At 36.2% G+C, this 288358-nt stretch overlaps 7 protein-coding genes and 1 pseudogene across 17 annotated transcripts in view; 5 read left to right on the plus strand and 3 right to left on the minus strand.

Annotated features, from left to right (window-relative positions):
- Positions 1-46168: 46168 nt before the first annotated feature.
- Positions 46169-86150, plus strand: LOC112052161 (protein patched). Its single transcript, XM_024091128.2, has 16 exons — positions 46169-46610; positions 58152-58344; positions 70925-71070; positions 72630-72844; positions 73352-73559; positions 77116-77385; positions 77836-77976; positions 78260-78389; positions 78624-78871; positions 79321-79506; positions 80038-80178; positions 80403-81272; positions 81358-81540; positions 81948-82190; positions 82576-82914; positions 83310-86150. Exons 1-16 carry the CDS (start codon positions 46461-46463, stop codon positions 83604-83606), a joined length of 3960 nt encoding a protein of 1319 aa, XP_023946896.1. The 5' UTR covers positions 46169-46460; the 3' UTR covers positions 83607-86150.
- Positions 86151-87525: 1375 nt separating this feature from the next.
- On the plus strand, positions 87526-200160 carry LOC112052162 (voltage-dependent calcium channel subunit alpha-2/delta-4). 2 transcript variants are annotated; one of them, XM_024091130.2, is made up of 25 exons: positions 87526-87761; positions 110875-110956; positions 129614-129724; positions 165098-165326; positions 170773-170904; positions 171340-171617; positions 184791-184904; positions 185661-185856; positions 186220-186356; positions 186723-186803; positions 186878-186958; positions 187148-187222; positions 187305-187319; positions 187432-187542; positions 187622-187835; positions 188216-188261; positions 188974-189146; positions 189633-189723; positions 190107-190139; positions 191745-191858; positions 192068-192338; positions 192612-192978; positions 193419-193704; positions 194054-194240; positions 194569-200160. In XM_024091130.2, exons 1-25 carry the CDS (start codon positions 87667-87669, stop codon positions 194668-194670), a joined length of 3621 nt encoding a protein of 1206 aa, XP_023946898.1. In that variant the 5' UTR covers positions 87526-87666; the 3' UTR covers positions 194671-200160. The 2 variants fall into 2 exon arrangements, with proteins under 2 accessions (XP_023946898.1, XP_023946899.1); XM_024091131.2 differs by lacking the exon at positions 190107-190139.
- Positions 90996-91136, plus strand: LOC128198505 (U2 spliceosomal RNA; annotated as a pseudogene).
- LOC112052164 (exosome RNA helicase MTR4) lies at positions 171617-214337 on the minus strand. Of its 3 annotated transcripts, none has more exons than XM_052883835.1 (19): positions 214156-214337; positions 213405-213527; positions 212417-212659; positions 211921-212095; positions 211484-211595; positions 210759-210961; positions 209259-209499; positions 207989-208179; positions 207722-207823; positions 206931-207104; positions 206376-206478; positions 205590-205762; positions 204519-204707; positions 203773-204014; positions 203173-203409; positions 202480-202642; positions 201508-201670; positions 200528-200681; positions 171617-171650 (listed from the first exon to the last, which is right to left on the minus strand). In XM_052883835.1, the coding sequence occupies exons 1-19, from the start codon at positions 214242-214244 to the stop codon at positions 171632-171634; spliced, it is 3096 nt and encodes a 1031-aa protein (XP_052739795.1). In that variant the 5' UTR covers positions 214245-214337; the 3' UTR covers positions 171617-171631. The 3 variants fall into 3 exon arrangements, with proteins under 3 accessions (XP_052739795.1, XP_052739802.1, XP_052739797.1); XM_052883842.1 differs by lacking the exon at positions 171617-171650 and adding an exon at positions 173072-173090; XM_052883837.1 differs by lacking the exon at positions 171617-171650 and having other exon boundaries at positions 200493-200681.
- Positions 214338-214487: 150 nt separating this feature from the next.
- On the plus strand, positions 214488-218029 carry LOC112052165 (uncharacterized). Of its 2 annotated transcripts, XM_024091135.2 has the most exons (6): positions 214489-214647; positions 215483-215668; positions 215754-215868; positions 216151-216290; positions 216948-217052; positions 217778-218029. In XM_024091135.2, exons 1-6 carry the CDS (start codon positions 214615-214617, stop codon positions 217928-217930), a joined length of 732 nt encoding a protein of 243 aa, XP_023946903.1. In that variant the 5' UTR covers positions 214489-214614; the 3' UTR covers positions 217931-218029. The 2 variants fall into 2 exon arrangements, with proteins under 2 accessions (XP_052739819.1, XP_023946903.1); XM_052883859.1 differs by lacking the exon at positions 216948-217052 and having other exon boundaries at positions 214488-214647.
- A 625-nt stretch (positions 218030-218654) lies between these two features.
- Positions 218655-222571, plus strand: LOC112052159 (leucine-rich repeat transmembrane neuronal protein 2). Its single transcript, XM_024091126.2, has 3 exons — positions 218655-219172; positions 220117-220356; positions 221083-222571. The coding sequence occupies exons 1-3, from the start codon at positions 218954-218956 to the stop codon at positions 221854-221856; spliced, it is 1233 nt and encodes a 410-aa protein (XP_023946894.1). The 5' UTR covers positions 218655-218953; the 3' UTR covers positions 221857-222571.
- On the minus strand, positions 222557-239880 carry LOC112052158 (tyrosine-protein kinase HTK16). Its single transcript, XM_024091125.2, has 14 exons — positions 239611-239880; positions 238979-239075; positions 238816-238892; positions 237734-237942; positions 233808-234006; positions 232199-232339; positions 231835-231940; positions 231461-231678; positions 230670-230810; positions 229717-230023; positions 228682-228911; positions 227448-227647; positions 226587-226812; positions 222557-225912 (listed from the first exon to the last, which is right to left on the minus strand). Exons 1-14 carry the CDS (start codon positions 239644-239646, stop codon positions 225709-225711), a joined length of 2391 nt encoding a protein of 796 aa, XP_023946893.1. The 5' UTR covers positions 239647-239880; the 3' UTR covers positions 222557-225708.
- An 8316-nt stretch (positions 239881-248196) lies between these two features.
- LOC112052160 (uncharacterized) overlaps positions 248197-288358 on the minus strand; it is a 113313-nt gene continuing 73151 nt past the window's right edge. The window contains exons 1-10 of one of the 7 annotated variants that reach the window (XM_052883757.1): positions 273391-273568; positions 265383-266033; positions 262214-262364; positions 257965-258096; positions 256861-257604; positions 256239-256475; positions 255458-255689; positions 254856-255091; positions 253786-254264; positions 248197-253431 (exon numbers count right to left, since the gene is read on the minus strand). In XM_052883757.1, the coding sequence (XP_052739717.1) occupies positions 253210-253431; positions 253786-254264; positions 254856-255091; positions 255458-255689; positions 256239-256475; positions 256861-257604; positions 257965-258096; positions 262214-262364; positions 265383-265940 (2991 nt within the window). In that variant the 5' untranslated portion in view covers positions 265941-266033; positions 273391-273568 and the 3' untranslated portion in view covers positions 248197-253209. Of the gene's footprint in view, positions 253432-253785; positions 254265-254855; positions 255092-255457; positions 255690-256238; positions 256476-256860; positions 257605-257964; positions 258097-262213; positions 262365-265382; positions 266104-273341; positions 273569-288358 lie in introns of those variants that run through there. The other 6 variants (XM_052883769.1, XM_052883754.1, XM_024091127.2 and 3 more) reach the window with 6 other exon arrangements.

The raw sequence follows: 288358 nt of genomic DNA on the forward strand, positions 1-288358 counted from the left end.
ACGTGACTAGGTCTTATAATTCGATGGAGCCGGCTGCACACTCGAAAAAAGATGACGTCATGCGTCGTTCCCTCGCTCTTGGGTTCCAACTTTTTTTACAAGAAATAAAGTATATTCTGGTGTATGAAGATTAATAAACAGTATTTTAGAAAAACGAACTTTTTTTTTAAAAATGCAACCATTCTATCGGTATTTTCTTATGACGCTGTCACGTTCAACTAGTCAGTAAACCGACTTTATAGACAAGCGTTTTTTTTAATTTTTTATAATGGCTAAAATCTGATGATGCAATTCAAGATGGAAACGGAACTTTTAAGATGGAACTTGTTTGGAGGAGGATGAAAATCTACACATATTTCGTTTTCTACACTACATCGTACCACAACGGAACTCTAAATCGTTTGGTGGTACATCTTTGCCAGCCAGACCTTGACTGGAGAACTTCAATCTGGCCAGCCGGGGATCGAACGCAGGACCTCCGTCTTGTAAATCCGACAATAGAGGATTTTTAAATTAAACTCAATAATTATTGAGATTCAATTAATTAAAGTAATTAGTTTAAGCTATTACTTCTGTCTGCTGATTAAAAAATTGTCATTTTCTAGTGTTTCGATTTATATCTATAGTAAGAGAATTATAGAAGTACGACCCCTTAGCTGGACAGTTACATTTAGAGCAACAAAGCAAGCAAGCAAGGAAACAAAAAAAACTTCAGAAATAATTAACCAGCACGGCTGACTAAGGTAAATAATTAGCTATACCGAGTATAGATAAGAATAAAGTCATCGCCTAAACCTAAAACCCTAAATAATGGATAAACAAGTATATTGTGCAGGTATCTACGTCAAAATCAAAATAAAAGTATATTGTCGAATGTCATTCGTCTCGTTCGGCGGTATCGGTCTGTATCGTGGTTTGGCAGTATAACATAATGACGGAGAGCAATTCCCTTTGACCAGCGATGTGAAATATGAGGGTCGAGATCGGTTCAAGAAATAAAAAGCCTTAAAACGTTATTATAAAACTGTATGGGACACAAGTAACATGTATATTAATCTTGAGTAATGAAAACATTACAATAGTGGTAATAAGTTTATTAAGTAAGTTGTAGTTTTAGTTTCCTAATTGACTTGAAAAATAACGGTTTTATTTTGCGATTTTGTAACTCTTTAAGGGCAATGATAATTTTATGCTATAGATCGGTTACGTCCTTACAAAATCACCCCAAAAAGTGATCCGAATAATAGGTTACAAAACTGAGAATACACATGCACAATCTTGTCTTTAAATCCATTATTTATTTATGTACATATAGTTTTTACACTTCCTAGACACACAACTTGACATTGTAGACGATATTTAGGTATTATTTGTTTAAATAACGTTCTTCGTTGACCACAACTAACATTGAGTTGTGGAAATTTCCTCTTTTGATCGCCTCATTTTTCATGACCTAGTAACACATCTAACAGTATTTAACATCATTGTAAAAGGGTAATAAAGTTGCCAAACAATGCCCACTCCCTAATTTTGAAATTTAATTTAATATATATCAAAACAAATTATTATTTAATTAACCATTAACATTAGATTGGTAATAATGGTCCTTGATTTAGCATTCAATATGTTATGAAGTTGCATAAATTACGTGTTCGAATTTCTCCTTACATTTTTAAGTCCTAAAATTATTATAGAATCGATAAATTATGATTTTACGACACACTCGATATCTCTTTTAAGAAAAAGTATGGCAATTGTTTCTTCGAACGTAGCCGTAAATACCTTATTTCATTTTATGATTACTAAGGTATCTTTTTTAAATTTTAATAAATTAATTTAATGATGACTAATGACTAATTATTTATATTTTCCTATTGTCTGCGGAAAACCGTATAAGGTGACTCTACTTCCGGTTCCACTTATTAATTTATCTATACTCTGTATTAATATATAAAGCTGAAGAGTTTGTTTGTTTGATTGAACGCGCTAATCTTAGGAACTACTGGTCCGATTTGAAAAATTCTTTCAGTGTTAGATAGTCTATTTATCGAGAAAGGCTATAGGCTATACATATATTATCCCCGTATTCCTACGGGAACGAGAACCACGCTGGTGAAACCGCGCAGCGTCAGCTAGTTATAACTTACAAAAAAGATTACATTTACTTTCCGTAGATACCTAGGTACTATGAAGGTGAAAACTGTTTTCGTGCCCCAAAATATCAGTTCAGACGCTAACTATGAGTATTATAAGTAGATTCATATTTTGGAGTGTTTCGCATCGCTACGCCATAAAGACTACGAAATCATACCCAAGCATTGTATTATGCTTCAAGTGGGTACATCCAAACAAGTACATTGAATGGGCTATTCAGACTAATGTTGGAAGATATTATCTCCCCTTTCATATAAACAGCGTTGTCTTGCAATCGTCGTGGGTGGGATTGCTGTTCCTTAAAAACGTAAAAAAAAAATTAATCCCTAAAGGAAATTAGTCCCTCTATAACACGACGCGGACATGTGTTACTTTTTTCGCTTTAAACATGTCTCGGTCGAAAGATTTATGATTTCGTTCTTTTAACATAAAATTGTGGTTAAGGTAAAAGGGTTAAATTCACTCGAGGCCTAGGTAACATTTTCTGTGGCATTCTTGAATTGTAAGTATGTGTATACATCTTCGGATATTTGTAGGACAATCAGATTAATATTTAAGTTTTTTATTTTTTTTTTATCGAGAAAGAATACAATAACTGACTTAAGCTAACTTATCCTAATAACTATACAAATCATGCCCACGTGGAATGGTGGCAAGAATACTGGCTGCATTTCCGCGCTGGACAGCCAAGCTGATCCTTTATTTAAGTGGGTTCTCTTCTTTAGTAATAGACGAAAATTTACTGTTCCTTCCCCTCATCTCCAAAAACTCATGAATCTAAAACTTTTAAAAACACACAAATTACAGTTCTTCTTATATATTAGAGGAATCCCTAACGAAGTCTATAGTCTTTAAATAACATGATAAATCACTCAACATTGTGCCTACCAACTTACATTATTGTTATAAACTTATTCAACAATAGTAAAGTTCAGTTTTGTTGAACATGTTTGTAGGTAAATGTTCAACGAAATAATGAGCCCAAATATTTTATATTTCAACTTAATATGTCTAATATCACCATCGGCATAGTAAAGAATAACTAAAAAAAAATTGAAAAAGAGCCCCGAACTTTTCTCTTCCTTTCGTCTTTTTGCTTCATATTACAATGTCTATTAGAATAAAATCATCTCATCCAAAACTCACATAATAGGAATTTCATGGGAAATCGAATACGGTAGCTCTTGCTTACAAGTAAATTATTCGCATCGGTGCGCCTGAGATCTACTGCTGCTTTTTTATTAGGCCTGTGTACATATAAACTGTGTTACCTGAGGATTTAGTATTTTTATGGGATGATAAGGATTGTTTGCGTTGTTTAGGGTGGTGCGGCAGTGGCGCGAGGTAGCGGGCACCGGGTAGCAGGTACCCGCCGCGTAGCACAGGTAGCGCAAACAGCTTCCGTGAGCGTCCTAAGTACACAGCGCAAATAGGGTTGTCTGTTGCCTCTTGATATGAGCATAATCTGCTGGCTAATATGCCAGTACATTACGCTGATTAGAATTTTTTTGGTCTTTATTATCAACCTATTAAAATAAATATCAAATCAATGGAGAAATGTCATCCACCTACTGTATGATATCTACCAGTAGACACCGGATGACATTTGTTACATAGAATATTAATTTCGTATAGGTATGTCAACTAGCATACGTAAGATAATGAATTACAATAACAAGAATAACACACATACCTACCTATTTAGTACTTATAGTAACTCTGTGTTAGAAAAAAGGTTTTACATAAAAACGTAATCCAGCCTGCAGCAACGATGCAATTTGACTTGATAATAATTATTGTTTGTTTTGAGTCTTCTTTAATCTTTATATGTTATCATAAATATGAGAATTTTCAAATAAATGTGGTTAAAATCGCAGAATATATAATAGAAAAGTAATGAATTCCTTGGTTAAAATCGTTATCTATTTTTAACTTTACAACAGTCTAAGTTTTATCGCTAAAGATCTTTTCTAGACAACTTCTCTATGAAAAAATAATAGATTGAAAGAAAGAAACCGTAGCTGATTTATATTATAAATATACGTGATAGTTATATATACTTAATATCCATTTTCATCTGTGGACGACTTTTATTATATGTACTTCGTGGAAAAACGCGTCTCGGATGTAGATGTGTAATCTATTCTATTCGTAAACCTAAAAGATATCTACTCGTAAAACGAGAGGATTTGAAATTTATCTATATCTTAATATCATCTGCCGAATAAAGTCCTAGCAACTCTCGTAGCAACCCTGTCGTACGCACACTGTTACATGAACCATATTTTGTGAGATGAAAAATTATAATGTTTCTTTTTATGATAATATTTATATGTATAAATACATATTCATATTATAAACCTCAATTATCAATCTATTCTGAGAAAATCGACATATTCTCTTGTACTCTGAGTCAACTCATAAAGATTGCTAGTAGTAATAATATTTAAATGTACCTATGTATATATTTAGATAATTTTTTAGAATTATAATATAGGGCTAAGCTAGCTAACAAACAAGAATTACATTCGCTTTTTGGTTTTTTTTCGTGGTAGGCTTCGGCGATGGTTAGTTACCACTATACGGGCAAAGACATCGCTAAGCGATTTAGCGTTCCGCTACGATACCTCTTCCTCTTCGAAGTAAGCCCGCTTTCATCTTAGACTTTTTTTCTTGATTGTGTAAGTGTTTTAGGCTATTTAATAGGGCTCCTCAGCGGCATCAGCAGTAGTTCGGGCGAGCGCAGAAGCATCGTCCCATGTGAAGGCGGAAACTGAATAGATGGGCTGAACGACTCTGTAAGGGCATCTCCTTTGAGACTCGGACATCGGCTTAGGGCCCTTCTGGAACGGTATTTTGGCCTGAGTGTATCAGTTCAGGCGCCCCCGAGATCCTGAGATAATAAACCCACGTCCGGATGACGTCAGTTATCGGAAACCAGGGCCTGTAATCAAGTGGCACGTAGATTCTCTTTCTACGATAGCAAACGCTTTGAAAATTTAAAAATGCATAGGAATGACATTTGCTATCGACACGTGATCAAGTTGCCGTTCGTATTTGTAATTCTTAAACATTTTTCTAGGTTTCGAAGCGTTAGTAGAAACGTTCCACTTGGTTACAGGCCCTTGTCTTGCCAGCGAAGACATCATATCATCGCAATCAAATGTAGGTATATAATCTACATCGCGCATAAAACTGAGACGTATCTACTTAAAGGTGCGTCCTAAATGCTACGCAAATAGTGGTCACTTCAAAAACCAACAATGCGAAACCTCGAGAGCCGAAGCTGCCACTGTCAAAGAATTAAGGCTGTTGTTTATCCGCACTCGAGGTAACAAGCGCCCGATAACTGGCTGCGCAAACACCTCGCGCGACTGCTGGCGACGATGTTTTTTATACTTCTTGAAACTGATGACAGGCTTAGGAAAAAAAAATGCTAACTTGTGAACAACTTCTGACTATAACTGGTAGCTGTGTGATCAACTACCGAGTGGCTGTGTATTTGCTTGCCTGCTGATTCACTTGGAAATATGTACTTAGTTTTAAAATATGATTTTATATACTTATCGATAAGTTAATTTTAAATCCATAACCATATGTAATCTAGTACGGGAGGCAGAGAAAATTATGCCTAGTACAAACTTTTTTGAGGTTATAAAAACTTCGTATTTTCATTGGTTTTATGCCTCGATATCTACCAACTTGACTTGATGGTCAAACCAAGAGGTTTTGGTTAGTTGAAAAGAGAGGGGGAAAAGTTTTAACTTTATTTTCTTGTGTAAAGAAAAAAAAAATTAAAAATATGTCATAAAATTAACAAATTCAGAAATTGGTGTTTTGTTTTGTTAATTTAATTGAAAATTGTTAAATAACTAACATAGCTGTTGATACCTACTATAAAGTTAAATTCTCAGAACATAGTTAGCGAGATTATTGTCAAGTGGATGTTTTCTATGAAAGCGTCAAAGTTGCTTTTGCATAAGCTTGCGCCATCCTAAGCTTAGCCAACAGTTTCCGGAGAAGGAAGCTTTAATTCTTTAGAATGTTTTTCTTACCTTTGCTAGTAATTTTTTGCGAACATGATTATTGTCTGAAGATAAGTATAAATAGTTTTAATCCCGCTAATGTGAAGTTTGTATTTTTGTTACTCAAATCACACAAAAACAGGAAAACGTACCTACTTGAGTAGGTACATTTGATGTAAACTTTTTTTTAAGCATTTATCTATATAAATGAAAAGCAAAAGATCACATCACGAAATATCGAATACTTAATCGAAAAATTACTGCTTGACGTACTAAGTTGAAATTTGGTAGGGAGGTAGTTCATAGTTAGTAGACATCCGCTAATAATAAAGACGGACAAAGTTGCAAGCATCCGGTAGTATTGTATAAATTGATGTTTTTTCGATTGATTCATATATTTTATATTGTCACCAGCCTGTGCTCACATACTCGCAGGACAAAGATGTTTACATTCAAAACTCAATTTATAACCTACTTCTAAAAATAGGAGGTTCTTTATTAAGTTATATGAATGTTTTTTTTTACTCTCACTTTTATTGATAAGTAAGTTACTACACAAAACCCTTCAGTATGCGTCTGGTCTGGATTGGTTTATTCACCTACGAAAACAAACTTCGACTAGATTTAGGAACCCACGGTTGCCTGGAAGAAATCGCTACGTAGCGATAAGGCCGCCTTTTGTATCTTACTTCTGTATTATTCTTTTCCTGTCTTATTATTTGTTTTTTCGTCTTATGTTGTGATGTACAAGAATAAAGTCTAAATAAATAAATATAAAATTGGGACAAGGGGTCCCGGGACGGATTAAAGTAAATAATCGCACGGAGATTATCCACGGAGCTCGACAGTATTGATTCAGGAAGCACGGTCAGCTCCGTGACCGATATCTGTCGGTCGCTGTTCGTTTCCATTCACGGACGGCATGTGGCATGATTTTGTTTGCTTATAACTGCGTTCAGATTGATTTTTTGAAGTGATAACTTCTTATGGAACCTTCCAAACGTAACGCGTTACGGCGCCACTCTCTGACGCATACGCCAGGAGGTTTAAATTATCACTCATGTCGAGCGTACCGAGACGTAAACATTCCCTATTTATATAGTTGCCTATAAATGCAGGAGGAATAAATAGGGAAAGGGAATGGAAAGTTGCTATGGTTGTAGATGCGCCAAGATTTCACCCACGCAGTTCTCATTCTCGTTCCCGTAGGAATATAGGAGTAAAATATGCCATGCATTACTTGGTGAAAATATAGCTTTCTAGTGGTAAAAGGAGTTTTAAAATCGGTCAAGTAGTTTTCGAATTAAGGTTTTGGGAAAGCGCAGAAGTATCGCCTGAGGGAGCCCGATGGCAGTAGCTGAACGATTCTCTAAGAGCGTCTCCTCTGAGACTCGGAACTTGGCTTAGAGGGCCGTTCGGGAAGGATATTTTAGCCTCAGTGTATCAATCTTGACGTCCCCGTGACCATAGATGTAGCCCACGTCCGGATAACGTCGGATTCTTCGCCGGCGAATATGCTGTGTAACTTGGGTTTGTGTTGCCAGGTCCCCGTCATCGTGTTTAGATTCAACTGGCATTTCTTGTGGGGAGACACGATTTAAGCATAATTAGTTCCACGGTTAGGGGCTGGACTATTGTTTAACTCTAACTCCTAACTAAAAAAGGAGTCGACTTCCTTTATTCGGATAACATCAGCGGTATAATAAAGTGCAAGGCGCTAATATAGTTTTTATTACATACAAGATTTCATAGTTAGTATAAATGATTCACGTTAATTTTTCAAGCGTTCCGAGATGGAGAGTAGAAGACAACAGAGTCTTTTCTGGAAGATTGACAATCAGAATTTAAAAGAAAAGTAATATATTTTTTTGTGATGAAAATGGAAACAAACCCGAAGTCAGTGTAGATTGAAGAGTGAATTATTGATGTCGCGCTCGAGGCTAAGTTTGTTCAGCCAAATGCCACCTTGACGAAGCGAGGGAAAATAATCCTAAAAAATATCTGGGAACCGAGAACATCCTGTCGTTTAAACATCTTTTACTTTTTAGTAGTTGGCGATTCCGCGGTAATGATTGATTACATTGTTTACTTAAAGTTTTGTCGTTTCATCTTTGTCGGCAGAAACTCAAACGAAGAATAATGTTTCGTGTCACATAGTTTAAAATGCTAAAGTTATTGATGGCGCATAGCCAAGTTAGGAATGCGCAAAGTTGCAGAACATACCTACAAGTATTTTGCATGATATATAGCGTATACTATAAATTAGGAATTTATGTTACTTTAATTCTGTTATACTTAGGCTATTTTCATGATGATTTTGAGGTTATTGAATAAAAAGCTTTTAAAACTTATGTTTGATCCGTATTTTCACTACAGATTATTAGCACATGTCAGAGCAGACCGAATCGCTTTAGTTAGCTTATCGTTTAAACGAGAGCCTTAGGAATCCTACAATTCGTTTATATACGCCCTTTACCTGAGACGTAGATGTTTAGGTGCCTGTAATTTCTTCAACAACCCTTCAAACTAAAGTGGCCGGTTTGCTGGTTGGAGGTTCGACGATTGAAATTGGCAAGCAATGTGGCAGTACTATCCCAGGGCAGATTTTTCACAAACATATAACTTTATTGTTACGATGTCACAAAAAACCTTTGTTTATACATATAAATCCATTTAATCTAGTCAATTATTTCATGTAACGAAGAAAGGTTCTATTCAAAAATAGAAAACAAATTGTAAATCTAAAATAAATCTTTCAGCATGGCCATCTTAAAGACTTCTAGTGGCGTCTAGAGCTATTTACGGCCCATTGTGTGTCCCATTATCTCCTGGATCCTACTAATTGAGTCATCCCACACCAGCGTCTGCATTGTTTGCAAAATTTATCCATAACTAAGCCACAACAGCCGCCCGATGTGGGTGGTCTTATTCGCATACCATTATGATAAAATTTTGTGTTTTCTGCTTGTTGTTGTTGTTGTGTTATTTCTTTTATTGTTGATTTTGTTTGTATAACTTTATTGTTAGCATTTCATTATTTTTTGTTTATTTTCTACTGTTTATGACTTTTAAAGGCTTTAATTTGTGTATAGTTGTAAACTTAAATAACGGTAAAACGTCACCTACAATATCGAGGGAGTGCAAAAGCTCTGTATAGAGTGAGCTGGGTTTCCCAACATTGGTAAGGTTGTAGGCATGGATTTAAGAAGTAAATAACTTTATTGCGCTTTATCTATATGTTCTATGGTCGCAGGTATGTTTCTTTGATTCACACATGGCATTTTATTAGATTAGGGAATTTCGAATGATCATTTCTTTATGTATAACCTATAGCTTAGCAAATTCGTTCGTAACACACCCGATGGTTCACGCGGGCCGGGAGGGGGCAGTGATGCCCCGCGCGAACGACTTTCATACCCGCGCAGTCCTTTCCCCCCGTCGCCCGCATATCATGGGAGTGTCATCAACGAACTTGCCAAGCAATATGCAATTCTGTTAAGTTTGGTTTTCACCACCTTGAGGTACTTCCAAGTTATTTGTTGGATTCTAGATTGGCGAATCATCATAATATAACATGGATTAACTTTATTGGTGTATTTAAAAAGAATTTTACAATAATATTAAAACTACGTGCCTATATATAACTACATATTATAAAAAAATAAAAAGGAAATATACTAAATTTAAATTATATCTAAAGAATCAGGCGTCTTAGAATTCGTCCGAATCGACGATCATTGGTAAAGTGCCCAGAAGGTTGGCATGCCACATTGTATGGCAATACTAATTCTTTGGCCTAAATATAGGCCAGCCTTCTGGTCATTGATTGATTTATCTAGTATTAATATAATTTGGTGTAAAGAAATGCGGCCGGCTACATCTAAGAAGTGACATTAGCGCGACAAAGAAGTATTTATTAGAGGCAGGATGCGTGTCGAAAGACCTATCTATCCGGCACATTGCGAGGGGTGCGCTGGCGCAGTGTTAGGCGTACAAATTGATTATAATGCAACGAATGACAAAGGCCACCCACGTCGCTTCTATAGTTTTTAAGACGTCATGCTTCGTGTTTTGCTACGCCTCGAAAATTATAATATTCACATACTACATACAGAGCATTGTTATGATTTTTTTTACGTTATACAGGCTAGCGCTTGGCAGCAATCGTGCTTGACAGTAAGCGATGATGCAGCCTATGGTGGAACGCGCTTGCCTAGAAGATGTCTATTCACTCTTGACTTGAATATGCCCATATTGTAGGATGAAATATACTTACCTACATATTTTTTTCAAATGGGGATGATGTATTCGGGTAAAAAGGGCAATATTAACTAATTAATATGTAAAAAACAAAGATTATAAAGTTTTAAAATCTACTAAAGTTCTTTTATCGTAGTTCGATGAAAATATTCATACATTTTTAGCTTCCTTGCATTTAACGTGACATTTTTCAATATATGAACTATAAACATAAACCTAACAAAATAAATAATAATAAATAACAAATATATTTGTAATTTTGTTTGAACACCCATACAAATGTATAACGGTCAGCGGATCAACGACGTCATTAATTTGTGCCATTTTGTATAGGGCGATTTTAGGTTCCTTTTTAGTGAACCGTGGCAGTGACGCAAATCTGACCCTTTAAATTCCTGTATCTCTGAAAGTAATGATCGCAGATATCCTGTTACTTTTAGAAAATTGCTTTATCCTGCAACCCTATTGTTATAAATAAATTCAAAATGTCGGGGATTTTTTAGTCAATGATGAAGTGGCATTATTTAATTGAATTTCTGTCCGTTGCATAATTTTCGTACAATTTACTTTTTTTAGAGGTAAACACATATATTACCTAATTCTAAAGTACGAGTAAGTATGTCTAAAAAAGGGGACCTTGTTTTATTGAAAATTCAATAACACCGAATTTTTAAATTTTTAACCGACTTCCAATAGTAAAAATTTTAATAAAAAAAATACAACCGACTTCAAAACCTAAAAACGTACCCACTAAACTAAAAAGCGAAAAATAACATCATAATATGTTCTACCTGCTGATCAGTATGAAGGCGGTGCCAAGCCGGTGATGTATTAATTCAAGCCATGTGTGAGGTGAGCCATGTGATGTGGTCCTAACTTGGCACCGCCTTCAAACTGATCAGAAGGTAGCACATAGGTAAGATGTTATTTTTTGCTTTTTAGTTTAGGTTAATTTTCGAGTTGGAAGTCGGTTGAATTTTTTTATTAAAATTTTTATATGTCTTGGTTTGTATTATGCCTTGCTTATTTGGCTTTTATGACATGTATGTTGTTTTTTTAATACCAGTTTTATGCTACTCGATTTAGGTTCTTACTGGCATTCGTTTCGTGACATTGGGATAGTTTGTGCTTTCCCTTTCATCTAATAGCAGGCATAAGTATTAAAAATTAACATAACACCCCTAATCTAAAATATAGTTAAATTTTCTGAAAAGAATATTCAAAATAACATTTAAAAAAATGCAAGTACCTACATACATACTATACCAAGTGCATACAATGTAAAACCATCGCCAAACAAGCTAGTATCACATATGCCAAGAGTCCCAGACCCTTGTCGGCATCGTAAAAGTGACATAATGTATACCGATTCGTTCGCATGATTAGGTATTATTACACAATAAAATTTTTATTGTATGTTTTGTACGACTAATTTGAAATTTTAACATTCTCATGAACTTTGAAAAATTTATGGCCGCTGTGGAAGATGAAATGTAATTTTGGGTTTTCTTTTTACATGGTCATTTATTTTAATCGGTGATTTGTAGCTGTTTAGAGCCGCTAATTAAGTATTAGAATTAAACTCAGTGGCGTAGCGTAGGGTTTCGCAGTCGGGGCCAAAAGATTATTTTTTTATTTTATTCACCGACCTCAACTTTACCCCTTTAGCTTTAAAGTAATAATTTAAGTATTGTAAAGCTAAGGGGGTTACAGTTAAAATATATTTTTTTATATTCTAATGAAACCCAAAATCATTAAAAATTAAAGACTGCTCTGTTAATTTCATAATCTTTGGCTTAATTTCATAGAGCAAACATTATGGCTATACCCCCCTGGCGGCAGCCGCTCACGTACGTTGCTATCCTTTCCTGCCATTACCATCCTTAATTGCTCTAAGATTGGTCGTGTTACTCTCTTTTATGGTAAAGCGGTCAAAACTAATTGTTTTTATGAGCGCCTGTTTTTTGAGATTTGAATTATAAGTTTTGTAACTTTGGTGCAGGTGGTCTATCATTACGCAGTGAAGTTGATCTGTCTACTTGGCATTTTAATTGGTTATAATGGCCAATTAAATATTCGTAAACGTTTCTAATGGACTATGGGAATGCGATGAAATTAATCCGATTGAGATTCTTCGAATGAAGTGTTGTAGCCGTCATTTGTATGCGTTGTTTATGGGACGGTTGGCGGTTGTGAGCACGCACAAATTAAATGACTATTATTATAATGCTATCATGCTAGGGATGGCACAATGTTTGATTCATATTTACGAGTAACACCCATTCGCAAGGTTTTGCCGTCAGCGTCATTTCACTTTGAAGTCTATAAGCCATCTACCTAATCCATACTTAGTTAGAGCTAACTAAGTATGGATTAGGTAAAAGCTTTTTAGTTAAGTGTATTTAATGCCTCTTTGGTCTACTGGACAGTTTGTTTAGTCAGATATCATGAGGTCCGGCTTACAAGTCCAGAGCTATGTCCGTTGACCTGACATCGATCTGAGGTCCATAGTTTATTCAATGAACGGGGCCCCAGAATAAACGTTACTGGTTTTTTTTATGTTTAGATGACTTCTGAGCTTACGACCTCGCGGTCTGAGGCTCCTTTGAGCTGTGGGCCCAAGACATTTTGCTAGCCCTGCCATTCTATAGTTACGCTACTGGTCATCCCAATTAAAAGTGTTCAAGAATTTTTTTGAAGTTCTTAGTATTAAACTTGAAAGGTGTACTGAAAAAGAGCTCATCAGAAAATAATTATAATAAAGGTAATTTGATAATTAGAGGGCTTTTTTATCGTGCATCGGATGATAAACGATGCTTTGAAATCACATTAAAAAGATGGAGGATAAATTGTTATTAATTACAGTCTTAGTTTTTGATTCGTTTTGTAAAAGTACTCGTAGGTACATAGTACATGTATAGCTTTGATTTGATACCTAATGAAATTGAAGTAATTACTAATTATCGTTTCCTCTACCACATACCGCAATGTGGTTATTTTTAATAAAAAATAATAGCGTCTTTTAGGCAAGTGCGTTCCAACGGTAGCATAACTGCATACCATCGTGATGGAGACAATAACGAGTGTACTTCTATGAAAAAAACCAAAACGAATATGTTCTGATATACCTACAAACATTTAAAGCTATACGTAATAAGTTTTCATTAAGCTGGCTCTTAAAATATTTATTTACGCAAACTATTCTTCATTGTTAAGGGAACCCAATTTTTTTTACTGTTTGCAATACTTTGGTCCTGCTTGGTCAGTCAGTGTAAACAAAGTTTAAGTAAAACGCTACTGAATTCAATTGTTAATACTTTTGATGACGCTTGACGAAATACCCAAGTTTGGCGAAGGCACGTAACGAAGGTGCGATGTGACGTAAATAGGGTATCCAATAGACCGCTGTTTGTAGGATTTCTTTGTTCAAATTAAAAAAAAATCAAGTCATTAGACAATGGACGTTCATAGCTGGTTGATATTCTGTAATGTAAATTTATTTCAAATAGGCTTAGTTTACCAGCACTTTTGAAACGTCATGTAATGTTGCAATGGTGATAAGTAAAGTCGAAAACTTAAAATTACGAGGGGTCCATCGTCATCATCATGTTCAGCCGATGGACGTCCACTGCCTTTTGTAAGGATTTTTAAGCATTACGGTCTTGAGTCGCAAGCATCCAACGACTAATAATAATACAACTAATTGAGTCACTGAAAATATCTATACGATTTCGGACACCGTTTGGAAGAGATTGCATGCGGTACATGGGAATTTGCTGACCAAGGTTAGTCGTAGTGAACGGCAAGCAAAATGTTCTACGGCTATCAAAGTGGCTTACTCAGCGAGGTACTGTGAACTTTAAGCGCTCAAGCAACTCTGGTCATCAATGAGACAATTCAAATTTTTCTTTAAATTTTTCGGCGCTCCATGAGTGATCTCATTTTGTAATGCTTATCCAGTAAGCCCGGAATTGGAAATCGTTAGGGCCTAATATTCATCTTACACCCGCATTGAAGGAGGATGGTGGGTATAAACTCCATATCCCCTTACGTATACGGAGGGAAGCCTGGCCCTGTAGTGGGTTGTTGAAATATGCTGATAATGAAGTGGAAGAAACTGCTTGGCATAATCAGTGAGCCAGTGAGTGACAATATGATTGATCAATGAATCAAGAAACATAATCTTAAATATGGATATGTATTAATTAGCGAGAAATTTAACCTATACTAATCCTTATTATAACTCCGTTCATTCCATTGTTGCCAGCGTCACTGGATTCGCAGAAGGAACGGAGTTAGAATAATGATACATAGAACAATGCCTGATAAGTTGCTAGTAATTTACTTACTGGATATCTATATTGATCCTATTTGTGTTAATGATAAACACTGTGTGTTTTAAATATCCTTTCTTCAAATAGAGTGTGGTATCATTGAGTTTTCTGTATTTTTCTTTGAGATAACTACATTAAACTTTGTTAGAGCTGACGAAGTGAATTCGGCTATAAAATCCATAATTAATGTTATAAATGTGAAAGTATGTGTCTTTGTCTGTTTGTTTGTCCGTCGTTCACGACAAAACGGAGTGACAAATTGAAATGATTTTTTAAGTGGAGATATATGAAAGGATGGAGAGTGACATAGGTTATTTTTTGTCTCTTTATAACCCCCCACTTCCCTAAAATGGGGGGTGGAAGTTTGTATGGAGCATTTGTAAGGTAGGGTAGGGGTAGGGTAGGATAGGTAGAGAAAAAGCGCACATAAGTCAAAGCAAAGCTTGACCGGGTTCGCTAGTAACAATACGCACATCACTACTTAGCCCCAATGAAAGTCCAATGTAATGGGTACTATAAATTAATACGTGTTATAAATTTATATATACTACATATATATAAATACTTATATAATGTATAAATACACCCAGGCACAGGAAAACACCCATGTTCGTCGCACAAACTATGTCTTGTGGGAATCGAACCCACGGCCGTGGATGCAGAAACTACCCACTGCGCCACGCGGCAGTGAAGCTCATTTTGTGTTGATATATTGGTTGTTCGGGATGCTATAATCGGAAAGACTAAAGCCAGTCATTAGAGGCCTTTGAGAGATAAAACAAGCGATCGTGTTTCATCTTTCTTCGATTCAGCCATTTTGTGGTTAACTGAGATTATCTGTTATTATTCTAAACGAGATTTTAACCAGTTTTGGAACGACTACTATTCCGGATCCAAGATTAAACCAGTAGTGGGTACCATTTGTTGACTTTCGCTTTTTAATTACTTACCATTTTTTGACTGCACAGCGCTAAACTGCGATCTCAATTGATGGTTAGTGAAAGTGCTGGATAATTTGTTATGTTTTTGACTAAATACCAGCTTCATATATGAAAAGAATGACTACCAGACCAGAACCAGAAATTACATATATACTACAAAAATTAAATCATCAACTTTTAAGTTTATGTGATGCGTGAATTTTACGCGACGTTGTAAAATTCTGTTTTACTCTAATCCCGGAACCATGGATTTTCCGCGGTATAAAGTATAAATTTCCAGCAAAATCGGTTTAGTAGTTGCGGCTTTTTCAAATAACCTCTATCTGTACACCCAATGCCAACAAAAGTAGCCTCCTCAAAAAAGCTCTTTGTAAAAGCTTATCCGAAGTACAATCGTCATTCTTATTTCTGCCAAGGAGCATTGATTGTATGGTGCCCATTGAAATTACAGCCACATGAGGCTTACCTGCTATGCCACAAAAAAAATTAGTGCAATATTTTATTAATAAACAATTTTATTTGAGCAATATTTTATTTTTATTTATGATGGCATATCACTTTAGATGCGTTTGTAATAAATAAAAACAGTGCTTTAGAAAAAAAGGTCATTTAGATAGTTATTTGTTTTTATGAACCCCGAACACGTGTGTGAAATGTTAGTAGTGTGAAAGTGTAACAAACTCACTTTCACATTCATATTGAAATGATTCAACTACATAACGATCAATCTGACGTTTACAACGAAATATAAACCGAGCGAGTGGTTTGCGAAAGATCCTTCTGCGGAGACTTTATTGCCCTGTAAACGTGATCGTGCCGAGCAAGAAAATTAGCAGCAATCGAGCTACGCTACGAGTAAGGTGAGCGAGGTACGCGCACGAGACGCGAGTACGGAAAGGTGATCGCGCGCGTGTCACAGCGCGATTCCTGCAATAGCATCCGAGAGATTACTCTATCCGGTGACGGAGTGAAGTATCGTTAGTTGATTATTGTGTTTATTTGCGTGGCGTGTGTTGGTGTGGCGTGCGAGTGTGCGTGGGCCACCCAGCGCGCGGCCACACGCGGCGACCACCCACGCGGCGGCGCCGCTCGCGCCCGCGGCCCGCTGAAGCTCCGCTCCCCAAACCGCTACCGCTGGACATCGATACGCCCTGATTGACGTGCGAGCCCCCAATTGAAATCTGATTTGTCTGATAGCGCGTATCGATCGCTCAAAGCCATAAGCGAACGCTATTGCTATCGTAAATGTACATACTTTTTCTAATTTGTTAAACGTTTTGTTTTGTATACAGATTTTATCGCTGTCGTTTTTGATTAATCGTGTTGCTGCTTCTTGTGGGTACATTCAAAGTTCCTCTGGTATTCAAGAAATAGAGAACTTCTCTGTAGCAGGAAAACTGTAAGTTGGTTTATGTGGAGTGGTCGATTTGATGTGTAGAAAACACTACTAACTGACACTTGCCTATGAAATATAAAATGTGCGTTAATAACTCAGCTTTGATTTTATTTGGACCGAAATAACCTGTGTACCTACCCTCTAATCTCTATCTCCGTGGATTTCGTTTAGTACTAAAACAATCTAAAATACAGCAAAAACAGTTTTAGTATCGTATTTAAGCGTCTTCGATGGTTTCCGTTTTATAAGTGCAAAAATCAACCAGAATTTATAAAAATGTTACATATTATGTAGTACCTGTATTAAGCTTAATTTTGAATGTAAAGAGAAAAAATCTTCAAAGCTTAAATATAAACTTGACCATAATATTTGCTTCTCAAAGGAAATCGCACCTTTAATATCCGACTGGTTCAATTCTGCAAATTGCCATTCTTAAATATGTACACTTATGTCGATAGGTAGGTACTCGTTCAGCATACAATACTTACTTTAAATAAATCGCAAGTAATCATTTCAAAAGTCGTAATATAGCTAGATGGCTAGATTGAGGAAAGGTAGCACCTAATTAGTAGGTACTCTCATCTGCTATTGCTTTCTGAAAAATTGATTTTATTTAGGATTTAAATAAAGAATTACATCCCAATTGGTGCACCCGTAAAAGCGCTACAGTGGCATATACAGACAAACATAGAGGACAAACTTTAACACCCCTCTTTTCGCCTCGAGGGTTAAAAACAAAACGGCTTTAAAAAATTTAAAAGCGTGTAAAATTATCGTTAGTTTATTTGAATTGTTTGTGCAAGCTACTACCTACTCAAGGTTATTCATGCGATTTTCGAACCTAGATAACAATAAACTAACTAGGAGCAAGTGATCATCATATTAGCCGATGGACATTCATTTGCTGGACTGATTTGATTTAAAAATCAATCTACTTGGAGTTTTTGTCACTTTCGCATGCCGCAAATCCGTCACCAAGTTAGCTCATTTCTGCTGTGTTCATTATCAACCCAAAGCTTAGCAATAGGCGCGTCGGGTCTACGCTCCATATCCGTTCTCTTATAAGAAAAGAGGTGTGGCACTGTACTAGGCCACTATAATAGGTTGATAATGATGTCTCTTCCGGTGCGGGGATGCAATTCCAGCACCTTGGGACCCCAATGTCCATCGGCACTTCGAACTATGTGTCCTGCCCATTGCCACTTCACGCGACTCGCTGAGCTATGTCAGTGACTTTGGTTCGTCTGCGAATCTCCCCATTCCTGATTCGATCACGCAGAGAAACTCCTAGCATAGCTCGTTCCATCGCTCGCTGTGTGACTCTGAGCCTTCTTATGAAACCCATAGTTAGCGACCAAGTCTCGGAACCATAGGTTCGCTCATTTCTGCTGTGTTCATTATCAACCTAAGCTCAGCAACAGGTCTACACTCCATATCCATTCTGCTATAAGGAATAAGGTGTGGTGCTGTAGTAGGCCACTACAATAACGAGATAATGATGTCTATTAAGTCTAAATCACCATAAAAACGTTAGTAAAACCAGCAGATACGCACTAGTTGCATTTGTTATCAACAAACACAACCCTTAGCTGTGGCAAGCACTCCGCTGCAGATAAGCATGGCGTTAAAAGTTATTTATGTCCGTGCAAAAGGTCAAGATGACAGTGTTGTTAGTTGACATATTTCCAAGAGCCCACATTATTCATGTTTAAGCTGCAATGATTATAAATAAATGCTCACTTAAATACTGCAACAAAGTTATCTGACGCTCATCAGACGTTAAATAGTCACATAAATCATTGTTTACAAGCAACTCTGGTATTCTACTAAATATAGAATGTAGGTAATAGTCATTCTTCATAATCATAACCTAAATGCTTAGTATATACAACGTATTAGGTAAATGATCTTATTAACACAAATGTGTGTATAAAATAATTAATTTACTAAAAAAAATAGTATACATATAATAATTTTATAGTCTATCTATTTTCTCGCAACTTTACCATTGCGATGATATAGAAAATTCTATACAAAGCGTTCACAGATTCTATTATTTTGTATCATAGATTGGACAATGCAAAGAGTTTATCTAATATCTTTTTGATGGCCCACTACTAGATAAAAACATTTAATTTAACAAACCTAGACACAGCCAAACCTAGAACTTCCTCTCTTAAGTCGGTTAAAATATATAATGGCGACTGACAAACATGCGAGCAGCTGGCGCGTGCTCTGAGAGCTTTCCAATTTTCACCAACACTGACTGCCTCAGGCGCCAGTGAAATACAGACATTAAAAAATTTTTGAAACTTCATCAACACAGTTTATTTAAAGAGTAAGGTGGAATATACTAAATAAAAATACGAAACTTATTTTTTTTTTACTTAATTACATAATACACTCTTCCCAAAGTTGTCGAAGTCGTCACATTAGGTGTGGTGGCAAGCTTTATAATATACCGTTGCCAATCCTCCCGTGCTGTAGATAGTTATTCTAAATTCTGTACTTTGGTACCAAGTTAATTAAATTTGAGCCAAGATAGCCCAGTGGATATGACATCTGCCTCCGATTCCGGAGGGTGTGGGTTCGAATCCAGTCAGGAGCATGCACCTCCAACTTTTCAGTTGTGTACATTTTAAGAAATTAAGATATCGCGTGCCTCAAATGGTGAAGAAAAAAACATCGTGAAAAAACCTGCATACCAAAGAATTTTCTTAATTCTCTGCGTGTGTGAAGTCTGCCATTCCGCATTGGGTCAGCGTGACGGACTATTGCCCTACCCCCTTTCACTCTGAGAGGAGACTCGAGTTCTGCAGTGAGCCGAATATGGGTTACCGATTAATTGATTTTTTAAAATTTTATTTTAAACTGGTATGAAATTTTGGATGCATTATCACGAAATGTGCCTATAAAATTTCAGTAACAGATTTGATATGTGTATTTTTTCGAAGGTAAATAAAGATTAAGGAAAAAACGTTATTTTGTCTCATGTTTGGAAAAAGCTGATTGTTTAAATATAGCACTTATATTACTGAAGTATAGCTGTGGTGTGTGATGATCAAACATAGTTTCAAAACATATAAGCCCGCGTATTATCAGAAAGAAGAATACCAATATAACAATTTCTCTTGGTATTTTTGTGATGAATTTTAATGTGGATATAACCTAGCTTCAAATATTTGTCTATTCTATTAACATTTATTATTTATTTCGAGAATGATTATGAAAGTAAATAAAGTTCCCAAAAAAATTAAACTCTACACAAGAATATTCTTGTTTATGTAAAGTTGGAAACAAATTTACTCAGTTTATTTTTTCGGTTCGGTTATATTTAGACATAAAAACAGCTTCGAAATCAGGGATAGGTTACTGATTAATTTACTTAGAACAAAAATTGTTCAAAAGCAGACGTATAATTAATTACAATACAGTCTACAAATAATACCGGTGAGAACATCCTGTTGGCTGATTGAGGCCGACATTTATACCATTTTTTCCTGAATACCTTCTCGTTTCCTGACAAATGAGTGACCACCTCTTACACGGGAACGCCGGTCTTTTAGAAAACATTTCAAAAATAAAACTGGACAAAGGAAATTAAGTCATATTCGTAGAGTCATAAATGTCAAAAATGTTAACCAGTATTTTCGGTTCATATTGATGAAGTTGTACTGTTTTTAGGATTCCGTACCTCGAGAGAAAAAAACGAAAGTTTCTAAGTTTATGCAAAAAAGATACGACCGTTTATTCAACAAAAACGCATATTTCGACACTCTCAAGGGAATCAAAACACATAGGGTACTCAGTGACCTACCACATTTACATTTACCTTATGGACCACAATTACAAGAAAAAAATCTCAAACTTTACATTTGTAATGAAATCTTAAACACAGTGTAGCAAAATAACGAAGTAAGCTAAATTTCGGGAAATGCTCGGCTAGAACTTCGTAAAAAATTAGATTCCTGAATTACTTAAAAAGTACGGAACCCTATAGGGGAGGCCTTCTCACACTTGTCCAGTCTTTTTCTATATCGGGTTATTAAGATATGCGATATTGGGACAACCGCATGCCGGCGCCATTGATCAAAAAGGGGCCATTGGCATCGCTGGCGCTTCTGACCACCGAAACGAGCAAGAGTCTATCATATTTCCGAGAACCGTGTGTTGTTCCTGGAGGTTATTGTTTTTTTATTGCTCTAAAATGATTTCTTAATAATTTTTGTTTTCGACGAACTCTACGGAGCAGTGCGGGAGTCACTTTCTGTGGTACGAACGAACGAAGAGAATCACTTAGTTCATGTTTAGATAAAACTGAATCCATACTGTCGTTTAAATGTTGGTTTTCGCAATATTTTTTTATGATCGCCAACTGCCAATTGAAGAGACATAATTAAAACCACCTCAAAGTACAGTCATTTGCGAAATAGCCTGAGGTTTTCCTCGTCGGTAGTTAAGTTTCGGTTATGATTTCTACATTCGAAATAGTTTTCAGCTATTCAATTACAATAACTGAAGCTATAGAGTAATGTTTATATGCTACTAGCGGACGCCCGCGACTTCGTCCGCGTAAAAATTGATGTATACTTCTCTACCCCTACCTTACCCCTACCCTAACCCTACCCTACCCTACCCCTATCCTACTCCTCCCCTACCCTATACGTTCCATAGCCTTCCCCTACCTCTACCTTGCCTCTACCCTACACTAGGTACCCCTACCTTATCCGTACCCTACCCTACCCTATCCTACCCTTTCCCTAAATTACCCCTACCCTACCTCTATCCTACCCCTTCCCTACCCCTATCCTATCCCTACCCTCAGCAAAATTGGTCCAGCCTTTTGTGCGTGGTGCAATGACCAAAAGACTATAATTTCCCAAGCGACTTCTTTGCTAATACTATAAAGAGGTAAAGTTTGTGTGGTTTTCGGGGGTAATCTCTGGAGCTACTGGACCGATTTGGAAAATTGTTTTACCAATAGAAAGCTACGTTATTTGCGAGTGTCATAGGCTATGTTTGATCCCCATATTCACACGGGAACGTGAACTACGTAAATGAAAGCGCGGGGCGTCATATAGCGGAATTTCTGCGTCTTTTAGAAATTTTGTATTATCTCCGAAACTATTTAAGTAATTAACATACTGTAAAGGGCAAATCTTATCTCCATAATATTCTTGTGATTATTAAATAATTTATTTTGATAAGGATTTAAGTTTAGTTGTGTAAATAATGACGTAAACCTTAATTTAAAATTTAAATAATTTATTAAAGTACTAAAGGTACTATATCTGCTAAAATATAAAAGATAGATATATGGTGTCGCGGACTTTTTTGTAGAACTTTTAAAGGTTCAAAAAGCCTCCATACATTTATTTCAGCTATACGCAATGGTTGAGGCAGCGCATGCGAATAAGTTAGTTTTTCGGTCCGACCTGTAAGAGAAAACCCGCGATAACTCAGTAGTTATATATGATAGAAATATAAAATATAGCCTATAGCACTCCCCGATAACGTAGCATCCTACTGGTGAAAGAATTTTTAAAATCGGACCAGTAGTTTCGAAGATTACCCCATTTCAAAAAATTGTTACAAACTTACAAACTTACAAACTTTACCTCTTTATAATATTAGTATAGAAGTATACAGCCAGAACCTTAAATCATCATCACCATCATCATCATATCAGCCGATGTGAAAAGTTGAAGAAAAGCCGATTAAAGTTTAGCGAATGGGCTACTGTAGGCATTTACAAAAGTAGAGACAAACTGTACGAGTTGTACGAGGAAAAACAATATACTCAAACGCGAACTTATTTAGATTATGTAAAAAGTTACTCAAAAATTTTCAAACGTGTTTGTATTCTTGCGAAATCGTTACACATCTAACAGAAAATAATTGAGTCTGAGAACAAGATACAAACCACCTGGAATATAATTAATAGAGAATCAGGAAAAATCAAACCGCGGGATATCAGTTTTGAATTAATTGTCAATGACTAAAAGGTAAACACTGATATCGAGGTTGTTAATGCCTTTGAAGATTTTTTCCAGAATGTTCCTATCTTGTTAACTGATTCACTAGATTCGTCTGCTACGGAAGCCCAGAGACTATTAAGAGGCAATGTTAAAGAGTGCAACGTTCTTTTTGAATTTCACCACATAACTGTATCAGACATAGAAAAATCTTTCAATTTGTTAAAATTAAAAAGAACCGGAGATCTGTGGGGCATGTCAGTGAAAGTAATATCTAACATAATTGATGTCATTGCTCCCCACTTAGCCATTATTTTTAATGAATGTGTGGACTTAGGTATTTTTCCGAACCTAATGAAGCATGGCAAATTGATACCACTTTTTAAATCAGGAGACAAGTCAGATCTTAATAATTATAGACCGATTACAATATTGCCAACACTTAGCAAGGTCTTTGAAAAAATCATATTAAATCAACTTTTATGTCATTTTAATTTAAATAACCTGTTTCATCCTGAACAGTATGGTTTTACAAAAGGTTGCAATACAACTGATGCAGGGGCTAAACTTTTAAAACATATTTATGAAGCATGGGAAGGTTCTAAGAATGCTATTGGTGTGATCTGTCCAAGGCGTTCGATTGTGTTGACCATAACACCCTTCTACTCAAGTTAAGCCACTATGGCATCAAAAGTGTTGCACTCGATCTCATTGCCTCTTATCTCAGTGATAGAACACAAAAGGTATGCATAAATGATATAAAGTCGCACGGTTCCACTACCATAATGGGCGTCCCACAGGGTTCAATTCTGGGTCCTTTTCTATTTTTAGTGTACATAAACGATTTACCATACCATGTCAGCGGCATATGTGAGATTGTACTGTTTGCTGATGACACATCCTTAATTTTTAAGTCCGACAGAAATAAAGATAACTCTGACGACGTAAACCGTGCCATATCGCATGTGTCGCATTGGTTCACTGCAAATAATCTACTTTTGAATGCCAAGAAAACTAAATGTATTGAGTTTTCATTGCCAAATGTTAAAAAATTAGATAAGTCTATAATGATCGATGGTGAAACACTGGAAATGGAGAGTTCCACAGTTTTCCTGGGAGTGACCTTGGATTGTAAACTTCAGTGGGGTGCTCATATAGAAAAACTGTCTGGTAAACTTAGCTCAGCGGCATTTGCCGTGAGAAAAATAAGACAGTTTACTGATGTTGATACAGCTAGGCTTGTTTATTTTGCGTACTTTCACAGCGTAATGTCTTACGGTATTTTATTGTGGGGCAAGGCTGCCGATATACAATCTATATTTGTACTTCAAAAAAGAGCAATTCGAGCAATATATCAATTAAAATCACGCGAGTCCCTTCGTTAAAAGTTTAAAGAAATAGGTATACTAACAGTAGCCTGTCAATATATATATAACAGTATAGTCTATGTAAGACAAAATATTAATTTGTACAAACGAAAAGGAGATTTAAACCCACGTCTTACTAGACACGGGCATAAGTTAGTTATTTCTGCATATCGTCTCCAAAGAGTAAAAAAATCTTTTGTAGGTTTGGGTGTACTCTTCTATAATAAGATCCCGAAGACTGTGATGGACCTGCCAATGCATAGCTTTAAGCAATCTGTTAAAAAACATTTACTTAGTCGAGGGTACTACAACATTGATGAGTTCCTTAATGATAAAGATGCTTGGAGGCCGTTGGATCAGCTTCCACCTTCACACAGAAAGTAAAACTATAAGAAATGTAAACAGTAATTGTTATTAATTGTAAATTATAATACTGTATGACTTTTTCAAAAGAGCAACTGTTGAGTTTCTTGCCGGTATCTTCTCAGCAGAACCTGCCTTCCGAACCGGTGGTAGAATCTTTACAAATAGTCAACTGACGTGTCAAAAGTGCTTGTAAACTGAGCCTACTTGAAATAAATGATTTTTGATTTGATTTGATTTGATGGACGTCCACTGCAGGACATAGGTCTTTTGAATGGACTTCCAAAACTCACGATATAAGCCATCTGCATCCAGTGAACCCCTGCGACTCGCTTGATGTCGTCAGTCCACCTGGTGGGAACCTTAAATAATATAGTGTAAAAATGAAAAACTGTGAGACTCATGATTAGATAAAACTGAATCCTTCTTGCGAGTATCATTCACTGTTAGCTTACCAACGATTTTATACATATGGCCGAAACCTGCAAACTGAAGAGCAATAGCAAAACCTAGTCAAAGTAAAGTCAAAAATCTAGCAATCTTTGCAAATGTGTCTGAATTTTTCTAATAAATTCCAGTTATGGTTTCCACTAAAGCAATTTCAGTTATGTAAGTAATGAAAACAATAATTAAAGGTATACAATTGCTTTCGATAGATATGCGCAAAAAAAAGTGCGAGTAAAATTTTTCTACTTACAATGAAAATCATTTGTAAGTCGTTACAAAGTAAGGATCCCTAATTATGGCAATTTCGTTTTTTTCCATATTACAAGGATGTTCCCATACGAAAGTACTTATTAAGTCTTAGCCGCTATAACTTTAAAGAAAAGTAGACTGTCAATAGAGTGATTATATTTCGATTAGGCGTTTTTTACGGAGTTAAAAAAGACACTCACAAATCTGGGTTGTGTGTCTTTAATAGGCCCTGTCGCCAGGTAATCGCCATGTGTTTTGAAATAAATGATCTTCCTGACACATGGCGTCGGCACTATATTTTATAAAGGACATTTTTTTGACCTTTCCCGTACCTTTCGCTTAGTTGTCATCATTAACAACCTATTTTAACGGCTCACTACAGGGTCATGCCTCCCTCCTTATTTAAGAGGAGATACGGAGCTTCGAACCACCATGCAGTTCTATTACGGATTGGCGGGATTAGGATCATCGTCATCAACATTATCAACCCATATTCGGCTCACTGCTGAGCTCGAGTCTCTTCTCAGAATAGGCCAGGGTTAGGCCAATAGCCACCACGCTGGCCCAATGCGGATTGGCAGACCTTACACACGCAGAGAATTAAGAAAATTCTCTGGTATGCAGGTTTCCTCACGATGTTTTTCCTTCACCGTTTGAGACACGTCATATTTAATTTCTTAAAATGCACACAATGGGCTGCATGTCCCAGACCGGATTCGAACCCACACTCTCCGAAATCGGATATAGAGGTCATATCCAGTGGGCTATCTCGGATCTTATTTTTTCTCGGGATTCACGGGCATAGGACTAATGAGGCTTCCTGGACTTTGACGGCCTCCGTGGCGCAGTGATATGCCCATGGACTTAAGACAGAGGTCCTGGGTTCGAGCCCCGGCTGGGCCGATTGAGGTTTTCTTAATTGGTCCAGGTCTGGCTTGTGCGAGGCTTGGCCATGGCTAGTTACTAGCAAAGGTGTACCGCCAAGCGATATAGCGTTACGATGACGTGTAGAAACCGAAAGGAGTGTGGATTTTCATCTTTCTCCGAACAAGTAAGCTCGCTTCCATCTTATATTGCATCATCACTTACGATCAGGTGAGATTGTAGTCAAGGGCTAACTTGTAAAGAAAAAAATAGTTGTAGGTAGGCATAATTACATGTTTTTGTTTGAACCTCTGTTATAATATCATCATATCTGGGAAGATAAATTAGAAGCACTTTCTGTCGTTCGGCTGGACTTAAACATTGTATACTTTTTTCGATCTAATTATAACGAATGGTAGCGGTTAAGAACAATTTTAGGTCTAGAAAGACAACCCCTTCCCGAAGTAATATTCTTATCGGTACCGGGAAGGACGGTCGGTTAAATGTAGGAGGTTTTAAACGTAGGGCGCCTAGTATCTCATACTCAACGGTGAAGTCGGATTTCGTCATCCAGGGTATCCTGGATATCATACATGAGGATTTCCTCCTACAATAAAAAAAAATCCAAAAAAGAGGTGTTAATTGCTTTGACAACTGAAACTTGAATTATGCTGTATTGCCAGACATCCAAAGTGGTACTTCCAACTACTTACATTAAAGATAAAGTCCGTCAGACGTGCCCAATCTCTTTCATATCATTTTACTCGCACAAACCCCTACTGATGTTATGCTGAGTCTTCAATGTTTATAGAATATGATATAGCTGAAACATAATGAACTTCCGGAACACAGGGTCGGCAAAAGTTTATACTAACTTTTATAAAGGTCCATACACATACGCACGTGAATAAGTGCCTTTAAGTATTGATTCATTTATTACTCTTAATTTCTCCATGTGGATGTTTTACTGTGACCATATCACGTTGTGAGCTATTTTTCCGCTCATTTAGCGTTTTCGATCTTTTTTGAGCGTAATATTTATATATAAAAATCAATGCCACTTTTTGTTGTAATTTTATGACTCAAGAACGGGCTTACCTATCCAAACCAAATGTTTAGGCTTTGTTCGGACTATTTAGTAAATGGTTTATGTGAAGTTTGCACAAAATTGGTCGAGCAGTTCTTCATTTATCACATTTTTTGTAACATATGAATTTAAGGGTAGTGTAGGGTGGGGGTAGAGTAGGGTAGGGTTTAGAGTAGGGTGGAGGTAGGGTAGCGGTAGGAGTAAGGTAGGAATATGGAAGAAGTGCACTTAAATCACACTTTTGAAGTGTGACTTAAGTGCACTTCTTCCATATCCCGAAGCGAAGCTTAACCGGTGTATAAATATAGAATAGATTTATAAATTACTAGCGGACGCCCGCGACTTCGTCTGCGTAAAATTCGATGTCAATTTTACTACTACCCCCTAACCTAACCTAACCTACCCTACCCCTACCCTATCACTACCCCAACCCTACCACTGCCCCGACCCTACCCCTACCTTACCTATACCCTACCCGTACCCTCCCCGTACCCTATCCCTTTCCTACCCCTATCCCACCCGTACCCCTATCTCACGCCTATCATACCCGTACCTCTACCCTACCACTACCCTAAACAGAAACCCGGCCCTAAACCTACCCTACCCCTACACTACCCCTACGCTTCCCTACCCGTACCCTAACCTACCCTGTAACTTCTCTATCTTACTCCTACCCTTAGCAAAATCGGTCCAGTCCTTCGAGAGTGGTCAGACAAACAGTACCTAGCTAACTTTAACTACCTACCTACGTGGTACGTGCCTAGAAGTAGAACATAATCATTAACAATTAACATCGACTTGCCAAAATCTAAGTAAATTTTTCACCACCAACGCCTATGTATGAAGTATGAACAATCAATTTCGATCATCATGTAGTCGGCATAAATCTCCCTAGCGCCGTACAAAAATATGGTGTTTTTGCTCAACGCCATCTATTGGTAAATGGATAAAACGCCTACATAGAGTTTAGTAACCAAAAATGCTGATCCCTATAAAATACGTAGAAACCTATAGAGGAAGGTTCAACTTAATTTGGCGGTTGGCGCTTAAACATAAGCGGCATTCCGCCTTTTAGAAATTTTGTATTATCTCCCAAACTATTTAACTAATTAACATACTATAAAGGGCAAATCTTATCTCCATAACATCCTTGTGATTATTAAATAATTTATTTTGATAAGGATTTAAGTTAAGTAGCATAAATAATGACGCAAACCTAAGTATATAAAATTAATAATTTTTAAAACACAAAAGGTACTATATCTGCTAATGTATAGAAGATAGGTATATGGTGTCGCGGACTTTTTTGTAGAACTTTTAAAGATACATAAAGCCTCCATACATTAATTTCAATTTTACACAATGGTTAAGGCAGCGCATGCGAATAAGTCTGCCTAAGAGGATTTTTGGTCCGACCTGTATGACAAAAACTGTGATAACTCGGCTAATATATATGATACCAATATAAAATATAGCCTATAGCACTCCCCGATAATGTAGCATTCTACTGGTGAAAGAATTTTTAAAATCGAACCAGTAGTTCCGAAGATTACCCCATTTAAAAAATGTGACAAACTTACAAACTTACAAACTTTACCTCTTTATAATATTAGTATAGACAAAGCCAGATTATTGATAGTCTGCTATCAATAGTCTGGCATCTCTCATCCAAATAATCTTTTAAGTTTTATTGAAAAAAGTAACTCTAGCTAAAAGACATCAACCAATTTGAATGAACTAAAAGTTAAGATTATTCAGCCTTGTTTCTAAGACACAAAACAATCTCTAGATGTAATTTTGTATGTGTAATGAATAAACTAAATTGCTTATTAGAATTATTGTACAGTTTTCAACATCAATTCTATTCATAGAGTTTTTCAGAATAAAAAGTAGTTTAAATTAGTCGATGTATAAGCTCTCTAATTGTCTATGAAGATGTCCAACAGACGAACGTGTGTGGTCCTTTGCATCATTATGTTAATTTGCATAGATATGAGATTTAATAACATTGAATTAAAAATTAGTATAAAATCATGAAGGAATCGGATTTGGTGACGTAAAATTTTATAAAAAATATTAAGAATAGAGAGAGAGAGAGGAAATTAAAGAGTCCTCCACGCTGATAAAATGCGGGTCGGCGGGCTTTAATATTTGACTGTAAAATAGTAACTATCACAAGAAGAAGTAGAAGAAAAAATGCTTTATTGCACTGAAAAATAAATAATAAATATTAAAAATGATTAATTTATACTAAGAACGATGATAAACTAGCTGATGTTAATAAAAATGGCCGGAATCATCTACCCTCAGGGTTTCTCAAACTTTTGGCCTCACGAACCCCTGTTAAAATTTCCATGTGACAGCGAACTTACTAATTACTGCCCCCCCCCCCCCAAGAAAAAATTAATTTGAGTGTTGAAGAAAATAAGGTTTTTATTTCATTAAAAGGTAACACGAAGAAATGTCATTGTAATATTAATGTGATGGGTGTGTTTGCTTCTTGTCGCAAAAATGGGCTGCTACTTGTACTAAGAATTTCTTGGAAGAAGGGAAAAACTCACTGTTTCAATGTTCTTCGCAGGACTCGAACCTTGGCCTTAATGATCCATTGATTTATAATCTAACCACTGAACCAACGAAGCTCTTAAATTGTATTAACCTATTTATACATAATTACAAAACATTATGAGCGGAAAATGAAGCTATATCCAAAGCGTCACGTCTCTATGGTAACGGGTTACCGATCTTGCCCCGCTTTTTGTCTGCGGACCACCCAGCACGTCTGCTATATTATTTTATTGTACAATAAACAAATTTATTGCTTCATATGGCTATTTATATTTTTATTTATAAGGGCTTTTTGTTACCGAAATGGAATGGTAACCTTTTGCGGCCGTTCGCGTTTAAGATTCGGTTTTAGTTAGACTTAACATGTGAAATGGTTTCCTTTTGGTATTTTTATTGCATAGGAGATACGATGCGCTATAATAATTCATAGTTTAATAAAACTCTTCAAAGTTGTAAATATTTTGATTACTAGTAAATGTATGCTTATGTGAATTGATTAGTGTGGTCCGTCGATGTCTTCAAATCGCGTCTCTAAAATCTAAAATCTCTACTATATTTAAAGACCTCTCTAACGCAGTTGGTATTGTGAGTATTGTTTGGATTTTTACAGAGAGGTTTAATCTATTCTCTGCTCGGTTCAGTTTAGAATTTTATATTTTCTTTTGCTCGGGTCTGCCCCCCTAGCCAAGTGGCATGTCGATTCTCTTTCTAGGATCGATAACGCTTCGAAAACTAGAAAAATGTATGAAAATGACAGATCTTGATCACGTCACCTGTCGATAGCAAATGTCATTCCTATACATTTTTTTAGTTTTCCAAGCGTTAGCGATCGTAGAAAGAGAATCGAAATGCCACTTGGCTAGGAGGGCTGGGCCTGTAGCAATATGGCACGTTGATTTTCTTTCTACGGGTACGGGAATGACAGATCCGATCGATAACTGAACCACGTGACCTGTCGATAGCAAATGTCATTCACATATTTTTTTAATTTTCAAAGCGTTTGCGATTGTAGAAAGAGAATCGACGTGCCACATGGCTACAGCCTCTGTTCATTAAAGTAGGTCCTATATCAAAAACATCCATTATTTTAAATGATGCAAGTATTTTAATCAAACTTAGTAATATATTCAGCGAAGATAGCTTTAATGTAGAGCTTTAGGAGGTCGATTAGAGTTTTTAGTGTACAATTATCATTACTTATTCCTATACATACGTCCGCTGCCTATTTATGATTGGCACTGACATTATGATTATAAGTAAATTAATTTACTGGAACATTTCTAGTCTAAGAGACAGTTGTTAGATACTTGAATCATAAATGTAACGATTGTTAAAAATGCATTGCTTAGGAAACACCTTGCATAAGGAAATTATGATACTTTTTTAGTTATGTGAATACCTTCAACAAATACTTTCCAAGGGGTTTCACACAACTTAAATTACTAAAAAATGAATACTGACAATGACAATTGCAATTTATTATCATAATTTCTATAATGGTCTTACACAAAATATTTTTTTTGTAGCAAATATAAATAAAAAGTCGCCACTTGGACTGAAAGTAGCTTTGATTGCAAAAATAAAAATTAGGTGATTTCCTAATGGATTTTATATTCTTCTACGTTAACGCTTCGAATATTCTCGTTATCAACCCATATTCGGCTCACTGCTGAGTTCGAGTCTCCTCTCAGAATGAGAGGGGTTAGTCAATAGTCCAACCGTTTAAAGCTCTTTTTCCTAGCTTCAACTTTAAGCTTCATTAAAGAGATTAAGATTATCACATGACTTTACATGGATTTTTCCTTATTTTTAATTTTTTTATAGTGATAGTATATGGATCTGACCTATTTACTAGTAGGTACATGAGAAGTATTCATTGCAAAGGAGGAAAACCGGTGGACTCTGAAACTATAAATGGCTAAGCGAGCTTTCAACGCACGTTTTAGTGCTAATTAAGTTTGCAGCAAAAAAAAGTACATTTGCCATCGATGGGTAATATCGGTTATTATAAATGCAGTTTAACTAGGGTGACCGTATGACACGAGATGTAGGGATAGGATGCGAGTGGATTAACTTTTGACGTAAGACGCTCAGATTTTTTTTTTCATTTCCTGGTAACTCAATTAGCTACCAGAATCGTCTCATCGAAAGCTACTCACGAAAAATTAATCAGTAATCAGTTTTACAAAATGTTCTTCGGATCCCTGACTATATTCAATATTTATCGTACACACATATACTAAATATTGAATAGCAATTAAGTATATAACACGCATAGTAGTGTTGCGTAGTGATACGTCAATCGGACCACCTTTAACCGCATTACACGTCATACATGGTTATGAAGTGTCCAATGAATCGAGTAATTGAAAGCCTACCATATATTCAGACGGTACTTTTGTATCCAATCGTCTAGGTTCACTATGATCATAGAGTTACTGTGCTGTTGCAACTTGTTTATAGACTAAGTCAAATAAATAATATTTTAGTGTTATACCAAACTGCACTACCATTTAAATCAAGGATTGGTGATTTTGCCAAGTTTATCGAGATATTATGAGAGTGGTTACGAATTAAGATACTGCCTTTCATGTTAGCGCGCTTTCATGTTAGGTCATGTACCATCAAGAGGACAAAAACCGCAGGGACTGTAACCTCGTCATCGTCAACTATGATGAGCTTAGGTTGATGATTGCTCTAAAGAGCATCATCCCTAGTCTTAACTCTTGGACTAACATAGAATGCTTAAAAAGTCAAAATGGTGGATTATTATGCATTTTAATGTTTTGTTTTTTTCAAGAACGTCTTAAAGTATTAGGTGAAAACCAACATTGTATGCCCAGTATTCGCTTGATACATGCAGCACAATGCTGAGCTGGAACCTTTTTCAGGGTTGTGTCAAACATGACAGAGGTGTTCTGATGCTTAGACTATTTTTAGTCTTGACTTGATTAAGTGGTCAAGGTGTTAGGCACTACAATAGTGTTAAGGTGTTATGTGTAGCTTAATTTTAAAATAAACGTTTTTTTCTTTTTTTTCTTTATTATGCTTCGAAATTCGAATCAATAAATATTTCATGTAACATGAATGTTTATTGCGAACAGGCCCGCAAAATATGACTCGAATAAATCATCTCTTAATTGACAAGCCTATATTTTTAATTAAGGCATAAGTACATGACATAGGGAATTATAGACCTATTACACTAATTCCTATATTCTCCAAAATTTTTGAAAAATGTATGCTAAAGCGCCTATTAAATTATTGTAATAAATTTAATATTATACGAAAAGAGCAATATGGGTTTCAGAAAGATAAATCCACGACGCTGGCCATATTTTCCCTGTTCGACGAAGTTCTAAAAAGCGTAGACTCGAAAAATAATACTACTGGCTTATTTTTTGACCTATCGAAGGCATTTGATTTTGTGAGCCATGAAATTTTGTTAGCAAAATTAGAAAAAGTAGGGATAAGAGGACATGTTCTACAATGGATAAAATCTTACCTGATCAATCGCAGTCAGTCAGTTATAATAAAGAAAATCATAGACATGGAACTTAAAGAATTTAAATCCGAGTACAGGAATAATAGATATGGCGTTCCGCAAGGGAGCATATTAGGACCCTTTTTGTTCCTTATCTATATAAATGACATTATTGACGCAACTAACTATAAAACTGTTTTATACGCAGATGACATCGCAATTATTGTATCGACAAACAAAAGTACTACTATTAAAGGACACGAAAATGAAATTAATCTTACAATTCAATCTATTATTAACTGGCTTGACATTAACAATCTCCAAATAAATTTAGCGAAGTCAAAATGCATTCATTTTAATATTAATAACCTAAAAGATCCTTTAAATATACAATATAACGGCATAACAGTAGAATCCATAAATAGCATAAAGTTTCTTGGTGTATATATAGATAATCAACTTAATTGGAAAGAACACACTACTAAGGTTTCAGGAAAGATAAATAGCTTCTGTTTCGTTCTTAGAAGACTCAGAAACATCCTAGATCAAAAAACCTGTTTAGAGGTCTATCATGCATATGTTGCTTCCACCCTACGATATGGGTTGCCATTTTGGGGAAATGGTACCGATATCAACAGGGCATTTGTTGCCCAAAAGAAATGTGTACGAGCAATGTGTGGTGCGGCGCCTCTAGACACTTGCAAACCATTGTTTAGAAAACTGAATGTGTTAACATTGCCAAGTATGTATATTTTCACTATCTGCGTTTTTATAAAAAAGTATGAGTACCTCTTTTGTAAAAAATCTGATTTGCACTATAGTGATACAAGAAACCCTCATAACTTGATGCTGAATTATTCTCCTAGAACTAAATTATACTTAAAGAATTGTCCTGGGATGTGTATCAAAATATTTAACCGCATTCCGAAAGATATTAAAGCGTTACCTATGGCACAATTTAAAAAAAAATTATACGACTGGTTGATAAGTAAAACCTACTATAATGTCAAAGAACTATTAAAATAATAATTGTAAAAATAATGAATTTTGTATATTGTATTGCAAGTGTAACTTTATTTTATTTTCATTTTTAATTTAATTTGGTAATTATGACTATTGATGTTATTTTTTCTTTTTTATTTGTAATTTCATTTAATTTAATTTAGTAACTGTGACTGTATTTATCTTTTTCTTAATCTCATTTCATTTAATTTGGTAATTGTGACTATTTGTATTTTTTATATTTGCACACTATTAATTTAGTGGAATGTTGTATTCTTGCAAATAAACAATTATTATTATTATTATTATTAAGTAGTTATAGTAAGTATATTGTTTATTATTTAACCGTTTTCTTAAATTCTATCGTGATATCCCACTTATATCAAACCCATGGTCACAGTTCATAGCGAAGTATTAAATGTAGTGAATTATAAGGACATTTAGATGCGCGTTCGGTCAGGGCAGCGTATAGAGACGTCAATCGGACCACCCAGGGCGGTACAGACGATCATAGTCGAGTCGTAATCGATGGCTGGTTCAGTAGCGAATGAAAGATGACTTGCTAACTTATCATATTTTTTTTATATTATGATTCATAGTCGGCGATATAGAAAATACTTGGAGTATGAGATCGATACTCAATTTTTAGTGTTTAGTTCAGGTTAAGGAATTTACAAGGTATATAATTTTTTTGGGAAATGTTTATAGAGGACTTTAATATACGAGTATGTAAAATTGTGAAGATGTTCTAAAATCAGAGTAAATCGTTCATTGCATCTGTGTGACTTTGCTGTAGAAATTTTCCAGGTTTTTGTAAAATGGCAATTCAAAGATTTTTAGGTTTCAAGTGTTTGTAGTTACAGCAGCAACCATGATTGCAACAAAGTAATAACTTGGTGACAGAAATAAGAATGGCATTAGTATTTCCTCGGACAAGTTTCGATAAAAAAGACTACTATTTTAACACAATACAATACCTACCTAATCGACAATTTTGCATAATAATAAAAATTAAACCATAAGATAATTAAAGGAAATGGGAGTTTGTATGAAATGTTTGTTTTTCGTTTATGAAGAAAACCTGCGCAAATTCCTATAGTACATAAAGCACTTCCGCTAAGCTAAGCTTGTCTATAATCAATAAATCACCTCGCAATTCACGCTGGACTGCTAGCCGGTTACACAATGAAAGTAAAGCAACGATTTGTTTAATACCGCTTATCGTATCTCTAACTGAGCAATTTACCCAATTAGGTGTCCCGCTCGGACCACCCACCATGCCGGCTATTAAAGCTAAATTATAATTTATTTAGTTGCCTTTATTTCGGGCCACGGCAAACGGTCGGAGCAGCCGACGGGCGCATGTATTTAAAGTTGATTGTAGTTTTGTTTCTACGGCCAAATTGAAACTAACGTTGCTTACTTACGATTACAAAACGAATCAAATCTGAATTAATGACGATCCTACTAATTATATAAATGCAAAAGTTTGTATTTATTGTGTTTACTAAAATACTGAATGTCGTTTGGAATGGATGTAGTTTGGATTAACAAACAGGCTACTTTATTTATGAAAAATCCATGGTTTCAAAAAAAATCCAATATTTTATAGCTCAACTCAGAACAATAACCCAGTCATCATCGTCATCATCATTATCAGCCGATGGACATCCACTGCTGGACAGAGGCCTCTTGCATGGACCTCCAAGCATAACGATCTCGAGCCGCCAGCATCCAGCGGTTTCCTGCAATCCGCTGGATGTCCTCGGTCCACCTAGTGGGGGGTCTACCAAAACTGCGCTTTCCGGTGCAGGGTCGCCATTCCAGCACCTTGGGACCCCCCAGTAACTATCATAAATATTCGTCGTCACACATGCTAACCGATGGACTATTATATAGTAATGGTAGTGGTGTTAACAGCGGATGGTGTTCCACTTACTATCAGGCTGTTCCGTCAATGATTATAATATGAAATGAAAGATTCCGACGAATTGAGAATCTCCTTTTTTTGAAGTCAGTTAAAAATCCAAAAAGGACGATGCTGGATTAAAAAGAAAAACAACTTAGTTAATAAACATAGTTCCCTAAAAAGCTTTATTGTCGACTAACAATTGAACGCAACAGAATAAATCATTCACATAATTGCTTATTCAGCAATCATCGTAAAACTGTTAACGCGCAGTTTTTCCGTATCAAACGTTTTGTTGCTGCAAATTCATTAATATTAAACTTCATCAGTAACTGCGTACGAGGTGTGAAATCGAGTGTCTGTTCATAATGCACCATGCAGATTGCCGTTACACCTACCATTTAAATTCACGTTTCTGTTAATTGAAATTTAGAATTTACGTTAGCTGATTTGCATGATCTGGGCGTCATGGTTTTATACATAGTTCCTCGTTACCTTTGTTTATAACATAGGGGCTTAAATGACTATAGCTTGGCAAGCTATACAATCATGTTTGATTGAAAGCAGAGATGAGACGTTGGAGCGCGCTTGCCTAGGAAATGTGCCTTGAATGTATTCAAAATATAGGTGACGGACAGAGACGTCGAAAGAGCTATACGCATAATTGAAAAATGCTAACGTAGATAACAACAAAACAACAACAACAAAACAACGTAACAAAACGTTTTGTGCGAATTTTCTTATTTTTTGGCGTCTTGCTGTTGGTATTGTAAATGATGAAACAATAATCAAGATGGAGTTCTTGCGAAGACTTTCCAAAGCATAATTTAGTAAATTCGGTCAGACAAGCCCCATTGCGACAGTACTGAAACGTATAGAATTTCATCTGCATCATCGATTCATTGCTAACGATCCTTCTAATGATGAGTTTTCCAGCTTTCGTAATTTATGGTAAAGTGGATACAAGTTTCTACTTCTTCCGTCTTAGTATGCGCTTGACTTTCAAAGATACGTGGAACTGATTTACGTCTGTCCCAATATTTTAGACACCGATCAACGCACAGACGAGACAAGACACGAATTTAAATTATTGCACGTATTTTAACTGTTTTAATTGTCAGATAATATCAAAAGGATACTTACTGTTAAAAAATTTAACGATCATTGCATTTTCGTGTACAGAAAGTATGTACCTATACCTACACCACATGTATAAAGTAGCATTTTTTATAGTTCTTGAATCTTCGTTTCGTTGTTTTAGTAAAGCCTAGAGTAACTCTACCTTACCTTACCTGCCTACTAACCCGCACTAGAGCAGTGAGGTGGATTTAAGCTCCAAGTTTCCTTAAAGGGTAAGGTTGAGACTGAGAGTCATTGAATAAGGCTGACGATAATGATTGCATCGTCAAAATATTTTTTTTTTGTGATATTGCGATATGGGTATCAAATTCCAGGGCTTAGCTAGTACAAAATACGCGAGGCGGATAAGCGAGAGAAGGTTTGTGAAGTGAAGTTATAAACCATCTAAAATAAACTGAAAGGTACTCCGTACCGACTGTTAAATCTTTGCAATTAAATATATTGATTATAATAATAAAAAATCATAAAATAATAAATCATAAAACATACGGACTACACTAAAAAGCGAAAAATAATATCATTCTAAGTTCTATAAATCGTATATATAAACATTCAGTTCGAAGGCGGTGCTAGCCCGATGATGCATTTATTCAAACCATGTAAGAATATCATAAAGATTTAGGTTTTTCAGCCTTCAGTTTTCTTTCATGTACCTAGTTCTTTTAGAACCGTCTTAAATTAACATTTAAAAAGTAAAAAGTAGAGGAGTTCCATTACCTGTCCTTCGTCTTCATCATCAGACCTCATAAAACATGTAAGTGGAAATATCTCATCAATAGGAATCGATCAAGTCCAATCACAAGGTAGCTACTGTAAGTCGTTCAGGAGTTCTAGTACCTGTCATTTGTATTCATCTTCAGACCCCTGATGACAGTCATAGCCCATCTAGGTGTAAAGTTCTCATAAATACAAATTAATCGAACCAAATCACAAAACATTTTTATTTTTCAGTTTTTATATTTTATGCAGTCGGGTTTGTTTATGTCTTTAAATATTTTTATACATAGATCTATCAGCTTTCAGCCTTAAAGCTCTGGTGGTCTCGGCGCAGAGTATATTGCATCGTAACCTACATATTACACTCAAACACTTTATTGTTTCTACTGTTCAATGTTTTGCACAGTTTTACGAGCGTTTATTGAAATCTGATATTGATTTTACGAGACATCTCGCCAGTTCATTTCAAGTTGTCACTATCTCCCGCATAATCATAAAATATAAATTATAGAACTGTGTCCTTGTGAATATGGGTGGGATTAAGACTGTAGGAAGAGCTAAACTATTTTATAACTACTAAACTTAATTCATTGGATCACTCTAGACTTCTGGTTCGAAGAGGCGTAGGTATAATTGGATTATTACGTCCGTTTTTTTTGAAACCTTAAATATATATTTTTTTAAACACAAAATCTAAATTTAAAAAAATAAATAATTATTACAAATACACACCTGCATGTAATTGTTCACCCATAGGCAAGGTACCCAATACGCTGGCGTTGTTACCCCTCTAGATGGCAAAACTTATCCTTTGAGCCAAAAATAATAACTACTATACTTATATTTTACTCGAAATTTGGTGCTGGAGGATAATGCTCCGGATCCCATGGACTGCGTTTCGGACCAACGTATCTATACTTACCCTTAGTCAACTCTCTCCTATCTGCCTCAAGCGAATCCTTGAGTACATCGGATACATTGCCAGGAAAGACGGAGAATCTTAAATAATCTCGAGAAACTGATGGTCACTGGCAAAGTGGAATCAGTGGGGTCAGTAATAGTCCAGCACGCTGGCCCAAAGCGGATTGACAGACGTCACACACGATGTTTTTCCTTCACCGTTTGAGATACTGAATTAACGCGATATTGAAAGGCAATTTTAATAGATCGGTTATGGCTATAGAGTTTATGATATGAAAAGTGTACTGGAGACATTGAAATAGGATATTTCAAGCGTTACTTAATAATAACGGCTTTCCGTGGTCCCCGGGACTTGGAGGGAAAGTAATGACCCAATTTACTGCCGGCATCAAATTACGTGTCTTGTTACGTATTCTCGGATCAACATTATTTGTTTAACCATTAAAGTCGTTTGTTTCCAACATTCTTTATTTTTTTGTTCCACGACCAGTTAGCACGTGACTTTCCACCTGATGCAAGTTAAAAAATAGGCTCAGATTACAAGCACTTTTGAAACGTTTAAGAGTATTTGTACCACCGGTTCGGAATAAAGGTTCTGCTGTGATTTGAAAAATCATGTCACTTAGCTTCGCGGCAGTCCTACGTAAAACATCGTTAAAAATTGAATTTAAACTCTATCCAAGAGTTGTTACGGAGCTCATTACTTACCCTTCATTATATTCATTACCTAATGATATCTGGGACTCTTGAAATCTTTTACCTATCAAACGACCACGGTTCAAAATGTATAATTGGATACTGTACCTACCTATAACAGGAGTTCGTTCAATTTCAAAAATTATTATTTAAATGTAAAACTCTCTGTTACCAAATGGCTGGATTGATTTTTATGAAATTTTGTGTGCATATCGGTTAAGTAGTAGATCTTTTCCGATTTTCAGACATCTACTTATCATACCCCTAAATGATATTTGTGACCCACCCCTAAATACATAATAGGCAAAACAACGCTTGCTGGGTCAGCTAGCATAGATAACTTTTAGTATAACTTATTAGTAACATATCTAGAAAATGCTAGATTTAAGTTACTGAAAATTATATACCGAAAAATCAATTTTTGATGTAATATATCTGATAAATGCAAATATATAAAAACAAACACATACACATACAAATCCATACTATTGATTTTACTGAGCGTAGGTGCCTAGTGATTCCTACCTACCTACTGGCTAAAATTCTGTGCACCTCAGTCCTTGACGAAGCGCCATAAATTCGTCAAAGTCAACGTCTCGCCAGTCTTGGACTCCACCAATTTACTAAGCAGCCTCTGGTCACTGACCGGAATCATAAAATACTGAATTCGGGCTGAATACATAAAGCATTTGAACACGCGATTGTTTCGTGAGCTCCAACCTTTATTGACTTGCAGATGAATAAAATCCTGAAGTTTTATTGCCAGATACCGTCGACACGTTCGTCGTTATAGATAGCTGAACGATAGATATGTAGAGAAATACAAGTAGGTATATATCTATATACCTACTTGTATTTCTTTTTATTGTAATGTCTTTTTAGCTTTTGAGGACATGTTATAGGTAAATCTTTTGGTTCAGGCGGCGTTCACCAGTAAAGTTACAAGTCAGGATTTTTCCGACATCTTTTGAATAAACTTTACTCAATTCACACAAAACTTTAATCTAAATTTCTTTATAAATCATACTCAAATTGGTGAATACAATTTGAACCTTCGTTCAGGATTTTTCATTTCATTGCTTGCATTCAATTTTTTATTATCGCTTTCAGACTTTTCTGACAGTTGCGAACTTTGTTCTAGGATAATAAAATATAATGATAGTAATAGTTTTAAACATAGGCAAAATATATAAACAATTTTAGCTTAGAAAAGTAGAAGGGAAAGGGGGAAGTAGAATCACATGCATATATCTCCAAAAAAAACTTTCAAGTCAGACGTAAATAAATAAATGCTTAGGCCCGAAAGGAATTGAGATTTTAATCACTTGATTGAATAAAAATTAGTAATTAGCAGAATAAGTCGAGTTTTGACAAAGTTTACTCCATTCACCAAAACGAGATTGCTATGAAGAAACGATTTCGTGGAAATATCAATTACAAAATATAGGTCTTCTACTTATATGGTCGACGTAGGTGCATTGTTAGTCGCATACACCGTGTTTATAATTGAACTGTTCAACATTGTGGTCTCAATCGTACCTATCCCACGCGACGTTCCTAGAAGATGTATAGAGAGACGTCCCGCTGCGTTTTCGCCCGAAGTGTCAAAATGTCCAAGGTAAACCACCCCGAAGATACCATAAACTATCCACAGTAAAGAAAAGCTGTTACTGTAAAATAGACCCTATTATATGGGTTTAAGAATGATGCAGTTGCAACAACAAAGTTGCTACGATAGTATATTTGCGGTGCCTAATATCACGGGATGGATCTCGCTGCATTCTTGGCCGAGAGTAAATTTGATTCAATAGATACATTTACGCTTCCCAAAATTCCAGGAAGGGTATTGTGAAATCGTGTTGTCGTCAGGTGTTGGTGAGATATTAATCCGCTTGTTTGAGTTACTCGTATTTGAGACAACGTGCAGTACAATAATACTATTGTTGAGAATCAGATTCATTTGAATTGAACTAATTATGTTGATTAATAAGGTGGTTTGCTTAGCCTTTTGACGAAGGCTTCAATAATATCTAAAATAATGAATGCTTTGAAGGCTTTTGTAGCGGAGTGGTATGCGCGGTGGTTATACAAGACGGAGGTCCTGGGATCGATCCCCAGCTGAGCCGATTGAGGTTTTTCAATTGGTCTAGGTCTGGTTGGTGGACGGCTTCAGCCGTGCCTAGTTACCAACCTACCGGCAAAGACGTACCGCCAAGGGATTTAGCGTTCCAGTACGATGTCGTGTAGAAACCGAAAGGGGTGTGGATATTCATCCTACCTCTAACATGTGAGTCCGCTTCCATTTTAGATTGCATCATCACCTACAATCAGATGAGATTATAGTCAAGAGCTAACTTGCAAAGAATAAAATAGAGAAATGCTTGAAACTTTGAATCAAAATAATAATTATTTTGTAGAGGTTAAAGTGCATTTGTAAACGACGTCTTTATAGTTAAGTAAATAGGTAATATTACTTAATTACATAATAATATGATCAAGTTTTTAATCGACTCCTGAAAATGAAGCGAGATTCAGCCCTGTTCATTGTTAAGTTAGGCAAATCAATGTTTGATTTGCCAAAATTCTTCAACCCTGAAAAGTTATCGGGAAATAAGTTCTACGTAGAATTTTGTAGTGGCGTTGGAACTTGGTTCACTTTTTATGTTAAGTTTCATTTCCAAAACAGACACATCCGATTTCTTTAACTCGGCGTTTAAATTAATCTTATAAAAGCGAGAGCCAGTGTCGGCCAGTCCTTCGTCAGTTTACCTGCAAAGTTTCTTTCAAAAAATCTGAAAATTTATTAACCTATATAACTCTGAGCTCCTGACATAAGTAAGGTAATGTAGTTTGGACTATGATTGCTTCGGGAGCAGGCAGCAGCTACCAGATAACAAAGGTTCTCAATCGTCCATCCTTTCGTAAGAGACCCTAAGTTTAGTCTTTGGAGGTGTTTTTCGAAGTGGCTACGAAGCTAAGTGGACATGATTTTTAACCGACAAAAAGGTGGAGGTTCTATATTCGGATGTGTGTCTGTTTTTTTATGTATGTGCAGCGATATTTCCGTCGTTTGTGGACCAATTTTATAAGTTCTTTTTTTGTGTGAAAGGGTATATTACAAAGTGGTCCCATTGTCATCAGGATCTAATGATGGAGTCCCGGAGATTCGAGGGGAACTTTCGAAAATCACAGAGACGACTAGTGCGTTTGTTAATTTTTTCCGTCGCCACCGCCTTCAAACCGATCAGAAGGTTATATACATGACGGAAGAAAAGACTAACCGATCAAATAACTCACTCGCCGACATACACAATACACCTAATATGTTACGAGTATTTTTCCGTTTTTAGTTTAGTGGGTAAGTAAATATTTTTGTGTCGAAAGTCGGTTGAATTCTTTTATTATTTTTTTTTTCATTTAACACGATAAAAATATAAAAAAATACTCTTTACGTTAGGACGATTGAGGGTCATGAATGATGATCTCTCATTTATCTAGAAGAAAATAATGATGGTTACCTACCACACTTACCTATCGTAGGAGCATGGACTGTTGAACTTTTATCAAGTGACAGAGGTCTGATCATCACAGGCACTTAGACAAAAAGGATTTATCGTCGCTGGTGCGGGGTCCTAAATTGCGCAATCATTATTATCGTAGATTCAGAGGGCGTCTGGTGCGGCGCTTTGCTGCGCGATGGCGCATTTGTCAATTTGACATCTTAATGGGCACTCGATAGGTGGAAAGAATAATTTTAAATACCATTGATATTAACTTAACGACACGACTCGCGGTCATTGGGTATTAATGAGGCATGTATTTATTTGTACCTGTAATTGCTTTTTTATGACCCGCACACGAAATGAAGTCATTATTATTCATGCGTTTATAATAATATTGAGTTATTTTCAAGTGATAATATATGAATAACAACATGTTATCCTTGAATTATATTTTTAATATCATTTTCAAGACTGAATATCACCACGGTAAAGTGATCGAACTTAACATCGAGATGTTATGGGTTCGGTGTAACTCCGGTTGGCACTATCGTTTCCCACTCCTAAGGGAAAACGGGAATATTGATCATATAAAATATATGCGAAATATTTTCATTACCTACAAAAAATCTCTACTTTTAATAGTTATTTTTTTTTTTTTTATTCTTTACAAGTTAGCCCTTGACTGCAATCTCACCTGATGGTAAGTGATGATGTAATCTAAGATGGAAGCGGGCTAACCTGTTAGGAGGAGGATGAAAATCCACGCTCCTATCGGTTTCTAGGGTGGTTTTAGGGTGGTAACTAGCCACGGCCGAAGCCTCTCACCAGCTAGACATGGACCAATTAAGAAAACCTCAATCGGCCCAGCCGGGGATCGAACCCAGGACCTCCGTCATTAAATCCACCGCACATACCACTGCGCTACGGAGGCCGTCAATTTTTTATATTTGATATCTGATAGGACCTATCAAGTGCAACCAATAACCTATCAGATAGGTTATTGGTTGCACTTTGCACAACTTACAACCAAAAAGCGTTATATATGAGCGTCTTCTGTTCTGTATAAGCAACTTTCACTGTTAACATTACCTACTTAACACATGCTTTTAACTTCATCGTCGTTATCAACCCATATTCGGCTCACTGCTGAGCTCGAGTCTCATCTCAGAATAGTCCACCACGCTTGCCCAATGCGGGTTGGTAGACTTCACAGGCAGGTTTGAGACTCGTGATATTTAATTTCTTAAAATGCATAACTGAGAAGTTGGAGGTGCATGCCTCGGACCGGATTCGAACTCACACCCTCCGGATACGGAGGCAGATATCCACTGGGCAATCACGGTTTGTAACACGAGTAGGTAATTAGTAGAAGAACTAGTAAATTTTGGTTGTTTAAAAACATGGCCTTTACAAAACAAAAAAAAACATCTGACTGGATAAGATTAGTAAAAATAAAATTGCAAATGCTGTATCAACCAATACAATGCGAAAATAAGTCGTTGATAAGTAGACATTTTTCAGGAAAGCTCCCATAAGTGCCTATTACATTAAATTTTAGGGAATAGTTGTAAATGAATACCATAGCAACAGACTGGTGGCATAGCAATAAAATTGGACTGTTCGAAATTTTATGTCCGACTTTCAAATAGAAAGGATTGCTTATATCACTTTACATAACATTTATGGCGGTATTAACACTAAAAATTGTAAGCGCACACTCACTGGAAGGTTATTAGGGGTTTTGTGTTTATTTATGGAGGATTTGGAAGTAAAGTATACAAATAGTTTCTTTGAGTTTCAGATCCCAGTCCGTAACATTAGTTAAAAGGCTGTACGCTTGAATTGAATTAATCATTATTTATTATGTATATTTTCCGTTTAAGCGACTCGAATCTTAGGTGTTGTCATGGATTTGTTGAATCCGTAATGTGTATTCATCTCGGTGGAAAATAAAACACGAATAATTTTGTAAGCTGTCATTAATTTTGATGGATCGTCCCGGGTCCCGTACATGTCACAAGATTAACTCTTCGTGGCACGAAGGACCATTTTTGATGAACAATCCGATAATGGTAACATGTAGCCGGGCGATAGATTTGTAGTTTAGTGCGGTCGAGCCGGGTGGACTCGGCGGCACTCTGGCACGCCCGCTAAATAAATTCATTAGTTAAATCACCGCCGGCGGCGTTTTATGTCGGTAACTTCAAAGGGTCTGCCGTCGCCCGGCCGGGGGCGCGTTCGCCTCACTTTTTACTAAGAAAACTCTGTAAACAAAATGATACGGTGCCTATGTCCGAATGTTTGATCCGCCTTCATTATCTGTGCACCGAGGAAATGTTTGTCCGACAAACGTTTCCTCTGTGTGGCAATTGTGCGTTGTAATTGTGTGTAATAACTTCAATTACTGAAAATAAGCTTTGATAATTAAGCTTTCATTTAAAGCTCATGTTATTTTCAGCTTCCGTAGACTGTTAAGATGCAGCATATCTATAACCTCTTAATCTTTTTGAATAAAATGTCTTTGAAAAGTAGATAGATGGCATATTGAAGACTAAAATCGTCAAAACACAGCTTTAAGCTTCCAATACGTTACTATTCGTACTCTGCGACTTCGTAACTTCGTAAGTTTCATTCAATGTTTTTATTTTTGCGTCACATCCCCCCCTCTCAGAATAAGAGCGAGACGGGCGCATAACGTGTGTGGTCCTCAGGCCGGAGCTTCGACAATATCCGGCGTCGCTCGGGCGACTTCGCGTCCCAGAGCGGCAACATAATCGGTTGAATCATGATGGCGGCTCTACAAACATTCAGTACATGTATCTAGCTGGCGTTCGATTCAGTGTTGTTCGGGTCGCGCCAGTGTCGACACGCTACCTCGTCTGCAGATAACAAAACCCGGTACCGTTCCGTGTTTCGTACGGGCAGTGATAAACAGAGTGCAGGATTCCGGTGTACAAGTGTGTGGTTATGTGGCGGCGAGTGATATGACAGCGTGCGCCGCGAGACGGATTCCAGCCGTCTTCATGAGGATACTGGTGACAAGACTGGCCCCGAGATCATGGTGGCTCCCGATTCCGAGGCTCCTTCGAATCCTCGGATAGCGACCGCGCACGAGACTCCGTCCGCCGCCGAGGCGCGCCACAGCGCCGATCTGTACGTCCGCACCAGCTGGGTGGACGCCGCGCTAGCGCTCTCCGAACTCGAGAAGGTGCAGTGTTCAGAATCTATCAGTGTCAAGTTGCGATTGTCATATTGCACGTGTGATTGTTTTTCTGCGAACGTCAATCGCTGTGGAACGCGGCAGCGCGGGGCCGTGGCGCCGACTAGTGGTAACCGTGTGTACTATCAAGGCCGCCCTCACGTTGGAGGCTTTTACGCGAGAAACGTCATTGATAAGTGCATGTTTGATATTGAAAAACGTAATTATACACACAGGTGGATACTTTAAAAAAACATGAAATGTAAATTAAAAATTTGTTAAAACTTTAAATAACCTAACAATCTCTACATTTTGTTTAAAGTTCTTTTTTATTGGTATAACTTCAAGTTCGGTTTAAAAATCATCATTTACTTAATAATCGCTTGATGTGCTTTATGCTTTATTGATGTGCTACAATTCGTAGAAGGTAGTTTTCCTAGAAGCTAGTACTGGTAGTTCTTTCTTGCATCGTAAAAATCGTACTAATCCCTTCTAATCACGTAATTGTACATCTATTGTGTAAATTCAATGGCTCACATAATTCCCTACCTGAGATCATAAAATTCAGGAATTAAAAAAAAAAGCGAAAAGCTTCGTGAAAGTTCTAAAACTTACCAGTAATAAAAAACAGCTGTGGGTATGATAATGTACTGCATAATAATATGGGTAGGTATAATGTAAGTCGGTCGTATGCGAGATGAAGCAATTAAGGCCCAGCAGGGTCGGGCGGGGACCGAACGCCGAGCGCCCAGCGGCGCCGAAGTGTAGAGCGCCGAACGTGGATAGAGACGACGGATTTTATTCCTTTTCAATGTTATCTGTTGCCGCAAGAACAATCGTTCAATATGTGGTTAGCTTACAAAGTCTAAATCGATTAGTTGACAGTCTCCCAAATATGCTATAAATATTGTATATTTAAAAACATAACGTTTTATGTACTCCTGTATCAATCAAAAGCATTGAGAAATACCGTTTGTCGCTAATAGGTCTCACTATTCATACTTTATTGATGATTTACTGAAATTGTCTGGGAATTTCTCCCGTAAAACGTAATTGAAATCCCTAAATCTGAAATTAAATGAAAATAAACCAGTTTAGATTTAAAGTCACGTGAATATTCAGATATGTCAAAATTACGAAAATTTAATACGAACTATCGAAATTAAGGTAGTGGAAAATCAACTAAAAACCAAAACTTTTGCCAAACAGTTAGATCACATTCTTAAAACAAAGTAACGATTGCATAAAACCCTTTAGAAAGTCAATTATATTATAACTGCCCATCAAGAAATATTACTTAAACTTAAACATACTTGTTAACTTATTTTAAAATAAAGAATGCACTTCTAAAAAATGTATATCTGGTAGGACCGCACAGCGTTCGCCTCGTGGAATTGAGACATCTTGTGGTTTCCGATCATGCCTCCTTTTCCTACTCGTTAAGAGAAGGTGTGCTTTCCTTTTCTTTAAGGTTGTGTTCTATCTCGTTTCCACTCGTTTCCTTCCTTATTGTTTATCTTCCTCCAAACATTGCGTGCGCCGGCGGTCGGCAGCTGCGCTCGAAACCTATAAATGATTGTTACTACACCCACGATTTTCAAATGTGCATCGGACTTCTGGGTATTTTCTATAAGAATAGAATACCTAATTAGCTTTTACGGATTCTGTTGGCACTAACAACAAACTTGCCTCGTTACAACAATGTATGTGCTTTCTTGTGTCAAAAGCTTCACATTCATCTCTCGTAAAGGATTAAACTTCAGATCATCGAACCCTCGATAGGGATTAGTTCTAATCCAAATTTTCTGGAATTGAACATCTTTAAGGGATTACTAAGATTACGTGGGGTTCCATTTAGTATAAATAGACCGACTTTAAAGCTCCGCTCATCTCAACTAATACCTAATGGGTCAATGGCATCACTTCTAAAACCAACGGGACACTAACCCTTGACTGCCGAGTTATCCGATCGTTATTAGAAGCTTTCATTCAATACTATTACTCTCATGTAATCTTATTACTGGAATTTGTTTACATTTTGAAAGCTTCATATCATTTGCTGACTGCTAATAAGTTATTTATTACATTGATTTTGATCTTTCCTATAAATCGATTGGATCAGAAGTATGTGTCATAAGAATTTACTACAATAATATATAATACTGAACACATTTTAGACATAATAATTATCCATTAAACATCAATTCAATATGTGTGAAACAAAAACAAAATGGCCAGCAACCACAAAGTTAAGACGTTCATCTGAACACGCGTGCAATTTCTGCGTTTATGAAATCAGGACAAACCGCAAAGAATCCAGGCAATTTAACAACGTAACCGCAAGTGTTGAATTACGTAGAAACATTTGGGTGATTGCCGGCTCAGTGAACGCGACACGTGGCCTGTTCGCACCGCTGCACATTGTCATTTTTCCCCATCATTACCTTACGCTTCCGATTCAGTAATTTGCCATATGTCCATTCTGTCTAGACCTTTAGATGTTTCTATTAGAAATCTGATGCCTCACGTGAGTTCGCTGTAATTTTTTAGTCGCTTAACTTTCATATTATCTCGAAACCTTTGGATCTCGTTGTTTCAGTTGTTAGTCTAAGTAGCTTTTGACTTTTGTCTGGATAAGGATTGAGCTTTTTGTTCTTCCGAGTAATTTTCTGTAGCATTCTAAACTGGGGAGCTGTCGTAACACCTTTCCTTGAAAAGTACGTTAAGTTGTTCCGATTATTATTATCAATATCTGGTAGCGATAGCCGAAAATATACCCTAAATTCGCCAACTTTCACTGCAGAAATGTAGTGGGTCTAACATCCCAAACGAGCTAAGGCTAAGAGCTAGACAGCTCTAGCTTTGAAGGTGTATTTAAATAAGCTGATAATAATGAAACTGTTAGATATCTGCCCCCCTAGCCAAATGGCACGTCGATTCTCTTTCTACGATCGCTAACGCTTCTTAAACTAGAGAAATGTATGGGAATGACAGATCTTGATCATGTGAACTGTCGACAGCAAATGTCGTTCCCATACATCTTTCTAGTTTTAGAAGCGTTAGCGCTTGTAGAAAGAGAATCGACGTGCCACTTGGCAAGGGGAGCTGAATTCTCTAAAGAAATCATTTGTGGAAGTCGTATTTTAAAACTCTTATCGTCTTATAATTTAATGCGATAAGCCTAATCATGATGCTGAGTTATGTAAAGGGACTTCTACGTTTTTATTTGAACGATGTATGTTTTCCAGTAACCTAGTGCATTATCGGTGGGCCCGACATCATATGGCGGTTCAGACCGGTTCCGCTGGACGTCTAACTTGGATCTTAGCAACTTTCTCGACTTTATTGATTAGCTTTCCGCTCCTAAATCGAATAGTGCTGTTGATTTTTCAATGATCTAAACTAAAAGGTCAATATTTACTGTAATAGAGAAATGAGAATTAAGTCATTTCATCAGTCATCTTTATGAGATGCAAAAAAATGTATTTTTTCGATGTTCGGCGGTAAACATTATTTTAAGATTACGTAAAGTCATGAACGCTCATGTCATTGACATTCAAAAGCGCTTGTTGTCCGCTGCCCGACTGGCCAATTGACGACGCATGTCCTTGTCTCTGGCCATTGAGATTATAACTAACCAAAGATACCCAATTCGAAACGTTCTTGGACGCTATGCCGAATGGTAGATTGCAGATATTCCGTGAATTTAATTTGAATAAAGCATCTTCATAGTGTAATCTGTTTGTAAGTTGCTTAGCAGTTATTCTATCTATAGAATATCGAAAGTAACTATTGGTACAGGTCTAGTTTAGACTAATAGAAACTGAATTTTAGAAGAAAGATCAGATATTTTTATAGAGTTTTATTATTTAACCTAATTAAAATGTAATTATGAATTAGAGAAAAAGGGTACTTCAGAAACTAATTTACCGCGAGTAAAAGAAACCGAGTTATTGGACTAATTAATGTTTATGCTAATAATTTAAAAGTTATCGGGAAATTATACTTAAACATAATCTAAATTAGGTAGTTCATCTTACGAAATCTTGTTAAAATGAGAAACAGTAATGATAAGAATTAAAATGATTTAGTAATTATCTTACAGATAGGGGCAGGCAAAGCACGAACTATTTTGATGGGGCCACGCCTTCGATGCATTATTATGTAGATAACAGAACCGCTTGAATTGTCTTGAGTCGTGCTTTGTCTATCATGTCTTAGTAGAAGACATTGGAAACAAAATGTCACGACATTCCATCATTTAATTTTAAAATATTAAAAGAGCGAAATCGGTGGATATTTTCATTTAGTTTTCTTCAACAAAAAGACGAAGTGTATTGGAATATGCTTAGCAAAAGTCAATCAATGATCCAAAACGTCCTTCAGAAGGTTAGACATGACTTGGTAGACATCCGAAGTCAATTTGAAATCCCTATGCACTTTGTAATATATTTAAATTTGCCATCATCATCTACCAGACTCTTAAGACGTTAATTGATTAAAGCTACTAGGCAAGTAATTTTAGTCTTTAAGATGCAACTGTGTCAACTAAAACATTCCGCATTTCTTAAATTGCAGAAACTTGGCTTTACTTAACCAGTATCACCATACTTCTATCGCAACTAGTCACCCCACCCTCACCATTTGTTTACTGAGTTACTTTAATAAATGTATAATTACATCGTAATCATCCTTCTACAATACGCAATTAAGATACGTATGAACGGAGCTCTCTGTAGACTGATAAATCCTAAATGAATATGAAATACTATTTCCAGTCGCCTTACCCACAATCAAAAAGATATAATTATAACGGGCACGACCTGCGATAAGACACAAAGTCGGCCGGCGAGCCGCGTATCATCCGCATGTGGTCTAAATTTATCTCATCAGCGTTTCCTGTGGAGTGATAAAGGGCACTAGTTACATCTCCTTGTCAAAAGGTCACAGAATTGTGCAGAAGACAACTTGCTCGAGGAAGGTGACGACCGTTGCGCCAATTAAAAAACGTTGACCTAAGTCGATAACTGAATGAACAAGTGGCTGTGAATGGGTTCAAGATGTTGGCCCCATGTTAGCCCTTTTGTAATTGACAGTTTGTTGTCGTCATATCCTTATTTTACTATGGCCATCCTTTCAATCTTATGATGATCATCGATATGTACGTACAGTAATTTACTGCTTCTTACTTATCTTTTGACATATTGTTAGCGTCGTTTGTTCACATAGTCAACTTCCTTTCATCGTCTCTTATGTTCATAAATGATGATTAAAGAGATCAGGATTGTATTAAAATTGAATTAAGAATCATTTTTAGTAAACCGTATGCATTATTGTAAGTTGTAACATGGTAGAAACCTGAATACATTACTTACTTTGGAAACAATTTTTTTTTTATATAATTTATTTAGATCTAATTTCTTTGCAAAGGGCATATTACTTGCTTATAAGCTTGAGTTTTTCTTACAAACTGTGTGACACAAAAACAAAAAGGTTACTTCAACGTGGATAGTAATCATCGTCTACCAAATTCTAATACATAAAATCACACACACATTTAGTAGTTACACATTTAGTAGGAATATCTCATGCTAAAAGTGTACTGCAGGAATGGTTGTTCTTCACTAGTGAACTTGAGGCCATAGCTAAAGTACCTTCCTTTTAGAGTGTGATGCGAAGGGTTTACTCGGACCATTGCTGCTTAAAATTTTGAAAACTATAAAACTCAGATAGATTGCATAGATAATTTCTGGAAACCGAATAATTGTTTTTGGGCTTAGATGTCACATTGCATTTCTCCACAATTGCCTTAAATGGTGTAACCCTACCAGCGAGTTACGATTTTTGGTACCTCGGGTCGCTTTTACAAAATGACGACAATATGGACAGAGATGTGAATATTAGAATTAATGCGGAATGGATAAAATGGCGACAGGTATCAGGCGTGCTGTGTGACCCTCGAATGCCCCTTAGACTTAAGGGTAAAATATACAAAACGGTCTTAAAACCTGAACGAGAAGAATGTTGGAATGCCGAGTGGAAGGACACCAGAGAAGAGGAAAGTCAAGAAAAAGATTGTTGGAGTGTATGAAATAGAAAATGTGTGTAAACACAGTAGTTGGCTTCTAACATTCGTTAAATTAGTGGGTATCTATAAGTTGACGAACGATAGAAGTGAATGGAAGAGATTGACATGTTTTGCCGACCACACTAAGTTGGGATAAGGTAAAGGAGATAATGATTGCTATACTTGCGTTACTCTTGCAATTGTCACGCTATCAGAGTATCCCAACTAGCCCACACAGGGCACATAGTCTTAAATCGTTCATGCAATTAGACGTTATAAATCAAACTGCTGTTTCAATAAGTTTCAATTCTTGAAAAAAAGTGTTTTGAAAACGTTTGCACGAGACCTTTTATCGCTAAGTAAGCGGCGCTAGACGTGAGAAAGCGTTTGCCGGTGACCTATCTCTTATCAGCAGGAAACGTCTCCGTCGTGCAGATCACCAACTAATCCTATATTTGCGTCTGAGGCGTGTAACTCTCAGGAGTTTGTTGACGGTTGAGGCGATGATATCAAATGATGACTTTTAGCTTCTTTAATGCTAATTAATGTTAGTCGTAAAGATAGCTGTGAACTTTGTTATGTTGTAATCTTTATACCTATATGTATATTTAAGTAAAATAAGCATTTTCTTCTTATTTTTTGTTTCACTGGTTCTCCGTAATTTAGGTGTATTCCAACGATTTACTAATAGTATATACTAAAATTGAGTAAAGTTCGTTTGGGAAAGAACTACCGCCTGGCATAAAGGTATTGACATTTCACAGCATTGCTATTTTCCTACATGAGGCTAGATGTAAACTTGATGAATAAATGACACACAGACGACTCAGGTTGATAGACACAGGGCTGCAATGCAAAAGCGTCTATAAAAAATTACTTGTATATTATACCTACTTATTTCAAATTATCAAATGTTTCATAGTTATCGTAACTGGATAATTAGCCAGTTCCAAGAATAATTAATAAGTGCATTTACTCATTCGCAATATCCAGCCAGGTATTGATCGTTATATTAGATGAATGAAGGTTCTTGGAAGGAGTTGTTTGGCGGCGGTGTGTCGTACTCCACGTGGGACGCGGCGCATTCCGACAGTGACGTCACGCCCACCCAGCGTGACTCCTCCGGTTTATTCTCCATTCATCCGGAGGAATTCATCTTAAACCATACACTTTATCTGTTGCTATTTATCTGACATCATAATTACTCTATATCGTGTTACCCTAGCAAGTTCTTTACCATAACAATCTGTACTATTATTCTTTAAAATTTAATTTCTTGGCTAAAGTTCTCTCTTATCTATCCAAGCTATTATTTTAATACGAATGTGAGTTTCGCTCACTTTTCTTACCATTTAATTTTTTTTTCCTTTTACTCGTATCTTTACAAATACTGAAATTTGAGAGGTCTGCGGTTATGATATTACCGTTGGACTATTGCTGTATCGACTTTCAGCACAGCTGTTAAACTGTTGCCGTATTTCACTTCTAGTATAGACTTTTGCCTTTGGACTATTGCTGCACCATTATTTGTCTAGGCTTTTGTCGCTGCACTATATCCGTATTCACTTCTAGCACAGGCTTATGCTGTTAGACTATTGCCGTAGCTACTTCTAGCACAGGCTTTTGTTGTTAGACTATTATCGTATCCATTATTAGAATAGGCTTTTGATAGAGGTAAGCACTTAAGGGTAAAGAAGAATATTAATTGTGTTGAAGAACGTGGCTGATGTTTTTTTTTATTAAGGAGTATTTAAATGTCGAGTAGGCATATAAGGATTAGTAGGTATATAAAGACAAGAGGTATACACGTATATAATTCCCTCATTTCATAGATTAATACAGCTCTATATAGTCTCTTCTATATCTATACTCTACTTTTTACAGCACTGAGCACACTATCTGTCATGAATCGTATAATCTATCAACGAATAACTCGCTCCGTTGGTATTACGTGTGTTGTTCGGAACCGAGGTTAACGTCATGCCTATGGAGGTCTCTGGAATTATACGCACCAGTCAGACGACGTCTAATGACCGTCATTAGCTGCAGGCATTATGTAATACGAGGTTATAACGTACCGTTCACTTAAACTGCACTATTCCTCACTAATGCCCACTTTGTTGTTTGCTGAGGGGATCGCACCGGATTCCGATGCAGTTAAACGTGTTTGAAGCCTCAATAGCTTCACCTTAAGAGTTACTACTTCAATCAGAGAGTACAGGGACTTATTCCCCGCGCTTTGGGTACAAATCAATGACTTTTTTTCAATTTTCATTTCGTTTAGTTTTGTCGGCGCCAAAATCTCTATTTTGGATTTACAAACTACAGTTTTTCATCATCATCATCATCATCATCATCATCATCATCATCATCATCATCATCATCATCACCATCACCATCTTCATCATTATCATCATATCGCTGATGGACGTCCACTGCAGGTCATAGGCCTTTTGTAGGGACTTCCAAACATCCCAATGCATCCAGCACATTCTAGCACCGTGGGACCCCAACGTCCATCAAACTATGTACCCCGCCCATTGCCACTTCAGCTTCGCGACTCGTCGCGTAAACTATGTCGGTGACTTTGATTCTTCTGCGGATCTCCTCATTTCTGATTCGATATGCAGTGATACTCCAAGCATAGCTCGTTCCATCGCTGTGTGTCTCTGAGACTTCTCATGAGACCCATAGTTAGCTACCAAGTCTCACAATCGTAGGTCATCACTGGCTACACGCACTGTTCAAAGACTTTTGTCTTCAGGCACTGAGGAATTTCGGACAAAAAGATATCGCAAAGTTTTCCAAATGCTGCCCAGCTGAGTTGAATTCGGCGGTTCACCTCTTTCTCGAAATTGGACCTACCTAACTGGACCAGTTTTTCATAGAATCCTAAATATATATTTTGATATGTAAGATTATGATGTATATTTTTATTTGTATTTTTTATTTATTTTGTATTTATTGCAGCGTAAACGGTTATACCTACCTACCTATAAAAAATACGCGCGTTTACCGCGGGCGGTCGGACGACTTTTATCTTTTTTTTCCATCAGTTACCTGGCAAACAACATGCCTACATAAATTTACACTAACCTACTTAATTGCTTAATTTATAGCTAAAATAAAAAGGAAACCCCAATGTGTTAAGCATTTTTGCTGCAACCGTATAATTTTGCTCAGAATAATAGCTTTCACGGCTCAAGCTGATATGTTATGAAGGTATTTAAGTTTGAATACTATGTTTATTTATTGTAGGTGCTTGCAATAGGTAAATTGCCATAATAATTACTTAGCAACTTATTATTAACATTAATGAAGGCTTAAAGCTAAAGAATATTACAATATGAAATTTTGCTTTCGCATTACAAACAGTTTATTTCAAAAAGACTTAGAGGTACATTACAAAAAGGACTTTAGAAAAGTATTCTATTTTAGTTCTTAGACCGATTGATAATACTGGTAGGAAGATTTTTCTAACATAAGACAGCATAAAAATAGCAATTTCTATGTTTTCAATCACTATTATTATTCCGCATATAAAAATCAAAGGAGGTCTGATTGGTATATTTAGCAGATACTGCTATAAGATACGATAAGATATCAATCAGAACAAGATTTATTTTATAAATCATCATCAGCTTATTTTTAATACTGCAGGTCACAGGCTTCCACTTTTCTATATTAGAAACGGTATTTGGAGCGTAGACACTGTTTCTATAGGTTGACGGAATAAATTGTTTGACTAAAATCTAAATGAATATGACTCCTTCATAAGATCATATCTAGCAATACCTTGATCACAGTTGAAGTATTATCAGGAATGCATTGCGTTTGCAAATCGATAATCGTTCATGTCCTGTCCCGTGTTGCATAATCGAGACGCTGAGTTTGCTTAGGATAAGGCTGCGTCCACACGAGATAGTCGAAGACATTAGTCAGTTAGAAAATACGCAGTCCTTCTTTGGTATGGACTATCAAATGACATTATTTAGGACGCTCTTCGAGGTATGGAGGTGTAGCACCACCAACTTTGCAATTCTGGGCCATAACTTAAAAACATTCTTGGCAAGAAGAAAAATCTGATATTTTAAAGGACCGAGTCTTTTCTTTAGTCACGCTATAACAAAAAATAAGTAAATAACAAAGAAAATTTTTAAACGTTTGATACTCCTCGTCGGTAAACGGATCTAGATAAAAATTATCACAGCGATAGTCAAAGCATATAGGTAACTTTTTATCTCGATATTCCCAGAGTAATGGGATGGGAAGAAACCTGGATTAAATTAATCGGTATTTTCCTGTTAATGTGGTGAGTCGAGTAGGGAGGGTACCACGAGAGTATCATCCTTGCTCGGTAAAAGTACGGGAGTCTTGCTCCGCGAAATCACTTTCTGGCTTGAAGCATCTTTGCCTATGGATAAATCTAAAGCCTTGAAGGTTAACCTTCTTACCCGAGCAATACACGGTTGTTGCCTCCCTCGGCCCCTTTCGGGGTTGAGGCATCATTGCCTATGGGTCAATCCTAATAAATAATAAATAAATGTAACCTGTCTGTGCCAAGCTTTATCCGGTCTCCCGGCGGCTGCTCCGTGGCGCCACGCTCGGCCCGCCCGCGTCTCTCATTAATCACAATCAACTGAGAAATTATTTCGACGTTTAAAACTCCGCTATTACATATTCCGCCAAAGCTCGGCATTGTGGATGTGGAATGTAGATGCCGAGATAAAATAGCCGCTACTGTTCACTGATGACTTATAGGGGGGCTTATAAAACTGGTTGACACAGACCACCATATAGGTGGCGCCATAACGCTTTCTAAATACTCGTAATGTTTCGTAGAACAAAAAAATAGTATGGTATGGCTTGGTATATGACATAGTATACCTGCAGGTAGCTGTTCAATGTAAGCGGCTCTAAGCCCTGGACTTGGAGGCCTTTGTCCAGTAGTATACGTCCATCGTCTGATGATGATGGCTCGTACTTCTTAATGCACGCCAACCCTATTTTGTTTGTTGTTTATTGTATTGTATTAATAGTGAGAGTAATCTAAGTGAACTGTATTCATTAAAACCACGATGAGGGAAGGTCACTCTAGGTCAGGATCTTGTATTATGTCTACTGAAGTTCTGAATAAGATAAACATTTTGTTTCTCTCTTATTCTTGTTATCTGCTTTACAAATTTATTTATTTAAATGAAAACAGCATACTGTTAATCTTTAGAAACTTAGCAATATACAGCAAGGATGTTTAATATGCATGGTAATTTTAATCTACACTACTTAATTAAAAAGAGGTTAGTGAAGTTGTTGAGGGAAAACTCTGTATTTACAGAAGCGATTTTGAAAATGATTTTACTAATACATAGACACTTTATTTGTGAGTTTTATAGGCTAAATTTTATCCCCGTATTCCTGAGAACAGGAACTAAGGGAGTAAAAACAATAAAACTAAGGGTCTAATAAGGTATAATTTGTTGCAGGGTAACATCGAAGGCGGGAGGACATCGCTGTGGATCCGGGCGTGGCTCCAGGAGCAGCTGTTCATCTTGGGCTGCTTTCTCCAAGGAGACGCCGGGAAAGTTCTATTCGTGGCGATACTCGTCCTCTCAACGTTTTGCGTCGGCCTCAAGTCCGCCCAGATACACACGAGAGTCGACCAGCTCTGGGTTCAAGGTACGTTTTATGTTCTTCGAAATTATTCACTTCTTGACCGAACGACGTCTATCGACTGCATACAATCTCGAGACCGTAAAAGTATATCAGATAAACACATTGTGGCACATTGCGCCTCCCGTTGAATACCAATGCAGCGCAGGAGGGGCCGGGGGCAGGTACCTACGTCTGAGCTTAGCCGCTTCCGTCTGCCGCGACGTGTCTCGCATCCAGTGTCGACTACACAGCGCACCGCGGCACTTTGGGCCCCATATACGACAAACATGGCGAATTTATATTCACCAAACATCATTTTAATGCATACATGTGTCCGGTCGATTTGAGTGTTTTAAATTAATCTCTATTGAACCGAGTTAAGTTCGGGCGAACGGATAATTGTAGTCTGTACAATTTTACGAGCGATACGTGCGCGGCAACGCCGGCCCGACGCCAGCTTTGATGCGCGACGCGCAGGATGTTAGAACGTTTACATTATAATGTTAGGACTCGATTACAATTACTTAAAACGTTAGAGGCTAATGTCGCATAAGGTCTTTATCGCATAAAGTTGTTTACAATTAAGAACGTTAAATAGGAACAATGTGTAGCGTATAGCCATATTAAGATTTAGTTTGTAGCTTATCCATAACTAAATAAAGCAGATGTAAACACACGGCAAAAATGTGTAACGGCTAACATAAACCGAGATAACACATCTAAATATACGTCTATTATAAAAATAACATTTGATCGGGACTTTCTCGGGGTAGATTTAGGTTCTACAAGAGAAAAGGAGGACAACAGTAAATAATAGCAGAAAAAAAGATAAATAAAAATAATTAATTCTTGTATACTTATCACATTTCTTAAAATGTGAAGGAAAGTAACTGTGGATTTATTACAATATTAATCCAGATATTAGAAGTAGCTATAATTTTTATAGCATGAACAGTTTTCATAACCGTTTGGTTTAACATTGATTGCCTTCAGATATTTACTTTAAGATATTTCCGTAGCGTTTGCAAAATGGTTTTATTGTGCCTTTCTAACGTTTTATTGGCAATTTATTGCTTGCTGCGCGTTGTTTATTGGGTGCAATGGGTGGTCGGCTGTCAACTCGTAAAATTCCATCTCATAAATAGTTTGGACAGGTACCCGTGGCTTTATATTTGTGATATCTAACCAGTTTCCAGTGTCTAATGGTTTATGCAGCTTACAGTGTCTTATATTGAGAAATTGGTACTTAACTATATTGTTCATTTTAAAATATTTAGATACTCATAGCATTATACTCGTAGCTTGTGCGAAAATCAGTGCCATACTTTTTTGCTTATAAGGTTTTCTTTTCTATTATTTCCATAAATATTTCGTTTGGTTTTCGATAAATCCTCCAATCAACTAGACAACATAGTAGTACTTACCTAATGAGATTATACTAATTTTACATCAATTATTATGAGACTGAAACCTGCCATTTCATTTCTTGCATAATACTTAAATAAAAGTTATACATATATTTAATGAGATTTACATACTACCAAACATGTATACAAACCGGAAGTTATCAGAAATAGTTATGTTAAATAGGTACTATGTAGCCGTACTGTTGACACCCGGAAACTATGTCTTGGTGAGAGGATGCACTTCCCATGCGGGCGTTACGTCACAACAACTTTGTCACAAGTTACAGGCCCACATGTCATCGAACTTAGACGGTACTTATAAATATTTAAATGAGCATATTATATCGTAATAAGATCGAAAGCGTCAGAAATGTTTGTTAATAACTTCCGCGTACAAGTGATGTCTAAATTACTTAATTATTATAAAACTGGCAAATTCACGCGGTTTCACCCGCGTAGTTTCCGTTCCCGTAGTAGTAAGGGGATAAAATATAGCCTATAGCACTCAGGGATAGTGCAGCTTCCAAACAGGCAGCAATTGTAGGAAAATCAAAATACTAAATCTATACTAATATTATAAAGCTGAAGAGTTTGTTTCTTTGAACGTGCTAATCTGCGGAACTACTGGTCCGATTTGGAAAATTATTTCAGTTTTAGATAGACCATTTATCGAGGAAGGCTATAGGCTATATTTTATCCCCGTATTCCTACGGGAACGGGAACCACGCGGGTGAAACCGCGCGACATCTACTAGTAAATAAATAAATACTATGTCGTCATACAATCTGTTTTTGCCATTTACGATATTAGAACTTAAGCCTCCATAATTTATAACAACAAATGAATGATTATTATTTTCTCGGGTCTACGTGACTTTTTGCATCTACAATGATAATTGAAATCAGTAATTACAATTAGATATCTATTTATGAGAGATTTTGTCGTACCAGATAAAATAATGTGTGTTTAAACTTTATTCTTACTGTTATTGTCCATTGTCTTCTATATATGGTTACCCTTGATTGGTATGCAATGTCAACTAATAGAAACAATTAACATTTGCCTGCGAGATTTGGGCAATCCTTATTAATTATTTAATAGACGGCCTGTCACGGCCAATTTATGATTGTCGTAAAAATGTTGTTTCTTTATTTGGTGTAGTCGTTTATATTCTTTTTCGACGCCAACGTTCCCTTTCTTATCTGCCTTTTAATTAAATTCATATTTGTCGAGAAATTTTATTGAATTTTTTTTATACATTCCAATGTTTATGAGGTGATTTTGAGCCGCTTCAAAAACGTGTTGTTTGGAATTCCTTACAAAACACCCATGTTTGACTCCATCGACTATCAGTCTATGTCGGCTTAGCACCGTCTTCAAACTGATCAGCAGGTAAAACATATTATGATGTTATTTTTGGTTTTTTTGTTTAGTGGATACGTTTTTAGGTTTTGAAGTCGGTTACAAAAAAATAAATAGGTACCTAATAGTTGACGGCACTAACGTAGATTTCACGGTTCATTTTTCTCCTATTTGACAAAACCTGACTGGTTGCAATGAGTTACCGTTACCTTGAGGCACTAGTGCAAATCTCTTGTGCCAGTAATTTCACAGGTAACCATTCTCTTCAGACCGATTCTTGGTAGCAGAAACAAATACGGCAGAATAACCCTAACGAGCTTTGACACAGTGAAGACTGCTAATACCTATTAACCAATCAAAAGAGGACAGATGTGTAGAAAGTTAGCTATTGCTCATTTGCCCTTCGAGAATTCAAGTAAAACAGGAATCTCAGTTTATCGAATCAATAATTTTATTTAATTAATCTCTACCTTCTCTACATTGTAATACATTGTATCATAAGAAGTGATTTCCTTGAAAGTATACATCTCGAATTATAATTTGGTGAAAAAAGCGCATATGTAGGAGCGGAGAGGAAGTGGGCGAATTTATTGATGCACCTGTCGGCCCTTTCGCCATTACTTTGTGTCTCGGTCTCGGGCTTCGGCTGCCTTGAGAGTTATATCTCAATTTGTAGTACGTATGGTCCTCCTTTCTGATCTTTATTTATTTCAACAGTCGCAAGAAATACTCTTGAGCAGTTTTCTGTTTTATAATATCTGATCTTGTAAATCGCCATTGTTGTAAAGATGAAAGTTAGTGTGTGTGTGCGTGTATTTGAACCTCCTTTACACTACAACTACTGAATCAATTTTGAAAGGTTATACCCTGGATTAAGACTTAAGCCATTTTATACCACAAAAAGCCCATGGTTCCTGAAGAATTTCACTTAAATCCAGTCACGAGCATCCGGTATGTGTCTATAAACTAATATTAGACAATCGATAGAGATTCAACTAAAAACGCTGACCCAAAAACGAAGCATCGAAATAAAATTCTATTCCAAACACTTCTTAAATAAACAGTTCGAAAAAAACATCTATGATATTACCGGCTACTGTCCAAATAATACAAACATTCACAGCTAACGGCCTCAAAGCCTTATCGAGCTACAAAAGCCGCCTCTGTTAAACAATAAGAAACGTCCTGAAGTCACCTAACAACTTAATTAGGTGGTCCGCGGCTGCTCATAAATATCCCCACGTGAAATTATGACCAATAAAACAAAAAATGTATAACACATCTATCGGGGCACAAAAAACTCGGGTTTGATTGTCCGGCTCGCTTTTGTGTAGGGACGTCGTGCTGGGCCGACCGGCACACAGTCGCACTCATCTCGTGAGCCCCCACAAGATTGAGAGGTCTTTTCTCTCTAGACGAATATAAACCGTGACAAGGGTCAGATTAAGTTGGCTGGATGTTTTATATTTGAACCGTTGCAACCATGAACAAAAACTATTACAACATTATTTTGGGAGTGGACTACGTTGGGCCTATTAAGGATTTTTTATCGCCAGTTTTTAGAAAAGTGTTCCATGTTGCTATCGAATTTTGCGAGGAACTCGCCTAGGTACATACTTTATAAGAATACGTGTCTTGATTGGATGCTGAGTTTTATGCGCTATAAAATTTTCAAGCTTGGTAAAGAAATATTAACACGCATGCTATCTAAATAGAAACTGGATTTTTAGTTAAGCGTTTTTGCGACCGTGACCGTAATTTTATAACCTTAACATTTATTTCCTAGTTAACAACTTTCGCTTGCACAGCTCGTGGTATTAGTTACGGATTTTGGCAAAACAAAATAATTGACACCTTCTTACGTAGTAACAGTACGGTAGATGTTAGAAACTTTGATAACTTGATTTGTGTTGAGACTTTGAGACTTTGAGAATATATCTGGAATTTGTTAGGAAGTGTACTTAATAGTTGTTTGTGAAATGGCCGCAATCGGCTGCAAAGGACACGGTTTGTTTATTCCGCCATCCATCTGTTGTCTACGCGGTCTAATTTGCATAGAGGGCTCGGCGGTGCGCGGGGCGGGGGAGGACCACACGGGCTCCGTGCGCGCGCGCGGGTGGCCACAACCACATGCGCGCGCGCACGTACCGCGGCCGTGCCCCGCGCCGCGCCCGCACCCCGCCGGTACGTCATTCATTGCGCCGCTACCGCACCGAGTAGAAATGTTGTCATTATCGGCGCGCACGCGTTGGGAATGTAATGAAAGGCCCAACATTCGCAATGACTGTTGCCAGAACGCATCGGGGAGATTCAGTTATCGTTCCGAGAATCACCAATTCACCGCACACCGCGCGGCTACAAACAGTGTTGTGTAAGTATGGTAGAATACTAATCCGTTTTAGGATATTTGCACTACATAATTTGCCCAGTGGATATGACCGATAGCCGTGATAGCCTAGTGGATTTGATCTCTACAGTTGATTCGGAGGTCGTAGGTTCGAAATTTCGTATCCGCTCCGACTTTGTATTTATGTGCATTATATGAAATTAAATGTCACGTGTCTCAAAAGGTGAAGGAAAAACATCGTGAAAAAACCTGTATACCTGATAATTTTGAAATTCTTTTTGAAATTAAGAAAGTCTGTGAAGTTTGTCAAACGACATTGGTGGACTATTCGCATAACCCCTCTCATTCTGAGAGGTGATTCGTGCTCAACAGTTAGCCGAATGGTTGTTAATAAGGTGATGAATGATGAATTTGGCTAATAACAAAATATAAATAGAACAGTAAAAATACGTCCACAGATTATAATAAGCAGATAGAACGCACAAAACACGACAGTGACGTAGCCGTTTCAAATACAAAATTCAAAAACGAATACATTCTTGAGTCAGTACGACACAAAGCGTAGCATCAGTAATGTTCAAAATTATTCAAGAAAAATGGCGTCTTAAAATATTTTAAAAACTGTTGTAACACAAGCACTAAATAAATAAGATAGAGTATTTTTTCTTGGTATTAATTGACATTATAATAATTTACGTAATTGTTGTTAGTGTTATTTTTTAAAATACAAATTATGAAAAAAGTATGTAGTTTCACCGGCTTCATCACGCTGCTTGTAAACACTCATTCTGGATCTTTATTCTGTGTAGTCGTCACTAAAGATGCCGCCTTCGTTAGTGTGAAAGCTCGGCGCTAAGCACGACGATAACCTGCGGTGACCTTGCCGTGTACTGTCGTGTTTTCTGCTATTGCCACTGCATACCATACTATTTTACACAGATATACATATTTGAAAATGTTTTTATACCAGAATTTAGTTTAATGCTGTGTGTTGTTTTTAGAATGTCGTACTTTCAAGGGAAATGTGCAGAAGAGGTGTCACTTGTTTTATGTAAACAATTTTTAGTTAGTATATTTTTTGAACAATTCTGCTCGTATTAAATCGGTTGGTACAGGGAGGCTATTCTGTAACGATGTCTTTATCACTTCGACTTCGACTATCGCCCTCTGTCTATAGTACTGTGTTAGACAGAGTGAGATAGAGCTTGCTTGCTTTTGAGACAACAACCACCGTTTCCACCGTATTTAATTTCCTAAAATGCACATAACGGAAAAGACGGAGGTGCATGCCCGGGTCGGATTCGAAACCTACGCCCTCCGAATTGAAGGCAAAGGAGCTATTACAGAACTTCCTACAGAATTGCTACCTGGCAAATAAAGGCATGCCCTTGATAAGTACCTAAATTATACCTACTTCTAAGCGTGTTTTAGTGAGATGCGTGTCGTAAATTGCGTCCACGTCTCCCTAGGTGTTAAAATAGAGGCGCTCTGTGCGGTCTCACCGCGCTCGATTCCGATCCACTTGCTTTATGATAATCCCCAATATCCGGCACCACTGGGGTCAGCTATGTTTAGCTCCGACGACTGCAAGGGGCTTGAGAGTTGAGACCAGTAGATCCGAGAGTTTTACGAGCATCATATTTGTTTTAAAAGCAACACTTGAAATACTTTTAGACGGCCTCCGTGGCGCAGTGGATGTACAAGACGGGGATCCTGGGTTTGATCTCAGCGCTGGGCCGATTGAGGTTTTCTTAATTGGTCTGGCTGGTGGAAGGCTTCGGCCGTGGCAAGTTACCAACCTACCGGCAAGCGATTTAGCGTTCCGATATGATGTCGTGACTGGTGTAGAAACTAAAAGGGGTGTGGATTTTCATCCTACTCCAAACAAGTTAGCCCGCTCCCATCTAAGATTGCATCACCACTTACCATCAGATGAGATTGTAGTCGAGGGTTAACTTGTAAAGAATAAAAAAAAAATAGTCATGATGCTAATGAAATTGGAAAGGATTATTATATTAAGGTAATATAATACAAATTTATGAATGAATCTTTTGCACCTTTAGTTATTGCAGTGCAGTTATGAATACTGACAATGCGACGAGGGACAGAGATGAAAATAAATTACTAATAAGCCACTATCATATAAAGGACGGATATCTGTAACGTTTTGCCTCAAAGACTACAAATTCTTAAGTAAATAAAGCAAAATCGACGTTTCGATTTATTGTCACACGAAACTTAACACCAATAGGGCAGAGCCATGGGGCAGGGCATTGTCCTAGTATGAATGTTAAAAGAACTATGGTATCAAGCAAACGTAGTTTAGCTAGACAATGATAATATTATGTGCTACAAGAAAACTAGTACCTAGTTTAGTATTATTGTTGACGAGTAGTTCCTATTTCGTGGGAATACAGGAATAAAATATAGCCTATGACATTCAAAAATAACGTGGCTTTCTAGTGGTAAAAGAAATTTCAAAATCGATTCAGTAGATCCAGAGATTACCCCTGCAACCGCACAAAATTTACCTCTTTATAATTTTAGTATAGATTATACACACACATAAGTGTTCAATAAAAACATGATGATAAAGGTGCCAAAATCATTTTACTCTTGTTTGTAAGGTGTTCACGCAAAAAAGTTCTTATGCGTCAATCACCTTTTTATTTAGGCACCTTTTGTGCCTTCAGTTCATTTACATACAAAGTGTTCTCAGAAACAGGCATCCAACTCGACTTGGTATTACTAACCTGATAAAGAGAAATCCTAATTAGGTAGCTTGTATAACAGTTCAGTCTGTATAAAATTAAGACTTAATTTAAGAGTACGGGAAAATATTCACAAGGGCAATCTAAACATGCGAATAATAATACAAGGTGTCTAGTAAACGATTTCATAAAAAAAGAAAATAATAAAGAAAAGGTATCTTCTAAAGAACAGTATTTCGTTATTTGAATAAAATTGGTATTTTATAGTTATTTAATGCTGATTTGATTCCTTATTTAAATACTGATGAACATTGATAAAATAAGCTATTAATAAAATATGAATTAATGATTATCGCCATGTTTTATTTATGAACACACGCGATGTAAAGATTAATAAAAACTGTAATAGCTTTATTTACATATTTTTTGTTACTTGCGTAGGTATTCTCCAACTCCAACATATTCTCAAAATCTCTATGAATGAATATACGTTTATTTATCCACTTACAAAATACATAAGTTGTAATAAATAGCGTAGTGGACTTTATTAAAATAATGATGAAGACACTAAAACGTCGACATAAACACGAGAGTAACTTATTAACGCCATCTTGACTCTAGCAGACCATAAATTGGCGACCGAAAATAAATAAGGCATTCCTTGCGTGGTGACGAGGTGTTAACTGCCCCGCGCTCACATGTCAGGACGTTCACGACAGCTTAGGCCATGTCTCTAACGACTGCTTACAAATTATACATTCTTGGTACCTAAACACATTTTTAAACATCCTCAGTAAGCAAAAGACATTGCTTATGAGGAGAATAGAAGGCGCATTTTGATCTCACGTAACTTCAATTTTAAGTTTTCTACTTTTCACCACGATATAACGTAACGATTCAAAAGTGCTTGTTAAGTAATCCTGCTTGAAATGAATGAATTTAGACTTTGGACTAAGAGTTTATACTGAAATGTGTCTAAGAATTCACTATTTTAAATTAGATCAGAAAGAATACAATAGGAATCTTAAGCTAATTTATCCTAATAACTAATCCTAGCTAGTCGAAGTAACTAGCTGTGGTGAAATAGTTTGGAGAATATTTTTGGCACTACGATTTATTATAATTAGCTTAATCCATATTGTACTTGTAGATCCTAATATAATACGAATACGAAGGTGTGATTGAATATTTATTTTAATACTTTTCAATGGCAAGAGTAAAATGTGACAGATTAATATACCGACAAAACAAAACATATTCACCTACTCTAGAATTTCTTAAAAAATAAAAATCAATAAAAAAAATAAGTAGCGAATGGATGGTCCAACGATTTATTGTGTACGATATAATTTTAATTGTATTAAGTGTAGACAGTTAAAATTAAACTATACTTTTACTATAATGTGTTTTGTGCCATGATGTTCTCAGCTAAAAGCTTTGGCGAGTTCGGAACATTTAGCAAAATTGACTTGTCGATATTTTTTTTCTCTAACACCTTTTCCTGTGGCAGGTTGATGTAAAAAATGCAAAACAAAAAAACAAGCTATAAATCAAGAGGCCGGGTGTTAATTGGAACGAATCCTCGTGACGTCTGCAGATAACGTACATCGTGCAATATGTTTGTAAAGTCATAACTCGACTTTATGTGCTTTAAATAAAAGTCATTTTGCAATGAATAAGTCTGGTAATGTTATTATGAATGTGTTCGGTACCTTAACAGTTAAGAAAGTCACTTTGCCCTTAATGTTTTAAAAAATGAAAAAATATTCTGTGTCTAACGGACTCATCACGTTCATGTTGGGTTTCAAAGATTTGATATGTTAATTATTTAACATGGATGCAAAGAAATTTCAATCAAAATATATATATATATATAATAAGGTATATATAAGTTGTAGGTACAAACTTGAAATAATAAATTACACCAAGATTTCCTTCTTTTATAAATTCTGACTATGGAACATTATAGTAAAGCCACTTCTTGTATTATGCTGTCTTATTTTTATAAATCGCAATAAAGATTAAAAATACCGTACCATGGTCTTTTTTCTTGTTTCATGATGCGAATTACCTACTTGGGTAAAGTCTTTTTTCTTCTATTTACTGTACACTGTTGTAATCTGATTTAAGTTATTGAAAACCAATGTATTATGATGTATCGCGGCCAGCGATATGTTTGTGTTGTCTTCCACGTGTTCCATTTTTCTGAGAGCTCGTTAAGTCGGCATCATTAAGTGATGAAATGTCAGATGATAACACCATTAGCAGTATGTAAATATCCGTGTATTCAGTCGTGGGTATTTTATTATGTGTTTAGACTCTATCACAATAACATACGGTTCTTAAACTCATAGCCATAACATTCCTTAGTTGTTTTTTTTGTTTAGTTGATTCACCCGCATAGTTCCTGTTCCCATGAGAACAAGGGTATAAATATATAACCTATATTACTCGGTGAAATGTAGTGAAATGAAATGGAGAAAGAAATTATATAACAAAGTAGTTTTGGAGTTAAATCGCAACAAACAAAAAACACCAACTAACAATGGTGTACCGCAGGGCACTGTGATAGGTCCAGTTTTATTGAAACCTTTTAGATCAGTATGCTACAATTTCCTTATTACCTAATGACTTTACTGTAAACTACTATAAAAGTCAACGTACTTGTACTTCATTTCATATAATATCGTATATATATTAAAACCATAGTTGATCCGTTAAGGATATTTTAAAACAGCTAAAAATACTTTTAATTACGTGAAGCTTAGTCGGGGCATATAACGCTGACACATTATCTATAAATCAGCTCTGTTGTGTTAACTATCACGTCTACTCCGCCCCTATAACAAATGTGTCGACACTCCAATAAGCTACAGGCGTTGATGGGATAAGCTGAAATTAGAAGACATTTTTTATACAGAGTGTTGGTAGTGTGGCTTGAAAAATAGCACACCGTTAAGAAATTGTCACTGTGAAATAGGAGCTTTGAACATTTTTAAACATGATTGAAAATCAGCTTTCATTTGTTAATTAGTGACGCTCTGATTTTGTACCACCGTTAGCTTTAGCGTTATCTATGTTCTATGTTTCGTACACTAAGGTTAGATCACTAAGTTTTAAGTTCTTTTCGTAGAGCTAATCTTGAAACATGATGTACGTTGGTCATAGCTGGGCCATTCGCTAAGTTGGTTTCTTTTGGAAAACTATAGGCACTGAACTAGTTTGATGTTCAATGGTTTTCCATGGAAGATATTTGAATCACTTAATGATGTTAATTGATATGTTAGTTAAAAAGTAGCAAAAAAACTTAGAGAAAGAACACGTTAAGCAGAAAGGGTTTTTTTTCTTATTTGAGGTCAAAAGCAAACAAAGTCCAAGATTCTTTATGTAAATGTAAGCCGACGAACACTATCTGATACGCACAAGTAAGAAGCATGAATAAGTAAATTAAGATGTCGAGAGTACCGACAGCCGCATTAACTGACGATTTATTTTAATGAAGGCTTACGATGGGGACGAAGCGATAAAAAGAAACTAATTTAATACCAACTTAATGCGTTTACATTAAAATATAAATGTCAATTTGTATCGCTTTTACGCATATTGCAAACAAATTTTAACATTTTTTAATTAAAACGGACCACCCACATCAATGTCATCTAAACATCTGTATACACAGTATAATTATAATTTAATCATAAGGAAACCAAATCAGTACTTTATTTTTTGAAAGTCTTTTTATTTGTTCAAGCATCTACACAAAATCTAAATTAAGCTAGCAAAACATTTACCTCGTTTGAATGAAATTGATAGGGAAAAAAGTAATCCGATGGAATCATAAGTTTCACTTTATCTGGTATGACCAGTGTTAATTCGAGTATTCACTTTACCTACATACAATATATACAATTTCTATAAAATAGAAAAATCCTACTCCAATACAGGTTCGCAATGACTCCCCGGGGTAGGCAGAGCATATTTGCATCTAAAAAGTGCACGCCTGCAATTCTTGAAATCTTGCTTTTTTACAACTTTCCATTATTGCCCTTTTAAAATGAAACCAGTTAAACAAATAGGTTGAATAGTCTCAAAGTCTATAAGGGACATGGGTAGGAAACAATTTTTTGTTTTATACTTATAAACTGATAAAATTATGGTCGTATGAGTAATTGAGTATGTCATTATATAAACATAATTGTTTATGTTCACACAATTTTATTGTTTATAAGTTATAACCAAATATGCTGTATAATAAAACTTCTGCATCGTGAAACTGACGTAGGCAAATACCATGCCCTGAGGAATGGTGCAACAGTGCAGTAGTAAAGTAAACCGTTATGCACAAGTAAAAGTGTTTCTAAAGATTTGTACAGTGTGATTTAAAATAACGTAGCTAAGAAAATTATATAGAAAAATTATACAATAACAAGGGCTTATACAAGTAAGCACTAAGCAGGTATTCATTGTGAATTTTTGTTACAAAATTAATAATTGACTAGTCAGAAGCATTTTAAAGTGCCATTAATAAAACTGAATCCTTATAAACTTATTTTTTTTTTAGATTAACAAAATTTTCCATAGTTATTATGAAGCCAGGTGTACTGTACTACCCATACTCATATACATATAATATATACTCTATTACGGGCCTCTATGTGTTACCAAAGTATACATCTTTTTGATCTTGAAGTTTATCAACAAAATCGTTATAGGCGACTTTATTTATATCATGCTTTACAGTTTGTCCAATTTGTTAAATAATTGATTTATTTTTACAGAGGGAGGGAGATTGGAAGCCGAGCTGAAGTATACGGCCCAGGCGCTAGGCGAGGCCGACTCCTCTACGCACCAGCTCGTCATACAAACTGCCAAAGATCCAGACGTCTCTTTGCTTCACGCTGGTGCACTTTTGGAACACCTAAAGGTGAGATAACTTCATCTTTAACATTTTAACTCGAAATCTAAATTTTAAAATCGAAATCATACAAATTGGCACAGTTTGTTTGTTGGTTGTTGGGTTGTTGATCTTTACAACAACCTTACAACCCTTATTCGGCTCACTATTGAGCAGAATGATCAGAATGAGAGGGGTTCGGCATTAGGACACCACGCTGGTCTGGCAGACTTTACACACGTAGAAACGTACGAATTAAGAAAATCAGATATGCAGGTTTACTTACGATGTTTTTCCTTCACCGTTTGAGATAAGTGATATTTAATTTCATAAAGTGCACATAACAGAAAAGTCGGAAGTGCATGCCCCGGACCGGATTCGAACCAACCCCGTCCAAATGCGAGTCAGAGGTCATATCCATTGGGCTATCACGTCTCTCAAGTTATGACTGATTACCACCTTATTTTTCTTTATGAACAGTCTTCGATGCTTTTAGTATCTACTTGGATTTTGGTCTTGACTTGCCTAGTGGCAGAGACATCGGTGAGTCCAATAGTGCTAAAAATTGTGATGTGTAGCATAACTATAAAATAAAAAAAATCTTTTTTTTCTTATCGCAACGATGTTTTGATACGATACGCTGTTTCATCGTCACTTTTCATTACATGGGATCTCATTCAAGCGTTTACTTTTCAACGCATTAAAAATATTATTAAAGTTTTTCGTGTTTCTGACTCATAAATTACTGTATTTAAGCACCTATGTATGAGAAGAACTTTATGGTCCAAACAAGGCCTAATTAAGTAATTCATTGCGTTTGCTTTCTGTTTTTATATTGTGGCCTGATTTAGTTGATTTTTTATTTCGGTTTATATCTCATAAATTTTCTTTATACATCTTATATTGCATCTACCTACAGCAGATACTGTAAAGATGTAACTATTTAATAATTAATTTGTTTCGTATCTCAATATAAATAATTAACTACGAGTGTTTGGCTGGTTTTAAAATACAAATGATCCTGGTAGATGGTATTCTGTTCATCATTCAATCATCATGTTGTTCATTTGGCTGGTGGGAGGCTTAAACCGCCAAGCGATTTAGCGTTCCGGTACAATGTCGTGTAGAAACCGAAAGGGGTGTGGATTTTCATCCTCCTCCGAGTTAGCCCGCTGCCATCTTAGATTGCATCATCACTTACCAACAGGTGAGATTGTAATCAAGGGCTAACCTAAAAAGAATAAAAAAAGAATAAAAAAAACTCCAACGGATTAATTATTGGATAAGTTTTTTTCTCAAGATTGGAAGCTATCACATTGTGTGAAAAATAAATTATTACCACGTACATAGTTTAATGATAATATTTATCGATACTGCTTGCCAAAATAAAACTAAAAATCTTGTTGTATCACATATAGCTGTTTTTGACGAAGCTATAAGAAATCTCGTAGAATTATATGTATTGTTATTTAGCAACGTCTAATCGTTGGGTTCGTAACTGAACTAAGCAGTTTCATTATAGTGCCTTTCAAAGATACGAATAGGTGCTGCATTTATTCCTTTAATAAAAGGCCCTAATTCTGATTTAGGTGGTGAGTGCCGCGACTCGAGTAAAGATTCATATGTACGACATCGAGTGGCGGCTCAAGGACCTCTGCTACAGCCCCAGCATCCCGGACTTCGAGGGCTACCACCACATCGAGTCCATCATAGACAACGTCATCCCGTGCGCAATCATCACGCCGCTCGACTGCTTCTGGGAGGGGTCCAAGTTGCTTGGTCCTGAATATCCTATATTTGTACCGTGAGTATAATCAGTTCTCTTCTTGTATTATATAAGCGAGTAAAAACACTGATTGTCACCAACAGTTTTCTTGCGAATGGCTGCGTAATTGTCAAAGCGAAGCTTAACTTATTTTTCTGATGATGTAAATATCGTAGGCTTCTTAAAGGGGCCTCAGCGGCGTCTTTGGGTTTTCGTCGGACTTTCGCATGTAACATAAATATGTAAATGCAATATTTGAAATATTATATCTTCGGTACTTGCATTTTTGTTAAATAAAGACACACTCTAACGCATCTTTGTTATCTAATACTTACTTACATCCATATCGAAATAGTCTTATTGAAATAAAATAACTTCAATTCTAATAAAATAAAGTCAAATTGCAATCAAAGTTAGTTTAAGATAATTTCATAGCAACGACGTAAAAGTACAATATAATGTCTTTGTTTTATAGGAATTTCGTAATAAGTAAGGATCAGCATGTTTTTTGCGAATCGAATAAAAGCAAACGGAAATTTGTTTCAGTCATCTAAAAAACAAACTACAATGGACTCATTTGAACCCGCTCGAAGTATTAGAGGAAGTGAAGAAGCTAAAGTTCCAGTTCCCTCTGAGCACAATGGAGGCGTACATGAAGAGGGCCGGCATCACGTCCGCTTACATGAAGAAGCCGTGCTTAGACCCCACCGACCCTCATTGTCCAGACACGGCGCCGAACAAAAAATCAGGACATGTAAGTAAAACACAGCTAGTTTTTGTCTATGATAGGTTATTTCGGACAAATATATGACTGTAGATATGACGAAAGCGCGCTGTATCTATGTTGTATGTTCGGCCAATCTCAACATTAAAGTTCATTTGATTGAGGACCTTCTATAAGTGCACTTTTACACTACCTATATACAGGTTGTCCAATAAATAGTCACTTGAATAACAAAAGAATTAATATTTAATGGCAAACAAAATAATTTACACATATAACCGTAAAATATCTGCTAACATATATTTAATATTTTAGTAGGCTTTGATGTCAGCTTTGAACCTGTAACTGTAGAGTACGACATATTAGTTACAGGACAAAACTAATTAAATATTCGATTTGTTACGTATACCTAAGTAAAAGAAACTCATTTTACAAGTTACCATGAGCGGTAATTTTGGACGAATAAATCCAATAAATAATGTATAATGAAAAAAGTAAATTCAATAACACACGTATTTCGAAGCGTGTAATTTAAAATGCCTGCATTGCCATTAGAGTTGAAGTCATAAATTACCGACCTTTTTTGTGCCCAAAATAATGATTGAGATGTACGATTCATTTGTTACGCCGTGAGACCCACATTAGAGCCACATCACTACGACTCCCGTGTCGTTTATGAACAGTTCGATTTACGGCTGCTTTAGTGCCTCATAAATAAAGCAATAGCGGCAAATAATACTATCGCAGGCGATGGAATAAAGAAGATGGACCAAAATTGTATGGAGCCCAGGATCAGTCATTGTACCCTGGCGGAAATAAAAGAGGATATTTTTTTTGACTATATTTGATTATACAAATCTACGAATTTACTTCAATTCTTTCGAAATAATATTCATTATCTCCCAAGAAATGCAACATTACTATGGGTATTAATGGCGGATAGATGACGTCTTCAATGCATTATCCGATTTGGCGTTTGCTGTCAATTGTCATGTCATAGTTGCTCTATGGGCGCCATCTTGATATAACTCAAACACTTGGGTTTTTATTTTATTTATTTCTTTTTATTTAGTTAGATTTATTCAGTTTAATAAATTTTAATAAAATCCTTGTATTTTTTAAATTTTAATGATACGGGGTACAAGAGTGGATCCGAAATGGTTTTCATTACAATAAAATATTTTAGGAAACAGTAATAGGGGACAGGATGAAAGCGAACGCCGCTGGGCAGCTGGAACAACTACCTGCGGTGGATGCAATCTTTTGCATCTTCTATAAAGTTTAACTTCGATTGTTTATAACAAGCGGACGACCGTGACTTTGTCCGCTTTTAACCCCTATTTCACCCGCTTCTATTTATGATTTCGCGTATTTATGTATACAACTCAAATATTAACGATGTAAAAAAAAACCTCAACCCCATTTAGAATTTTGAAAAAAAAAAAAATTAAGAGTATTTTTCTGGTAGTGCACATACCAATTTTAACAAAAACAATTTGAAAAATTATGGATTTGCAGTACAAACATTTCTTTCAGATTTTATTTTCGCGACAAAGAGTCTCTATCCTATAATATCTTCTTCGTACTATGGTCTTAAATTGTGCCAAATTTCATTTGAACTTATTCAATAGTTTCAGCGGTCAACAAAAAGAAGGAATAGACAGACAAAAAATAAAATAAAAATATCCGTGGCTTAACTATTATTATAGAATGTCATCCGACTAAAATTTCCAATGTACAGAATTGGACCTATTACTTAATAATTTAATTATCATTTCGAAACAATGTTCCTAGTAGTATTTGTACATAAACTTGTATTTGGTTATAAATATTTCAACGGGATGTAAATTTTTATTTGTTTCCTTCGCACTGAATGATTTCGATCATTGTAAAAGTTAAACAAATAGCGCATTCAGCGGTCGGTCGAGTGGGTAGGGTGCGTTTTTGTGCACGCGGCGAGGCGGTGCCACTAGGGTTGCCAACCATACCATAATATATAATATTGTACTATATTTCGGGCCAGAGTACTATATACTGTTGAAGAAGTATATAGTACGCAATCAGATCCTGACATGAAAAAAATGGGACCACCCTGGAAGTAAACCCTACAAAACAAAAAAAGAATTTTACAGCCGAACGTAGAACCTCCTCCTTTTTGGAAGTCGGTTAAAAATACTATATTTTGTACACTGAAACCTAACAAACAAAATTTTCATTTTAAAACTTTATGAACATTAATTTTTGACAAATGCAATAGCGTCTAGCCAATCCGAATTTATCGACTTTATTGAGTTCCAAACATTAAACGATCATATTAGAAAAATAATTGTTTTTATGATTATCAAAATTTTAAAAAGCGAATGTGATATAGCATATGACGCTCTTATTTCAGACAAATCCTGTAAAATGCAATAAGAGTATGTATGTATATATTTAACATATATTGATTTTTTTAAATAAATGTTGATTGTTGCTTAATCTATAAAATACTATATTTTATTTTAGCGTACTATATATTATTTTGTAGGTAAATCTGAAAAATACTATATATTTCTGAAAATATGTTGGCAACCCTAGGTGCCACCCACGTTCGGCGAAGGACCGCGGCGAGGAACGGGCGCGCATTGTTCCAGCGCCCGGTCGGACCTGTGTATTATACGGGCGCATTATACACGCTTCAATAGACCTCGTTTGCCGGCACCATCCTTCACAATGACACTAAAGTATTATATCAATAATGCTCATACAGAGTTCCACGTAATCGTAAATTTCGTGTTGCGCTTTGTTCAGGAATTATCGGAATTGAGACGTAACCGTTTCGGCCACCTGCGACAGCGTCTTTGACGGAATAGGGTAGTTGACTCATATCAAATTTAATATTTACACAATATTAATTTTGTGCAGTACTTGGAATGAGGGTCCGAAATATATCAATTTTTATTAAAAATAGTAAAATAAGCATTACTTTAGAAGTTTTCAGTTAAACATTGCGTATTTTTATCTATTTTTCCAAACACTAAAACACTGTCGGCCATTTTGTGACGTCATAGTCTTAGTAAACATTTAAACTTCAATGTCCGATTATTTGCTTTAAATCGATACCGAATACCGAGATGATAATTACTTTACTTTCGGTGTAAATATTAAAAATCATGGGTTTTAATAAATATTTAAAAGGTGAAGGTAAACAAAGTTTGCTTGACTTAATGTCACCGAAAATCATCCTGGCGGACAACGTTTTCGGATGAAAAATTCAATTTGACATTTAAATATAGGAGTATTCAAGTATCAAAACAATAGATACGATATATTTATTTCGATCTATTAGATCGATAATGAAATATTTAAGACCTGTTAAAAAAAAGTGTCTACTAAAGTCCGGCCGCTCAGAGATAGCTTTTCTTATAGGTCGTGCCAATGGAACACACATATTCAATTACAATTGCCTGTTTTTGTCTCTTTCTTTCATGTTACATCACCGACCTGTCAAGTCGACCTGTGAAGCAATCACTGAGCGGCCGGACGTTAGCCTTATAAGCGTTAGCGTTCTATGTTGTGGTCTTTGATGTTTACGTTTCGTCTTCAGATTCCAGATGTAGCGGCAGAGCTGTCCCACGGATGTTACGGTTTCGCGGCTGCGTACATGCACTGGCCGGAGCAGTTGATAGTGGGCGGAGCGACGAGGAACTCCACATCAGCTCTGAGGAGTGCGCGCGCCCTGCAGACCGTCGTCCAGTTGATGGGCGAGCGAGAAATGTACGAATACTGGGCCGACCACTACAAAGTGCACCAAATTGGTTGGAATCAAGAAAAAGCCGCCGCCGTACTTGATGCTTGGCAGAGAAAGTTTGCAGCTGTAAGTTTTTTTTTTTACTTTCTCCACTAATGCTACTTTAATGAGCGTGCCTCATCATGGAGTTATAAAGGCATATTTTTTGTTGATCATGGCTACGCAGTTTTTGTCCTCAAGTAATATTTTTTTATTAAATAATTTTAAAGTGGTCAAGTAATATAGTCCATCATTGTCCGACAGGCGGTCCTTACTAAAGCCATGTTATGCTTTAGTAAGGCGAAGACAACCTAACCAAAACTTCTGATAGAGTCCACCGAGATAATCGAATTAATCACTTAAAACACCCAAACTCCACTTCTTGTGCATCTTTAAATTTAATTAAATGCATTTTAATTTAAGCAATAAAACTTAAAAATGCAGCAAATCAATGAAAAACGTGATCTCTACGATTGTCCGGCCAAACTCTTAAAAGCTCTTTGTTACGAAATTTAAAGGAACCCTTCTTAATTTCAGGAAGTAAAAAAGATGACTACCTCAAGTTCAGTGTCAGCAGCGTACAGCTTCTACCCGTTTTCGACCTCAACTTTGAATGACATACTCGGAAAATTCTCGGAAGTCTCACTAAAGAACATTATTTTGGGATACATGTTTATGGTAATTGTTTTATTTGTTCTTTTTTTTTCTTTGTTCTTTTAATTTCTATACGTAAGTAAGCAGTAGTGCTTGTCATAGCCTTCTATCTTTACTCAGCGTTTACCTTATTCATCTATACTGAGTAAGGTAAATGCTTATTAAATATTAATGATTCTTTTACCATCTATATCTACATTTGATTTGTCTACGTTGTTAATATCTACACGTAATTTATTTTCTTATTTTACTTTTGGTTTACTGAAATCATTTTATTGTTTTTTTATACGTTTTACGTTATTTTCAGTTAATTTATGTTGCTGTAACGTTAATACAATGGCGAGATCCAATTCGTTCTCAAGCTGGAGTGGGTATAGCCGGAGTATTGCTTCTGTCGATCACAGTAGCCGCTGGCTTAGGCTTTTGTGCATTATTAGGTGATTATTTTTAGTTTCATATTATACTGAGCGCTTTTTTTTTTTACTTTACTTTGTACGTTTTTCTTAATTTTGAACCGTATAATTTGGTAATTCTTTATTTACATCAAATTCTATCATTAAGTTCATAAGTCAGGTTCTTTAAAGAAAAACAAATTTATAATATAGAAACATAGATAAATAGTAATAGCAAATTTTTGAAGCAACATGAACAAAATTCGACAATCTTTTCAGGCATACCATTCAATGCATCGAGTACACAAATAGTGCCGTTCCTAGCTCTCGGACTAGGTGTTCAAGATATGTTCCTTCTCACTCACACATACGTTGAACAAGCGGGAGATGTGCCGAGAGAAGAGAGAACCGGACTGGTACTGAAAAAGAGCGGACTGAGCGTTCTACTGGCCTCTCTGTGCAATGTTATGGCGTTCTTAGCTGCAGCTCTACTGCCTATACCTGCGTTTCGGGTATTTTGTTTACAGGTAAATATTAATAACTCTTCTTGCAGTCGGGTAAAAATACAATGAATACTGATGCACCTACATAAACATTAAAATGATTGTTTTATCTAAATCTTAAATCTAAAAATTAACAAATATTAGAACATAAACTCACAGTACGCATGCAGAAACCATTATACAATAAGTGTGAATTCTCAATTAAAAATAATGAATAAATTCCTGAGTCGATTATTGAAATATGAAAAGTTTATTCAAACTCAAAATTCGCAAGAGAAGTCAAGTCAAAGTCAAAATTCAATTATTTGAAATAAATGAATTTTGACTTTGACTTGACTTCTGATTTTTGTAACACACACATTTTAAATAAAGAACCTGTTTTAGATCAAATCGAGGAATAAATACGATGAGCAAATAATAAATGAAAGATAGTATAGTATATTTAGGTAGTAAAATCCATGTTTGTGTTTCAGGCGGCCATCCTCTTACTATTCAACCTGGGTTCAATGTTGTTGGTGTTTCCTGCGATGATCTCACTGGATCTCCGGCGTAGATCAGCGGCGAGAGCCGATCTATTGTGTTGTTTGATGCCAGAAAGTCCGCTTCCCAAAAAGAAAATTCCAGAGCGAGCTAAATCAAGGAGTGGAAAGACTGATAAGGTACATTTCTAAATTTCATTCGAAAATTGATAGTATCGATGCTTAAAATGTATGTTAGAACCTACGATATTTTACTATGTAGGTAATAAATAATTAAAAAAAAAAGCACGTAATGGAGACAAATATATACAATATGCCTTTTCGGTGTGTCTCTTTTAAGTTATTTATAGCTGTATTTCTAAATATCAATTCGAACAATCTCTTCACCTTTAGGGCCAGTCTGCTCGTTTGTCGAGAAGTTAGCTTCCGGTTGAGTTCTGGGTCATGCTTTTGAAAACTTTTAAAATAAAATTCGCATTGAAGCAGCTGGTGGGTTTAAACTTCAAATGCCCTCCTCTATAAGGAGGGAAGACTGAATCTGTTGTTGGCCATTTAAATAGGCATTAAGAAACCATGAGTTTTATATTAATTTCGTTTTCTACAAAAATACTCCCATATTAAGAACTCGTCATTGACCTATTTGACATAAAAATTTAAAAAAAGTTTGCCCATTGTTAGTTGATCAATAATAATAAAATATTTTTTTTGCAGAACAATAGGTTAGACACGACTCGGCAACCATTAGATCCAGATGTGACGGGCGAGCAACCCAAAGCCTGTTGCCTCAGCGTGTCGCTCACCAAGTGGGTCAAGAACCAATACGCGCCCTTCATAATGCGCCCCGCTGTTAAGGTATATTTTACTTCATGATAAAACTATTTTATTTAAAACACGAAGTAATTACTACAATAAGTACCTTAGTCTAAAACTTATATATGAACACACATATATGTGTACACCTTCAAAAGAGGATTTGGAGAGGTCCTTTGCAAATACTTCTATTCCACAAAATATTTTGGCAAAAGATTTATGCGATTAACAATTAGTGTCTAATTAATTAATATTGTTTATTACAGGTAACATCAATGCTAGCGTTGATAGTAGTGATTTTGGCGAGTGTTTGGGGAGCCACGAAAGTCAAAGATGGATTGGATTTAACAGACATAGTACCAGAACATACTGATGAACGCGAATTTCTTACGCGCCAAGAGAAATACTTCGGCTTCTACAATATGTATGCTGTGACGCAGGGCGACTTTGAATATCCCACGAATCAGAAATTGTTATACGAATATCACGATCAATTTGTTCGAATACCGAATATTATTAAAAACGACAACGGTGGACTCACAAAGTTTTGGTTGGGTCTATTTCGCGACTGGTTACTGGATTTACAGGATGCATTCGACAAAGAAGTAGCCAGTGGCTGTATCACTCAAGAATACTGGTGTAAGAATGCAACTGATGAAGGAATATTAGCTTATAAGCTTATGGTACAGACGGGTCATGTAGACAATCCGATTGACAAATCACTCATTAATTCTGGTCACAGATTAGTCGATAAAGATGGGATTATAAATCCTAAAGCGTTTTACAACTATCTATCAGCATGGGCAACGAATGACGCATTAGCGTATGGAGCATCTCAAGGAAATCTGAAACCACAACCCCAAAGATGGATTCATTCTCCGGAAGACGTCCATTTAGAAATAAAGAAGTCATCACCGTTAATCTACACTCAATTACCGTTTTATTTATCGGGGCTGAGTGATACTGACAGTATAAAGACATTGATAAGGTCAGTTCGAGAGCTTTGTTTGAAGTACGAGGCGAAAGGATTACCGAACTTTCCTTCTGGAATACCGTTCTTGTTTTGGGAACAGTATCTGTATTTGAGGACATCACTGTTACTGGCTCTCGCGTGTGCTTTGGGTGCTGTTTTTATTGTAAGTTTATTGCATATATTTCTTTATTTAAGTGTAAATTATTGTTATATAGATCAAATTTATTAATACTCATGTTCTGTTTTAGGCGGTGATGGTGCTGCTCTTGAATGCATGGGCGGCGGTGTTAGTGACTCTATCATTAGCCACTTTGGTGCTGCAACTGTTAGGAGTAATGGCTATTCTGGGCGTCAAGCTCTCAGCAATGCCTGCGGTGTTACTGGTACTGGCTGTTGGACGAGGCGTACATTTTACTGTCCATTTATGTTTGGTAAGTTTCATTTTTATTTAATACGTAAATTTTATTTACTCCGATTATTAATATTCAAAGGATGTGTCAAGAGTGTGAGGATTGAAACATCTGATTTTCAGTAATATGTTTAATATTTGATTTTCAAAATTCTACGCTGCGTAAACGTTGTGAATTGTGTTGTGACACTTGAATCACTTTGTATTGTATTATTTAATATTCACTACATTTATTCGTGTACGAATATAATGAATAACTTTAAATATATTGTGTTATTAGAATTAATGAATTTAAATGAAATGAACGTTAACAATTGTCGTTAGTAAACACTGATGAAATTAAAACTTTTCAATATAGATATACGATTTATAATTCATATTTTAATGTACTTCGAACAGTTTACTACAATTTTCTTTTATCATTTGCAGGGTTTCGTTACTTCAATAGGTTGCAAGCGTCGCCGAGCGTCGCTAGCTCTAGAGGCAGTGCTCGCGCCGGTGGTGCACGGAGCGCTGGCCGCTGCGCTGGCAGCCTCCATGCTAGCTGCCAGCGAGTTCGGCTTCGTGGCACGACTGTTCCTCAGACTGCTACTGGCACTCGTGGTGCTTGGATTAGTTGACGGATTGCTGTTCTTCCCTATCATACTGTCGATATTGGGACCGGCTGCTGAGGTATGATTATTTTTTTTTAATTTATCTACATTACTATTATAAATAGGAAATGTTTGTGTGTTTGTGAACTTGTGAGATTGTAGGGGTAATCACTGGATCTACCAAACAGATTTTGAAAATTCTTTTACCAACAGAAAGCCATGTTAATTTGAGAGTGTAATAACCTATAATTCATGTCTATTTTCCCAAGTAAACGGTAACTACGCCATTAAAATTGCAACACCACTCTCTGCGTTGCTGGAAAACTTTGAATGCTTTTACATTTTAATATAAGTTCAATTAAATAACAAATAGTACTTTATTATTTCGTCTTCAATTTGTATATTTATATTATACAAATTGATGGAGATTCAAACTGTTACTGACCATGTCCTAAATCCTGTAGGTGCAACCTTTGGAGCATCCCGAACGATTGTCAACACCTTCACCGAAAAGTTCGCCCGTCCATCCTCGGAAATCAAGTTCTGGTTCAAACGGAGGCGACAAATCCAGTCGAACCAGCAAAACGGCTCCACGACCTTCCGGACCATCATTGACAACTATAACAGAAGAGCCATCCAGTTGGCACAGCTCCAACCACTCTGTTCAGTCGTCAATGCAGTCCATAGTGGTTCAACCGGAGGTGGTGGTAGAGACGACTACGTATAACGGAAGCGATTCTACTTCTGGCAGATCAACGCCGACTTCGAAATCGACGCACACTGGAGCTGTCACTACAACTAAGGTACGTCTCTTTAAATTCTCTCTGCTGTCCAACAAGCAAGTATCGAGCTTGTTCTCTCGATTCTACATAAATGCGAGATTAGTGATGCTATGACAGTAGTGGGTGGTCTAAACATTAGGTTGGTGAGGCTTTGGGAGTGGTATGTTGTTCAAAGTTAAGATATTTTCTGCTTTATTGTCAAACTTGTTGACACTTCTTTTGATACATCTCTAATCTCGTATCGCAAAACACGGGAACTCAGTTGAATAGTCCTCGGAAAAGACTGACCACCTCAGCCTCGGCAGACTTTCTCTTTAGAAATACATACATACATCAATAAAGCTTTTAAAACGAAATAGTATTGTACAAATTGTAACGTTATGCTATAATTGATTAACCAATAATGTTGCTTACAGGTAACCGCAACAGCGAATATAAAAGTTGAGGTAGTAACGCCAAGCGACAGAAAATCACGACGCTCATATCATTACTACGACCGTCGAAGGGATCGAGATGATGACAGAGATAGAGAAAGAGATCGTGATCGGGATCGAGATAGAGACAGAGATCGTGAAAGAGATCGTGATAGAGACAGAGAGAGATCTAGAGAACGGGACCGAAGGGACAGGTATAGGGAAGAGAGAGATCATCGCGCTTCGCCGAGAGAAAACGGTCGTGATTCTGGGCATGAAAGTGATTCTTCCCGACACTGAGGAATAGTGTTTCTCGTACTTGCCAGCGAAGACAACAATTAGTGTATCAAATTGAAAACCACGTTATTTTTCCATTGTGTTAGTTCTAAATGGTATATCGGAATACGGGATTCAACGGAGGTAAACGAAGAAATCTCTCTCTTGTTGACTGCACAGTGATATCATCGCGATTAAATGTGTTTTGAGGTTCTAAGTACCGCTTTGTGACACCTTAAGACAGTATTATACGAATGAAAAGTAATATTAAAATATACCTATCATTTATTTGTGGATATAGTGACATTTACGATTTGTGTCTTACGAATTTATCGCAATATTGACTTTACGATCAACTACAACTATTCAATATCATCTTTTCCGTCAATGTATGGAAATGGGCTTATAGCTACTCGTACGAGTAGTTTCAGAAGTGCTAGTAACGGAAATGTTTCAAATAAGTATGAAACTATACTTAAATCATTCCGTATTTTGACCTTAATGTTTCTATTTGTATATCTACAAAAATGCTAAAGGCTAAAGGTATCTAAGACATCCATCTACCTGTAGTGGACTCTTCTGATACTTGTAAATTAACGTTAGCTTGTAAATATATTTGACGAATGTGTTTTATTTAGGCAGTTAGTTGAATGCTAGCAACTAGCATTTTGACGACTGTGTATATAAAACATTAGAGAAGTATCCTTGATTTAATTGTAAATGTATTTTGGTTAATAGATGTCAACAGGTATTTTTTTTTCTGGGCGACTGAGTTCTGCTTAGACTACTTATTTAAACGTATTTTTAAAAAGTGCTTAGTAAAGTTAAATATTGGTTATGCGTAATAATAATCAAAGAGTTCACCGCATAAAAACTGCCTGAGCTGTCATTTTACCACAACTTGAGCAAAATCGTCTTCCGAAACCATTTTAATACTATTTTACTAATGCTTGCAATAGACCTGCAGTTTTAACTGTATAGTCAAACTGTTCAGTTAAATCGTGTGCAGGCAAATGTGAGAACTGTACAGTATTTTCTTCTGATTTTGTCAGATATTCTCATTAGATAAATCTGTACAGTTAAAACTACACTTGAAATTTGAATGTCTGTGGCCCGCATAATAGTTTAGCTCTAAAGAAAGTGTAGTTGTATTGACTGGCTATCAAAAGTGTCGAGAGAGTTTTAAATACAAGATAGTTCTTTTTTTTTGTACAAACCGTACCTGTTTACATTTATTAACCACAATATGTAGTCCCAATGATGAAAAAAGAAAAAAATCGTTAATACGTTGAGCGTTAAACGTTTATTTTTCATGTTCCTATTATGACATTCTTCTTATTGTGACTCCATTATCTATTACGAATTTGTTACAATTTTCACGTAAAAAGACTGCGGTCGAATTTGTTTAATAATTTATCATATTATTATTTATTTTGTGACTATAATTATAAATTTCACCAGAAGAAAAAAAAGGAGTTTGTGAAAACACTCAAATTTATTGTACAAATTATTTAAGTAGATTGTATATTAGGTAAGTCATCTATTTATGAGATTACTTAGATTTTTATTTATAGTGTGCGCCAAACTTGTAGACCGTTCTGACGTTGCAGTAAGTCGAACTGCGCAGCTATTATAACCACGATGGGCTATGTTTTTGTACATTGCGCAGTCACGCCTCGTATTCAGAGCGGACTTGAAATTTGGCGCATACTTTACCTAACTGTATTCTAGTGATCTTTACTAAGGTCATTATGTATACGGATAAGACTGCATTAAGCGAACGAAACTCAAACTTTTAGTGTACAAAGCTGAATAGTCCGTCAGTGTGGGATATTCACAGGTGTTAACTAATTAAGAAGATTCTCTATAAATTAAATTGTTTATTTATCAAATATAATAAATAGTTCAGTGCTTTTAATTTTTACAAAATTTTAATAATAGTTGCCGATTAATCTTTCTATTTACGAGTATTTATGTACAAAATGTGAGATTTGTACTAGTGTCTTCACTTTATAGCTAAACCATACATCTAATTGTGATGAAATATCGAGTTGTTTTACGTAATTATAATATGTAAATTATTTTTACTTGTCAGTGTCAGTCCAGACGAGTTACTCATAATTTTTTATTATATTATTATTTTTATCAGGATATTTACATTAATCGGCAACTATCAAGATTAACAAACATACATTTCTTTTTTTCATACAGAAGGAAAATTCCTCATTAATTAACAGCTTAAATCCTGCCAGCTAAAAATTTTTTTTATTTATTAGTAAAAGAAAATTTTTTTTACTCAGCAGACATCTGTGATGAATCCTAATCTGAGCTAAGAAACAACTGACCTCAGTTTAATGAAATTAGTGATTAGTGTTGTGACATTTTGTGCAGAGTACTTATTAGTTGATATTAATTTATGCTTATGTAATTGTAATGTAATGTTTTGTAAATATAGCGTTAGTGTAACGGGAAGCCAACGCACAATGTACAAAAGTATATTTTTACTTTTGTATATGTATTTTATATATTTTTTTGTACAATTCATAATGACATATTGTCTTAAAACATTATAAATATAAATCAGCATGTTAAAAATGCTATTTTTGTCCGCATCTACAGAGAATAATTAATTTATTTTCTAATTGTCTTTACAGAAAATCTTGTTTGATTAAATGATGTTACTCGAATGTAAGTGATCTAAAAATTTAAGAATCGTTTTGAAAACGTTCTACACATTTACCTGTTTAAAAATAAAATATTTTAATGTACGATGTTGTTTAATTTAAAGTATTAAATAGTTGTTATTTAGTATGAGGAACGCTTTATTATTCTTTTATCGCTCTTTACTGAACAGAGGTACGTAACGCAATCGAACACAGTGAATAAAAATATCTAAATCATTTAACATAATAATTCAAAATTCAACGCAAATGCAAACGTTAAACTTGACCGTCTGTAGCTGGCGTAATAGTTCAAACGCTGCGTCCTTGACTTAACGGTCGTTCCAAGTCATTGATAAGTTCGCACGATTTGCCACATCCCTTTTGAGAGGGAACTGTACTCGTAATATTCGCATACTGTTGAACTCTGCTTACATCATTTTAATGAGAGCTCTTATTTCTCGAGATGCACTAGAAAATATTGTACCGTGGTAAAGTAGACAAGTTTTTGTTGAATTCAAAAAACTTTAATTGTTGTGGGCGTTGCGTGTCTACGGAGCGCTACTTTTCTGTTTTTTTTTTAATTAAATTAAATTTAACTTTTGATAACGAAATATATTGTAATAGTTACGTACATTTTTATACACTTCGTTAACATTTTTTTAGGAAAACAAAATACCATGGTTTCGAAATTACAGAGTGTAACCGTAGACACCAACAGGATAATGTTATTTTCATTCGATATGTGATCCAATTAGGTCTACAAAGAAATCAATATGAAAGCAATGGTTACATAAACATAGCCAACATTGATATCGTAACGAGACGGTTATCTGTTATTGCTCCATTAAATTAAAGCAGTCTGCTCCACGTACGAGCCTCCTCCGAATATAATGGGGCGGGCGGAATTTTGGCGGCAACAACGCCTGCGACATTCCTTAGAAAGCGGGAGCGCGGGAATCAATAAAGGATTTCCTGGCGGCTTGCCCACGCATGTGCGTGACGGCCCAAATCCTGAACCCGACCACCGCGTCTCCGACACCCTCCTCCGTGATCCACACGAGCTTCCAGCACGACCCAAAACTACCCAAGAGAAAATTTCAATTTTTTTTTTAAATGTATAGTGCAGTCAGGTGTTGCGTCGATTAGAACGCAATAAAACGACGGGCTGTCTGACCATCATCCCCATGCATGATCAAATAAATCTCAATAATAAGGCTGCGTTATTGGGCGTATGATTCGCGCGCAGCGTCACTGCGGCTGCCGGGGCGGGCGGGGGCAAGCGTCCCGCGCGACACTCTGTTGCCCCGCGGCGCGCCCGCCCCACGTCCGCACGTTACTCAGTCCTGGTGACATTGCAGTGCAGTGAGTGCCTCCATGTAGGAGAGTCAGTGGTGTGTTTCTCTTGTCATGTGGGGAGTGCGATGGCGTTAGGCACCATGACCCGGCGTCCGCTGCTCTTGCTCGCCTTGCTGGCAGCCGCGCTTGCCAATCAGCTCGAGGATATCCCCCACAATGAGTAAGTCCTATTACATCTCTCAAAACCCTTTAGTTTTTCATTGAAAGGTTCCTTTTAAAGAGTTTAATTTAGAACGGATCGGTATCGGTCTTTCTGTTCTGGTAATTTAATTCAATTAATTTCAATTAGAACATATCCACTGGAGCTCTATTGTTAATTTATTTAATTTTTGATGAAAGTAGTCCATAGTCAGGATATTTATAACAAGGAATTATCCAGATGATTTATTGTAAACAGTAGTTTTCCAGTGACATACTTATGTAACGATATTACGGATAACATACTAAGGTTCGTTGGTATTAGATTATAGTTACATTTCTACCATAGCTAGGCATGGAACATAACTTAAAAGCATATTTGTTTTTTATTGATAGTACAAAACATATTTTACTCATATTTTATGTGTATTCTACGGAGCCTACGTTTGGGGGTGGGGGATACTACTAGGCTGTACAAACGTATTGCAAAGATTTCACTTGAGAAACTGTCAAGGTACCTACAAATTGTTATTTACTAGCTTTTTAATAAACCTTATAAATATAGAGTTGTTTAGAATAGGACAGTTGGATACGATATCATTTGAAGGCAGAACACTGAAATTATACGAGTAATTATAAAAATACGAGTAGGTATTCTCATTGCATCCGTGATACATCGTAATTATGTAGTAGGTAGTTTATAGGTACGAATGCTTCAGGGTAAGCTTTTTATTTTAAGACTTCCTTGTAGGTATATCAAAGACCAGTATTTAATTCATCAAGTCGTCGTCATCAACCCATATTCGGCTCACTGCTGAGCTCGAGTCTCCTCTCAGAATGAGAGGGGTTAGGCCAATAGTCCACCACGCTGGCCCAATGCGGATTGGCAGACTTCACACACGCAGAGAATTAAGATAATTCTATGGTATGCAGGTTTCCTCACGATGTTTTCCTTCACCGATTGAGACACATGACATTTAATTTCTTAAAATGCACACAACTGAAAAGTTGGAGGTGCATGCCCCGGACCGGATTCGAACCCACACCCTCCGGAATCGGAGGCAGAGGTCATATCCACTATCACAGCTCTATTCATCAAGTAGGTATTATTAATTTTTATATTATAGGAAGTAATCGGCTCTGCTATCTTTTGCACATAAGGCAAGATAACATGAACTGTACATTATAATATTACATATTGTAATATTTATTTACAAAGAGCTTCTGCTGAGTTTTTTGCTTTCCGGACCTGTGGTAGACTTATTACTACTTGTTGATATACTCGTAGACTTGTCTTCAATTAATGTCATCACATCTAATGGTAAGTGAAAATGCGACCTATAGAGAAACACTCTTGTCTAGATGGTGCTTACACTTGACTTGAAGAGTTAGTGGGAAGTTCTTAGTGTTAGGGAAATTGGTGTTAGGCAAGGTGGTCCAATGATAATAAGTTGGAGGAGGAACTAGATCGAAATAAATCTTGTGGAAAGTCGTCTGACAGGCGATTTTTCAACATTTGCAACTTCGCGTTGGTCAAAGCTTCGTTAACAATAAGCCTTCTTGTTATGTATGAGTTCGATCCATTGAATCCATCCATCCATCACATTGTTGGACTATTATCCCACGTAAACATAGTCTTTACGACTTGTTGGATGCTCATACGAATTCGATGGACTATGGACGAGAAAAGAAATGTTGGTCATTATTAAAAACAGAGATACGACAAATATTGACTTCTTATGTTTCTTTTTATTGTTTATTTCCTTGTTTTGTGAACTATTAATAATGAGTATATTTTTTTTAATTAAATCAAAAATAAAATAATTAGCAACGTTGGGGCATTTTTTATATTGTTTATTATTTTTACCAATGTATCAGTAATCCGTGTAACTGCGTCGTTGGTCAAGTGGTATCAGATCACGCTGTCCAGGGTTCGACTCCTGGGTTGGTCGGTTGCTAATTAAATATCCCCACCATCCCCAAATTTCTACCTGTAAATGATAAATATAAAATTCGCAATAACAATAGGTGCATAATCTATTCTATTCAGCCCCAAAGTAAGCTTAGCCTGCGTTATAGGTACTAAGATATATTAGGCAATTACATATGAAATAGGCGTTTTGTAAGGAAGGAACATAAAGTCGTTTTTTTATAATATAATGTATTTATTTAAAGTATCTACCATTGCTAACTATGCACTTTTGCCATCCCTTTACGAAAAAAAAAACATACGGATGGGAATCAATAAAATCTTTGGAGTCGCATTGGACTGCCTCATCGGAGTTGAAATTTACCCCTTGTTTTCCATTTTGTAAACTAAGTGACGCAAAGAAAAAAACCAAAAGAGGAAAAAACTAACAAATTAGGGTTCTCAAAACACAAAAACATGAGATCTATACTCTATACTAATATATAGAGCTGAATAATATACAAAGCTGAAGAGTTTGTTTGTTTGTTTGTTTGATTGAACGCGCTAATCTCAGGAACTACTGGTCCGATTTAAAAAATTCTTTCAGTGTTACATAGCCCATTTATCGAGGAAGGCTATAGGCTATATATTATCCTCGTTTTCCGCGCGGCGTTTGCTACTGAGGAGATATTTGAGGTCAAAATGGCCAGTAAGACAAAACGCCAATTTCATATGTAAGGATCTAATATATCTTTCCGTTGTTTCCATACCCCGATAAAATATGAGCACTTACGTAATTTAGCTCGAAGATGCATAAATCTAACAGCACGTAAGTTATAAGCAACTGCAGCTGGTAACATTTTGCAGGACACACGTTACCAAGCGGCGTTTTGCCAAACACATCCCCGACTAAGGCGTGGCGGTTTAGAAACTGCACCGTACAAACTTTACGATACGGGTTCGAGATATCCGCTTCTATGTTTGTAACAGAATATGTAATATCGCTACGTTTGATTGATGAATTCGATTCACTGTCAACCGCACAGTGGAGCAGTGAACTCTGTTGTCTGGGGTGTACAAAGCTTTTAACTAGGGTAGGCACAGTTATCAACCCATATTCGACTCACTGCTGAGCTTGAGTCTCCTCTCAGAATGAGAAGGGTTAGGTCTTAGTCCACCACGCTGGCTCAATGCGGATTGGCAGACTTCACACACGCAGAGAATTAAGGTATCCTCATGATGTTTTCCTTCACCGTTTAAGACACGTATTTGATTTCTTAAAATGCACACAACGGTTTCGAACCCACACGTTCCGGAATCGGAGGTAGAGGTCATATCCACAAGGCTATCGCTTCTCGGCCTTTTGGCTAAGATCAAAGTGTAGGCATAGTACGTACATATACATTTTATAAATGGAAATTTTTTCTGCAATATAGGTTCTAGTAATCCTCAGGATATGCATTACATTTTTGCATATATGAACGTTACCGACAATATCAGTAGAGTATAATAATAGCTATTACATTGTCTTTCAATCTCTTGAAGAAAAATGAAAAATAACAAAATTCATTTATTTCAATTAGGCTTAGTTTACAAGCGCTTATGAAAGGTCAGGATTATGTCATAATTTAATTTTAAAAAAAAATTCTTTATATTAACAATCAACAACAATTAAAATACCAAATCAATAATTATATTCATTTATTTATTTTAAGTACTAAATGATAAAGGGCAGGGTAGAGACGTAATAGCCCAGTAGATATGACCTCTGCCTTCGATTCGGAGGGCGTAGGTTCGAATCTGGTCCGGGGCATTCACTTCCAACTATTCAGTTATGTGCATCTAGTTTTTTAATGAATAGTTATTCGTCCTTGTTAAATCAGCACAAATTGGGTGGTAGGTTCTCCTTGATAAATACTACTATACTTGAAAAGGAAATTGGGTATTGACATTGTAGTAGTCAAACTTATATTGCAGAGAAGTCTAGAATAGTATTTACATAGGATTCGTCGTACTCTAGCGTAGTACTGAAAACTATCACTGAGCCAGCTCTTGGAATGTGTTTCTCGGTGAAATAAAAGGACACACCCTATATCTAGGGTTAAAATAAAATAATTTAAAGAAATATATATTTCCTTTTGTTTCTAATTATTGTTATATTAAGTTAAATGTAGTGTTTTTATGTATTATGTGTAGTTTTAATTGTAAAATTAGATTTTTCTTTTTAATTTTTAATTATTTTTAAGTTCATAGTAGATTCATTAATTACAGCACTTTCAAAGGCGAAGGGTGCGCAGAAAAACTTTAACAAGTTTATGTCTGCATCTTTTAATTTTTATCATTGTAATTATTATATATAATTAAATAAATATAAAAAAATTATGTGTTGTGCCGAGCCTGTAGCCATGTGGTCGATTCTCTTTCCATTTGATGTTTGTAACGTCTTTGTGGTGCTTCGGGCACGAATACCATTCCTGTATTAGCCTATAAACTATTAAAGCAACTGTTTAGGACATCCCGTCTAGGGATGGCACCAGAGACTATCGCAAAAAGTTAAAAAGCAGTCAAAAAATCCAAAAAACGTAAAAAATAATGTTGTACCAACCCCTCAGATAGAATAATCTAGATCCAGCTATCTGTAAAAATGCATTTATTGTTAAAACTATTTTAAAACTAAAATTTAAATTTGTCACTATCGTATTTCTTCTCATAAAAATATCTCTTAGTTAGTAAGTTCATTTTGCATATAAACCAATCTTTTTAAATTATTAAACAATAATATTTTAATTTACGACTGCCTAATTCGTATTTAATACTAGCTTAAAACAAGATAAAAATACTCCAAGATAAAGTTGTTTAAGCAAACACACCCGACTATTGTAACATACGAGTAAGCCTTCAATTAACTCGTTCCACCTTCGTCGTAGTGTAGGAGTTAGAACAATTTTACTCTCCATTAGCCAGACAATAAAAGCGTAAACTATCGTGGGCGTACAATAAGTTACCTTTTCCCTCCTTCCATTCAGCTCACGGGGCCACAGTTCCTCTGGACACTTGTCACTGTTTACCGATGACAAGGATATTTTACAAACTTGTATTACGTCTGCCTTGCCTCAGTGGTCATTTTATACGGCCTTTGTTTATGTGGTCGTAAGTACGAATTTCAGGTCGGGCTATGAATCCCTACCAAAACCTGTAGGGACTTTCAAAAATCACGGTCCTAAGCCGCTTACATCCAGCGAATCCCTTGATGTCGTCAGTCCACCTGGTGGGGGTCATCGACCTACACTGCGCTTTCTAGTGCGGGGTTGCACCTTGCACTCCAGCCATGGTGATGGGTATGAGGGTAATCTTTCGATAGATGCCCATAAACTTTATGAGAAGTGTTTTTCGAAAGGTTACCACGAAACTAAGTACCTGGCGACTTGGAGCATGATTTTTCATAGTATCCGTTTTAATTCATGGTAGATTAATGTGCTCGCAAACTGTCAGGTTGAGCTTTTGAAAAGGAAAGACAAATAGTGGCTCGAGTCTCCTGTAAGACGGGTTAAGCCAATAGTCCACCACGCTGGCCCAATGCGGATTGCTAGACTTCACACACGCACGCCTTCACAGTTTTGAGACACGTGATATTTAATTTTCTTAAAATGCACACAACTGAAAAGTTGGAGGTGCATGCTCCGGACCGGAGTCGAACCCACCAGCCTCCGGAATCGGAGGCAGAGGTCATATTCACTGGGCTATCACGTATCTCAAAGGAATACCTACTGGCATAACATGTGACTTTTCCACTACAAAGTACCGAATGCGAAATCTAAAACGAAAAAGTTTTAAATGGCTGTTGGAAAGGTGATAGATCATTTTCGGAAAAGTAAACGGGACTTTGAAGGTTTTTGCAGTTCTCGTGACAATTGATCTGCAAAATGTTTTAGCAGAGAACTGTCATTTCATGTTAGGATTCGCGCACGATTTGCTAAAACTTTCCTGAAACTTTTGATATAGTCTTGTTTTAGTTCGGTGGATATTTTTGTTTCGAACAACTCAATTGACGTTCCTCGAAAAAATATGAGCTTTGTAATGGTGTGTTGTTATAACATAATAATGTTGGTATAGCTTTTTATCAGTACCTAGCAGATGCTTAAATTTATTACAATTTTCATTACTTATATAAAATTGTCCACTAATAATCAGCCTAAAATATGAATAATTAAATTAAAATAAATTGAAACTAAGAATTAACAGTATATTTTTTAAATAAAGTTATTAGTAACATAGCTCAGAGACCCTTGAAACTAGAAAGCTTCAATTTGGCATCATTATCAAAATCTCTCTGTGATTTTAAAATAAGTGTGTTTTTTCACGTTTGACACTATACTAAAACTTATTCAATATTTTTTAAAAATTTTTGTTTGTCTATGTCTGAAACGGCTGAATCCATTTCAATGGTTGTAAAGTAACCTATACGCTACTTTTTATCCCGAAAAACACATGGTTCCCGCGGGATTTGTGAAAAACAGAACTTCAAGACCAAGTTGCGGGCGTCCCCTAGTTAATTAAGAATAGTCCAAGTATAGAAATTGACAAAATAAAAACTTTGAAAAATAAAATTTAGCGTACCTCTCTACATAAAAAGTGAGCACGATTTTTTTTTCCCGTCTATCGATATTATGGTATAGGTCTTTAAAAGTATTCATAATATTCAATTTAGGCATCCATTAGTGCATTATTGACGCTTTAAAGTGCTAGTTTAATTTACGGAATCCTACATTGTGCATGTCTCGTCACTCACCTAACCGGTTTTATTTCAATATTAAGGTTGATTTCACTACAGTTGAAAATCTGAAATAGATCAATTGGTGATCCTGATCATTAAATCCATTCCTATGACATGCTTTTAGTTAGCTTAAAGGGAATATTGGTCATGTTTTAAAGCTTTACTAACGTTCTTTTTGAAAATAATATAATGGCAGTGTCTGCTGAACCCGGAGAATGCTAAGTGAAAAAGTTTACGAGTGACAGTCGAGAGTTTACTGACGCGACGGATCAATTTGTGAATAATGACCCGCGGTTTTGAATAAAGTATTCGCATTTTGCACTTGCTATTTTATGCGATGCACATTATCATTATTATCGCCTATTTTAAGGGCTACAGACGTTCCCTTTTAGGAGGGGATTTGGAGTTTTGACCCACCTCACTGCTCCAATGTGGGTTGGCTTAGGATAACACTGGTTGCTGGCTGAGTTGCGGTAGTTTATGAAATGTTCCCGTGGCTCAGTCATCAGGCGGCGAGTCGGAACACCGTGGGGTTTTAGTCGGTTGAAGTCCGACATAACCGTCTTGCCTCCCCGTGGCGAGAAGGTATACATGAGGATTTCCCCACGTTAAAAAAAAGGGTAACACTGGTTGATTTTGTAACGGATAATTATTATCATCTGACAATAATATGATTGTTAATGTTAATACTGATATATATTTTTCACATGCATATAGCTAATTGTATTAAACTGGTGGTTCGAGCGATTTTCGTAAGAAAATCCTACTGAAGTTTTTCGATTTACGTATTGATTTAGATTACTAGTCGGCGATTTTCAGTTTCACCTGCGTAGTTCCCGTTCCCGTAATACGGGGATAAAATATAATAATTATGCATATGACCCTTGCAAATAACGTGGTTTTATATTGGTGAAAGAATTTTTAAAGCAATATTTAAATAAAATAATAATCATCAATACAATTTTTTTATAATTTTTTAATAAAAACAAGAAAGAGGTTTCTCAATTCGACCTTGTATATGTATATTTTTTTATGTGTGTTCTGTATTAACATTGTTAAAATTTTTTGAAAAGGACATATAAATAATCAATACAACTAAATGAAATTGAAGTACATCTGTGATTTCAAGATAACTGTGTTTTCTAAAGTGCTTATATTTAGGTATTTACACGATACACAATCAAGCTTTTTTAAAATTTTCGTCAATCTGTCATTCTGTTGGTCCGGGGTAACCTCTGGAACGGCTGAAGCGATTTTGATGGGACTTTTACTGGAAGATAGAGGAGGTTAAGTAGCAACATATAGGCTACTTTTTAGGGAAGATAAGCTGCAGGAAACCCGTCTTCTGTACAACGTCCGCAGAGCTACGTGGGTAACAGATGTCTGAACATCGCAGTCCCTGGAACTAAAGGCCGAGGCCGCCCAAAAAAGCGCCGGCTTAACACGCGGACTTTCGAGCCAACAAACTCAAGAAGTCGGATGCCTAAGATCGGGCAAAGTAAGCGAGATTATTTTTATTATTTTATTTATTTATTTACAAACTTACACTAACATTACAGGTCATTTTAGAATTTAAACTATCGTGAGTGTTATTCATATTAATTGATTATGAAACACGGCTAAAACTCACGTGATATTAGGTCGGAGTATGCCCGACTAGTTTCGAACCCATACGGGGCCCTTAGTCATGAGCTGGTTCTTGCATCGCGGCACGATCCAAACTGTACTTTACAACTTTACAAGTAACAAGAACTAAAACAATAAAAAATCAAAAACTCATTTTACCATAACAAATAGCCCACTGGGCAGTCTTTGTGAGTTCACTCAAAGTACAATGAAATAAATCTATGTTGTCAGCGACGATTGAGAGTGCGATTGCGCGCGTCAACGGAGCCTTGTTAAGTAGGTTGGTGCGTCCGCTCGGCACCGCCAGCAACTGCGGCTTGCGTCTCCGCCACACGTACCGCTCCGATCTCCGGAGCTCGGAGGCTCAACTGACTTAATAGATCCGCATTATACATCTTATCTCTAATCACTTTAACCATTTGACTCCTAAATGGACGACCGGTCGCCCGTATCCGTTACGTGACATGTAAAAAAATAAAACTACCACTAAGGGCAATAGGCGAGCACAGTATCATGCTCCGCGCGATAGAGGAATATAAAGATTTTTTAAATGGCTCACAACGGTAGATTAAAACCGCATTCCCTAACTGTCGGATTCTTTAACGCAGACGGGCTCACCGATAAAATACTCGCGGGCAGCGAATGGTTAAAGATGTATAAAACAAGTGAAAATTCCCTCCTAACCCGTAATTCGGTATACCCGACCATTCACAGTACGAATAATGTTGGATACATTATGTCGCAAAGCGGACCCCACATAGTGGGGCCACGCTAAGAAGAAGAAAAAGATATGGACATTTTATCCCGAAATAGTCAAAACGGAATTTGCGGAAAATATATTTGAATTTCACACGTACGAAGTCATGGGCGTCCGCTAGTCTGAAATATACAAGTCGTGGGTTGCAAGTAGGTGTTTTAATTGTGAAATAGATTGTCGTACGTTTGACCTTTGCGTTATCGCGTTCGAAATCGCTGCGTAGGTGTGTGCTGCCAAAAGTGTAATACTCCCACGCTATTTGAGACTACTTGATATACAAGTGGTTTATTATGCAACTGTTTAAATGTCAACTAAAATATATTACTTTCACTAAGGTTATTCAGAATAAGTAACTTCTTTGTAAATAATTGAAGAACCAAGACTTTGGTCTGCTGTGTCATCATTAAACCTATTCGTCTCTTCTGTCGAGCACGAGTTGACTTTCAGAATTATAAGAGTTAAACTAATAGTCCACCACATAATATGGTTTGTTTTTTTATATTCTTTACAAGTTAGCCCTTGACTACAGTCTTACCTGATGGTAAGTGATGATGCAATATAAGATGGAAGCGGGCTAACTTGTTAGGAGGAGGATGGAAATCCACACTCCTGTAAAGAATAAAAAAGAAAAATAAAAAATCAAATACGACTGTTACCTTTTGGAGGCTAAATCGCTTTATCTACTTAAATGAATTTTGGTACAGTGATTAAATGGGACCTTGGAACAAGAACTACTATGCTGCTTTTAACCCCAGAATAACTCTTGGTTCCTGAGGTATTTATGAAAAACAGAAACTCACTCAAACGGAGTCGCGAGCGTCCCTTAGTCTATACCTACTAATATTATAAAGACGTAAAGTTTGTGATATTGTAGGCGGTAATCTCTAGAGCTACCGAACCGATTTTGTAAATTCTTTTACCAATAGAAAGCCAAGTTATTTTGTGACTTTCATATGCATATTGTATTTTATTTTGTAACGTGTAGACTAGGATTAATTAAACGTGTAAGTTAGCTTTTAGTGAATGTAATAAAATGACGAAGCTTTATGTAAACAATCTGATACAGACACGCATGTAACTGTCGAGTGTCGATCCATGTAAAATAGTCGAGCAGTAAACCTCATAACGCGAACACTTCTTTTATTTAATTGCCATCTAACCACATATCATAACCGACTAAATTCCCTTATTCTCCCATAAACGGGAACTACGCGAGTGAACCAGCGAGGCGTCTGCTAGTCTTTTTATAAAATAACGAAGCTTAGACCCGGTAAAGATATCCTGTTATTATAGTATAGGTTTCGCTACGTACGGTTTTGTATTCGAGGCACCGGCGTAGCGGCGTAACTCGCAGGCTACGCGTTTCCGTTTCATTACTTCCAATAAATCGCACCGATTTATTCCACTATAGTAATTTCTACCACAACCTACATTTGTCATAGTAATAATAATTGGTTTTAGCGTGTAAAACTACTTCTTTAACACTTTATATTTTATTTAATCATTGTAAGTTTACGGATTCCGATACGCAACAACCTTTTCTATATACGAGTAGATTTATTTATTAAGGAAAATCAATCGCTAATACATTGAGTTCATGCTTACATTTATGTGCATTGTCAGATTAGGCGAATGCTTAGTTACTAAAACATTTTCACAACGTCCTCATTTTTTACAGGGTATGTAGTAATACTACAAGTACTAGTGGATGTACAAAGATACATACATACAGTATGTATTCTTTACAAGAGTTATGACCCTAAAATTATCACCGTAACTCCACCAACCCTCACTGGAGCAGCGTGGTGTGTCAAGTTCCAAATTTTTTTTTTTATTCTTTACAAGTTAGCCATTGACTACAATCTCACCTGATGGTAAGTGATGATGTAATCTAAGATGGAAGCGGGCTAACTTGTTAGGAGGAGGATGAAAATCCATGCTCCTTTCGGTTTCTACACGTTTTCGGTTTATCGTACCGGAACGCTAAATCGCTTGGCGGTACGTCTTTGTCGGTAGGGTGGTAACTAGCGACGGCCGAAGCCTCCCACCAGCTAGACCTGGACCAATTAAGAAAACCTTAATCGGCCCAGCCGGGGATCGAACCCAGGACCTCCGTCATTAAATCCACCGCGTATACCACTGCGCTACGGAGGCCGTCAAAAAAATTCCTTCCATTCCTTCTACAACATTATACATTACTAATTAAACTCCAAGACGTGTATTGCTCTTAATTACATTTCACATGGATATATTTTTCTGCACATTAAATTAATACATATTGTTATTATTATTATATTTCTGAATTTCCATACAGAATAACTGTTGCCATTCGTATCGGAAGTTGAGGCGGGAAAGAAAAAAAACTTCCAAACCCCGCTACCCCGAATGACAGCGTAAAACAGCGTTAATATAAATAGAAGGGGGCGAAGGGGTTAAAAGTGTACATCGAAAAATTAGCTCTTAAAAGCTGAATATTTTACAAACGGATCCTTAAATCGAAATACGTTGGTAGAAGACCCCTTACAGTACGGTCTTTTAAAGACCTATCAAAAGATACCCCACACTATGAAATAAACGAGCTAAAAAAATTCATCCCCACTTTACATGTCGGGGAGTGAGCGTAAAAAAATCTTGAAAAAAATATTTTTCAAGATTTTATTTTACGACTTTGTTTACATTTTTAATTGACATATTCATGCTAATTTACAGCTTTCTTGTAGTAACAGTCTCTGCGCTAAACCGCGGACGGACAGACGGTCATGACTACAGAACCATTCCTCGTGGACTACAGAAGCCTAAAAACGTAGGTATCTATGTGATAGACAAAATGTAAATCGATCTGTCATCATTCTACAAAAGCATGAAATAAAAGTCAAAAGCTCACTTAAGTCAATCAAAAAACGATAAAAAGCAATCAAACCTAACCGCCTACAGTCACGGCATTAGCCAAAAGACTCCGCCAGACGCTATTCCCCGAATTGATGAAGCAATACTGTCAATTAAAATCTTCCAATCATACATACAAACATGCAATATATGTGTATACTTACTAGAACTGCTCTTGAAAATGTACTAGTATTTATTGATTAGACTTCTACTAAAATGCAAATCGATCTGTCATCATCCTACAAAAGAAATAAATCAAAAAGCTCAAAAAAATTTAAGTGTATCAAAAAATTATAAAAAAGATATTAAAAAGCAATCAAACATAATCGCCAGCAGTCACGGTATTAGCCAAAATACCCCGCCAGACCCTATTCCCCGGATTGATGAAGCAATACTGTCAATTAAAATCTTCCAATCATACATACAAACATGCAATATATGTATATACTTACTAGGAATGCTCTTGAAAATGTACTAGTATTTATATATTAGACTTCTACTAAAATGCAAATCGATCTGTCATCATCCTACAAAAGAAATAAATCAAAAAGCTCATTTAAGTGTATCAAAAAATTATAAAAAGATATTAAAAAGCAATCAAACATAACCGCCAGCAGTCACGGCATTAGCCAAAAGACCCCGCCAGACGCTATTCCCCGGATTGATGAAGCAATACTGTCAATTAAAATCTTCCAATCATGCGTACAAACACGCAAATGAAACTAGTTATGATCTGTATCCACAACGTAAATATTTGCGGAGCGGCACGCGGGGCACATGTCAAAGGCTCGGGTATTGATCTAGAGAGGGGCGAGGGGAGGGGCGGTGCGGGCGTACTACGGAGGCAGCTTACGTAAGGGCGCGTCTGACGCCCCGTCTACTCGACGCTGATTAATAAAACTATCGACTGCAAACAGATATCATCGTTTTAATGAACTAAGTTCAAGCACGTCCGCTTCTGGTGTTTGAGTGGCCGACAATAGCGCGCGCTGTAATTAAATTGTACATAATTGGAATTTGTGATGATTTATATTTTCCTCTTCTTGATTATTTAATGCATAGTATATAAAATTAAATATCATGTGTCTCCATCGATGAAGGATAGCATCGCGAGGAAACCTGCATACCAGAGAATTTTCTCAATTCTCTGCGTGTGTGAAGTCTGCCAATCCGCAATGGGCCAGTGACAGCGTCGTGGACAATTGGCCTAACCACTCTCATTCTGAGAGGAGACTTGAGCTCAGCAGTGAGCCGAATATGGGTTGATAGTGCATAAATAGGCTGAGTTTGTTGTGGACTCTTCTCGGTCCAAGGCTAACTGTTTGGATCCCTCGTAACTTTCATTTTAAGTTTTTGACTTACTATTATCAGTATTATCTAATAATATTATTATCTGACGTTTCGAAAGTGCTTCTAATGTAAGCCTAATTGAAATAAATAAATTTGGACTTTTGTCTTTTACATAATAGTACGAGATCCGGCATAAGAAATAATATGTACCCTCATCTGTTAGTTTTAATTGGGATAAGAAATAATTTAAGTCTGTTAGTTTTAATTGGGATAAGAAAAAGTGATTTAAGAATTTTTAAAATTCAACCCTTAAATTGATGAAATAGGGGTTGTAAGTTTACATAGATTTCCACGCGGATAAAATCGCGGGTGTCTGCTAGTATAGACATAATAGGTACGTGTTACGTTACATGTACGTTGTATGTAAGTACGTACAACGTACATGTACCTAACGTAAATGTACGTAACGTAAGTATGTGACGTTTCGAAAGAGCTTGTAAACTAAGCCTATTTGAAATAAATGAATTTTAACTTTGACATGTTTTGTTCGCCGTCATATCGTAACTCGTGTAGTGGAAATGGAATGAAAATGGAAAAGTTCGTTCGTAATGAGTCATGTGCATTGTGCACCCTACTTTATTGACAATAATATATTGTCAATATTATTGAGTGTGTGCGAACAACCTAATGGAAACAATCTACGTAGTCGTAAATCAGGTGAGAGTCAAATCGGGTTATTCGCTTAGAGACTCCCGAGCCGGGTTAAACCGATTACAGTAACAAGATATTTTAAGCGGATCTCTGCGCTGTTAATCCGTTATTCTTTGTTTTTTCAATGCGATCGAGTTTTCTCTTGCGACTGCTGGCCGACGAGGATCTTCTAGCTTTTTTGTTTTGGACTTTGAAAACTTTTACACTTCCCGAGATCGTGTTTGAAGTTTTCTTTTTTTTACTTTTTTTTTGCCCTACGCGCTCGCGCCCACTCAGATTTTTGCATGGGGATTATGTGGGTTCATTATTACTTAAGTAAAATAATGTCCAAGAAAACGGTCCAAAATTATTTAATAGATTAAGAAATTAAAGCGACACATTTGTAATACATGAAAATGTATGATATAAAATATTATAAGGTGTGATATAAGGCGTCTTAAAATTCAAATAATAATTCTCTCATTTATTTATTCTGTCCTTTTTTTAATTTTTCAACACTAAATATAATACAAAACACTATTAATTTCTAAAAACAATTATATATTATTAAATAAAGTACCAATAAAACCTTTTATACAGAGTAGGGTTACAGTATATAGTAAGTAGGGTTTTTTATGAAACGAACACGATTTTCCGATCCAGATAGTATAAGATAACAAACCAATGAAGTAATTTTGCTATTAACTTTATTTTTAACATTTTCTGAAGATATTACTTGAATATTAAAAAATATTGCCAAACATACAAAAAAATACCTATTGTACGTTAGTTTTTAAGTTAATTTTTTGCTTGTTATTTTTACTTTTGGTGTACAATATTTCATTCACTCATTCATTCATTCACAATTTAGCCCATAGCTATGCTAAGAAGTTAACCACTAAACCACAAAGGCGTTATATAATTTACATACGATTATAATTCTGCGATGAATCCTCATTAGTTGTAAGGGCTATAAGTAGCCTTTGTGTGAACAACTTGTGCCGTCAGACGCAGCGGTTGGAAGTTATGAGACTTCTCAGACGTAGCGGCGCCTTGTTGTAGAGCATCGTCACGCGTCATAGAACGTAGTGATAATAATTATATGTAAACTAGTCGACGCCCCGCAGTTTCACCCGCGTAGTTGTTCCCCTCCCCGTGAGAATACTAGGATACAATATAGCCTTTGTCACGAACACATAACATGGCTTTTTAGTGGTAAAAGAATTTTTCAAATCGGTTCAGTAGATCCAGAGATTACCCCTACTTTACCACAAACTCTACCTCTATAAAATATTACTATAGAAAAACATCGTAAGGAAACCTGCATACCAGAGAATTTTCTTAATTCTGCGTATGTGAAGTCTGCCAATCCGCATTGGGCCAGCGTGGTGGACTATTGGCCTAACCCCTCTCATTCTGAGAGGAGACTCGAGCTCAGCAGTGAGCCGAATATGGGTTAGGTTGACATAGAGTATAGATATGAAATCGATTTTCTATTTATCTAAATATCTTCGTTCCTGGATCTTTTTACACCTGGCCACAATGTTGAAATTGGAATAAAGATAGGTTATAAACACAATCTACTTTTTATCACGAACTAGCGGACCCGATCAAGCTTGGAGTTTAATTTTGAGCACTTACGTTTTCCCTACCTCTGTCCTAAAACCTACCCTACTTTTACCCTACCCTACCCTTTTTCCATATATTCTTATATATAATCGGCAAACACTTCAATACCAAAATCAGCTAAATTGACCCAGCCGTTCTCGAGTTTTAGCGAGACAAACGAACAGCAATGATTTTTTTATAATATAGATTTGTGATAAGCAGAATTTCACGCAAACGAAATCGTGGGAGTCCGCTAATATTTATATATCTATATAAATAAAAAAAACATATTATCAAAATGTCTTACTGTCATCCTATTTTAACAGCCACAGGGCCACGCTCCATTTGTATATCTCCTTATAGTGAGAGTCGTTTGGAAGTTCAAAACTTAAACCCACAATGCAGATCTAATTTGTGTTATTGGGCTTAGGGTGATACCACAGCAACGTCGAGGCACAAGGACATTACCGACTTCCCAACTCCAGGCAGTGATTTTCTCGAAATTCGTATGTTACTGTGCCTTAAGTTATGTATGTTATGTGGGAAATAGCAAATTGTGGTTGCACATATGAAAAAAATAAACAACGAAACAAAGCATACGCGATGCTAGTAGCACTTCAATATATTGCCTGTTGTAGGAACAAAAAAAGTTGAATATCTAACCCAAAAAATAGATGTAATCAAGGTTTTGTGCGGGTTGTATATTGTTTAAAAATTTTAAAAGCTCAATTCACGGAATTAATCTATCGATTTTTGAAGGGTAGGTACACAGATAAGCCTAACATTTTATATATCTACTTTTTAAATTTATTATGTTCAATGTTTAATTAATGTACCATAGTCATTCGTATATAATTCCCAACCAGCTAAGTAGTTCGTTCGTGAAATTATTTTGGTTTAAACGGTTATCAGTTAATTTGTGGTTAAAGCGATTTTCAGGTGTTTCGTGGTTGTATTGATTTTCGGATAATTCCAGATATTCGCTACCGGTGATCATTTACTTCTAAACCATAGAATCACAACGCTCTATCTCCATGCATACCTAACTTCACTGTTTAGTCTAGGTTTTGCAACACGAGGTCCTGGATTCACGCTCTAGGCCGGAATATAAAATATTCAGTTTTTAGTTATTCCGAGAAATTATCTATAAACATTCTCAGCCCAGAGTTGGGATTTTGGTGATCGTATCCCGTGCCTTGGAGAGCACGTTAGGCTGTTAAGTCATTCACAAATATAGTGATCATAACGAAATCAAAATTATAACCCTATGCCTGCCAACCTGCAATGGTGAGTTTGAGCTCCATATCCCATGATCGACAAAAGACTTGTGGGCTGTTAAAATAGGATAATGATGATCTACACTCATACAAGTCTAAGAACGTATTTATTGTGAAAAACCGCGTCCGACACAAACATTTCTTTAGCAGGATGTCACGTACATATACAAATAAACTTAGCAAACTTATTACATCCTCTTTCCCGTGGAGGGTAAAAAAGATATTCCCAGAACAGAATTGCATTGTGAGAGGTTTTAGAACTTAGCAAACACCGAACGCCAGAATACGGGCGTCGGTACCTACTCTACGTCTAGGGTGAACGTTTTAAATAATTTTCAGCTACGTCGCAATTTGCAAGGACAATGCCTTTTCTATTTAAATTTTGTCTTATTTAAATTTGGGCTAATTTAAGTTATGTTGTTGTGGGCTAATTTAAGTTATAGTAGTTGATTATTTGAAATTGATCATCAAATATGAGAATAGCATAACATCGTGAACTTATAATAGACTAGTTGACACTTTTTGAGACTTAAATACTCGTAGTCGCAAATTTCAAAAAAGCAGTCCGCCATGGTGGTCTATTTATGCCATTATGTCAAGCAAGTTTTGTTTACTAGTTTTCGCCTTTCAGTTTGTTTTTTATGAAAAACTAATTAATTAATTTTTATATTTTCAATTTACAGTGTAGTAGTTACCAATAATAATTAAATAATATATAATGAAATTCCAGGAAAACTGTGATTAAATTTGAAGAGTACCATAGTGCCACGTGCAGTGGTTGTTGGTGTGACCAATTCTAAATAATCAAACAGAGAGACATAAACAAAAATGAGCCAAAAATCTTCACAAAAACAGGGAAACCGATTTTAAGGATACGAATATAATAAGCAAGACCCACGAAGATTGTGTTTTGAAGGGGATCTTTAAAACGTTTTTGAGCACCTAACATTGAGAGCGGTGCCGGGGAGCATTTTAAATAATTCCCAACTGATGACGCCGGCCCAACTTGTGAAAACAATGGACGAGAACATTCCTGATTTCTAATGAGAATATTTTGGCAAATCTGACTGACAGAAATAATAAACAACTGGAACTTATTAAATGCTGAGCTGTAAAAATGGACAGCAGTTTAGAAAGAATAATGGTTCGCTTATTCATCGGAGCCCTAGGCCTTTAATATGTGTTCGTTGTTTCTATTATTATTTTTGTAATTAAAAGTTTTTGAGTCAGTGTCCTGAGGATAAAACAAACGTAAATGTGCTGCTGTATTGGTTTTTCAAGTTTTCAGTATAAATTTCGGAAAAGGTAAAGACATAATGATTCTGGCAGTTTCAGTCAAATTCCTTTTAACCTTTCATAACTATACCAGTATATAATAAACCATTTCAAAACTGGAATTGTATCTATGTTATAAATACATAATGCCTGGTTCAGAGTTTTCCACGTAAAAATTTGTATCATTCAACCTAAGTATAATATTTATTTGAAAAAAAAAAGTATTTTTAACTCTAAGGAATAGTTTCTTATGAGTATACTGAACTTTATCCGAATTGCAGTAAATCTATGCTGTTTTAATTATTTTAACATATGTTAAAGAAATGGAACCTTTAAAGATCCGAAGGTATTTAAAATTCTCTTACATTTTTAATATCTATCCACTTGAGTGCAGTCAATATTGATGCTGGGCAAATATCTCACAGCGCTCTTTTGACGTTACAAAAGAGCTTTGCATTCTTTAAAATGAAAGTAGGTAGTTAAATTTTTTATCTATAATTTTTTCCTTCCGTTATAATGTTTGATTTTGTAACGATCACAATCAGATTTTAATTAATGATAATGATTGGAGCTGACCGCCTAACGTGTTCTCCGAGGCATGAGTCGAGTATGTAACGCACCAACTTCTCAACTTCAGTCAGTTAGCAGTATATATTTTTTTTTCATTCCGGTATTATGTTTGATTTTGTAACGATCACATTCAGATTTAAATTAATGATAATGATTAGGGCTGACGGGTTACCGTGCTCTCCGAAGCACGAGTCGAGTATGTAACATCACCAACTTCTCAACTTCAGTCTGTGATTTAACTTTCAGATAGATTATGAAAATGCTAATGAGTATGACAGCCACCAAATAGTAAATGCCTACTGAAAACGGCATAGAAAGTGGGTTGTTCTATATTCGAATATTTGCATTCGCGTAACACGACGGGCTAGACAAAAACGGATTTGTTTTTTTATTTTTGTTGTAAACTATGCAAATCCATGGCGATTTATTGTTGAACGATTTAAATCCTATTCCTTTGTTTCGTTCAATTTTATTGAAATATCCATCACTGTAAGATTAATTACTATAACTTGAATATTAAGCGGTATATTCATTAAATTTTTGCTCTATTATCTAATGGTAATAAAGCATTTTATATTTAATATTTTAGTCCGATACAGTCTACATTTATCAACATAATCTATACTAATATATAGACATAATGTATAGACATAAACTTCGTGATATTGTAGGTAATCTCTTGATTTATTGATTCGATTATGAAAATTCTTTTATCTCTAGAAAACCACGTTATTTGTGAGTGTGAGGCTATATTTTGTTCCCATATTTTTAAAGGAACGGAAACTGCGCGGGTGAAACTGCTAGGTGTTCGCTAGTTTATGATATATTAACGACTAGCAGAAGCCGCGCGGTTTCACTCACGTAGTTCCGGTTCTCGTTAGAATACGGGGATAAAATATAGCCTATAGCACTCGGAGATAGTGTAGCTTCAAACCCGTGAAAGAATTTTATAAATCGGTCAAGTAGTTCCAGCGCCTATTCAATGCAAACAAACAATCAAATCTTTTCTCTTTATAATATTAGTATCTAGATAATTTATTTTTGAGTCAACCGTTATTGTAGGTGCCGATAGTCAACCAATGGTCTTCTTTTAGTGAAAAGTTTCTAAAGAAACAAATCGTTAACGTTTACCCTAAGAAGCTTTCGCTTGGTTGTTGCATTGGTTGTTGCATACAGAAGGTGAGGTTCTTGGAGAGTCTTTTTCATAAATTCTTAACAATTTTTATTTTTGTTTTTAATTGACATTGGTAAAAAATTGTTTATAAATGTTTTAACAATAATATAAAAACATTTGTTACTAAAAATATACGTATATAAAAACAGGAGAACATTTTCAATCGAGCCGCCAATCCGTCGTACCCCTACCTGCTCCACAAGGCTCGTTACACACGTTAATTAAATCGGTCCTTGAGGGGTGCTGTGCGGTGTGGGTGTGCCCTAATTTCGTCGGAAATTATTAATCAAATGATTGCGTTTGTTTACGCACCGTTCATCTGAAAAATGCTAAAATTATGAAATGCACAATTTATTGAATACTAGTGTATGTCCGCCAATTTGCTCGCACCTTACCTCTGTCCACAGACTTTAATGCAAAGTAGTAAAAAAATGGACAACAGGAGGTAGGAAATTAAAAACTTTGTCACAAAGTATCATGGTAATTGATTATGAAACACGGATAAAACTCACGTGATATTAGGTCGGAGTATTCCCGACTAGTTTCGAACCAATACGGGGCCCTTAGTCATGAGCTGGTTCTTGCATCGCGGCACGATCCAAACTGCGAAGCGGCTGCGCGACGCGCTGCTGCTTGCATTGCGCGCTGGGAGAGGGATTTGTTATAACTAGGCATATTCCGACCTAATATCACGTGAGTTTTAGCCGTGTTTCATAATCGATTAATATGAATAACACTCACGATAGTTTAAATTGTAAAAAAGTATAATTTCTGGTTTGTTTCGGAGAAATCCGTCAATCTTTTTGAGAGCTGCAGCTAGGAACTTTGGAAAATCTCGGTAGCAAGTTGGGTTGACCATGCATACACGGTTACGCGGATAAAGGTCATTTGCCGAAACGGATTACTTTTTAAGTTAATTGTTCAGCCTTGTGGGTTTTTCTCGAGATTTACTTACACCTTTTTGAATAGCTAATGAATTAAGCAGGTAATTTGTACTATTTTTATATTCAATTGTATGTTTTATACTGAGTGTTTAACCTTTAAATACTACCTTTAAATTGTACGCAACATTTCATGCATCAATTTCATTTTCTAAATATTTAATTATTGATAGCATTATATTCGTAAAATTACTGTTCGTAAATATTTCTGACATGGTTGTTTTCGTTAAATATTCCAATTATTTCCATCGACAGTGCCTTAATCTAGGTAGGCAGGTAGATTAATCTCCAATTTAAGGGTAGTTATGAAAAAAGCTACCTTACCTCGAATAAGAGCGTTTGAGCGAGCGAGGTTTATAATGTTATTACGAGTATTATATTATATAGATAAGGATCTCCAAATATCATAAAAATCAAATTGGCCCACCTCTTCTAATGACTCGCATCATATAGCGATTGAATAAATGTGAATTACCTACCTCGGGAAACGCAGTTACGCAGTTCCTTGTTACAAGGGGAGCCCGACCGAGTGGAAAAAATGCTTAACCCGCTTCCTCCCAATCACATTTTCCGTGGAATTATTCCCATTTTTAATACACGTCGCGAGGCCGTATCATTGTATTTTTTTTATTAAGGAGTATTTGTCACGATCACAACGGGGAACTAATAAAGCGCCTTTACAAAGAGTTTGACATGTTCTCGTATTTTAATATGGGAGTCTTTTCTTATTAACCGATTTCAAAAAGGTTTTGTATTGGCCTCGAATTTATGTTTCTTAACGCCTTGTTGATCTAATGGTTACAGTGGCGTGCACAATGATTTTAACTAGGGTATGCACTATACTCTCGATGAAGTCATCAATATTCTCTTTTAGTGCACTTTCATTTGAGACCCCACTCGAGTATATTTGCAGACATTCGGTTATTCTTTCCCACTTTCTACCACCAGAACTTTTAAACGGCTTTTCTAAAAAACCGATTTTCATCAAACATATCTTAGAACCCTCGCCCATAAGTCACCTTTCATACAAAAAAAACTAAATTGAAATCGCTTCATCCATTCGGGAGCTATGGTGCCAGAGACAGAGTAACAGACAGGAAGACAGACAGATAGATAGGCACGTTGAAAGGCACATAGAAAGTTCATCCTCAATCTAGGTTCGTAATCAATCCATAAGGTAGGCAGTGCATATTTGCTTCTATGAAGTGTACGCCACTGAGTGGTTAGCCATTGTGGACTCGGATAATGAGGTGCTCAGTTCGATTCCTGGGGACTCCTTCTTCTCAATAGGGAAATTGATGGTGTTACACCCCTGCGTCTCAGGGACTATGTACAGCCATTACCAATAATAGAAGCATTTCATCATTGACAACTCAGACTCACTGTTGAGCACGAGACTCCTCTCAGAATGAGAGGTGTTAGGCCTTAGTCCACCACGCTGGTCCAATACGAATTGGCAGACTGTGCAGACGTAGAGAATTAAGAAAATTCTCAGTTAGGCAGGTTTATTCACGATGTTTCTCCTTCACCGTTTGAGACACGTGATATTTAATTTCTTGCACATCACGTCCTAGAAGCGTTTGATATATATTCAGAAAATAACTGATTTATGTACTATGTTACTAGCGCAACCTCACGGTTACACACTTGTAGTTCTTGTTCCAGTGCAAATACAAAAATAAAATATAGCCCATTTTCATCAGACGTTATGTAGGATTCTAATGGTGAAAACTTTTTTCAAATCGGTTCAGTAGTTTCAGAGCCTATTCATCTAATTTAATCAATTCATTCAATCCTTTACTTACTTTTGATTGCGAATCCGGAACACCCCCATAAAAGTTGACTCTACGATGTTCAATTTTGAAGTATAGAAAAGAAATATATTATTTTTACTACTATTCGTTTTTCGTAAATAACGTCTGCTTCTATTTAATATCCTTTGCAAATCAAAAGTCCATCAAAAATGGTATTTTTTATTTCACGTATTAGAATTACAATCTATACAACGGCCTTTGTTGACTGCGACTAGTAATTAACCAGCGTTATTAAAGTCCTGAAATGATGAAATGTTACGAGTAGCATAAAGGAGAATCTCTGACCCAGTTCGCAATAGGTACCAAGTAGAATAAAAAATACGAATAGACCGAGAAATGAATCTTTGTTCCTCTATATAGGTTATATTACGTAGATAACAAGTAATCCTTCGAGCTTTCTTGGAATTATCCGACGAGCTTTTTTACGTCTAAATGGAGCGAGCACATACATCCACCCGCACTTAATTAAACGGCGTGACAAACGAGACGCTATAAGAGGTACGAATTCGTGTGAAATGTACCTAAAACGTGCTTTTTGTTGCAGAGTCAAAAATTGGGCGCTAAAATTCGGCGTCGACCTATGGGAGTTCGGGCGGCACTTCACAAAAATGAATCAAATACAAAACGTGAGTAAACGCATTTTTACGTCGGCATTCGAGAAAAGTGTGTGGTATTCTTTAGAAGTGACGCGAAGCGAGGGGCAACAGTGGGCCGATCGGTCCGACGCGCTGCTACAAAAACGCAACGAGAGAGTTCGCACCCCGACCCCTCTCCCGGCTCTCCCGACTCTCCCAGCCCTCCTCGCGACCCAGTTACGAGGGGCGGCGGTATCGGATACTGGCATACACTCGCCGTACTCACAAGTACACTTACCGCTACGATAATTAACGGTGGCCTTCGATTGCGAGTCAACATGTGAGACCTTTCAGTAGCTGTCAAATGTCAAGTCGTATTAGGATACCATGGAAATATTCTTTATGAGGATATACTTGGGTGTATAATGATATATTTTTTTTCAACAATAAAACAGCGCTTGACTAAAATCTTTACTAAGGTTATGGATGTGTTCTAAGGTTGCATTTCCTTTAATTGAAAGGTGTAGTTTATTATGTAAAAAATATCTACAAGACAAATATTTCATTTTCGTAAGTTTCTAATAATAAACCAATAACTTGTTTGTATTATTTTTACAATCAAGCAATATTATTGATCAATATAGCGATTGATTTAAAATTTAATATGAAATAACCATTACGTTTTATCAAAACCCTATAATGTAATTATTATCTGGTATATAACAATTCAACAATTTCAATTATTACATTCGAATTGAATTCCAAACACTTACAAATGCATTTTCTCTTGTTAACTTTACGTAATAAATTGGCACACTCATTAAAAATAATCGCGTCTATTTAGTGTCTATTTCTGTAATGCCAGTCCGTACCAGCATACACCAAGCACTCAAAGAAGGTCTTCGTAACAGGCAAGCATCACTTAAAAGTCAAGGTAGAACTATTGGCGCTAACAATAATTACATAGCATAGCAAACTAAATAACAGCCCTTCAAGTGCCAATCAAAAAAAAAATCTTTTGGGTATAGACTTTGTAAAACAATGCGGGCTACAGATCTGCAGTTTTACTGGACATTTGAATTGTTCTTTGTATTGATTTTGATTAACATTTCGATTAGACAAAACTGTATAATTAAAACTGAAGTAGCCCGCATTAAATAAAATAAATACAAAAAATTCTTAGTATAGCTTGGCAAATTTTGTCGTAATATTCTCGATGGTCCGCGGGGGCCGGGGGACGGGTAGCGATGACAGAGTTGAGCGCTACACATAACTTATTATGTGTAGAGTTAAAATTATTTTATGACAGTCAACTTGCGTGGAAACAGCTAGGTGGGTTTAAAACTACAAATCGCCTCAATATGAGAAAGGTCAAGCATATCGTTGACCATTAAACTAAGTGGGATGCTAATAATTAAAGAATATTTAACATTATTTGATTAATTTCACGGCGACTAGTTGCCTCGACTGGTGACAGAAGCGCTGGCTCAAATCAATTTTTAATTTTATGGCTTTTTAATTTTTTGCGCAAAGGATTAGCCTACCCGTAAGTTAGCTTAAGTTCCTTATTTTATTATTTCTAAATTAAAAAAAATTAAGTGTTTGGGTGATATTTGCTGTATCACGCAAAAACAATGAAATGAATTTGGATAAAAAAATTCACACGAGTAGTTTTGAATGTCTTTTAGCTTAGCTTAAATACTCGTATATAGAACTGTCCCATTGAGATCGGACGTAGGGTCTGCAAAAAACCGGACGCCACGCTGACGAAATCACTGGCGACGGAACAAAGTCCAGTCAACTATATAAAAGGCTGTTTGTGGGAATATGCCAAAATTCCTTCAAAAATCTTTTGGTTTTTCCAATTTTAAATTTTTTCGATAAGTTCCGATGGAACGGATCGAAAATATAAAGATAAAAATCGGTTGTCTGTAAAGTCGGTTTACTGACGATAGTTAAACGTGACAACGTCATAAGAAAATACTGATGGAATGGTTGTATATTTCAAAGGAAAATGTTCGTTTTTCTGTTTAATAATCTTCATAGACCACAATATACTTTATTTCTTGTAAAAAAGTTGGCAACCCTAGAGCGAGGGAACGACGCATGACGTCATCTTTTTCGAGTGTGCAGCCGGCTCCATCGAATTAAAAGACGTTGTCACGTCAAAAAAGATGTTAAGTGAAGATGCATTAAGATGATTACGAACTAAGAAAGGTAAAAGTTTAATATATCCCTAAAAAGTTTCTACGCAATATCCATTGACCTCTTAAAAGGACGCACAATCACGTAGAAAACGTAACTTAAAATTTGTAGAATTATCGGTAAAGAAAATGAGTCCAATATTCAATAAAATCACAAATTCAGAGCAAATTCAACTCTAAGGATTGAGTTTAAGGTTAAATTTGAAAATGCGACTACTTGAATTGAGTGTCAAGAAGTTGTGTTTGGCACTCATTGAGTGGGGACGTTTTTTGGTCGCTGATTGTGCATCCACTTTTTAATAAGAGATCGATGACAATATCCGATAATTTACAACCGGAGTTTTTGCTGCTGAAGTTTAACCTATCAAATGTATTACCTTGAAATTTTAATCAATGTTTGTATTGAGCTTGAGTTTGCACTCTACTACTACTCAACTAAGATTCGAACCCGCAGTCAGAACAATATTAAACAGTTCAAACACTTTTGTTATCAATAAACAGCACCTTTACTATCTACCAAACAGCAACTAACTAATAAAGAGCGCGATGAAGCCAGTAAATAAAAGTAAGCAAGTAAATACAAATGATTTATCGCAGTGATATCGCGTAGGTAGTTGGCTCCTGGCGCCGCTAATATTGAATAAGTTCCGTTGGCAAACTTTCCTTTCGAAACATTATATTACTTTCGGCGCGATCTCGGGAGAATTTTGATTGTTTTATCACAAAAGCGGACATGGTAATGAAATATTTCAATGATTCCGATTTGAAGTGATTTAATTAAATATTCTTCAAGAGAAAATATAAAAAAATGCACTTTTCGCTTGGACGATAGTTAGTTTTGACTTTTGAAACCTGTGACTTTAATATGCGACCAAGTGAAGAGAAGTAGACAAAATATCGTCCAACGACGCCGGTCCCAGTCCTATGATAATTGTATACTATAGATTGGTTCCGTCCCTACTAAATCACCGCAAAAAGTGATCCGATACGAACGATAGGCTACAAAACTGAGCGCACACATGCACAATTTTGTCACAAAGTCACCGACATACTCGTAGTTCAACGAGTCGCAAAGCTGACTTACCGATGAGAACGCACATACTTCGAAAAGCCGATAAACGTAGGTGTCTCAAGGTGCTGGAATGGCGACTCCACACTAGGATGCGCAGTGTTGGTCGACCCTCCACCAGGTGGACTGAGGACTTCAAGTGAGTCGCAGGGATTCGTTGAATGCAAACGGTTCAGTATCGTGATGTTTGGAAGTCCCTACAAATGGCCTATGTCCTGCAGTGGACGTCCATTGGCAGATTTGCTGACTAGCAAGTTATAAAAGCATCGTAACAGAATAGCCTACTGATGCCAAAATTACTCGTAACAGTTTTACGTTTTGTGGTTAGTATACTTATTAAATATTTTAAATGGCATTATGGACTGTTTCGCTGTGTTTAATCTTTTGAAAAGGCGTTTGTTCATTTGTCGGATGTTGCCGTGGCTCGGTGTGAACGAAGTTTAACCCAATTCCACCGCCATTTTATAAAAGGCTTCTATACAGGTTTAGGTCACTATCTGCGCTGAAAGTAGAGCGAGGTGGAAACTAGAAAGTAGCGTCGATACTCGACGTGATACTTGAAGGTTGCAAGAAACTTCTTCAAGGACTAACTATTGCACAAGTTGGAATAGGAGTTGGCACTTCCAAGACACGAGTAATCTATGTGGTTTAGAATACTATGTTAACGAGTACAATAGAAATATATAGACCATGTCCCCGTTACATGCTCTGAAGTTATCTATTTGAATGGCCTACAATAGGCCGCAGGATTTGAGACTTAGATTCACCAGGCTGTTCCAATGCGAGATGGTGGGATTAGGATAATAATGTTTGACGAACGCTATTCTTACACATTCCCGTACAAAGCGACTAATTTAGGCTGACAAAGCAACGCATTGTCTCGAAATTGAATTCAAATAACAACATTCCGGCTAAATGTATCCTTTCATCCCTTCAAATGGATGTCCACTAATGGATATCAGCTTGTATGGACATAAAAATGAAACGGTCTCGAGCCGCCAGCATTCAGCGGCTATTCCTCCGACCTATCATTCCAGCTCCTTGGGACCCCAACGTCCATCAGCTCTTCAAACCATGTACCCTTTTCATTGTCACTTCATCTTCGCGACTCGCTGAGCTATGTATGTGAAATATACTCGTATCTATCAAACAAGAAAAAAGTAGCTCAAAAAAAAAGTGATTCTAAAGTGGCTCAAGTCTTGTCTGATGGTAAGCTTCCGCCGTGGCTAGTTACCACATTTCGGGCAAAGACGTACCGCCAAGCGATTTAGCGTTCCGGTACGACGCCGCGTAAAAACAGTCAGAGGTGGTATCTCCATCTTAAACGCATCGTCACTTAACATGAAGTGAGATCGAAGTCAAGCGCCAACTTTCATAGAATAAAAAAATAATGTTCGATTTTTATGTTTAGTTTATTGTGTAGTTAGACAAAAACTTTTATGATATTAATAGATAACGATCGATATATTTGAATAGTCTAATTGGTAAATAATCTACACAATACATTCGAATGAACTGCGAGACAAAGGGTAGAACGACACTTAAATTAATATAAAGCACACACAGAACAGTGTTATCTGTAAAAGCTTTGCATAATATATTGTGTAAGTTATAACAAATGTTTGTGGTGGAAAGTTTACCGGACGGCGCTCGTGGCGTTAGATCAAAGGTAACAGGTACCTACAATCTACATATTGTATGGGAGCTCTAGTATGCCGTAGGTAAGAATAGAAACATCAATAGGTACATATATATTTTTTAAATGCTTTACAAGTTAGTTATAAGTGTCTGACTGTGATTTCAAAATAATGGGTGCACTATGCCAATGATAATTATGATAGCGACTTCCTTTTTAGTATCGTTCGTTGTATTGTTTTCAAGCTGCAAGGATTGCAAAGCTTGTTTTGGTGATAATTGTGAAAAAATATTTATCATTTTTTATTAAACTGCCATCCTTTTAGCGTGGGCTCCAAATCTAGCTCTTCAGGATAAAATTAATATTTATTTTTGGTTTGCTATAATCAAGTTCGCTATGTGATATATATATTTAAAAAAATTCTATCACTATGTTACACATTATGTTAGAAAAATTGCAAAATAGTTAATTACTATCAAGTTAATTTTCCGTGAGTAGATTTATCTTGGCGAGACGCTCAACTTTTTCATTTATGGAAATTCAGAACTTGATTCTGGTAGCAAACTGGGTTACCAGGTAATAAAAACTTCTGAGCGTCCGAACCAGATAATGTACCGCACCATTTATAGGACATTGTGTCTTTTAAGTTGTATAACTATTAATTATGCAAACAGGAAAAAAAATCTGGTTAGTAAACAACTTTTGGTAAACTCCCCACGTCCCAAAAATTTTGTCAAAAGATAAGTATGTATTTATTTTCGATCGTTTTCAAATGGATCTCTCATCATTTGAGACATCAAGTCCCCAGCCAGCAGGAAGTTAGCTTTTTGACAACCCTTCAAAAAACACCGCGATCTACACAGAGGCGCGATATACATTGTACAGCTTGTATAATACATAGCTAAATTCTAATTGCTTATCATAGCACATGCAATGCAATACAGAAACCACAAATGATACAATATGTATCTTAGTCGACCGCATAGCATCTCTGCATATTAGTGTAATTAAATTGAAACGAACCACAAATTTGGAACTAAATAAACACATTTTTATCGTTGCTATCGAGCAAGGCGCGGCCTACCCTTTTCCGTACATTTTTTGCGGCCAAATGGACTTCTGTTGTGAACAGTGCGGTATAAATGCGTCCGGGAGTGGAAAGTTTTGTCTGGGGCAGGACGGGTCCGCGGCTTGTGACTAAGCGTATTTGCCTTTTATATATACCATTTATATTAGCTACCTATTGAGTCTCATATTGTAGGATAAAATACATATTAGATTCGGTCTACTTCGATTTGGTACGCAGGCAGGTAGGCATCAGGTGACCCTAGTTTTCAGTTAAGAAAGTTCTCTGGTATGCAGGTTTCCTCACGATGTTTTTCCTTCACCGTTTGAGACACGCGATATTTAATTTCTTAAAATGCACACAACTGAAAAGTTGGAGGTGCATGCCCCGGACCGGATTCGAACCTACACCCTCCGGAATAAAAGGCAGAGGTAATATCCTCAGGGCTATCACGTACGAGTATATACTCGTAGACTAAAAAAAAAAAAACAGGGCAGTGCGCGTTTTATTTTGTTTCGTTCTTCTTGATTACCATTTCATTTGAGTTAATTATAAAGAAAACCAATAGTTATTTATTAACTAAAGCTTTTTTGTATCCTTATAATAGGTTCCTTAATTATTATTCCTTAATTCCTTTTGTATATATATATACATACAAAAGGAATTTATGAATTTTGAAAGGTTTGGGATCCAAAATCAATGTTGTTTCATTTTAAGTCGTAGCCGTAGTTAAAACTTATTTTACGACTACATATCTAATCCAATGTAATCGAATAATATTACCTGATGTTTTAAAAACTAAGACTAGTTAAAAAAATAATAATTTTGACTAATCTTCTTTGACTACGTGGCCTTACAAATTAAACCATTGCTCTTTAAAACTGACACGATGTATATAAAGGGCTCTAATGTTTTACTATAGATGCGAGCAGCTCGTTCAGAATATCCAGATTACATTTTACAATAAAATTTTGCCGAACAAATCTAGATGTATAAGTATGACCTAGCTTACTGTAACATTGCGGCATTTCCAATGTCTAACAATAGGTAGAACGTGGAGGTCGAAATGGGTTATGCAACGATATTATATAATGTAGAGTGAGCGAAACATTACTACGCTAAAGGCTTGTTCACATTTATACACGTGCCCATGAATCTAAGGATCACGTGGGCAGCGTGAACAACGTATCTGCATAGATATGCATGTTTGATAGTAAGTATTTCATGATAATATGTAGGTATTTCGTTTGTTCAGTCATAAACATACGAGTAAGTTGATTATGTTTAAATCGCAATACCTACAATGTTTTTGACAATATTAAAAAATAAAGTAATGGTGATAACTAAAGTTGCAAACTTAAAATGAAAGCTGTAAGGGTTTCAAACGTACCTTGGTCTTTATTATTATTTATTAATTATTCTATAAAATACATATTGAAATCAAGTCTAACCATAGTTCAACATAAACCACAGAAGAGCCAAGATGAACTCAGCCAGACTGATTAATGGCGCAGTTATTAATGCCTTTTTTTACTTTTATACTCATACAGCCGCCCCACGGTCTTGTCTGTAATTGAATCAGAATTCAAGTAGTTTTCCTTCCTGTGGGAAAACAGTGATAAATATAGCTTTTGACAATCAGAAATAATATGATTTCTATTAGTAAAACTTATTATAACTAACTTAAAATTATCAAATTCCGTTCAGTAGATTTGGAGATTACTTCTACAACCTCAAACAATCTCACAAACTCACAAGCTTTTCCTCTTTATAACATTAAGTAGGTATATATAATTGTATAAGTATAGCGCTTGAAAATATAAATTCCTGGGTGACATAAAGCGTAGGTACACAACATATTTTTGCACTAGGGCATCGATATACATAATTATATAAGTACTAGGGAGATAAAAATAATATTCAAAATAATACAAAAGTCTGACCGAACAAGATAAAATTCATAGCCCGTCGCCTCGCATCCGGCTGGAAGAACCGATAAAATTATTATTCCTGTGTTATCGAGCTATATTTAACCGATTATAACTTAAAATATAATCCAAAATGTTTGCGTATATATAATATTGTACCTACTGGTATGATAAGTTCAAACATAAACCAGTTTTGAAATTTTTTGCAATTGATTACTACAGTAAAAATACATCTTTTTACAACAATAAAAAAATCATCTGCTTAGCAACAACTTTTGGTAAACTCCCAACTTGTATCAATAACGAGGTTATTAAAAGTTGATACTAACCCAATGTTTATTTACTGTCGCTTAATTAATAGTTATACAACTTAACAGCCACAATTCCCTACAAATTGCGTGGTACATTATCTCGTATCTCGAGCAGTGATAGCCTAGTGGATATGACCTCTGCCTCCGATTCCGGAGGGTGTGGGTTCGAATCCGGTCCCGGGCATGCACCTCCAACTTTTCAGTTGTGTGCATTTTAAGAAATTAAATATCACGTGTCTCAATCGGTGAAGGAAAACATCGTGAGGAAACCTGCATACCAGAGAATTATCTTCATTCTCTGCGTGTGTGAAGTCTGCCAATCCGCATTGGGCCAGCGTGGTGGACTATTGGCCTAACCCCTCTCATTCTGAGAGGAGACTCGAGCTCAGCAGTGAGCCGAATATGGGTTGATGACGACATTATCTCGTTCCGACGCTCAGAAATTGTCATCTCCTGGTAACTCAGTTAGCTACCAGAATGAAGAATTTTCGTAAATAAAAAAGGTGGTCGTCTCATCGATGTGAAGCTACTCACGAAAAATTAATTTGATAGTAATCAATTTTAAAAAATGTTCTACGGTTCAATGACTGAAACAAGGAAGTGATTGATAATATTAATAGGTGCGTTTTGAAAGTTTAATGTTTGGAGTGACGATGAAATAGTAATCGGAGGAACAACGTCCTATCAGGGTCCATAAGGAGGGCGGTACTGGAGAGCGGTTTAAATTAACTGCCTTAATTGAATTCTGCTTCCTTGTCGGCCAATGTGTCCCCCAGGGCAGCCATCGCGCCGTAATGCCATAATAACTTCGCGAAATAACCTTTTTAATGTAGTAAATTGTCTAGATTTTGTAATAAAAGCGCAGGAATAACTCATTTATGCAATAATAATAAATAATAGTTAAGTTTATTTCCACTCTTTTTATATTCACAAAATAACACGTTTATGATATACAAAATATGTTAGTCAAAAATGAGACTTTTATAACATATTTGAATAAAAAAAAAACTGATTAAAAGTTACATATTTATATATTAAAACGCAAGAATATTTCATTTAAGCACTACAACATAGCTAATATATTCATTTCCACTCACCTCTATAATATCCATAAAACTACTAGCGGACGCCTGCGACTTCGTCCGAATCAATGTAAACTTTCAACCCTTATTTCCCACTTTAGGGGTTGAATTTTAAAAATTTTTGTATCACATTATATTTTGTTTTTTTTTTATGATTTATGAACAAATTTGACTTGCCAAACAAACTTTCAACCCCTACTTTTATTTTAGGGTTAAAAAGTACCCTATGTTTTGCGCCAAGGTCCCATTTACCATTATACAAAAATTCATCTTGATAGGTTGAGCCCTTTTGCTGTGAAAACGTAACAGACAGACAGACTTACTTTCGCATTTACGAGTATAATATTAGTAGTAAGGAGTACGATTACACCCTACCAGCAAAGACGTACCGCCAAGCGATTTAGCGTTCCGGTACGATGCCGCCTAGAGCCCGAAAGGGGTGTGGATTTTCATCCTCCTTCTAACAAGTTAGCCCGCTTCCATCTAAGACTACATCATCACTTACCATCATGTGAGATTGTAGTCAAGGGCTAACTTGTAAAGAATAAAAAATAAAAATTTTAATAAAAATAATTCAACCGACTTCCAACTCAAAAAATAACTTTAACTAAAAAGCAAAAAATAACATCCTACCTATGTGCTACCTTCTGATCAGTTTGAAGGCGGTGCCAAGCCAGTGATGTTTTAATTAAATACGTTTAAACTATAAAATTTCTGTGGTTATTCCAGAAACAGCTTTAATTAAAACACGACACGGCTTGGCACCGCCTTCAAACTGATCAGAAGGTAGCACATAGGTAGGATGTTATTTTTTGCTTTTTAGTTAAAGGTATTTTTTGAGTTGGAAGTCGGTTGAATTTTTTTTATTAAAATTTTTATTTTTTAATTTTTAGTGTTAGCATACCCACTGCGTGTGTACAGTCACAACCTATCTAAGTGGAAAGTTCTTATCAATACAAAATTATCAAGTCCAAACACAAGGTAGCTACTGTGAGCCGTCGAGGAGTTCTCTTCACTGTGCTTCGTCTTCATCACCAGACCCTTAATACAGTCGCAATCCATCTAGGTGGAAAGTTCTCATCAATACAAATTTATCAAGTCCAAACACAAGGTAGCTACTGTGAACCGTCGAGGAGTTCTCTTCACTGTCCCTCGTCTTCATCATCAGACCCTTAATACAGTCACAATCCATCTAGGTGGAAAGTTCTCATCAATACAAATTTATCAAGTCCAAACACAAGGTAGCTACTGTGAACCGTCGAGGAGTTCTCTTCACTGTCCCTCGACTTCATCACCAGACCCTTAATACAGTCACAATCCATCTAGGTGGTAAGTTCTCATCAATACAAATTTATCAAGTCCAAACACAAGGCAGCTAATGTGAACCGTCGAGGAGTTCTCTTCACTGTCCCTCGTCTTCATCACCAGACCCTTAATACAGTCACAACCCATATAGGTGGAAAGTACTCATCAATACAAATTAATCAAGCCCAAACAAAAGGTGACTGCTGTAAATCCTTGACGAGTTCCATCGTCTGTGTTTCGGCTCCATCATCAGACCAACTCCAAACCTTCATAAAGTTGTAGTGGTTTAAAATACCTTATGGAAACACTAACAAACGCACTAGCTGTCTCTACGATTTTCGAAAGTTCCGCTCGATTTCTCCAGGATGCCATCATCAGATCCTGACATGAAAAAAATGGGACCACCCTGGAAGTAAACCCTAAAAAACAAAAAAAGAATTTTCAAAATCGGTCCATAATTGACGGAATTATCGCTGGAGATACATAAAAAAAAAACATACAGCCGAACGTAGAACCTCCTCCTTTTTGGAAGTCGGTTAAAAAGAGTCGATAGAGGATAGAGCTCAAGTCTCCTTTCATTATAAGAGGAGGCTCAGCAGTGAGCCGTATATGGGTTGATGTTTATGATGATAATGATTACAGATTACGTATATTTTAGTCAAAAATGCGACTTTTATAGACTGTAATAGTGATTTTTTGTAAATTAGCTACACGACATTTCATTTATGTCGTTTAAATAAACATAAAATAAACCACACACAAATTAAAAAGCACTCGACCTATCTCTCTACAGAAATAGACACGGTTGAGTCGCTCATTAGAATATGAAGTATTTTGGCGCAACGCGGTATAACCTCATCTACATGAATGAAACGGAATTCAGATTGTCGAGTGCAGTATAACATTTTATACTCTTCTAATTAACGTTCAGAAGTTGATATATTTTGTTATTTAATTTAATTTTACAAATTTAAGGTCGTATTTATAATGGACTAGCTAACGCCGCGCGGTTTTACCCGCGTGGTTCCCGTTCCTGTAGGAATACGGGGATAATATATAGCATATAGTCTTCCTCGCTAGATGGGCTGTCTAACACTGAAAGAATTTTTTCAAATCGGACGAGTACTTCCTGAGAATAGCGCGTTCAATCAAACAAACAAACTCTTCAGCTTATAATATTTATAATGGATTCGAAAATATTTAGGTTGGGAAAAAAATGTCCATTATTTTTAAGTTTACGATTTAGATCAAATATGCACCGTTTTGTTCCATAATAATTTATTGCTATTTTAAGGGTAACTCTATAATGCCTCTATAAATCTTGCTCTTTACTCGAAGAACTCTATTAAATAACAGTTTTCCCAGTCTTCTCTTGACACCTTTTTATCACTAAGTAAGCTTTTCAATTCAAGAATATACAGTAATCACTCAGTGCCACAACACTACGTTATATGTTAGAAGCATCAAAATTTCCCATATTGTCTGGCTTTGTCCTGATAGAAAATAACTCTTATTATGTTGGCCAGTTCAGACCGTATCTGGTCAATTGATAGCTTCAAATAGTCCAATTTTTATAGTAGAGATCCGAAATTAATGTTTGGAAAGCAACTCTGAATACTTAATATATGATTCCCTTCCAGTACTACGAGCATCTTCTTGAAAAACAAAGTTTCTAAATAGGTAATGAAAGCGCAATCCAAATTGGATTAGTAGCTTTTGAGTTATAGGTAATCATACAAAGATAAGTGTCCAATGCAGAACCTCTGTTTTTGAGCTGTTAGTCAGCTAAAAACAGAGACAAAATCGTTGTTAGATTAGATCAAACGTACCATTTTGATTTGTAAATTGATGAAAAATATAGAGGCCGCGTGGACCGCGTCCGCCATTTTTCTCCCACGCTCTGGTACATAAAACGAACTTTATTGGGTGTGGGGTAACTGTTTTGCAGTAAAAAGGTTTACTGCCATTGTAGAAAGCCTACAGGGTGCCATTTAATTCCCAATTCCCATTATCTTTATACGGTTAACCGAAAGTCTGGGCTATTAATTAAATATTCGTTTCAAATTCGACGTGAGCTTAAATAGAAATAATGGGTTGGAGATGATATTACTTTTTTCGACCTTTAAAGGTGAGAGTGCTGTAAAAGGCACGGTACAAGGTTTTAATTAAACTTCTGATTCGACTAAAGTATAATTAAGAAGGGAATATTAGAGATAACGTAAATTTTAATGAAATTATGTTTTCTAGCTGGTTCATAACTCCTACTTATTTCATCCTGTTCTCATTTCATAAAAACCTTATTTTTTTTTTATTCATTACAAGATAGCCTTTGACTAGAATCTCACCTGATGGTAAGTGATGATGCAATCTAAGACGGAAGCGGGCTAACTTGTTATGAGGACGAGGAGAAAATCCACACCCATTTCGGTTTCTACACGGCATCGTACCGTAACGCAAAATTGTTTGGCGGTACGTGTTTGCCGGTAGGGTGGTAACTAGCCTCGGCTGAAGCCTCCCACCAGCCAGACCTAGTTCAATTAAGAAAACTTCAATCAGCCCAGCCGGTGATCGAACCCAGGACCTCCGTCTTGTGTATCCACCGCGCATACCACTGCGCCACGGAGAGCGTCAGTTACAAATAAAATTATAAGTTTGTTATCATCGATATCACACTAATATTATAAAGGCGAAAATTTGTGTGTAAGTGTGTGTGTGTGTAAGTATGTATGTTTGTTTCTCCTTTGCACTGTGGCTACTGAAGCCATTTAGCTGAAATTAGGAATGGAAATAGATTTTACTCTGATTAACACATAAGCTACTTTCATCCCGGAAACATCCATGGTTCCCGCGGGAACTGAATTCGCTAGTTTTTGTAATAAATTCTCGATAAGCGCTTCAAAACCTTATTTTATTAGGGTAGAGTTATAACTATTATTTTTCAGTCTTGGTGTATCATTTTGTGTTACAAATAAACGTTGAGAAATTAAATAATTGCTTGTTAAGCCCTCATTCGCACGAGAGTTTTATTTAACGGACGTTAAAAATGCGTTCGAATATATTATGGACATAAATGAAGGTCAATTTCTAACGCAAAAAAAATTAAAGTGCAACACTGCTCGAAAAAAAAATCGTGTATTAACGCTGTCGTGTGAACATATACTTAGGAATGCATTTGTTGTATTTGAACGCTTTGTTAACGTCCGTTAAAAAAACTCTTGTGCGAATGGTGGCTAAAAGTTATTGAGTTCATGATCATCATCATTATCAACGCATATACGGCTCACTGCTGAGCTCGAGTCTCCTCTCAGAATGAGAGGGGTTAGGCCAATAGTCTACCACGCTGGCCCAATGCGGATTGGCAGACTTCACACACGCAGAGATTTAGGAAAATTCTCTAGTATGCAGGTTTCCTCAAGATGTTTTCCTTCACCGTTTGAGACACGTGATATTTAATTTCTTAAAATGCACACAACTGCAAAGTTGGAGGTGCATGCCCCGGTCCGGATTCGAACCCACACCATCCGGAATTGGAGGCAGAGGTCATATCCACTGGGCTATCACGGCTCTCATTTTAATAACGCTGTCATGGTATTAAATGTGTTATATACTTGGGAATGCATTTGTTGTATTTGAACGCTTTTTTAACGTCCGTTAAAAAAACTCTCGTGCGAATGATGGCTAAAAGTTATTGAGTTGCCGAGTAGGTACTATCCCCTGGTACTATCTATACTAATATTATAAAGCTGAAGAGTTTGTTTGTTTGAACGCGCTAATCTCAGGAACTACTGGTTCGATTTGAAAAATTCTTTCAGTGTTCGATAGCCCATTTATCGAGAAAGGCTATAGGCTATATATTATCCCCGTATTCCCACGGGAACGGAAACCACGCGGGTGAAACCGCGCGGCGTCCGCTAGTACTAACTAAAAAAACGTAACAAAACAGGCAACAAAAAACGTAGAAATATATCTCATTACGTTTGATAGCACAACAAAAGCGACATCGGGTACAATCCAAAACTCAATAACATCGCTCGCGGGGCGGGCGCCTTTGGCGAATAACAATCATTTGGCAGCCAGCATCCGCGAAATTCCGGACGAGTTCGTTCCATTTTTAAATTTGACAGGTCCGCGACGCCATGTTCGTCCCAATAACTCAACGCTAATGTGACGCCAATTACATGTATCCAATAATTGACTTCTTAGGTAATAAAATAAATGTAAATAACATACTAAATTAGCTATTCCTTTTTTATTCTTTACAAGTTAGCAATATCACCTGATGGTAAGTGATGATGCAATCTAAGATGGAAGCGAGCTAACTTGTTAGGAGTTGGATGAAAATCCCTTATGGTTTCTAAACAATATCGTAACGCTAAATCGCTTGGTAAGTACATTTTTGCCGGTGGGGTGATAACTAGCCACGGCCGATGCCTCCCACCAGCCAGACTTGGACCAATTAAGAAAACCTCAATCGGCCCAGCCGGAGATCGAACCCAGGATCTCCGTCTTTTAAATCTATAACTATACATACATACTCAATAATCACTATCATTACGTAGTATAAAACAAAGTCGCTTTCTCTGTCTCTATATCCCTATGTATGCTTAAATCTTTAAAACTACGCAAAGGATTTTGATGCGGATTTCTTTAATAGATATAGTGATTGAAGAGAAAGGTTTATATGTATAATAACATCAATAAAATAGTGGAGAAATACTTTTATTTTTGAGGCTTCTAATGTGATGTCGTAAATAACGTTACATTTTTTCTGCTTACATTGCAAACGCAGGCTGAACCCTACGAGATTTATCAAAACAATTTACTATAGGAGAGAGAGTTGAGATCGTGCCACGACGCAAGAACCAGCTCATGACTAAGGGCCCCGTATGGGTTCGAAACTAGTCGGGCATACTCCTACCTAATATCACGTGAGTTTTAGCCGTGTTTCATAATCAATTAATATGAATAACACTCACGATAGCTTAAATTCTTCAATCTAAAAATAATTAAGATTGCATGTAAGATAAAACAGTTAACAGTTTAAGATAAAACCAATAATTTTAATTAAACTGATTAAATAGATTTTTTCAACACGCCTATATGGTTGCTTGTACATACATACATGTGTATGGTTGCTTGTAACCTTAATTTAAAACCGACTCCTTTGAGCTCGATTTTGACTTACTTTGAATCACAGAACAAAAAAAAACGCTAAAGCTAACGTTTTAGTAATAACTAGCGGACGCCCGCGACTTCGTCCGCGTGAAAAAATATAAAAAGACAGGTTATAAAATAGATGGACTGTCAGATTGACAGACAAAAAAATTACAAAAAAAGTGTTCTTATGTGCACTTCTTCCCTAGCCCTACCCTTCCTACTTCCACCCTATACCTACTATACCCCTACCCTACCCCTACCCTACATCTATCCTACCCTAGTCCCACCCTACCTTACCCTACTCTTACTCTACCCTACATCTATCCTACCCTAGTCCCACCCTACCTTACCCTACCCTTACTCTACCCTACCCTAGTCCCACCCTACCTTACCCTACCCTTACTCTACCCTACCCCTACCCTACCCTACCTAAATCATACCCCTGCCCTACCATACCCTACCCCACCCTCAAGCCTTCAGCGACTCATTTATATAGAAAATTATAAAGAGGTAAAGTTTGTGTGGTTGTAGGAGGTAATCTCTGGCACCAATAAAAAGCCACGTTATTTGCGAGTGTCATAGGCAATGTTTTTACCCCGTATTCCCACAAGAACGGGAACTACGCGGGTGAAATCGCAGTGCGTCCTATAGCGGCATTTCTGCATCTTTTAGAAATTTTGTATTATCTCCGAAAGTCTACGACTGATTAACACATACTACAAAGGGCAAATCTTATTTCTATAATATTTTCTTGATTAATAAGTAATTCATTTTGATAAAGATTCAAGTTTAGTTGTGTAAATAATGACGTAAACCTTAGTATATGAATTAAGTAATTTATTAAAGTATAACAGGTATTACATCTGCTAAAATATAGAAGATAGATATATGCTGTCTCGACATTTTTTGTAGAAAATGAAATTTGTAGAATATTTTCTGCAAAGTTGTAGTACATTATTTTACTCCAACATCAATAGTTTTTGCAGCGCACGCTATATAAACAAAACTTTTGTAGTCCTTAGGTTACATTATGGGAGTTTCAGGAAGGATCCCTAATTTTTTGAAAATATAATATAGCCTTCCTCGATAAATGGGCTATCTAACACTGAAAGAATTTTTCAAATCGGAACAGTAGTTCCTGAGATTTGCGCGTTCAATCAAACAAACAAATAAACTCTTCAGCTTTATAATATTAGTATAGACTAACTGTCGACGCGCGGTTTCACCTGCGTGGTTCCCGTTCCCGTAGGAATACGGGGATAATATATAGCCTTTCTTGATAAATGGGCTATCTAACACTGAAAGAATTTTTCAAATCGGAGCAGTAGTTCCTGAGATTAGCGCGTTCAATCATACAAACAAACAAACACTTCAGCTTTATAATATTAGTATAGATTAATATAGGTCGTCTCATAGGAGACGCCCTTAGGGAGCCGTCCCGTCCTCTATCTTTATTTCAGCCTTCGGGTCTCATCAGGAGATGCTTCTGCGCTCGTCCAAACCCCCCGGTGTCGCCGTAGTGGTCCCACATGGAGCCATCGGCACTTACTCAACACGAAAAAAAAAAATCAATATATGAATGGTCAGATTTAATTGAAATTTTGTTGTAGTAAAACTTTTGTAACAACACAGCTCGTGTTGTTGTCATTTCGGCAAATAATGCGCGCTACACACTCCTGCCGATGTTTATCTGTCCCCATGAAAGCATTAAATTACGAGCCTGCTCCGTGCTGATATTATACTAGTGCTCCATTATTTGAAATACCGGGCCAAATTACTATTGTTACACCGGGTCATTGAACTCAAAATTGAACACGTCATTAACGCACAAACTAATGTATATCGACTTAACTATTATTATTTGTCGGTTATGAATTTTTTCCAAAATCTATTACTATTAGGGTGGAAATTACTTATAAACTAACAGCGTATATAAAACTAACTTGTAAACTACAGACAAGAATTTTGAATTGACAGAATGCCTACTTTTCTAATTATATTTTTAATGCTGGCTGGTGGGAGGCTTCGGCCGGCTAGTTACCACCTTACCGACAAAAATGTACCGCCAAGCGATTTAGCGTTCCGGTATGTTGTCGTGTAGATATCGAAAGGGGTGTGGATTTTCATCCTCCTCCTAACAAGTTCCATCTTAGATTGCATCATCACTTACCATCAGGTAAGATTATAGTTAAGGGCTAACTTGTAAAGAATAAAAAAAAAATAACCGACGCGTATTAAGCAGCATTTAGGCCTTAGCTCCTTATAACGAGCCTGGTCCTGTAGTGGACTGGTTTATTGGACTGTTTTATTACCCAATGACAAGTTAGCCTTTGTTTGTGATTTCACATGACGTTAAGTGACGACGCAGTTTAATGCCAGGCGTCCATTGATCCGCATCGTACGAATCGAATCTCGCATCATTCTACCCTAAAATTAATAATCCGTTTATGCGATGCGTCCGATACGTACGATGCGGATCAGTGGACGCCTGCCATAAGATGGAAGCGGGCTTACTTGGATGAGGTTAAAGTTTATTTTACCCATACCTCGGTATCGTAAACACTATCGCTAAGCGGTACGTCTTTGCTGGTAGGGTGGTGACTAGTTACAGCCGATGCCTTCCACCAGACCTGTAGCCAAGTGGCACGACGATTCTCTTTCTACAATCGCAAACGCTTCGAAAACTAGGAAAATGTATAGAAATGGCTATTGATAGGTCACGTGGTCAAGATCTGTCATTCCCATACATTTTTCTAGTTTTTCTAGTTCTAGTAACTTGAGCTGGGAATCGAACCCAGGGCCTATATGTTGGAACAGCACTACCAACTGCGCCAGAGTGGTCGTCATATGAGAAATGATAATGTTATTGGTGATGATCATGATGATGATGATGATGATGATGATGATGATGATGATAGTTGCAATAAGTAATGTATTATGTTTCTAACAGAAATACCACGAGTACAACGTGGAGGTGGTCCGGAAAGACGGTTTGCTGCTTGTTCGCGAGCTGGCCGCAGAAGTTAAAAACCACATGGACTTCAAAATCAACGCTGTCATGGTAAGTGCTTAAAACTGCACGTTATAAATGATAACTTTTTTATATACGTATAAGAGCGTATAAGTATTTAAGCTTGATATTTAGACGAGGACTTAAATACTTACAGTTCTCAACGTGCCTAAAAAGTTTTCACTGCAAAAAGAAAAACTTATATTTTGACCCTTTTTACTCTACGCGAAAAACCTGCGTTAGGACGCAACTTAAATGCTTTGTTGTGTGGAATCTGTCGTCCTAGAGTTCGGCCCTTTTGGCTACGACTATTGTATACAGGGTGTCCCGTTCATAGTACTACATATTCTACAGGCTGATAGCTGACATCAAGGCCTATGAAACCAGCGCAATTTACCTATGATAGTCGAATATGGTTTTTAAGTTATATAGATTTTTCTACGAAATTTACACCTCCTCTTCAGTACAATTTAGTCGTACCATGTGCTGAAAAATTACTAAAGCGAAGATTTTATGATTGGTAATTTTTTATGTGTACTTTTAACGGTGATAGTGAAAAAAAAATATACTACCCAAATTTAAAAATATCCATTTAATAAGGATTCAAAAATGCAAGATTGTACATTATTTTCAAAATCTTCGTCACAATTGCTATTTTCACTCCGAAAGGGGTTGATTTTATAAAAAAATAAAATTTCCAAAAAGTGATTTTTGGAAAATTAATAAATATTAAAAACCATAAAATTTCGGCTAACATATATTGCGTTATTTTAGAAGGCCTTAATGTCAGCTATCACCCAGTTCAGTATGTCGTGTTATTTACGGGACACCCTGTATAACAAACAAGTTTAAATAAATGCTTATTATTATTAAAATGAAACATGTAAAATAACAAATTATAAAGTTTCATTTTAGAAATTCGGAAAAGTAATTAAGTATTAAACACAAAAAACTAAATATAATCCTCCGTTGCCATGCGGCGGCAACCCTATCGTTTTGATTTATTATACAGTGACTTTTTATCGCGGCTTTGCTCGTGTTCATGTAGATTCTATTAATCGATTGTGCGAGTGTGCCGTTCGCAGTTATTTTACCCTCCTTTTGGAAAAACCTTTTTTTCCTGGATGAACGTAAGTACCTACTACCTACCTACACTAGGTCCTTTTATGTACCCAATACAACTCATAAATAACTCGTATTTTGTGATATGTGAATGTAGTTATGATAGGGACACGTAACAAGCAGCCATAGTTACATAATCACGGCTGCATCCGTAATATTTATCAGTATACTAGCGGACTCGCTCAAGCTTCGCTTTGACTTATTAATTTATTTATTTGCACTTCTTCCCTATCCCTACCTTACACTACCATACTCCTACCCCTACCCTTACCCTAGCCCTACCCTACCTCTACTCTACCCCTACCCTACCCTACCCTACAACTACCCTACCACTACCCTACCCCTACCCTATCCCTATACCATAAACCTACCCTACCACTACCCTACCCTACCCCTACCCTACCCCTACCCTACCCGTACCCTACCCCTACCCTACCCCTACCCTACCGCTACCCTACCCCTACCCTATCCCTATACCATACCCCTACCCTACCACTACCCTATCCTAGGATTTAGGGGTTTGAAAAATAGATGTTGGCCGATTCTCAGACCTACTGAATATGCACAAAAAAATTCATCAAAATCGGTCGAGCCGTTTCGGAGGAGTTCAAGTTCGAACACCGCGACACGAGAATTTTATATATTAGATTACAAAACGATTCAAAGAAGTAATGTTTGGTTAATTAGAAAACTTAATTAGGATAGGTCGATGTAATTTAAGGTTACAAACTTATGTACAACTTACATATACTACTATGTATAACATAGTACATTTGTGGTATTGTTTTAGGTATGAAATTTATCGTGTCGACAATTCTTTAGGTCTTCACTAATGGGCTTAACGGCACTAATAAGTAGCACTCCATAGAAGCCTTATGATAAGTTATTTTACTATCCAAATAACCTTGAATTTAATAATTCGGTATTTCTTACTTATATAAGTTATTTGTTTATAACTTTATTTATAGTTAGTCTTTTTTTTATTCTTTACAAGGTTAATCCTTGCCTACAATCCCACCTGGTTATAATGGTAGGAGTAAGTGATGATGCAATCTAAGATGGAAGCGGGCTAACTCGTTAGGAGGAGCACGAAAATCCACATTCCTTTTGGTTTCGAAAACGCATGCTATTTCATAACTCATTTATTTTGGATTATGTATCTATTGTTTTGTTCTATTCATGGTTTTTACCCTAGATTTGTTATAGAGATCAAGATTTATACTTACCACAACGTTGCTCTTTGAAGTTTTACCTTGTGCAATTTTAATTTTACAGACCGCTAATTATCCCTACTTTTTTACTTCTTTAAATTGGAAGATAGTACAATTTATGTAAGGAATAAAACGCATTCTTCGCTCCGCATCCGGTTGAAAAAAATTTGCCTTTTCAAGAAGTCTTTGTTTTTTTTAATGAAACAAATCGCTTTGCTCGCAGAATCTACAGTTAGAGAATTGTTGTCTTTACAATGAGATGCCTCGTACTCTGAGCTTCCAATTCCTTTTATAAAGGCTTTTTGTTATGATCTATTTATCTAGTTTAATATTGTATTAAAAATAGTGGAACAAAATATCTACTATACTACACTTATAATAACTCACACGAGCTTTTGAGTCAAGTATTTTTGGTACTTCCAATGGTTCTTTATCGAGAAGAGCCTGCAAGTTTGTCAGCAGTTTCTTTTTTCCAATATAATCCTCATACAGATTACTGGATGCACTGCAGGACACTGGCCTTTATGAAAGGTCAGTAAGCTTTGATGAAGATGTCTTCGTGGTTGTGGGTCGACCAACACTTCGCTTTCCGTTTTGTGGTTGTTATTACCATGGGACTCCAACATCCATACGTTCTTCGAACTATCTGCCCCGGCCTTTGCCACTTCAGTTTCACGACTCGTTGAGCTGTCCGTGATTTTAGTTCTTTTTTGGATTTCCGTATTTCTGATAAGAGGAACTCTAAACTTAGCTAATCCGTACCCCCGTTGACTAACTATGAGCCTTCTTATGAGACTACTAGTAAGCGAAGTCTCAAAACCTTAGGTCATTACTTGAAACACATGTTCGAAGACTCTTGAGATGCGCTGAGGAATTTTTGCACAAAATATATTTAAAATTTCTATTACACTATTTTTAATTATATATCTGTATCTGTATCTGGATACAAAAATATATATCAATAAATAAGTATTTACTTATTTATTGATATATATTTTTGTATCCACCAAAGTCACTCACAGAACACGGTCAAGCCTTCAAATGTCAACTTACCTTGGCAGAATACAACTACAAGTATGCTAAGTTAAATGCTAATAAAAATAGGATAACTAGCTTATAAAAGCGTGCTGAGTGCCCAATAAGATGTAGTGTCAATAATTCCCGGGGACAGACGTCGACTGCATTAACATATTCGAGCAGGGCCGACGTCCTCTCGCCCCTGTTCGCCCCCCAGTGCCCCTCCAGTACCCCTATCGTAAGCCCGCACCCCTGATATTGGAATTCTTCTGAATCTCGAACTAATCCGACTGCGGCCGTTTCCCGCTTGAACTTTCAATTTGATGCAAAGTTGACAATTCCCCACGAACTCCTCGCGTAGTTTACCATCCCCGATGTTTACCTTGATCCTTTCGATTGCAACGGCTTACCTTTACGGATTTTAAAAAGCCTTTCGGTTCAATAGTTTTGGTGGTGGATGGAATATACTTGTATACATTGATTACAGCTACAAAGCTTGCAATCTTGATATGTAGTTACAAAAACATAATGCTTCATTTCATTCACTGCTGAGCCCGAGTCTCCTCTCAGAATGAGAGGGATAAGGCCAATAGTCCACCACGACGCTGGCCCAATGCGGATTGGCAGACTTCACACACGCAGAGATTTAAGATAATTCTCTGGTATGCAGGTTTCCTCACGATGTTTTCCTTCACCGATACAAGCTTTCTACTTTTTCATAATACTGAAATAAAAAATCTCGGTTTGCTGAAGGAATATGCCCGACTAATATCGAATTTCGGGACTCCTAGTCATGACTATGTTTATCCATTACGGCGTAAGCCAAACTGCGAGCGGTAGATTTTTATATCATATTCAATTAAAATTCCCCTATTTCAAAGCTTAACAAGCCTTCCTTATTTTTTCGGATTAAAAGATTTTTCACGCAATCACTGCCTCAAAATAAAAACCTCTCGTACTTTATTCGGATTGCAAAATGACGCGAAAATTATGGCTTAGTTAATTACACTACGTGCACTCGTGCCACATAAAACATCGTTTATGAAAAACAGTAAGCGCGCTAGATTAGCTGTAAAAATATGGCAAAATTCGATACTTTACTGTAGGTACAGAGTAAATCGTTATTTATAGCTCAGTTCCTACCAGTTAGTTCACAGGTACCTGCCGAAATAATGTAAAAAATGAAAAATATATTATTATAAGTAAGGGTTGTTTGGATAGAGAAAATTAATTTAAGGGTAGTATTGTTAGATCTTAAATGCACGTACCCCACATTAAGTAAGGATCCTCCAAAGATAATTTTTCTCCATAAAATGCTATTTGATCCCAATTTACACTTGTCTTTTGATGTCAACTTCTCGTCTTTTCTCTTGGTCTCTTTTGCCTTTTAACTTAATGGATAAGTTCAAGCTAACTTCAAAACTTTAAAATTCTTTAAAATTGCTACGATTCATAACCAACCGTTATAATGATGTTCATTCAATCAGCAAATGCTTGAACACATCTCAGACTTGTAAAAGTTCGTTAAGACCTTACTTAAGTGTTTTAGTAAAACATTTAGTACGTTGTGAATAACAAAGAATTACGGCAGAAAGACAATCAATGTTTGTGTTAAAGTTCCTTACGTAGGTAGTAAAGTGAGTTATGCTGATGAAATTGTATTACAAAACATATCACCTATATTTGGTTATACCTTTGCAAGTGTTAGTAAAATTACGTTATGTTTATTTACAAATATAAATTATAATCGGTGACATTTTCATAAATCAGAGATTCTTTGTAACATGCCTTATGAAAATGTATACAGCTTATACTAATACTTACTTAAGAACACTTTGCGATTATAACGGTTTGCTTATAATGTATGACTTAAAGTAACACTAAAATAATGTAAAGTGGAATGTTTATTAATTAAATTATTCATCAAAAAAGTTCTTAATAAAGTTCGCGGTAGCATACACCTAACTACGTATTTTTGAGGTATAAGTACTTACAAAAAAATATGATATCCGAATTCGTGCTGAAAATAGTAGTAGATCCGGTCTAGTTTATTAAATATATACGACTACAATCTATACAAATGAATCTCATACTATGTCCTGTACTCCTTTTTATTGTAAACACCCAACGTTGAGCTATTAAGGCGTAATTATACGAACCGCCCCTCCCCAGAACGCTATTTGCGGTTTTTGTTTTCAACTCCGCCATCACCATTCTGTAAAAGTTCCTTTTTTGTCAATTCATCCCCTCCCGACGTAATGAAGGCCTACAGCATTCAATTAACCGTAGAGATTGGAATGTTTCGTGATTTGTACCCTCGGACTTATTTCCATCGGCATGCGTCCATTTTTGACTGAATAAAGGAGAAGAATTCATTTTTCATTCAATACATATTTTTTTTCACAAAAATATAAAGATGCCAACTAATTGCTGCGTTTCGACTCGATTTTGTATCAATAGAGCACGGCAGAAAATTATTATTTTATACTACTATAACTACTATTACTATACTAGCTGCGCCCTGCGAAAACTAAGTATGTACCTACCCGTAATTTTTTTTTTTATTAAATTTAAAAATGTTATAATCCAGGTTATAATCAATCTCCATTCCACTGCTAATTTGGTTCAGTAGTCGCGGCGTGCAAGAGTAACAAACATTCATACCACCATAAATAACCATCAGTTGCAAATCTCGGGAAAACATGGATTTTTTCGGGACAAAGAGTAGTATTTGTGTTAATCCACGATATTATCTATTTTTATATTAAATTTCATTAAAATCGGATTAGTAGTTGCGACGTTTAAAGAGTAACAAACATCCATACAAACTTTAGCATTTATAATAGGATAAGATAATCCAGTACCTATTGATCTACGAGCCATATTGTTTTCTTTCAGTAACCTGAGTATCATTGCTCATATAATATTACAACAATGTAATCTCATAAAAACAAAAATCTCTTACATTACTACAAAATATTAAAAAACGAATCTCTCACATTTGACCCAGTGTGAACTTATTTACATTTTTATGCAGCCTAAAAACTTTCTACATATTACATTTGATGAAAATGATGAAGTACGAATGTAACGGCTGGCCTTAATAATATAATTTGAATAAAAAATCGCGCCAACGATCCGCACCACTGCGTCCCATAGGTCGTGTTACGCGTAGCACTACGAAACGCTACGAATCAGCCCATTCAAAAAGTCCGCTTTAACATTTTCAACACGATGAAAATAGTTTTACCTCGCCATGTCACGCAAGAATGGAGCCATGCCGCGTTAAATTTTACAACTTTGTCACCTTGCGCACACAAATATTGAAAAGCGATTAATTCCTGCATCATTCACAAAACGTCTTACCTATATACATAGATATTTAACTATCTCGCCTTATACAGGAGAGAGAGAGTTACATATTTGTACCTTTTGCCGTGGAGACCCCTTGGGCCATGGAGTCGCAGTGCCAAAAAATTTTACCGAATAATTTCACCGCGGCTAGTTGCCTCGACTGGTCACAGAAGGGCTGGCTCATTTTTTGCGCAAAGGATCAGCCTGGCTGTCCAGCGCGGAAATGCAACCAGTATTCTTGCCACCATTCCACGTGGGCATGATTTGTATAGTTATTAGGATAAGTTAGCTTAAGTTCCATATTGTATTCTTTCCCCTTATACATAGTTATTCTAAAGTTATTTTAGTTAAAATATGCTACTTGCCACGTCATCCAAGAATGGAGCCATGTCGCGGTAAATTTTTCAACTTTGTCACCTTGCGCACACAAATATTGAAAAGCAATTAATTCCTGCACCATTCACAAAACGTCTTACCTATACACAATTACATAGATATTTAACTATCTCGCCTTACACATAGTTATTCAAAAGTTATTTTAGTTAAAATATGCTACTTGCCACGTCATCCAAGAATGGAGCCATGTCGCGGTAAATTTTTCATCTTTGTCACCTTGCGCACACAAATATTGAAAAGCGATTAATTCCTAAAACATTCACAAAACGTCTTACCTATATACATAGATATTTAACTATCTCGCCTTAAACATAGTTATTCTAAAGTTATTTTAGTTAAAATATGCTACTTGCCACGTCATCCAAGAATGGAGCCATGTCGCAGTAAATTTGTCAACTATGTTACCTTGCGCATACAAAAATTTAAAGGCGATTCATTAATTCCTACAGTCCTTACAAAACGTCTTGCATACATAAATATTTAGTTAGCTACTTAGCCCTATATGAGTAGAGTATACAGTTATTCAAAAGCTAATTTAATTAATATATGAGGCTTTTACAATTGTGTTACTATTTAGTTATATTATCGCCAATCTTAAGCTTAGGATGCATTAACGGCTAGTTATTTTTAATGTATTATTTATGATGTTTTATTAAATTTATAAATAATATAAATAAACTAACGCTGGCGCGTTATACGAAACTTTTTTGAAACACAAAAAGTCCTTCTAGAAAATGAACTACAATATCTGTTCGTACCAGTTTGTAAAAGAAATCATATTAGTGGAATGGTGCCAGCGATTGCCGTGGGTTCATTGTTGCGTGAATTTTGTGCACTCTGCCGGCTACTATTGTAATTCCTCTGTTTGGGATTACAAATTCGGTGTGTATAGATATTTGTGAGCGTCTTTTTTGTTGAATGCAATACAAAAATAACAACTGCGTTTATACCTTAAAACCATACAATTTTTTGATACAAATTTTTGATGTACTTTATCAAAATCATTTAGACGTGAATGTTAGCATGGACTAGTACCTATAATAATAATCTATACTAATATTATAAAGAGGTAAAGTTTGTGGTGTTGTAGGATCTCTGGATCCACTGAACCGATTTTGAAAATTCTTTTAACACTGGAAAGCCTTGTTATTTGTGAGTGTCATCCTACTAATATTATAAACGCAAAAGTTTGTATGAATGTTTGTTACTCTTTAACGCCGCAACTACTAAACCGATTTGTCTGAAATTTGGAATCGAAACAGATTTTACTCTGGATTAACACATAGGCTACACTACACACTTCATCTCGGAAAATCCATAGTTCCGAGGAATTTGTGAAAAACTAAATTTTACACAGACGAAGTCGCGGGCGTCCGCTAGTAGGCTTTATTTTATTCCCGTATTCTCACAGAAACGGGAACTACACGGGCAGTGGCGTGATCGTCGTAGACGCAAAAATGCACTGCCTACTCTAAGGGCTCAATACAAACCAATGTTCCACAGCATACATAGTTGGACAAGGATTTGGAAGGATCAACGATCCAGTTTTTACTTATAGTGCAGTGCAGTACTTAGTTTAAACCTTATGCACGCCACTGTACACGGATGAAACCGCGGGGCATCGGCTATGTCTATAGTTACACTGGTCTGTGGCTACGTCACATCCTGTCGAGCGCAATTCGTGCATAACAAACATGCGGAGCGGTTGGCAATATGAATTGCGTTGCCCGAGACAGTGTAGACTAAGCGTAAACTCCTTGTTTGTCTTGCAAGATTGCCTGTGCATGAGTAGACAACAATGAAATTGAACATAGAGTACACGACTAAAGAAAAATCGTTACGCAAACTAATAAACAACTATTGCATATACGCAGGCGTAACTTTGCGGAAGTTCATCATGAATTTATAATAAATACTTTATTTATTTTGCTATCATCCGCGAAAAGCCGACGAACTCATGCGACAACGTCACCCAGGTCCGACAAAATACTCTCTACGTACGTAATTGCAAAGTCACAATACTTTGCAGTTGCACGTTGTAGAGTCAACATGCTGGATGCTCCTGTTTCGGGATGAAACGTATGTAGAGAGTATTTTGTCGAATCTGGGTGACGTTGTCGCATGGGTTCGTCGGCTTTTCGCGGATGATAGCAAAATAAATAAATTGTTATATATTAATAAACTTCACTTGTACCTATGTATGTAAGAAAATCTTGGAATCTTAATTTGACCCATTTCCCGGTCTTCGATTAGGATGAAATTTTGCACACGCTCTGAGTTCTGATGACAATACATAACTAGCTAAGAAACGTCTTTACAAATCCAATATGGCGGCCTCCCCAATACAGCTGTCTGCCTGTCTGAAATCCACCCCCATGATATGGATATCAAATGAAATGGTTTGCTGTCAGGAATACGAAAAAAATTGTCGCGTGACTTAAAGTCAATATTTTTAATTTTCAGTGCGTGCTAAAAGTGTTTTTTAAGTTTTTAAAACTATTTAAAGTTATTTATGACTAGCCAGGCTGACTGCGATCACACGCGATGTTAAGTGACGATGCAGTCTAATGGTAGGCGTCCAAAGATACTCATCGTAAGTATCGAACGCATAGCATCGAACGGATTTTTAATTTTACGGTATATAAAATTCGTTCGATGCGATCCGTACGATGGGAATCAGTGACTTTCTATACAAAGATATCCGTTTGATGCAATGTGTCGGATACGTACAATGTGGATCTGAGGATTCTGCCATTAGATGGCGGGCTGACTTGGAATAGGTACGGTTTCTACACAGCATCGTAACGCTAAATCGCTAGGCGCTACGTCTGGGCCGGTAGGGTAACTAGCCACGACTGAGGGCTACCACTAGACCAGACTCGCCTCGACCAAACTCGAAATTATCAAATCATAAACTGATCCGAGCTGTGAATCTAACCCAGGACTCATCTATTCAGAACTACATAACTACCATTTGCTCCAGAGAAATCGTCCAAATATCTTTTTTATTTTTTCAATATTTATTTATTTATTATTCTACAAAATATTTATTATAATTAAGCCTAACCATAATGCAACACAAACCACAATTGCCTAGTGCACTATTATAATTATTTATACAGTATTGAAAGCAAAAAAACAAACAAAAAGAGAAAAAAAAAACTATAATTAGCGGGTAGTAAAATAAACAGCATAATTAAATAATGATCTATTTATTTTGCTATTATCCGCGAAAAGCCGACGAACCAATGCGACAACGTCATGATCCGACAAAATACTCTCTACGTACGTTTCACCCCGATACCGGAGCTTTCTCAGGAGATGTTGACTCTACAACGTGCAATTGAAAATTATTGTGTGTGTATCCCAAAAAGTATTCCTTCAATTTCCGCAATAAATTTAAATATACTCTAATATCTTTTACAAAATTTTTGACTATGTCTGTTTTTCTTTTCATATCGTTAAAAATAGTTTGAACAGTAATGGAACAGACTTCGCTTACCATACCCATTTTTGAAGTTACTTTGAATACAATCGGATGAGTCGTTTCTTAAGTGTCCGACTATACATTAGCAACAATAGATATTTATCTTCGTACATTTACAATTAAATATATATAAACTTGGACCTAAAGACCTTATATCTATCGCAGCATGTAATTGAAATCATATTAGTGGAATGGTGCCAACGACGGGCGCTGGTTCAGTGTTGCGTTTATGTTATGAGTTCTGCGGCTTGCAACGTGTCGTGATTACTTGAAACATTGCAAAAGTAGCAAATGCAATAGTGTTTTCTTTATGTAATAAAAAAAATTATGTTATATAAAAAAATGCTCAAACAGCTTATAGCCTGTCTGTTATTTTATTTATATAGGCAGTCCTGGATTAGTCCAGGACTGCCTATATAAATAAAATATTGTTAAAAAGCTTTTGTTTTTTTAATTCAGAGATGGTATTAAATACATGAAAATGTAGGTAACCAATAAACGAACAATACAAAATCATGATCTAAGAAACAATACAGATCCCAGATATTTAATATTATATTTGCGAAAGTTTATATGGTCTTTTTTTTATTCTTTACAAGTTAGCCCTTGACTACAATCTCACCTGGTGGTAAGTGATGATGTAGTCTTAGAAGAAAGCGGGCTAACTTGTTAGGAGGAGGATGAAAATCCACACCCCTTTTGGTTTCTACACGGCATCGTACCGGAACGCTAAATCTTTTGGTGGTACGTCTTTGCCGGTAGGGTAGTAACTAGCCACGGCCGAAGCCTACCACCAGCCAGACCTGGACCAACTAAGAAAATCTCAATCTGCTCAGCTGGAAATCGAACCCAGGACCTCCGTTTTGTAAATTCACCACCGTGGCGCACACCACTGCGCCACATAGGTCGGATGTTTCTTACACGCATTATTTTACCTAGAAAGAAAGAGAAATATTATCCTATGCTCTATGCTATGACAAATATTATAACTACGGTATCGACCTCGAGTAATAAAATAATATTAATATGCGGCCGAACCCGTGAAACAATAATTAAAAAAAAATACCCAATTGGACACCTCGATGTCTATTATGAAACCAGCAGCAATATGCAAATCGGAACAGAAAGCTAACAGCTTTTTACAGTGTGATCACTATAAGATATTATGCCTACTTACATAATAAGTACTTTAAACCACTTTGGGATAATGGCCGAAACTAAAACATAAAGGTGGAATTACTAAAATGACTAAGGGTCAAGGGTCGCCGGAATAACGACCCTCGTTATAATATTTTGCAATATTATCCTCTCAAACGTTTTTACACTATCCGATGTGATAATATATAAAAAGTGCTATAACGTGTTATTCAAATAGATCGAAATGATAACTGACTACGTAAAAATACAATCATTAACGCATTTACCTCAATTTCATATCGTATTGGAAATTGCTATAACTAATATTATACTCGTATCAGACTAGGTAATTTGTCTTACGATATTCTACATTTATTTATAACTAATTCCTTTTTGAGTAAATTTCAATTATCTGTAACTTATTTGTATAATACGAAAAAAGTACACTCTACATATAATATATTTTTAATTTGATGACTTTTTCAGTAGTATGCGACATGTTCGATTTTAAAACGCAAAGTGTAAAAATAAATTCACCCGATAAATTAATTTCAGCCCCTGCATTATGTAAAGTTACAGCTTTGTGACGTCATTTGTTGCTAAGGTAACTTTATTGTTAGTGACATTTTAATTTTGGCATCCTATAAACATAAGGTCAAATTCGAATAAGACGTATAAAAAAGTACATCGACGAGTGTAAAATAGGGCAACAAATATAACTGACTAATAATCTCAGTGCCTGAAGACAAAAGTCTTCGAACAGTGCGTGTTGCCAGTGATGACCTATGGTTCCGAGACTTGGTCGCTAACTATGGGCCTGATAAGAAGGCTCAGAGTCCTACAGCGGGCGATGGAACGAGCTATGTTAGGAGTATCTCTGCGTGATCGAATCAGAAATGAGGAGATCCGCAGAAGAACCAAAGTCACAGACATAGCTCAACGAGTTGCGAAGCTGAAGTGGCAATGGGCGGGGCACATAGTTCGAAGAGCCGATGGACGTTGGGGTCCCAAAGTGCTGGAATGGCGACCCCGCACTAGTAAGCGCAGTGTTGGCCGACCCCCCACCAGGTGGACTGACGACATCAAGCGAGTCGCAGGGATTCGCTGGATGCAGATGGCTCAGTATCGTGATGTTTGGAAGTCCCTACAAAAGGCCTATGTCCTGCAGTGGACGTCCATCGGCTGATATGATGATGAATAATCCGGTAATATACAGCTCTTTTACAGAGATGACATGCAATTACCTGAAATGGTACACACACATGATATATTCTCTCCGATACGATGTCGTATCGCATCGTAACACCGCATCGTCACCGAACTTATAAACGACCATTTTGAGTACACAGTATACACACTATTCAAAATACACGTATTCAACAGATTCAGATACGGTCTGATATATTCTGATACAAATGTATCAAGAGATATTCAGTCCATTTCAAAGTCGACACAAATATGTACATTGTATGTACATGTAAGCATATTTCCAAATCACATTACTATTTATGATATTCGTACAAACACATTTTGTATCTGTAACCTTGTATGCTCGTTGTATACATGAATATGGTGGTTAAATCATAAATATCGTGTATAAGAATAAACGAAAAAAGCGTGTATTTGTATCGGGTCGTTGACCCCTGCCCTTTGCCCGCGCCGCCATCGCCGGCGCCCACACGCTACGCTACGTAGCTGACGTAGCAGCGTAGGGCTTCCCTCGATAGCGTAGGCTTATTTTGTGTACGTTATTGGACAATGCCATAATATTTCCCGCTTCCATTTCAGTATAAATAATATGTATATGTATATGACGGCCGCGTGGCGCAGTGGGTAGTGTCCCTGCTTTCACTGCTGCTGCATCCACGGCTGTGGGTTCGATTCCCACACCTGGAAAATACTTGTGTGATGAGCATGGGTGTTTTCCAGTGTCTGTGTGTATTTATACATTATATAAGTATTTATATGTAGTATATAATTGTATATTAATATTGTAGTATCAGCTATCTTAGCACCCATAATACAAGCTACACTGTATGCTTACTTTGGGGCTAGATAGTGATGTGTATTGTTTAAGTATATTTATTTATTATATGTCAACGTAAAATTGTAAATACCGTTAGTTTATAATCTCTCGTGAATTGTCGATAGATTGTGAACTCTGTACATACTCTTCTGAACCGGAACTTGAGTGGCTCAGAAACCAATGGTTAGGTAAGGTTAGGTATTTTTTGTTTGTGAACGTACAAATAGTAAACCTACGCGCTTCGCTACGGCGTAGTAGCGTAGCGGCGTAGAGCTTCCCTTGTCAGCGTAGCTTACTACGTAGGTGTACGTTAATATTGAGCAATATGAAAATATTCTTTACTAGAGCGAGGCTATTAACGATATTTTCATAACTCGTAATTGCGAGTTTCGAATTCACCTCTATCTCTCTCTGTCTAACATGATACTATAGAATGAGAAAGATGAGAGATGAATTCGAAACTCGCACTTGCGAGTTTTACAAAACATCGTTAGAGAATAGCCGTGCTGTTCGTTTCATGTAGGATGGTGTGATTGACAGTTCGTTTCACTTTTTAAAGTTTGCCGCGATTCACGATAATACTCGTAGTACGTACTATGAACGTCATAAAGGCAACTGTCACCGTACCCATGCTATCTGAAAAACATTTTGCATTGTCTGCTTAACATAGTCTAATTTTTTGTTTGTTTATTTATTTATTTACAAACTTACACTAACATCAGGTCATCCCCAATTCACTAGTGTAGCCATATACAATTTACTATTTACAAGTAACAAAAACAATAAAGAATCAGAATTTATTCTTGTATTAAAAACGTTCGGGATAAAAGCAAACTGTAATCTTTCTCTGACAATCACATGTATTCATAAAATTGGATTTAATGAATAATTATTACTTATTATGTACTATGTTTTCATATAAGCTATAAATTTTTATTTTCGCATAAAGAGCTAATAACTGTTTGTCCGAAATAACAAAAATGCACATAAACCATTTTCACGTGATTAAGTAAAGTCGTAATGTTCACAATTACAATTTTAGTAGAGCATTATTACAGAATGGAATATATTTTGGCAAGTACAGGAAATAGCACCTCATTTTTGAAATCGGGCTTTATGTTTTAAAACTGCTGCATAAATTCTGCTCCTTCGTGCCCAAACATGCCTTTTTTCCCCTTTTGTGATTCAGACAAAAACTTATAAAGAGTGTTATGTACCTATTTAGGTACGCTCTAAAAAATTAAAATATCTCCTGAAAATGACTGAAAATGTTGCCGTTGTAATACTTAAATACACAACACACAACATTACAGTAATAAGTTCACATAAAAAAAATTATATAAACTCATATCTATTCTAATTTTTATAAATGTATATTATAAAAGAAAGATTTGTATTTTTGTATGTAATTAATGAGCTGTGATAGCCCAGTGGATATGACCTCTGCCTCCGATTCCGGAGGGTGTGGGTTCGAATCCGGTCCGGGGCATGCACCTCCAACTTTTCAGTTGTGTGCATTTTAAGAAATTAAATATCACGTGTCTCAATCGGTGAAGGAAAACATCGTGAGGAAACCTGCATACCAGAGAATTATGTTAATTCTCTGCGTGTGTGAAGTCTGCCAATCCGCATTAGGCCAGCGTGGTGGACTATTGGCCTAACCCCTCTCATTCTGAGAGGAGACTCGAGCTCAGCAGTGAGCCGAATATGGGTTGATGACGACGACGATGTAATTAATAAACTCCAAAATAATGGACCTATTAAATAATTCTTTCATCAATAGAAAGTTGCATTATGAGGGAGAAGTAAGGCTATATTTTATCTTTTTTTTTATTCTTTACAAGATAGCCTTTGACTACAATCTCACCTGATGGGGTAAGTGATGATGCATTCTAAGATGAAAGCGGGCTAACTTCTTAGGATGAGGATGAAAATCCACACCCCTATCGGTTTCTACACGGCATCGTATTATTATATACGGATGGCTATTTATAAGCGATATTGATGTTGTGTAAGTATCTATTACACAACATCAATATCGCTTTTAAAAGAAAAAGTTTCAACATATTATAAAAATAAGTTTAGCTTGAACATATTTTGTATGCTCAAGTCAAGCGTGTTTGACTAGTAGTAAGTAGTTACGTAGTTACGCATCAATCGGTTTTTAGTAGAGATGCGCCGACTATGACTTTTGCCGATTAGCCGACGACATTAAGCTCGACTTTTATTTAATTCTTCTAAGGAATTTCCTATAAGCATTGTAATGGCTATTGATGGTGATATGCTACATTTCTACACAAAACCATCTTCACATAATATTTTAATCGCACGCTCAGAGCCCATTGTGCTATATACGGTCTGAAATGCAAAACAATTCACAATGCGCGTGAAAACCTCATTCAATACAATGCGTACTTAAGCTACTGCAGGCGTCGCCTTCGGAATATTGAGTAAGTAGCCTGCGGGAGATGCCGAGGAGCGAGGGAGACAAAACACCGTCTCAAGACTGCGAATCAATAAAGTCCACTCGTATAAGTCGGGTGGTGCACTAGATATAGGTCACGGCCCACGGTGCACTATCGCGGGATGGTATTTAATAACCCGCGCGCCGACAGCTATACGACCATTACTGGATCTGTCCGATGTTTACACGAGGAATTCGAGCGCTCTGAATGGTTAAGTGTCTCGTCACAAGCACCGAGTGGGAGCCGATCGTTGCTACACATGGCTGCGCTTTGATACGAGATACTAATTCGTTTATTTCAAGTGTTGCTTTACATTGCAACTTTTTTTTATTCTTTACAAGTTAGCCCTTGACTACAATCTCACCTGCAGATGATGCAATCTAAAATGGAAACGGGCTATTTCGGTTTCTACACGACATCGTTTCGGAACACTAAATCGCTTGGCAGTATTCTTTGCCGAAACCACCCACCAGCCAGACCTCGTTCAGCCAGACGTTCAGCTAGACGCCGTCAGAAACTATATGTAGTAACTCTAATTATGGAAAAAATTGATTCTACGATGAAAAACAACTAAAAACACATTATTTTTAATTATTTTCGTAAATCTATATAAATACTAATAGTTTTACCTACGTAAACACCTAGGTAATACGTACCTAATATTAGTAGGTAAAACGAAAACGGGTCGTTTGCTTCGAAAGGAGACGGGGACTTCTGGGCTAAATGTGTAGCAAGTATTAAACCAGAATTGGAGACTCGATTGCCGCTTAAATTTTTGCTAAATATATAGCAAACGCTTTAGCCATGTACTTAGGTAGAAAGTAGGTAATACGGGGAGAAAACATAGTATGTTGGTCGCTTAAATAGTTATAATAAAAAAGTATAATAGTTAAATAGTGCAGGTTTTTCTTTCGCAGTTATCACACTAATATTATACAGACAAAAAAGTGTGTGTGTTTGTTCCTCTTTTGCGCTGCGGCTTTTACTGAAGCGATTTGGCTGAAATTTGGAATGGAAATAGAGTTTACTCAGGATTAATACATAGGCTACTTTTCATCCCGGAAAATTCATGGTTCTTGCGGGATTTGTGAAAACCTAAAGTCGCGAGTGTCCGCTAGTAATTATATAAGTAAGAATTTATAATATTTTTTCCTGTTCCAATTTCCATTCTGACGTTATTACAAATAAGCTTTTTAATTAATAAATAAAAAATTATTACAAAATGAGTTAATTAACGTGAACCTGGTAGTTATTTGTGTTTGCTGCATAATACGAGCGTTATGAATATTGGATTTGCAAAACGGTTCAGGAAAAACAAAGGATTTTTAATTTAAAATGTTTCAATTCAAATGAGCCGGGAAGATTGTAAAATTTCATTTACTGTGTGTATTTAATTAGGTATTGCACCATCAGTAAAATATGCTTTTTAACCCAACTTTGACTTGGACAAGATATTTGATTTTTTTCTTTATAAAAAGAAGATTATATTGCGTAGAGTATATTATTGTTATTATTATACAATATAGGAAATTAATAGTGTGAACGTATTAATGACATTGAATAGAAGACAAAACAAAACATCATAAGTAACAAAATAATAATGATTTATTTATTTATTATTTCAAAAGTTGCTTAGAGTCGTACCTACGGCGCAAGTCATATTTCCTTAGAAAGGAAGAGATTGACAGCCTCCGTAGCGCAGTGGTTTGCGCGGCGGATTTACAAGACAGAGTTCCTGGGTTCGATCCCCGGCTGGGCCAATTGATGTTTTCTTAATTGGTCCAGGTCTGGCTGGTGGGAGGCTTTGGCCGTGGCTAGTTACCACCCTACCGGCAAAGACGTAGTGCCAAGCGATTTAGCGTTCCGGTTTGTTGAAACCGAAATGGGTGTGGATTTTCATCCTTCTCCTAATAATTTAGCCCGCTTCCGTCTTAGACTGCATCATCACTTACCGTCAGGTGAGTTTATAGTCAAGGGCTAACTTGTAAAGAATAAAAAGAATAAAAAAAGGAAACCTTAATTATATTATGCCTATTATTATATTTTGCCTTCCACTTTTAAGGGTAGAATTTTCTAATTAAATAACTAGAAATCAAAACGAATTCCCTAAAGAACCTGTACTAGGTACTAATCAACGAGCGAAGTGCTTAGCCGGCAGAAGCTTTGATCTACTTGACACTTCACTTTGATGTCTGCCCCAGTAGACGGGAGTTCATTTTAAATTTGTTCGTTTGTGCCAAAAGAAGTCTTTGACGCAACCGGCAATGTCAACTCGCGAATATGAAGACGCGATATTGTTTTATAGAAAATTTTGTAGACATACAATAAAATATTACTTTACAATAATTTAAAACTGCTATTATATATTAACTACCTACAGCTATTATATTAACTACTAATGGAGTCAAATAATACATAAAGTAAGCGTTTTTAAGAAGTGCTCAGAAACAGTTCCGATTTTAATAATTTTTTTTAAAAGTCATGTTATTTCATGTTATTTAAAATGTTTTGGTGCAGGGACGAAATTATTTATATTGTTAAAAATATCTATGCTAATTATATAAAAAATAATTTTAAAATACTACCCACTTCAAAAGTACAAACGTATGCAGAAAACTAAAAAGCGAAAGAAAATATAATATTTTCTATCTATTGATCACTTTGAAGGCGGTTCCAATGGTCTAATTAACGGGCCGACAATCAGTCATCTACCGTTTTAGCTTTAGGTTTCGAATTGTTTTTACATATTTATATGAAACTATCTTCGGAATATATTGACTATAGGTTCTATTGACTCGCCTATACATAATATAAAAATAAAAAAGGAAATATACTATATTTAAGTTATATCTAAGGACTCAAGCGTCGTAGAATTCGTCAAAATCGATGTTCATTGGTAATGTGCCCAGAAGGCAATTTAATTTTTAATTCAAATGTTTTTTTAAACATCTTATAGGTTCAGCGAGACTCTTGATCTAGCGATATTCACTAATATAATAAACGCGTAGTTTGTGTGTTTGTTTTCGTGTTTCCTTCACGTAAAAACTATTAAATATATTTTGGTCAAATTAGAAATGGACATAGTATCTACTTTGGATTGTCACAGGCTCCTTTTTATAACCGACGGCTTAAAAAGTGCTCTTCGAGAAGTCCAACTCCCCAAGTCCAGGCTTGGATTTTTTTCTTAGAATTTCTTGGAAGAAAGAACGTTCAATATTTCATAGCCCGACCCAAGTCTTGTGGCCCGAGACCACACAGACTAACTACTTGACCAATAATACAGTCCTACAGCAAAATACAAAGAAAAAACAATGTTAGTGTAGATATTGTACAAAGTTTCTCTTTGTGAAAAGTATTAAATGAGAAACTATGAGTAGAATAAACGTCATCCGCGTTTGTCGGCCGCGTCCGCAAACCAATGGTATAGGAATTATGTCAGAGATTTCTTGTCGCCAGCAGATGGTGTTCGCAATTTGCTGATGGCGACATTAAGGTCGGGGAATGCACTACTTGCGGCCCCCTCCCCCTCCGCGCCCCCGCCCGCCCAGCTTCTTGCGCCTTGCACCCAGTGGCATGCCTCAAGAATTTGGCGGTGCGCCTTGCTACGGAAATACCTACAAGTCGTATATCGCGATCCGAGCTTGCTCTCATAAAACGATGTCAAAGGATGCTTCATTGTTTCCCTTTTGGAAGTAAAATGGGGGTACATATGTGTCACGTTTAAGCTTCGCGGAGGTAAACTATTATCAACGCTCACTGCACTCACACTACATAATGTACAACAATATAGTATTGAATATGTTAAAGATAAGTGGCTTACGTTGCAGTGACATTATATATTATATAGTGTATTTTAACGGCTACTCAAATCAAAGCTATATATCCCCTCATAGAGAGGGGATATATAGCTTTGATTCACCGCACTGCTTCAATGTGGGTTAGCGGGCTCAGTGTGATAATGTTTAATTTTTTGAAGATCGATAATTGATCGATAAACGATTATACGCGGGACCGTCGACTAGCCGTGTTCTCCAAGGCTTGCGTGTAACACCACCAACTTCCAAACTCCAAACTAAGAATTTATTCAACGAAAGAAAAATTCCATATACCTACTCGTTAAGCATTATAGTCCGACCCATAACTCGAACCTACAACCTGGTGATAACCTAAGTCAAGTGCCACTGGATCAATGATGCAATTTTACACCACCTTAATGGTATTATTTATAACTTACTTAAAATTGTCCCGTTCCTATTGTTTACTTTATCATACGTAAAGTAAAATAAGCTGTGGGTAAGATTTTTTAGAGGAAAAGACATAATTTTTTTGGCAGAGCCTTCATTTTCTAAATTCCAAACAAAAACTTGAGGGATTATTGATGGTCAATAGGTCAAATTAATCGGTTCTACAAAATGAACTTTTATCATGATTTATCAAGACATTTAATAACCTCCCAAAGCGAAGGTTACCATTGCCATTAAATTTCAATGTATGAAAATTCCTTCATAACCCAATTTCTCCCACACTTTTACAAAAATAAAAGTTATAACGTATATTTGGAAGTAGGTCGCTCTAACTAGGTATTCGCCTATCACGCCGGTTCTATTGTGAGTTCACGCAAATACGTCACATTAGCTATTGTTTATATCGTTAATTCGAGCTCATTACGTTGTATAATGTATTCTATGTTAACGGTCAGTGGCCTATTTACTTTTATGTATTTTATTGCTACATTTACATGATGATTTTAACGATAGATACTTTCTTTCTGATAAAGTTTAATAAAACTTGTGTATATAATTCTATTTTACTCTAGGTAGTGGTAATTAGTAACTTTATTTCTCTATCACATTGTGTACCATTTTTTACTAACCATATCGCAAAGACTATATTTTATTATTATTTATTTATTTTATTTTATTTTATAGTCAAATTATATTTTTTTAGTTTATCTAGGGCTAGTCTAACTTAGGGAACAGTCAAATTAATTGTATCCAACCTTCAAGGTTTTTGACCAATTGGAACCTGTGCGTTGGGATTTGTTTGCAAGCTAAATTTATAATTCATAAATTATAATTGGATTTTAAATTTTAAAATTTGCTTGCAAACAAACCGCGATGGGGTTTGTTCCCATTGGTCAAAAACCTTAAAGGTTTGATACAATATACTAATATATACTAATTAAATACAATTAATTCAGTATCGTGGAACGCTTGGGTATTCTTTCTATATATTAGGGAACAGTGCAAGTTTCTTCAAAATCGCTTATGTTGCTTTTGAGATATAGATTTAAATGTGTTTGTGTGTGGTTTCATTATTTTAATTATTTATTTATTAAATGACAACACAATTTACAACCTTAAGTAGTGTAGTCATTTAGTATTTAGTTAGCTTGAAAAATCTTAAGCTAACCAGCTTGAGATTTTTCAGTTCAAAAACTAATTTCACGCTGACAAACGCGGGTCTGCCAGTTAAACGATAAATTCATAACATTATGAGAGTATACATAGTTACGTAGCTACTTGGTGGTAATTACCTACGTATGTATAGCGATTAGCGTATATTTGAAACTAGGCTACTGGTTTTACCTATAATATGCGTGCCGGTTGAATACTCTAATATTGGATGGAATTTCACGCAGATTTGTCACAGATTTTGTCAATTAATTAATCTTGTTTCGCTCGTATTTAAATTAGCTATTATAAATTGAGGGTTTTAAAGCAACTTTGTACTATACATAAATGTTTGTGTTATTTTTGTAATAGGTACTCGTGTGAAATCTGTATGGTTTTATAGTGAAATACAGTTAAAGTATTATTGAAGTTTAGTTACCTTTTTTAATTACTAGCGGATGGGACCACGGGAATTGCTTATCAATGGCATAATAACATACCAAAAACTTACCAATGGTAGGATGTGATAAACTTTCAGTTTTTGCACAATTAACAAATCCTGGCCATCGTCACAGGCTCTTGAAGGTTAAGTAATAATATTTATTTATTTCATGTTCAAGCATTTTACATTTTACAGTATAATAATTATACTAGTTGCACTATATTATACAATGCAAGTTATGGATACCCAGTTTGGGCGTAGCCTTAGTTGTTAAGTGAGTGATAGGGAGACCGATTTTATTTTTGGATTTTATCTTTATCATTCATGTAGTCATTTACCGTGTAGAAGCACTTTTCGACCAGAAAGACCCTTAATTTCTTTTTGAATGCAATATCTATATATATTATAAGAAGTGTGGTAAGATATTGTCAACATTAGCTACTGACAATGTATAGGGTAAGGTAGTCCCTAAGAAAATAACAATGTCATATGATGAAGTAAGTGACGCCGTGGTATGACTTTCGGCAACCTTACCCTACATGATGTCGAGTAGCGGACTAACAATTTTAGCGTGAAATACAGTTTTTCATGAATTCCGCGGGAACAATGGATTTTTAAACCCCTCTCTACCTACCAGTGAAAGTCCCGTTTAAATCCGTACAACCGGTCTAGAGATTAGCCCAAACAGACAGACAGACGAAAATTTAAAAATACTTGATTGTGTATTAGTATCGTGTAAACGCTGTGCGTGCTGGTGGTTGCTAGAATGGCGACCCCGCATTAGAAAGCGCAGTGTTGGTCGATCCCCCACCCGGTGGACTGACGACATCAAGCGAGTCGCAGGGATTCGCTGGCTCAGCACCGTGATGCTTGAAAGTCCCTACAAAAGGCCCATATCCTGCAGTGGACGTCCATCGGCTGATACGATGATGATCGTGTAATACCTAAAATCACTTAAGAAGATACAGTTATCTTGAAATCATAAACACTTCAATTTTATTTATATGTGTTGATAGTATGGTGTGAGGGAACTCCACACCGTTACGTTTATGAGCTGTATGTCATCACCGACAACACGCACAGTAATCGTATATACTCGTAAAATGAGTTTTAATTTGTCAACGTTGCTTGACATTTTTGTCTCGTTAAATGAAGCATTGTTTGGATAGCGGGTGGAGGAGGCCGAGGTTAGAGGGTGGCCTGTTTACACTATAGCTAGGCTATTATAATAATATGATTTATTGCTCAATCGGCGACTGCCGCCAACGAAGGCTCCGTAATTTCACCTGAATTTTGTTCACGTACGCGCACTTACGTCAAGGAATTTAAACCATGCTTTACCGTGTAAAGCCTTTGATATGGATATCTTATGTATTTGTATATTGTTTGCGATATATTAAATTGGAATCTCTGTGTTTTTTTTTTCATAATAATAATTGATATTTAATTTAATATTTGTGATTTTAATAATGAAACAAAAGTTAACATGTGTGTGATTGGTATAATATAAAGTGTAATAACTACTATATTAATTAATTTCTTATTACAAAATTTTCGTCAAACAAATGTCCAAAAAGAATACTTCTCTAAATATCTAAATCAAAAAAATATGTATTTATATATTATGGTAGCGGACGCCTGCGACTTCGTCCGCGTGAAATTTAGTTTTTCACAAATCCCGCGAAAACCATGGATGAAAAGTTAATCCAGACTAAAATCTATTTCCATTCCATATTTCAGTAAATCAGTTTAGTAGTTGCGGCATTAAAGAGAAACAAACATCCATACAAACTTTAGCGTTTATAATATTAATAGGGAGGATTTGAATTGAGAATTTCAGCTGTTATTGTATGATATTTGTTTACTACGAAACCATAATAAGTAAGTAATAAAAAAGAAATATTCAGACAAACTATTATTATTTAACAATAAGAACTTTAAGAGTGGCAGTGTTTCTCTTTAAGTAAAATTAGCAAAGAGTTTGAAGTACTTGAAGACTTGGAAGTATTTGTACGCCCCTCGTCTCGAGGGTTGGGGTAAAGGCTCGTTCACATTAGTGATCAAATCATGACGCAAAAGTCACTTTTAGCACTTAATATGGTTCTAATATTTCTGGAACCTTTTATAAGAAGCAAACCATGGTGATATTGCGTTTACCTTCCAAGCGATCTTCCAGATTAAACTTTCTTTGTCTTTTAGTTCGTCCGATAACAAAATATGTAATCTGAAAATTGACAATCTATTCAAATGATAAACACTTCTAACTTTTCAGATGTGTATTTTGAGAAGGTAACTATCACGACCTTCAAATGGTGAAGGAAAAATAACGTGAGGAAACCTGCAAACCTGAAAATTTTCTGAACCCTTTACGTGTGTGAAATCTACATTGGGCCACCGTGGTGAACTATTAGGCTAACCCCTCTGAAAGGAAATTCGTGCAACAGAGAACAAACACACACTTACACACAATCTTTCGCCTTTATGATATTAGTGTGATACCCGTGCGAAGCCGGAGCGGGCCGCTATGTTTCATATACAACGTTCACAGTTTTTCTGTTGTGTAATTAGTATCAGCAGTGCAACCGTGCGAAGCCGGGGCGGGTCGCTAGTTATACATATAAACCTTCCTCTTCAATCACTCTTTTTATTAAAAAAAATCGGTTGTCTGTAAAGACGGTTTACTGACGATAGTTCAACGTGACAACGTCAGAAAATACTGATGGAATGGTTGCGTTTTTCAAAAGAAATTTTCAATTAACGTATTTAAAACAATAAATAAATAAAATACTGTTCGTTTTTCTAAAATACGTTTTAATAATCTTCAAAGACCAGAATATATTTTATTTCTTGTAAAAAAGTTGGCAACCTTATAGCGAGATATACTTTATTTCTTGTAAAAAAAGTTGACGACGGAACGACGCCTGACGTCATTTTTTTCGAGTTTACATCTGCCTTCATCGAATTATAAGACGTTGTCACGTCAAAACCGCATTTAAATCCGTTGCGTACTTTTAAAGATTTAAGCATACATAGGGATGTAGGGACAGAGAAAGCGACTTTGTTTTATACTATGTATATAATGTATATCGATACCTACTATTTTTTTAGTAGTTCAATATGGAACCGCCTTTATGCAATATGTCCGCCGCCGCGCAGTCTGATGCCAACGCCCTGTAATCTCGTTACATGTTGAACTTCTTAAGATTCTTTTAGGGTTTTAAATTGTCCTAAGGCAACTTAAAAAATATTTCATATCTTTTACGATAATAGTTGGTGGAAAGAACAGATGATCCCCCTGATATTTAGTAGAAAACCAGTGGCGTTCAAACGGTTTTTAACTAGGGTAAGCATCACACATGGGTACAAACTGTAAAATGGAAAATTCCTTCAGCAAAACAAGTTTATAATGAGTCCTTAGTGTATATAGTGCATTTTCGCATCTATAGAGTGCACACCTATGCCTATAACAGTGTGCCTAGTAGGAGTTTTAAATGTTTTCATACTGTTACTATCGCGTTAACGTAAACGCGAATTTATATGGAAGTGAAACAGTTGTGGCATGGCTAATACTCTACGGCCAAAGATGTACCGCTAAACGATTTAGCGTTCCGGTACGATGCCGCGAGAAACCGTCAGAGGTATATGTAGAATGAACTTGTAGACTAGACTGCATTGTCACTTTACATTAGGTAAGATCGCAGTTAAGGGCTAACTTACCATAGAATAAAATAAATGTGTTACAAAATTCTATTAGAAAATCATCCATATACATAAAGAATTTTATGGTACAAGTGTGTGTGTTTGTGAAAGGAAAAGTTTTCAAAAACTCAACTGTGACTTAGAGTGAAAACAAATGTGATTTTTTTTGTATCTTGTGTAAAAAGCCACCATTCGTTGAAATGCAGGAGTCCCTTAGATTTGCATATTTTTACAGTTTGTACGGAATATAAATTTGTAACCATATGTTGTAACACAAAAGGATTTCGAGGAAGAAAATCCGACCAATCGTAATCTCTACTGTTAGATCAAACTTGAATCTTGGACAATCTATACTAATATTATAAAGCTGAAGAGTTTGTTTGTTTGCGCTAATCTCAGGAACTACTTGAAAAATTGAATTGAAAAATTCTTTCAGTGTTCTATAGGTAATTTATCGAGAAAGGCTTTATATTATCCCCGTATTCTTACGGGAACGAGAACCACGCGGGTAAACCGCGCGGCGTCAGATAGTTTTACATATAATTTAATTCATTCATTCACACATTAAAATACACAGCGAGAAAATGGCGTGATAAGAGCTTTGAACGAGGTGGTAACAAAGAATAATACTTGAATACTGATTGAGTTTTACTTTTTAGATACTTGAGTTTTTGTGGACTTATTTTTAGACTGTTTCAATCCCTCATAGTTACAATTTTAAGCTAAAGAAAAAAGTCAAAATTCATCATTACAACCCATATTTAGCTCACTGTTGAGCACGAGTCTCCTCTCAGGATGAGAAGGGATTAGGCCTTAGTCGATCACGCTGGCCAAGTGCGGATTGGCAGACTTCACACACAAAGAATCTAGAAAATTCTCATGTACGCAATCTTCTTCACGTTGCTTTACCTTTACCACGTGATACGTGATATTTAATTTCTTATACCTAATGGACATAACTGAAAAGTTGAAGGTGCATGCCCCGGACTGGAGTCGACCCTACGCCCTCAGGAACCGAAGGCAGAGGTCATATTCACTGGGCTATCAATGATATGATTAGTATAATAAATATTGATTAAAAATTCCAGAAAGTAGGTAAACCCACACATCACAAATAGGTATTTCAATATAGCCATTAAGATTCACGATGAAAGCCCCCTCATTCCTGAAACAATACCTATTTCTTCTGTAAATGCGGGATTCCTTTATTTTGTTTCAGCTACAGTTTCATTAAGTGCGAAATGTTGGTGTCGTTTTTTCTTGGCGACGCCGGCGGCAATCCCCCCGATTTTTCAACTTTATTGTCGAGCCAAGTCCCGGCCGCTTTGGCTCTAGTCTTCTTCGCAACTTATTATGATACCGCCTATTTCTACTCTGAGACTGTGGAAACTCATCTATACACTAGTATGTAAAACATAATGAGGTTTTTACATCTCCAGAACATTTAAACGAATCTGAAAGAAGGAAAAATGGTTATAATCTGTAATTGCAGATATAACTTACGAATCTAGTATTCCCAGACGGGGTCAATGCGGATGAAACCGCGGGGCACATCTAGTAATACGTAAACTAAACATGTGCGAGATGCGTGATAATTTCTTTATGTTGAATAGCTAATAATTAAAATGTCCATGTTTCCCGTAGAAACAAAAACTTTCATACGTTGGCTATCCAAATTTTTCAATAATTCAATTTAGTTGACCTACTATCTAGCTACTTGTAGCAATTATTAGTCGATTCTCGTAAGTAGTAACGTAAGTTTAATCGGTGTACACTTCCATTCTTACTTTCCACTACTACGAGTACTTAAGAAGGAAGGAATAATAAGTAAGCTATCCTTTAAAGATAGATATGAGTAATCGCGGACTTTTTTTTTTGTAAAAATGAGGAATACCCCAACATGTATTATTTTGGTACACTCCAAGAGATACAGCGTTTTCGATGAAAACTCACAGGGGGTTTGCTTTTCCGACACTCTCAAATATCGTCATATTTCAACTAATTTACAGAAAACTTCATAAATTAATAACTATATCAACCTCCTAAACGTACTCTATCGAGTAGTGAAGAAATAGTGAAGACAGACAGCCGCAGCGTGGGACATTTTGCTATAATATGTAAAGATTACAACGTATAAGATAGTAAAAGTTCCTGTATACCTAAGAGCTTTCTTAATTCTCTACACATGTGATCAATCTGACACTTGCGCTTGCTCAACAGTGAGACGAATATAGTGAAACTATACTAAATATCAAATCAGTCGGGGAGTATATAGTCTTGGAGACCCTATGATGAGTCAGTCAGTCAGTTACGAGTATGTAGTCATGAAGAAAGCGGGAAGATCGCCGCTCGCTACAATAAAATGGGATACAAGTAAGTTCGCGTTTTTGCCTCGTAGTGAGCGTCCAGTCCACAACAGTATAAGGACGGGTGGAAGTTTTAATTACTTCGTCTCTCCTTGAGCTTGTTCCTCCGATGGGACTATTCTCGCAACTAAAAACTCTCATTTATAAACTGTTCTCAGGACCTCTTAGCGAACTTGCTAAACGTAATATCTCGAGCTGGTAATTACGACACGAAATTAACGAAATAAAGAAAAGGGTGAAGAGAAATTCTTCTCATAAAAATATCTAAGCCGCTTTATGGAGCAATTACTTACGATTTGGACTGTAATGTAAGAATAACTTTAAATTGTAAGGATTTTCTGAACGTGTAGATCTCATGATTATACTCGTAATATAGGTATATAGCTGGATTTTATATTTTACCGCCGTGATAACTGTGAGCAGTATAGGAATATAAAAAAATATAACAAAAAATTTTAAAGGCATAATTTTTATTGGTTACATTTTTTTTAAAAGCGAAAATGCGTTGTTTTATTACTGAGAGGTCCCGGATTCGATTCTAATGTTTTTTTTAATTGACTCTTGTCTAGCTAAGTGGTCCATTTCGGCTATAGCTATAGCTATGTCTGGCTAAGTACTGAAAATGCGTTGTTTTATTACTGAGAGGTCCCGGATTCAATTCTGTTTTTTTTTAATTGGCTCTTGTCTGGCTTTGCTTTATTTCGGCTATGGCTAATTATCAACCTACTAACAGTTACTGTGTAAGGTATACCTATACGTAAATAGATTAAACGCATCTCTTTCAACTTGAAGGAATTGTCTTAACTTTCGCATTAACTTTTCAATTAATAAAAATAATCCATAAAAATAATTTGACCTTTACAAATGTAATAAGTATAGTTTGTAACTTAACAACAGTTAGATATGTCGTTTTATAATATACGAAAAATTTTCGCCATTACTTGTATTTTTTTATAAAAAAACATACGTGCGTCCTATGTCCAATAATACGAGAAGCAAACTTGTAGTTTCTTTTATATTTCTTTTATTTGTTCTTTTCGCGTGTGCTTAGAACCATACGGTGCACTTTACGAATAACTACGGTACTATTTACCCAACTACTGTGAATTAAACGAAGGGTAACTTAAGAAGGTCATCATCATTATCATCATCATCATATCAGCCGATGGACGTCCACTGCAGGACATAGGCCTTTTGTAGGGACTTCCAAACATCACGATACTGAGCCGCCTGCATCCAGCGAATCCCTGCGACTCGCTTGATGTCGTCAGTCCACCTGGTGGGGGGTCGGCCAACACTGCGCTTACTAGTGCGGGGTCGCCATTCCAGCACTTTGGGACCCCAACGTCCATCGGCTCTTCGAACTATGTGCCCCGCCCATTGCCACTTCAGCTTCGCAACTCGTTGAGCTATGTCGGTGACTTTGGTTCTTCTGCGGATCTCTTTATTTCTGATTCGATCACGCAGAGATACTCCTAACATAGCTCGTTCCATCGCCCGCTGTGTGACTCTGAGCCTTCTTATGATTCGTTGAAGGTTATACAGGTTTACGCACCGACCTCGACACATCCCGACGAGGAGGTTGAGGTATTGTATGAGGATATTTCTAAAGCCATACATGCCTCAAACTCTTATGACAATGTTGTGATGGGGGATTTTAACGCAAAGTTGGGCGGACGTAGCGGTTCAGAGTTGAAAGTGGGACGATTTGGATATGGGCAACGGAACGACAGGGGCCAAATGTTGGCTGACTTCATGGAGAAGGAGGGCCTCTTTATGATAAGAAGGTCAGATCATTTTAAATCCGTTGAAGGGCGATTTTTTTTAAAGAAAAAACAATTGTCGTTAAGTGCCGGTTAGTCGTTGATTCCGGAGGATTTAGGTTAAATCCGGTCCGGGCATGTACCTCCAATTTTTCAGTTATGTGAATTTAAAGAAATTAAATATCACGTGTCTCAAACGGTGAAGGAATAATATCGTGAGGAAACCTGCATACCTGAGAATTTCCTTAATTCTCCACATGTGTGATTTCTGCCCATCCGGATGTGGCCAGCGTGGTGGACTATTGGCCTAACCCTTCTCATTCTGAGAGGAGACTTGTGCTCAGCAGTGAGCCGAATATGGGTTGATAATGATTATGATGATGAGATTTTATGCACACTACTAGACTTTGACTAATGAAAGTATATAGAGACTGAAATCGTCCGGCAAATAAAAAATAACCACTAATCTTTATTTAAAAAACGTAGTTAATAGGTATATGTGTGAAAACGTTACTACATATTGAAAAATAAATAAATTGCAATTATAAAACTTGAGTTATTTAAATATTTGAAGTATTGTTTTGGGAACGCCCTCCATGTTGTTTTTTTTGTCGATCGATTTCAGTCTCTACTTTCATAAGCCAAACTGTAGATACGAATTTCGACTTTCCAATCAGAAAATATTTTCAATTCGGTGCGAGCGATTCGTAGGTATATCCGAGAGTCGAAGACTCGGGTATACGCAAGCATAACCGCCAAGCATACTCGAGGCAATGTAAAGTCACCAACCAAAATTTTCCAAATCTATATTGTCTATTCAGATGGGATACAGAAAGAGCTTTGCTCTCACAATAAGGTTTTTGACCCTGAAGCGTCATGTCTACCTATGTTCATATCGTATTGATTTTCCAAACAGTCTAAACCACGGGTCGTATACAGTGGCGTAGCGTGCCTTGGAGCCCTGTATCAAAATTAGTTGGAGGGGGCCAGGGTAAAGTTTTCTCACAAAATAAAAAAATAAATATGAAAATTTCCATTTACGGGAAAACAAATATTCCTTTTTTTAATTTTGTCATTTCTGAAGGTAAACTCTATAGGCCTTGGAAGGGCTCTGTATCAAAATTAGTGGGGGGGGGGAGGTAAAGTTTTCTCACAAAATAAATATGACAATTGGCATTTTTAGGCTGCACGCTTTTGGTAAAAAATATATTGCTTTTTTTAATTTTGTAATTTCTGAAGTTAAACTCTATATACAGCTTTTTATACGATTTTTTACTAGTTTAGCTAGATAGCACCAGATTAAGTGACATTGACATTACATTTTACTAATTTTTGTTTTCACACGTAAGGCCCCTGTAGTTCGGGGCCCCGTATCATTGATACGGCGGTAGCTACGTCTCTGGTCTTTTACTAAGAAACTGCTAAATCACAACTCTTCCCATTAAGGGAGGCAGGCTCGGAAAATCTTTACGGAAATACTTCGTTATAACATTTTGCATTTTGCAAGGAGGCCCGAACACAAAGATTGGGGTAAAAGATCGGAGACAATCGGTGGCAATTAGCGGAGCGAATCATTCCGATCAATAGGTGCTTTTGTTCTTAGCCATTGAAATCATAAAGTATTTGCGTTTTCAATGAACTGTGTTCAACATTAAGTTAAGAGGTAGATGACGATAGTTCTAAAATTTTGGCTTTCAACTATGTTTATTAAGGACCCATATTCCGCTCACTGTTGAGCACGAGTCTCCTCTCAGAACGAGAGGTTACGCGCTGGTCCAATACACACATAGATAATAAAGGAATTTTTCTGGTATGCAGGTTTCCTCACGATGTTTAAGCGTTTGAGACACGTGATATCAAGAACAACTCAACATGAGAAATTTATCCAAGGCACTGACTTATCTACTGCTTATTAAACCGTCTCGATACATACGTAGAATGTAACGTGAGAATACGGGAATAAAATAGAGCCTATAAAAATAACGTGACTTCTTGTAGGTAAAAGAATTTTCATTTTTTTTTTTTTTCTGTCTGAGTAGGTGCCGATAGCTCCCTGCGGAACCACTACGGCGTCACCGGGGGGGTTGGGCGAGCGCAGAAGCATCGCCTGATGTGACCCGAAGGCTGAAAGAAAGATAGAGGACGGAACGGCTCTCTAAGGGCGTCTCCTATGAGACTCGGACCTCGGCTTAGAAGGCCATTCTGGAGGAGGTAACCGTGACCTGAGTGAATCAGTCCGGACGCCCCCAAGATCGTGAGTTAGAAAACCCACGTCCGGGTGACGTTAGATATCGGGGACCTCGTCTTCGCCGGCGAAGACGCTGTGTAGCTTGTGATTGTGTTACCTGGGAAGCATTGTCGGTTGTTATGTCATCGTCTGGATCGTAAAGGACGTTCTTGGGACGCCTCTGCTTGCAGTTAGCGTTTAGGTTGGGAGTGTAATTGCAGGCCTCAACCACTAGTTGGTTGGGATGGATGGCAGCTCTGTCAAAATAGTTTTGAAAGAGCTGTTTCATGTACTTAGCTATTGTCGGTAATTCTAGATCTCTATGGAGGTCATTATTGCGTAAAAACCACGGCGCGCCCGTGATTTGACGCAGAAAACGATTCTGTAGGGTTTGAAGCGGCCTAAGGGTCGCTTTTGGACGGTGGGCAAAGACTACACTAGCGTAGGTTAAGATCGGACGGATCGTAGTTTTATAAAGCGTTAGCTTTGAGCGGAGGGACAATTTACTTTTCTTATTTATCATAGCGTAAAGGCGGTGCATTACGTATGCGGCCTTTTTTCTCGCTTTGTTAACGTGCATGGAGAAGCTCATGCGGTTATCGAAGGTAACGCCTAGGTACTTGGCAGTACGTTGCCAGGGGATGGGTGCTCCGTAAAGGGAGACTTCTTTGAGTCCGGACTTGAGACGGGAGACCGCTTTGCCGGTGAAAAGCACGGCTGCGCTTTTCTCTGGGTTGACTTCTATACGCCAAAGGCGGAACCATTTACCTATAATGTTTACCGCCTTCTGGAGGCGGGCTCTAATGTGGACCCGGTTTACTGCCGTCGCGTACAGTGCGGTGTCGTCCGCAAACTGGGCGACGTGTACGCCCGGGTGGTCGGTGGGAATGTCGCTTGTGAAGAGCGAGTATAAAAGCGGGGAGAGCACGGAGCCCTGAGGGACTCCTGCGCGAATCTGTCTGGGTGAAGAGAGAGTGCCGTCTATACGGTACCTGAAGGTGCGGTTGGACAGAAAGCTGTGTAGCAAGCGTACCATTTTGTTTGGTACGCCGAAACGGTTTAGTTTGAATATCAAGCCTTCGTGCCAGACGCGGTCAAACGCTTTAGCTACGTCAAAGAAGAGCGCCCCGGTGGCGATGGGGTTATGAAATGTATTAAAACCGGTTAGAATGTGCTCCGTGAGGCGGTGCACTTGATGAACACATGAGTGTTTACATCGAAATCCAAACTGTTGTTTGATGAGAAGTTGCTTTTCATCGCAATTGGCTTTGAGACGATTCAAAATGATTATCTCATACACCTTGCCAATGGTGTTGAGAAGACTAATTGGGCGGTAGCTAGTCGGGAGGTAAGAATTTTCAAAACCGATTCAGTAGACACAGAGACACACCTACAATACCACAACTTTATCTCTTTATAATATTAGTATAGATTAATATACTACAACTATAGATAACTGTAAAATATCATAATAAAAAAAGCATAAAAATACAGCCTTGGAGTACAGTGCCCGACTCCACTGTAATCGGACATTACGAAAACTCTTTTCTTTGTGAGAGTAATGGGGCTCCATCTAAGTTTGCAAAGAGAAAATGACGTAGTTTGCTTTATGCAGAAGATTTTAGTAACAAAATGTTCAAAGGAAACTGAAGAAAATAATTGCATTTTTATGCATCGAGACGATCTCTGAGCAAGTTTGTATGGCACAAGTACATAAAATACCGACAATAGTCTAGCTCTTGTACTTCAGAAACCAGTAGGCTATATTTTAACCGACTTCAAAAAAAGGAGGAGGTTCTCATTTCGACGCGTATGTTTTTAATTTTTAATGTTTGTGGTAACAAACATTAAAAGAAAGCACATACCTCATAACTTCGTCATTTCTTAACCAATTTCAATCATGAAATTTTAGGATTTTCAGACAGTTATTTCAGAAACGGCTTTAATTAATACGCCACTGGTTTGGCATCGCCTTCAAAGTGATCAAATGGTAGCACTTTCGATTTGTTTAATATACATATCACCAGGCAAATTAATATTTTTCCTTGTAAATTTTGGGGTGGGTCAACCTTATCATTTAGGGGTATGAAAAATAGATGATGGTCGATTAACAGACCTATCGAACGATATGCACCCACTGTTTTATAAAAATCGGTCCAGCCGTTTCAGAGGAGTTTGGTAACAAACACTGCGACACGAGAATTTATTTACAATGTACATATTATATACGTTCTAAACCTTACATTCAATATAAATGAATGTAAGGTATGATAGATATAATATGTATGAGTATATAGGTATGAGCTAACTTTCCTCTAACTTTGGTAATGCAGAGACTTTAAGAAAGTTCTTGAGGTTGTGACGCGAGGCACCTCTAATGGCTAAAAGTTGCCTGTTAACATTTCTTGCAAACCAACTAAGTAAAAGTATAATGAAATGTTATCGTTGGTGGGTACTTAATAAAAGAGTTACCCTAAATATGCAAAAAGGGAAAGGAGTTATAAATGTGAATGTGTTTTCTTGCGTTTTCGTGCCATACCTACTCGACGACTTAACTAACACGATACCTTAAATATGGGTTAAATCAATGTTGTTTTCCCTCAAAGATAGTGAATTAGTCTGCTGGTTAGAGAATATCTGTACCTACCCACATAATAGAGAAATGCAAAATGAAAAATCAAAGAAGGAAAGATGGAAAAGTGTGACAGAGGATTCTTCATCAAACGTCAACAAACAGTTGTACATACTGTTTGTTGACGTTTGATAGAAGAATAAAAGCGTAGAACATTATACATTGCTGAACGGGCTGAACCCGCTTAGCGTGGTTAAGAACAAAGTGATAAAGAAGTTTATACTCATATGTCACTGATGATAGCTGATGACTGCGAATTAGTTCACGTGAATATACATATTGTAATTCTTACGATCCATCGGGAACTCTTTAATTTTCCGGATAAGTATCTGTAGCTATGTGCTACTTCAAATACTTATCCTGTAGTTTTTGTGTGAGAGTTACTATCACATGCTTACAATCTTTCGCATTATAGTATTACTAGCGGACGCCCGTGACTCGTCTCGACTCGTCCGCGTCAAATTCAGTTTCTCGCAAATCTCGCAAAAGCCATGATTTTTTTTCGGGATAAAAAGATAACATGTGTTAATACACTATCTTCGTTTAAATTTCAGCCAAATTGGTTCAGTAGTTGCGGAATAAAGAGTAACAAACATCCATACAAACTTTCGCATTTATAATAATATTAGGATTAGTATAGTACATACTAAAGTAAATTCCGTATATTACAAATGTCGTTATTTTCAGCGGATAATGGACTCAGCAGAAGCGGCGGCACTGTCGGCGGGAAGCAGCAGTATAGACGGCTCCCCGGGCTCATACTACGACGCGCGCTGGTTGAATGTCCACGCCGACGATGGCACTCTATCTTCGAGAGCAAGACGCCTGCTACTGTCCCCTAGCAGACACTTCGACCATATCGCCGTCAATACCAGCTACAGTGCGGTACTTATGCCTCCGAAAGTTAACACTGAAGGTAGGCATTACGTATTTAATAGTTTCAATTCCGATATTGTTCGAATTTTTTTAGAGGCTCTGGAATCACTTTCTCTAAAATTAAATGTAGGTAAATGTAACTAAGACGACGATCAGACGTAAAAAGCCCAGTGGATATGACCTTTGCCTTTGATCCGGAGGGTGTAGGTTCGAATCCGGCCCAGGGCATGCACCTTCAACTTTTCAGTTATGTGCATTTTAAGAAATTAAATATTGAGAATTTTCCTAATTTTCTACGTGTGTGAAGTCGGCCAATCCGCATTGGGCCAGCGTGGTGGACTAAAACCTAATGCCTTTCATTCTGAGAGGAGACTCGTGCTCAGCAGTGAGTCGAATATGGGTTGTTGATGATGATGATGAAATGTGAATATAATTATTATTCTCTAATATATATTTCAATATTATAAAGATGTAGAGATTCTGAGCCTGTGAGGTTGTAAGGGATGTTCAACAGAACGGATTTTGAAAATTCTTTTACCAATATAAAGCCACGTTAATTGTGAGTATGGCTATTATATCATTAATCCATAATCCCACGTAAATGGGTATTACGCGGGAGAAACCACGGGGTAACTATATAATGTACCACAAGACCAAAGGAATCTAAGCAATCACATTTCAACGTAGCAATTGGCATTCACCATTTTTTATAAATTTTCTGAAGATAAAATTTTATTTTCTGAATCATTTACAACCTGCGCGAAACGACCTGTTTCATTTAGTTCAACATGAACAATCAGTTAACTAATTTCTTGTTAAAAGGAAATAAATGGCAAGCTTTACATATTGTTTGACATCAGTTGTTACCTACCTAAGTTATATAAATACTTGAAAGTTGCAACAACTTAACTAAAATACAGAATATACAGTGTTGTCAGGCTAAAATTTTATAAGCGGCTAAAACGTTTCTGAAATCGCACATTGTTGCCAGATGTCACGGATTAAATATTCCCATGTGCCGCCAATCCGCTTCGCTTGAAACATCTAGACGAAACACGCTCCTTCCTACATTTCAATTCTCCTCTGGAAATTCAATAAACATAATGTAGTCCAGCTTTTGAATATTTATTTAACTCTTCAAATATTGGTAGGTACGTGCGCCGTGAACCTATTCTAGTAATTGAATATTCATTTCCACAATAATAGTTATTTAAAAGATTTTGCCTTTACTATTTCGCCTAAGATTCTACTTCGTCATTAACAACCCATATTTCGCTCACTGTTGAACAGTCTCCTCTCAGGATATAGATCTACAGGGAGATGGATTCTACTTTTTGATCACAATAATATATAATGATATAATAAAGCTGAAGAGTTTGTTTCTTTGTTTGAACGCGGAAATCTCAGGAACTACTGGTCTGATTTGAAAAATTCGTTGTAGTGTTTTGTGCCCATTTATCGAGAAAGGCTATATATTCCTACGGAAACGGGAACCACACGGGTGAAACCGCGCGGCGTCAGCTAGTCACTAATAATAATTAAGAGTTCTTGGTAGTTATTAAATAATTTGCATTTATTTGGAAGCTTTTTCTTTTGTTAAATTATTTTGTTAAATTCTATTTATACTGTTTGCTCTTAATGAAGTGCTCTTCTACGAGTAATATAAAAAACGAGATTATTTTTTCTTAATAAAATCAAAACTCTATTCAAATTCTCATATCTTAATAACGAAAGATCTAATCCAATTAGTCAGAGAGTGGCATCTCCAAATGACGTCCGGTTTCTCAGATGAATAGAACCTAAATTACTGCATCAGCTCTTACTTAATTGAATAACTTTGAATACTGATAATATGAAAAGCTAAATTAATGTAATAATAATATATATATATATATCTTTTAAAAATAAAATACTGATTGAATCTAAAAGACAAAAATGAACGTTATAACTTTCTACTCGTATTTCTAAGATTTCGATAAGGTAAGTACAGTAGTTATTTTAATCCTTAATTAATCGAATTTTCTATGAACATGAACTTTTATTTATAAAATTATAATGTACAAAACCACCAAATAATTTATTATATTTATTGATAATATTTATTATTTTAATATTATATATTATTTAAATATTGTTTAGTGCTACGTTCTGATCGGTTTTTAGATAATACGTATCAACTGTATGAACATTGTACGGTCTATTCGTATATACAATAAGTATATATTATACAAAGTGTTTTAATGGAAAAGTAATTTGCTTATCCGTAATATTTAATAACACCAGTTGCTTTTAGTAACGTGCGGCGGAGTGACAGTGGCTTTCGCCTTAAATAATGACACGTAATATATTGTTGACATGCGAGGGAGGGGGCGACACCCGCCTAAAGGTTTCGCCGCATTGAGGGGATCGGCGAGATAAAATTTGTATAACAAATATTGTAATTTTTATATTTTATTTATACTAGGTCGGATTGCAGTGAGCTCGGATGTACGTTACATAATGTGCTCGTGCTTCACTGATATTACATTTTTTTTTATTCTTTACAAGTTAGCTCTTAACTACATTCTCACCTGATGGTAAGTGATGATGCAATCTAAGATGGAATCGGGCTAATTTGTTAGGAGGAGGATGAAATCCACACCCTTTTCGGTTTCTACACGACATCGTACCGGAACGCAAAAACGCTTGGCGGTACGTCTTTGTCGGTTTACATATTGTTCAGATATGCATTACTGATGCTCAAGATACACTTAGATGTAAAACCATCCTTTCATATAATATACATATTTTTAATAATAAAATAACCTATATTTGGTTAATATTTTAAGCTATTGCATAGCTTCTATAGCGGGCTTTGAGCGTGGCGACCGAATCAAGAAATTCCGTAACGAAAATAAACCTAACACCCAAGCCGTGCATCAAGTTAACTTCGACGTTATCATATTGAGTCAACTGGACAAATGGTGTGAAACTAAGGGGCGAAACTTATTAAACCATAGTCCCATTCCAGCTCAACGTATGCATCGGTTTTGAAATTAAATATACGTTAGGGGTCTATGTTTAATTTGCGTAGCGAAATTAAAAATAAATGGGTTATGAAGTTTTATAATGAAGTTAAACAAAATGCTTCTTTTCAATAATAAAATCCGTTGAAAAATTAATGAATAATGAAAATAGTTTAAAAATAAACGTAATGATAACGTAATGATAGTTAAGAACGAGCAAAGCAATCATCTTAAGCATGTGTCTTGCCGTATACTAAGTAATCACAAATCTATTACTTTAACAAAGGTTCTGACTTGACACATCTCAAATGTGGGCCACGGTGATATTATCCAAGGGGTACCGACCCCCTACGCCGCAGTTATATATAAGCCTTTAGGGTGACATGATTTATTAACAAATGGACTTCCTGCTGCCTATTTTTGCTTCCAGTTCGGACTGCTACATTTACTAAAGCTACCGACACAATCAGTGAACTCAATTCTCGTTCGAATCGATCATAACTGTTAAAACAAATAGGCTACTGTAAATGTATGAAGCATTATCGTTTGTAAATATTACCTTTGTATTATGGTAATGCGAGTAGATAGGGTTCGTTGACCTTTATTTAATCACGAATCTGTTTGTACAACTATATTCACTCTTGGAAAATAATGGAAATTAGTTTATAAATACGTCCGTCGTGTATGAGCGCATAAGAGAGGCGACATAAGTTTTAATTAAATAATTAATTAATGTTAATTTTCGACTATATAGCAACTCAATTAAATTAAGTTTTTATTCTACTTGTGTAATGTCAAAAATAGTTTGTAATAAGAAATACTCTTAACTACTATATCGCCATGCGACATTTATTAAACATATAATTGAATAAATAGAAATAACATATGTGTATATAAAAAACATAGATAAAAGACATCGATCTAAAAATTAAAAATAGGATTAAACATATTTTTTATCTATCTGTCTGAGACATTATCTTCTATCAATTCTACAGGCAAACCAAAAATAAGCTTTACTGAAAAGCACAAAAGATTTATCATATCAATAGAAAACAAAAACGAATACCACACCGTCGAAGTTAGCCAAAACATCAATAAATAAGTCTTTTGTGCCCAAACATCTTAAAGCCTGAAGTTTGGGTTGAATATTCTCAATTTAGTGCGCTACCATCATAGACAATAGTCCATCAATACAATCGTCAATTAATATCAGCAGATTCAAGCACCATTTCATTGTTTAAATAATAAAAAAATACGGGGACTGCCACGGTATGCATAGAGCATTTTTATCAACTTATGCAGTTATAATTGTTTATTTATGCAGAATTTTTTTCTTCTTTAGTAAAGAATAAAAAAAAATAAAAAATGTATTTACGTTGACTGAAATCGAATTCTGGTTTAATAAGTTGCCCCTAAGTTTCACAGCACTTCTCCAGTTGAATCTATAGGATATCGTCGAAATGTGTTAACTTGATGCACGGCTTGGGTGTTAGGTTTATTTGCGTTACGGAATTTCTTGATTCGGTCGTCGCGCTCAAAGCCTGCGATAAAAGCTATTTAATAGCTTAATATTCAGTTCATAATTTATTACGGCTCGACGTCATTGACAGTCTGCCTTAAACCAGTAAAAAATAAATACCGATTTGCAATCAATCGATAAACTATTACCAACTGAATTTACATACTAACTTGAATTTAAAAACAAAAATATTCTTATTCCAAGCAGGTACTGCTATTTGCAATTCATATAACTTCAAAATATAGTTGGTCGGATGCTAGTTTATAAATACATATTGTAGGATTATAGGCACTCGGGGTTGCGGCTATAAGCTATCACGAGCAAGCACTGTATCAAAGCTTTTAGCCGGCTAAACTCAATTAACCTACATTGAGTTCGGTTGGTACTGAGGGGAACTTTTCTAAGCTTATAGAGGAATCAATGAGGAAAGTTGATTCGGCTACTTCTACTAAGTTTTGTACAATGTTAAAGATTTAAAGTGCTGCATCGTTAGTTCAGTGGGTAAAGGATCATGAGGTCTATGGATCGATTCCAGGGCTATGAAATACCTACTACGCTTTTAAGCCCACCGTCCCGCATTGAAGCGTGATGGTTCTAAGCTCCATATACTCCATATTTCCTATAAGGTGGCTTAACCCTGTAGTGAGCCTATAAACTATACTGGACCTGTAGCCAAGTGTCACATCGATTCTCTTTCTACGATCGCAAACGCTTCGAAAATTTAAAAATGTGTAGGAATGACATTTGCTATCGACAGGTCACGTGATCAAGTTGTCGATCGGATCTGTCTTTCCCATACATTTTTCTAGTTTTCGAAGCGTTAGCGTTTGTAGAAAGAGAATCGACGTGCCACTTGGCAGTAGTACAGATATAGATTAAATTCATTTATTATCCTTTGCGCTTTAGGATGTCTCAGATTTTGAAAATATTTAATTTTAATTATATACATTTTTTTCGTACAGACGGAGAGGTCCAGAATCAAATCGGATGGTCAGAACACTTGGATCCACTGTTTGTGAACAACTACGAAATTGATCCGACTCTGTCTTGGCAGTACTACGCCTCGTCCTCGGGGTTTATGAGGCGGTATCCTGGTATGTACCTGGTTGTGTTTGTTCATATAACATTATTTTAGGAGTAGGTATAAACGGAAGGCGTATGATAATGGCTCATCTACATAACTATACTTTAGCCATACTTGACGTGTACAAACAAATTATAAATACGGGGCCCCCGGGCTACAGGAGCCCCGTATTGCGTGTGAAAGCACAAATAAGTAAAACGTAATCCACAATCTCACTTAATTTGGTGCTTCCCGGAAAAAAACATAATTAGATCGCCTATGAAAAGTTTTCACTTCAGAAATGATGATAGTCCAAAAATTTTTCAATGCATGCATGTATGCATTAAAATGACGCAAGTAGCATTATATTTTTACAATAAATGAATATAAATATTTTACTCTTTACTACTTTTATAGTCGAACAATACGAAAACGAAAATAACAGTGTATTTTTTTTATTTAACAGCAATGTCGTGGCCACCCGAAGATGGATACTCACATCACGCAAGAGACTTCTACGACTTCCGGTCGTCCAACTGGTTCGTAGAGGCGGCAACCTCGCCTAAGGACCTCGTCATCTTGCTGGACGACTCGGACGAACTCAGCTCGTCCAACCGCCAGCTCGCCAAGTCGACCGTCGCCGCTCTACTCGACACACTCGGCCCGAACGACTTCGTCAACGTGTTCAGATACAGCGACTCAGTGTCGGAGCTACATCCGTGCTATACGAAGATGCTTGCACAGGTGAGCTACTTTTACTAATTGACGTGGGGATGACTGAAAGGAGGGTAAAAAAATCTTTTGTAGGTTTGGGTGTACTCTTCTATAACAAGATCCCAAGACTGTGATGGATCTGCCAATGCATAGCTTTAAGCAATGTGTTAAAAACATTAACTTAGTCGAGGTTACTACAACATTGATGAGTTCCTTAAAGATAAAAGCGCTTGGAGGCCATTGGATCAGCTTCCACCTTCACACAGGAAATAAAACTATAAGAAATTGTAATTGTTATCAATTGTAATATTATATGACTTTTTCAAAAGAGCAACTGTTGAGTTTCTTGCCGGTATCTTCTCAGCAGAACCTGCCTTCCGAACCGGTGGTAGAATCTTTACAAATAGTCAACTGACATGTCAAAAGTGCTTGTAAACTGAGCCTACTTGAAAGAAATGATTTTTGATTTTGATTTTGATTTTGACTCGGACAACTCAGTTCGTCCAACCGCTAGATAGTCCAGTCCATCGTCACCGTATTTGCTCGCTGCCCGAACGAGTTTTACAACGTATTCAAATACAGTATTTACCTAACTCTGACCGAGTTGGGCACTATATTATATGAACACGGAGCTTTGTGTGTGCGGAGATACTTGTTTATTTATTTATTTGTAATCAAAAGCGTTACATTACATGATTATTGGAATACATTAACTTACCACTGAGGCCACAAAGATTACAGTATTGATTATATTTTAAGGTTACAATACAGTTTTGAGAATAACATTAACAAATAAAAAGTAAAAATTACCATTGTTACAAATTATAATTTATCAATTAGCATTAAATTAAATTGGTGGGTAGGCAAACTTAGTTTTACTTCATTTTTAACCTACTTTAGGAGGTTTCTCAACTCCGGTTTCATCTTTAATAAAGTTGGAAGGTATGACAGGAGACTTCGTATTATTTTTAGAGACTTGTTGGCAAATTACTCTAGGATACACTAATAATGGAAAAATTCAACCAAACTTCATAAACAAAGATGTACTTTACAAAATGAAAGATTACATTGTAACTATGTTTCGGTTTTAAGTCAAATAATCAATATCAATAGGCAAAATATACGAAATTCCCCGTGAAAAATTTTAACAACTCTAAATCCTAAAAAGTTACTTTTAAAAACACTCTTTGCTAGAGCGATGACCTCGTTAACCTAGTGGAATATGCCAGCACATATCTAGATGACATGAACCAATTTTATTTTCAAAAGACTCTATGCGAGGTCTATTCAGCCGCCTACAAACGTCACACCTGCATAAAGCGTAACGTAACGACTAACGAGAGAATTGTCATTTAATCACCCGAACCTTGCAGACTCCAGTGTTCCTGAAATTACGGACACTTTCACATCTCCCGAACTGTAAATGTTGCACAATAGGCGATTTACATACCTACTAGCATATGCGCAATTCGTCACAAATCTGCTAACAGTTAGGGTTGTCACCTGAAATAAAATGGAATAAAAACCAATTTTGTCACAGTATACCTAACTGGTGTAGAGAAAGCATCTAAAAACGTAGTAAATATTTTGAATAGAAGTAGGCGTTATTTTGGGGATACACATCATGGACAGTGCAAAATGTATTTTGTTTGCTATTCCTCACTAAAAGCTGACACTTTCACTTCGAGGCCGAAGAAATTCTTAGGAGACATTGACTCTACAAAGTACAATTACGAATTGACTGCATGAATAACAAAACTACATTAAACATTATCATCATTATCAACCCATATTCGGCTCACTGCTGAGCTCGAGTCTCTGAGAATAGTCCACCACGCTCGCCCAATGCGGATTGGCAGACTTCACACACGCAGAGAATTAAGAAAATTCTCTGGTATGCAGGTTTCTTCACGATGTTTTTCCTTCACCGTTTGAGACACGTGATATTTAATTTCTTAAAATGCACACAACTGAAAAGTTGAAGGTTGCCCCAGGCTGGATTCGAACCCACACCCTCCGGAATCTAATCTAATATTATAAAGAGGTAAAGTTTGTGGTATTGCAGGGGGTTAATCACTGGATCTACTGAACCGATTTGGAAAAATCTTGATATGATGATGATGTTGATGATGAATAGTTGAACAAAACATTAGATGTTAGTCTTGCTGTGTTGGTAGAGTCAAAAATTAACGTACTTGTAGATCCATAAATACATCTAACAACCCTAAACAAACGAATTACGTTATGAAAATGATTTCCTTGTTCTGAAACTTTTCCATTCAAAATCTAAATCATATTGCGTTTAATTTCCATCAGCAACGTCAAAACGGTTTTGTAGAGCTAGGAAACGATTATGCTGTTGCGTAATTTACATAATCTACCTGCACATATTAAGCGGTGTTAGAATAAATTTCTTGCGTTCAGAACTCGTCTTTTTGAGCATTCGACTATTATTTCTACTGATGGTTGGTCAGTGGCGTACACTTCATACATGCATTAAAGTACTGCATAGCTTGACAAATGTTTTGCTAATGCTTATCAAATGCTCATTTGCCCAGTTAGGTTAAATAGTTTCACTAGTGCATACCCTGATCTACAACCTTATGCACGCCACTGTGTATAGGTAGGTAACGACACAGTCCAACGTGATTCCGTCCTAATTTAGTTATTTATTCCCCCCTGACTACCTATTTTTTATGCTATACCTATATGCAAGAATTTAGCTGCAATAACGCCTGATGCCTGATGAAGTAAAGATGCCACTCTTATTTACACAAAATCGTATCGGGTCGATCAAACACTCTTTCTGACTAATAGTAGAGGAACTATAGGCATAGTATACGTCAACAACATAAAGGTCAATACTCATTTTTACGCCTCGGACACGTAATGAAAACATCCGACTCCAGACAGCCGCTCGCCGGCAACGCGCTTTCGACACCTCGAATGTCCGAGAATTGGTGAACATTTTTTGGTAGGTGTCTGACAGAACAATTTTTTAACTTGACTTAAATACTTACTCAAAAATATTCACCACCATACGGCGACAGATAAATTTTGAGCTTAACTCGTGAAGAGAAAACGACAATGTTATATTGTCCACCAATAGCGATAGAGTTTCGAGAAAAATCGCTTTCTCTCTGTCATCTTAACGCAGCGAAAGACAGAGTTATATTATGGATTCCATCGCTAATTATTTATTTAAAAAAAAAAAAAAGAATATTTGCCATATCTTTTAAATATGACCAATATTCCCATTCCCCTCCAACTAGTCGGGAAATACTGTATTAGCAGTGGGTACGACAATAGTCCAACGGGACGGGGATCGTACCACCACCCTTCGATGATAAATCCGACCGCTCTTACCGCTGAGCTATTGAGGCTATATATTGAGCTATATATAGTAATATAGGTTAAGCTATGGACCAATGGTCGACATTTGTCGTTCTCTCGTCTTGAAATATGATTTAACTATACAGGAATGGTCATATTTATAAGACAGAGAAAAAAAAATGTTTTTTTTTATTAAAATTGAACGTAAATCAAAATGTTCTACGAAAACAAAAAAGCAAGTACCTACATAAAACAAAATAGCTAGTACAACTCGTATCTATCGTTACAAGTAATTAAAGAAGCGTACCCAAAACATATCACATCTACAGCCCAAGTATCTTCAACCTAAATTAATATATGATCCCCTTTTGCGCCTCTATAATAGACGGGGTCCCGGTCATGCGAATAAAGCTGTACATAAAAGTGTGCTTACTACTTAGTCCTAAGTGATTTTAAAGTGCACTTAAAGAACTCAGTAGGTACGTGGTTTGCTCGCAAACTGTGTTCTCTAGATAAAAGCTGGTTGCCGTGGACGTAGTAATTCACTACCTATAGTACAGCCTTTCTTGATGAGTATTATTTACCAACAAACAAATTAAAAATGAGGGTATAAATCACTAGTCATTTCACACCTAATAATAATTATGATTAACTTGTTCTTGAATTTATGAAAATAAACTTGATAAATAAGCTTAGAACAATTAGATATGGTTAATATATTTTATATAACATTTTATAAACAAACCGCACATATTTTAAAATAAATAAGTTATAAAATGACATGCGTTTTCTACCTTCATTTCTAATTTGTTTGTTGGTAAACAGTACTCATCAAGAAAGGCTGTTGTATAGTTAGTAGTTACATGTTGTTTATAACCATACCGGTCGCCCCGCGGTTTCACCCGCGTAGTTCCCGTTCCCACGACTGTGCAGGGATAAAGTCTATGACACTCAGAAATAACGTAGCTTTCTAGTGGTAAAAGGTTCAATAGATCTAGAGATTACAAAGACGTACCGTCAAGCGATTTAGCGTTCCGGTACAATGTCGTGTAGAAACCGAAAGGAGTGTGGATTTTCATCCTCCTACTGACAATTTATCCCGCTTCCATCTTAGATTGCATCATCACTTGCCATCAGGTGAGATTGAAGTCAAGGGCTAACTAGTAAATAATTAAAAAAAAAACCCTCTACAATACCGCAAAGGAGATCATTCATTTTGGGCCCTTTTTGAAAGTGCCGGCCAACGAAAAAAAATAGCACGAATCGTTAGAACTAGTCATTTGGAGTAATAGTTAATATGGCATGAAAGTTGTAGGAGGGCTCTGAACCAAGTTATACAGGTTCGAGTATTCGTTATTTCCATACATTTTGTCAATTTTCAAAAGTGCCCGCCAAGAAAAAAAACTGGTACGTATCGTTAGAACTGTCCATTTGGAGCAATAGTTACTACGGCTCAAATGTTGTAGGACTGCACTGAACCAAGTTATACAGGTTGGATGACTCGTCAGTTCTATACATTTTACTGAGTTTTGTAAGTGCCCGCAAACAAAATAAATCATATGTATCGTTATGACTAGCCATTTGCAGCAATCTTTACTTTGGCATAAACATTGTAGTATAGCTTTGTGTCGAGTTATACAGTTTCGATGATTCGTCCAATCCATTTATTTTATTGATTTTTTAAAGTACCGTTTAACAAAAATATGGTACTTATGGTTAAAACTGCCCATTTGGAGTAATAGTTAGTATGGCACAAATGTTGCAAGATTGTTCAGAACCAAGTTATACAGGTTCGATGTCTCGTCACTTCAATGTATTTGATGGAGTTTTGCAAGTTACAAAGTAAATGCTATTTATCGTTATAACTAGCCATTTTCAGTAATAGTTACTATGGCATAAACGTTGTAGTATAAATCCGAATCAAGTTATACTGTTTAGATGATTCGTCACATCCATATATTTTACTGATTTTTTAAAGTACCGTTCACCTAAAATATGCTACCTAACGTTAAAACTAGTCATTAGGAGCAATAGTTAGTAACACGTTGCACACGCTTCAAAAAAAAATTTTAGTACTGAAACAAGTTATATAACTTTCATTCATTGATTTCCAAAAAAGTTGGAAAACATAAAAGCAATAATATAAAATATAGAAATAATGATTAATGACAAATATTGACTAATGACAAATTCAACATTATGGTGCAAATGTAACTAAAAATTGTGTTATTGTGCATTGAGAGAAATAAAAACGTTTTATTAAGTTCTTCAAGTAATGGTAATTTCGATTTACAAGCTTAAATAACATAACAAATACACGCACAACGGCGAATCACATGGACAAGTGCAGAAACGGTCTAGAAGGAAGAACATAACAAATAATGATGACACAGCTCTTACACCATGATGACATTTATTTCATATTATAAGTTAAGTATTCATCATTATTACCTATTTATTGTTCCCCATTACATTCAGATATCAACAAAAACATAAGTGACGAATCATCGAACGCAAATAACTTGGATCTCAGAGCAATCTTACAATGTTTCTGTCATACCTACCAACTAACTGTATTGCTTAAATCGATAAAATGCATAGAAATTAAGAATCATTGAACTTGTATAACATGGCTCAGAGCAGGCCTACAACGGTTGTTGTACTATACTAACTATTACCCCCCGTTCCTATTACAGCCAGTTCTAATGATACGTACCATTTTAATGGTTGGCACTTAAAAATCAAGAAAATGTATGGATATTACAAATTGTCACACCTGTATAACTTAGATCAGAGCATTTATACAACGTGTCTGCCATAGTAACTGACAAAGTATGTCTAAATGATCAGTTAAAATGATACCTGTAAGAATTTTATTGGCAGGCACATTTAACCTGTATAACTTGGTTTCGAGCAACCCTACAACATTCGTGTTATACAAACTATTGCCACAAATGACCAGTTAAAACGATACTTATCATTACTATTGTCGGTGGGCACTTACAAAACTCAATAAAATGCATATAAGTGACGAGATATCGAACCTTTATAACTTGGTTCAGACCAAACCTACAGCATTCGTGACATACTAAATATTACTCCAAATGGGCAGTTCTAACGATAAGTGCAGTGATAAGTGCATATTTTTGTATAATGGCACTTTGAAAACCAATAAAACATATGGATTTGACGAATCATCGAAACTGCATAACTGGACACAGAGCTATACTAAAATGTTTATGCCATAATAAATATTGCTGCAAATGCTAGTTACAACGATACGTATTATTTATATTGTAGGTGGTCACTTACAAAACTCAAAAAATGTGTATAGAAGTGACGAGTCATTGAACCTGTATAACTTGATTCAGAGCAATCTTACAACATTTGTGCCATACTAACTATTGTTCCAAATGGGCAGTTCTAACGATACGTATCAGTTTTTTTCCTTAGCGGGCACTTTTGAAAATTGACAAAATGTATGGAAATAACGAATCGTCGAACCTGTATAACTTGGTTCAGAGCTACCTGACAACTTTTATGCCATATGAACTATTGCTCCAAATAGCTAATTCTAACGAGTCGTGCCATTTTTGTTTGTTGGCCGGCACTTTCAAAAAGAGCCCAAAAATGTATGGAGCGTGAATGATCTCCTTTTATCTCTTTATAATACAAGTAGGTGCGTATTAGTATAGATTTACTGAAAGTCCGCGTGAATTCAAATTTATCCTGATTCTTTAGTCTTTTTTTATGAAAGTCCTATTCCAGACTATAAGTATCTCTAGCAAATATTATCTAATTCCGTTCAGTAATTAAGCAGGTAGCAAACATCTGTTCATCTGAATTCTAAACATTCACGTTTATAATATTATTATGGATGTATTAAGCGTTTTAAACGTACCTAGTTGTACGTACCTGTAATTACTAAACAATCTAAAATATGTACGAGATGTATCTTCAATTTAATGGTTGTTAGGAATAGAGATACAAATATGAATAACGATACAAATATGATATTAGTACATAGCACTTCAAAGAATGTTTACAACTAAACAATTATTATATGAACCGATACCGACTAAAAATAAACAGTTTAAAAATAGACAGTTTATATGATTAAAGCCTAAAATATCTGTTGTACGACCAAATGAATAATATTTACATTTTGCGCCTAAGCACTCAAACACACGGATTTTTTTATAGATACGTAATAATAGCGTTTAATAGCGTTATTGATAAATGAAAAAATACAATATTGAAATTATGTAGGTAATAATTTATCAATCTGATATTATGTTTTGGCCGAAGTTGACATAAACAAAATTGTTTGAAAAATTAATGACACGGCTAAATTAATTTTGTTCATGTCATTTTGCCACCTTATCAAAGTATTTATGCCGTAAATTATATCAGAATTAAAAAATTTCAAGGTCGGAAAAAAGATTGTGCTTATAATTTGAATTTTTTTTTAACAAACCACCTTTGGTTATTTTAACGAACGAAATTAAGCAAATGCATGTATTGCGTGCCGCTCCCGATACTTATCAGATCGGTGTGTACACGCCTTAATGGATTCAATCAAACACGCTTTATTATCGAAATCCATTAAAATGATACATTAATGTGTCTGCTAAATAAATCATAATTAACAATAATAACTAAATTGAATTTATTTTTGAGTGTTTCTTTCACTTTTAACATGAGCAAGGAAAAATCCATGATAGCCCAGTATTCAGGATATGCCCCCAGCCTTCTATTCGAAGGGTGGAGGTTTGAACCATGCGCCTCCAACTTTTCAGCTATGTGCCTTTTAAGAAATTAAATATCACGTGTCTCAAACGGTGAAGGAAAAACTTCGTGAGGAAATCTACATACCTGAGAATTTTCTTAATTCTCTACGTGTGTGAAGTCTGCCAATTGGGCCAGCGTCATGGAATATTGGCCTAACCCCTCTCATTCTGAGAGGAGACTCATGCTCAACAGTAAGCCGAAAATGGGTTGCTAATGATGAAGGAAATTCAATGTTTACAGGCTTGATTGATTTTATCTAAGATCCTTTCACAAAGGTTTAGATCTCAATAATCTTCAAAAGGACCTTCAAAGTCTTCCTTTAATTTAGACTCCAACAATTTGACCTTGTTTTCTGATTTGTGTTCGTTGTCATCGGCGCAAAAGAGAGGCTGCTCTACAGTACCTACCGCGTAAACCTCGGTTTAACCTAAATGAATAATACTTATAGTGAATGGTTGCTGTTTACCTATCTCACTCGTAAAATGTAGGGTAAATAATTATGTAATAGAATGTCATAATTTTACATGGAACAAGTATTTTGTGTTAGGTAAGTACACAAACCTAAATCTTTATTTTTTTTTTATATAATGTTGTGAAAAATAATATTAAATGTATTTTTTATTTATAATTATGTGAAAAACAGTATTAAATATATTCTTATCTCTGAATCTTCTGAACTAAATGTTCTTACCGAAAAAAGATATTTTGCCTTTAACTTCAGCTTTAAAGGAAAACAGTACTGTACCTATATACAAGTAGGTATGTAGATACTTTAAGGAATAACATTATTAGCAAGAGGAATGTTTCACTCGGTATTATTTATTCCACGGAAACTAAGTGGATATTCGATCTAAAACGTCTTATGAATACAAAAGCACCCTCTTTTTCAGCGAAACATTTCATGAAATTCATCATTTTGTTCAGTCCCTTCACGCACGTGAATGGCGCCGAACTTTTAAGATGATACTTTCCTAAATCGCAAAGTTTAATTTTGTGGCCCTTGACAAATGGAAGCTTTTTTGTGTACCGCTCATAACTTTTGTGGGTTTTTGTTGTGGCATGTCAGTTTTCAAACCCAAAATCAATTTACGGTCAATTTAGTAAAAGTTTTAGGTCCCGTTCCGAATGGTTGCCCCGATGTAATTACGATTTCTACATTCTGACACTTCTCTATATTTTTTACTAAGTAGGTATTATACACTCATAATTGATTACATTTTAAGGGCCAAGATTTGTTACGAAAGAAAGTGCCTGGATGGAGGTACTGAGGATACCTAGACCTACAATGAAACATAATATAATACTGACAATTTTATTACCGACTTCATGATGAAGGTTCTCTGTTCGAAATTTCGAACCATATGTTTTCGTGTGTTAATTTTTAGGAGAGACGGGATAGTCCAGTGTATGTGGCTTCTGCCTTCGATTTGGGGCGTGCAACTTTTCAGTTATTTGTATTTTAAAAATTAAATAGCTTGTGTCTCAAAAGGTAAAGGAAAAACATCGAGACCTGCAAACCTGAGAATTTTCTTTGTTCTGTACGTGTGTGAACTCTGCCGATACGCATTGGGCCAGCGAGGTGAAATATTAGCCTAACCGCTCTCATTCTGAGAGTAGATTCGTGCTTAATAATGAGCCGAATATGGGTTGTTAATGATGAATATAATTTTATATTTTTCAGATAAGGTTTCAGTATAATTTAGGCGCTTTTTCCTTGCAAAAACTACTAAAGTGTTTGTTAGGTAGATTAGGTAACTATTTAGAAATGCTAAAGAGTACTCGTATACAATTCAGTCAAACAGTATTTTATCCTCATTATTTATTGCCTCCGGCAACTAAATGGATATTTTCAATAGCAAACGCCTTATGAATACAAAAGACGTCCTTGAAGTGCTACGTCGAAACATCTCGTAATATTCATCAATTGTTTGGTCGCGAAACACCTTAATGATGAGAATTCGGTGTTGCTAGTCACGCTTTTCTAAAAGTTCACTTTTTTATTTTATTATATTATATAACTAGCGGACGCTCGCGATTTCATCCGCCTTTAGACCCCCCTAATCCGGCCCTCTTGCAAAATCCGTTCAGAGCGGACCTCCGCTATCTATAAACTACCTCCCTACGAAATTTCATCTTTGTACGCCGAGCTATTTTTGAGGTTTTGTGATGAATGACCTTTCGCATTTATATAAGATATAAATAAAATATTATATAATTAGTCGTTCCTTTATTTTTTTAAAGAATATGTTAAAAAAAGTCTTTTAAACAATCAACATTCCCTTCCAACTAAACGAAAAGTTCTATCAGTAGACAATTCGGCGGGGTTCGAAACTAAAGCCAATCAATTCATTCAAATCCATTAACCGCGAAACTGTTACCGGTAAGTTATTCTAACTAATCATACGCGTAGGTACTCTTGATACAATATTTTTGGTTGAGAATACAATAATACTAAAATATTTGTCACCTACATTGACTTGTATACTCTATCAATCCCATTACCCTAACGAACAATGCTAGAATTAACAGAAATGTCATATTGTAACCATTGAAGAAACTTACAAACAGTTTAAAGACCGCTGGTATAGTAAAAAAAGTTTTCGAAGTTAAATGGTCTCAACAAAAAACTAGCAATAATCACTTATAATTTAGAAGGCAATGTAAACCATTGTTAAATTTATATTTGGAAAACAACATTACACCTGTGTATTATCTCGAACTTTTCCCTTTTGTGTTCAGTTATTAAGTAGGTATGACGTAATATAACATATTCATTTACTCCTCTCATAAAACTTCAAAGCTCCGATATAAACTCTGGCCCATGTGGAAAATCGGGTAAGCTTTTGACAGGTAAAGTGAAGCCGCAACTTTATCGCGAGTTGGAAACTTGGCTCCGAGTCTCTCGTACGACGTATTCCATATGACAAGTTTGACTTGTCGCGAGATTGGAATTATTGACCTGAAACGTCTCATAACTTTGCCCAAGTCGTATGCTGTTATCTTTTCATTTGTCTATAGGTTTATTTAGACATAAATAATTAAAATGTCCTGCTTGATTTTTAAACAAAGAATATATTGTGAACAATGATAATTTTATACTATTGGTTACGTGCCTACAAAATCACTGCAAAAAGTGATCCGAATTTAGCGACTTCACTCCACACATGCACTATTTTGTCTTTGATATAGCTTTTACACTTCCTGAACACACAATTCGACATTGTAGACAGTATTTAGGTTTTATTTGTTTAAATAACGTTCGTTGCGTAAGCGACTAAATGAAATTAAGATAATTATGCACATTATTTTGTACGCCTCAGTTTTGATGTGCTAGTGCCTATCTCTAGTATAAAATATCATAGATTGTGAATATAAGTGACTACGACAATTGCACGACAATGCTACGACGCGCTACGTCGTAGCTTACTATTTCCCACAAAGTTTATTTCACTAGCATAATTTTCACGCACATAATGCTTACAATTTTGGTAGCAATATACCGATTAAGCCAAGTTACCTTGCTTACCTATTACAATGATTTATTTTTACAGTAAGAAATGAGTTATGTGTGAGTTTCTTTTTAAGTTAAATAACATTCTATTAGTCACTGCCAGTCACAAATACGTAACATCACCTACGAATGCCGTACATCTAAATGGGATCGTGACACAAATCCTTGACCCTTTCACGGGCAACAGAGAGTGTGTGCCTCGAGTTGCACTTTTAACGACAACTCTTTTAACCATGTAATGATGTAAAACCTTTTAACTTGTTATGTAATGTTGGCGCCGTGAACTGTACCCACTACACAGGTAGGTATACGAGGTCATACGGCCTTCATCATTAGGCTTTACTATCATCAGCAGGCTTTATTGAGGCAAAAGGCTCTCACAGGAGAGCGAGATTTGAAATTTAGACCCACCATGCTGATGATACAAAGTTGGTTAGCAGACTTTATTCTGTCATTTTACGATGTTACATGTTCAGTTTAATAGTTGCGCGAAGACTAATACTAATGGATGGAAAATAATAGACGAAATTGATATTTGCGTGAAGTTATGAACTATCAGCTCGAGTTTATCTAAATTATTTCGATTAAACATTGTAACTTTACCGCTTTTGTTCTAGTTACTTTTTCAGTCACATAATATCTCATAATGATGATGCTGATGATCAGTGGTGTACACAAGATTTTAGTTTTAGTTCGTGATAACCCAGTTGATATGACCTCTGCCTCTGATTCCGGAGGGTGTGGGTTCGAATCCGGTCCGGGGCATGCACCTCCAACTTTTCAGTTGTGTGCATTTTAAGAAATTAATTATCACGTGTCTCTCAATCGGTGAAAGAAACCTGCATACCAGAGAATCATCTTAATTCTCTGCGTGTGTGAAGTCTGCCAATCCGAATTGGGCCAGCGTGGTTGACTATTATTGGTCTTACCCCTCTCATTCTGAGAGGAGACTCGAGCTCAGCAGTGAGCCGAATATGGGTTGATGACGACAAGATTTTAAACTAGGGATTTTAAATACGATACGTGCAAATTGTAAAAAATAGCAAATTGTCAAATACAGGTTCGTAATGAATCCTCAGAGTATGCAGTGCATTTATGAATCTATGATGTGCATCCAACTGCTAATGAGAAGCATAATTGTATGGCTCACTAAAAGACCAAACCTTTTATAGTATTTGGTACCACGTTCCTTTAATGTGGGGTAACTGGTTAAAGTTGGAAATGCTGGACTGCAATGCAAGGATGATCATCAGATTTTAAGGATTATGACCAGGACCGACGTTTTAACATGCTCTCCGAGGTACAAGAGAGTAAAAACATCAACTTCCCAACTCCGGCTACTGAGAATTTATTGCTCTAAAAATCAGAATTGGACCAACCCAGGACTTGAACCTAGGACCTGATGATACTAACCACAGGACCAACAACGGAAAATATCTAATATGTCTAGTAGTAGTAGGCTTGTAAAATTTAAACAAATTTATCTTCGTATTCCCATCATGACCTTGTCTATTTATTGAAAAAAATGGGTGTTAAGTTTTTCTTTTAAAAATAACTTTTCTTTCCAGGCTGTACCTGAAACAATACGCGAGCTGAAAAGCGCTGTGTGGGCAGGCGAGGCCACCGGCGGCGCGGCCAATTTAACCGGCGCTCTCACCTCAGCCTTTGAAATTCTCTACCGGGTGTGGGAAATTGCTTTTATTATATGCACAGTAACACCTATATCGACATGTTTTACTACAATGTGTAGAATTCTTCCTTCTTTTGTTAGTGCCATCTCCTTGATTGTTGGATCTGATAATCGCATAATTAGATCGAATGATTCGTGAATATATTAATCTTGTATTGCTGATCTTATTGAGCCTTAATGATTGCTGAATCATTAAGGCTAACTTTACTTTATTCAATGCGGCCCGAAACAGTGATCTGGTTATTTTTTTTTTCTTTACAAGTTAGCCTTTTACTACAATTACATCTGATGGTGAGTGATGATGCAATCTAAGTTGGAAGCGCTAGAAGCGTTGGAACGCTAAATCGAATGGTGGTAGGTACACCTTTGCCGGTAGTGTTAAGGTTTTTTTCTTTTTTTAAAAAGAATATTCGCTATATTTTTTATAATATGATCATTATTCCCATTCCCCTCCAACTAGTTGGGAAAGACTGTGCTAGGAGTGGGTACGACAATAGACCAACGGGGCGGGGATCGGACCACCACCCCTCGGTGATGAGTCCGACCGCTCTTACCCTTGAGCTATTGAGGCTTTAAAATTATCTTTCATAAAAACTATTAATATTCATTATCACCTATACATCATTGAGATGGGTAAAGTGTCATGTTTTTATCAGTCTTTCAGGTTAATAGTTTAGTTAGTCATTAGCGAATAATTTTATACAGTTAGCTATTATCGTATCTATAATACGACTCTTTCATCTTGCAGTATAACAGAACGGGCTTAGGTTGTCAATGCAACCAAGCAATAGCGGTGATTGGCGCCGGGGGAGGTGCGGGCGGAGTGACGACAGTGTTCCGAACTTGGAACTGGCCACATATGCCCGTCCGCATATTTACGTACCGGGTAGGGGGAGACGCGGCAGCTGGGAAAACTATGAAGGAAATGGCATGCAACAATAAAGGTAAGTTAAACTTCACATTATCATCATATCAGCTGATGGACGTCCACTGCAGGAAATAGGCCTTTTGTAAGAGACTTCCAAACGTTACGATCCTGAGCCCCATGCATCCATTACTCCTTGGAAGAAATAAATTTATAGAATTTAAACTATTAAGTACGTGTTATCCATAATGATGTATAACACGGCTTAAACTCACGTGATTATTGTCGTAGTAAGTCAGACTAGTTTCAATCCAGACCCTTAGCCATGACCTTGTTCATGCAACATGTTACGTAAGCCAAACTGCGAGTTCGCGCGTAACTCGCAGTTTGGCAATTAACCAAATTATGTTTGTCATATATTGAACTTAATTTTTATACGCAGGTTTCCACGTGACCATCAATGACCACGATGAAGTTCGTCAAAAAGTTTTGCACTTCATAGAAGTATTAGCACGTCCTATGGTGATGTACCAGACGATGCACCCGGTTCATTGGAGTCCTGTATACGTAGGAGGAAGGGTGAGAAAATCAAATCATCACCCACAATTTAGCTTAGTTCATAAAAAGTAAAAATAGAAGGGAATACTTAATGGATAAACTATTTATTGCTACCTACTTAATCTTCAGCTTTTTGGGAATGAATACAATTCGCTCTTATAATGGCGAGATAACTCTTATTCAAAAAAAAAAACATCATCCAAAGGTATCAGAATGAGAAAGTTAAAAATGCTCTTATTACGAAATTTGCAAGTATTAGTAAAACTCTTGATACAACGATTGGTAAAGTTCTTCGCTTCCACAAACTTAGCCACATGTGCCTACTAAAATTATAAAATTAAGTATATTTTAATAATTATTACTTATGACACTTTTATTGCCTTACAGAGTAGCAGCCTTGACGATGATGGAATGGGTCAGTTGATGACTTCAGTGACAGTTCCTATTTTCGACAGAAGAAACCACACGGTATTTATCATAAGGACATGAGCTTTTTATACACAGTTCCTTTTACTCGTTGGTTTACACTGTGTTTGTTACAGCAAAGAGAAGCTAATTTACTCGGCGTAGTTGGCACTGATGTACCTGTCGATCAAATAAAGAAGCTCGTGGCACCTTACAAGGTAAAATCTACTAATTCTTTTGTTAGAAATCAAAAGGCATTAATATCATCCAACTTTAGATCAAATAAATTTTGTCAAATCAAGGAGCCTTTTGAGTCAACAAACTGAGTCATTTTACTTTCTCTTACGATCAACTATGCCTTTTAACTTTTCTACATAATATAAGTAAATGTGTATTTTGTTTTACAGTTGGGTGTCAATGGTTATTCATTTATGTTGGATAATAACGGGCATGTTTTATATCATCCTGATTTGAGACCTTTGGTAAGTATTGATTTAGATATTTTATGAAACAGTATTTTGTTGAAAATTTCAAGGAAATAACTAAATATTTTCTTTGTTACAGTATACTAACGAGGAGGTAAGAGAGTTATTATCTTAAAAGAAATACAATTTGCAAATTGAAAACTATAACAATTTTTTGCAACCTGCTTTTGTAACAATAAATATTTCTTATCTATTAATTGTTTCAGTATACAGAGACATTACGACCTCTTTACTCCAGTGTCGATCTCACAGACGTAGAACTCCTCGTAGATTATGACGAAAATGCAAGAGTTAACCTCACTTCGCTACTTTTTGAAGTTAGTAAAAAAATTATTAGTGATGTCTAAAATACAAGCTTAGAAACGAATAACGATGATAATGGAAATTAATTTTCAGCTACGTCACGAAATGATAGAGCAACGGGAAGGTGAGACAGAGATGGGAGTAAAAGTGCAATACGAGGGAATGAGACGAGTAGCAACACGACGACAGAGATATTTCTATAGTCCCGTGGATGGCACGCCGTATTCACTGGCTGCTGTTTTGCCAGACGGTTACGGCATGTATGAGCTGCAGGCAGAGCAGGAGATTAAACATAGTCCTATCAACGGTAAGTATGCCTATGAAAAATGGGAACTGTGAAACAATAAAATTGTTAAGTTAGAACCATGCTGTAGAAGGCACCTACCATGTATGTAACACTAAGTAAAATTATCCTTGGTTTTTTGAAGAATAAAGAATCAAGCAGCATTTTTTAAAACATTATGTAATTCTCGAATAGGACTGACATACGATAATCTGTAGTCTTTCAGATGCAAATAAGTAATATTTCAGATGCAAATAAATGATATCAGACAATCAATGAAAAACTATTCAATAACTTTACGAGTACCTCTATTTTATTTTTACAATATATACAGATGCTTGCAGTAAAAACAAAGATTTCTTTACATGGTAGATTCTAATTTAATCTTGTATGTTCTTATGCAGTCACTGAATATTTCAAAGGAGAAAATTGGAAAGTTCACCCGGATTGGTAAGTTAATTTAATTGACAAAATTACAGATAACTTTCACTTACTTTTATTTGTAACTTACGAAGTGAAGTCAGTTTGCTGAATCTTATTCCTAATTGGAAATTATAATACTGTCAAACACTTAAAAAAGCCTTGGCCACAAAACAGGAAATCTGTAACCGACCAATTTCAACAATAAACAGCAGGATTCAACAGATAAATTGAATCTGACCCCTATAGGTTGCTGACATAATATTAGGTGAACAATTCAACAATGACTTAGTTTTATAGTGACAATTTGTTATTAAGATTACCATTAACAATAAAGAAAATTGTAGGGACTACAGATATAAGAGTAACTAGATTTATAAAGTGTCTATTCTTTGTATTGAAACCAGCGTACCCAGGGGCGTGGCCTAAATGGCTGTTTAATATTTAGTGAAAAATTAAATATGTCACCCTTACTTTAGAGTTGAATGTTATTTATTCCTTTTGTCACAGAACAAAACAATACTGCTAGTACATACGCGGACATGCTTGCGTTATTCCGCACATCCGGGTGTACGCGGGCCTTGGCCCCTTGCTACTTCTATTGCTAAAAGCGTTAAATTTTAGCGTTGTCTGTTCTGTAGTAGAGACAATCTTGCAAGCAAACGTAATACTCGTAGGGCATCAACTAATGCAGAAAAGGGACCACCTTAGTGATGAATGAATGACTAATATTACGTTTCAGGGTGTACTGCGAATACGCTTCAACGTCTGAGCAAACGTTCAATTCGCCCGAGGAGCAACTTCTACACTTCCTGACGCGCGCCGGTCGCCCGGGCTGGAAGTGGATGTCGCTGCGACCCCGCGCGCTGACCCTACACAACGCGCACAAGAAGCAGGACCGCGACTCGTACTATTGTGAGTACCTATACTGAAAACTACGCCCCAAAACAGCCTTGAAGCAAACATTTAAACATATATAAGCGGAAATTCTGTTTGTGATAAATCCTGCGGGAACCATTGATTTTTTTTGGGATAAAAAGTAGCTGATGTTCTGCTCCAAGTTTAAATTTATCTTTATTCCAAAATTCATCAAAATCTGTTGATCGGTTTAGTCGTAAAACGCGATAAACGCACTTACAAAGTAAGAAAGAAAAATACTGAATTGACTGACTTGATTCATGGCCGACCTTGTCCAATCATGAGATCTATAAATAATGATCTATGCTAAATTTCATATCAACTCCAGTATTTACCATTCACTTAAAATTTTGCATAGAAAGGATGTTCGCGATAAAGACACTCACTAACAAAGTTTAGGATATAAGTAAGATACCTATTATGAAGGTGCAAGGCGGAGAGAAACTTTGTTTGCTTATTTAAAGCCATTTTTTTTAATTACAGGTGACAAAACATTGGTTCAGTCGTTGGTCCGTGATGCAATGGTAATTAAAGAATTGGACGCTCACGCAGGACATGCTAGTCATCACAATCAGTAAGTATCAATTACTTCTATAGCATGTGTTAGCTATAATACTCTCCAGGAGAAAAATACCCATATTGAGAATTAAACTATACCACATCCATAATTACGCTTCTCTCACTTTCCAAAGGGTAGATTGGAAGATACTTACTCGTAATGCTGCAAGCATTAATTTTGCTTTTGTTCAATATGTTTGTTGGTTATGCAACGAAGATTTATAAAATACCTACTCAATTATTACTAAATATTTAAGGAAAAAATAATTTAAACAATATTGACAAATCTATGTAAATGTTGCATGAAACTTTGCACTTCTAGATTTTAAGTAACATATCAACGCACTTTATTTTAAGTTTATTTTGATCACTAATTTCTATGTGTTTGTCACACAATAGCCCGATAGCAACATTAATGGCACTTCTAACAAGGTAACGTAACAAAGACAACTCCATAATAATGTTTCGCGTAGATAACGATTAGATACGCCGACAAAAAAAAACTAGAAGACGCAAAAATATCCCATTTCTGATCCGTAGAATAGAAACGATGTGTGATGCATTTAACGGTCCTTAGATGTCATATAATTTTGAGTGAACATCCAGATTTGAGCATAAATTGGCGGCTTGGTTTTTACCCCCCATCCTCTACCAGTTTCCATTTTGTACTGTTAGGTGCTAATTCTTTATTGGAATAGCGCGAATGCTCATAATTCTCATAATCTCCCTGGTAATTTAGATGCCATTTCCATTTCAATTCAATAGAGGTTACCTAGTTGGTTTTTCTTGCATTACTGATGTACGTTAAAACGTTTGGCAAAGGGATCTATGCTGATCCAAAAGCTATTTTCAACGTTTGGTGTTTTATGTAGCGCCAAGTAAGCTAATTTATTTATAAAAAGGCTCCTGAACACTTTTTAATCAGTCGAAAACAATAAGCAACTGCTAGAATAATAAAAAATAAAAATATAACAAAAACCATAAAGACTAACAGTGTAAGAGATATTTATTAAATCAACTTCTAGCCAAAGGTGCATATTGTTTTCTATGATACATTTACAGCAGCGAAGGATCCAGGTAAATTAGATTTAAAACTTAATGTTTTTTAACAGGTTTTAGCTTGCTTGAAGAATGGATTTTGTACATAAAGTTTAATACTTTATTTTGTTTTAATATGTAAATCAATGTGATAAGGTTGACCATATTTATGGTAAGAGATTCCTACTTTGGAAATTATACCAAGACGTATAAAATATATGTTTCTTTAAATATTGGATAGAAGCAGGCGTTACTTTGCGGAAGTTCATCATGAATATATAATAATTTATTTATTTTGCAATTATCCGCGAAAAGCTGACGAACCCATGCGACAACGTCACCCAGGTCCGACAAAATACTCTGGGTTCGTCGGCTTTTCGCAGATGATAGCAAAATAAATAAATTATTATAAAACTTTATATAAATATGGTAAACATTATCCTTTATCATAAGTATCTGTTATATTACCTATTATATAGCTACAGTAGATACCCAATTATCCGAACACACTGTTGTCATAAGGCATTCGAATAGCCTAAAATCCGAAAAATTGTTAGGTTTAAAGATTTTTACATGAGGAAAAGGTATTTTTTGGATCCCCGTAACAGCAGCGTGATGATTAGTAAATAGGTAAGTAAATACTCGTATTGCCCCTGTATAGTTGGGTAATTGTGTTCATATGTCATAGTCGGCAGTCCGGATAATCGAGTTTTAACTGTATCTATTAAATGAGATTTTTCTACAAATCAAATGTAAAACTTAAATTAAAATACTAAGATACAACAATTGTTGACACAAACATACAAAAAAGGTGTAGAAACATAAACTGAGCAAATGGGGGTCTATTATTTGGTTATACATTGATACATCAAAAATCAGTGGAAAAAATTATGTGAATATATTAGAATAGAATAATGGTGATTTTTTTGGATTGAGTTTCTGGGATTAGCAAATTAGTTGGGTAAGTACTGTCAAATCTCATACAATTTATCTTTGCAGGCAAGGCAGATTCCATAAATTCGTGGTGACCCTATCCTTCATCGCAACAAGAAGTGGACTATTAAAATGGACTGAAAACATCAACAGCTCAAGGTCGGCTGACTCTTCTGAACCGTATGTACCTATTTGAATCAAACATTCATTCTCAATTAGTTAGCAAATAGTTTTTGATATAATAATACCTACTAATAAATTTGCTATCTGCTTCCATATCTATTTTTTCTTCTATTCTTCTTTCTTCTGATTTCCATATGACCAGCAGATTGAGATATTAGGCCTAATTAAAACAGCTAACAGCTAACGTCGAAATATCATTATTTCAGACACTTTAGCGAAAAACATGCACGAGCGTTCGACTCAGAATGGTACCGTCGTGCAGTAGAACATCATTCGATTGAACCGGAAAGCTTCGTCTTTTCTGTGCCTTTTCGTGACGGCAGTGAAGTCGAAGACTTCAGTGGAAAGCCTCCGTTAGTACTGGCAACCCATGCGGTGTTCGTCGAATCTAGAGGACATCGAGCTCCTGCGGCAGTTGTAGGACTACATTTCAAACTGGATTCACTTGCTAAACACTTCTTGAATGTCACATCAACCGTAAGTAGTTTTTTTTCCTTTAAAGAATATTAGGCTGACTTTTAAATAAGTACTACTGTTGCACCTACTCCTTCAATTAGTCATAAAAACTGGGGTGGGTAGGACAACATTGGGCACTGGGCAGGGAGCAAGCCTATGACTTCTACGAGTCTGACCCCTTAATTGTAAAGCTATTGAGACTCTTTAATGAATAAAAATGAATATAGTTAATTTCCTGATAATTTACCTACTTCTATTTTCGTATTATCTTGCATGAGTTAATCATTTTTTCAGTGCACAGCTGGTAGTGTGTGCAAGAAAACTTGTGCCGGTGACGAATTGGACTGCTACATTTTGGATGACAACGGCTTCATAATTTTATCGGAAGACGTATCACAGACAGGTCGCTTTTTCGGACAAGTAGATGGAACGATAATGGATTCGCTCGTTCAAGATAGGATATACAAGAAAGTCACCGTTCATGATCATCAAGGACGATGTCCTGATTCGAGAAACCCATTCAGTGGAAATTCGAACAAGTTGTCACCAATGAAACCGCTGTCTTGGCTCGGAGGATATGTGGCAAATTTATTGGCGGTGTGGTTTCCCTTGTGGGACAATGTGCACGGACGAGCTCATGGACATGCAGAAGAAGAAATCGGTAAGTATGAACAATGAATCCATAAACCATATTTTTTCTAACAAGCATTTTTGGGAGCGTTTTTATAAGCCACAGTCACTCGGCAGGTGAAGCAGAGAGCTACAAGTATGCTCGAAATATCTTTGCGTGATCAAATCAGAAATGAGGAGATCTGCAAATGAACCAAAGTTACTAACATTGTTTAACGAGTCGCAAAGCTAAAATGCCAATGGGTTGCTTTAAATAAAGAACCGATAGATGTTGTAAGCCTAAGGCGCTATAATGCCAACCCCTCACCGTAAACCGCAATATTGGTTAACCCCCCCAATAGGTAAATCGATCGATCAATTGGTGGTGTTAGTATAAGAGACCTATATCTAGCAGTGCACACGGCTGATAATGAATTATGATTATGATGATTATAAGGAATTGATATGCTCATGATTGATTGTATTACACAGATTATGAAGATTATGAAAACGAGGATCTGGAGCACGAGGACGAAATGGACCGCGACCGGGGTACCTACGAAATCATTATCGACGGCATGGGAGCTTCGGACAGGCATGAGGTCCCCGTCGTGAGCCCCGGGCCCCCGCGGGAGCCGCCGCGTGAAGCTGCGCGCTCCGCCGCCGTGCGACCATGCGACACTAGCGCAGAACTATTCACTCTGCAGTCCACGAGGCTCAATGCTGCTCAACCGCTCAAAGGAAAACTCACCAATTGCCATAATTCTGGATGTGAAAGGTATAATTAAGTTCTGAAATTATATTATTTTTTTACGGTTCCAAACGTCCGAATAAAAAACGGAACACCGTCTGTCACAGTTGCTCTTCTCCGAATCTCCTACATCGATTAAGTTGAAATTTAACTACACATACTCTTATCAATCCTGTAGGTATATCATAGTCAGTTTACACGGCCAAGGTGGAAATTTAACAACATATTGCAAAGTGCAACGTGTGCAATGAATTTTAAAATACATAATTTTTCAACCAAGTTTAACAAAGGCACTGTCTTTACGAGAGTTCAACTCGGCCAGGCAACCAATTTAAATGGAATAAAAATAAAGTGACTTTATAATTGCGTGTTGTAGGCCATTCAGCGTGCAAAAGATACCGCACAGCAACCTGATCCTACTGGTCGTGGACACGCTGTGCCCGTGCGGCGCCAAGCGGCTGGACGTGCGCGCGCGCGAGGCGGGCGTGCGCACCGCGTGCCGCCGCCCCGCGCGCGCCCTGCCCCGCCGCCGCCCGCCCGCCTGCGTCTCCTACCACCCTGAGGTACGCTAGCAGTCTTTTTCCTTTAGAATAGAATTTGATGCCACAAAAATGCTAAGAAGAAATCTGGAAGATATAGGTCATACAAGTAGCTCATTGAGCTACACAGCAGCGGACTCCCATCACCTCTTCTCAGCGCGCTTACGAGCTTAATCAACTCTATAACGTCACTAGATTGATTCGCACGCAAGCTTCTCACGCGTTGAAATTCCAGTAGATAACAGCTCGCTGTTATGCGTTAGATTTCAACCCATGAGTCCCGACTCGCAATGTACCTAACGCCATTCATTGACAGTCTAACTTACATTGACCAGAATTTTTTTGTTTTCAGGAAATCGAGATCCAATCGTGCGGTCGCGGCGCGCGCACTCGGCCTATGTTCGTACTGCTGGCCACGATCGCTGTACGACTCCTTCTAACTCTCACAACGTGACTGTCCAAAATCCCCTGAATATTCTAAACCAATACCTGCTCGCAGGTTCCACGGCCATAAGAAGCTTTCTATACCATATCAAATTCCATATCACAGATAATAATTTTTAATCCAAACGCAGTTTAAAAGTAATTAAAAAGGAAAGCTTCGGGCCACCGTACCGCAGTGTTCGAGCGATGTTTTTGTGTGTATAGACTATTCGTGTGAACTTTTTATGCAAGTGTTATGCTGGACGGCTCGTACTCGCAGTGCCTAGCCGAACTGGGGTATTCATACATATAATTATATAAGTACTTACTGTTAAAGCAAATGTTTTATACCGCGTTGGCATAGCAGCTGTACCCTGAGTGTAGGAAAGTCTTTTTATTGAGTAGTGTTTCACTACTCATTAAAAAGATACACTCAAGAGTACAGTCACAATGCCCTGAATGTAAACTGTAGAAATCATATCTTAAAGCAATGTTGTTTGGACGTTGATGTATAGAGTACAGTTCTATGATGGTTTAGATAAGGTTTTATATCCGAGTAATTGTTTGTACCGATTGTCGAAGAAGCATGTCAACGCGGAATTAAGGAATGCCTCAGAAGAATAGGCCTCTCCTCGGCCTATTTTTGTGGTGTACGCGAGATGTTTAAAGTTTTGATCAATTTTACCGACTGAAGTATTGGTCCGACCAAGTGAACTTTTGATCTTGTTTTGAGACAGGATTATCGATTCGAACTAGGCTAAGATAACGTTTAAAAGATATTTTCTCCTCTCTGTTAAGTTGACAGTTTCATAATGTAACTATGATGCGGTCCCAACCGGTAAATAGGTAGGTAACTAAATATCTTGTTAAATTTAATTGAAGATTATCACAAACTTGGAGATCTTATAAATTATAGCTAATGTTAATAGATATTTTAAAGATAATAATTGTAATATAATGATATCGTTTAAAAAAACTGTTTTAGAAAAATTTACCTATGTTGATCCTAACACTGTTTATTTCTCGATATCTATCTGTTCATCATATTGATTGCCAACGTACGAGTATTTAATAGAATCTATGCAGATTAGTTATTTGTTGTTGTAAATAAGAGACTTTCTGTTTGTAGACGTTACGTTGCTATTTTTACGTGTGCCTGTGTATATTTGAAATCATTATTAGATTTAATATTAACGAGTCGACGAGTAAGCATCGTAGAGTTGATACTGAGACGATGAAAAGATGTTTCGGAAGGAACAAATAAAATAATATAGACGCCTGGAAAATTCTCATTTTTACGTAATAAATATTTGACGTATTAACATAAGTTCGTCCTATAAATTAATGTCGTTACCTTTAAATTAAAGAAAGTGTAGAACTAAGATTCTTACATTTTGAATTAAGTACTTACAACACATTGTTACATATTTTAAAGCGTTGTTTTAATAAAAACCACATCTTCTCCTTTATTCGAAGAAAGCATAAACTATGATTAGTTGTAAATTAGATATTTTATAATTATGCAATACAGGGTTGACTTAGAAATGGCGCCATTATGGATTTCATATCAAAATATACCTAATACCTATATTTCTATCTATTGAGGAGTCAAAGTGTCTCTCGATGTCCTCTCAGCCGACTCCCATTCATCTAATCGTTAGCAATTCTCTCGCCTAATCTTCGAATAATGTTGAACGTATTTGAGATATTGTAAACAATACTCGTTTTATTGTAAATATTTGAATATGAGGGCCTACTACTAATGTGTAATGTGTGTTGCTAATATTCATACATTGTGTAGTTCGAATTCGACTTCTTCTGTCCTTCAATCAACCGAATTGTATCGATGTTAGTGTAATATGAGCTAATTTATATATACGTTGAGCTAGCCTTCTCATATAATTATGATAAGGCACTACATACCTACTCACAATTAAATAAAGATAACTTATAAACCCTAAAAATGTTGTTATAAGTTGAGCTTTTAATAAACGTTCGCTATTGGTTCATTAGAATTGTGACGTAGCCGTACGCATTATCATTCTGTCAACTGTCTGTGTTTACTGATGTTTATATGAATCCATCCTCTCGCGATTTCTATCAGAGATTTGCAATTTCTGAAATCTATTAAAAATAAATACATCAAACGATTATGCCTCCACAATTGATTGATTGTATCTGCTTGCATCCATCATATTATAGTCGATCGTCTAACGAAGCCATTACAGTTTCAAATGTCCCTATTTAAAAATTAGCTCATATTATATCTGCATTTCATTGCTCATTTATATAACATGAAATCGCATTTACAAGCTATGTACCTACACTATAGTTCATAATATACATATTTAAAATATCTGTAAGAACGTATATACTTACATAAACTTTAAATAATCTGTTTGTACCTATCATAAAAAAATGTTACCTAGAATTTTAAAGTCAGAATCGTCATAACATTCAAAATAATATCGTGTATTTAATCGTTAAATAAAAAGGAGCTTGCTGTTGTCCATATCAACAGTCACGTAAACGAAACAATAATAAACTGAAATAGTACAAAGATACATGTAAAGTTGTCTCGCATTTTGTGCCAAACCACAGCAAAAGTATTTAATTTACGGATTTTTGTATCCACGGGACCGATAGTCGAAATAGTTGTAACAAAATAAAGAAACCGAGGACAATAGCATGCTCAGGGTCCGATAGAAGGGTAATTAATGACAGTAGATTGATTGCTCTGTTTCATACACATTTTGTTGTACGAAATCGTTTTAGTTTCGAAACATTGTTGGAAAACTGTTTTAACTATTTAAGAGACAGATCAAAAAGAGCATATTTCTGACATAAACTCAGTACTGCAAGCAGGCTCATTGTCAGCCCTAGCGTGTTATAATAGCTAGAGATAGACGTAGACAGCCTTACCAGAAAAATGAAAAATACCTCCCATTTTTGCGGAAAAGAAAGAACTAACTTCTTCCATTAGCAAGCACAGACTGCTAAAATACAAAAAGGCCCAGGTTTTTTATATTTCTGGTCAGGCTATGGGTAATTTATTATTATTTACACTTTTATTATTATTTACACTAGGCTGACATTTAAAATCGCTTAATAGGACTGATTATTTACTTTATTTAGGCAAATTACATAACTGAATTCTTGCCCACGCGGTATAAGAGTGCGGGTGTGTGACGATTTAGGGGAGCTGTCATGACGACATGTGCGACTCAGCATAGTGCAATGTGGGTCTGGACTTAGGTTCGCGTTTACTGATTACGCAATAACGGATTTTTCGACATAGAGATATAACCTTTAAGTAGATTAACATCAGCATGGCTATTCTCTAACGATGTTTTGTATAACTCGCAAGTGCGAGTTTCGAATTCACCGCTATCTTTTTCATTCTATAGTATCGCGTTAAACAGAGAGAGATAGAGGTGAATTCGAACCTCGCACTTGCAAGCTATAAAAATATCGATACAGAATAGCCTAGCTGATCTCTTCGCGGCCATACTAGCTTTCTTTGTACTATTTATTTTCTAATTAAAGGGTTTTGAATATTAAAGGCTGATTTATAAGCCCTCCAGAACCCACTTCGAAACAGAGCGACAGAGGAGCGGGCAGCAAAGCATTCATTCATTGAAAGACACGGGTCGTCATACCCCGCACCTCAGTACTGCTCAGGTGAGGACTCGGTTATGAAGTCTGTCTAAGCTCCCTAAAACTGTCGTCTTCGAACTTTGCCCAATTTAAATTATCAAGAATTATTTTCAATTAAAAAGCTCACCGTTTCGACAATGAAATCAATAAAATAATACTATAGATATAATTTACTGTGATTTACCGTTATCATATAACTGATGGCATTTACACGTATATCGTATGAGCATACTCACTACCGGCGTAAGTATATGTGGGAACGCTTTTGAGATATGTACATTTTGTATAAATATAACAGTAAGGAGTCGATGTGTGGCGTTATAGTTTCACCTGGTGAGTGGCGAACGACTGGTGTATTGTATTGAAAGTGCTTCTAGTAAGCGTCGAGTCTTCCATAGCAGTCGAGCGCGGAGCGAGTATTACTTGTAACTAAGTATTAAACGATAATAATAGAGTATATCTTTATCATAGCATAGGCGGGGCGGCCCCGGGCGGCAGCGGGCCCGTCACGGGGTTTAGTTATACTATAGACACAAAACAAATACCTCGTTTAGTTACGCAAAACGTAATAGCTAGACACAGTTAGAGTTCATTTCGCGTTTAGTTATTGGACATATCAATTCAGGCACCAAAGAGACTATAGCGTAAGCAATTTTTTGGAATATTTTCAATTGTGATCTTATATTAATCAAATGTATTAATTAAGGAGACTCTATTTCATATTTTGATGAATTTTCTAAATAAAACATTTTTTTATGTACCTCCACTTGTAAAGGCGCCATTTGTACGAAGGAATGTTGCAACTAGAATAAAATGCAATATACCATGACAATTTTTTTTTAAGTTTTTTAAATATTACATGATATAATTAACACTGACTAAAATGATAACTTTAAAATAATTCCATCTCTTGTATCGACGAATAATGAGAAAAGGATAACAAAGAATTGTCAATTTAGTAAACGTAAATTTAGTAAACTTAATAAAAACACCTATAACTAGGTAAAACCTTTCTATTAAAACAAAATATTTCGCTATGCTGTGTAAATAAGTAGAACTAAGTTCTCCTATTTCAATGGTGTTAAATCGATTTTCTAGATCTTCTACTTAATTAACTTAATTATTAAACATAAGTATTAAGTCAAAGTAATTTATTTTGGTTCAGTTTTAGATTTTATAACCGACTAATTAAAAATAGCAAAAGAAATTATTGAAAATATAGACGAAAAGAATTTTCACGCTTCATAAATTTTACAGAATGTTATAAATTTTTTCATGTTTAGAAACGAATATGGCGCTGAGTGGACTTTATCAATTTATTGAACCAATGTTTCCCAATATTGTTTCCATTTGCACTTACCTATGTGTGAACTATACCCGTTTATAAATGAAAAGAGCTCTCCTTAATTATTATTTTAAGATACGTATTTGCAATTATTAATTTTACTTAAGGAACAGTGATTTCTAAATTTACGCCACGTTCAATATTCATATCAGTATATCTAAAAACTTTTTTTACGAGAATACAATATAAGCGTTTGTTTCATATATTGTCTTGTTTCTAATCACTATAATCATCCCAAGGTAAAGCTTTTTAGATACTAGGTGATACTCGAAATTTTAATAAAAAAATCTTGCGAGAGGCAAATTTTGACGTCGCTGTTTTTTCGAATTATCTTTTTTCTTATTAATTAGTTAATGAATTAATTATAAACGATATAGTTGTTGTGTAATCGGACACGGCCGACTGTGAACATGGTTCTCTAGTGTAATTCTAGTAAAATACTGTTTCTTTTTTTGTTACTTGCCAGTTCATGCTATAGATAAACAGTAATTACAATAATAAAGTTCTCTTATAACATTGTGGAAAGTTATTTTCTTGACGCCTTTTTTATTTTTCAACTGCCTCCTTGTCCAGTGGATTTCTAAGGACTTGTGTCCATGAAGTCTGCTAATCCGTATTGGGCCAGCGTGGTGGACTATCGGCCCTCTCATTCTGAGAAGAGAATCGAACTCAACAGTTAGCCGAATGTGGGTTGATATCGGAGTCTATTGCACAGACTTATACTTATAAATAAATTACCCTTTGACCTTATACTCCCACATTCTACTTCATAGTTAAACTGAGAGTCTACTCCTTTACTACGCAAACAAGGACTTAGTTATATGGAGGAGTTATTAAATAATACACGCTACTAAAGATCTTATCGTATATAAATAAATTTGATTACATGTATAGACTGGCCGCGAACACGATGTCGCGTTTCAGCATCTTGATCGCTTGGCTGAACTTGCTCTCTAGATCCGTATTGCCAATGTTTTTCGACGCTTGACACAACTGTCTCAGTACTTCTTCCAAGCGACGCATGCATCGGATTATTGAACCTGGAGACAATTATTTTGAATAAATAAGCTTTATTTTTAAAGTAAAACTTCTTCACGCACTTGGCTTGGGGAGTATGCATGCATGCAATGCATTACGAATAGTGTAATCGGTGAGGCGAACGGACGTTGAGAAAGAAAGAAAGAAGTTTTAATTCAGTCTTGAGGTAGCACACTAATTTTTTGAAGTTTATTCCTTGAGAATCGATTTTTCATATATAGCCCCTGGTGTGAAAAAAATGGGCTGTAAAATTCGGTGAACGAATGACAGCGTTACGTTTTTGTGCGCACATTTCATCGTGCGCTGCTACCAATAGCGCGCACGCTGCGGCCTGCTGCTCCTCGGTTGCGCACCTTTAACTTTTCAGGCGTCAGTATTGAGACGTACATACGAGCAACCTATTTAGACAGTCGATCTGAAAGAGTAAACTCTATTCGTGCGTCCAGCTGACACACACTTTTTTTATTTAATAACAAGTTAGCCCTTGACTGTGAATTTAATCTCACCTGATATTATGTAACGAAGCAGTCTAAAATGCATCTTTGTAAAAAAAAACCGTCTAGAGACGCTCAACAGAAGTGATAACTTAAACTAATTGCTTTTATTAACTGAATCTAATTAATTATTGCATTAAATTAAGAATCTTCTATTGTCAGAGAGGTGGGAAGAACATTGTAACAGCCACAACATAGACACTTTTAAAGCCTGTGGTGGAAAAATCAGTTCTAAGTTCGCTCTGACTGCAAGTGTCAAACGTGCCAAAATCAGCTGAAACGCGTTACTTTTACGGTTTACCCTCTTAGAATAAGTAATCTTCAAAAAACCTACCTTCAAAGACATCAGTCATTTTGCAAATCTGTAAGAAGGTGGCTCCCTTGGCCCACGACAGCACGACGTCCATCAGTGTGCACTTGAACTTGCCGACGTATTCGTCCTCGTCCAAGTCCATCTTAGCCTCGATCGAGGCCTTGGCGATACGGCGCGCGTATTCCTGCAATACGACAAATTACATCAATAATACTGACTCTATATTTATGACTTGTGCAGGAGACCATATATGATGTAACTACTTCTAAATAACTAATAAACTTGAGGTTAGCTTGCTATGGACATGTAATGCGGAGGGATGAAAGTCATTTTACTTGAATAATTTTGAAATTGCATGTGGAAGGACTAAAGAAGAGAGGAAGACCAAAGAAGAGATGGTTGAAGGGTGTGATAGGGGACATGTGTGTAAAGGGAATGGATGATGAGTTAACGAGTAATAGAGGTGAATGGAGGAGATTGACATATTTTGCTGACCACAACTAAGTGGAATAAGGTACAGGAGATGATGATGATACATCCACTACCCAAAGTCCGTTTATTTTTTAGTAGGCTCTGAACTTAACTGAAAAAGTCAAGTCTTGTGTTAAGTGTAATGTTGGGGAAACAGAGTATCTATCTATGAATGAATGAAGAGTATGTCTGCTGCCGGGTGCTCGCACTCCCCTTAATCCATAAATAACTCCACACCCCTGTACCGCGTAGGCAAGAACTCGGTTATGTAGTTTGCAGCAGTTGTTACAACAATCCAGTTCCAGCTGTCTCAGCACGCCTTTGAGCTCGTCTCCCGTGGAGGCCTGCGAGGAGTTCCCTCTAGCGACATAGCTCTTCACGAAGACTCCATTGTGTGGTTTGTCCATACCTGCAGCTGTCTCAGCACGCCTTTGAGCTCGTCTCCCGTGGAGGAGGCCTGCGAGAAGTTCCCTCTAGCGACATAGCTCCTCACGTAGACTTAGTTGTGTGGTTTGTCCATACCTGCAGCTGTCTCAGCACGCCTTTGAGCTCGTCTCCCGTGGAGGAGGCCTGCGAGGAGTTCTCGTCGCACACGAAGCAGCTGACGAGTGCTGCGCTCTGCTCCGGGCTTAGAGCGTTGAACACGCCGTTGAATATCAGCTCTGTTAGCAGTAACTCATCCGCGCTGCCAAAAGAGTACATTATTTATATTTCATCATCATCATCAACACATATTCGGCTCACTGCTGAGCTCGAGTCTCCTCAAAATGAGAGGGGTTAGGCCAATACCACCACCACCACGCTGGCCCAATGCGGATTGGCAGACTTCACACACGCAAAGAAAATTCTCTGGAGTGCAGATTTCCTCACGATGTTTTACTTTCACCGTTTAAGACATGTGATATTTAATTTCTTAAAAAATGCACATAACTGAAAAGTTGGAGGTGCAGGCATGCCCTACGCCCATGAGTGAAAGTGTAGTGAAAGCATTTCACCTCGGAATTAAAAACGCACTAGAAGAAGCCGCCAAGAATAACTAAGTTCTCAAATCCAAATCTCTTTTTCGTCTCTGTTCCACGCCTTTTAATAATTCGCAAACAGACAGCTATTGTTGTTTTTTTTACATTACACTTACATTTTAACGAAATACATCACTTTCTACGACTATCTCTCAGAACAGATACAGATATTTAACATTTTGCCTTCCTTACTTACCTACTTAATTCACAGGCTATCCGTCCTTTTAATTCTATAACATCAGCGAATGTGCAGTAACCCAATCGCCTTAGAATACGTTTTCTTTTCTTTAATTCCTCCATTTGTAGTATGCTTTTCGCTTTCTTTAATTCGGACTTGAGTTGGGACAGTTCTTCGTATACTTCCTGTTTTTTATCGTACGCGGCTGTTAGGGCTCCACGGTTTTTATCTTTGTGTAAGGGATGTGCGTATAAACTGAAACAAGTAATAATAATATACAAGACTTAAAAATGAAGGTATGTAGGCCTAAAATATCCACGAGATATTTTGAGACGAGATAAACACAAATGTCGACCAATAACGACGATATCGAAAATATTGCTCTCTCTCTTTTGTCCTAACGCAGCGAGAGATAGCGGTATTTTCGATTCGATATTTGCCTTTATCTTGTCTAGATGTGTCGTGGTAAGGTATATCTAAGACAAGCAACTGACCATAAAGAAATCCTAGCCCTACAAACATATAGACTGAAACTTTCAAAATGCAATACAGTCTTTGAGTCTTTGTCAAATTATTATAGACATTGTTGGTATTGAAATAAAGTCTATATTCACTTACCTCTCTTCTAAAACTTGTATTCTATCTACACATTGTTTGAAGACTGGATCATCGATTTTCATGTCTTTTATAGGATTTAACAAAGGAGGTCCATCTGTAAAGCGTTTCTTGACTTCGCTGATGGTCTTCAACACGGCCTTGCGATTGTCTGCGGGTCTCAGGTCCTTGGGGTAGTACACTCGGAGTGAGCTGATCTGGTATATGAGGGTGTGGAGTACTGGAACTACTTCTACATCGCCTGTCTGCAAATATTTTTTTTATAACTTAACCTTTTTAACAATTTTTTTCACACATCAATGTTTAACGCTTTTTTGTTATGTGACGATTTCTGCCAGTCCATTCTACTGTAAGCCATATAAAAGTTTGCTCTAAAGAATATATTTTTTTAAACTTTCCTCTAAAACGCACACAGCTGTCATACTGTGACGACTTTTGAGTTATAAACCAAGGCAAGGATTCAATGTTCAAATAGTTCAACAACAAAAATAATGCCTATGAAATTAATACATTGCCTTTTATAAATTTATAAATTTGTGACGCGTCGAAGGGGGATTATTTTTATATCTAGATTTACTAAACTGATAATCAAAATTTTTTTTACCAATAGGAAACTATGTTTTTAGTTAATGTATATAGGCTATATTTTCTCCCCATATTCCTACAGGAACGGAAACTACACGAGTTTCCGTGGGGCGTCTACTATCTGCCAGTCTCAAAAATAGGTATTGAAATCGTTTGAAAGTCACCTCTCCAGGCGGGCAAGGTATATTGGGGTCGGCGTCATCAGGCTTGGCCTTCTTCACGTGCAGCAGAATGTCCACAATGATGACGGTGTCGGCCGTGAGCGGGTTGTCTCTGTTCTTCTTGTCTTTGCCCATCTTGTGGCGGAAGTTGACTATGATGCCCCAGTCGTACTCGTACTTCTCTGTTTTAACCTAAAATATTAAGTGAGTGTGTTATCTACACTAATGTTATAAAGAGGAATATTTGTAATTTTACATGTACTTAATGAATAAACTCAACAACTACTGGAACGATTTGAAAAATTAATTCACCCATGGAAAGCTTAGCTACTAAATTATCAGGTAATAAAATTGGGCCCCGTATTCCCAAGGGATTCAAATATTAATGTAAGTATCAAAGCAAAAATTTCAGCTATATTTTTTTAATACTAGCCAACGCAATGTAATGGAAACGCAATAATGGTCAACGCAATATTGACCAGCTGTCATATTGCTGAACGACGCGATCAATTATTCCTGCTCTATGGTCACTTTGACCAGCCGCCACTGTGGAGAAGGACGCGATCAAAATTCCCAACCATTTGGTAAACGCAATCTTTCTACTAGACTAGTCACCACGTTGCATTGATTGCACGATCAAAATTCCTTGATCTATGGTCAACGCAATACTTTGATCAGTGTTGCAGTACAACGTAATGATCCTGTTTTAGAATTTAAACTATCGTGAGTGTTATTCATATCAATTGATTATGAAACACGGCTAAAACTCACGTGATATTAGGTCGGAGTATACCCGACTAGTTTCGAACTCATACGGGGCCCTTAGTCATGAGCTGGTTCTTGCATCGCGGCACGATCCATACTGCGAAGCGGCTGCGCGACGCGCTGTTGCACGCATTGCGCGCGCGGAGAGGGGTTGAGTGGTGGGGAGTGAAGGTTCCTTTACACTCTCCGACGGTTCATTAATGTCATCTTCATTAGACTCGTCTTCTTTTATTTATTATTATTTATTATTATTATCTGCTTTCTTGTATTATTCCTGCTATAGTGCTCTATGGGTAAAACAATACTCACTTTGACCAGCCTCCCTGGCTGCAGGAAAGGCTTCAAGTACTCGGGGCGAGTGATGAAGGACCGGAACTGCGCCCCCAGCAGATCGAGCTCCGAGCGAACGTTGCAGTACGTGGCTATTGAATGCTCCTTCTCTATGGTCAATGCGTCATATTCCTTCTGCTTGACTTTTACCTCTGGAAAGAGTTTATCACCATTTTAGCACCACAGGAACTACTCGGTTTTATTTATTTATTCTTTACAAGTTAGCCCTTGACTACAATCTCTCCTGATAGTAAGTGATGATGCAATCTAAGATGTAAGCGGGCTAACTAAAGAGGAGGATGAAAATCCACACCCCTTACGGTTTTTACACGGCATCGTACCAGAACGCTAAATCGCTTGGCGGTACGTATTTGCCGGTAGGGTGGTAACTAGCCACGGCCGAAACCTCCCACCAGCCAAACTGTTAATGGAGATATTTGGTCACAGTGGTACATTCTGGCTAAGATTTTTGTGATTGTGGGCCTTCATTTAGAATTCTCGTGAATTTAATTTTAAGTTTTCATAATAAAATAACTTATTTTAAATAAATAAATATTTCGAATTTTTAACATGACTCAATGGGTCCATTTGTGGGCCATTGACTAAAAAAGTAAGTGCAAAGTGCACAAAAACAAGAAACACTAACTCCCAATTTATTTATAAAACGGTAATAAAATTTATACCTTATGGAAGACATTAAAGGATCTAATTTAAAAATTCTAAAATAGATTAGAGGATTTCATAGAAAGAAAAATAAATTCTTACTGTCAATCAAATCTGGTATGGCCGCCTGATTTTGGAATTGGAAAAAACTTCTCTCCAACATGTATTCCGGATTGATTTCTTCAACTCTCAATAAATTCAGGACCTGGTAATAAAACAAATAAATTCAAACAACTACACATTGTGAAGCTGACACAAAAGAACACCGTAACGTAGCGATAAATCGAACAAGGAGAGGAGAGCGAACTTCCCTTGAAGACCTAAAATACTCATCTTACCAGGAAATAACGAAAGAGATTAGTTAAATATTGCTTTCCCTTTCGTTGCAATGGAATGAATCGAGACATATCAAGGGATGGCAGAAGAGATAATTGTGTCGAGAAACGAAAGAAAAAACTACACAGAGACAATATTTCTACTACTAGAGAGAAAGCACTTAGCCAAAGAATATAAACTCTCTACCACCATTTACGTAACATCTTATTGTTTAATCATCGCCTAACCTTCACACTTATGCATATGTCCAACATTGTAGGCATCCACTTAGCTAGCTAATTTGACTGGTTGGCTGCAAGACTTAATATCTTCTAAACTAACCATGTTGTATGTAAGATGGAAGGCAGAGTTGATGGGGTCCGCCTTGCCCTGCACCATGTCCTTCACTACGGCGGGGGTCACCTTCTGGTCGATCATCAGTATGACAATGCCCTTGTCGTCCAGTCCTCGCCGACCCGCGCGCCCGGACATCTGGATGTACTCCCCTGACGTTATCTACAAACATAGGACATAGATAACATTACATATTAAGGAGGTCTAAGGTCGAACGAAGTCGCTGGCGTCCACTAGTTCGATAAAGTTGTACAGTAAAAATTTGCAGTAAAAACTGTAACAGATGCTTACAAGTTTAAATACGTCACATGGTTTAAGCTTTATAGCGTAGATAAAGAAGTAAATAGACATTTCTGTCAAATTTCCTCATAAAAGCTCATGAGTAGTCCGCAATACACAACCGAGAAGAATCTACTGACACATCGTTATAAGTTGAAATACGTCAAACGGTTAAAGCTATAAAGCGTAGATAAAGAAGTAAATAGTCGAATGTCGAATGTCCTTATAAAAGCTCATGCGTGGACTCTAAAGAAACGCAATATGGCGATTCGTTTGGAAATTACAGCCTCATCATACTTGTATACCTATTGACTTACAGATGTATACATTTAGACTTTATCTTCAGCTAATCTGTTATCTATTTCTTTCTCTGTCTACACTATAGAGTGACATTTACCAAAGAAAGTGACATTTACAAAATATTATCCGCTTTCGGTCGTGAACTAATGGAGGAAAAGGGGACTTCCATTATTTCTTTTGTAACAATTGAGGTAACTTACAAAGCGGAAATCCTTTCCATCGAATTTCTGACAGTTAGTGAAGACCACAGTCCTGGCGGGCATGTTGAGGCCCATGGCAAACGTTTCAGTAGCGAAAAGCGCCTGAAAACAAAGTATTCATATCACACAATGACAAAAAGAAAAAAAAACAATGGAATATCATAAAAGATTTTAAGTCCAACCAGACAAGGATATGCGGGAGTTGGTGGGCTATAACATTCATTGGGTTAGCAAGTACAAAATACGAAAATAGTGATAATAGGTTACCTTGATAAGTCCTAAGCCGAACAATATCTCAATAGTCTCCTTCAATATGGGCAGCAAGCCGCCATGATGTATACCAATACCGCGTCTGAGCAAAGGTATTACGTTTTCTACCTGCGGCAGCTTGCGGTCTTCCTCCGACAGCACGTCCATTGCGTTATTGAATACTTCGTCTACTAACTTCTTTTCCTCAACTGTTCAAACAAAAAATTAACATCAGTGTATTTTATTAACAGCCAGACCTTTTAGGAAAATTCGGAGGTTAGATCTTCAAAGCTTTCGGTTTGGTGGGTATAGGATTTTAAAGTCAATGTTCATTTATTTCATTTACAAGCACTTTCAAAACGTCAGGTTATAATATTATTAGATAATGGTGATATATTAGATAGTGTCTTTTATGAGACACTAGCGTACGACACGGCACACGGCGTAGTTCCCGTTGGAATAAAATATAGTCTACTAGCGGACCCGGTCAAGCTTCGCTTTGACTTATGTGCGCTTCTTCCCTACTTACTCTACCCCTACCCTACAAATGCTACAAACTTCCACCCCTATTTTAGGGAATTAGTAGTAGTAGAAAGAGACTAAAAGTAGCCCATGTCATCCTCCAACCTTTCAACTATCTCCACTAAAAAAATCATGTCAATTCGTCGCTTCGTTTTGCCTCGAAAGACGGACAAACAAACAGTTTTACATTTTTAATATTAAGTATGGATGTTCATCAGGGTTAAAGTAGGATTCTAATGGCGAATGAATTTTCAAATTTATCCAGTAGTTTAAAAAGCAAACAAACAATAAAATTTTTCCTCTAATTTTTATTAAAAACTAGCGGACGCCCGCGACTTCGTCCGCGTGGAATTCTGTTTTTCACAAATCCCGCCGGAACCATGGATTTTTTCGTCGTCGAAAAGTAGCCTGTGTTAATCCAGAATAAAATCCATTTCTATTCCAAATTTCCGCCAAATCGCTTTAGTAGCTGCAGCGTAAAAGAGAAACAAACATACTTTATAATATTAGTGTGTGGTGGTCACACACACATAGATTGTAAATGAAATTGCTACTTAAGCATTTTCGTAATTATGATGAAGTCTATACGGGCGGTTTTTTAACTGATAGTCAATATAAGTGTTTTATCAGTGGAGAATACTTATTATTTATCACCCATAACCGCTACCCGGGACACGACATACCTTACTCAAACCCAAATATAATAAGTATTAAAATAGTACAAAAGTGGTACAAAAAGTGTGATATGATGTGATTTAATTCTTACTTGTATTGAAATCCAATTTGGCCATTTGCATGGCGTACAGCTCGCAGTCCTTCTTGCTGAAGCTGAATATGATGACGGGCGCGAAGTTGCGCTCCATGATCATCTTGACGATGTTGAATATGTTGGCGTTGGTGTTGCCGCGCATGCCGCCCTTGCGGCCGCGCTGGTCGCCCTTGCTCGCCTCCCCTGCGTTACTTAGCACCGCCATCGCAGTGTTGAAGTTGTCTTCTTTGAATTGACCCTATAAATAACATCTAATAATATAATAGCGACCCCGCACGGGAAAGCGCAATGTTGGTCGACCCCCCACTAGGTGGACCGAGGATATCAAGCAGGTTGCAGGGACCCACTGGATACTGGCGGCTCGAGACCATTGTGCTTGAAGGTCCATGCAAGAGGCCAATGTCCACTGTGGACCACTATCGGCTGATAAGGATGAAATAACATATATTTGTGATTTGTTATTTTGGAAAATTCAGCCAAATTTTCCTACAACACTAAAACAATTGAAAAATATATTTCGATTATTCTAGACGCGAATAAACAAATCCCCAAAAAAATTCCAACACATTAACAGGGCAGTTACCACTTAGGGCTCATTTACACAAGCAGCATTTTGCCAACAGCAGAGGCAACTGCTGTCGTCGCAACCTATCGACGGTAGCTGCCATCGGCTGTCTTTATACAAGAGCGAGTAGTACAATAAATTTCGTAAAAGAAACATTCTTATTGCTTTAAGTCCATATACTTCGACAAAAACGTGAAAGTACATACTTTTTTGACATGTATAAAACAAAATAGAAAATTAACTCTATCCATTTTAACGAAAAAGCGAGCAAAATCTTTTTAATTATATTTGAATGTCAATACTCCATTTATAGAGCTTACAGCTATTTTGAAATGCAACATATCAATAAGGTTTTCGTCCCTGGAGCTCATTTTGTATTTGCTCTTGAACTATTTGCAGTCTACCAGCAGTTGCCACTGCCGTTAGCAACGTGACGCTCGTGTAAATGAGCCCTTAAGACGGATATGCTCGCCATTTAAACGACAATAAAAAAATAATAGATGTTAAACTTACTTTGTATCCTTTGGCTGCGCATTGCATTTGATTTACTGCATGTACCCCATACCAAATCAAATGCAATTCGCATCCAAAAGATACAAAATAACATACTTAGGACTATCACGGATCCTTGCTTCACTCGCAACAATGAAACCCATGAATACCTTGAAATGCCAACTGTCTGTGAGGAAATCAGTAATAACTGCAAAAAGCATAAAGAAAGGCTAACGCGACATCCCAATCGCCTCGCTAGCTCATTGGTGGTAGCGCCGCGAATCAAACGCCTGAAGCGAGCTGACGTGCTCGATGACTAGGTGACGGCAGAGCTATGGCTCTCCTGTCAGAAACCGCCCTAAAATCTCACAACTCACCTGCTTAAAGTCTAACGACTGATCGCAGATCCAAAGAGAGAAAAAAAAAAATGTTAAACTTACGTTTTCGTCCACAACAAGATGGATGCCATCCCCGCCCGCAGGGAATATGTAATGCTGCAGCGGCGTGGGCCGGTACTCCGTGTACACCACGTGGCACGGCTGCGAGTGCAGGCGGCACACCCACTCCGCGAACTGCCGCGCGTTGGGGATAGTGGCTGACAAGAACACGTAGTGCACGTTGTCGGGCAGCAGGATCAGGGTTTCTGCGAACATCGTCGGCATCAGCAATCGTTATCTAATGATAAGTAGTCAGTAATTGTAATTTATTTAATTTTATTCTTTGACTGTGAGCTCATTTGGGATGATGGCAGTATTTTAAATTGTACATAAATTAGGAGTAAAATAGTAAAGCAATTTTGTAAAAGTAACAGGGTATCTGCGATATCATTACTTTTGGGGCTACAGGGATTTAAAGGGTCAGATTTGCGGCGCTGCCGCGGATCCCTGAAAAACGCTCCATACAAAATGGTATGATTTAATGTCGTCGTAATGGTCCATAATGATCGTTAGATTTGTATGGGCGGTCAAACAAAATTACTATTATTATTGTTCATGTTTATAGTTCATTTATTGAAAAATGTCGCATTTAATGTAAAGAATTATCATTATTGTAAACTTATTTTAACAACTCACTACAGGGCCAAGCTTCCCTCATTTCAAGAGAAGGAATAAAGCCTTAGACCTACCACAATTTTATTTCTATGTAATGATAAATATTTATTTACCTTCCCAAACAACACCTCTCTCTTTGTCCCTCATGTAATGGATCTCATCAAACACAACCCAACCAACCTCCCTCATTATTTCAGAACCTCTGTACAACATATTTCGCAGAATCTAAAACACAAGTGAATTTAATTGAAATTTTTTTTTATTATTATTAAATAATTGTGCAAGTTGTTTTAATGACTTTCATAACTAATATTTTTGTAAGTAATTTTAACAAATAAGCCAGAGTTTAGTTTAAGAGTTCCTGAGGCCTTTCAATTCTGATCAGAACTGTTCCATGGTACCATATTATAGCAAATTAACCATAGACACGCAATACCTACACATAAGCAAATCAAACATCAAGAAGTGCTACTAACTATTACTTACAAATTTTTATTTACACATAGTAAGAAGGCAAGTTAAATAAGAATTTGTAATGAATTTGTCTTACTTCTGTCGTCATAATAAGGCAGGAAGCAGATGGATTGATTGTCACATCACCAGTGATCAGCCCAACGTCATGGAACTCCTCAGAAAACTCTCTGTATTTCTGATTTGATAGTGCTTTGATTGGCGTTGTGTATATCACCCTCTGATTGTTCTTCAAAGAGAGTGCTATTGCATATCTAATGAAAAAAAGGTCTAACTTTAAATTTTTTTATTGAGAAATAATATTTTAGTTCTTAATTTATTATGCCCACCAATGCTGGCAAATAAAATGTCACTGAAAAAAATAATCAAGACATTTCATACAATAATTTATAATTCAATATAGACTGATTGGTACAATAATCAAATTTGTGTTCAAATATTAAGCTTTTATTTCCACACTGAATGTCTACCACAATCAGACAGATGAAGAGTCCTAGGCAAGGACTATTTATTTAACCCAATAATAAAAAAACCTTTAGAATTTATGTATATAATGTACAACTAATTATACTCACTCTGCAACTACAGTTTTCCCAGCAGAAGTATGTGCAGATACTAATACAGATTGTAAGTTATTGATACATAATATGGCTTCATTCTGAAAGGGGTCCAATATGAAACTGTACTGTTTGGCGGGCTCTCCAGTTATTGGTACTAGGGGTGTATAGTCATGGTTTGGTGGGACTGCTACCTCATGAGTACATCCTTCATGTGTTTCCAATGTGTGGATAACTATTCTTGAGGCTAGTAGATCTACACTAAAAAGCAAAACAACCAATTAAATTCATGCAATTTTGATTTTTTTTAAATCACAATTTTTTTTTTAAAGAATATTTGCCATATCTTTTTAAAATATAATATGACCAATATTTCCATTCCCCTCCAATTAGTCTGAAAGACTGTATTAGGAGTGGGTACGACAATAGACCAATGCGGCGGGGATAAAACCACCACCCCTAGATGATGAGTCCGACTGCTATTGAGCTATTGAGGCTCTTATTATTAAAAAAAATCAAAACTGCATAAATTAAATTCATGCAGTTTTGATTTTTTTTTTTATTTTTTCTTAATCACAATTTATGGAGTTTTTAAGATTTAAAATAGTAAGACATTGCTAATAATTGGAAATGGTGTCTACACTAGTATTATAAGGAGGTAAAGTTTGTGAGGTTATATTAGGTAAATAATATCTGGATCTACAATCAATCAATCAATCAATCAATCAATTTATTTATTTGCAGATACATGCATTATAAATATACAGAACCAAATATGAAAATTCTTCAACCAATAGAAAAACATGTTATTTCTGAGTGTCATATGCTGTGTTATATCCCAGTATTCTATGGGAATGGGAACTAGGCGAGCGAAACCACAGAGTGTCTGTTAGAATGTAGTATATACCAAACTTCGAATCAGCTCTGACATTGCAACATGCCAATTTGTTCTGTTACTTTGTTATGCTTTCAATACTTAACCATTAGTTATTATTGTAGAACTAACTTTATATCACTAGTGATTTCTTCAACATCTTCGTCTTCATGTTTCACTCTTTTTGAGGTATCTGCGTATTGTACTTCTTCATGTGGACGCTTAGTACTCACTATGGGTTGGTTAACAGGTACTCTATAAAAATTAATATTACCAGAATAAAACAGAAATAAAAAAAATATTACTTTGTTTTATTTATTTTAAATTCACGATATTATGTATCATGAATTTAAAATAAATAAAACATTTAGATTAACCAACATTATCTAGCTCAGAGGCTCAAAGTCACTCAGCGGGCGATGGAGCGTGTTATGCTTGGGGTTTCTCTGCGTGATCGAATCAGAAATGAGGAGATCCGCAGACGAACTAAAGTCACTGACATAGCTCAGCGAGTCGCGAAGCTGAAGTGGCAGTGGGCAGGCCACATAGTTCGAAGAGCCGATGGACGTTGGGGTCCCAAGGTGCTGGAATGGCGACCCCGCACCGGAAAGCGCAGTGTTGGTCGACCCCCCACTAGGTGGACCGAAGACATCAAGCGGGTTGCAGGGAGCCGCTGGATGCTGGCGGCTCGAGACCGTTTTGTTTGGAAGTCCATGCAAGAGGCCTATGTCCAGCAGTGGACGTCTATCGGCTGACAATGATGATGATGATGATGATCCAGCTCATTATTAGAATTTATACTTGTAAACAAAATAAGTTGATAATATAATCAATCATGAGCATTGAGCACCATACTGAGCCGTATAGGTTAGGAGGTACTTACGAAGACTCCTCATCTTCCTTAATGTTGAGATCCTTAATAGAGGATTCATTATCATCGAAACAATCAAATAAGTTATCCACATCACCCATTTTATTAATATTTAAATCAACTAAACAATGTTGTTGATCGCTCTCCAAATCAAACCAAAACCAAAGTTTCAAACAGAAACACAGACTAATGTTAGGTTTAGAATCATAGACAAAAGACTATTAGGAGATAGGTACTCAAATAATCGTTTTATTTCTAACCAAAGGAAAGAATCTAAAATACTCCAAGGAGATGAAATGAAAAGTTGAAAACCATATCAAAAATTATAAGAAAACAAAACATCTTCCCTCACTTCACTTGTGCCTTACTCTTTGGCTTTACTCTTTGAGTCTTTGCTCTTTGGCTTGTGTTAAAAATGAAAATTTTTAAAGCGATTTATTTTAAATATTTTGTGTATTAAATATTAATACTATGACTGATTTTGAAATTGCTGACACAACCAGGGTAAAGTATATCATACATATCAAGTACTCTATGTAATAATTAAATGATTTATTCATTAAAATGTTTATTTCTAATAGAAGAGGAACGATTTGATTGTTTGTTTGTTTGCATTGAGCTCTGAAACTACGGGACCGACTTGAAAAATTCTTTCATTTCAGCATTAGAAATTTACGTTAACCCTGATAGGCAGTGAGCAGCAACATAGGAAAAACCGGATAGCCCTTTAGATCCTGTAAGATGTATCTTGTGCCAATCCATTTTGGAGTAGATGGTTACCTACTATCTCACAATGTGTGTGCCCCCTTCTCTTTAAAAAAGTATGCCTGTCCCATTGTGATCATGGTTCAAAAACCTTAATTTACCATTATGTACCAATATAAATTTATAATAATTTATTCATGTTGGACAACCACAAAACAACTTTCATATACATATTCAGTTCACTGTTGAGCACGAGTCTCCTCTCTGAATGAGAGGGGTTAGGCTAATAGTACATCACACTGGCCCAATGCAGATTTGCTGAGATCACACATGTAGATAATTAAGTTTCTCTGGTATGCAGGTTTTTCCTTCACCATTTAAGACACATGATTTGTAATTCATTAAATTGCACATAACTGAAAAGTTGGTGGTGGATGCCACATACCAGATTCAAACTTCGCCCTCTGAATTAAAGGCAGAGGTTATATCCACAGGGCTATCACAGCTCTCAATTTTTTGATATACAACCTAAATCTCCAGCACAGTATAATTATGTAGCACAACTTCAGTATGTAGGTCTTAATTTTGGTTTTAGGTCAATAATTATGCTGATAATGATTTGATATTGTTGCAGTTATCAAGACCTAGTCTTGCACAAGTAAAGGCTGTTGTAGAGTTTATTCAAAAACATCCGAGTATAGCACAAAAAGGGCTCAGACATGGTCTTAGTCAAGAGAAAGTTCATAAGCAATGGGTTGAACTCTCTAATATTGTCAATTCCATTAGAGGAGCTGTTAAGTCAACTAAAGGATGGATTAAGGTATAATGTGAAGGAACAAAGAAAAAACTGAATTTTTTTTTAAAAAGAAGAATTAATACTTTTTTAAAAATTCTCTGTATTACAGTTCTGGTCAGATAAACGAAGAAACACAATAGTAAAAGAAAAACAGATACGAACAGGTAAAATAGTTGCAAAACTGACTTCTTTAGAACAGAAGATTTTGAATATAGCTAAATCAAGTGAGTTTTTATCATACACATACATAATTATCTGAAATATTCTCTCTCGTGTAGACGACTTCAAGATTAAACTAGATGCTTTGTACCATTAATTTTTTTTTTTGAGTAGGGATTCTATGTAATTTTATTGCTTATCAAGTTCAATATTATTTGTAATACTTTTTTAGATAAATTTAAAAATATGTAAATCAATAATATAATGAAATTAAAATTTGTTTATTGCTTTCACATATTACCTGCATTGATTTTTTCCACAAGAAAGTATTCTTCCACATTTTCTAGGGAGAAAGAAATCTGTCCCACCACAACTATGCAATGGAGATGATAATTCTGATGTACTGGAAGGAGATGATGCAGAACTGCAAGTAGACGCTTACAAAACGGAAGCCGATGAACGACATTTAAACATGATGGAGCAAATGGTAATTAAGATTATATTTCTTATTTGTACTTGACGTTACTTTGACAATATCTCGGTAGTGCTGTACTGAATAGAGAAGGCCTGGGTTCAATTCCCAGCTGGTCAGTTTAGGTATTTATATTTTCTAAATTGACCGTGGTCTGGTCTTGTGGCCGCGGCTAGTTACCACCGTACAGGCAAAGCCGATGATGCCGCTTAGGAACAGTGGTATGGGTTGTAACTGTCAAGTTAACTCACTTCCATCTTATACTGCATTGTCACCTAGCAAAATCAGATGAGATTGCTTTCGTGAGTTAAAAAGCCCACATCTGGGTGACGTCAGAAATCGGCAACCTCGCATAGGCGTAGCCAGGATTGTATCTAGGGGGATTGGCAGTTGTTTTTCCGGCCGAAACAGAAACCGAATTTCAGCTTCAGCCTCAGTTTCGGATTCGGACGGTTTTCTTAGGTTCGGTTTTTAAGTAACCGACCGCTTTGCTGGGAGGGGGGGGGGGGCTGCCCTGCAGACCGTACCTCGCTACGCCCATGGATCCCCGTTGTCGCCGGCGAAGACTGTATAGCTTGTGTTTGTGTTGCATGGGAAGCATTGTCGTTCGTTACGTCATTTTCAGGATCGTTTTTTGGGCATCTAGATCTACAATAAGCGTTGGGTTTTCAGATAGAAGCAATGGATCAGCAAGCTTCCGCCTTGGCTAGGGTGGCGCAGGCGACGTTGATAAAATCAAAAGCTATGGAGAGGATAGCTGAGGCTACTCATAAACAGGTAGGTTTTCATTTTTTAACCTACTTTGATTACGTTTTAGTGCGATTAAGTTTAATTAATGAAATTACTTTCACTGACACATGATTGAAGTTGGTTGCTTAGCAACATTCTCACTATAAAACTTTTTTTTTAAATATCGCGGATGTAATGCAGAACCACCTTTTTAGAAGTCGGTAAAAAATAGTACACGAAGAGTTATACTGTATCTAAATACATACTGATCAAAAGAAAGCCACGTTGTTTGTGAGTGTCTCCACCTCTGTGGCGCAGTGATATGCGCGGTGAATTTACAAGACGGAGGTCCTGGGTTCGATCCCCGACTGGGCCGATTGGGTTTTCTTAATTGGTCCAGGTCTGGCTACTTACTACGCTACTGGCAAAGACGTACCACCAAGCGATTTAACGTTCCGACACGATGTCGTGTAGAAACTGAAAGGGGTGTGGATTTTCATCCGACTCTTAAAAAGCCCCCTTCCATCTTAGATTGCATCATAACTTACCATCACGTGAGATTGTAGCCAAGGGGTAAAAAGAATGAAAAAAAGTTATAAATATACAGTGGCGTAGCGTGCCTTGCAGGGGCCCCAGGGTAAAGAATTTTCAAAAAGAAACAAAACTGCTCCTTTAAAATATTTATGATAGTGATATTATATATACTTTCGGAGCTACAGGGATTTGGAAGTTCATATGTTCGGTACCTGTAAATAAAGAAACTGTTGTTTTAGGCTCTGGCAGTAGACCGATTGGCCGGTACGTTTGAGACGATAGATACCTCAGCGTTTGACGTAAGAAACGCTGTCATAAGCATTGACTACAGCATCAAGAAGTGTTTCGCTACCAGCTCTACGCAGCACAGGCAGAACAATCTGTTTAGTTAATTGTATTACACTCTTTATTCCATTATGTATAAATAATTCATTTAATGTATATTTTTATGTTAATAAAGGACTATTCATACATTTTAGCACAAAATATTATTTAGTCGTATTTAATAACATTAATCGTATGTTATAAATCTTTGACGTGTCCACACACACGTCACCATGTCATACAGTATGTGTGTTTGGGTATGAGCTGTGATAGCCCAATGGATATGATCATATGACCTCTGCCTTCGATTTCGAGTGTGAAGTCTACTAATCCGCATTGGGCCTGCGTGGTGGACTATTAGCCTAACCCCTCTCATTCTGAGAGGAGACTCGTCCTCTACATGGAGCCGAATATAGGTTGTAACTTTTGGAGTACGAGACTGCGAGAGTCACACATATCTCATTCTTTATAGGCTGAAAGTATATCAGCCGATGGTGTTATCATAGGTACCTAAAGTAGCCAATTATGAAAATTGGGCGCCAGGTACCAGGGGCGCCAGATAGATAAAAGGGGCGCCGCTTTAAATAGACCGAGGAAATTAAGCGAGTTGCAGGGAGCCGAGTGAATTCTAGCAACATATAAGCTCCTATCCATCACGGAAAAATCCATAGTTCCCTCAGGATTTTTAAAAAATTTAAATTTAGTAAATAGTGTTAGCTAGTAATCATTAATTTTTGTGCGTATGGATTTCAATGGGTGAGAGGCGCCGTCAAAATTCGCCCAGGGGCGCTGGTAGTACCTACTAAAGCCGGCACTGATCAGACTATAAAATAACATATGTACATATAGTTAAGTAAAGGTGGAAAAAATAACATTGAGTATAAATTGCTATACTTAATTCACATACTTCAGAAGTAAAAGGAAACAAAAGACGATATCTACCACGTATATAGTTAACGTAGCTATCTTATCGCGCATGATATCATTGTTATCAGTATGGACGAATTGCTCCATTTCTACTATGCGTCAGTGCAGTTTGAGATTCGTATAACAAATACCCAACACAGGATGCATTCGATGATCAGAAAATCATGCGGGGGTTAATATTATTGACATTGGCCTGGCATTTTGGTGTTATTTCGAGTGCGATCTGCCCCAAAGAATGTGATTGTGACATGGACAATGGCTTGAACACGGCCGTGTGTGTCGATCAAAACATCATCGGCGTAGATGTGGGAGTACCTAAAGAGGTTCAAGTGTACAGTTTGAGTCAAAATGTGATAAGTGAACTGGATAACTATTGTTTTAAGGTAAGCATTTATCTAGGTATTTTTTACTTTTTATTTATGTAGTAGGTATGTAGGTAACTTGCTAGAAGCTTTCACCTAAATTTAACGATTTAATGATTACCCAACCAACTGGCAAAACTGTTGATGGAAGATATTGATATAAATGAAGTAGATATTTAGAGTCCTCAAATACTTAGAGTCCGAATCCATCCAGCCAGTTTCGAAGAAACAAGACAATCAGGAAATTTATAAACAAACCTCTATACATCCTATACTAATATTATAAAGAGGAAAAATTGATTGTTTCTTTGCATCGAAACTATTTAAGCGATTTGAAAAAATATTTTGCTTTTGGGAAGGTACGCTATCCCCGAGTGTTATAGGCTATAGATATTTTATGCCCGTATTCCTACGGGACCGGGAACCACGCAGCTACTACCGCGCCGTGTCTCTAGTAATCTGCTTGTATTTATATAATATCATAAAATAGAAGAATAGAATTGTTCATAAATACGAAAAATAATGTGATTCAAAAATTTTTTAAATTCAACCACTAAAGTAGTGAAATAGGGGTTGAAAGTTCACTTTGATTTCCACGCGGACGAAGTCGCGGGTGTCCGCTAGTATTATGTAAAAAGCTGGTAGGTACTTACCTACCTACCAACACAACACGTTACCTATCCGCAAACAACAACCCTTGCAATCGGGTATTTTTCTTGCTTATTGCTATATTTTCATTATCTGTAAGTATAACGCATTGTGCAATGATTTGATAATGATTCACTCGTTTGATTCAAAGTACGAAGGTAAGTAGATAGGTACTAGGAAACATAGGTACCTTATTACTGCATTAGCTGAACGATTCAGTTTCGAAGTGCCTACATAATAAAATACGTACTTACTAACTCTTTATTACCTAGAATCGAGTTATAAAAAGCTTAAAAACTCTTTGAATTTGATTTCAGGAAATTGGATACATTTCGCTAGAATACTTGGATTTGTCGTACAATCTTATATTCTGGATTGGCTTACACGCATTCGCAGGATTAACCCTACTGACGAACCTAGACCTTAGCAATAACATACTGCGGCACATTTCATCGGAGGTGTTTTGGGAAACACCAAGGTTGGAAATATTAGATTTGTCATCCAATGTTTTTGAGGAAGTGAAAAACGAACCGTTGATTATGCATGACAAATTGCAGGTAAGAAATACTTTATAAGTAGATAGGTACCTATGCACTTCTAGTAGGTATTTAGTAGGTAGGTGATATGTACCACCCACCACCCAATAAGCCCACATCCACGCAGCGCTAACTGTTTGACATTAGTTATGATGCGATGCGCATGACATCATTCAGCTCACGACCAACACACGATCTATTTTATCGGATTTCAAGTCGATAGCGCCAAGTAAGCCCGCTAACCTGCATCTTAACTGCATTGTCACTCAAGATCAGGTTTAATAGCAGTCAAAGGCTAACTTTTCATAGGTTGCTACTACATGGATCGGACGATTGATCCGGACGACAAACGCTGGATCCTGACATACCTAATCATTTTAATTCTTCGTATGGGTAGGCACTATACACAATGCACCCGTGTGAGACATATTCGCCATATAGCTTGGCAAATTCGTTCTTAACACTCGGAGGATGTCCGCGGAGGCCGGGAGGGGGCTAGAGATGCCCCGCGCGCACGTCTTTATACCCGAGCAGCCCTTCCCTCTTCGCGCGCATGACTTCGAAACTGCGCAGCCCTTTCTTCAATCGCCTCATATCATGGGAGTGTTATCAACGGACTTGCCAAGCTATAGGTTAAGATAAGCCTTGGTAAGTAGGTACGTTACTATATAGTAAGATGGGTATTAATGAATGGAAATTTTACCCATCTACATGCTTGTAATCTAATGATGTTAAAATTGATTTCAGGTGCTAAATCTTAACAATTGCCGCATCAAGTCGTTACCACAAAGACTCTTCAGCAGACTGCCGAATTTAAAGAAACTCGACTTGAGCGAAAACTATATCGTCACCATCACGATAGATGTATTGAAACCGATACGAAAACTGGAGAGATTGGAACTGAGAAACGAATACTGGCAGTGCAACCCTGATTTTATTGCAGTCGAAAACTGGATACATTCCAACAACATAAAATACGAGAAGCAATGCAAAAAGAAAGCTCCGCATAAATCAGAGAAAATGATATCAATGGTTGTAGAAAGAGAATCTGTAGATATCAATAAAGTTTGGAATATAACTATTGAACAAAATGATACTGTAACAATTAAGCCGAAAGATACGGAACCATTGACGCCGTATCAGAAGTTCGATAGGGACTTTTCAGCCGTCCAAGCTTTCGTGATTGGTATTGAAATCGGTTTGGCAATAGGTATAGTGGGGACGTATTTGTGGTTAAATAGAGTTTGCGCCTGTAATTTAATTTGCACCCGACAACGAATGCAAAGACGACGTAGAATCCACAGAACGGAAAATGACATAAGAGCGAATTTACTCTGGAACAATGTTAGAAGTCCGGATTTAGAGACTCCGCCGTTGTATCGCCGACAGCCTTCTCTACCAGATCGTAGTCCACCTTCCCCAATATTTGGTATAGCAGGTTTACAAGTGGACGCCATACGAGATGATAATAGGGCTGAGACTCCACCTCCACCGTATAATGAGTGTCGTTTGAATATTTGATGTAAAAATCCTGCGTTCTCGACACGCTCACTGATATTTCTTACATTATCAATGTTATCATGCTTAACTCAAATAGGCAGTAAATTTAATTATGTGCAGTAGCACATTTTCGGGTGTTAGCCACGTACGGTAAGAGGTGCTTTTTGGCGCCAAAATTTCATTTTCAAAGTTTCAAGTTATTGTAACCACCAACTACGAAGGACGAGTCAAGTAAATTTTGTTTATAAAATTGTACACATCTGTAATTTTGGTTCGACTTAGTTGCCGGGACCTAGTACAGAATTGAATAGAATATAATTGAGTTTCTATAGATGTCCTAGCGTTCAAAAACTCCCATGTCAAGGACGTTGATGTGATATAAAGTTATGAATAAAAACAGTTTGTGATTTCAGTATTGCAGAGTAATACAAAGTCGCAGTGTTATGAATATTTGACTGATTTAAATTATACCTATAAACATAATATATTATTTCTAGATTTAAGCATGTATTTTTATGATAAACTAGAATGATAAGCTAGAAATAAACTAGGCCTTAGGTAACTTTTACTTTTAGGCTATTTTTACAGTGAATTGATGACTACGAGTACTTTAAGAGCTCATGCATATTTATAATTTATTATTGTGATAGAATCACCGATATTATAAGTTATTTAAGATCTAAAACAAAACAAAGGGCTTTTATAAATCGAAATAAAAAAATCAGAGAAGCAAAAATATGGAATATTTTATTCACTTCATAAATACCATTATCACATTCACTTAATACAATAATAATTATAATTAATTGATAAAATTTGTTAATTTTTAAAATCAAATTATACGCATAGTCAGACTCGTAAAATAGAATTTAATATAAATTCTCTATAAACTAAACAGACAATTTGGGTAACCATATAAAACTTTTGTACATGAAATAACACAACCTCATGGCAATATTCGAACTTCAAAAATTACTATGGCATTTCATGGCAAAGAACTAAAACCACTTGGGTGCTTGGAACATTTAATGTATCTTAAATAATATAAAAATATGTATATACTAAGAAAATCTAGTTAAATAAAAATTAACGCGTTAGCAGAGTCGCGCAGATAGCAATAGCCCATCATAGTAAACTATTGCGATAGGCCATCGTGTAGTTTCAGTATTACGAGTAAGGGTCATAGCACACATGTCAACTTTAGCGTTTGTAGAAAGAGAATTTTGCACATGGCTACAGGCCCTATTCTCAATCGAATAAAGTTATTATATTTCATTGTTTTGCCTTGATGATTGTAAAATAGGCAAAAATCTATTCTTAATAAATTATACATTTCATAAATATTTTTTTTGTTTCGTTACATTATTAATCTAAAAACACGTTCATAAGGTGCGATTTTCGTATAAAACATAATAATTATATATTGTATACTTAATAGTAATAAATGTTTAAAAACATTAAAATATATTTTAAATATTTTCTGTTACTATAGTAAAAGGAATGTACATGTTGTATCAAAAGGTTTAAAATTGGTAATATTCAAATAGGTAAACTTAGAATAGCTTAAAATCTTAAACGCATTGTTTCTAGTGGTAGAAATATCTTTGTTGAAAAATGCTAAGCTGTGCTCTTTTAAAAAGCTACAATATACAGCAGAAATGTGAACTTACGAACAATATGGGTGAACTTAAAGGATATTATGAGAATCTATATAATTAAAAAAAATATCTACAAAGAATTACACTAATAATAATGCTGAATCGTTGTATTTCATTAAGAGTGTGCATTCACAACACAACTCATTTGTCATTGTCATGATTATTTGTCTTTATATAAATGACTCACTCGCCCACAAGTTTTTTTTTTATTCTTTAGAAGTTAGTCCTTGACTACAATCTCAACTGCTGGTAAGTGATGATGTAATCTAAGAGGGTAGCGGGCTAACTTGTTAGGAGTAGGTAGACAAATGACAATTGCTACTCCAGTATGACGAAAGATCATTTTAAGTTTTAATTGTAGATTCATTTAAATAAATAAGAAAGTTAAATCCACGGTAACAAATAATTATATAATACAAAAGGCAGCCTTGCCTTTAAGGTTTACGAAAACATTGACAAATTACAGTGTAAACTCTATATAGCGATACTCAGGCGCACTTTATAGTGTTAGAGTTCCCAGGGTACCATGTTTAGGAAACCAGGGTCTGATGATGGGATCCTGGAGAAATCGAGGGGCACTTTCGAAAATCCTATAAGCGGCGGCGTTTCTTAATTTTTAGCCGACTTCTAAAAAAGGAGGAGGTTATCAATTTGTCGGAATCCTTTTTTTAGGTATGTTTACCGATTACTCAAAGACGCCTAAATCGATTTGAAAAATTCTTTTTTGTTTGGAAGGGTATGCTTTCCAGTTGGTCCCATAGAAATCATGTCAGTATCTGATGATGGGCTCCTGGAGAAATCGAGTGGCACTTTCGAATTTTAAAGGGGCAACTAGTGCATTTGTTAATGTTTTCATTGGTGTGTTTTATATTGAAGCCGTTTTAATGATAAAGATTTAGGATTTTCAGACAGTTCTTTCAAAAACGGCTATAATTAACATAGCACTAACTTGGTACCACCTTCAAACTGATCAGAATATAGCACATACAATGTTAGTTTTCGCTTTTTAATTCAATAGAAATATTTTTGTTATTTTGAAGTCGGTTGTATTTTATTCAATATTATTGTCGTTATTAGTGCACAAAAACTAACAACTGCTGTATGGATGATAGGGCAATCTAAATAATATAGTCATTTTACGGAGTTTGTCGTTAAATGAAGTTTACACTGTAGATATATTCGAATAACTACATACCGACAGTATAATTCAATACCTAAATATCATAATATAATCGTTGGCCCAATCATATCTGTAAGCACTAATATATACTTATATGATATAATGACTAAACTATTTTTACAATATGGTTGTAATTAATTTTATTGGTTCTGTAAAAACAAACTTACGATATAATTTATTTGAACATTAGTAACTTGTATTGCTGTTTATCCCTTAATTATAAAATATACTACAATCTTAGTATTTTAGGCACATCATGGCATCTTATCAAACAGTAAATTTAAGACATTTAAAAAACAGTTTTGACAGGAAATTTTTTGCAGTTTAAAAAATAGCCTCCCGAAAATTTTTAATCGATTTTTTTTCCCGAAAAGTTTTTTTTCGAGATATCACGTTATTAAAGCAGAGGAGGGTAAGATTTGTTCCCAATCAAAAAACAAATGCATGATTGTAGGGACATTTTGTTTCCTACCACCTTTCTCAAAACACTCTCTATCAAATACATTTTTTTTATATTTTGTAAATTAGCTGCCATATGCCATTTCCAAAGCTTGCTAAACGTGGGTCGCTGTACGCAAGGATAAGCCTCTTAGGTTATGAAGGGAGATTCTACATCGACATCGTTGTCGTCGCCGGCGAGTTCGCTGATGTTGACATCAACATGTCATGTCATCATCATGACATGTTGAGATAATGTCGGGGTGGTATGCGAACACGACCAACGCTGTATGTAAGTCGCGGCTGTACATAAGGGTATGCTCTGTTAGGTTATGGAGGGAGATTCTATTCACTGACATCAGCTTCCTCAGCGACAATGGTGTTGAGGGAACTCGTCGTCCAACTTCCAAAACTAGAACCACTGCCCGGGAAAATATACCTAAGGGTAAGCTCTCCTAGGAGAAGAACATTTTATAAACTGACGTCATCGTCAGCAAGTTGGTTGGTTACTGACGTAGTCGGTGTGGTGCTCGAACATATCATCCAACTTGTATTGAGGCATACGTTAGTTTCTTTCTTACGTTATAGAGGGAGATTCTATACACTGACATCGTCGTCGTCGGCAGCGAGTTGGCTGATGTTGACGTAGTCGGGGTGGTGCGCGAATACATCGTCCAACTTGCCGAATGTTGGCCGTTGGTCGGGGCTGTACGCCCAACAGTCCAACATCACTTTGTAGATCTCGTCGGGACAATTCTCCGGCCTCTCGAGCCGTTGGCCGCTTTCCACCACTTGTATGGCCTGGAGAAGAATATTCGAACTTATTAGCTTTAAAATATATACAGATAAACAAAAAGAAAATTAGAAAAGATCCTCCTACTTTTTAGGAAGTCGGTTAAAAATTAAGTGTCAATCATTCGTAACTATTACAAAACGAAAGATCTCTGGGGGAAAAAGAACGTCAAACGAGTCGCAGGTAGATGTTGGATGCAGGTGGTTCAGAACTGTGATGCTTAGACATCCCTACAGAACAGACGACATCACGCGAGTCACAGGGAGACGCTGGATCCAGGCTCAGAGCTGTGGTGTTTAGAAAATGTAATATAACTGAAGCTGACGTCAACAAGCGAGGCCCAAAAAGATCTTAGATACAGGTGTCTCAGGACCAACATTTATAAATTCCCATAAATAAAATTTTACTGCTGACTGATTGACATAACATAAGAAGTTTAGAGGGAATTATAAGGAGACGTTGCTTGTCGTTATCTGAGGAACCTGGTGTTTAGAATTTCCTAATGCAAAGAAGACTACAAGGGACACTGGCGTCAACAAGCGAGTCACTTTTGTTGGATGCAGGCACACTGCACCGTGGTATTTAGAATTTCCTACAGGGTCTTTAGGGGAACTTTAGGGCAACATACAGGACAGGAGGCAGGACGGTGATGGTGATGACATGTTAATGGTGAGTCACTCACCTCGATGCCCCTCATCTCTCCGTACGGCTGTTTGCCATACGAGAACATCTCCCACAGCGTGACGCCGTAGCTCCACACGTCGCTCTTGTGGCTGAAGGTGCCGTAGTTGTAGGACTCGGGCGCGTACCACTTGATGGGCCACTTGCCGCCGCGACTCGCCTTGTAGTACGAGCTGTCGGTGGACAGCGCGCGTGACAGACCGAAGTCGCTGATTTTTGCTTGATGTCTGTAAAACAACGAGCGAACCTTATGCCTTAAATACATTACTCGCTACGACGCTTCGAAGAGGTCTCGAAGTTAGCCGGATCGTGTATCGAGGCGCTTTGTCTTCGAACCTTGGATAACTTCGAGTCCTTTGACTGGGGCAAAAGCCCGACAATAATTAGAAGTTGTGATAGGCGAGGCGAAGTTGCACGAAGAAAAGCGACTAACTTCGACCAACTACGCGAGTAGTATTGGTGGGGTCAGTATATGGTCGTATATGTGTGCAATCCCAAGTTAATGCTTATAGGATATGAGCTGTTATGTAATAGCTTCAAACTAGGAATTTAAAAAGGTACAATCATCATTAACAACCCACATTCGGCATCTCACTGTTGAGCATGACTCTCCTCTCAGAATGAGAGGGATTATTAGGCTAATAGAACACCACGTTGGATGGATCTGAATAACATTAAAATGTATTAGTCGTATTATGATTTGAATTATGCTCTTCAAAATTCTTAGCCTAATAAATTGGCATGTGCATAAATCTAAGTGTGACAATGATAAGTTTTTCTACTTATCAATAAAGAGCCCAAAGTGTCAAAAATTTTCACTTCAAAACCAACCACAGTTCAAACCTCATCAGTCTACACTAACCTGGACGCCAGCAGTATATTCCTGGCGGCGAGGTCACGATGCACAAAGCGCCGTCTCTCCAGGTACCGCATCCCGGAGGCGACCTGCCACGCCCACAGGCGCAGCTCATACCCGGGGGACGCCTTCTCGGGGTGGCGCAAAAGGTAGTTGAGCAGTGAGCCTAGCGGGACCAGCTCCTGGACCATCGCGAGAGGAGGTCCCTGGAGTAACAAAGATCCTCAAGTTAGTGCCCATTATTGAACCGTAACACTGGACCGCGAGGGTCAGGACTCAGTTATGCTTCTTGTCCATAAAAATATCTTATTAAGGAACCCTCATAGCGTTTTTTTTATTGAGAAAGAATACAATAAGAAACTTACGCTAGCTAAAATCCTAATAACTATACAAATCATGCCCACGTTGACTGGTGTGAAGAATACTGGCTGCGTTTCCGCACTGGACGGCCAGGCTGATCTTTTGCGCAAAAAATGTGCCAGCCTTTCTGTCACCATTCGAGGTGAAATGATACGGAAAAAAAAATTGGCACTGCGACTCCATGGCCTCTACGGAGGTCAAGGGTCTCCGGGGCAAAAGGAATAAATAGACCCTCATAGCTATAATTTTATGTATATGAAAAGTCTTAAATTGATAAGTAATGACTTATCATGGTTATTTTGATATAAATTAACGCTGCAATAACGTCTCATTATATGCGATGCGGCAGCATAATGAAGTCGCATCGGCGCCGCAGGCGTCTCTACAGCGTACAGACTGGTAATAAAATTATGACGTATATAACACAAATCGTACTAAACAGTAAAGCCTTTAATATCTTCTATCGAAAACGCAGTCTAATTCCTTGGATATAACAAAAATATTCAATGTGGAATATTCTTCTATTTAATCTAACTAAATTCGCCGGCAAAATTGTCTGTCGTTTTCTGACGGGGACGAGGTAAACATCGAAAATATTTAACACCAATAAATATATCCTGTGTCCTTACACTACACACAACTATAAATTTCAAATCGTAATACACACACGTGTAATTTTAACACAATGAAACATCGATTCTATACGCAGTTTGTATGAACACGTAACATGATCGTATAGTTTGGACAGAGGGTTAAGAAGTAGAGGTCGTAGGGGTCCGAGGATAACGTTGTGCTAGGAGCTCCATGTAAGGGGCCTATGTCCAGCAGTGGACGTTCATCGGCTGATAATGATAATGATGAACATTATAGTTTAACTTACCAAAGAGACTCCAATAAGGCGCACTATACACCGATGCTGCAGCGACATCATGAGCTTGGCCTCGGAGAGGAACTCCCGCTTGTTCGCGTCAGTGTGTTGCACGTGTAAGGTCTTCACCGCCACCTGTATGGGCACCTTGTCCGGCGCTGCGTACACAGCCCTGAGCACCGAGCCGAACTCGCCTTCACCCAGCACCGCTCCTAGTGTTAGTTCGTTGAATGGAATGACCTCTGGAAAAACAGTATAACACTATAAAATGTCAGAATTTAATAGAATATAAGTTTTTTCCATGTTTTTGAAAAGATCATCATCATTAGTAGACCAGTGGAACATTTTTACAATTGATTACTATCAAGTTAATGGTCTGTGAGTCATCTTGATGAGGCGCTAAACTTTTTTATTTACTGAAAATTTCTTGGTAGCAAACTGGGTTACCAGGTAATAAAAACTTCTGAGCGTCGGAACGAGATAATGTACCATCAAATTTGTGGTGTTGTTGGACATTGTGGTTGTTAAGTTGTATAACTATTCATTAACACTAAAAAGACCGCAGCTGTCAAATTGATGATTTCGTGAAGTTCTGAAAAACATCTGGTTAGTAACAACGTGTGGTAACTTTTCCTCCCAAATTGTATGAATAACGAGGTTATTAAAAGTTGATACTAACCAGCTGTTATTTTACTGTTGCTCAATTACTAGTTTAACAACTTTGGAGAGCCACAATGTCCTACAATTTGCGTGATACATTATCTGTTTTTTGACGCTCAGAAATGTTTCGCAAATAAAAAAATCTTGAAATCTCGGAAGATAAAGTAGGTTATAGAGCAACGTATATACGCTATACTTTTTATCGATTAACCGGAAAAATCAATGGTTTTCGCAAGATTTGTGAAAAATTGAATTTCAGATTTTACATATATGGCTCAAAACCGTGTTGCTTTGAAGTCCTTAGGTTGTCCATTGGCTGACAATGATGACGATCAATGATGATAATGAAGAGTATTAGTAATAGGTATAGATTAATATAGATAGTACCTTGTAATGTGGATAGCTGGCCGTCGGCGTTAATGGATATTTCATTATAATTCTCCGCCAACGTAACAACAGCGCTGTTGTTGACCGGCACTTTGTACGTGTCGCATTCACTGGGGGCTTCGTCGTTGTTGTTCATGCTGTCGTTGTTGAAGTCAGACGAAAATGAGAGATTCCTTGTGAGCATTTCGAAGTCATTGGTGTTGACGGTTTGGTTGTCGTTCAATATGTCATGTTTAACGAGTGATAACGATTGGTTCATCGCCGCTCTACTTGGTGATGTCTTCTTTGTTCGCGGCATTGTAGAAAACTGTTAAAAAGGATAACAATCTTTAAAAATAATTCTAAATTGCACTGTCAATGAATTCTTTCAAAATAGAATTGATTTTGCTTATTTAGATTGATTCTCCTTGAAGGATATTTCTTTTCCAATGTGGCAATAATTATACATTGTTTGATGGTAAGTGAATATGATTATCCGAAAAAACTTGTCTAGAAGGTTGACTGCTCAAACGAAAGTGAAAATCAAATATATAAGTGGTAGTAAAATGAAGCTTACTTACCTTAAGGGAAGGATATTTTAGATCTTGGTACGTCAAATGAGGAACAAAAAAACCAAAACTATATCACAGCCCCACTCGATGTGCACTATTTACCAACAAACAAATTAGAAATGAAGGCAGAAAACGCATTTCATAACTTATTTATTTTAAATTATGTATTGTTTGTTTATAATATGTTATTTAAATATATATTAACTTTATCTAAATGTTCTAGGCCTATTGATCGAATTTATTTTAATTTAAGAACAAGTTAATTAATTATAATAATTATTATTAGGTGACTAGCGATTTATACCTTCATTCCTCATTTTATTGTTGCTAAACAGTACACATCGAGGATGTAGTATACTGTACATACTTTTATGTAGTTTAATACGAGTATAATGAACAAACCTCAGGTAGCGGTGGTTTCGGCTTGGGCGGCACCGGTGTAGTAAGCTTGGTGGGCAGCCCATCCGGCACACTGCTGTAGTGCTCTATCAGTCTTTCCAGAGTTTCTAAATACGGGCCGTCGTCTATGAACAACCAGTCGTTCTGTAACAAGATACATATTTATGTATAATGTAACCAATAGTGGACGGGAGAAGATTACAATTGTATACTTTCGACATCTTCTTCTCCTTTATTTATGTTATGTATAAAACATTTTTGCAGTATTTTTTTTTTTTTTTTAAAAAATACTGCAAAAGACCGGAAGAGTTTTCTACACATGACCGCCAAACTTCAGCTGGAAGAAGGCACCTAATGATGATAAAACATTACTGCTAATTTCAAGAACTGTTGCTGACATATCTTGAGACGAGATAAAACAAATGTCGACCAATAGCGGCAGAATTCAAAATATCGCTTCGTCTTCCGTAGTGTTAGGATGAAAGAGAGAGAGACACATTTCAAGTTATTTCATGTAGCTATTGGTCCTATGCATATTGTCTCTCTACGAGATATGTAGTTGACGCATGCTAGGCCTACTGAAAGTGATAATTAGTACTGAGTTCATTAGTATAGGATAGTTCTGTAGGCCTAATATGCGCACCGTGAAAATGTCCATTAAAGACAAAATTATGTATTTTCGACCAATAGCACCGGAAATATCGCTCTTTCTTTCGTTGCGATTGGATGAAAGAGTTATATTTTCGGTATGGCAGCTATTGGTCGACTATGCCTTGAGCATGGTTCACTCTCACCTCTCTCCGTATGATGAAGTGGTAGGGCGTGCTCTCGCAGAGCATGGTGAGCACGTAGGCGCCGGTGTTGCGCTCGCTGTAGCGCAGCAGGAACACGCCGTCGCGCGCGCCGTGCTGTGCGCAGTGCGCCTGCAGCGTGCGCACCGCCTCCTCGCGGCTCAGCGTGCCGTGGTACCACTGCGCGCGAGTGGTGTTGGGCTGTTCGGGTATGTGATTCTCTACAACAATAACCATATATTAATTACCATTTCTTAGAGAAAGGCATATTTTCTATAAAAAAAAAAGTATCCAGTTGTCTGTGTCTGTCTATAAGAGCATTGCTTTTGACTATCAATCTATGGGCCTGCTACTACTATGGTAGTTAATCCACTCACTGAGTAACTGGTAGCACTCCGTGTGTCCCGCGTTCTTGGCGAGGTGAGCCGGAGTGTCGTGCGCCAAGGTCCGGGGATGCGCCGGCGCCTTCAGTTTTAATAGCACCTGGAAATTAAGTCAACATATTATTTGGGAAGCTATTTTTTATTTTGCTTGAACTGCTTCATAGCTCCAGCCTATGTGGCTTTGGATTACGAAGTCTTGGGTCGGGCGAAATACTGACATTTTCTTTCTTTCAATATTTGCAGCACAGTTTGGAGAAAGCGGCGTTGCCTTCGTGAGCAACAGCTCCGTGGTGCTTAGCAAGTTGTTCTGGCAAGTGTACTGAAAAAATAATAATTCCTTCACTATATGCTTAGGTACCTTTATACATTCGATGTGTCCCCGTTGCGCGGCGTCGTGTAGCGGCACCTTGCCGGTGGGCGCGTGCCGCATCTGGTAGTTGGCGTTGCCCTTCGTGATCAGCAACTCCGTGGTGCTGGGCAAGTTGTTCTGGCAAGTGTACTGGAAATGTAAACATTCCACATGTCATTTGTATTTAAATAGCATAATGCTACTTTGAAATTGATATCTTTTTATTCATATACTGAAACAATTATACATATACAACTAAATACAATGTTTAAATTACTAGTAACTAACCTAACCTACTCATAATATAAAAATAAAATATAAAATGATATCTACAGACTACAGACTTAGGCGTCGTAGAATTCATCCGAATCGATGATCATTGGTAAAGTGCCCAGAAGGCTGGCAGTATTGCCAGCATTATTATGATATTAATATAATAATGATAACACAGGTATAGACTAATTAATTAAGGTGCGGGGTGCACGGTATACCTGAATGCCTGGTATTTTTGGTGCGTTTACCCAAAATAAAATTGCCCCCGAAAACCCCTGCATACTAAATTTCATGAAAATAGTTGAGAGCCATTACCAAGATTCAGGATAGGGTACGAAACAGCGAATCGCTAAAATTCGAGCAAACACCAGCCAGAAAATAGTTGCTTGTTTAAAGGTATTGATATAAATAAGGTACTGATATAAATAAAATTGAACATGTTTGCTAACTTAGTCATTATATGAATAGACTGCAGAGTAAATGAGCATGGTGTTTGTCATTGAAGAATACCAACAAATAATATAATACAGAAAATATGAAAAGATAACTTTATAGCTGCTATAGAAAAAAAAAACAGAATCTTTGGAAAAACAGTGTGGTGTGACAAGTTTATTTCACAATTTCCTAAGAACTTACGGCAATAAAAATATTCAATAATTACAATCAAAAAAGTAGCATATAATTTTTTACCTAAGAATGTAATAGTGTATATTACCGGGGTATTCGAGCACACTTCATAGAAGCAAAAATGCACTGAGGACTCATTACAAAACTATTATGAGTAAAACCTTTTTGTTATACCTTATATAAATACCACTGGGTAAGCCTTTCCTTTATATAAGGAAGAAGGCTGGGTTATTAGTTGGCCGTCAAAATAGGCTATAATTAGTTAGGAGTACGACTTACGCTGCGATGGTGGCTGACGTCACTTTAGACAATCTTTACCCACTTTGACAATATTATTGCGTGTGTCGACACGAGCCGAGATAGTACGAAGTGGTTTGATGGGAGTAGTGGGAGGCCGAAAGCTGACTATATAGGCGACTAGCTCATTCTTGTCGTGACGTTCGATCCGTCAACACCGTTTACTGGATAATCCTTCATGGATTATTTTGGGATAGGCGGGGAGAATGACCTGAATGGAAAAGGGGAGTTAACTAGTTTTAAAAGACGTCTTTAACCAAGGTTATTCTCTGCCACTCGAAGGTTTATTGGTAACATGCTTAGTGGGAATTGTTAGATCTGATAGGCTCCCATTCTTTAATTGTGTTTTGCTATTTAAATCCCGCTTCTGATGTCAATCCGATTTCTGACACGTGCGTGTGTGCGTGTAATGACTACTTACATGCAGAGGCGTGTATCCGAAGGAGTCCCGCACATTGACGGTGGCGCCGCTCTCGATGAGTTTGGCGAGGATGGTGTCCCGGCCCGCGCGCGCCGCGATGTGCACCGCGGTCTGTCCGTCCTGGTTCTTGGCGTCCCGGCTTCTGTACCCGCACGCCAGCAGTTGCGACACTATGTTGTACTCGCCCGCTTCTGTGGCCCTGGTGATTGACAATTATGATCATATATCAATTGACCTTTTTTGCCTGTCAATTCGCAATGTAGCAGCGGGGTTGGTCTATGCTTCTAGAAAGAAGTTAAATAAACATGAATATGCACAAAACATTTCATCAAAATCGGTCAAGCCGTTTCGGCGGAGTATGGCAACGAAAACTGTGACACGAGAATTTTATATATTAGATGTTTGTTACGATTTAATGTATAACCCGCTGATACTCTTTACGACGAAAAGACAGAACAGACAGTGGAGAATGAAGAGTTCATCATTTCTCAATTCCTAACTTGACGCCAAATTTAGATTATTAGGTATGATTGAAACACGCATGCTACAAGTACCTTAATATGAAACAAAAAATATAAGTGTATTAAACGCTCCACTCGATACTCGAATTTTTTTTTTAAAAGAATATTGGCCATATCTTTTTTAATATGACCATTATTTCCATTCCCCTCCAACAAGTTGGGAAAGACTGTACTCTATCAGGGCGGGAATCGAACCACTCCCCCTCGGTTGACCGACTGCTATCGTTGAGCTATAGAGGCTCTTAAATTGAATAAAGGAATTATGAATTTAAATAAGCGATGTGAAATTCCCATGTCCTGTTATATACCTACAACTTAATTGCACTTTGTATTATTGTTATAAAAAATTAAGTTCCATTACGATATAATATGACAATGTAAATATTCACATGTGTATACATTAGATACAGATATTATATAGATAATATTAGTCATATGTTGGGAATGTTTAAAGTGACAACAATGTACCAACAATTGGAGATACATCTGTGGCAATGTTTGGTTATGGTGAATCACTATGTTTATGTTAATGATTCATTAATCGTCTTGACACTTACTTGCACTAAGCTTGTACTTTAGATTAATATCCGCCTTGTGGACGTAATTAAATTCGGTTTAATATGTAATAAAAGACCAATTTCAAGGTTTAAAATGTAATAAAAACATTGAGTCATGTTTTTGGAGTGGACATGAAATTTAGTACTTAATAGTTAACGAAAGGCTTCTGTAAAATATCTATAGATTTTAGATAGGATAGAACCATTAAAATCTAGCAATAGATTTTAGCAATCCAAAAGCAGTTAGACTTAATTAATTTTTAATAGTAAGTACAGAAATTTTTCTGAAATTAAATAAAAAAAACCTGTGCATTTGAACCGCTCGACAGAAGTGATAATTTTAACCTGCTGCCGTATGCGTGAGAGAAAGAAAAGCCAGCTAGAGAGTGGCGTCGTAACGCGTTACGTTACGAAGGGTTATCATAACAACTCATAAGAAGTTATCACTTCAAAAATTTTAATTGCACACGCAAACCAAGTCTAGGGTACAGTGTTTACCTACCTTGTTTCTTTCTGTCGCAACATTTAAAAACATATGTTTTAGGATGTTACTTAAGAATATGACTTTGTTTGCAACTCAAAGATAATCTAGTTCTTTAAATAAATCGAAAATGTGATTTAAAAAGAAAGACATTGTACATCGAAGGTCATTGCCCTTGTATGTTTTGCTGTGTTGCATTAAGTGATGAACTGTAAACAGTGACAAGTTTATTGATAATTTCCTGTTCACTCAGATCAATATGAGCGTACAATAAATATTGCGAGAAGGACACTGACCAGCAGTTGAGGTCAACTTGATTCCAAATAAAAAATGGAATGTATTTTTTATATATTATAATTTATACAACTATTTAAATACCTACTGTTCTATTTGTAATAACAGTTTCAGTCGCATAGCTTTACCTATAGATTTTTTTTCAACCCCTTAGAAAAAGTTTTCTCGTAAAAAGTTATACAGTTTTCTCTTAAAACTCTGACAAAAAATATGAATGATTATTATCGGCGTGAAAGTGTAACAAACAAAAAACACTTCAGTATTCATAGGAGAGTGAGAGTATAATGTAGGACAATTATTACAATCTAAAAATGTACATACCTACCTACAACATTATAAATAACTCAACAGATTGATAACCCTTTCAATAAAGCTCTTATATCAAACCGCTCTCCATTCATTCAAGCAATAAAACAACAAAGAAAAATTAAGGACAATTTGTGTGGGTTACTTCTTAATAGGACTTCCTCCTTCAACTATCATTGCTATGCTATTGACATCACTGTAAACAATTTGAGCACTTAGCTGGAAGGAATGCTAACAGTAACAGATTATATTACACTAGCGGACGCTCGCGACTCCATTTGCGTGCAATTCTGATTTTACAAAATCCATAGGAATGGATTTTTCCAGGATAAATAGTACTATATACTAAATATCAATAAGATACTAAAATTCATCCAAATTGGTTTTTTCGTTTAGTCATAAAAAGGTAACAGACAGTCAGACTTAGGTACTTTCACATTTATAATATTAGTAGCCATAGAATTATCTATTTACTTGTAATGTACATTTTTGTCTATTTGCCAAATAAGTAATCAGATCAAAATCAAATTTAATTTTTTTCAACATCCAGTTTGACTATTTTTAAAGACTCTACCATCAATTCAGAAGGCTGGTTCTGGTGAGAGCCAGCAAGAAACTCAAGAATTGCTCTTTTAAAGAGAAATCATACATTATTATAATTTATAATAATAAAATTACATAATATTAAATATCTCATTATTAGGCACAATTATAGACAATTAGTATCATGCAGGAAACAAAAATGTAATAAAAGAAATGCACAAATTAAATTTCAATTTACTTAAATTCAGGATTGAGGAGGTTTAGCAGTACTAGAGTTAGTCTGATGAAGTATTATCGCCTCCATAGCCACCAAGTAGGAATGCTTATGTTATTTATAAAAGTTTTACACATACATGACTTGACATTTCATTATTAATACAATACTATTTATCATTATTTACATACCAACATAATTATTTGCAGTTGGCATTATAAATAGATGAGTCAATAATTTTATATAATAATGCAAGCTTATCTCAAAAAATATTTATTATTTATTATATTATTTTGTATCATCATTTATTTTGTAATGAAATCAATTACTATTAGTGCTGGTTTCACCACCTTCTGATAAGTGACAGATTCACAAATATTGTATTTGCCCTCAATATATAAATAAATAAATAAATATACTTTACATCACTACTTACGGTAACATATTTATTGGCAGAATTTGCAGGCATTCGCTAGTTTGACATAAAGTAAGTCAATGACAAAACTGACATTCAGACTATCTAGCACTTACTAGCATCTGGTGAAACCAGCCCATTGACTATTTTAAACCGACAGAAATTAATAAGAAGAAGTTTTCTAAGAAGTTTATATTTTGTAAAATAACCCCAATGTTTCTTTAACTCAAATCTGAAAGTTATTGCCAATAATTTCAATATTGTAGAGTCAACATCTGAATAGCTCCTATAGGCATAGTTATAAACATGGATTATGATTTAAACCTCAACTTTCTTCAAATTAAAATGGACCTAATCACTACTGTTTAATATTTACTTTACTTTGAAGAAAATTGAGGTATTAATCTTGTTCCATGTTTATAAATAAGGCCACCAGTTTAAATCAATGATAAGAATGTGCTAATGATTACCGTCAAAGGTATCATGAGGTATAAGTTTTCTCACTGCCATACAATGTTCCCAGCAACCTCACAATGAATCCATAGAAAGCCAAGATATTAGTCTCATTAAAGATTCCAATGGTATAACCACTTACCTATGTAATAAATTAGTTGTCCCTTGAGTCCTAGATTCATGTGGTGGAGGCTCACCCTTGCACACCACAGATAACCGAGTCACAAGACCGTTTGAATCTCCTCTGTAATGCTGAATCAAAGTGTCCAAGCCATGGACAGTTGTATGTTCTTCTATAGAGAAGAAGGCGTCTTCCCCATGCCTCCTTATTTGGTAGTGTACAACCTCTCCCTAAAAATAATAACTTATTAATAATTTAGCAGAAAAAATATAAATTTCCAGTTACTTATGTATGACAATCATCATCAATATCAACCTATATTCGAAGAGGGTATGAATGAGCCGAATATGGGTTGATAATGATAATGATGATACGGTTTGATTGAGTTTCTTCTAAGAATAAGAGGGTTAGGCTAATAGTCTACCACGTTGGTCCAATATAGATTGGCAGAATAAAGAAAATTCTCAGGTATGCAGGTTTCCTCACTATGCTCCCTTTGCCATTTGAGACACCTGATGTTAAATTTCTTAAAATACACATAACTGAAAAGTTAAAGTGCATGCCCCAGACTCGATTCAAAAATTCTGGGTAAAAGTCAGGTGTTATATCCACTCGGCTATGATTGCTTCATGACTAACTATGCAAACACATAAATATTTGTTTCTTATTGCTAAGTACCAGTAAAGTATTACAAAATGTAAACTAAAACACAATCTAAGTTATTTTAATCATAAACAGTGTGTGCTAAACTACACATCCCCTCTGAAGACTAACATAACATAACCCAGCGGGTTTATAATAGTTGCACAGTTTGGCAATTTGCACCTTTGCGAGAGAGAAGTTTTGGCTCATACTGTATTTTGTCAAGTGTAAGGTTTCAGTAGATAAAAGTTTAACTGAGAGCTAAAAAATATTATTATTTGAAAATTAACAATCGTTATTTTCAAATTAATATAAGTATTTTGAAAAAAATACCTACTCCATAGTTAACCTTATCTTTCAAAGTAGGTATTGTATTTAAAAGTGCTTTGTTGTCATAGACGTGTTAGAATAATCACATTGTTATGAACTGTTATCAAATTCAATTAATTACAAGTGTTTACCTGATGTAAAACAGAGAGTACGTAATCTCCGGGTGAAGTATTACTTTCCCGAACCAAGAACACACCATCTTCGCCCTCTAAAACAATATAGCTCAACTTTTAAAGTAAGCGTGAGTGAGACAATTAACTCCACAAAAACTACACACTGCTCAGACAAACCTACCTTCTTTTAGAAGTTTTTCCGCAGTTTCTCGAGATATCTTTCCATGAAACCAGTTTACATTATCCTCTCTATTCATCCTCAACAAGAAAGAGTTTGTCTGAAAAGTTAAAACCTGCTCAACAAGTGTCACTGGTCACTACAGATGATCCAATTTTTGAATAGTTTCTCACAAATACACATTACAGCACATCTAATAAATTAATAACGTGATCGTAGGCACTCTTTCAATTCTTTTAATTACAACAATTTTGTTTATTTAGCTAATTCAAAAGTTTTGATGTCACAATAACAACATCGTAACTATAGGCTGACAAACAACTTTTTGTTTTTTATTTCTTTCTAACCTATGGCAAAAGCAACAAGAAATATCCTGAATGTTTCACATTCTAGTTCAATATTTGTATCTCGTTTGCGGGGATTAGCTTTTAGCTAGGTTAAAAAGAGACAGATGTTATCTGATAAGTCCGTTGAAAATATACAAAATGGTAAACGTCAACGTCAACTATCGAATTTAGTCAAATTAGAATCTCATTATTTATTTTTGAATAATTTTGTCATCACCTTCAATTATTTATATCTCACATGTATTTTAATAATTAAGTGCATTAATAAACATATTAACGTAATCTTACCTTTAACAATATGAATGACGTCATGGTTGTTATCATGATATCCAACTTTGGAAACTCACAAAAATATTTACAAATAACGCAATAATTGTACGTAACGCGTACTATCCATTTGTTTTTCCTTCACATGCTGAATAAACATATTTTTGACTGATATATGGAGTCAACACAAAATACTTTATCTATAAAAGCGTTCACAGTGAACGGAGTGCGTCTAGAAAGCAGCCGGCAGACAGGCGCGGTATCCCCGACTCTGCCTTCCAGCGAATGACTCATAGCAAGGTCAATTCCGAGAAATGAATCACCAGCCAGCGTACTCAGTTCAGCAATGCCATAAGTAGTACGCATTCCCTCACAACACTTACATCGTTATTATATCTATACGTCCAATATACGTTTAACTTATATATAACAGGTAGGTAAATAAAGACAGATACCGTAGATATCTACCTACGTAACATACATAATTATAACTATAAAACATACGAGTAGGATACAATCTAGTGTCTACCGACAAAGATTATGGTAGGTATAATATATCCACTGGTTGGGACTAAGTAGATAGGTACTAGGTACCACACTTATGTACTTGAGAAAGTTTAATCAGAAATAAAAACTGAAAAAAATCACACTAAAGCCATACTCGATGTTCACTGTTTACCAACAAACAAATTGAAAATGAGGGTATAAATCGCTAGTCATTTCCCACATAATAATAATTAATATAATTAGCTTATTCTTAAATAAATGAAAATAAATTAGATTAATAAGCTTAGAACTATTAGATTTATCTAATATATTTTGAATAACAATTGATATAAAAACAATACATAATTTAAAATAAATAAGTTTTGAATTGACATGCATTTTCTACCTTCATTTCTAATTTTGTTGGTAAACATCACACATCGAGTAAGGCTGTAGTATCAATATATTTTTCAGCTTGTATACTGTTAGTTTTTTAACCGACTTCCAAAAAGGAGGAGGTTCTACGTTCAGCTGTATGTATGTTTTTTTTTTTTTTTTTTTTTTATGTCCAGCGATAATTCCGTCAATTATGGACCGATTTTGAAAATTCTTTTTTTGTTTTGTAGGGTTTACTTCCAGGGTGGTCCCATTTTTTTCATGTCAGGATCTGATGATGGCATCCTGGAGAAATTGAGGGGAACTTTCGAAAGTTGTACAGATGGCTAGTACGTTTGTTAGTGTTTCCATAAGGTATTTTAAACCACTATAACTTTATGAAGGTTTGGAGTTGGTCTGATGGTGGAGCCGAAACACAGACGATGGAACTCGTCAAGGATTTACAGCAGTCACCTTTTGTTTGGGCTCGATTAATTTGTATTGATGAGTACTTTCCACCTATATGGGTTGTGACTGTATTAAGGGTCTGGTGATGAAGACGAGGGACAGTGAAGAGAACTCCTCGACGGTTCACAGTAGCTACCTTGTGTTTGGACTTGATAAATTTGTATTGATGAGAACTTTCCACCTAGATGGATTGTGACTGTATTAAGGGTCTGATGATGAAGACGAGAGACAGAGAAGAGATCTCCTCGACGGTTTACAGTAGCTACCTTGTGTTTGGACTTGATAAATTTGTATTGATGAGAACTTTCCACCTAGATGGATTGCGACTGTATTAAGGGTCTGGTGATGAAGACGACTCTAATCTTTCCAATATTCACATATGCAGCTGAGACATGGACTATCAAATCAGCTGATCGGCATCGCATAGATGCCTTTGAGATGTGGTGCTGGCGAAGAATGCTCCGTATTCCGTGGACAGCGCATAGGACCAATGCATCGGTGTTGAAACAACTCAACATCTCGAAAAGACTTTCCACCACCTGTCTTCAGAGGATCCTTGAGTACTTCGGTCACATTGCCAGGAGAGAAGGAGATAACCTAGAGAAACTTGTTATCACTGGCAAAGTGGAAGGAGACCTCGGGGACGTAGCCCGATGCGTTGGTCAGATCAAATCCGCACCACTCTCGATACAAAAGTACACGATGCTCTACAAGTCGCGAAAAGCCGAGCCGCATGGCGTGACATCGTGCGGAAAAAAGTTATGAATGTGTGATAGGGGTCACGACCCTCAGTAATGAGGAACACGATGCGGAGAGAGATGAAAACGAAGCACAGTGAAGAGAACTTCTCGACGGCTCACAGTAGCTACCTTGTGTTTGGACTTGATAATTTTGTATTGATAAGAACTTTCCACTTAGATAGGTTGTGACTGTACACACGCAGTGGGTATGCTAACACTAAAAATAAAAAAATAAAAATTTTAATAAAAAAAATTCAACCGACTTCCAACTCAAAAAATAACTTTAACTAAAAAGCAAAAAATAACATCCTACCTATGTGCTACCTTCTGATCAGTATAAAGGCGGTGCCAAGCCAGTGTCGTGTTTTAATTAAAGCTGTCTCTGGAATAACCACAGAAATTTTGTAGTTTAAACGTATTTAATTAAAACATCACTGGCTTGGCACCGCCTTCAAACTGATCAGAAGGTAGCACATAGGTAGGATGTTATTTTTTGCTTTTTAGTTAAAGTTATTTTTTGAGTTGGAAGTCGGTTGAATTTTTTTTATTAAAATTTTTATATAAATCAAATAAAGACGGAGGCTTAGAAAAGTAGGTACCTAGTAGGTACCTACTACCAACCGTGCATTGGTTATTATAACCTAATTCTAATTAAATAAATAGAGGTGGAGAATCGTAACATTCGTACGATTCGATTCGATTACGATTTACGATTACGATTCTCCACCTCCCACGTGTCAAGTGATCAATATAAATGGTTAGTAAGCCTATGTAGGCATTTACGGGAAAATTTGCTGTTTCTTTTTCAGTAGACCATAGAAATGCCGTACGGTTTCTACGCTGTATAATTTCTTGTGCCGTTTGTAATTACAGATTTTAGCGATCACTATCAGACCGAACGGCTCGACTTCCCAAATCCGGGCTGCAATTTTTATAGAGAATTTCTTGGAATTAAGAAAATGTATTATACAGAATGCTCGGGAGTCCGAGCATTCTGTATAATTTTCATTTTCTTCTGTACAATACATTTCCCATATAACTCTAGGTCTAGGGTTCCTTTATTCTTTAAGGAAAATTAATTAAAAATGTCTAAGTAACATGACTGTTCAAAAATGAATACATATTTCTTATTATGTAAACAGATCTTAAATTGTGTGACTTAAATCGCATCCTTAAATTAAGACCTAGCCAAACCTAATCATTGATAAATATCATGAAGTAGCTTACTAGTAAAGTGCGGAGTGCCAGGTGCAATAACTCGTCGAAAGACTGCACGGGTGTGAAATCGTGCGTGCGTGTGAGGTGCAAAATCGTGCGTGTGAGGTGCATCAGTCGAGGGTTTTTCATTCATCGCTACACGCCTCCCGGCCCGCGCGGACCATCTGGAGCGTTACGAACGAAGTTTCCAAGCTATACCAACGAGGAACGAAGTGCGTATACTAAAGCCAAACTCGCTGTGCAATGTTTATCAACAAACAAATTAAAAATTAAGTTAGAAAATGCATATCATTTCATACCAACTTTATTTAAAGTTATGTATTGTTTTTTTTATAAAATTATGTTATTCAAACTATAAGAACATTATCTCATTGTCAGATGTAAAATGACTAGCGGTATAAACCCTCCTTTTTAATTTGTTTATTGATAACATTCCACATAGATGGGTACACATACGTACATATGTACAGACGTACCTACGTATGTATCAGGCAATCTTGCTTAGAATGTTACTTTTCTGTACCTACCTACATAAAATATTTATCTATGTAAGTAGGTACCTACTTAGATGCTTAAAGGAAGGTAACTGTTATGTAAAGTAGTAGGTGGTAGGTTCAGTGCACATAGCATACAGGCAGATACTTGTAGTATTGTGAAAGTAAGTATATACTTATTAGCTATAAATGTACAGAGTGAGTTGTCTAACAAGGCACGAAACCAGTCCCGAAGTTTGTTTACCTCGCTATGCAATGTTTATTTACTTTCTTTCGGTCTTGTTCATAACCTGATCCCTTAATCCAATATTGCTTACGACTCTTGAGATATATATTGCTTAGAAGAAACTAATAGAAACCTTTATAGATAAAGAAAGGTACGTCTGTCGTCTAGTTTGTTTTTCCTTAAGTTTTTCTCAGAGTTAAATGTGTCAACGAAGGCTGTAATAGGTACAGAGATAAATAGTACCTTTTAGAAATTATTTCAGGTACATTACTCGCAGAATGAGATGACTAAGGTCTAGGCTAATAGTACCTACACCCCAATCCCCATGCTGGTCCATTGCGGATTGGCAGATGTAGTAAATTAAGTAAATTCTCAAGTATTTCCTAAGTATTTTACACACGTAGTAAATTAAGTAAATTCTCAAGTATTTCCTTCTTCATGTTGTTTTTCCTTCAGGTCGGAGGATGAAAATTAGTTCAGTTAAATATGTTTATATGACAGTAGATGTTTTCAGTAGTTTAGTGTAATGTAGAACCAAAGTCACCGACATAGCTCAACGAGTTGCGAAACTCAAGTGGAAATGGGTGGGGCACATAGTACGAAGAGCCGATGGACGTTGGGGTCCCAAAGTGCTGAAATGGCGACCCCGCACTAGTAAGCGCAGTGTTGGCCGACCCCCCACCAGGTGGACTGACGACATCAAGCGAGTCGCAGGGATTCGCTGGATGCAGGTGGCTCAGTATCGTGATGTTTGGAAGTCCCTATAAAAGGCCTATGTCCTGCAGTGGACGTCCATCGGCTGATATGATGATGATGATGATGAAGTGTAATGTAAGTTGCCGGACTAAGAGACAGAACCTGAAACTTTGTTAACACAACTTATTGGTAAAAAAAATGTAAACGAACGATCTTTTTAAATTTAATAACGCCACTTTTAAGAATATCTGAAAGTAGCCTATATGTAGATCTCATTAATGGTACAACTTCCGTACAAAAACTAGTTTCGTAATATATTTAGATCATTAGGCAATATTGATACTTGTAACCAAGAGGAAACTGTTTGACCTCAATATCAAGTACGAAATCACCAAAAACAAAACAAGGCGATCGAGATTCGAGATGCAGCTTAAGCGAATTCTATCTTGCTCAAAAACTCAGATATCGATGAGGTAATCATTCCTTAATCCTTTATGTGATTTGGTAGGTAGGTATTATAGGAGAAGTGCAAAATTGGACTTGTCCACCGAGGGTTCCGTTTACTTTGTAGGTAGGTACTTGAATATGTTCCTACTCTATAAATATTTTTTTTTAATTACTTATTTTAGTCTATAGTGTTAAGATTTGTCCCTATACTTGTAGTTTATGAGGGTATCACTTGCGTATATAAGTTGTAGGTTCACGGAAGGTACAGGCTACCTATGAGTAGTAGGTAACCCGTACCCTATAAATTTTAATTCCCTTGAGAGTGTCAAATGACGCTTTTGTGGCTACGATCGTATCATTAGAAGTTTCACAGCTTCAAGGGACATACCTATAGATCCGAGTAAATTTAAGTTTAAAATTTAAACTCGATCCACCTCATGTTCGACAGAAATAAAGAGTCTTTCATGTTCGACAGAGGGACAGATGAACTTCCGCATTAAGAGTGTGCAATATGTAATTTGGTGGTTACAAATGGTTCTGGATCTCAAATTCTGGAAAAGTTAGAAGCCTGATATTTGGGTAAATGATATTTCAAAGTGTTAGCTTTGTTATGACTATACAAAATACACAATTTGTAAACCTTTTTTCGATAGTTTATTTTTTTGAAAAATACATGTTTTGCTCACATTTTGCTTTCAATCTCAGGAAAAGCAAACTTATTTTCTTAAATTTTTGTTTTGTATAGAAAATTAGGTACATATCTTGAACATGGTCATTTTGTTTTTCGTTATGTTGTTTAATTTACTTGCAATTAGTAAAAATGGTTTTGGCGCTCACGTCATAAAATTTGCGTCGCGCGTCAATCTCTCCGTGCTTTTCACTCACGTGAAAGTCATAATTCAGCGTCTCGCTTGCGCTTCGAATTTTATCCATATCGTACCAACGTGCTACGCGCTCTTAATTAATATAACAGTCATTATTAACTAGGAATCAAATGTTTAAAGAAATCATTAATCTTACAAAATATAAACCGTGAAGTGACATGAGTCACCGTTTCTAATGCAAATCACACAGTGCGATCGGTGACTTGGCTGGTCTCGAACTTTAATGTTACGAACGAGTCAAAGAAAAATTAATGAAAAAAATTTTTTTTTTCATTAATTTTTTTCATTCATTTTTCATCAATGCTTGGGTATTCCGCATTTATCAAAGAAAAAAAAACAAATGATTTACCAAAGCACGATAATTTGATTCTACAGACCTCCTTACAGGTTTTTACCACGGATAGACATTTTTGGAGTATATCTTTTTATACTACCTAGCAAATGCTCGCGAATTAGTTCGCATGAAATTCGGTTTTCCACAAATCCCGCAGGAAACAGATTTTTCGGGATGTTTGGTAAACCCATGTTTTGTTCGGAGGTATATTATATACCTAAACTATCCCCATCACCCAAAAACACATAGTTAAATCGATTTAGCGATTACACCGTGACAAACAGAGAGACTTCCGTATTTATATTATTATACACCTATTTTGATAAAAGCTTGTTATATCTACTGTGATAAAAGTATCAAAATACTTGGATCTTGCTCACGAGATTACCGCCATGTGGACTGTTGAGTCAAATCATTATTTGACTCAACATACCACATGTATTATGGCCATATTCAAAAAACCTACAATGAGCCTACCTACCGTTTGTGAGTGCATTCTAGTCACTTTCTCAGTGCTTTAATCCGAAAACCGTTAATTTTACAAAAACTGCAGTGGACATTTTTTTATGAATAACAATTTTTATAATGACCTCTATTGCAAAACCTCCAAGCAATATTTCGCGAAATATTTTAGTGTTTTGACCTTTCTAACTTTTTTACTCACGCACGATATCGATGTCGATTTTTCACATCTTTATAATAACACCGTAGTATAGGTGTATACAAAAATTCAGCTCACTAGAAATTTTTCCCCAGATAAAACCTAATACGACTTGACTGGACTAACAGACTGTGACAGTTAACCGATAAATCCGTATTAATAGGAGGAGGGGAAACCGTAATTAGTTATTGGGGCTTAATGAAACCCGGGCATTCTCAACAATGTCCAACCGGCCAATTTGACCGTAACGCATAGAATACGAGGAACTACGAATTCAATTCCGATACTAGCTGATTTATTTTTAGACAACGACCTCATGATTCAGAAGATACACATTGAGATCAAGATGACGAATCCGTGTAGGATTCGCAATTGTTTATTTTGCTAACGGCATTACACAAAATTTATAAAAAGAAAATATTTTTTTCATTTTTAGGTTTCCTACCTCAAAGGAAATAAAAATCGGCCAAGTAGGTACATGTCGGGACACGTACAGTGTAGGGTTCCGTAGATAAAAACAGAACTTTAAATCTATCCCTTAATTGAAAAATGGTGCTCTCACATCCACATTATTTTTTTTGTTTCAAGATTTATTTAAGGATTGGTACTTTACACCGCCTACTCATTAGGTAGATGAGATAAAAATCATTCTCAGTTTACATATAGGTAGCAAAGAAACCCCCAAAAGATTAGTTTTTTTCAAAATTTCTTTTTGCCACTATGTAGGCGTAATTAATATGTATATCCCCGCCAAATTGCAGCTAACAAGTTTGAATCTCTGATTTATGAAAATTGTATGAATACGAATACGATGTTATTTTTCGCTTTTTAGTTTGGTAGTGTTATCGCCGCGTTTGCCGCTTTTAAATTTACATGTTGTTAATAAATAGTGTAGGAAATAGTAGTCTGTGACAGTGACGTCGCTCGATCTAGTGTCGGCTTCAGTGTGCTCGTGGCGTTCGAGCCGTCCACATCTCTTGTTGTGTAATTCTTTATGGGTTACTTGGGATAGGTGGAGAGAGTGACTTGAGTGGAAAAGGGGAGTGTTTGATATCAGTCAAAGGTACCTTTAACCCTACACACATCGTTCACAAGTACGTGACTCCACTCAAGGTCATTCTCTGCCATTCTAGGGTCTTATTTTGGTTACAGTTTGATTTGTTAATTAAGTTGTCCTGACAAGTGTTGTGAATCATAACCTTTGTTCGACATTAGTTTTCTTATATTTGTAATCACTTTTGAGTCCTATAATAGTAGTAACATTTTTGTGATTTTGAAGTCGGTTGTACAACTCAAAGCATAGACATTCATACAAAAATTCGCCTCTTTCCGACACTTTCAACAGTTGTCGTAACTTTTCAACCAATTTACCCAAAAAACCTGGATAAGTTACCTATGTGTATAGGTACTTACTTACTTGAACTTTCCATATGAATCACTATCCATTGGTGAAAAGGGTATGAGAGTTCAATCGGTAGGTACTTTTCGAGTTTCTTGCGGACAGACAGACAGACTTGAGGATTTTCTTTTATATCGTGTACATACGACTTACCGAATATGGACAATAAAACAAAATAATATTATAAAACATGGCATACTATTTATTATCGTATCAAAATTTAGAAAAGTGTCTATACAATAAATCTACCATTACACTTACCTTAGTACCTATTAATTAAATATAAAGGATACTGCGAGTTTATAAGCTCCGACTGTGGATGAAGTAGGTTCTTCGGTAATTTTGTGCTCAAAATACCGCCTCCACCCTCAAACACTCGTATGTCGCCTTAACACTCGTATGATAGTTACTAAGCATATACAAGTACAATACAGTAAATATTCGGTATCAAATAAGAGTGTTTTATATTAATATTATGACCTTTACTTTGGATATCCGAAGCTTATATTATAATATTATCAAAAAAAAATGGTAAAAATACATTTTTGTCAAGGTAGGTAGGTAACGTTCGATAGCTAGACTTATTAATAACTAAGATATTTGTTAAATATCTTTGATTAATGAGAATTTTTAACAATAACTAGTTACAGACCTGAATACATAACTGAGTATTAAGATTATTTTTCTTATCCTTAAACAGTAGATTATGACGCGTTTACACGGGCAATTCAAATCGCTCCATTCTATAGGTAATATCATGTTAATTATGACGTCACGCCTCATTTAATAATATGCAATACATTAACAAATAAGTTACCTACTTCAACGGGGAATACGCAGTCATCATTCACTAATGTGAAAACGACAACTATATCAACGAAAGAGTTCCTAATCGAGAATAGACATTGCGCAAAACGCGTCGAGGACAATAAGAAATATGGAATATATATAGAACAATTACAAGCAATATGGTGCAGAACTTTATTGAAATTGATCCTAATTGCTCCATTGATTGCTCCGGATTGATCTATACGTGGTGCCAAGAAAATCTCAATCAATTTCCCGTGTAAGCGCATCGTTACTTAAGTACAAAATAATATAATGTTGAACAACATAACACAAGAACCAATTAAATCAACTTAGAGATCTCAAAATAAATAAATATTTCTAATATTATTTACAAAGATAAACTAATTAAGATAATAAATTCTATCGTACAAACAACTTATCTACAAAAACTAAAAATACCATCATTTTCATTTTCATTAGTTTTTTCTTCAAATCTTCAAAGCAAAGTCTCGAAAGATCAAATCACGACAGATACGGTTTTTGTTTCGGTATAGCTAAAAGTATGAACGGTTAATTTAAATAATACATATTGTAATCAGTTCTTAACCATAAAGGATAGACTATGTATTTAAGTCGCAATCACAAATGTGAAAGTTAATCACAACATCGTCAAATATTTTAAATTTCTCAAAATGTCAAAGAAAAAATAAATTTATGACCGTTTAACTAAATACAGTCAACATGGTCCTTCGAGCCGGTTACTTTTTGCACCAATCTATATAAATTCTTATCAATAATTAATTTAGTTTGATGTTTCTTCGAGAAATGTATGGATAGTAAGTTCAATTTATTATTACCTACGAGTAGGTTCCTTGTACCTCTTATATGTAAAATAACTAAATTTTAACAAAGTTCACTTTTGTGCACTTTATTCTAAACTGATAAAAACATTTTTACAGTGGAACACGTGAGGTACGGTGATTTTCAAGTACCTACTGTCCTTTAACGCAATTTAAGCGTTATTTATTCAAATAATTCTATCGATAACATGCATTGCTTTATCACAGCTTACATTAAAAATATTATCTTAACTTAAATTACATACTATCAAATTATTAAACTTAATAAATGAAGCAGTTTAAACTAGGTTAAATTTTACAGATTAATTAAAATTATTATAATCTATCACAAAAAAAGAAAATAATAATAAGCACGTTAATTAAGATAGCTACGAAAATTGAGAAAACAATGTTAATACAGACAATGCCAGCAATCGGTATTTTAAGATTTTTCGTCAAAAGTCACTGAAGTGGCAAAGGGCAGGCTATATGGCCCGCTCTGCCTGTTTGAAGATCCAACGGACGTTGGGGTCCCAAGGTGCGACCCCGCACCGGAAAGCACAGTATTGATCGACCCCCCACTAGATGGACCGAGGATATCAAGCCGCTGATGCTGGCGGCTCGGGATCATTTTGTTTGGAAGTCCACTGTAGGACGTTCATCGGCTGTTAATTCAGATGATGATGATGATCGTCAAAAGTAATAAGGCGAATACAAATTTTATGAGAAAACATGATCTTTACCGGATATTCTTCTCACAATTTTCTTTTGCAGCAGATTTAGAGAAAACTAAGCACTTAGTTTAAAAATTCGATGTTTGGGTAACAATACAATCCTAAAAATATACGTAATATATTTTCCATATTAGTATGAACACAGATATAAGAAGTAACTAGATTTATAAAGTGCCAACCGTTTGTATTGAAACCAGCGTACCCGGGGGCGTGGCCTTACAAACACATTTATAGTGTAATAATACTTATCACACTGATAAACTCTTCACTTAATTGGCTGTTTAATATTTAGTGAAAAAATAAATATGTTACCCTTATTTTAGAGTTGAAAATTATTTATTACTGTTGTCTCAGAACAAATGAAAATTCTTGAATGAAAATTCATGAATGAAATCTATAGTACCGCTACTCGTCACTAGTTGTCTCTATTTATAAGCTTTATTACCTTATAAATAAGATTCAAAATGATCCTAACTTTGTTTTATTAATATTGTCTAGGGATGTGAAATAACGATAGTCTTAAACATCGATAGTCTCGTTACTCGCAGTACATAAAACGAACGTCTATTGTTTAAAAACATTTGAGTTTTATAAAACTAAGAAGAACAACATAGGTCAATCAAAAATTAAAAATATGTGAAGAAACACACACAAGAAAGTATAAAAAAGCATTTGTTTTAATGAACCACTCTGAAAAAACATTAATTCAACAGAAACTTTGCACGATTCGAGTTTACACAACAAAGAAGGTCAAACACAAGTTCATAATTTGTGTACTTGAAAAATTTAGTACTTTCCACGAAACCTTAACTAATAGGGGATAACCCTATTTCACCCTTTCTATTTTTATATTCGCAACATGAAGAATCTATAACCTTCTTCGTACTATTTGCTTAAATTGTGCTAAGTTCCATTAGATTTTATTAAGTAGTTTCGGAGTGATACATTTGGAAAAACCAATGATAACAATGTTTCACAAATTTCTCAGGACAATTTGAATAACAAATGAAAGTTATATAAAAACAAATAATAAAAAATAAAACACGAGATAGTACAGTGTCGTCATATCTTTCTCAGACTATTTTTTTCCAACTATATTTAATTACAGAAGAAGATTTTTTATAATTTTTTCGGTATGTATGTACAATATTTGCCAATACAAAATAGACCAAACTACAAGTATTGATAAGCCTATCTGTCAACTTTAGATATCATCAGAAAAACACCACAATGTCACAATATTGCAATGTCTAAATTCGTTCGTTTAAGTTTTGAGAAACACGTGACCAGCTGCTCTAAGTATTTCGTAACCTTAATTCCTAAATATTTTAACGAAAAGATCACTCTTTACTGCAAAGTAAAAATAGTTCCTAAATATATAAAAAACACAATAGTATATTTTTTTTAATTCGTCGGTTTTTTGCGGAAAATAACTCAATTATATCCTATTTATATATTTATTTTATTCCTAACACTTTAAGTTCGTCACTTTATTTGTATCCTAAAAGACATGAATACGACTTTTAGAAGAAAAAAAGTCTTTTTGTTTGTCACTGCCGTGACTACTAAATATCTTCTGTTTCCACTTTACATTAACGTGTCTGACTGCGTAAAATGTTTGGAACAAATTACAATGCGGTTTTGCATAAAACAAATTTTGCTTCCTAGTCACCTCGATTAATATTTTTCCTCTCCGGATTCCTAAAAAAAATTTTGAAAATTTCATCATGATCGTGTCATCATAATATAATAGTAGTAGATATAAAATATCGATATATTATTATCGACATCCCTTAATGAATAGCCAAATGACATATGGCAGCTTCTTAAATTCAAAACTAACATAAATCAAAATTACACTTTTTTCAGGAGAACTAAAACAAGAAAAATAAAAACTATTTTTGGGTCTATTTTTCCTCTTATTGTATATAAAGCATAATATAATATATACATTGAAATCATATTTTCAAAATGTTTTGCAGTTTTCTGATAAATTGAATGATAGAGGAGATATTAAAAGCATAAAATATGCTGCTTTTCAATTGAAACCTTTGGCTTTGAAAACAATAAAATAATCGTATATTTATTTATTATTATATAAATATAAAATAACAACAACTATTAATATTAATAATTAATACATTTAATTAGGAATAGAAGAATTATTGCAATAAAATCATTTTTGTAAATTTTTGATTTATGATAGTTTTGTTGTTGTTGTTGATGCAACAAATGTATGCCCACTGGTGTCAACAGAATCTTCGAGAAAATCGAACTTGTATTAAAATAAAGTAAACTTTAGTACTATTCCCGTAAAGTTAATTTTAGTTTGTGACTTTGAGTAAAATTATTTTTTCATATTTTAATGAAAATAAAATAAAATACGTCTTAACGATGGTACAAAACACCATAATTTGATACATGTTTGTGACGGCTAGCGTTTTTGTATTCCAAAACGGCACAATACAGCATTTTTCTAATCGTTTTTAATTATTTTCAATTACCGAATTTGACAACCGCAGGACGTAACGTGTCAGTCAACGAAACAAGACTGCTAGTACATACGCGGATAGGCTTGCGAAGCTCCGCACACCCGGGTGTAAGCGGGCCACGCCCCTATGCTACTTCTATTGCTAAAAGCGTTAGCTTTTAGCGATCTCTGTTCTGTGAGTATGAAGCACAACTTACAGTTTAATATTCTTATGAGCAAACAAACTACATATTACCAGTTCGTAAATTACATTCATACAGATGTAATTAGGTTAGGAAGCTATGTTCACGCGTGAAAGCTTTTTACAAATCACACAATAACAACTTGAAAGATGCGATGTTATGTAAAGCAATTGTCTTCATCAGCATGGTCAGAGCAGTCGACAGTTCCATCGCAGAGTTGCGCTAGTGTGATGCAGCGGCCGTCAACGCAGCGCAGTTCTCCACTGGGGCAAGGTGAAGCGTGTGCACTGTTGTATCCGCTGGGAGATAGCTCATCAATCATAGTGCTGTTCGTTTCAGGTGAATCCTTAGTTTCTTCTCGTTGCGCTTGGGCCGCTTTCTGGAATTAATAACGTTTAGTTAAAAATCTGAGAAAGAAAAGTATATTGAAAAGAGAGTTTAAGTGATGAAAAAAACAATGTGATTCTTCTGTAAGCCTGAAGTCGCATACGATACAATTTGTAGTGAAAGTGCATGAAATGGCAGGAGAAAACTACCACCATACAAGCTTGGTGAGATAAAGGAATTATTATTTAAGTTTAAGATTCTTTCAATAGATCTGCCTTCTGGAAATGTGAGATGTAATATCAATGTCATCATCATTATCAGCCTATTTGAATAGTCTAATAGTCTCTCATTATAGCGACGTAGACTAACCACTGGACCAACGAGAAAGAAATTTCATAATAATTACCCTTAACATAGAAGCTCCATCGATTATTCGTTCAAGTTTATTTAGCGTTTTATCCAAACGAGTTTGTGTCGGGCTATCTTCAGCTTGTTTCACCGGCGGGTCTTGTTGTTTCACACGATTTACTTGCTTGCGTATATTTTGCCTTGGAATAAGTTTCTTATTTGTGTTTTCACTTTTGTCAGCTTCAGTTTTTTCTTTAACTTCAGGTTTTACTTTTTCAATGTCTTCGAATATACCTAAGCCGTCAAGACTGATGTCTTCTTCTGATTCTTGCTTGTCTTCTGTTTGTTTTGCAGTCTCATTATTTTTGCTGAGGTTCAATTGTTTTGTCTGTTCATCAGCGTTTAGTTTTACATCTAGTGGCTTAGGGCGATTGTATGGTGTTAGACGCGATGGTGAGGGACGACGGGTAAAGTTACGCCTGAAGGCATTACTGCTGTCGCTTGTCATGAGCAATTCTTTACTATTATCGCTTTCGCCTGTGAAAAAATACATAAAAATAATATACAAGAATTTAAAAGGAAAAATCCAAAGGGAAATTTAGTTTTGTATCAATTAGTGTTCAATCAGATAGTTCTAAAGTGAACGTAAAATAATGCAAAACTTTGATTGATGGCAGCCCCGACTGATATATTCTCTTTATTTTTTGTTTTGTACTTTGTCGGGAGTTTTTAATTATTTTATTTACGATTTTTCAATTACGTTTCAACCGTCGGGGTCTATCTAAAAAATTTTAAAGTTAACGAAATGGTTTTTTAATGTTAACGTGATAGATTAAACATAATGACCAATATCACACTATTATAGGCAAAAGTTGTGTAAATAATGAACAGTATCACACTAATAAAGGAAAAAAAAAACTTCTTTGCGTCCCTGCTACTGAACCGATTTGGCTGAAACTTGGAATATAAATAAACTTCAGAAACAGAATTTACACATAGGATCTTTTAACCCGATAATTTCATGATTCCCAAGGGTATTGTGATAAACAGAATTTCACGCGGACGAAATTGCGGGTGTCCTCTAGGCTCTGAAAGCGAAATAAATTACTGCAAGCGTACTATACCCACCATTTCTATTTGCATAACCTCTTTCATAAGCAACAGGCAGTCTATTGGGCTTGCGGACGGAAGGCGCGGGTGCAGATCCGGCCGGTTCCTCGCCGGGCTCATCGATGTCTTCCTCCCGAGGAAAGTTCACCAGTCTGCGGCCCTGACACAACTCTTTGTGCTCGTCTTCACCGCTGGGACAATCAGCGTAGCCATCACAGAGCCAGCGTTTTGTAATACACATTCCAGAACTGCATCTGAAATTTAATAGGGTCTGTATCACATTTCAAATTTATTGTAGCAAATCTAGTCCATATGAATGCGAATTTCTTTACTTCTTGCGCTTGTACACCGTAATAACTAATCAATTAACATGGAATTTTCCACGTATTTTTGGAGTAGGTATATATGTAATAAATGTATATATGTAAAAAAAATTTAAATAATTATTTAAATTTAAATAATTATTTAATTTTTTTTTAAAAATTATAAAAAAAAATCATACATATATGTTTTTATCTTATCGAATGCAGATTTTTTCAATTTGGTTACTTTTTCTTGCCCGCGTATACCCTGATCCACAACCTCCATGTCTATTCAAATAGCAATGAGGTCACGCTTACCGATATTCATTATCCTCGCACTTTGTGCACGGTGCTTCATCTTCACCTCCAGCACAGTCCCTGGTGCCATCGCAGACCCAGTCCCGCGGCACGCAGGTACCGTCCCCACACGCCAGCTCGCGAGAGTAGCAAGGTGCTCTTGCTCCGGCGCAGTTGCTGCTGGAGTATTGGCTGCATGAGAACATTGACTGCAGCTCCCTGGGTATCAGGTTGTCGCAATGATCCACGATCGCTGAAACATTAACAACATTATTAACATCATTACTTCCTTTTTTTAACAGCCTGCTACAGTCTACAGGACCAAGCGGCCAGGCCGGCTCAATAGAGAGGACACGGAGCTTAAACCCATCAGGCTTCTCCAATGCTGGTTGTTGGGCTATTGGTAGGTAAGTATTATTAAAGAATCGTTGATAATATTTTAACGACCAATTAAAGAACAGGAAATATTTTTCTTTACTTGTAAGTCTAACATTCCTGTGCATTTTTTAAAGGTGAACATTTTTATGTCGTGCGCTTATATTTCAAAGTTTATTTATATGTATTTATATTTCAGGGAACACGTTCGACATGCTGCCGTATGCCCAACCGGATATCAACCGGAATCGATAAAAGTTAACTCATGTGCCTATGATTGAAATTGAAAATGAAAAGAAATAATTACACCAGCAATCATGCCCTTCAAATTGGAACAAGCAACGCTGCTTAGCGGTCAAAATGCCGATTCATTCCCAATTAGTATATTAATCTATGTTCATTCCCCATTAGTGTAATTGAAACATACCTTTGCAGAAGTTGTAACAGGGCAATTTTTGCGAATACGGAGGCGGGCTGCATTCAGGTTCTAGGAGCGTGCAGGCAAAGTGGCGGACCCGTTGACTGCAATTTGTGCTCACTAGGTATTCTATTTGTGGCAGCAGTGTAGTGACATCGACATCCCCGATGGCAGCGGGACCGGTCGCTAAGTCATACGGCAGGACTCCCCGACAAAATGGCAGACGAGTAGAACGGCATTGGGGAACTAAAATAAGAGACGTTAGACGTTAATTTCAAAACGTACTTAGTAACTTGTGTACTTAATAAATTGCGATTTAACAATTTTACTTGATAAGACGTTTAAATGGTTTACTGAAAGCATTTTGTTAATACAAAATAATATAATATATAGTAGTACAAATAATGATAAATATAAAGCATGATTTTTAATTGAGATGCATTTATTACTTAATATTTATATTACTCAAATAAATAGTTCTAAGTGCTGTATGGGTTCCCGTAAACACAAACAGTGATTAATGAAAAATAAAAAAGACATAAATATGAAATGAAACATACCTCTACTTACAGCTATGGTGATGGACTTTGAAACCGCAAGCGCCCTTTTAAAAAAAAGGTCGTCTACTTACCATCATAGTTACCGTTTATTGGATACTTTTTTGTCGTGAAATCATCTCGGTTACGCCAAGTAGGTAATGTCGGGGATACTCTGGTGTTATACAACGAATTTTGAGTAGTAGATTTCATATTTTCAGCATCTTCTATAGAAATACCAAAAAGTTTGGAGTGGCCTGATGTGAATTTGCCGCTGTTGACTATTGGTTGATCATAAAACTCTTGGAGCTCTGGTGGGAAACTCGGCCCAGCATTGAAGTTCTGTTTGACGTACTTCTTCTCAGATTCTGGCAGCGTTGAAACCGTCGATGTTGGCACTTCATTGAATTTGATTTCAGGCTGAGTGGACGGTGATCCATTTTTTTGTGTTTTTAGATAAGCGTTAATGTCGTTTGAAGTTTCCGCGTTAGCAAAAGTTTCTACTATAGGCACAGACTCTGTACTGGTTGTGGTCACTCCGTCCCCATCTTTAAAATAAACAGCGAGTGGCTTCTCTGGCTTTTGAGTGATATGTGGTTTTAAAGTCGAGTCACTGGTCACAGTGGTCACATCTTTTAGTATCTTTGGTGAACGCGTTTTGTCCGAATCAACCCTCTCATTTCCATATTGTACTTCTGGTGATATGTGTGTAGGAAAAACTGGTGGTATTGGAAGTTTCCTTTTCTGACTTCTTTCTGTTATAATATCAATTAATGTGGTCAAGTCTGGATTCTCGCCGTTATCTGGGTCATAAAAGTCGATTTCTGGTGTTTTTGTACCTGCATTTATAGATGTTTTGTAGCATAAATGTTATGATTATTTGAGTGAATGTTTAAAAGTACTATATACAACAACACAACAAAGACACTCTAATAGTAATGAATAAAAAACTCCCATCGTGAAATCTAAAACCCGTTCGTAGTCGTGGAATGTACATACTACGAGTATGTGCAATTTAAAGTTCTGAAGAAAATCTACGGCCCAAACAATCAAGCACGAACATACTATGTAAACATACTATTTAGCCATCACAAAGAACATTTATCCCGATGATCTAAAGAATATTTTTCTATAGTTTGTTGCAAAAATGATTTACCTGTATTATCGTATATGTAGTGTACAAATAAAAAAAATCATACCACGAGGCCGAGATTTTTCTGTTCCTTTGTTTTGCGCTGAATTTAAATGATTCTTGTTTGTATGTTGCGCTTGTGATGTGCCTTGCTCCCAATATGTTGCGTTGACTGTATCCGAATCTGAAGTCATGTTAACTGAAAACAATAAGGTGTTACTGTTAATTAATTCCTTGGTCCTTGCGTTGACTTACATCTAATTTATAGGTAGAATTCTCGTGTTGAAAAAGGCTGGACCGTTTTTTAAGAAATTTTGTGTGCATATGGGATAGGTATGAGAATCGGCCAACATATTGGTATTTATTACCTACAAGTAGTGGTGGTCCTGGGGGTCCACCCCAGGACTTTATAAGACAAAACTACGTTTACCCGGTAAACGTTGTTTTGTCTTATAACATTTCAGCTAGTAATATAATACAATATAGGTACGAGTATAAGATAAAATGGTAACCGGTGGTATTTCAGAGTCTTTGTTAATAATCAAAGTTGACGTTCAAAAGTGCTTGTAAACTAAGCTTACTTGAAATAAATGAATTTTGTTTTTTTAGGAAATAGTACTCAGGTAAAAAATGAAGGGGTCAAAAAAATCTTTCAAATGGTATTTATATTTGCAACAGATTTTTTTTTATTAGCAAGTTAAGTATGGCATTGTTAAAGTAATATTGCCTTGAAATTTTATGCAGGCTCATATTGTATCTTGGAGAAATGTACCAAACGTACGAGTAAGTAAAGCCTTGCAGACTTCATTTGTAACTTGGTTCTTGGAAGAAGAAAGCCACAGTAAAAAGCAGTCAATATAATGTATTAATATTTTTAGTGAAATGAAATGGTTCAACAAAACATGAGTGTCGTATATAGATAGTGACGTAATAACAAAGGAAGCGATGGAGATGGCTCGACAGTGAAAGCAGGGTTCAAGAAGTCACTAGCACGGCCCGAGAGCTGAGCTGGTCGGCAATCCTTATCTGTTACACAACTGTTGGGTTTAATTCTAGTTTTTATTGTATCTGCGCAATATTGTTATAATTTAAATGAGGTTATTAGGTCATCATCGACGACACAAACTTGGGCGTTTTTAAAATTAGAACATACACAGTCGGGCCCAAATTATACAAATGATACAGAGATGAAAACTGGCCATAAATTATGACAATTAAGGAGAACTCATGAGGCCAATTATCAAAGAATTCTATATTTGCCTTATCTGTTAAATTACTTGTTACAGGTCGGTGGTGGAATAATTCGTATCCCTTTGACGTAAAATTCACTGCATTATCTGTGTCAAACTGACAGGTGACATCCCATTTGTCTATTTCAGAGGACAAAACAAAATACCTTTGTTTTGTCTTCAAAGGTACAAACATCTTGAATTCTCACAGGTGCCTCTATGTACACAATTTAATTCCAGCAAAATAATTTTCACGTAAAGTAATGCAAATGACGAATGCATATTATTTGCAATGCAAATGCCAAATGCTTGTACTGTAAAAAATAGTTATCAAATTCCACGAAGAGTCAACTCTTAGCGCTTTTACCTAACTCTTTTATATCTTAAAGCTAAATGTGACTGTTTGTGTGAATCATAGTGTTTAGTTCTTCACAAAACCGGCACTTTAGCCTATTTGTCTGTAAATTATTATTATAGACATCTCAAAATTCTCTTTGTATCTCAGTTACTTAATATACTGCATTATTAAAATGTAACGACGTCGGAAAACGTCGTACTCGTATACCGCCAAAATCAATGTTACTTCAATTGACTCTATGAATATAAATTGTAAATTAATATAATGACCTCGTTCAATACAACACTCATATAATTTACTATGACCTAGTACATAGCCCTGATTATATTACTATAATACATTAAATCCACATTTGTAACAAGGCAACAAACATATGAGCCAATTAACAAAGTAGCTGTGTTACCTAAACCCCAGGCTTGTCATATTAATTGGAGACAAATTGTATCTACGAATAAAATAAATGTCAAGCTAAGGCAAATATTACGTAATAAATAACCTGTAGAAGGCTTTGGCTATGTTAATTTTACACATTGAGAACCGTGAACACTATTCAAAGTTAAACGGACATTTCAATTGGAAGAATTGAATGTACAAGTATATTGTCACCATACTTATTATATCTCTTGAAATTGATTGATTGGCTTTATGACAATATTGGTATTGAAAGAATAAAAGAAAGTTGGTTCAGAGGGCGTATTGTGTAAAATCCATGCATTATGTACGCTTTGTACAATACACAATAGCCGCTGAGGTCAACTTTCGTTTTGCTCAATCCTTTGCAAAAAAGAGCCAATTCAAAACATTTTAAGGAGATACGAGGATGGCCGTATCGTCTTGTCAGCGCCATTATAAGTGAAAAAATATGATTATAATTATTGTTGACGCTCTTAAACCGGCCTTAAGATAACCCTTCGCGTGCGAAGCGAGAAAGTGTCTTGATATTTATTATGAGATCAAAGATTCCCAAAAAGGTCCATGGGTAACAAAGTACCACACTCATGGAAAAAATATATAATTGGTTAGAAAGTTATTTACGACTCTGGCGCTTCTCTCCTTTAATTATCGTATTTTTAAGCGCTATGTTAGCCATAAAACGGATGTCACTTGCAAATTTTCTGGTTAATTGGTACTGAGTTCTTATAAAAACTTTATGTATTGTTAAAATGAGAATATATAACCTGTTAATGTGCAATATTTTTATCGGCGGCTTTAGGCTATCTTTAAACTTTCAACGCTCAAAATTTAATGGCCCTCAGAGGGTTTTACAATCGACAAGGAGATAATAAGTACGGTGAAATATTGTTTGGTAATTGCTTTGGAGCTACTTGTAGCAAATTTTTCGATATTTACATTTAAATAGAATTTAACAGAATTCAAGTTACAGTTTGAACATAAATAAATTTAAGCAATTATTCTAAAGTCGTTCAATCACGCGTTCAATTTATCTACCGATGACTACAAGTATAATGACAGATATAATATTATACAATAGAGAATTTCTTGGTCCATGCTGTTGATTAGCAGAAATTTATCAAGATCAACAAAGCGAAGCCTAATAGATATCAGTTATATAATTACTAAATAGAGTTAGTAAAGAATGTGATTTTATCTGTGATACTTGGATGCCGAGACATTTTTTACACGAAATAATAAATGTCTAGTGTTAATGAAAGGTACGCTTTGGTGGTTATGATGTAAAAAGTAGTGAAAGTAATTGAAAGCGATATTATAGATATTAATAAATAGAATTAAGTAATGATTATAGATATAGCGTACGATAACATTCATTCTCGATATAATATAGTTGTAAACGAATCAGAAGGTACTAAAGAGTACCTACTAACGAAAATATTTGTATAACCAAGATATAATACGGTAATAGCTATTATAAATATATCTTTAAGATTCATTTAGCAGAACGAATTTAAAGGATAGTGACTATTACATTTATTTTGCTATTATCATTATCGGAATGATCATTGCATTTGCAAAGAATTTTGCATCGGAATGTTGGAGCGTCAACATCTCTTCAGACTGTTTGGGATCCCAGTTGGTAAATGCGCAGAAGATTTTCCGTCGGATCTGCAGAGCTATTCTGTAACGATGTTTTGTATAACTCGCAAGAGCGAGATTCGAATTCACCTATATCTTTCTCTTACCACAGTATAGTGTTAAACAAAGAGAGATAGAATTCAAATCTCGCAACAATGTGATACAAGAAGATCGTTACGGAATAGCGCTACTAGGTGACATGTTGCGTATAAATCCAAAATGAATAAAATAGTCATAGTTATAATAAACTAACGCCTGTTTCTATTAAGGATTTTAAGAGAAAAAATACATTGTACAAATACAGGTACATTAGATGAGCTGGACTGATGACTGATTTTAGTCTTGAAGTAACAAACCTATCAGAAGAGACTCATTTTAACGTTGGTGTGGATATTTTCAAATAAAATTAAATAGTGTATCATCATCATCATCATTATCAACCCACTGCCCCATTCGGCTCGCTGCTAAGCACTCTCTCAGAATGAGAGGGGTTAGGTTAAAAGTCACACTGGTCAAATTCGGATTGGCAGACTTCGCACACGTAGAGAATTAAGAACATTCTCAGGTAGTAATGTATATAATTTTTAAATTAGACAAAAATGATACAACACGTCATCTGTAGCAGATTTTTGTGAAAAATTAACAATTAGCGTTAAAATAAAATTAAAAAATGTTACCAGGCATCAAGAAGTAGACGAACAAAGCGAGCGCCACGCACACGGTGAACAGTGCGAGAGGCCATCGCAGAAGTCGCATAGCGCGCACGAATTTGTCTGTCCCAACACCGCTGTCCGATGGTATCCGGTACAAACTGTCCGGGTGAGAACCCTGGAACAATAAATAAATACAATTTAATAACATAACAATAAATACAATTTAATAACATAGAAACAGATGAGTAACTATTATTTATACGAGTATACCCTCAACAGTTATTTAGTCGCATTATTATGTCAAATGAAAGTTGTTTTTTTATTGTTATTTTAATTGTATTAAGTTCTTAAAAAGTTGATTACTAATTCATAGTTTCCTAAATTTTGTATGTAAAATTTATTCGGGCGAAGTTTAACTAGGCAACCTATTTTAAATGTACCTAACTAAGTGAATATTATTATCTATTTATTTCTTATCATTAATAAATAACAGATGAGGCTGTATATTTGTTAAGCCGGCTCTCGTACATTTAGATAAGTTCTGATTTTGATCTTATTATGCCGTTGTTCGATATACATATTTTGAACACATACATATCACGATAAAACGACGAAATTTTTAATGCCGATGTTACGATCCATTTACATGAACCGTGATGATGACGAGACTGAAGGTTGCTGCGAGATACGAATTATAAGAAGTCATCGGTAAAATGGATCTACCCTCTTTTTTATAATGGTATACAGCTTCTGAGTACAAAAACGGAACCCTTATAGCTTATAGACTTGCGCTTGACCACGATCTCTACTGTCGGTAAGTTTAGGTATGGTCTATTGTCTTAAAGACGCCTAGTGGATACACATATTGGGGAGAGAGTACTAAATCCTTGACAAGCCACATGCATCTAATAAATGAATAATATTCAATACGCATTGTAATTAACTAAACAGAAATTCACTCCCATATTCGTCATACTAAATGACCTACCCTTAAAATCGAATTCTTCTTGGTGGTAGAAACAAGTGATAATACCTCCTTAGGCTATGTTACTTACAAACAAATCTCTGCTGTTCTAATTTAATTTGATTCTGTTATGTAATAAATTAAGATTGTTATTATAATTTAAGATAATAATGAAGAAGTAGGTTGAAAGAATTTAAGTAAAAATAAATGAAGATTAAAGAAACTAATGTTAATAAATGGTTAAATAATCTGACGTTTAAATTTTCGGAGTCAAAGGTTGAACCAAAAATGCTAATGAATGTTGTCAGTTGACACTATGGAATGTTAAAAGCTGTTATGTCTCAGACTCAATATCCGAGAACGTAATAATTTCCATAAAACATCTGAAACTGCTAATTGCAACAATTATACACATCTTATGTACAAGAAATTAATTGCGTTATGTAATTATATTGGTACTGGTTGGTAACTGTTCTTTGTAAATAGTTTCTTAGTTGTTTGCTGTTTTTGAGAACTAGTCTCATGATAGAACTATTATGAGGATTATTCATGAGGTGAATTATTAATTTCTAGTTTTTGACTACTTCTAGGACTACTTTAGACAAACTAATGTAGTCTTTTAGAAATTTATTTCTAGACTAAGAAAACTCTTTTGAGCTAAGATAATTAATTAAAAAAGGGTCGGTTCTCTTGAATCATCGAAAAATTTAATTTTTTTTTTTTTATTCTTTACAAGTTAGCCCTTGACTACAATCTCACCTGATGGTAAGTGATGATGCAGTCTAAGATAGAAGCGGGCTAACTTGTTAGGAGGAGGATGAAAATCCACACCCCTTTCGGTTTCTAAACCATCGTACCGGAACGCTAAATCGCTTGGCGGTACGTCTTTGCCGATAGGGTGGTAACTAGCCTCGGCCGAAGCTTCCCACCAGCCAGATCTGGACAAATTAAGAAAATCTCAACCTGCCCAGCCGGGGATCGAACCCAGGACCTCCGTCTTGTAAAACCACCGCGCATACCATTGCGCCACGGAGGCCGTCAAAAGTGAATTGATAGAAAGTTTTCGTTAATGGAATCCAAAAGCTTTTGACCACTTTAATAAAAAACTTGAAATAATTTATGCGGATCGTACAATGTAATGGTCCGATAATTTTAAACCATGAAGATGACCCTTGATCTTGGGTAGAAAGTCAATTTTTACGCATAAATTGTAAACTATCGACGAAATTGTTACTTTAAAAGTAAGTGCAATCAAAGTAATAAGTGTGCCATGTTTTTAAGTTATGCTCTGAATTAAATGTATACTTGGTAAGGTCAAAGTTATTTTCCGTAAAAATGTTAATAAAACCTTTACTTTCTACCCATATAAACTTGAAGGAAGACCCAATATAAACCCAAGAGCCTCCCATTCGGCCCAGGTTTTAGGTAAACATCTACATTTATATTTAGACGATTCCAATCTAAAAATTAATTAATTAAGGACATTATCAGATCCAGCTGCTTACCAGAAACTAACCACTGAATTACTCTTCAAAAACTAGTCTAAGTACCCTAAACGAGACTAAAACATTATAATCTAAAGTTTAACATATATTACGCACTCAGCTATTATATGTATATGAACATACTTTAGACTGAACACAATTTACTTAATAATCCACATTAGACACGTGTGGAGAAATAATTAACGTAAAGTCTTGCAGGCCCTTCATTAAATCATTTGAATTTGATTGAAAATTATGCCTGTATCGTAGAAGCTAGCAATGTTTTATGTCAAATAAATTAAATGCTATGGTGTTATTATAATAAATATCTAATGGCCGTGTAAGATTTATTTAACAGAAAAGTAAAATTTACCAGACATTTTAACTTATGGTTAATAACATTCTTATTAATTTACTTTACTTTATACAATTTCGGTTTAATGATAATAATAATTTATCATAATGAGCGTTTATCTAAGGATTTACATACATTTTCATTGTCACCATTTGGTAGATTTCCACCATTCATACATATACTCGCAGTGGTAAATATTTTAACATTAATAAAATATCAAAGTAACGTAGGCACCTCGTATATTATTCTCCTGACGAAGCACTTACTTATCCTCATGTAAGACTTTAGCAAGAACAACAATAGCTTTTCAACGAACAAGGAATACTTAGCACGTTACGCCTTATGTAACAGTAATCTATTACATACGAATAGGTACAAAGTGCAACTTACGTAGTAGCCTACCTTTGCTGCGAATGTCTTCACTTCCCTTGGCTTAGCGAAATACTTGTCGAGTTTATTCTCGTAACCGGTAATCGGATTGCTGATCGGCGGCGTTTGTGATGATCGTACGCGGTACGTGCCATACTGTTCTCCGTGTTCAGATATCGTCGGCAAATTGGGTGAGCTGCAACTGCTACTCGAACGGGAGTAAGCGTAGTTCACAGAACCGTCGGCTGGGTTTTTTGGTTTCTTCATAAAAGCTCGTCTCGGAAGCTCTTCAGTCGGTTTCAGATCGTAGGTCTCGAATTTTTCTGTTAAATAGTTTTCCTGAACTTCAGTATTTGGAACGTACCGGAGGAGACGTGGCTCTTTTATTTTCTTTTCGAACTTCACCGCATCGGTTTCATTGTCCAATTCTACTTTGATATGATTGTGTGTCTCTTTAGAGTTTCTATTCGATTTTCGTTTAGTTTTTCTCTCTGCAGTGCGTGTTTGTACATGATCGTCAACAGTTTCTGATTCAGAAGACGGTCTGTCTCCATATAACACGTAATTGCCATTAACCATTTTGTTTTGTGGTAAATTAAATAATCAGGGTAGATATAATATTCGATTTGAATCCATGTTATTAAACATAAAGCTTATATCTTTATTACCCGACTGCAAGAAGGGTTATTACGTTTCCATTAGCAAAAACTGTGCACAGCATACAGCGAGCACTTATCGCAGTCTTCAGTATTAACAGTGAATGAATCGTTGATTAATTATGTGGCTTGTTTGTAACATGACGAACTTGTTATTGTGTTTGACTGTGGTTGTTGCAACAAATTCTTTAGTAGTAATTTACAGCATGCGTAAACAGACAATTCAATTGACAATTAAGAATTGCCCTTACACATTCATATATAGCTTATTTTTCTTATATGCATATAATAACGCGCAAAATAAGAATTTACTTATTAAGAAACCTATTTGATTGATTTTACAATGGATGATCTATGTTACGCTTATTTCTGATGCACGCCATTGACGATCAATTATTCTCACGTTTCTGCAACACCCACGACAATAACTGATCGTGTATTGGTCGCTGCGTGCATGATTTTGAACTTATACCTACTTTATGTCATTTGATTACTACTAGAACAAACAAAAAGCCTTAAACTGTAGCGCAATCGTTTAGTTTTAAACCTTTCGGTAGAATATAATACGAGTAGGTATATCAAAGGCGATTAAGTCAGGTACATTGGAACAAATAATGAGAACAATCGCAGTGTTGTATAGACTATTCGATAGATAACATTCGTAGTGTAATGTCGGCCATTATAGTGAGCGTAGTTTCCCGCGCTTTTTGCCCTGTTTACGCGGGAACGTTCTCAGTAAAGCGCGTGCGCGACAATGGCAACCACAGACAACGAGAGTGAAGTCTGAACTCCAAGTACCTACGCGATTGTGCAACGGACAGGGTGTTTTATGTTTTATGCAACTGATGTGCCGTTAATGCAACAGATTCGCTGATAACTTGGGTCATTTGTGCGTTTCCTGATCATAATCTGCCTCGTTCAGACCCTGTGTTACGCAATCATTAATGACGTGTGCGATTAACTTTTTAATTGAGGATGTTCTTCCTTTAAAGTTAAGAGCACTTCTGCTTACATTAAGAGAAGCCAACGAGCCGAGATAAAGAATGTAATCAATCGTACAAGGGCCCAAAACCTTTATAAATTATATTTGATGAAAACATGTGACTTTGTACGCGTAGATTTTGGTTTTTGGATTATTTTTATATGTATAGGATTTACTAAATCGGAGTATGTAATATGAAATGAATGAACATTTAAACATAAAACATCTTTAATCTCATAAGTTTTAACTAAACTAGACTAAACCATTCGCGGATATTGTGGTTTTTGCGAAATAACTAGGTTGCAATCAAACACAATATCATTGTTTCCCACGATCGAATTCATTTTGATAATATTTTATTTTATATTTTGCTGAAGATGATTAACTACCGATAAAATTTAATTATCTTTCTTGAGAAGCTGATAAGGATCGCTTACAAAATTTTGATGAATCTGTGAGTAAGGAAACTTTAATATATTATAATCGCTCGAGCGCAATCACCGTCATCTGTTCCGTGTAATTGATGGGTTGTGTCAAATTTACGCATAAAAGACTATTACTAAACCAGTTGGGGCTTCAAGTGACCTATCAGTGTCAGTTTTGCAATTTACGTTTCACTGCCATACAACACGCCTATCGACACTTTTGGCCACGAAACATTCGCCCTGACTTCTATTACTGCAAATATTCTAGGCGTCAAAAACAAGGCTACGGACTCCTGTCAGCTTACAGCGTTTGCTACTCAATTGAGACCAGTAGCGCTAATTTTAGGTAGCGTATAACTCATGTACCTTTTTATACCCATGATATTTTTTTCCAAAGTAATCACACCTTTTGTTATAGTTAATTGAATACCAAATTATTCAAAAGATTCAATATCAAATACCTTTGCAGTTACGAAATCAAAGCCTACAATTTATATAATCACTTTGCATTGTGCCTACAAATCGAAATAACAAACGTAGTCCTTGATCTATGTACCTACGTGCAACGATTTGTATATGTATTGAGGCTTGCCTATTATTTGACTGCACCTTTGCGCTTCAACTATTATTTGAAACAAAATACATAGTTAACCACAAATTATGTCTGCTAGATCTTCAAGCCCGTACTTAAAACTCAATTTGACGACATTAAGTGTTTCTATTAACTGTACATGATCTTGTGATTCAGCTTATGTTTATTTAACAGTTTATATATGTTATATTACCCAGTTATAATGTTGTAATTCATTTCATTGGTATAGCCTGTATGATTGACTTTAATATATCTATTGTATATTTTTTTATTTTGTATTTTATCCAAAACTAGCGGACGCCTGCGACTTCGTCCGCCTTTAGACCTCTTTAATTCAGCGCTTACAGTAGTATCGCCCTAAAAATGGAGTAACTTCTCCTGCTTTCCCAACGTTTCCCTTCATTGCTCTGCTCCTATTGATCGAAGCGTGTTGAAAAGTATACTATAACAAGGAGTATGAGGAATATTTATACCAAGTTTCGTTAAAATCCGTTAAGTAGTTTTTGTTTCTATAACGAACATACAGACAGACAGACAATTTTACTGATTGCATTTTTGGCATTAGTATCGATCACTAATCACCTGATAGTTATTTTGGAAAAATATTTTATGTACAGATTTATTATAAGTATAGATAATGTGAATTACATTTAAATAAAATTGAAGTTTCTGTCTGTCATTATTAAATAACTGTGTTTTTCCAAGTGCTTAGAGCTATTTACGCTATACTAAAACATAATCAAGCTTTTTTACGTCTGTCTGTTTGTCTGGGCTAATCTTTGGAACTGGTGAATGGATTTTAATGGGACTTTCACTGGAAGACAGAAGGATGTTATAGAGCCACATGTAGGCTATATTTAAACAAGTTAGCTCTTAACTGCGTCTCATCTGCCCCTGCATTCTGTAAAGTTACAGGCTTACGGCATGGCCCATGGCATCTTCATGACATTTTAATTTTGGCATCCTATAATAGGCATAGTTCAAATTCGAATAAAACGTGTTATAGGCGACGAGTGTAAAATAGCGGATTCATACCCCTGACGACGCAGTCTAAGCATTTTCATCCACACATCCGCATCGTACGTATATTTTGTGACAGGTCCGACCCTGCCACAAAATCCGTTCTAACCTAAACCTAACAATAAACTACCTCCCTGCCGAATTACATCGCATTACTATGTCAGGCGGTTGTCGATATTTCGCAATGAGTGACCTTTCGCATTTATAAATATAAATACAAGCAGAATAGCAAATTAAATTGATAAAATAGCTGTATGACAATTGAATCGGATCATAGACACTGGTATATTAGGTCGCACCGTCTGTTGCGAGCCATTAAGCATCAAAATGCATAACGCATATTGCAGTTTGACGGTCTAATACTCTAATGAGAAGCGTCAACCCATAACGTAGCGGTAAGTGGCGTAGTGGCTAGTAACATCGTTTCGCTTCGCTGGACGTCGCGGTCGCGAAATGTCTTATTTACATGCATAACACTTTGAGAACTTAATTAACAAATCTTAGCAAACTTTGTACTATTGCTTCAAAGCTTTATAATACTCGTATTCCTTTTTCAAATGACTCTTTCTTTATAATGACTTCTCAAAACATGTTCAGATGTGTTTTTTCCTATACAAGTATAAGCACGGATGTACTCCTAATATAGGATTTTCGCTTAGTTGGAGAGAAAAGGAGAATATGTTTGAAAACTATATAATAAGATAGTTAATAAGATTAATAAATTATTTATACTTCAAATTCGCTCAAAAGTTACAATAGTACTTTCACCAAAAAATATTTCGTTGTTCATTCTAAGAAAAAAAAAATTTTTAGTAAAAGATACAGTTTTCAAACAAGAACGCAGAAATTGCTATAAAACTGCTACTCGGCGAAAACTGCTTCTGATCTAATAAAAAAAAAAGTTTCCTCTTGTTTTACATTCGCAAACTTAGCAGAAATAAATTGAAATGTCGAAGTCATGGATGGAATTTAAGTGTAACCACAGAATACATATGTACGAGTCTAACAATTGAATTTATATAGTCAATTTATTCCGGGCTATATATTGGCAAATACCTACAGAATAAAGTTCGTACTGATTACATAACACACATCTGTATTCTGGGCTTTAGCCAGGTGGCACGTCGATTCTCTTTCTACAAACATTAAAGCTTCGAAAACTAACAAAATACATGGGAATCACAGATCCGATCGACAATCATCACGCGACCTGTCGATAGTGAATGTCATTCCCATACATTTTTAAATTTTCGAAGAGTTAGCGTTTGTAGAAAGAAATTCGACGTGCCACATGGCTGCAGGCCCTGATTTAAAATTATATATGAAAAAACATACATACAGCCGAACGTAGAACCTCCTCCTTTTTGGAAGTCGGTTAAAAATTAAAGAATAGTACGGTGTTCCCACCGAATTAAGGCGATAGGTTAGAGGTTGCAAGATTGACAGGTTGCTCGAATTACAATCATTGAGGTATGCCCTTTAGCGGTGACTACTTTTAAATGTTAGTGGGACTCACCACACCATAAAACTCTAAGCTGTCCAAAATATGTGCTGAGATGACCATTAACTACTCGTAGATACTTAACACACCTACATTTAATTTTATTTCATTTCATCACATCATTTCAGTAGCAGTAAAAGAATAAGTACTTCGATTTGTACAACAAAATATTATAGGTTTCTTTCTTTCTTTCATTACTTCATTCCCTTTTAATTTTTAGAAAGATAACAATTGCTGGCCTATTCACTAATTTGGTATTTATTAACAACCTATTATAATAAATATGAAATCAACAGAGAAATGTCATCTACCTACTGTATGATATCCGCGAAGGCACCGGATGACATTGAAATTTAGATAAAACTGAAAGTTTGTATAAATATTAAAAACTTATTTTTATAATTTTTGCACTATAGAAATTAATCAGGCAAATTAGCTCTTTGCAAATACCCTAAAACATTTGCAAACGACCGGATAATTGGCATCTTCAGTAGGTTTTTAAAATAACCTTAATCTAACCTAACAGTAAAAACTTAATGGCGATAAATCTGGATGCAAAAACTATAAAATATGAACCTAACCTGCTTAGGTTAGGTTAATACGAGTATTAATGTTGTTTGCCTACAGTATACCTATAGTGTTTTTCAGATAGCATGGGTACGGTGACCTGATGATCAAGGCCACGCATCTATTTCCCGATTTCCTAAAAATAGGTCCGACAATCGTGAAAACCTGTTTACTAATTATACATTTCTGATTCTTACTATTCAGTCATTTGCATTCATTCTACGATGTTTTCAATGATCCAATCTTTCTGATTATCCTATGTATATTTCCACGTAGTTACATACTCGTATGAATACATTATTAATGATAGATTAACGTGAGTAGACACCAGAAACATGCAATAATTGCAGTTTCCTTGTACTAATTAGTGGATTGCGAGTTATTAGAGCATTGAACTGTGACTGTCACGTTAATAGCAGTGGGTGACAACTTTGTGATTTACTGAGGACTTGAAGAGAAACTGCTTGTAATATATATATGCAAAATCAAGTAAACAGTTGGGTTTCAATATAATAAGATAAAATTTTTTGAATTTGTAGCAATACATTTCAGGTTTTGCTATTATTTTTTTATGGAACTTCGGAAATAAAAGCAAATTATTGCAATACGTGTAACTCCTGCAAGAAATGTTATTTTAAAATTAAAGATTTAGGTAGATAAGGTTTAATAAGTTAATTTGCTTGGATATATTAAGAAACGTATACGTACGTACTAACGTACTATAAAGTAATTTTTTGAGGTACTATTTTATAACATATTTATCTACTAGCAAGTTAGCACACTGATACTCTATATACATAAAATAACGAATATAACGAATATTGTAGCTAACATATTTTGATAATGCTGGCCACTTGTTTGCGAAGTGTATCTACGTCCAAAACGTTAAGCGAGTAAAGTATTTCAGGACGTTTTGCTGCACACAGTATTTTTTTCTGACAGTGTAAGTTCCGCTAAGGAATGGCGTAGCTACCCAGCTGCTAGGCTGCGCAATGCCCCGGGCCCTTCAAGCTCAGAGGGCTGTCTGATCCTTACCAGAAAATCGCGAGCAAATTGAACTTCAAAAGCGAAAAAGAGCTGATGATTATTTTTACTTGATCAAAACCTAACCAGTGTAGATGGTAGTGAAACCCATTTTTTTAATTGCACCAATTGGTTACCTAGCTACGCCACTGCCGCTAAGGTCCCATTACGGAGCCTATCTTTAATGGGACCTTAGCGGTGTCACCGGTTGCAAATAACCCAAATATTCGGTTTTGCTCAATGTATAAGAAAAAATACGTACTTGCAGGATTAATTCACGGAGCAATGCTTGGTCACACTATTTTACTACACTTAAATACAATTAAATGATATCAATTTCGAATACATACCATAACAGTTTAGAGTTTCCTACTTCGATCAGCGGTAACGAAGACACTAAATATCAAAGCCAGCATCATGCTTCCGAAATTAATTATTATGTAGTTAAAAATTAATTATGTATGCAGTTAAACCACGCACATTTAAGTACATACTCAATTAAGATATTTTGTGTTTTAAGTTCTTTATTTTGACATGTCACGCTATCTCAGTGCCTGATCGCGTCGACATCGTTTATCAGTGACAAGAAACCTTAATTATTATATTCCTTACTTTCAAGGAACGGTGACAAATTAAAGTGAAAGAAAGATCCTTAAAGCAACATTTTATTAACATAGCTGCCTCGTTATTCCAGTGGTTCTTCGACAGTGTGAGCTTCGAACTCGCATCTATCGCTCCCTATCTATAGTATAATGTTAAACAGAGAAAGATAGAGGTGTATTATACAAAACGTCATTACAGAATAGGCCTCCAGATCACAAGTTCCTGGGTTCGATTCCAAGGTTACAAGCTCGCCTTGGATTCGCACTTGAGCAACGTGATGTGTCAAAACTACTCTCTCCTGTTGTAATGGACACCATTGTCAAATACTAGTAAAGCCCAAGATACCATCGATTTCACAACTTTTAATTTATGTACATACTAGAATTTCTATTTTAGTTATTTTCCAATACAGGTACGTAATGAATCCATAGTTTAGGCAGTGTATTTATGCATCTATAGAGTACACGCCACGGACTAATTGTGTTCCATGAAATAATAGTAAGTTGTATATATGTAATATGTAAGTATAATTTGGTCTATATTACTTTAGTCTATTGCTATAAAACATTAAACACTAATAACACAACGACATATCCATCGCATGTTCAAACCTTTAAAACAAGCCACATACAATTTACGATTCACAACACAACACTATACCTATACACGTATACTTATAATACAGTTCATATTTCGAATACCTAAAATACAAACTCGACACAAATACCAGCAAAGATCGGAAATTCGATAATCGCGACAACAAATGCGCGCGCCACCTGCGTATATCGAGAAAGAAAACCGCAAGAAAATCGCATGAGTTACTAGTGAGGCCCAACGCGCACTACTGACTGCTAGATGACGATCCGTTACACCACCACATTGTCGAGAACCGTACCCTGAGAATATTTTTACGCAACCCATTATATCCAGAAGATACGAGATAATTTGGTTGTTCACATAGCTTGGTGGACCGCTTTGTAATTGTTGAACATTAGGCCCCTATTTCGAGATCACAAATTGAAAATTGTGCATTTAACAACAATTTTTTTGAACATGCAATACGTAAAATTTACAAATATTTGCTCATAAACATTCATATTCATATTTGTAACTACGGCATAGGTTAGCCATGTTATGTGACTTCGTGAAGTTTGTTTTATGTCTTCTCTACCAAAATTCTCCAAGTCTGTTCTCTGTGAAATCTATCTATACTTATAATAAATCTGTAGAGAGGTCAATTCTGTACATGAAATATATTTCCAAAATAACTATCAGGGGGTGATTAGTGATCGATACTGATGCCAAAAATGCAATCAGTAAAATTTTTGTCTGTCTGTCTGTCTGTCTGTCTGTCTGTCTGTCTGTCTGTCTGTCTGTCTGTATGTTCTTTATAGAAACAAAAACTACTGGACGGATTTTAATGAAACTTGGTACAATTATTCTACATACTCCTGGGCAGGTTATAGTATACTTTTCATTACGCTACGATCAATAGGAGCAGAGCAGTGAAGAGAAATGTTGAGAAAACGGGAGAAGTTACTCAATTTTTTAAGCTTCCGTCGCGTGTACAGCCTTAATAGTTAAAGCTACATAGAAATTATGTATGACGGAAATGTTCTCCTTAAAATTATCTATAAAAACACAACAGCATATATATGTCTATCTTTTATGGTTGACTCACAATAGCACGTGTAACTCCCGATAGCTTAGCAGTTCGGAGCTTTCTAATTAAATTTGTCTACTCTTATGTTTATAACACTCATCACTCATCCCTAACAAAAAAAGTTAACATTATTACCTATTCAATAAAAAAAGAATCATAAAAATCGGTAAAGAAACACCAAAGTTATACATGAAATACGCTAGGCCATCGCGCGTGAATACTAATTCATGCTTTAAGGATTATTTTTGTGTAACGGTTGCCGCGCTCGCGGTGGGAGGAATAAATAAAGAAGTGCAGCCTTAATGAGTAGGGTAGGGGTATGGTAGGGTAGGGTAGGGGTAGGGCAGGGGTAGGGTTGGGATAGGGTAGGGTAGGGGTAGGGTAGAGGTACGTTAGGGTAGGGTAGGATAGTGGTTCCTAGGTGGGGGGATAGTTAGTTGAAAGTTTACAACGACTTTCACGCGGACGAAGTCGCGGGCGTCCGCTAGTACTTATAATAAATCTGTAGAGAGGTCAATTCTGTACATGAAATATATTTCCAAAATAACTATCAGGGGGTGATTAGTGATCAATACTGATGACAAAAATGCAATCAGTAAAATTTTTGTCTGTCTGTCTGTCTGTCTGTCTGTCTGTCTGTCTGTCTGTCTGTCTGTATGTTCTTTATAGAAACAAAAACTACTGGACGGATTTTAACGAAACTTGGTACAATTCTTCAACATACTCCTGGGCAGGTTATAGTATACTTTTCATTACGCTACGATCAATAGGAGCAGAGCAGTGAAGAGAAATGTTGAGAAAACGGGAGAAGTTACTCAATTTTTTAAGCTTCCGTCGCGTGTACAGCCTTAATGGTTAAAGCTACATAGAAATCATGTATGACGAAAATGTTCTCCTTAAAATTATCTATAAAAACACAACAGCATATATATGTCTATCTTTTATGGTTGACTCACAATAACACGTGTAACTTCCGATAGCTTAGCAGTTCGGAGCTTTCTAATTATATTTGTCTTCTCTTATATTTATAACACTCATCACTCATCCCTAATAAGAAAGTTAACATTATTACCTATTCAATAAAAAAATAATCATAAAAATTGGTAAAGAAACACCAAAGTTATACATGAAATACGCCAAGCCATCGCGCGTGAATACTAATTCATGCTTTAAGGACTTTAAGGATAATTTTTGTGTTACGTTTGCCGCGCTCGACGCGAATCGCGGTGGGAGGAATAAATAAAGAATTGCAGCCTTAATGAGTAGGGTAGGGGTAGGGTAGGGGTAGTGTAGGGGTAGGGTAGGGGTAGGGTAGGGGTAGTGTAGGGGTAGGGTAGGGGTAGGGTAGGGGTAGGGTAGGGGTAGGGTAGGGGTAGGGTAGGGGTAGGGTTGGGGTAGGGTAGGGGTAGGGTAGGGGTAGGGTAGGGGTAGGGTAGGGGTAGGGTAGGGGTAGGGTAGGGGTAGGGTAGGGGTAGGGTAGGGGTAGGGTAGGGGTAGGGTAGGGGTATTTGAAAGTTTACAACGACTTTCACGCAGACGAAGTCGCGGGCGTCCGCTAGTAAATATATAAAAGTATGAAAACGAGGATTAACGTAAAGAAATAGATTGATAGACAAGAATAAAACTACTTTATAATTCAGGTCGAAAACTGTTATTATACATACATCAAACCCGTTTTGCCGCCGTCGAAATAGCCGTTTTTGAGTGATTAATTAACAAATACAAACAAACAAACATTATTTATGTCACAAATATATCAAATTAATAACCTTTAATAGTAAAGTTATTCTATTTTTAGAAAATAGCTTATGTTGGAATTTCAGCATACTAGAAAAACGTTATTAAATTATTTAGTGTATATCGAAACCAGAATTAAAATGATGATTTATAAATTTCTTTCTGTTTTGCTGATGCTCTTTCTTTTTCATACACACACATGCACCTGTCTGTACACCTTACATCTACAACGAAAGCCAAACAATTTTCCAAAAGTAGACATTTCACTTTGGGAAGATTGTTTGGCTTGTACTATACCAAGTATCCCGCTTTTAAGTCAAGCTACTTAAATGTAAAGATTAGATGGAATTCTAGATGTAATTTAATGTCGTGCAAATAAATAGAGTTAACATTCAATAATGATCTTCATCAAATTAAAATTCATTTTATGCGTTTAGACATTTGATAAAGGCAGTTCATAAGAACTAACCAATCATTATAAGTCGACATAGCCGCAAGTAATGTGTTAATGATTGATTAACATTGCTGTGCGGATTTTTGGTTTATAAATTTAAAAAAATGAAACTTGATGAATGTGGTTCATCTTTACAATAAATAAAATGTATATTTTTTGTGCTCTCATTTATCATTAACTTAAAATGAATAGGTATATATTTTTGGTCTGGATAATATCTTAATGAATAAGACCTACTTCAATGTTCAGCTAGCGGTCAAGCCTATATCTACACATGGCCACTCTCAAATTGTTACTTGGAGTTTCAGAAATAAAATGCATTGCGAACAGCTGAAGGGCAATAACACTAAATCAATGGTAATTACCTATAACTTCTAAAAATTTTGTGTTTCATATTAATCCAGTAAAATAAAACTCACGACACAAACTTAGTGAAAACTGGTACATCAAAGTATTTTATAACAGTATAAATAAAAGTAAATATAAAATAATAGAACTCTAAAGGTTTGTACAGAAAAAGAATAAAAAAAGCTTTTCCATTAAAAACACAAGCGCTACTTAGTATTGCTTAATTGTATAGCACAAAATATCATAATGCTCATTTCCTTGAGCAAACTTGAAGACTTGTTCCAGTTCCCATTGTGGGAACGCACAATGTGTCCATTGCCTCCGGATCTATGCAATAGCACACATTTTTAAATGCTAACTCGGTTAATAAATCATATTCAAATTGATATTTTAGTGTTAATAAAGATGTTCCATTAATTTTAATTATTTTGCTTTCGTAATAAAACTTCTTGGAAATCTCACAGTAAAATAATTTCTACAATTTTTTTTTCCGACCTACTACATGAAATATCTTTATAAATTCTGATGTAGAAACTCCACTACTGTAATGTTTGGTAATTATCTGTAAAGCAGATTTTGTATAATAGAGCACCTAACAAATCTGAATACATCCACACACAAACTTTCACGATTATAATATTAATTTTACACCATTTTTAACTCTGGGATGACAAACTGGAAAAGCACAAATTTTGGAACAGATAGAACACAGTAATTGCCCATGGGCTACTTTGTTCTCGATATTCCCACGGGAATACGGGTGAAATCGCGGGCTACAGCTTTCATATTATAATGATCATGGCCTGTACCCGTATAGTTACGTCAATAAGCCACGAAGTTTCAAAAATATTTATTTGTTTAGTCTATAATTTACTTAGCATTTCCATTCGAGTCTAAAAAGGGAAGTCGTAACTCTGCTATTCTGTATTTCTATAAAATATCCCATTACAAATTCAGAGCATATTCGTGATCATGTTTGTACTGCGTGCTCTATTTATGCGAAACCGAAAAGGCACGATTTTGCTCTTTAAAGAGGTCTCAATTCACTGCAGATGTCCATTAGTCGAACGAAAAATATCCTTTTCTTGTATTGAGGAAGTATATGTTTGTTACTGTATTTAATTACCCAGCCGCTATCTTTCACGTCGAAAATAAGTGTACTTACATGTAAAACCGCTTGCCAAAACTTTTCCGTAATAAAGATTTTATCGAAATTTCTGTGATATTAAGCTCGTATTTTCGCACTGCTGTTTTATAAATTGAAACGATTTACTTTCTCTTTATGAAAAGGAATTTCCTTTTTATTAAATAATGTAGCTACCTCTATTATATTTTATAATATAAATTCCAAGTACCTACGAAAAGTATACTCGTAATTCAGAGACTGATTCACTCAAGAGGAGAATTAAGAAAATTCTCAGGTATGCAGGTTTCCTCATGATGTTTTTCCTTCACAATTTGAGACACGTGAAATTTAATTTCTTAAAACGCACATAGTTGGAAAGTTGGAGGTACATGTCCCAGGCTGTATTTGAACTTTCGCCCAAATTAGCATTGAAGACAGAGGTTATATCCTCTGGGCTATCACGGAAATCAATTCTGACACTAAAATAACCTATTCTGGCCCTAGCGAGTCCTAGAAGTTCTGTTTCAGGAAATAGTTTTCCGCTCTTAATGAGATAAATAACTGAGATTACCATCAATAGCTACTGTTTGTTTACTTGTTTACAATATCATGTTACAACTTATCACCATCAACAATGGAAACGCGATACAATTAATCACAAGCCTATTGTAACACTTGAATAAAACAAGTATGGCATTCATTCATTTGCTAACGGTTTGCCTACATGCATGCGGTGTAACAGAACAACGCAATTGTTGCTATTGTAAACAACTGTATTATACAGAGGGAAGTTTTTATCAAACTTTTATTGCTACAAATTAATTAGAAATGCAATAGACTTCTCTCAGCAATTCTGGTAATTATTCATGGCTTACTTAACAGATGTGAGAGATATATAGTAAGCACATACGCAAACAATTGGAACTAAGCAATACTTTTACTTACTAATCTTAAATTTTTTATCAGAAATGAACTAACTATATGTGTATTACTAATACTATGGTTATTTTTGTTTTACGCCACCTGCTGATGTCCTTAAGTTTTCCTAAACCGAAGGTTGCCTGGAAGAAATCGCTACTTAGCGATAAGGCCGCCTTTTGTATGCTGATCTCTTCCTAACTTGTTTTTTATTTCACTTGTTTTTTTCTTTGTGGTGTGCAAATAAAGTATATTTATTTATTATTATTTATTTATATGAAATGATTATATATGATTCGAAAAAGGTTAATGTGAAAAATGTTTTAGAATAGAAAAAAAAAACCACGCTTTACTCTTTTTTTTTCCTCCTCTTTCTTTTTTTTAAGTTAGTTAAAAATAATAAACATGGTGTGTAATTTACTTTGAATTACTCCTTCAATTCACTACCTTCAAAAGACATCAACGAGTTTGCGGCTCAAAAAGCGCAAATCGTGACCTTTTGCATAAAATATAATTTTAGTGTAGAACCTTTATTGACGTTGTAAAACTTTCTCTTATTCTATGTATTAGAGTACTAAATCATCAATGATGGAGTGTTTAGTTGAGTGTGTATGTATTAGAATAGTTTTCTCAAAAGATACATCGATGTTATGCGATTACATAAGCCTTTCTTAATTAGATTCCATTCCACCGATTGAGGTTCTGACTTTTGACATTGACGCCAATTTCTTATATCTGTTCTGTTACGTCTTTATTGTTAGTCATCGTTTTTGAACGTTAGTCAACACCTGTTTATGCAGTCAGATGCGGTATTATTATGAATTTATGTTTATTTTTTGATAAAAATGTAAAATATCTAACTATTATATAGCATAATATTAAATTAAAAAATACCAACCAAGTTAAAAATGGCATTATGCCATTTTCAATCAGGAATAAAAGGTAAAAAATTTAAACGGGTGATATTTGTATTCAACTTATAACACGGAATACATGTGTACAAGTATATTATCAAGAGATTTTTATTATAGCTTTATTTGGCATGCTGTATATATTCTTTAATTTATTTACTTGTCCTTTTTTAATTTTAACAATGTTAATATAAAAATATAATCATCATCAACCCATATTCGGCTCACTGCTGAGCTCGAGTCTCGTCTCAGAATGAGAGGGGCTAGTGGGCTAACCCCTTTCATAGTCCACCTCTCTGACCCAATGCGGATTGGCAGACTTCACACACGCAGAGAATTAAGAAAATTTTCTGGTATGCATGTTTCCTATCGATGTTTTTCCTTCACCGTTTGTGACACGTAAAATTTAATTCCTTAAAATGCACACAACTGAAAAGTTGAAGGTGCAAGCCCCGGACTAAATTCGAACTCACACACTCCGGAATCGGAGGCAGAGGTCATATCCACTGGGCCTATCACAGTTTAAAAATACAATACACAAAAAATATTATGCTTATTATTGTATAATTATATTATAGTTGTATAAACTAATATTTAAAAAATATTTTAAATTTATGGTACAAAAGTTCAGTTACTAATTTATATTAATCTACCTAACCTTTGGATTTACTCGTATAAGATACAGTTGTAAGATATATTCAGAAAATATTTTTAAGCCTTTGAAAATAATTAATATGATAGATGATATAGTGAAACATATTTCAAAATAAGTCTATAAAAAATTATGTTTGGGAGGTGTGTACATTTGCAATACTCAAAGGCTAACCAGTTAAAGGTTACATTTTTAATGTGAATAGTAGGCGATCTTAAACTTTGCGTTATAATTCTCCTTTAAATGTTAGCAAGAATGAGTTATGAATTGTGAATCTAGATTATTGACTCGATGTGACCAATAAGTTAGGCAACTTAACCTTTATCAAAAGAGTAATAAATATATAAAGCAACTTAAATAAAATTGAAAATTTTGGAAATGTCATGAAATTATTAATTATACTCTCGATCAGGTCATCATATTCTCTACGACCTATAGTATATTTGCAGACATTCGGCTGTTCTTGCCCACTTTCACCCCCCACAACTTAAAATGGCTCAACCGATTTTCATCATTCGCTCGTAAGTCACCTTTAATACAAATACTAAATTGAAATCGCTTCATCCGTCCGGGATCTATGGTGCCACAGAGAGACAGACTGACAGACAGACAGACAGACAGACACGTCAAACTTCTAACACCTCTCTTTTTTAATCAGGGTTAAAAATTCTCTTCTTATTCAGTATTTTTAATTACACTTGAATATCACATTTAAGTACGCCTTTCGAATAATTAAGAGCAAATGTTGACTTATCAACACAATCGATGAAATTGGTATTTTATTATGTGGTGGATGACACAAATCATAAACTAAAATCTTTTACATATTATATGAGTAATTTAGGTAACATTGGGATGTAAATAAAACAGTAAAAATCATGTAGTACTTTTTTATTTTTCTACGATGCGCGTTACCTACTCAGCTGTCTTGCAATGCGCTTCTACGGTACGCCTCGATATTTATTTGCCGATGGCAGTATGAGATTAACTTTAACCCGCTATTACCGAGAGTAAACCGGAGGCTTAACAGAACCAGTTATTAAAGATAATAAATGGATGCACACGTTGATGTACGATCTCGCAAGATAAATTGGCGTGAAACTTGATTATACGAGTGTCTTAACATCAGATAGGTACAAGTAGATGTATCAGAGACAATAAATATAGCTACTAGATCTATTGATGGTAGCGAGTTGTTACGTAATCTTTATTTTGCGTAATGAGAATATAACTCTGATTTATTTTACTTGAACGTAGAGTATATGGTATATTTAAATATAAGTATAGAAACTAATCCTGCTTTTGTTTTGGATTTTTCAGATATCCAGCCTATTTTTCATCCATCCAGGCTATTCGTTCATTCAACAATTTATTTTCATCATCATCATATACGTATCCAGTGAATGCCTGCGAATCGCTTCATGTCGTCAGTCCACACGGTGAGGGGTCGACCAACACTGCACTTTGTAGTGCAGGGTCGCCATTCCTGCACCTTTGGACCCCAGCGTCCATAGGCTCCTCGAACTATTTGCTCAATGCAGGCGGCTCAGGATCATGATGTTTGGAAGTCCATACAAAAGGCCTACGTCCTGCAGTGAGATGATCATGAGAATGATGATGATACCTATACGTATGACGTAACACCAAAAAAAAACAAGTACTTTAGAATTTAAGCTACCATGACTGTTTTCTACACATATGTATAGGTATTCGACAGTAATCAAGATAATTTTTGCGTTTTCCTATTACAAATTGTTCTCGAGAGTCATTACGAATCGTCTCGCTAATAGGTTTGACGACTTCCAGCCTCCCGAACAAGCCGGTTTCCGAAAAGGCTTTAGTACCATAGACCACATCCATACGCTGCGGCAGGTTATACAGAAGACTCACGAGTATAACCAGCCACTTTGCTTAGCGTTTGTGGACTATGAGAAAGCCTTCGATTCGGTGGAAACCTGGGCTGTGCTAAGGTCATTGCAGAGATGCCGAATTGATTACAGGTATATCCAAGCGTTGAAGTGCTTGTACGAAAACGCCACTATGTCAGTCCGTATTCAGGATCAGACTACGAGGCCAATCCAGTTGCAGCGAGGAGTGCGTCAGGGAGATGTGATCTCTCCGAAGCTATTTACCGCCGCACTGGAAGACGTCTTTAAGCTTCTGGACTGGGGCGGACTTGGCATCAACATCAATGGCGAGTACATCACTCAACTGCGGTTCGCGGATGATGTAGTCATCATGGCACAGACTCTGGATGACCTTAGTACCATGCTCAATGACCTCAGCAGCGTTTCTCAACAGGTGGGCCTGAAAATGAACATGGGCAAAACAAAAATAATGTGTAATGCTCATGTATCGCTCCACCCAGTTATAGTTGAGAACGCTGCACTCGAAATTGTAGACGAATACATATACCTAGGACATATGATCCAGTTAGGTAGGTCTAATTTCGAGAAAGAGGTGAACCGTCGAATCCAACTCGGCTGGGCTGCATTCGGGAAACTTCGCGACATCTTTTCGTCCGAAATTCCTCAGTGCCTGAAGACAAAAGTCTTCGAACAGTGCGTGTTGCCAGTGATGACCTATGGTTCCGAGACTTGGTCGCTAACTATGGGCCTCATAAGAAGGCTCAGAGTCACACAGCGGGCGATGGAACGAGCTATGTTAGGAGTATCTCTGCGTGATCGAATCAGAAATGAGGAGATCCGCAGAAGAACCAAAGTCACCGACATAGCTCAACGAGTTGCGAAGCTGAAGTGGCAATGGGCGGGGCACATAGTGCGAAGAGCCGATGGACGTTGGGGTCCCAAAGTGCTGGAATGGCGACCCCGCACTAGTAAGCGCAGTGTTGGCCGACCCCCCACCAGGTGGACTGACGACATCAAGCGAGTCGCAGGGATTCGCTGGATGCAGTTGGCTCAGTATCGTGATGTTTGGAAGTCCCTACAAAAGGCCTATGTCCTGCAGTGGACGTCCATCGGCTGATATGATGATGATGATGATGAATAATGGCAATAATTAAAACCCGCGCGCACTTTGGCTTATAACACAAGACAAAGAACTTCAAAGTCTTTGATCGACCTTTGCCTGACATTCTCATTTTGTTTGCGCACACGCGGGGGTACGTTGGTTAAAGTTGAACTTTTAGATGTATCATGAATGCCATCCGCATTGTTGCCCGGTCATGCTTCTATATATATAGCGAATCATTCCGCAAATCACTTTACGACTTACAATTATTGATTATAATAATTAGCATACACGATTATGTTAAAGCTGGTTCATTTTAAATACGCTGTGGTAAGTGGTGTTGATTCGTTACATCGCGTATCAAATATATATACACGTTTATTTTTGGCTTTTATCGGTATGGAATATTTCACAAGAAACTTTAGTGAATGATTGACCTTACTAGCTAGGTATATAGCTTTTAAATTAGTACCACCGAACAATGTTTTATTAAATAAATAAATTTTTAAATTGATATGTATGGACAAGATTCTTCAATTAGGTTTGAAATCGGATGCTACGTCTTTTCATTTTGTATTGACTTCTAATAGTATCTAAATATTAAGCTATTAAAAACAACAATATTCCTTAACAGTTTTTATTAATTAAAGTATAATTATACCTATTTAATCAAACTTATTCATATCTATAAATAAATCGCTTGAATATAACTTTTTATATGTTTTTACGGCTACACTCTTCCATAATGTTCTTGCAAAAATTAATTCACAATATTATGTATATTTGATATTCTTAGGGGTCAAGCATCGGCTGTCGCTATGTCAAGAAAAGAGAGCAGTGGGTCAAAGTTGATCGAGTATTTGTATTTAAATTATACATCAGTGAGTGTTAAAAGGATCATAGGTTACTCGCAGATGAAACGTTTCTCACAATCATAATTAATTTATTAGTAAACGTAATATTTACACATACTACATTTACGAATAAATTAATTAGTTTAATTTGCACATCATGTTACAAATTATTATAAAATTCACATTATTAAATATTCATATTATATATTTATCATAATATGTGTAGCAAAGAATTTCATTAGTTGCAAAGTAGGTAGTCTCATTAGCATTCGTATATCTCAGAATAAGCTTAAGTATACGAATACTAATTATTACCAATGCATATGGCAAATATTATTTTGCCATTTATGTATTTTTATATTTAAAAAGAATATTTGTCATATCTTGTATGACCAATATTCCCGATCCCCTCCGACTAGTCGGAAAAAGGCTGAGTTAGAAGTGGGAACTACGTCCAGCGGACGGGATCGAACCCTGACCTCTCGATGAAAAGTCCGGCCCCTTTACCACTGAACTATTGAGGTTTTTTACAAGTGACTTCTTACATTTCAAAGTTTTTAATTTAATGGGCCTTAACAATAATATTTCTAAAAGTTGTATGGAGTTGAAATTTATTTAGCATGCAGGGTTCAATTTTACAACCGATTTTGACAAAACATCAAATTGCTAAGATGTGAAAGAAATTATTTATATTACGTTTAATTATGTTGTTAGGACTGTTTTTACAAAATAAGGCCTGTTTTTACTTTTCTAAAAAGCTTAATCAACATTAACAGTATATTTTTAATAGTCCACTATAGAGCCGGACCCTCTACCTCCAAATCCTTAGCCGTTTCAGGAGAAAGGATTTGAAGCTCCAACCCACCATGTTGCTCCAATGCAGGTAGGCGGTCTTGGGGTGATAATGTTGATTTCCTATACGAAGACTGTCAAATGTTAATGATAATGACCGAGACCGATAGCTTAACGTGCTCTTCGAGGCGCGAGGTTGTAACACGGCCAACTTCCTAACTCCAGAATGAGAAATTTTACTGAAATTTTCCTAGAAGAAAGGAAAGCTCAGTATTTCATAGCCAGACCCAGGACTTCGTAATCCGAAGACACGTAAGCTAAGTACTGGACCAAAGAGACAGTGTTTTAAAAATAAAAATCTTAATATTTTTTAACCGTCTTCACAAAAAGGAGGAGGTTTAAAATTCGACGCGTATGTTTTTTTTAATGTTTATTACCACATAACTTCGTCATTTAAACATATAATTATGTGTTTGTGTATACATTATATAAATTTGTATGACAAAAGTCAACTGTCTATAAGTACTCTTTAAGTGTATTTAATTTTTTTTTTTTTATAATTACTTCACGCTTTTAAAATTGATTCCTCCTTTGCGTAATAATTAATGTTCACAGTTGAAACATTACGCACGCAGGCGCGATGGAGTGCGTACAAGTACATATTATCAAATTGTATGATCTGCTTTAGCTACGAGTACATCAATTACCTGTCGACAGGTGGCAGGTCACGAAAAACATTACATTAACATGGCTTTACAGAAATCGTGGGCAAGAAATAAATGGCGATGCTCTTGAGTCGTATGTTGTTTATATCTAAGTATCCGGTTCGAATAAGTCTTGTCGGCCTCTGTGGCGCAGTGGTATGCGCGGTGGATTTACAAGACGTAGGTCCTGGGTTCGATCCCCGGCTGGGCAGATTGAGATTTTCACAATTTGTCCAGGTCTGGCTGGTGGGAGGCTTCGGCCGTGGCTAGTTACCACCCTACCGGCAAAGACGTACCGCCAAGCGATTTAGCGTTCCGGTACGATGCCGTGTAGAAACCGAAAGGGGTGTGGATTTTCATCCTCCTCCTAACAAGTTAGCCCGCTTCCATCTTAGACTGCATCATCACACTTACCATCAGGTGAGATTGTAGTCAAGGGCTAACTTGTAAAGAATAAAAAAATAAAAAAAAAAGTTTAAGAAACGGTATAAAACATAATACCATGTTATCTGTAAAAGTGTCATTATTACCGCTTACTACAGGGCTAGTGTCTTTATAGGAGAGAGGATATGGAGCTTAGACCCACCACGCTGCTTCAATGCAGTGCGGCGGGTTGAGGTTGATAAATAAGTAAACTTTGACTATTTAAGGATCACTATTAGATGTTTATGGTAATGACCGATGTCAATGATCCTTGAAATGAAAGGTGCCGGACTCAAATGGTCTTAAATTACTTTTCCAAGATGTAGTTACAGAATCTATAACATAAACTATCAAATTATACGTCTAACTACTTGCTTTATTGATTACTGTTAGAAACGAATCAGAAGGCCCAATTTGAAACATGTGCTTTTAATATTGATAAAATGACCATGTTTAAAAAATATGCCTAATATTTTTTCAAGAAAAAATTTTGGTTTGCTCTTCCCGAGTTATCCTGCATTTAATATTCAAAATTTCGAAGACTTTCAGGAAAGCTGCTAATTAGAGTATCTACGTTGTTTATAAAGCTTTAAATAAGTAGGTACAATAATTGTGAATAACTTTCTGTTTTTATACCCGGAAGAGGAGTTATGTACTTATTTATTAGAGACATGACAGGTCACGACATACGCCTATTACAATAAGTCGTGGAACAAGCCATAATGTGTTTGTATTATAGTAATGTAGATTTTAAAATATCCGGTTATTAGGGTTGCCATATATTAAATCAGAGACGCTATTAACAAGCAACTGCGGCGGAATGGCTAATTGCTTTATATATTTGTTTTTTTCTCTCAACATTTTGCAAGTTATTGAAACAATCAAAAGACACTTCACTCAATAGCAAATCAAATACTTTTGAAAACTATCAGTCAGTCATAATAGACTCAATACTGACTGATAGTTTTCAAAAGTTAGGAACCACCACCACCACCACAAAACCACCGGTTAGGAAAGCAGATTCTACTGAGAGGAAACGGTAAACAACTCAGTACTTGCAGCTAAACACTTATTTTTTTTTAAACTAGCTAAACACTTATAAAACATGAATATTTATTTCAAAGTGAGACAATAGTTTTTAAAGTATTTTTATGATTCAATATTATTAAGTATAAGTACTCAATAAACATTAGATGAAGAAGAAAAACAAATACTTTATTACTACACAAGACAATAAACAAAAATAAAAATAACAAACAATGGGCATGCAAAGGCGGCCTTATTTGCTAAAACTCGTAAGTAATTTCAGATGAAAAGCAGATGACTTCGTTTTCGAGGGTTGTCTTGAATTTTAATTGGAAAACATGAAATACTTTTATAGTCCAAGCTTAATTTACACTACCTATCTATACTTATATTCTAAAGAGGTAAAGTTTGTAGGGGGTAATCTCTAACAATTCTTTCACCACGTTATTTGTGGGTGTCTTACGCTATCTTTACGAGAACGGGAACTAGGCGGGTGAAACTGCGGGGCATAGGTTAGTCCTAATAATATTTGTTCCTAATAGTATTTGTTACTCTTTAACTCCGCAACTACTGAACCAATTTGGCTGAAATATGGAATGGAAATAGAATTACTCTGGATTAACACATAGGCTAATTTTCATCCCGAAAAAATCCATGGTTCCCGAGGGATTTGTAAAAGACTAAATTTCACGCGGACGAAGTCACGAGCGTCCGCTAGGTTTAATAATAATTTGAATTCATAAAAATTACATTAATGTTCTCGACTGTAGATGCGACTTTACTCGTAGATGCGTTCACCGTGATCTCCAAACAAGTTGTTTTCAAGGGCGTGCAATAAAATCACACGGTTGTTTTCTTTTATGAAGCAATGTCTGGTGTTGAAATCTTTAATAACTAAGCTTTTCATAAATTGATTGAAATATTATATTATAACGTTGACATTTTATATAACAACAATAATAGAACGGCACGTTTTTAATTTTAAATAATAAATCAATTAAATTTAACAACTTTAAATTTTTTTGTGCTAAGTTTCCTCGAATAGAAATT

The sequence above is a fragment of the Bicyclus anynana genome, chromosome 1 (genome assembly GCF_947172395.1).
Source record: "Bicyclus anynana chromosome 1, ilBicAnyn1.1, whole genome shotgun sequence".
Taxonomy (NCBI): domain Eukaryota; kingdom Metazoa; phylum Arthropoda; class Insecta; order Lepidoptera; family Nymphalidae; genus Bicyclus; species Bicyclus anynana.

What these genes read in the sequence shown, in the direction of transcription:
- LOC112052161 (XM_024091128.2), top strand. Translation starts at nt 46,461, where the DNA reads ATGGTGGCTCCCGATTCCGAGGCTCCTTCGAATCCTCGGATAGCGACC. An exon ending in GAATATCCTATATTTGTACC is followed by an intron (nt 72,845 to 73,351) that starts GTGAGTATAATC and finishes AATTTGTTTCAG; the next exon opens with TCATCTAAAAAACAAACTAC. An exon ending in GGCAGAGAAAGTTTGCAGCT is followed by an intron (nt 77,386 to 77,835) that starts GTAAGTTTTTTT and finishes TCTTAATTTCAG; the next exon opens with GAAGTAAAAAAGATGACTAC.
- LOC112052162 (XM_024091130.2), top strand. Translation starts at nt 87,667, where the DNA reads ATGGCGTTAGGCACCATGACCCGGCGTCCGCTGCTCTTGCTCGCCTTG. An exon ending in TGGAAAGTTCACCCGGATTG is followed by an intron (nt 188,262 to 188,973) that starts GTAAGTTAATTT and finishes ATTACGTTTCAG; the next exon opens with GGTGTACTGCGAATACGCTT. An exon ending in CATGCTAGTCATCACAATCA is followed by an intron (nt 189,724 to 190,106) that starts GTAAGTATCAAT and finishes GTCACACAATAG; the next exon opens with CCCGATAGCAACATTAATGG.
- LOC112052164 (XM_052883835.1), bottom strand. Translation starts at nt 214,244, where the DNA reads ATGGGTGATGTGGATAACTTATTTGATTGTTTCGATGATAATGAATCC. An exon ending in GGGAAAACTGTAGTTGCAGA is followed by an intron (nt 212,096 to 212,416) that starts GTGAGTATAATT and finishes TTTTTTCATTAG; the next exon opens with ATATGCAATAGCACTCTCTT. An exon ending in GCCTTATTATGACGACAGAA is followed by an intron (nt 211,596 to 211,920) that starts GTAAGACAAATT and finishes CTTGTGTTTTAG; the next exon opens with ATTCTGCGAAATATGTTGTA.
- LOC112052165 (XM_024091135.2), top strand. Translation starts at nt 214,615, where the DNA reads ATGACTGATTTTGAAATTGCTGACACAACCAGG. An exon ending in CAACTAAAGGATGGATTAAG is followed by an intron (nt 215,669 to 215,753) that starts GTATAATGTGAA and finishes TCTGTATTACAG; the next exon opens with TTCTGGTCAGATAAACGAAG. An exon ending in TTTGAATATAGCTAAATCAA is followed by an intron (nt 215,869 to 216,150) that starts GTGAGTTTTTAT and finishes CACATTTTCTAG; the next exon opens with GGAGAAAGAAATCTGTCCCA.
- LOC112052159 (XM_024091126.2), top strand. Translation starts at nt 218,954, where the DNA reads ATGCGGGGGTTAATATTATTGACATTGGCCTGGCATTTTGGTGTTATT. An exon ending in TGGATAACTATTGTTTTAAG is followed by an intron (nt 219,173 to 220,116) that starts GTAAGCATTTAT and finishes ATTTGATTTCAG; the next exon opens with GAAATTGGATACATTTCGCT. An exon ending in TTATGCATGACAAATTGCAG is followed by an intron (nt 220,357 to 221,082) that starts GTAAGAAATACT and finishes AATTGATTTCAG; the next exon opens with GTGCTAAATCTTAACAATTG.
- LOC112052158 (XM_024091125.2), bottom strand. Translation starts at nt 239,646, where the DNA reads ATGATAACAACCATGACGTCATTCATATTGTTAAAG. An exon ending in GCCTTATTGGAGTCTCTTTG is followed by an intron (nt 227,648 to 228,681) that starts GTAAGTTAAACT and finishes TTGTTACTCCAG; the next exon opens with GGACCTCCTCTCGCGATGGT. An exon ending in GAGAGATGAGGGGCATCGAG is followed by an intron (nt 225,913 to 226,586) that starts GTGAGTGACTCA and finishes ATTCTTCTCCAG; the next exon opens with GCCATACAAGTGGTGGAAAG.